We start from the raw sequence: 274,532 nt of genomic DNA on the forward strand, positions 1-274,532 counted from the left end.
CTTTCCTTTGCTTTCCTTGGCTTTGCTTTGCTTTCCTCCCTCTTTGTTGTTGGTGATATAGACTTAATGCTCTAAACTTTCTGTATCCACCAAAAGCCCACCACAGCACGCAGTCTTTCCCAACAAATCCACGCCCTGTGTTGCTGACGTCTCTCTTTCCTGCATCCGTGCCCGGAAAGCCCAGATAAGTGATTAATTAGAAGGGGAAATGCAGGAAGAAAAAGATTATGTCAAATGGCTTTTTACATTAGAACAACACAAATAGAAGGATACTTCTTTTTCAGTAGGAGTTTCTATCTTACTTCTCTTTTACTCTTCAACACTATCAAACACAAACAGTCTTGTGTAATCACTTTCTCTTTTTAGGATACTTTTAAAACACATAATCAATGTGTTCCTGTGGCGTGAATGAGACACAGCGGGTCCAGGGATCATAGGTTTGAGTCCCCGTGTTTTTAACTAGGCGGGCGTGATTAAGGATGCTGTGCAGGTGCGTCCGCCCTCCCTGCACGGCACCGGAGACCACGCCCCACCACATACCCCCATTGCCCGATTGAGGCCGGGGAGCCATTCAGCTGAACCTACTCCCCCACCGCGAGCTCGCCAGCTCCAATCGAGCACGGGGGACCTCCGGCTCCTTGCGGGGCCCCTCCGTCACTGCCGCTGCTCCCGGCTCGAGCAGCTTCTCACGCGGCTCCTCTTCCCCCAGCCTGCGCAGACCCTTGCGCGCCTTTTCCGCCGCCTCCGGTTGGAGCGGCTCCTCCACCGCTCCCGGCAGGAGCGGCCCTTCACCCGACTGTTCCCCCTCCTCCGGCAGGCGCAGATCCCCGCGCGCCTCGTTCGAGCCCAATCTCTCCAGCGTGTCCTGGGTCTGCCCCAGGGCCTCTTCCTGGTGGGACATGCTCAGATCACTTCAGAATGCGCCCAGGAGGCATCCTTGTCAGATGCTTGAACCACCTCAACTAGCTCCTTTCGATGTGGAGGAGTAGCAGCTCTATCATGAGCCTCTCCCAGATAGCTGAACTCCACACTAAGGGTGAGGCCAGCCACCCTTCAGAGAAAGTCAATTTCTGCAATTGTATCCATGATCTCGTTCTTTTGGTCACTACACAAAGTTTGTGATCAAAGGTGAGGGTTGGCACATAAATCAACGGGTAGAGAGCTTCACTTTTAACTCTCAGCCGACCACTAGAGTGTCCGATTCACTGCAGCCCCAGCACCAATGCGTCTGTTGAACTGTTAATACTCCACTAGGTGCAGTAACTCGTTCTGACCCTGAGTGGGCACTCCACCCTTTTCCAGCTGAGGACCATAGCCTCAGAGATACTGATTCTCATTCATACCACTTTACACTTGGCTGCGAACTGCTCTAGTGTGAGCTAGAGGATACCACCTGATGAAGCCACTTGACTAAGCCCAGAAATTCTGTCCATAAAAATTATTAACAGAATCAGTAACAAAGGGCAGCCCTGACAGAGTCCAAGGCCCACTGGGAATAAGTCCAATTTATTGCTGGCTATACATACCAAGCTTTTGTAAGAGTTGTACAAGAATTGAAGGAGCCAGAAACTCCATTCTCCCAAAGCACCTCCCATAGAACATCCCGAGGGACAAGGTTGAATGCCTTTTCCAAGTTCACAAAACATATGTGTTCCACGACTTGGACAAAAAAAGCATTATTTGTTTCTCCTGAATTCGAGGTTCTACTAACACACAGACTCTCCTTTTCCAGCACCCTGGCATAGATTTTCCTATAGCCTAGGGAGGCTGAGCACACCCTCACCATTGTGATCACCACACAATGTTGTAGAGGTACGTCAACCAAGACAGCTCAACAGCATCCAGAGCTTTCAGGAACTTAGAGCAAACCTCATCCATCCCAGCGGCCCTTGCCACCAAGGAGTTGTTTAACTGCCTCAGTGACCTCACCCCAGTGTTGGGAAGGTTACTTTTAAAATGTATTCCACTATAGATTACAGAATACATGCCCTCAAATGTATTTTGTAATGTATTCCGTTACATTACTCAATGAGTGTAACGTATTCTGAATACTTTGGATTACTTAATATATTATCATGCTGTTTACAACTACATGAATGTACTATTGCTGTGATTTATTACTGTTACTGAAGGTTACTCACCATACCAATACCAACTAGATTTTTAAATCTTAATATAAAATGAGTAACAGTTGGGTGGACATTAGGTAAGGCTGCACTTTTTGCAGCGATCTCGTATAGAAAACAATTCCACGCGTATATAAAACAGGTCCGGGGCTCTGAACCGTAGTAAAGGGACCTCTGGCTAATACATTGGGTTCTGTGTCGGGCTCGTAGCCGAAAACTAGCTTTACTTTGTTGTCTGGGTCAACTTTGGTAGCAAGAGACAGAGAGAGGCGTTGAAAGGCCGCTCCAACGGAGCTTATTGTTTTGGAGGAAAACACGAACACAGTCGAGTCTTAATAGCTTACTTACAACTGGACTACACTGCCCATGAGGCTACATTCTTTAGGGCTATGCCTGTAAAACTCTGCCTATTGCCTTCATATTAAATCATTTTTTGAACAATAATTTTAAAAAATATGTTTTCACGTCATTATGCGGGCCGCAAGTAGAGGTGACTTTGATTGAGACATAGGCATTGGAGCGTCTTAATGCGTGTTTTGTTTGGGTTTCCACCGGCGTGGAATTACCTAAAATAGAGAGGGCGTAGCCTAACATATGAAACAGGAAAAGACCGCCGTGTAATTCCTTTATTTCAACAAAGTAACTGTATTCTGAATACCACCTTTTTAAACGGTAACTTTAACGGAATACAGTTACTCATATTTTGTATTTTAAATACGTAACGGCGGTACATGTATTCTGTTACTCCCCAACACTTCCTCACCCCAAGAGATGGACATCCCCCTCAACCCCAGACTTTGCTTCATCTACGGAAGACGTGTCAGTGGAATTAAGAAGGTCCTCGGAGTATTCCTTGCACCACCCAACAATATCCTCAGTCAAAATCAGCAGCACTCCACCCGCACTATAAACAGTGCAGATAGAGCATTTCTTTCCCATCCTGAAGTGCCTGACGGTTTGCCAGAATCTTTTCAAGGCAGTCCAAAGGTCTTTTTCTATGAACTCCTCACACACTCGAGTTTATGCTTCAGCTACTGTCCAAGCCATGTTCCGCTTGCCCTGTTGGTACCTATCAGCTGTCACCAATGACAGAGTCCCCAGGTGGAGCACCCTCAAGCAACCCACTCAGGGACACCAAGAAGGCCAGGTAATCTGAACTGTCGTTCGACGCATAGGTCAAGTCCCATTCCCTGACAAAAACCCACTAGTCCAGGGGGACTAGTGGGTTTTTGCTAAACGTCGCAAATCTCTCACATCTCAAAACACCGCCGTCACTCCTAAAACCTCCCCCTTCCTAAACAACTAAATGCCATGTTGCCATATCATTTTTTGATTGGTCGACATGGTACATTTTTCCACCAATAGGAAAGGCTGGGGTTTTTTGGTTTTGTTTTTGCTCACAGGCGAGAGTGCTTTCCTTATAAAACGCCATTTTTACCGTTTCTTCCCGCAGTAAATATAAACAACGATAGTATTCAGGAAGAAAACCAAACATTGCAGATATTTTTATCATAACTGGTTTTACGTGGCCGATCAACACAATTTAAAAACTGGTATAAAGTCCACACTTTTCCCATCAATTGTTCCGTCGGTCCTGCTCACATCTCCAATGGTTGGCTTCACTCCACATCAGCCACGCCACTTTGCTAGCTAAAACACCGGTGTCGGCACATAAGGACGCTGTCATAGCCTGTCAACGACGTTGATTAGCTGCGTATATACGAATGTGAATCGCATCATTGGCTGGACTGTGGGATAAGGTGGCATCGTTCTAATCCCATACGGGAGCAGCCAGTCACTTACTGACTAACACTGCAAAACAGAATTGTTAAAGTTTTAATTTTAATTTCAATTCAGGTTAGGTTTTTTTTTTGTGCGCGACACAGATTTTCTGTACGCAGAGACCGGCAGCAGTGCGGAATTGTGCACGCGCGCAGCTTAGAGGGAACATTGGTCCAGACCCTCTCCAGGAGACTGGTTCTGGAGCCCAAGCAGTGCTTTGAGGTGAGCCCGACTATATCTAGTTGGTACCTCTCACCCTCAAGCACTAACTCAGGCGCCTTCTAATGGGTCAGAAAATATGTGTGTGTGTTTATTAATGTAAGTTTATGGTACGTGCATTGCAGGACATGGAAGTGCATTCCTGTCTTGCGGGGGCTGGATAATTCCTGCAAGAACAAGTGGTTGCCTTTTAAACTGACACACACATACACACAAATGAAAACACACACAGAACCGCCCCACACACACACACACACACACACACACACACACACACACACACCACATGCTCCTCCACCCACTCTTATCAGCTGTTATTTGTTCCCTTACTCAGATTACTCCTGGCCTCCCACATCTGTTACTGTGATAAAACAGTTTGACACACACCAGATATGCTGACCACAGCATCACAACATGGGGTCACAAGTTTGATAAGCTAAGAGAAAATAAAGGACTGTGTGAATTTTTTATTTTTTATTTTATTTTATTTTTTTGTGCATCCATTGCTAAGATTTCCTAACCCACTGACCTTGAACAGTCTCTCAGCCCCCACCTCTCCCCTCCACAGTCTCTCAGCACCAGATACTGAGAGGTTCTCATCTGAACCCTTAAAACCAAAGAACTTATTGTGGACTTCAGGAGGCACAGACAGGTCAACACCAGTGTTGGTCAAGTTACTTGAAAAAAGTAGTCAGTAACTAATTACTGATTACTTCCCCAAAAAGTAACCCTGTTACTTTACTGATTAGTTATTTTCAAAAGTAATTAGTTACTTAGTTACTTTTTTAAAACATGATTTACAACCTGAATAGATGATAAAGCGATAGATTTTTCAGCCCAATTCTACTTTTTCTGCATAATCCATCATACAAAATGTAATCAAATGGAAAAGTCTCTTTTTAAAACTTGTTTTATCAGTTTTAATCTTTTAACTTTACGCATCAAGCAAAAATTTAATTATATGCAACATTCTCTGACTGGAAGAAATTTGTTTAACATTTAAACCTATTTTCTGCACATTCCAGCACATAAAATAAAACATTTTTTGTGTTTACACTAAATCTTTCAAATAAATGCAAGTAAAACACAGCAGAAAATAAATTAAATCAAAGACTCAGCGGTCCTGTTGCTCTATTTTCACCTGTATAGCAGGAGTGAGGCAGGCGGATGTTTACCCTGGTGCAGGTGTGCTGCAGCGGTCAGTGGAAGAATCCGCGAGTTTCTCTGTGAATTTCACATTCCCGTGGCAGCGCACTCGGTGCTTGCTCAGAGGTTAAGGGGTTTTTTTCACTGTAAAAAGAAGTTTTCTTCCCATGCACTGTACAGCAGACGCTAATGTTTTTGTCACTTTTTACGGAATCAAACTCAAAGTAAGGTCAGTACTTCCACGCTTTAAACGCTGCACGCTCATACTCTCTGCCGCACTCGATATATTATCCATTATTGATCTGCACACAGCTGTTGCTACGAACGTCGCACTCGCTTACGTCACTGTCATGAGACACTCTCGCAAAAAAATCACGGTTTTAGTAACGCAGTAATGTAGCGTGCTTACGGGAAAGTAACAGTAATCTAATTACCTTTTTTGCAATTGTAATCCCTTACTTTACTCGTTACTTGAAAAACGTAATCAGATTACAGTAACGCGTTACAAGTAACGCGTTGCCCATCTCTGGTCAACACCCCTCTCATTATAAATGGAGAACTCTTGGAATCTGTCTCCACCTTACAGTGGACCCACTGGATCCACAACACCAACGCCCTGGTAAAGAAGGCCCAGCAGCAGCTACACTGACCGTACCCTGAGGAAGAATAATCTGGACCAGAAGCTGCTGCTGGGCTTCTACTGCTCCTCAGTGGAGAGTGTGCTCTTCCACTGCCTGGGTGCTCGGTATACAGGGGCCACAACTGAGAACAAGAAGTGCACAGGTGGTAATTGACAGCGCCCAAAAAATCATTAGCTGCCCTCTGCCACCCCTGGAGGCCATGGACAGATTCTCCTGTCTCAGGAAATCCAGGCGGGTGACCCATTGAACCCTACCCACCTGTTTGACCTGCTGCCCTCTGGTCGGCGCCTCAGGTCAAACTAACAAACAGCTTCTTCCACCAGGCCATTCAGACTCTTAGCAAACACTATTGCCCTACACCCCACCCTTGTCCATTCACCTCACCAATCTGAGCCATGGTCTGAATAATCTTAACCACTCAGGCCACTCACACACTGACTGTATTCAGTCTTTTTGTTTGCACTACTTCCAAGCACTTTGCAACTTGCTCTCTATTGTGTGCCTTCCTCTTAGTTTTGCATGTATTTCTGTGCTTGTGTATATAGCCATCTTGATTGTATTTTTTTTTATCTTGTTTGTTATTTATTCCTGCTGTGTACTATTTATTTTTTGCATGTACAATGACAATAAAGGGCTATTCTATTCTATTCATGTCAGACTTCTTTTTTTTCTGTCTTTACTGTAAACTGGTCAATAAAGAGAAAAGACCTTTACTTCTCATATGAGTTCCAGAGAAAAGCTCATTTTACAGCATTGTTGGCACAGGTGAAAGGATTCATGATTTAGTTTGGGAAAGATTTTGCAATGGACATCAGACAAATGACAGAGTCTGCTGCACGGTCTTGGCAATCACGCACACTAAAATAAAGCTTGCTTGATCAGGCAAGTCCACACATATTTAGAAAGAAACTGCTGAAAACTAATTAGTTTGACCCAAAAGACCCATAAGAAACCCCAATGGCATCCTCTGTATCTTTAACCTGGACTAAGTAACATGCATGCAAGTAGCAAAAGGTTGATGCTGTCCACCTGGATGTAGCATTTTCAATGAGAGATACGTTTCGTCACTCATTCAAGTGACTTCTTCAGTCTGAGCTGACTGCAGGTTTTCCTGACCATGTAGCATTTCCCATGTAGCATTTCCATTTTCAACCTTTTGGGATTTACTTACCTGGATGACTGAGCAAGCATCGAGACAACATGGAAATATACATAAAATTGTGTCTATCTAATTATTAAGTTATTTCTTAGTAGTTTTTATAACCCAATTATTAAAGCTAAGGATGTTTTTTATGGCATGGTGTAAAAAGCCAAGGCATATATCTGATTTTTGGCAATAATTACGTTTAATACAGTTTGACTCATTTGTGTGTTTTGTATACATACAAAAATGAAAGTAAATTTAGTAAAAAATAAATTATCATCATTTATGATCCAATAATCATTTGAATTTAATTTTTTTTTTTTGCGTATGCGAATACTTAACTGGGGTTTGATGTATGCTTTTGCACCCTGACGGAGACACTGATGCTATCCTGATAGATCAACCACAACATGGGGGTCTGAGAATAGCTGTTGATGACAGTGTAAAATATACCAAACACTGGCACCGAGTCAGGGCAATCTCCTCTGCTTGCCTTTCTTTAAAAGTCATCACATATCACCAAGACCAAACTATCTTTGCTGACAAAAAAGATGGGATCAAAAGCTTCTGTGAGACCCTATTTTGGCTCAGCAGAGGATGGCTCAGCCTGCATGCAAAGCTGATGTGCATATGGTCAGAACAGCACTACCAGGGAGGATTCAGTAAAGAAGTATTTAAATCTGATAGGCAGATTACTTCATTAGTACTGTTGAGTGAATTAGTGTTGCTTCTAGCAAGTATAAAATTATGACATCACACAGTCCATCCTTTGTCCTTCAGGGGTGGCAATAGATTATCGACTAATCAGAAAGTTGCTGGTTCAATCCCTGGCTGCTCCAGTCTGTATGCCTATGAATTTTTGGGCAAGATACCAAGTTGTTGTCATTGGACTTTGAATTTTAAATAGAAAGCACAAAAGAAAAAAATGTTTGTATAAACATATGTGGGAATCCCACACATGTCTTGGAAGCTAAACCAACACGTGGTGTATTTCTCACGAAGAAAAAAAATCATACTGTATTAATAAGCTCTCAGAGAAGGAGAACATTGTAAGAAACAGAGGAAGATAAGACAGTGTTTTCAAAGCCAAGGACTGGTCAGTAAGTGACATTTGATCAACTGGAAATTTAAAGCTTACTTGTAATGTTCTAATTTATTTTAGAGCTTTTATTTTGAAATCATATCCTGGCAGTCATGTTTTTTTGTTTTCTTCATATTTTGAAACAAACTGAAGTGTAATAACTTTGTGTTATTCACAGATTAAATGAACAGCTAGGCAATTTTGTGCAGTTTTCTAGAAGAAGTAGTTTGCAGTGTTGTGGTGAAGTCTAACATAATGCACGTTGGGCTGGTACGGAGCAGACTGGTGTAAGGTTGCATTAAGGTTAACAGACAACTTGATGCTGATTAGATTCACTTACTGAATTTCATTTTCTTACTATCTTTTTTACTAATGTCTGGCTGTTGGAAATCAGCTATTATAGCTTGTGAAATATCCACTTACATCTCATTGGAGCTCACAGTACAAATTATTGAGCAATTTCTTTCTAAGTGGTTATTTTCCCTACTCCTACACCCAGTCTTAGGGTTCCTTCACCTTCCAAATCACCCTTTTACCCCTTGTACTTAGAAAGCCACATGAGCATGAGCTAAATTCATGCTCACGAGCTGTTGAGTTTAGAATTGTTTAATATACTTAAATCATGCTTGGATGCTTGCATGCATGTTTGTTTGACTTCCTAGCAAGAGAAGGTTTGAATTCAAGAACTGTTATCTTATATTTTCTGTCATCTTCTAAATAAATTAAGCAAAATACTCTGAACACTAGGAACATCAAAGAAAAAACATTGCATGATGCAATGGAATCATATAGTTGAGGGTTTTGGAGCATATTTCTAAACATACTGGACTGATGATTACACATCACAGTTTATAATGATGATAATACAAGGCAGAGACGCGATGACGGTGACAGTCTAGACTCATTAGACATGATTCACCAACCCAGTCTCGAAGCAGTTTGTGAAATAGTCATGACCTTTAAGTTATTGATTCACACTGACAGACACAAATATTTACCTGTTCTTTTTTATGTTCCTCAATACAAATTTCCCAACATTATTTTGTGTCCCTGAAAACGACTTGTCAACAGTACGCTCTCATACCCACATAGCAAGCAGGTCTGGCCCGGATCATCCAGATTTGGGCCGGACCTGGCATAGATGTGATGGCATGCCATATCTGGCTCGATTGTGGTTTGGTGTATGTGGCCCAAGCCCATAGAAAACAGGTCTAGTCTGGATCTAGCACCAAGCTGGCACTTCTGACTGACCACTGTCATGGCAGGGTGTATGTCAACCAGATGTGGGCCAGGTCTGGCAATGATGGCACTATTTATGTTCCTATTTTCCTATTTTAGTTAGAAGACCCAAATGCAATGTTGCAATACTATACTGCTATGGTAGCCAACGTTTTAAAGGCAGGTTTGACAGGTTTGTGAGTGCACACTTTATCCAAAACCTAAAGACGGTTTACTCGTCTTTGCCAGTGAGTGGCTGCAGCTCAGGAGGTAGAGCAGGTCACTTACTGATTGGAAGATTAGTGGTTTGATCCCTGGCTCCTCCAGTCTGCATGTCAAAAGTATGAATGTCGCTAGGAAGCACTCAGTTTAGAGAAAGTCTGTGATTGGGTGAATCAGGCATGTTCTATAGAGCACTTTGAATAATCCGGGAGACTAGAAAGGCATTATGTAAGAGTCAGTGCTTTCACTGTCTGAATAGTGTCGTCATGTTACTTTTGATGTTCTGGCACATGTTGTTATTACATGGCTTGCTTAAGGTACACATTAGGCTGACATCTGGGGCCAGAGCTGAAACTGTTCTGGGCCAGCACAGGACCAGCAGTGTGTCTACAACTGGTCCGTGGCTGCACACCAATTACACATGGCCCACATACCACAAAGAATGACGGCCCTTTGGTGGCCGAGATCAGGTTTGCCAGACGTAGTCCACACATGGGCCAGCACAGGACCACTAGTGTGCCTGCAACTGGCCTTGTGCTGGCCCATGTGTGGGCACCTTGTGTCTTAGCACCTTGCGTGTGGTGGAGGAGTAACTGATGTTGACTTTCACACCACAAAATGATGACAAGTCAAAGTCATTATTTGGCCATGAAAAACTTCTTGATTAGGTTTGGAGAAATATATTAGGGGCTACTCTTTTAAAACTTTGCTTTTCTGGTTGCCATGGTGACATTTCCCCACTTTTTCTACAAAACATATGTGCTTGTGACATGAAATATATATTGAACTAGACCAATTCTAGTGACTCAGTACGCTAAAAGAACTATTTTTATTCTGTCTCTGGAGGGTGGCCTGGACATCTGCCCATCTTACTGATCCAACACTGAACAGCACAACAGGAAGAGGCTGGGGAAGGCCCAGACCAAAATGCAGTTTTATAAGTTTAATTTAAATTACTGCAATTTTTAAATATATTCTGAACATATTTGAAGGTGGATGCATCGAGTAAAAAAGCCAAACTATTGCTCCATGTTTTGGGAAATTCCTAGGAATGGTCCTTCGAGCAAGTATTATTTTTTTGGTTGATTAACAGAACTGCAGGTTTGTCTGTGTGTCTCAGAAAGCACAAAAACACATCCTGACAAATGCTCACGAGTTCCTGTTTGCTGGTAATTGCTATGGTGCTCTAATCCCATCAAAAAAGCAACAGAGGAAGCAAAGATGATCCCTGGATTACTTTTCAGGGCTTCTGTGGAGACAGCTGCAGTGTAACAGTTCACCATGTTTTACCCAGAACTAGAAAATTAAATTCCCCACAAATGGGATTAAACCATCTTTTTTCCTTTATGGGACTAAATAAGTTGTAGATAAGTTTTTCTATAAACAAACTAAATCAGAGAAAGTATTCTCTGACTGTTAATATTTTCCTTATTTCTTTTCCTCTTTACCTTCTTCCTCTTCAGTCTTTTGTTTCTTTGCTCTAGGTCTTGAGTATTCCTCCTGCATATTATGGTTGCTGTAAAGAGAAACAACTTTCTTCCCTGGACAAACACTGCCGGCAAAATGGGGTCAGATTACAAACAGAAATCTTTTTTTCCCCTCTGAGTGGAAATAAAACAAGAGAATGTGTGTGAACATGGAATTGTACCAAAACATGATGGTAGGAATAGCATAGCTAGCTTGTAGTTTTTCTGAAATGAAAGAGGTAAAGTCAGAGGGAACATCCTTGACCTTTGACCTATGCCATTTTCTCATTCTGAAACGTTGTGTATCGGCATGTGCTTGCTCTCCTAGCCTTTGTCCAAGCACCACCTCCCCAAAGAAGACAACGGCGTTTTGGAGCAAAAATAGGACTTAGTGTTATGACTGACCTTAATTCGCTCCATGAGATTAGACCAACATGATTTGTCATGTTACTGCCACAGACAGATCATCTACCTGCATTCATCATGTTAATAACAATAAATAAATTAATAAAGAAATAAAGAACATTTTGTCCTCAAATGGGCAAGTGTAAGGATTTAAGCAAGTTTGAAAACAGGCCAAACTGTGATGGCTAGATGACTGGGTCAGAGCATCTTCCAAACTGCAGCTCTTGTGGGGTGTGGGGTGCCTTATGAGAAGAGTCATTTTACAGTTTTTTCTGATGGCTTGAGCACATTTTTTGTAACTATTGGCTATTTTTGCAAAACTCTACACACAAATAAGAAAACTCTTCACCCAATCAGCAAAACATTGTCGTTTTCTTGTAAAAGTGAATAACCCCTGCTTAACTCTCCACACCTTTGTAAAAATGGTATTTTGGTATCCAACAGTTAACACAAGCCATCACATTAATAAGCACACAATGCACCAACTACACACTGATGGTATGAATGAAAAACACATCTGGCTTTTGCTTTCTCTGTGCACAAGGTAGGCTATGTCAGTTTGAGGTCATACTTTTGTCATAGGTCCATAAACATAGACGGATCCAAACGTACTGGTGTTTATTCACACACATCAAAACAAACACAAGTGTTTATTTCCAAGTCAAAACGAAATAGTAATTTCACTGAGGAAAAAAAAAAGAAACCAGTCTACATCGTGTTGTCTCTCTGGATCTGACCACAAAATTTTGTCTACATCGTTTTGTACATGTACATGTCCTCTAGTCGAAGGCACTAGGGAAAATATCTTCTGGAATTTTACATCTATGGTATTGTTGTGTTTCTCATTGGCATATGGCAGTGCTACAGATCTTAGTGCAAAGTGACTGTGCTAACCGATTCTCATTTCAAAATGTCCTTATGATGCTTGCTACAGTGTAGCGGCTCGAGTTAGGCTGGACCCGTTGGCCAGCTTCCCTCAGGGTCATTCCATGGTTGATTACATGGTCCACTATTGTAGCTCTGATGTCATCAGCAATTCTATTTCTTACTCTTCTTACCATTCCTCTCCCCCCTCCTCGTCCTCCTCTCCCCCCCTCCTCGTCCTCCTCTCCCCCCTCCTCGTCCTCCTCTTGCTCCTCCTTGTCCTTGCCGTCCTCTTCATCCTACTACTTCACCTCCACGTCCTCTTCCTCGGTCTCCTCTACTTCTCACTCTTCCTGCTCCCTCCATTGTACTCCACACACAGAGCTTACCTGTATTATAGTGCTTAGGCTGATTGCAAAGTGAACTAATTATCTAAAAAAGTTTTCACATGTGACAGTGTGCCAGTTGGCAAAATAGTGTAAATAATGGCCGTAAATGTGTATAGTTTTGCTAGGAGTACGTTGATCATTTGGAAATTGAGTGTAAAGCAGTGAGTTGTGTTTACAGTTCTGCAAAAAGAGTGCTGTGCAGTGGATTGTAGCTACAGGTTTGCAAAGTGTGTGTTACAAAATGGCAAACTGAGTGCAAAGCAGTGTTTGTGCTTTTAGTTTTGCAAACTCAGTGAGTGGTTTTGCTATAAGTATTAATAGTTTTAGAAATTGTGCTATAAGAATCACAGTTAGGGTTTAAGCATTCAGAAAAAACTGTAACTGTAACATCGTCCTCGACCCTGCTGGCTGGAGAATACTGCTGGATAGGAGAGGATTTGGGTGTGGGGGTGAAGGGTACTTCCCAAAGCACTAAGAGCTGCTGAATGAGGGTATAATGAAAGGGTCTTGAGTTTCCACTGAGGCCAATGTGAAGTGAATGACCTCTATATCCTTATGGAGAATGACTCCTTTCTGGACTCAAAACACTGGTATAAACAATGGATAGAGAAGCAAAACATGAGGGAACAGAGCAGCAAGCCTGTGATGGCCAGTGTCAGCTGAATGTAATTGGATGGTAATGACCTTCGATTATGGTGTTCTCCTTCATTACATCGTTCCTTAAAGTCAGCAGAAAGGGTTAAAAGGTTGAAAACATGTCTGTGGATGAGCTGTGTCTACAACTTTATCAGTCATTCATTCTTTTCTTAGCACCTTGTGTTGTGGTTAATTTAATGAACATCTCAGCACAGAGCCACATGCTGAAACATTAAGTCCCTCTCAGTCCAGAAGAGAACAGGTGTACATGCACACATGCACGTTTATCTGCAAAGAGCTGTTTTCAATTAGTATTATGCATGTGTGTGTGTGGGTGCGTGCGTGCGTGCGTGCCTGCATAAGCGAACGCAGACCAGGACTTGTGTACACTCCCATTTTCATAATCTTGTGTCAAAATAATCATCTTGGGATGTGAACGTCAAAGAGTGACAGAAGTGTGTGTGTGTGTGTGTCTGTGTGTGTGTGTGTGTGTAGTGGATATTGGTGTGTGAGTGTTTTTGTGTGTCTGGATGAGTAATGGAGCCGCGGTAGGAAATTCTGGTGGAAACAGAGCTCTAGAGTCTTTTTACACGATCCCACTGAGTTAGGAGAACGTTCATGAATGAACCTGAGCTGTTTACTTTTCACTGTTTGGTAATGAGATTTTCTGTCTTTAAGCTGATAGTTAAATTCCTTCAAAACTATCCTAAATCCTTTTTTGTTCAGAGTGAGATGGGACACTGCACTGCAAGACACAATGGCATGTACGTACATGTCAAAGAGTCAAACTAGGTAAGAAAGAGCTGTGCTTTAAGTTGTTTTGGTATTTTTATTTCGGTTTTCTGTGAAGCTTTTGGTAGCCCCCAAAGCAATTAGAAATGATGAATCTCTTTGTGCAAACATATTGAATCCAATAATCAGACAAATGCATTTTTTCCATTGCACATTCTACATATGTTGTTTCGATAATAATTTAGATAATAAAACAATCTGAGATGAAGAGGTTGTTGCAAAGTAAAACACAATCTCAATCCACCACTCTTTGCTAGTAAAATGTGAAATAGCAGCACTGATTATAATAAGACTGAAAGTCAATATTTGGGATGATGGGTGATTATCCCACACAGTTTGAACTCTCTGATGCAGCTTTCTTGTGAATTCATTAAGTAGTCTTCAGAAATAGATCTCCAGGCTTCTCGAAAGACATTTCAAATCTCTTCTTTGGATGTTGCCTGTCTTTTATTACAATCTCTGTCAGGACGATCCCACACTGCGTCAATAATGTTGATTCTCGGGCACTGTGGAGGCAAATCCATTGCTGACAGTGCTCCACTGTGTGTGTTCCTTTCCAGTAATACTTTCGCTGTCCTGGCGGTTTCTTGGGGATCATTGTCATGGCAATGAAGTCATTGCCAATCACACACTTTCCAGATGGTATTGCATTGTAGATCAAAATCTGACGGTACTTTTCCTCAGTATTCATATTTCTATTACAACACCACTTACTGGCATGCAGCCTGAAACTATGACCGTCTCCACTGTGTTTTACAGGTGGCTGTAAACACTGTACTTCTCTCCTGATCTCCTTCGTACAGCTTCCAGCAAAACTTTTACATTTGGATTCATTACTCCGCAAGAACTGTTCCCACTAGTATAAATTGGCACCTCAGCCTTTCATCCCTATTTTCTTCCTTAAGAGCGGCTTTTTGTCAACCACTCTTCCACTTAGACCATTGTATTATTAGGCTTCAGTGAACAGTAAACGAATCAGATGGAGAACCAGATACATTCCTGAGCCAGGTCTTTGTCAGATTTTTTCTTCTGTTTCTTAAGGACATGACTTTCAGATAAAGTTAATTTGCAGACAGTTTTTCTGAGGGAGGGCTGACATTTCTTTTATTCTCCAACTTTCCATTTCCTCAAATTTTTAAGGACACACTCAACATATCAAGTATGTCACTGACTCATTGAGAATCCAGTTATTGGTGGTTTGGTATTATTATTCTTGAATCATTCATAGGTAGGGATGGGTATCGTTTAGGTTTTATCCAATACTGGTGCCTAACTGGTACTTTTGAAACGGTGCCGGTGCTTAAACGGTGTTCGAACCAGTCGAACCAACACAAACTTTGTCCAAAAACCTCTCATGTTTTTATTTTTAGAAGTCTCTTTTTTTCAGCAAAATAATAACCAAGTTAGCCTTTTCTGTTGATACAACATACCTCCTTTGGTTGGAACCGGTGCTTAAAGAATGGAAAACACAAACTTTGTCCTAAAACCTCTCATGTTTAGCTGTTTTTTTTTGTAAAAAGATAACAATGCTTGCCTTTTCTGCAGCTATAGAGCATATATGGTATCACTCTATCAAACAAGAAGACAGCCGCATGGAACTATGACGGTGTTTGCTAGTTCACCTTACATGCATTAATTTAATAACGTGGTTAGCCAACATAAATTACACACGAACAACATTAAGCTACTCACGCAGAGAAGAACGGCTGCTGCTGCATCATCATCCATCATCATTTCTGCTACACTGGCAGGGCTAGGGGCCAGGACTCTACTCTTCGGGTTTTTGGGGGATGTCGCTAACTCCGGGTCCGATAACAGGCACCACACCCGTAGTAGATGTGCTCGGTGTGAGGTCTTGCAGCAAGCTATCAAATATGGTGCATTTCTCAGCTTTTAAAAAAACCACCAGGCGTCCCTAGGTGTTTCATCAGATTTGAGGTGTTACTTCCTTTGCACAGTATCACCTTAAAGCACTTGTTGCAGGCTGCTGAGTTTGCATCTTTTGCTGTGAAGTACAGCCAGACTTTTGACCGCTTCGCCTTGGGCATTTTTAATCTGTAGCTCTGCTCTAAAAGAACGTACGTACCTGGGCCCGCCTACTATCCTTGCAAAGGTAAAATGATTGGCTAGAATCCAAAGTGTCTGACATCTCAGGAAAAAAAAGCACCAAAATAAAGCACCGAAATGTGCGCTGCTTAAATAACAAACTATTCATCTGAAAATGGTCAGCTAAACACACAAAACACAAAATGAGTGAAAAGCAGCAAAGTAATCATTTGCAAAAATTATTTACCTTCATAAGGTTTGTCAAATATAAGGCCCAGGCACCAGAATTAGAGCAGCAAAGATTAAAATTTGGCCCACTGGAAACTTTCGAAAATTTGAAGGGGTGCATAGATTTCATATTTATATATTTATATATTTGGATCATCATGTAAAATGAGTTTGATAACCAACCTAGGACTTCGAGGAGTCCTCCTGTGTTCCCAACTCCCCATGTTAAGATCATTCATCTGCTTCCTTTAGATATGGTTGTCAGTGAATTAAAATGAATTGAATTGCCTCCTTGTGTCTGTATTTCGGTCCATAATTCTTCCCTCTCTAGGGCACAGGGTGCAACATCAGGTTATAGACAGATAATTTTCTGCTTCATGTCAGACGTAGATAAGCAACAAATAGACAGATGGTTGTTCCTTTTAAATATTTAAACAGTTGTTTACAGTCTGTCTGTGTGTGTGTGTGTGTGTGTGTGTGTGTGTGTGTGTGTGTGTGTGTGTGTGTGTGTGTGTGTGTGTGTCAGATACCATTGTGAGCTTAGGTTTCTATGTAAATTCTTTCGATCATGTCCACAGCTGTTCTCAACATTCCAAACTAGAGTCTGGTGGACTTCCTGGAGCGCACATGCACATACACACAAACACATTTCTGCATCATGCTACTGTGAACAAAGGTCATCTGTGTTCTTTGATAGCTTTAGTTAAAGTAGTGTTAATGCTATGAATTATTGCAAGTGTGTGCTGCCTTTTGAGCGAGCAGTGAAACACTGAGCGCCTATGCTCTGAGGGATTACAGCCACAGCTAGCACATACAGGACATTATTCAAAACCAGGGGTCAGTAAGGCATTACTTGTTGAGTAGGTTGCCTAGGTGACAAACGATAACGACCTCAAGGAATGCAAGTGTGTTGATAGAGACTAACACAAAGGGGGGGCCGGTGGATCTGACTCATTTGCAGTCGCTTCTGTTATGAGCAACAAATGTGTGCGAGTGTTGGATTGTAGCTGTGAAACTGTCAGTGAGTGCAAGTGTGATGGTTGTAGCATAATGAGTAGCACAATAGGGACTTTACAAATCAATTTGAAGGCACCCACATCACATTTAGTATAAGATTTAAAAAAAACGCTTTGTAGCAGCTCTCACACATTTCAGGCTACATGAATACATAAGCTGCAGTTTCCTGTGGGCGGGTTTTTCTTTGAAATGTTACTCAACTCTACAAACTCTTTTGGCTTCTCTGAAAACAAGTTAATCACCATAGGTATCTATTATATAGTATAGTGTCATATCACTGGTTTGCAAATGGTGTTCCAAGGCAAACTGGTATGCCATGAAGCAAGTACAGATAAACTGTGGAATTTGACATTTGACAACGACAGCTGCTTACTATATTAACCATATACAAGTAAAGAGGGTCCAAATTTTCTGTTTGTGCCTCCAGATACTCCAGCTTTCTCCCACAGTCCAAAGACATGCATGTTAGGTTATCTGATCATTTGATCACTTTTTTGTGCAAAGCAAACCACAAACATCACCTACAGAAAAACAAAGAACTGTCAGTTAGAAAAGCTACCTGTTTTGGCTTCAGCTGAACAACAGGTGCTGCCAGCCTTCGGCCCGAGTACATCATCTATCAGCAGAGGCTGGGTAAATGGAGCAAACCAAACATTTCTTCCGAGAGAAACCTGCCCTGTTTAAGATCACTAGATCTCAACCAGGGAGAACAAAAATGTTTTTAGATTTTCTGTAAGTGTCTGGTAAGAGAGTGGAAACAGATCATATGCTTGTGGTGTGACAACACTGCAGAAAAAATGCAAGTACATACTTACTACAAATATTTTACCTTGAAAAAGAGGTCAGAGGTCAAAAATAACATATTTTGTTATACTCTTCTTTCAATATGTTGACAATACACACCACACCTGTAAGAATCAGAGTTTCTAAGTTACAAGGCTTTGTGTAAGTTTTCGACCTTGAAGACCTTGAAGCCAGATTTTAATGGATTGTTAACATAACCCCACTCTACACCCCGGCAACTTCTTATGAGAATTCATTCTGAACTTTTCAAGCTATTTTATTTAGAATGAAAGAATGATGCAAATGCTACCAAAGATACAAAGATAGATTTGTGTTTGCTCCCATACGTAACAACCGAGTGAATGATGTGCTTGGCTGAATAGCAAAGTTAGATGGTAAGTTGGGGTAGAGTCTTGCTGGGGGTGTCTCTGCTGGGGAGTGACTCTAGGCTACAACTGTGCGACTTGGGGGGGCTGATGATGCATTACGGACAAGCTTCAGAATGCTATGTTATTGGTGAGCATACTTGGCTCTTGCCTACTCTGGGTCCACTTGCCATCTGTCCAAACTTGGACCTAAATCAATAATGCACAACCTGCTTTCAGCTACTAGAAATTGTTACGAAATCAGTTTCACCCCGGTTCTTTTTATTCCTCTGGCATCCAGAGACGGCACCGGACTCAGTAGTCATTTTCACAAAACCTTTATTCATCTTTATTCATCTTCATTTACGCATGCATCTTCTAGAAGGGGAGACGTACAAGGCCGGTGTTCCTCTGCAGATCTTCACTCCTTTGTCTGTGAAACACAGTTTTGTAGAAGCGACCCTATCATAAAACCCCTATGGTGTGCTGCAAACTCTGTGTCTGTGTGTGTATGCGCGAGCACGTGAGTGACTGTATGCACGTGCCTGTGTGTATGTGTGAGTGCACGTGAGTGAGTGTGCATGTAGGTGTGGGTGCGTCGTAACAGTCAAAGCACTGTGTGTGTGTCTCTGTGTACTCAATCTACACCAAATTCCTTTACACAACAGAGTTAACATATTACAAACACTGAGACCCCCACTCTGCATCCACTGGGCCACTGGCCTCTTGTTGTCTTACATTTACATTTAAGGTGGAGAGTCTCCTGCAAACCTACTTCTAAGTTTATAACAATTATGAGTTTTTATTAAAGGTACAAGCATCAGCATCAGCAACCCCACTGTATCCCAACTGTAGCTTCCTGTCTCCTTTTATGACAGGCAGACCCCCAGTGTCCATAAAATTCCTTTCCCTCTAAACAATTACACGCCAAACTAAAACACACAGACAAATCCTTCTCTATTTCTCTCATCTACTGCTGGACCCTCTTCTCTAAGCAAATTTAACACATTGTATTCTAATAATTGTTTTCTTGTACTCACAAATTACAGGTCTTGATGATGTGCTGCTCAAATAGGATGACATCCACAAAAGCTGTTTAATAAATGGTCAAGTTTCAAATTCTTGATAATCCAAACTGGAACCAACCTAGAAAAGCAACAATATTGTTTTCTCCTTCATTCAAAACCAAATGTCAGGAGTATTTTCAAGTCTTGTGTCAGTGAAATTTGACACTGCTTGGAAGAAAGCTCAGTGTTAAAATGTCAAACTTGCACTTATTTACATGATTGGAGGCCTCAAAGTGGCAGCAGCTGGTTGTGAAAGCATGGAAATCCTGGATTTAAGTACAGTACAAATCAAGTAAAATATTATATATTTTAATGTAAATTGCTAAAATGTAGTGCAATTTGAAGTGCAAGTAACAATCCCTATCCTTAGAGATTTGACTAGTTTAAGGAAAAACTCTCCCAAATGTGCAAACGTCTAGAAAACACAAGAAGACAAATTTTAATTAACCAGGAAAGAACCTTTTAATATTCACGTTCTCTCCTGTGAAAGTACACACTGCACGCCCTCACTGTGGTAAGAAACCAAACTCCCACACAGGCAGAGAGGTAGGGGGTGAATACTTTCTGCAAGGTCTGCACTACAACAGAACATGTAGCGTAAAACAAAGCAGAAACAAACCAGATCCTAAAAATATAAATATGTAAGCCCGAATCTTTCAGATAAGCTGAAACATACATACACAATGTTTTTTCTACTCTGCCTTCACTGGGAAATCCCTTTCCCAGTCGACTTCACCTAATCCATATTCAAGAAAAAGGCCTCCTCTCATAATGTCACCATGAAAGCATTTCGAACACATTCATATGTGAGCAAAGAATGGCTGGATTGGGTTACAAGGATCTAAATCAATGTTGACATTTAGTATAAATAAAAAAGTGTGCTCATAATTGTTCTGAAAGCTTGCTTGGCAAGCACGCACTTATGGTTGCACAACAGTCTGATAAGGGAGAGTAGCTGGGACCAACAATTCTGGCCTCTATTACACTGTACAGGGTGGGCCTTTTATATGGATACACCGTAATAACACGGGAATGGTTGGTGATATTAAAGTCCTGTTTGTGGCACATTAGTATATGTGAGGGGGAAAACTCCTCAAGATGGGTGGTGACCATGGTGGCCATTTAGAAGTCGGCCATCTTGGATACAACTTTTGTTTTTTCAATAGGAAGAGGGCCATGTGACACATCAAACTTATTGGTAATGTCACAAGAAAAACAATGGTGTACTTGGTTTCAACTTAACTTTATTCTTTCATGAGTTATTTACAAGTTTCTGACCACTTATAAAATGTGTTCAATGTGCTGCCCTTTGTGTTGGATTGTCAGTGCAACCCTCTTCTCCCACTCTTCACACAGCACCATCTTGCTGGAAAAACTCAGGGAACGTACCAGCTTCAGTGCATAAAGAGGGAAACACATCATCATGTAGCAATTTCAAATATCCAGTGGGCTTGAGGTTTTCATTGATGAAGAATGGACCCACTATCGTTGTACCGATAGTGGGTCCATTAGTTGTACCGACTAACGCCACTCTCCAGTGACATGCGGTGAGCGCTATGCTGTGGGCTCTTGCTGAATGAAGCTAGGACAGCCACTGATGTTTCTTCATTAGTGACAGTTTTCTTGCATCCACATTTTGGCAAATCCAACACTGAACCAGTTTCACGAAACTTAGCAAGCAGTTTGCTAACTGTAGCATGGGAGATGGATGGTCTCGTAGGGTGTCTTGCATTGAAATCTGCTGCAATGACCCGGTTACTGCGTTCACCAGATATCAACACAATTTCAATCCGCTCCTCACGTGTTAACCTCTTCGACATGTCAGTGGCTGTGAACAAAGAGAAACTTGTAAATAACTCATGAAAGAATAAAGTTACGTTGAAACCAAGCACACCGTTGTTTTTCTTGTGACATTACCAATAAGTTTGATGTGTCACATGGCCCTCTTCCTATTGAAAAAACAAAAGTTGTATCCAAGATGGCCGACTTCTAAATGGCCACCATGGTCACCACTCATCTTGAGGAGTTTGCCCCCACACATATACTAATGTGCCACAAATAGGACTTTAATATCACCAACCATTCCCATGTTATTACGGTGTATCCATATGAATGGCCCACCCTGTACATTTGGAATCACACTCAATTGCTTTAAGCTGCTGAAAAGCAAATAATAATTGAGGCATTTGAACAGCCAAACAAAGTTTGTTACTAGTGTATATTATGTTATCCAAACTTTGGTAAACTTACAATTCGTTCCTGAAATCTGTTGATTACCAAGCTGTCACATTATGGTGTGATATTTCAAACATTTTAGTTTCTGATACAGAGAAACACAGTAGGCCAGATGTATTTCAACTCAGTGTTTCGACCAAACATGTAATAGACACGATGGTCAACTGTGTCCATTTCATGCTTTGTCTCTCCAAAACACGAACTGGATACATATGCAGAAGTTGCAATACTCATACAGAAGTTGCATTACCAGCAAGGGGAGATTATATATTTAAAGCCATGAAGTTGGTAGTGAGCAAAAAATACATGAATTGCATTCTAGAGTGCTTAATCATCAGAAACAATTTAATTACTGCTACCAAGTAATTAAACTGAGTCCTTAATCTCCCTCTGCTGTTACTGCAGATTACTCCAACTTAACACTACTTCTGCATACATGTCCTGCATGCACGCTTTGGAGAGGCAAAGCGTCAAATGGACACAATGGACCAGCATGTGTACCTTGACTACTGGGATGTGGTTTCTACTCCTCTTACCAGATGTACCACCATGAGTCAATCCAGTTCAAGCATGGCCAAAGGTGAAAGTTGAAAGGTACTTGCCCGCTCATAGGAACATACCAATTTCTTGATAGTTCCTTGCTCTTTGTGCCCGCTTAAACCCCTTTCTATGTATTTTGATTGTATTTGACTGTAAGACCAGAGTGTTTCTTATTTGTTTTATTAGAACGGGGATTGTCAAAACATGAACTCGAACAGGGAAAGTGTTAAAACATGGCTGTATTACAAAAACATGGGAAGACTGTGTTTCTGATATTTTCATTAATAGTGTAATTATGCCAGTCAACTCATATAAATATGTAGATCTTCAGAAAACAGTACAGTACATACCGGACTGTGTGGGGTTCAACATTTTGATTGCTTTTGTGTAATTTTACTTAGTAAAGCAAAATTAGCATTCAGATCTGGATCCAAATGAACTACAGGGCTAGATTTTGTCCCAGTGCCAGGTCCTTAAACATAACGTATCTGCTTATAATCTCCTGGGGCAAAAGAAAAAAAACAGATACCACATGAATCAAAATATTCTTTTAATAGCGCTCCAAAAAATCTGTCCCATCTGCATCCAAGTTTCCATTGTTGCCAAAATTCCCCAGTCCAGAAAACCGGGAAAACATGATGAATCTGTTCTGTTGGAAACCACATAAGGTTTTAATGTGTTGTCGTTCAGTATCACGTACAGCTTGGTATTGAGCTTTTTGGGCCTGTTGTACATGACAGTTGGAATTAATACGGAAGAGATTAAACAGACCGACACCTACACATACTGACTCATCCTACACATCACTGTAGTTCTTGGGAATCAATTTACCACAAATAACCTCTTCACCTGAATGCACTCCTGTGATCTCAGAGGTTTGCTTTATCTACAGTTAGTTTCCATGGAAATACAGTTTTCCTTGTTTTCAGACTCTCTGGCTGATAACTGAATTTTAGATATTATACTAGTGTCATGATCCGAGTGAGCGGAGGCCGTATCTCTGAGGCAGCTGTGTTTTCCCGTGATATACTTGTCTATGGAATTTGTGATATATCCTATTGAATCTAGTAGTGCCAATGATGTTGATCTGCTTGATACGAACCTGTACTGACTCTCTGTGAGTAGTTTATGTTTATCTGTACATTTTTCCAGTCGGTTCTTAAACAGTTTTTCAAGAATTTTTGAGAACTGAGGTCACAAAGAAGCAGGCCTGTAGTTTGTGAAATGGTGTTTGTTGCCAGAAATGATACGGATTATAGATGTAAATGGTTTTTAAATAGCCTCAATGATGTTTTTAACCACTATCATATCAACATCTTTACAATCCAAGGATTTCTCACTTTTACATTTATTTTTTGTTTAACAATTTCAAAAACTTCTATTTTCATCAACAGCTGTGAGGAACACTAAATAAGGATTTCTGTCTATTGAGGTGTCCAGTTTTTCCTCTGCTTTCCCAGGATCAGTGATTTTTCCTGCTAAATTTGGTCCAACAGTTACAAATTCTATTCTTCATGGTCATTATCAATGAAATACTTAGTTGTTTAGTTGATAGTTGTTTAGTTTAGCCCCCCGTTTTATGTCACTGTTCAGTATTTCCCATGTGCTTTTAATATTATTTCTATTATTATCTAATTGCTTCATATAGTATTCCTTCTTGCCAGATCTTAGTATATTTATCAACTTATTTGTTTGACTTTTAAATCTAATTTCAGCACCTTCAGTTTTCTTAAGAAATCTCTGTACTGTAACAACCTCTCTCACTCTTCTGTCACCACTGCTAAACCTACTTCTCCTGTGGTGCAAACCCACTGCTTCAGTGACTCTCTGCCCCAGCACTAAGACAAGCCAGTCACCTGTGTTCACCTGTAGCCCCAGTGTTCCCCACACTGCTTTGTAAAAACTGTGATTAGCCAAATGTCACCCCAGTGATTTCCCACGTAAAATTGTGTGGTATTCTTTGTTTAAAATAGTGTGTAGAATAAAGAATTGTGAATCTGATCGCTATTTGCACATTGACATCTGGATTTGGGTCTTTCTCTTGTGGTGGTCAGAACAAGATGTATTTCTGGAAGTGCTGTAACCAAGTTTAAGAAAGTGATTTCTCAATGCCATGTGCCAACGCAATGCTAACTCAACGCTACTCCCACAGATGTCAGTTATCACATTAATAGTCTTACTGTGGTTCCTCTAAAAAAACAGGGCAAAGCAGATAACGTATAATTTAGACTCATTTAAAAAATCTTTGTTTGATCTGGAAAAGTAGTGTGTTACGCCTTTTTTAAGCCCCCTGTAAAGCTAGGACTATTTCTCATTAATCAGGAAAAACATGAACAGCCCCAAGTTTCTCTTCAGAGCTGTGTCGAGCAGAGTATTCATTTAACGTTAACTAGCATTGACTTCATGAATTTCTTGACAGATTAAATTTTAACCACTGGAGAAAAAAATATTCACAGCCATCCCACAGATGTGCCATTAAACTCTTTTATTCTTTCAATCTTTCTGAGTTAACTTTAATAAGGTTTTGCTCTAAACCATCAATTTGCCGTCATCTACAACATGGGGTAGTTTTTAAAACAGTTAACTAATCATTTGCAGAGGAATAGTTCATTTCAAGTATTTCAGTCAGGTTTTAGGATTTTTTTTGCACAGTACTAAAAGTTACAAATGATCTGGCTCTGACAGTGGGCTCATTTCTGTTCTTGCTCTGCTAGATCCCAGTGAAGGACCGGATAGCACCAACCACTGATTTTACTACAGATATTAGTAAACATCATTGTTGTTAAAGGAATTGCGCTACAATAACTGGAAGCATATCTACTTAATATACTTGAATTTGTGCATGTAAATGGGGAGTCTTCCCTGCAGACAAAGGTTAATAAGAGGTCTACAGGCATCCATGCTAGGATCAATACCTTGGACAGTATTATTACCAAACACTGGATACATTTTAATTGCTATGTAGACGACACTCAGCTTTATTTATCCATGAAACCAGATGATATACGTCAACTAGTTAAACAATAGGCATGTCTTAAAGAGGTGCCTGCACATAATCAGACTTTTTTCCACTCTTGTGTTCTTAGTGTTAGTTGTAGATCTTTTAGAATGAAAAGTCAGGTATATTAATTGATTTGCGTCTAGAATACACACAGAGGAAAAAAAGAATCTTCCCATTTAACTTTTTTGTGATTTCCTGCCTCTTCTGAGATAAAAGAGGCCACCCAAACACATGAGATATTAATGGAAAGCTCAGGATGTCCTCCATTTAGCACATCAGGATTTAGGGTAGCTAAAATAAGAACAAATGTCCATTACACAGGACATAAATGAATAGTCTGGTTCTCAGGAGGATACAGAGTTAGTATAAATAAAAAGCTTGCCCCAAAGACATAAAGGCTTGGATGATCTCTAATGTCCTGTTTCTAAATTCAGACCAAACTTAGGTTATTGCATTTGGTCCTAAAAATCTTAAGAATAGTGTGTCTAAACAGGTATTTACTTTAGATAGCACTACCTTAGCCTCCAGTAAACACAGATGAAATTTGGTGTTGTTTTTGACCAGGATATGTTCTTCAGTGTACAGCTCCTACAAATGTAGGACCATCTTCATGTATTTGTGCAGTATCTCTAAAATTAGAAAACATCCTGTCTCAGAGTGATGCTAAAAAGTTAGTTCATGCATTTATTCTTTCTAGTCTAGACTATTGTTCTTCTAGATTTTCCATTTAAAAGTCTAGAAAGTGATGGTCTCTTTCTAATATTATTGAGTCTTAACGTTACAATGTAAAGCACCTTGAGATAAATGTTGTGAAGCTGAAGTGAATTAATTTAAAGTGACATAATAAAGCCCACCTACCTGCCAGCAATTAATGATCAATAAAATTCACCACCATCAATCATTTACCAGTTTATGCATAATGGAATGGGATGTCCGGTGTGGCTGCAGTGGCCTGTTGGGACTCTGCTCAGGAGAAACATGTACTTGCACATGCACTTTATGTGTTCTCAGTGTTTGTTGTAGATTCTTTAGAATGAAAAATCAGATATCTTAATTGACATTTGTCTAGAATATATACAGAGTTAGTATAAATCAAAAGATTGCCCCTGCCCCCCCCCCCCCCTCCCCCCTGCCAATCCAGAGAGTTTGCTTAATATTGTTTGGGTCTGCATCAAGCCTTTCTATGATTACTTAAACTATGGAAAATATTTAAATTTTTGGAACGAGATCATAAAGAAAAATTGAGTCCAAAGGTCATATAACATATTTTCTGACTTTTTACAAAGGAATGCGTAAAACACAAACAACTGCAGTTTTGCAGTAGATACCGATGTCCAAAACACATGAAACAATAGTACAGTGTAATAAACAGCAATACAAGAGAACAGACTGCTGGCCAGAATTCTCATACCAAAATAGGATTCTGGTTAAAAACCCAGGAAATTCCCACTAACTAAAACAAAGAGAGGAAAAAAATCTATTTTTAGACATTAAGGGAAACTCACTGTATTTGTACCTTCTGCCTATAAAACATATTCTACTATTGCTGTCTCCTGGGATCTCAAAACCAAAGGCTCGCTGGGCCCTGACCTGTGGCTTTAGGAGCAAGACTCTGGAGCACTGGTAGAGAAGAGGGGTCGAGAGGGGGGCTGTGAGACTCTGGAGACTGTAAGGCTCGGTTCCAATGTTGGTAGAGAGCAGCATGTTCAGACTTGCAGCATCAATTGAGCAGACAGATGGGCTCAGCTTCATTACCTCTCTGTCACTGGGCTCAGTGTTTGTGCTGCAAACAGTGCCACACGTCTGTCAGCAAGCTCATCAGTCTCACGCACACACACACACACACACACACACACACACACACGCACACACACACACACACACGCACACACAGCTCAGTGTTCCGGTATTTCCATATGAATACATTCATTTTAAAGTTTCATAGTCAGTCAGTTTTGGTTACTTAACTGAAACTATTATTGTGAAGTGTGTGCGTGTGTGTGTGTGTGCGTGTGTGTGTGTGTGTGTGTGTATGTTAATCTTTCATCTAATAGCATGAGTTGGACATACAGACATGCAGTTGTGAAATAAGCTCAGGACATCTTCTCAAATATTGTGCTTATAATGAGTTTACAATGCTTATTTCCGGTTCCATAGTTTTGCTTATGGACTCTAGAAAAGGTCTGCATGACTCACAGTACCAAATACTCCTTGTTTGTATTATGCTGGGCCTTGTTGCAGCTGCTCAGTTCATCCACTGTCTGAAACAAGTTGTTTTAGCTCTCAGCAATGGTTTCAGAACCTGGTGCTCTGAAACCATGCAAGGTGTTACCACCTCCTCCACAGGCTAGAGGGAAGGGTCGAAAGGCAAAGTGTAAACCTAACCACCAATCTCATTCTTTAGTGGAAATGGCAACTACACAGTCACTTATTTCAAAAAGGTGAGATCATTTGAACTGAACACGATTTATGTGATGACATGAAATACAGAGTTTGAGTGATACACTATTTGATGACTAGACTCTGTTGAAGCTCCATAGCAGAAGATAGAGACTCCAAAAAGTTATTTTTTATTGAACTTATGCATACACACTCCAGCCCTGATGAGAATGGACAACATAAACATCTGCAACAGAGATTACAACAGGAAGTCTCTGTTTAGTAACTATTACCTACCTAGTACGATGTGGGTCTTACAGTCGGTTTAGTCTTTTTATAACAGTCAGTGCACAACAGTGTCAATGCTGTCCCTTTTAATAGCTGCATAAAAATGCACTGAAATGCTGACTGAGGTGAAAAACCTCAGCTGACAGGAAATATCTAAGGTAAGGTACACTTTTCACTTCAGAGGAAACAGAATTGTTATGTATATTATATAATTTCTTACTGAATCCCTTGCAAAAAAAATGCTAATCAGATTATTTCCAGATGATCAAAATCAGACACTGATAAGAAATACTATTCTGTGTTCATAATTCCAAGATTTTCAACACCACTAATGCAAAGGTGTAATCTGGGATGGGGTGTAACACAAAGTGGAAAAAAACAACAACTATTAATCACCGCATAGTTAACGTCAGTAAAACACCATTTATTTTAAGATTAAGGCAAACCAACCTATTAGGACAAAAATAAAACACAGGGAAGCGTCAGAGTCTCTGAAGCCAAAACAACAAACAAAACACAACTTTCTAGCTAAAAAAAAAGACCACTCTATCTGCAAGAATACAATCTAGACAGCATACATGCGAGTGGTGTAGATAATGTGATAGCTGGTGTACCTTCCTGGTGCAGTGTTGACCTCTCCCAATGAACATGGTGGTACTTTCTGTTTTACTCTGTGTGATGACATAGCCTCCACCATGTGTTACAGGTGATACTCACTGTTATGCCTCTCTCTGACCTCTGTGCATAGAGATCAGCATCATGGTGCTGATCCAGAAACCTTCCTTTATTATTTATTCCTAGTGCTATAATAAAAAAGACAAAAGAAATTAAGCAATAAATATAAAATAATGCATTCATGATGATTCAATTTGTTTGACTATCCACTCTTTGTAAGAAAGAAAGCCAAGTAAATATTTAAATTGTCGAGCTATAATAATTTTGCTGCTGTTAAATGAGCATTTTTGTCATTTTTGAAATATAAATTACTATAATCTGTTTCTTAATGTATTTTCTTTTAAAATACAGTGTGAGTATTTTTTAATATTGTAATTATACAAATCCGTAACTATGTGGATATTAGATAGGGCAGGGAAAGCCCTGTAACTTACTTTAAAATGAAATATGTTCCCTAAAACGATGGTGAGACCTACAGAACCCTGATCGTGGCTCAAGAGTTGGGCGTTCGTCTTGTAATCGGAAGGTTGCCGATTCGAGCCCCGGCTCAGACAGTCTCGGTCGTTGTGTCCTTGGGCAAGACACTTCACCCGTTGCCTACTGGTGGTGGTCAGAGGGCCCGGTGGCACCAGTGTCCAACAGCCTCGCCTCTGTCAGTGCGCCCCAGGGCAGCTGTGGCTACAATGTAGCTGCCATCACCAGTGTGTGAATGGGTGGATGAATGAATGTAGTGTAAAGCGCTTCTGGGTCCTTAGGGACTCAGTAAAGCGCTATGCAAATACAGGCCATTTACAATTTTACCATCTTTCATCTCGCCTATGATCCAGAACTGCGTGGGGATAAAATGGATGTAGTCGTTTATACCAGTAATTTCCATTTTTACCAGTCACCCACAAGAGGCTGATGGGGTATTGCTGTCAACTGCTGGGTGGGCGGGCAGCATGGATACCCAACTTTGTGAATACAATAACTAGAGAACGAGGTGATGTATGATTTTCAGATTTGTACCATAGATGCATCTTCTAAAAATTTGTGAATGAGTTTGAATCTCAGTGACCTCAACCTCAACCTCAAGGTCAAAGCTCAAGTTTTCTGAAAATCTTGTGAATGCAAAGCGCCAGAGGGAAGTTACTTAGGTTTTTCAAATTGACACCATAGGTGTCACCATAGGCATCTACTTGGAGGCTGAAGGGTAGCACTAAGCCAATGTATTTGCACCTCATCTACTGTAAAGAGTTCAAATGAAGGAAATATGTTTCTTTAGTCTTATCATAAGGTGGCATAAAGGGTGACTGATTTAAATATCCTCATATGCTCATATAATATAGATGGTGTCCCTTACAAAATAGCGATCCAAAAAGAGATGTCTGTATTTTTTGTATGTTGTAAGAAAGAAGAAAAGTTTTTTATTTGTGAATGTAAAATATCCACAAAAATAATCCTGCAATCTTTAAATGTAAACTTTCTGGCAGTTCTGTATAATTCCAGAAAATTTCCTGGCGAAGTTTCACAGCTCACACACTATTTAAATATATGTAATGACTTGTTTACTGTTCCGATTTCCAGTATTTGGGTAGGCGGTTACACGCATACACACACACGCGCACACACACGCACACACACACATACACAGAGAGAGAGAGAGAGAGAGAGAGAGCCCCTCCTGCCTCCTCCGGTTTCCTGTCAGAGCAAAGTGAGTGTGCTTGCTTATAAACGGTGTGAGAGAGTGTGTGTGTGTGTGTGTGTGTGGATGGTTCAGCAGTGACTCTCCAGCTGCTGAGCGGAGTGGAGCGCACAGCGTAGCGGACGCACAAAGCCAACTCCCTGGACTCTCTTGTACTCCGCGGTTCGTGTGACTGAGACTCTCGGGCAGGGGGACACAGAATCATGAAGGCACGCCGCTGCTCTCTAACTTTCCGCGGAGTTTTATCAGCCTTTCTCATATCTGTGCTGCTGGAGCCCGGGGCTGCCGGTGAGTTACACAAACACCGAACTTTAACAAACTTTCTGCTTGTTCGCTGCCACGCGCTCTGATGTCACTATATAACGTATTTAACGCGAACTCAGAGTTCTCGAGCTGAAGGGGACCGGGGGAAAGTTTTCTCTCTGGCGCTGTTCGCGTGGCTCTCCGCAGAGCAGCGAGGTGTAACAGGTGACTCAGAGCGGGCAGAGACGCTTCTCAGCTCTGCTGCCCGTGCAGCCTGAAGCGTACCCACAGAGCGCCTCAGAAAACTTTCCCTCTCGCTGTCAGACCTTTCACTGCTGAGGATCACAGGTTTTAGCAGACCGAACGATTATTTTTAACAGGATTCGGAACAATGATAAAAGGTGTGTGTGTGTCTGTGTGAAAATAATGGTGCAAAAGTAAGCTGTGTTGTACAGAATCACATTTCTGATCTTGCGCATCCATAACGTCAAGGCTTTAAAGGGTCACTCCACCAATTTTAGGCTTGCATACAGCCTGAACAGGTTCAACGTTGCTTGTAAAACGCACTAAATAGTTATAATAGCATTATGGAATCTGTCAGCTGGAGACCTGTTAGTGCTAAAAGGCAAAGAAATGTGTGCATCTTCTGAGGTGTTCCAGTTCCTCACTTTGATCAGAGTGAAGAAATGTTTTCATCCATTAGGAGTTTGACTTTTCTCTTTAGCTGTTTGCAACGCAGTCGTGCTTCTTTCCCTCCCAACATGCCAATTAAATAGATCTGGCCACTTTCCATCTGTGACACCATGACAGCTGTCATGTCAGTAAACCACAGAAACTTCCCCTTGTTGACAAGCGGTTGGCTGAACTGTGACAATGTTGACAAGAAGATGAAAACTGGAGTCGTGTATTTTGTTGTCCTCATTACACTTCTCCTTCCCTTCTCCCCCTCTCTCCTGTTTGTTCCTGCCCTCCTCCCACAGCAGGAGCCTATTTTGAACCTGGAAATCCCGCATACCACAAGGACTGTGTGGTCCTGCTGCATTACGTGTCACAAATAGACACACACGCACACAAGAGCAAGAAGACATACAAACTTGTACCCACATGAAGACACAAGCTCACACATAAACTTATTCCATGCCATTCCTCCAGAGCTCCCTGAGCTGCAGGAAGCTCCTCGCTGCTCTTCCACTACTGGACCAGCTTGACATTTTTGGTTATCCAAACAGCAGAGCTGGACTGTTTTTTATCTTCTCCTACTTTTTTTTTTGCTTCCGACTGATGTCAATAACAATCCGCTCAGCAGGATTTCACAAGGTTTCGTTTTCCTTCATTTCCAGGGAATCTTCATTGTGTTGAGGCAGATGTCGCTGTGCATTTCCTATTTCTTGTGCACAGTACTACGTTTAAGCATGGAAAATATAACTTTAAGCTGCCTGAGTTATGCTCCTTTGATTCCTTTTAACCATATTTGTCAAGTCTTCATTCTCAACACGCTTCAATGGAGCGTTTGGGTTCTTAGAGACGAAGGAGGGATGGAGGAAGAGGGGAGGCCGAGAGAGGGAGTTAAACAGGAGGAAGATAAAGACAGGGAGGAATGAGAGGATTAGGGCCAAAGTGGAGTGAGGGGTGGATTAAGAGAGGTGGGAGGATAACTTTCAGGAGCAAAGGGGGAGAGCCCAGCCGCCTGCTGTGGCAGTTATGTGGCCCCGAGCTGCCTTCTGCCAGTTGTCTTTGCACATTTCAGTGACAGCGCTGCAGGGAAAAGAAGGGTTCTTGTTTCAACTCAGATTGTTTCACATTTTTATTTCCCGTGTTGCTCCAGAAAAGTGTCAGCAGTAAAATCTCTTTCAGGGTTTTTTTTTTTTATAGGATTACTTCTGAAAGAGCTGCAGCTTCATATTGAAATGTGAGCTCATTAGGCCAAGCAATGCTGTCATACCTGAAAGCATAGTTCTAATGTCATTATATAAATGCCTTAAAATGTTGTTTTTTATTATTTATTTTACAATTTTTTACGCATGAAACATTCATGAGTGAGCGAGCACAGAAATCTTTCACTTCTACTCACAGTAAGAATGCATTTAATTTGGAACAAATTAATTCAGAGCCTTGAAGTGATACAAACCTATTAAATGTTTGCCTGGTTTGCAGATTTTTCCATTTTTCCAGCAGTCCTTCCTGTATAACGGTGATGAACTGCAGTCAGGTTTCCTGCCTGTCCTCCTCTCCACACTTCGCCATAATCCTCAGTGCTTTGGAAAAATGGGGAAAGAGGAAGAGAAGCAGGGAGGAAACAGTTTAGCTGATGCGATAATGTGCTCTGTATCCTTTAAGTTAGCATTTCTGTTTCTATATATATTCAATTCAAATTAATTCAGTTTTATTTATATAGTGCCGAATTGCATGAACAGTCACATTAAGGGTAAAGACCCTAGAATGATATGGAAAAAAAACCCCAACAATCAGACCATCCCCTATGAACAAGGACTTGGCGACAGTGGGAAGGAAAAACTCCCTTTTAACATGAACAAATGTCCAGCAGAAGAGGAAGCCATGTATTGCAATTGGGAGTGATGGGAGAAAGAAATAATATATACACAGATTTACTGTTGTCCAGATGTTAGAGACCACTGGATGTTGTGGGATGCTGGATGTTCTTGCTCTAAACAAAGAAGAAATATCAGTACTATAAAGTAGTTAAAATGATTTACGTCCATTACACCAGTGTACAAATACGTTTAAAAATGTTCATGACTTGTTAGTATTCCTGCCAAGACTCACAAGAAGACATATCCTGTATGTATATGCCAGTCTGGATGAAACCTTACACGAACATCATCACTCAGTCACTCAGTCACTAACAATTTTACAGATGAAGCTCATTGATTCTTAGTGCTAACATTTTCTTCTGCAACATAACACTATTTAACATGCAAATCTTTAACATGTCAAATTGTTTGCCAAAGGTGAACAGTGATGAAGTGGCTCCTCACTAGCACCAGCGCATTTTTGGAAATGCAGTCTAAGATTATAGGTGGAGCCTTCCGCCACCAATTGATGGTTAGCTCGTCTCAGGGGCTGTAGTACGCCAGTCCTGCCATTAGGCCATTGAAGTTGCTCAGGTCAGTTAGTGGCCGCATTGTGTTGGCTGATTGAAATGGATTTTAAACACCATATCATTTATGCCCTTCTAAATCATTAAGCACAGTTGCTGTTAGAAAAACTGTTTAGCATCCAGAATTTTATAACACTCTTATTAAAAAATATGTACTTAAGCATACTTTATCATCTGGATAGTAGATACTTCTCAGTCTTTACTTTCTCTGCCACTAACGAGTAGGTATTTATTGTGGTTATTCATTGGTCTGACTGCCAGATGGAAGTCAGTCACAGTAGCATGATTTCCCTCCTGCAGCACAGAGAGATATTACATTTCAATTACCGCTCCTTCAGAAGCCATCAAGAGCATAGTTAATGACAGCCCACACTTTTCCCCTCCACTTTCTCGAGACGCACTGAGGTCACTTGTGTTTTCATACTATAATCCTTGCACAAGGACTCGCAGCAGGGAAAGAGTGCAGCAGTAATAAAAAAAAAAAAGACGCTTTAGTAGAGCTTTAGCAGCTGGAACAATGACCCAAATCACAATGCAGACCTTCATGCACAGTTACCCTTTAACTTGCTGCACCAGTCTGCTGAAACTTCAAAGTTAAAGCTCTAAAGCTGCCAACACCGCCCATCGAAGACCAGAAGTGCTGGTAACCTAAATTCAGAATTTAAAGTGATTTTTCTTTCCTAATCTTTGTTAAGGATTCTGTTATACACTGTGCAAAAATAGAGCTAAAGTCACTGTTAATGAGCTCTTGATGTGTAGTCAGTATTGCACAAGAGTACAATAAAGATCCATCACCATCGTAAAATATTTGTGCTCAGCGTGTAACTCTAGCTGTGTTACTTATTCGGATTGATGTAGTCTCGGTGGCACTTTGCTGCACTAAATCAGCCACTTTTATTTGTCTCTGAGGTTGTGTGTGGGTGTGAGCGCTCTGCTATTTCACGCTCTTTGTCCTGTTCCAAACTAGGCTCAGTGTGATGGAATGTGCCTTGAAAATATATTAACTGTGCTTCCTGTTAAATGAATAACCCAGTCTGTGCAGACTATGATCGAGTGTCACCCACCCATGTGAACACACACTGCGAGCTGAGGCCTTGCAGTTGGTACTGCGTAGGGAAGGTAGCGAGCATCTGTGCATCTGGAAGCCAAATCCCTACTCTGGTCTGGTCTGGTTTTACACTTTGACTTTGCAGAGTTGATCTGACGATAGTGCAGACTGCAGTTGTTTTGTCTGTACCTGAGATTTCAGGCCTGTGAGGGCGGTTGTTGTTTGGAGCTGGGGGCCCCTTTCATCAGATGGAATTGGTTATCTATCATATCAGTCGTCATCTTTCTTTACTCACTCTGTGAAGGAGTCTTTTAAGGATGTGTTTATCTGAAAAGTAAGTAAAGGAAGTAATCTAGGAATTCTTTACAGCAGTGTGGATCATTAGCTCAGGTAGAGAGCTTAAGTGGAATCTCATGACCGGCATAAACTGCTTTATTCGCACTTCTGAGTCAGTGATTGTGAATGATTGACTCAGAAGTAATTGGACAAATAAACATGATGTCAAAGTAAATCATGATGCTCTCCCGCTGCGACCACTCCCGTGCCATCCTGTTGTAGCATCCATCTGCTTTTAGTCTGGTCCTCGGTAAGCAGACTGCACTGCACTGAGTTCAGACTGACTACCTCATCTGGTGGTCAGATTTTCGAGCTTTTCCTCCCTGAAACCTGCTATTGAGATATATATTTTACATCTTTGACCTGCTGGAGAGCAACCCATTTCCACCAGTAATTCAATTACATTTTCAATTTAATTTGATCTATACTGCACCAAATCACAACAACAGTTGCCTCAAGGTCCTTTATATTGTAAGGCAGACCCTACAATAATAGAGAGAAAACAGAGAAAACCCCAACAATCATATAAGCAAGCTCTTTGGCAACAGTTGGAAAGAAAAACTCCCTTTTAACAGGAAGAAACCTCCAGCAGAACCAGACTGAGGGAGGTGCAGCCATCTGCCGCGACCAGTTGGAGGTGAATTGATGAAGACAGGACAAAGACATGCTGTGGAAGAGAGCCAGAGATTAATAATAACAAACAATTAAATGCAGAGAGGTGTTTAAAGACATAGTGAGTTACAAAGGTGACTGAAGAAGAAAAACTCAAGCTGAGCGCCTGAAAGATGAAGACTCTGCCTCCCATTGGTCATTGGACTGATTCTTATACAGCGCTTTTCTACTCTCCCGGAGTACTCAAAGCGCTGTCTACAACATGCCACATTCACCCATTCATACCCACTCATACAAGCACTTTCTTCTATACTTAAGTACTTGGCATGCAGACTGGGGAAGCCAAGGGTCAAACCACCAACCTTCCTGTCAGTAGCTGATCTGCTCTACCACATGACCCACAGCCACCCTTTTCACTAGCTGGGCTCAAAACCTCAGGACGGTGGGGCACGAAAACGAGAACAGGTGTCATATATAGACAAGAACCAGAAGGGGAATGTTTGGAGGTGTGGTCCCACTCCTGAAATTCAGATAATTTATGTCTAATCAAATACTCAACAAGTAAGCCCGCAGTCTAAGAGCGAAGTGCTCTAATGGGGTGATATGGTACTACAAGGTCATTAAGATAAGATGGGGCCTGATTATTTAAGACCTTGTATGTGAGGAGCAGGATTTTGAATTCAATTCTGGATTTAACAGGAAGCCAATGAAGGGAAGCCAAAACAGGAGAAATATGCTCTCTCTTTCTAGTCCCTGTCAGGACTCTTGCTGCAGCATTTTGGATCAGTTGCAGGGTTGATCCTGATAATAATGAATTACATTAGTCCAGCCTAGAAGTAATGAATGCATGAACTGGTTTTTCAGCATCACTCCCATAAGAGTTTTTCTTTCTCACTGTTGCCAAAGCACTTGCTCATAGGAGGTCATATGATTGTTGGGGCTTTCTCTATTTTCTTTGCATTATTATAGGGTCTTTATCTTAGAGTATAAAACAAAAAAGGTAGAAAAAAGAGGGAAGAACCCCCCCTCACCCCCAAAAAACCCCCCAAATAAAAGTAAATTGAATTGAAAATTGACTGATAATTCAAAAGAAGGGCACCTTCGTTTAAAGCCGATTGGTTGCCCCTCATTAGCAGCCAATCTGAGCAGCAGTGTGTACCTGTGTACCTGAGATAACCAAAAGAGCTTTGGATTCATTATAAGTTTAAATGGCAAAATAAGGACAAGTGTAGGAGAGCCACTAAAAGCTTACCAAGGAGCATACCAAGTATCTTGTGCTGAACCCTCTGAGGTTTGAAATATTATCAGTTTTTGACGATTGCTACGTTCCCCCATGCTGAAGCATAATCTGGATTTTCTGCACACTGTTTGTTTACCATGGTAAAGCTTTTTTGAGAATCCATAAAACTTTTGCCAAAGGCAAAATGCCTTTGACGTGTCTGTAGTTTGAAGTCTAGTTTCACTCTGATCAATACTAGCTACATTGCCCACAAAGTTTTTAGTGCTAAAGAAAACATATTCAAATTAGAAACATCAGAAAGGGTCCAGACTGCAGTAACTTGGGGTTTTTTGAATTTTAGAAAATAAATAATGGGTATTTTATTACGAGTCAGATTCAAGCGGCTCCACTGCAGTTTTTGGTACTTCTGCTCATGTTTTCATTTTTCAGCCCCAAATCTTGGTTTTAACCTGAGGTGCAGGAAAAGATTAAAAGTTCAAAGTTCTGCTCAGTGAAGCTGAACCATGACAGCCTTAGGAGCAGACCTCCCAGCAGAGGAAGGCTTTCCACAACACTAAAACCATCCATGTGTACCACAACACCTGCACACTATACACAGAGCTTCTGTCCCACCCAGAATCTAAAGATTATTTGAACACGAAGCCACACAGAGAACTCTTCCTGCCCTTCCCAGATTTCAAAATACAGCCATAAAGCCTAAAAAGCCCTACGTCGTCTCAGGAACTGTCATATGACATCGTGGCTTAGCTTGTTTTTTCTCCTAGGCCAGCAGTTTGGCAGCTTGGAGCAGACAGGTCTGTTCATGTCACGAAGCAGGGAAAGATCAGAGAGGCGTAGGCGGGTCGAGCCACGCAAAGGAGAACGGCAGACTGTGCTGATTACACGAGCCACCGTACTTCTCAGATAACAATCATCCAGAGATTAGATCAAACAATATCTGAAAGCTGATTGTTTTGTTTTGTGAAGAAAAAATGAAGACAGAAGAGGCTGCTGTGGACGTTTGTCAAGACGGAACATGAAAACCCATCTCAGCTCAAACTTTGTAAACATGAAAAACACATCTATTAAATGACAAACGCCATCACGTGACGTCATTACCACTTCTAAGTCTGTGGCCCTGTTTCTAATGTCGCTACATCATGCGTCAGATTCTTTGAAAACCTTGTGAGTCACTTGCACAGTTTTTACTTTACAAGTCACAAATTGATTCTTTTATCTCTAACTTCCTATAAAACTTAATCGTTTACAACATAAAAGTGCAAACTGTTTTTCATTCATGGATTATAATTTAAAAAAGACTTTATCACTTTTGAGTGCCTTTCTTTTAGTGTACAGTGTCACATGTACAGGGCAACAAAAATGCACACATGCAAGTTTATGGTCACGTATCTGAAGCACCTAGAGGAAAGAAAATGCTGTCGCTTGATAAAGGCTGACTTTTGATTTAGTTGTTGTCTGTGTTGGTGCTTCAGTGTGGTTTTGACCTGTTTTTGTATAGCTTCCTGGTTTCTGTAGGACTCATTTAGCTCATTTGTGGTGGCTGATCCAGGTACAGAGTGTGGCTGTGAGACGGAGATGTTTCCCTGCTAGTGGCTGCCTATGTTGACAGTTTTTCATGGTTCAAACCTCATTTAGGTCAGGCAGATGATGCTTTCATGTTGCTCCGCCCTACTGCTTGTGTAACTAAACTTTAAAAAAAAAAGAATAAAGACCTTACATACCAGATGCATAAAATCTGTGCAACAGACTCACCTATTCTTAATGTAGTACTAGTTTCACAGGACAAATGTAAATAAAAACGTCCACCACTACTGAAGTTGTCAAACTAAACTACTACTAGTCGCTACTCCGGGTCAGTCACCAGTGTGTAAATATATCACATGCCAAGTTCATGCTCAAAAAATTTGGAAATGCGTGTCGTTTTTTCACAAACATTCAGTGTGTAAAGGTGTTTATTCACCAGCCTCTGATATGTGAAAAGCTCCGTTGAGGAACCCACAATATTAGCAGTGCAGAGACCATTACAAACATGAAAGAGGAGTGAATAGTTTAAGTAGGAGGAGAAATAATAATATGAAATAGCTTGCTAACATTTTCCTAATGTGAACTATTCTTTTTTTATGCCTGAGACGAAAAATTACCAGTCAAATACTACTAAAGAACAATATTACCAAATTATGTTTCACTCGTGATATTTCAAAACTTTCAGCTGTAGTTATTCGTGTAGATCAGGGGTGGGGAACCCCAGGCCTCAAGAGCCGGTGTCCTACAGGCTTTCGATGTGTCCTTGATCCAATACAGCTGATTTAAATGGCTAAATTACATCCTCAACATGTGTTGAAGTTCTCCAGAGGCCTGGTAATGAACTAATCATTTGACTCAGGCGTGTTGACCCAGGGTGATGTCTAAAACCTGCAGGACATCAGCCCTTGAGGCCTGGAGTTCCCCTACCCCTGATTTAGATTGTATCAAAGATTCTGAGCACATCTTCTGTGTGCATGTATGTATATTGTTTTTCCTTTATACTCAGACCTGCTAACCTAGGGAATGCACTCAACTTTATTAAGAACACACTGGTCCCCCTTTGCCTTCAAAACTACCTTATTTCGACCATGATAGAGAGTGAATATCTTCTCTATTACCCATTACCTCCATTTTTGTCGTAACATTTGCTTGCATGTATGCGTAGGTACTCGTAAAAACACAATAGCTTAAAAAGTTTTGAATGAATTCTCATAAAACTTTGTTAACAGCACAGTAAACTTTGCTACCAAGGTCTTCAAGGCTGACTTAATGAGTTATTGGTCAAAAACTGACAAAAAGACTTATTGTGAGTATTGTGAACGTATAGAAAGTACTGTATAAAGATTTAAAATCGTGTCACGTTTGACCTGTGACCTCTACTTCAATGTCAATAGATGTATCTGGTCAAAGTGATAATAATCCTAGAAAGAGCTATTTAAAACAATGTGTCTTACTACCATTGTTTGTAATTACAACATACAGGCATATAAGGGGAATGATATGGGGAATTCTCAATACCACCTTATTTTAAGACCTTGCTGTGTAAATCAGAGTAACAGGTTATAACCTGTTACTCTGATTAGAATATGTGTACAATGTTAATAAATAAGTATTAATTTTTTGGAAGACAGGATAAACTGCACATGTACAATATATACATATTAGGTTTATCAAAATTGGTTTCAACAGGTCAAATAACAAAAGCCTGCACTTTGCGCTTGTTTTTACTGAACTACAAACTCTACTTTTCAATACTGCTCAGACAATGAGCTGCCTTGGCAGAGGTTTGCACTCTCTCGGTGCTTCTTGTTACTAATATATTAATTTGTTTTGTCTTGACTTATTATACTGCAGTCTTATTTTATACCTACTTTTCTCATTTGTTAATCATGAGCTCTTGTTTAGTTTTGGTTCATGTGTAGCTTGGTTATGTGGTGCATTTTGTTTCAGTATATCATTATTGTCCTTACACTGTGCTGTAAACACATCAAACATTTTTTTGTGAATCGATTTTTTAAAAACGTTTGGCTGAAACTTTAGGTTTTTAGGCAGAACTTTGGTCATGTTTGGAGAGTACAATTCCAGGAACTTGCTCCAGCAGTCATAACAATGTCAATGCTCTGAACATAAAGCCCGCAATGTGACTTTGTTATAATATATATAAAACAATATATCAAATTTGTGATGGTGCTTGTGTTTCCTGTACAGGCAAAAAAAATTGTGACTGGCTGTATGTGACAGCAGCACTTGATGAAACATGAAACTAATGCGTGTTGTTGTGTGTGTTATTTGCAGGTCTTTTTCAACTACATGAACTTTGTAAGTTCTGTGATGTGGAGCTTACCTCCTGCAATGGCACAGGTACCTGCAAGACCAACTGCAGCATCTCGTCCATATGTGAAAAACCAACTGAGGTCTGTGTTTCTATCTGGTAGGTATCCAAGAGAAGTAAGCAATCTTCATCTCTGAGATGTGATTAACTAAGTGGATGGTATCCTGATAGTTCTTAAGGTACACACTGTTAAAAATTATACCTCAATGTGTGTTTAAGGAGAAGGAACGAGACAAACTTGTCCATCGAAACTCTCTGCCACAACCCAGCCGAGCCATTGTACGGCATTACGCTGGATGACTACAACAGCGCCACCTGTGTGATGAAGGAAAAGAACACAACAACGGGGTTGGCTCATTTCTGCTCCTGTAAAGGAGACGAGTGCAACGAAGACCTAATATTCCCCCAAAGTGAGTACCTAAAAAATTTGAAGAAGCTTAAAACCGTAATTAGATTTTCCTGAAGCCAAGGAGAATAATTCCTGGAGTTTAGAATGTTCCAGCTCTTTGCTTTGGTTTCACAAACTCCAGCTTCAGTGCTCACGTCTACTTCTTGCAAAATGCTAGCCAGTGACTGTTAAAAGTAGCGGTTTGCACTTCCATATTTTAGAAAATTCCAAAGGACTGTAGCTTCCAGTAACTGTTTGCTAACACCATTAATTTCACAACATGTGCCTTGAGACAGTTGTTGTTGAGAATTGGGACTGAACTCTGTGTATAACAGTGTTTACAGCTACCTCAGCTCTTTCCTGAGGCCCAAAACCTAATTACTGCTGCTTTCAAGTCTGATACTACGTCTTAATGATCCAACCCTGCAATGCCTTCCTCACCTGGTCTGTAACACTTATCCCCGCGCGCAGTTATACCTGCAAAAAGATCACCAAAAACTGCTTACAGACATGCAGGCTCAGCAGCTGTAGGGACCAAAATGTATTTTTTCATTATTGGTCTGACTCACATTTGTCGCGATGGTGATATCAGTTTCTATTAGTTGCTACAATGGGTGTGGTTTCACCTTATTTACCTGGTTGCTCAACAGGTGATATGATCATTGAGGATGGAGAGGGTAAGTAGGGCTCAGGTATTTTCTGCTGACCGCCTTCTCTGGTCCTGTTCTCATCACTCATTGGCTCATGGCAATGTCATGTTCACTGCAAATTCATTCATTTATTCGTTTATTCCATTTCCTTCGATAACATGATCACCCTGTTGTGTAGTGCTGTCACAAAAAAGTTTGGTTCCTTCTCTTGGATTTCTTTTTTTGGACAGCAAAAAAGTACAAGCAGCGTCATTCTTTGAAAAATGCGGTGTTTTATTTTCTGGTCTCAGTATTTGACTACACAGGAAAAAACAATGAACCCACTCTAACCACACCAGCTTTCAGCTAACCAAATGCAGTTAAGTGTGACAAAAGAAACAGTTAAGAGAAAAAGACGCATTAAGCAGATAGATTATTTCATAGTGGCTGCACAGCCCTTCCTGCTGACATGCTTGGCCAGTTCTAAAATAGACCGGCTGTTAGAACAGCACATCTGTATTCCTTCCTCAAGTGAGTCAGTAGCTCTTTGATTCTCCATATTATTTGTTCAGTCATTCGCCCATCCCTGGTACTTTCATTTATTGATAACCGTTCATTCTGTCATCTTATCACCCCCACCTTCTCCTACTCCTACGCTAAGCTTGCTTCCAACCACTGACAAGGAAACTGCTGTGCGTACCTTGGCATGTACAGTAAAGCTGCTTGCGAAGTTCAAAATGTCGTGGGCCTACTTTTTTTAGGGTCTCATTACAGTTGCTACTGTCTTGTGGAATGATTTGAGAATCCACCGTCACCGCAAACAGGAAGTGGAAACGCAGTACTCACACGTAACGATGTTTGGGGAATCCTCAGTGTGGTCATAGAAACACAGCTGGGTTCTGTGTGCCTCTCAGTGCTGAGAGGAAAAAGTGGGTCTTTCTCAGTGTGTGTGTGTGCGCGCGCATTGTCGTGTAGGCCAGCCGCACTGTAGAGCTCAGACATATGGTTTCCTGTCTGTGTTTAACTCGAATCAGAAACATCTCTTGCACATGGTGAAAGGCTGCGTAGACTTGAAGCACCTCTGTGATGAAGTACAGCTGTTTACTGTTCTCCTGCGTCAGTCTTCTTCTTCCCACCTTATTGACTAAACCGTATCTTTAAGTTGCTTTGTGCACATGCTTCAGCTAATGTGGGCAGGATGGTTTCAAACTGAAACACATCAAAACACCTGCGAGCTGCATTTGCTAAGCCTGAGCTGCTGCTTTGTTTCCTTTAAATTCTCGCTTCATTTTTGTCCCTAACATGTAGCAATACCATGCAGAGGATTCATGAGCTTTGACAAGTCTCAGCCTCCTGACATTCAGTTGTCTACCTTTGTTGCATTGTGTCTGTATCTAGTCACTTTCAAAATCACAGCTTAGACAGGCTACACATGCCATCTTCATTAGGTCAGACTTGAAAAGTGCTATACAACATCAGTGCTTTTGATCTGAGATTCACACTCTCATGAAAAGGTTGGAGACCAACTTGTGCCCGATGATACTTTGATCAATCCATGTTTTTTACTTTCATCTCAACATTCGAGGTTTGGCAGGTATACTGTTAGTTATATAACCATGTTAGACCATTTATTGATTTTTAAACAACACAAGTGGATAAAAACAGGGAAAAAAGAAGTTAAAATGTGTGCTGCATTTGAATGTAAACCTAGCTACAGTCTACAGCTAGGTAAAGTAGACTTTCTACTAAAGTTTATTAAATGTCCTGGTGGATTGGCTCATGATAGGAAAAGAAATGACTCTGGGAAGTGTTATGCTGGAATTTTCTCATGTAGATAATTTCAGTAAAACATGCAAGTTTATGTTTTGGTCCCTTACAGTACATCAACCTTAAGTACCTTCTACCTGGGCCTGTGATGATGAGCTTCACAAATCCAGCAAAAACATATTTGTTGCCACGATTTAGTGGGTTTTTGTTTCTACTCGAGCAAAACATGACGTGCACAACAAACAGCAATTCCCCGGGGACAAAATGAGCTCTCATTTTTCACTCACTGCACACGTTTCATAAACATGCTGAGATCCTCATTTTCTCTTTAGTAAGTGAGAATGTTTTCTTCTTGTGTGCGGTCTGTGTGGGTTATAAAGCTGTCTGAAGTCTGATATCTGAATTCATCAGCTCCTCCTTCTGATTTTGGCAAGTTCAAGTGTTCTGTCAAGGATGTATACAGCACTTTGTGTAAATCGTAATCAATCTTTCCGAAACACACCCGCACACACACACACACTGAGATCCCGTAGGGTAAGGGTTGTGGTTCCTTCCTCCCATTGAGGATGCATGCAGCAGGAAGTCCTTGTTTGTTTGCTGGACCGCTGCCATGGCTTCCTCCCCTCCAAATACCTCACATTGTTCTGCCCCTGCGTTACATTCTTGCGACATGCTTGCAACAGCATTTGTGCATCTGGTTTATTGCTTGAGAGCAACACATGTGGATTCTCCCGAGTGAGAGTGAGCGTATTTGTGTCGCAGTGAGGGAGTGAACATTGTGATCCCACAGCAGCGAATGCAAACAGGGCCCATTGTGTTCAGCGAGAGGCCTGTTAGGAGTAAATCAGATGGGGAAGTGTTTGCTGTGTTGTCACTGACACAGTGTGGTAAGATGACAAAATAGATCAGTGCTGCTGTTCATCAAAGCCACTTACAGCGAGATCCACAGCTGTGTCCACTTTAGAGATTTAGCCACGGGGTATTAGCCCTGCTAATCTTTCATGTTGGCTAAATAAAGCTTTAACGCTCCACTAATCATTATTTTTATAATAATAATGGCTCACATGGCTATACTGAGAGGTGTTGCCTATAATAAGGAAGCCACAGAAAATTATCACCTAAGCTTACTTAATTTCTCGATTCTGCAGAATTTTATATTCCTCATGATTGTTTTTTTTGGGGGGCTCATATTTTTACACTTCTCTGCATTCTCGCTAACCTTGTGTCCACATTCAACACCCAACTGAAACAGCATAAAGATGTATGTGAATGCCAAAATCTACCCAACACTGACAAAGGGAAGCATTTAGAGGCAGATATTTAGCTGCTGATGGTGAGGATTCAAAGAGCTTTATTGTCATTTTGTTCCACTTCATGTAAACGTGATGCAAATGACAATAAAGCCCCTTAAATCCTTGAATCCTTGAATCAAAACACTAAAAGGAGAGCAGATATTAGAGTACCTAAGTTCAGACAAACCAGACACAAGTCCTAATATAGATAAATGGACATATCCCCTGATGTGTCCTGTGTCATTGGCCACCCACTGTACAACCAACAAACGAAATGTAGCACTTTGGTCGGACACCAAACAGGATTTAAGATTCAAGACTTCTTATTGTCATTGTGCAACCATAACACTGTATTATTGTAGGGTATTTACCTCACAATATAAAGTGCCTTAAGGCAGCTATAAGTATAAATACAAAACATGACATATTCAATTCAATTCAACTCAATTTTATTTATACAGCACCAAATCACAACAACAGTCGCCTCAAGGTGCTTTATATTGTAAGGTAGACCCTTCAATAATACAACAGAGAAAAACCGAACAATAATATAACCCCTTATGAGCATGCACTGTGGCGACAGTGGGAAGGAAAAACTCCCTTTTAACAGGAAGAAACCTCCGGCAGAACCAGGCTCAGGGAGGGGCGGGGCCATCTGCTGCGACCGGTTGGGGTGAGAGAAGGAAAACAGGATAAAGACATGCTGTGATAGAGAGCCAGAGATTAATAACAAGTATGATTCAGTGCAGAGAGGTCTATTAACAGATACTGAGTGAGAAAGGTTACTGAAAAAGAAACACTCAATGCATCACGGAAATCTCCCAGCAGCTCACACCTATTGCAGCATAACTAAGGGAGGATTCAGGGTCACCTGAATATAACATGCTGACATGGCATCTATAAAAAAGTGTAAGTGTTATATATATATATGTGTGTGTGTGTGTGTGTGTGAGAGAGGAGACCATGCAAGCCCTGGCTGGACAGTGGATTTGAATCCAGGATCTTCTTCCTGTAAAGCAGTAGTGCTAACAACCACACCACCACCCTCTTTGATTTCTATGATTCAATAACACTTGGGAAAAAAGACACATAGTAGGTAACTGTCTTAAATCTGTGTAAATCTTAAAGCACGTTTACAACTTTTCTATTCTTCACATTAACATTTCTGTAATAATTTCACCCACTCATTTTTTAAAAATAAATCAGCCACGTTACACCATTTTTAACATTTGCGTGTGGCGTAGATGTCACAATTTTCAAGCAGATTTACATGACAGTGTCTCCTCAGATTCAGTGTTACAGCAACAGCGGTTTTAGCTTGACTGATCACACTCTACCATCCAATAAGTCTGACTGTTTTTAACAAAGCCCAGAAAGAAAGTCTATTCAAACCCACTCGGTTTAATTGGTTATTAACAGTGTTGGGGAGTAACGGAATACATGTACCGCTGTTACGTATTTGAAATACAAAATATGAGTAACTGTATTCCGTTACAGTTACCGTTTAAAAAGGTGGTATTTAGAATACAGTTACTTTGTTGAAATAAATGGATTACACGGCGGTACTTCCCTGTTTCATATTGTGGCGGGTCAGGACTGTTTGGGTTTTGTTTGACAGCTATGTTCTGTTGTTCCAGGTGGCAGCGTTACGGTTGCCATGGTTACAGGGTGACGCTCTCTCTCTGCGTGTTTCCTGGGTGAGAGAGGCCTTTTTGTTGTTGTTGTGCTAAGCTAATAGGCAGAATGCTACCGGTATAGCTCTAAAGAATGTAGCATCATAGGCAGCGTAGTCCGTGCTGCAGGGAGAATGGACTGCCATACCCGTTATGGGTCTGTGAGCGCGAGGAGGGAGAAAAAGGAAAAGTACGAGCTGTCATCGAGCAAAAACGGGAGCTGGAAGCATGTAAATATAATAATAACCACTGCAGCCAAGAAGAGAGCCTGACGAGCCCAGTTGTAAGTAAGCTATTAAGACTCGACTGTACACCGTGTTCGTGTTTTCCTCCAAAAACAATAAGTTCCGTTGGAGCAGCCTTTCAACGCCTCTCTCTGTCTCTCGCTAGCGAAGTTGACCCAGACAACAAAGTAAAGCTAGTTTTCGGCTACGAGCCTGCACAGAACCCACCGTATTAGCCAGAGGTCCCTTTACTACGGTTCGGAGCCGCGGACCTTCAGTAACAGTAATAAATCACAGCAATAGTACATTCATGTAGTTGTAAACAGCATGATAATATATTAAGTAATCCAAAGTATTCAGAATACGTTACTCTCATTGAGTAACGTAACGGAATACGTTACAGAATACATTTTGGGACATGTATTCTGTATTCTGTAATGGAATACATTTTAAAAGTAACCTTCCCAACACTGGTTATTAATAAGTGTATATTAAAGACTGGCTTCCAGAAAACAATAGCCTCATTAATTTTTTTGCACAACCATTAAATTATGTCTGGTGCATTTTATTGACCTGTAGTAGCCTGGTAAAAAAAACAACAACAACAAAATTGGCCCAAAGCTATTGCAAATCGTACCAAATCTCACTTTTGAATACTCATTTTGACTCCCTGCGTTTTCTCAGTCACTGTGCCAAGAGCATAAAAAGTGGTCAGAGATGATCCCTTGCACCCTGACAAGGCTGAACTTCTTTATCTGAAGTGACAGTTGCTTTTAATTAGGAGCCTTGTAAAAATGATTTGGCACGGACTAACACCGCCTTGCAGTCAGTATCAGCTGCACATGTGTTTTGACGCTTGTGGATTATTTTGAGTGAGATGGGAGGATAGTAAATACTGCCTTGCCATAATATATATTTTTTATGCTGTATTCACAGCTGTGTTCTTGTGAAGCTACAATTAATTGATTTTTTTACTTACGGTATATTTTTGCACAGATGTCGCCTGGTCTCTTCCAAGTAATCTCTTCCTTTATTTTGGCATCGCTCATGATTAACGCTATTTCCTCATGACATGGAGAGGGGATTTTTGGTGCCAGTGAGGTCTCTATTTTGATGACAACGAATAACAATAGATAAAAGTGGGAAATGGAAAAAATAATGATAATTACAATGGCTTCTTTATCCAGCTTGAAAAAAAAGGAAAGAGAAGACGACATATAAAACTGACCTTTTTTCCAAGATGTGCTTTTTTAAATCCTTCCTCCTTAACTATGGAATCTTGGCTTGTCATCAGTGAGTACATCAGTCATTCAGTTACACAGCAGAGCGCTTTATAGAGAAATGACTCAAGCAGGCCAGCTCTTAGACCCATAAAAAGAAGGAAATGGGAAGGACAGTGTGAGACTAAAAGAATGGTAGCCAGAACAGACACTGAGATGGGAAGATGAGATGGAAACAGAGCAAGTTGGAGGAAGGGGATGTTGGAGCTAAAGAGATATGAACCATGTTTATGGTGTAGTCTGAGCTTTGGAGCCTGCTGTTACCATAACAAGTAAATAGTAAGTATGATACTCAGTTTTAGTTGGTGTTACCAGCCTGTCTGCGGCTGGTGAAGCATGGCCACAATCACACACACACATAATATGATACCAGCCTGGATAAAGCCAGGTTATTTTTACACATTTGGGAGGATTCAGACTCCACCAACAGTTTAAGTCTCAAATCAAATATTCTGACATGAATATTTATTTATTAAATGGACATGTGACTCTAACGCCAAAGCTACAGTTACTTCTTTTTTTGGTTTGTTTGTTTTATTCTGTTGAGGAAGCAGATGTCCATATCAAAAGACAAATTATCACTATACAGGGTGGGCCATTTATATGGATTCACCGTAATAAAATGGGAATGGTTGGTGATATTAAAGTTCTGTTTGTGGCACATTAGTATATGTGAGGGGGAAAACTCCTCAAGATGGGTGGTGACCATGGTGGCCATTTAGAAGTCGGCCATCTTGGATACAACTTTTGTTTTTCAATAGGAAGAGGGCCATGTGACACATCAAACTTATTGGTAATGTCACAAGAAAAACAACGGTGTGCTTGGTTTCAACGTAACTTTATTCTTTCATGAGTTATTTACAAGTTTCTCTTTGTTCACAGCCACTGACATGTCGAAGAGGTTAACACGTGAGGAGCGGATTGAAATTGTGTTGATATCTGGTGAACGCAGTCACCGGATCATTGCAGCACATTTCAATGCAAGACACCCTACGAGACCACCCATCTCCCATGCTACAGTTAGCAAACTGCTTGCTAAGTTTCGTGAAACTGGTTCAGTGTTGGATTTGCCAAAATGTGGACGCAAGAAAACTGTCACTAATTAAGAAACGTCAGTGGCTGTCCTAGCTTCATTCAGCAAGAGCCAACACTTGTACAATGTAATATTGAGTATTTTTAATCTGATAAATATTGCATACAGCTGAAAATGTTGTTCTCTTTTGGCCTTTATCTGCCTTCAACTATATTATAATGTGTTATAAATATTTGACTAATGACATTTCAGGATATCGACCATATTTTCTTTTTTAACCCTTTAAGACCTACCATAGAACCAAGTCCGCCAGAGCTTATATTATATTTTTACATGTTGTAGAGCCATTTTTGGGAGCATTTCAAGTTGCTATACATCAATACAACCATTATAGCCCAAATTTTAATAATATGTATACATTAAGTGCATAGTAATTACATAAATTGCAAAAACGTAAAATAAACTACAAAAAAATTGAAAATTGTTTTTGTTTTTTTAACATATATTTCTAGTTAGAGAAATTTAAGAGGCTTATCCCTCAAAACTGTAAATACAAAAAAGTTGCACAAAATAGTTTCCTACCACAAGAAATTTATTTTGAGTGCCTTCATAGTTTTATTTTTGAAATACACCAATTTTTATATACTGCAGGAAAAATGAAAATAAATATTATAATGCAAATTTGCAAAAAAAACAGCATGTGAATTCCAACGTAGGAAGTGTTACAAACAGCTAATCGGATCGGCAAAGTGTGTTTCTGGAATATTATGTTTTTGTTGCTGCAAGCGCTTTTTATGCAATTTTTGCAAAGCTATATGTGGAAGGAAACCATGACCTAGGACAAGCTAATGGCATAAGATGTAAGTACAACTCCTCTGGTTTCACATGCAAAAAAAATTATTGCGCTAGCTTATGTGGTTGCAGTGCTACCGGGATTTTAAAATAGTTACGCAAAACGGAGCGTCCCTGCTCCGACCGGCTTTAAAGGGTTAATAAATAAGACAGAATAATACTTTGTTAATAAGCATTTCATAAGGATCTGTAGCTAGCATCTTACCTTTTGACCTTTTAACACAACATTTTAATATACTCATTATTCACATAATAGCATCAACTCTTTAATAATAACAAAAAACTTAATGTTACAAAGCACTCAACCAAACAATAATGAAAATAGGTTTTTGTATGATATAATGACATAACACAGATATTGTGGCTTAATGCTGACCCAGACAAACTCTGTTAAATCCTGCCTTAAGAGGTAGAGCAAAACAGAAATGCTGAGCGTTGTAAACCTAGTCCTGGAATTAAAAGATGCGAAAATGGTTGGCAGTTAAGTGGGTCCCAGGTAACTACCACACCTAAAACAAGGTAGTTGCAGTAGGCTAACGTTAGATTTTAAAAAAGAACTTACTTCCTTATGTTTCTTTCGGTTGGAGGTGGAATTGTTTGACGCTGAGAGCAGCTTGGTTTGCATTGCACGGTCAGATTTCGTCCATCCCTTACTTCTTTAAATAAGAAGTAGTGTCAGAATTTCCAAGTAAGAAATGTATTCCTTTCCGTGCACTGGTGGTTCTGTTGTGCTGGCTCCGGGTCCATTGTGTAGCTGACTCCACCAACATTTGACAGGACGCTTACATTAGAGCCTCTTATTTCATGTTTTGTTACGGTTTCCAGGAATGAGTGGAATTGCCAACATTAGAGAGGGGATAGCCTAACATATGAAAAAACCACCATGTAATCCATTAATTTCAACAAAGTAACTGTATTCTAATTATCACCTATTTAAGCATTAACTGTAATGGAATACGGTTACTCATATTTTGTATTTTAAATACGTCACATGTATTCAGTTACTCCCCAACGCTGGTGCTACAGTATCAATCATAAACCTACTGGAGCACTCTCTTATCAGTTTCCGGCCAAAACTCCCTTGTCCAGACATCATAAAGCTATCACTTGTTAAACATTACATCATCCCTCACCTGATACCTGTTATAGGCTCCATACCTGTGTTATGCTTGGTTCAGCAAATGCATTAGGAACAGGCAAAGCTGGGAGCTTTCTTTCAGAGAGTGGTGAGGAGAATTTACACCACATTTGCTTTTAAATCTGAACCCTGAGCTTTCCATGACGTGACCAGATAATTACCAAAATCAGGGGCTATGAATGGAAATGTTCAAACAAATCAGGATGAATACTGATATTTAAAGTGTTTTGCTGGCACAGTGAACAATCTGGCACAGTGGAAGCCCTGTTGGAAGTCTGCTTCTGCTTACACTATGTTTATAATGGCTGCCATCTATCCACCCATCACCTGTTTTAAACATGAAATCATGTCTGGCTCTGTCTTTTTTCCAGTGAAAATAGTTCCTCTTTAAAATCCAGCTCGTAACTTCACTAAGCTTAGTAAGCAAGTAAGTAATTAGCAATTGGTCAAAGCATTAAAAGTGTGATTCAGAGATGGCAGGTTCAGTAATCCCAGAATTCACTTCCTGACACACAAATACGCACTGATGATGTGAGTAATTACAGGCCGGAGGCAGGGATGCCTGCATTTGGCCAAATTATGTGTCAAACCTCTTTAAACGCCGCCTGAGAACACTTTGGCATCCTGATTGGAAAAGGCAACATGATTGTAATTGCCAGTTTGTCTTGGCACTGCGTGATTGGCTGTTTCTACCTGAAACACACACCCTTACACACTCCAAACATGGCTGGAAGACAACAAGGAAATAAACTTAAAACCCCAAAAACCTCTAAGCAGTCTTAAAACCCTTAAAGCATACACGTGTACAGACACTAGGAATTTGAGTAGAAATGCCATGTCTGACTGGCTGGCTGGCTTATTTTGCAACTAACTTTACTACTGGTCTTTTGAAGTTGTCTCAAACCTAAAAAAAAAAAAACACTGCATGAGCTTGTGTTGGGTATTTTTGATTCACTGCATCTGCGGTTTTGCCCGAAGTGATCTCAAAAAGTTTTAGTGCTGTATGCCCACATACACAAATACACACCTACACGCTCACAACCACAAAAATGAACACAATACTCGTTCCTCTTTTACTTTGCTGAAGAGAAAGCACATCAGGCAGTTTAAATCGGACAGTTAATGACGCTCTGTGATGTGGGCCCAGCAGTTCGCAAGTAACAAAGATCAGAGCGAGCGATGACATGACAAATACAGTCTTACATTTTTATCTAATGTAATGGTTTAGTTTTTGCTGGGCGACGTCACAAATAATATGTGTGTTTATGCAGCTCTAAAGCTGACAAAATACAGAAGTGTAGGCTATCAGATCAGTGTCTGTCTAGTTAAACTGAAACCAAACACACAGAGAACCAGACATTCCAGCAGACAGCTGTAGCCAGTCCTAAATCTGCTATCTGTAGCTAACAAAGTGAGCTCGTTAAGACTAACTACAGCTTGCATTTTTGTAGCATTATTATTGTCTTTGTCTTCTTCGGCAAGTTCCCTCTTCAATGCTTGGGACAAAGACAAGTGTTTTATAGTTTTGCCTTTGTGCACCACCACAGTGGCTCTTAGGTCAAACTATTAATGTGTGATTGAAGTGGCTTTGTGCACTTGGCTTTAATTCAGTTAATTACAAAAAATTACATAAACTCCTTAAGAATTACAGCAGGCTAGCGTTTTTAGAGTTTCAACATTCATAACATAAATTTAAAGAAACTTGAATGGAAAATGTTTGGAGCCTAAAGTCTAGAACCCATAGACATCACTAAATGCTCAAAAGTCCAGCAACTGGTTCAATTCAATACATTTCTATTTATATGTCACAAAATCACAATGCCAGTCACTTCAGGGCACTTTATAGAGATAGAGAAAACCCCAAGAATCAGACAACTTGGCGACAGTGGGGAATAAAAACATACTTTGAAGAAACTTCCAGCAGAACCAGGCTCAGTGAGGTGCAGCCATCTGCTGTAACCGTTTAAACAAGACGGGATGCTACAGAGTGGTCAACATGGGCAATTCCTAACTTTTTTGAGACATTAGTAAAAAAATGGTTAATTTTCTCATTTTGAACATTTGATATGTGAATAAATGTTTTCAAATAATTGCATTCTCTTTCTATTTACATTTATACAGCATCCCAACTTTTTTGGAATTTGGATTGTAATAAACAATAGTTGTAGCTAGGTAGCTTGCTAAAAAGGCCTGTGCATAGTGCATTTAACTGTATTTAAATGGACAACAGTTCTCTGCTTTCCAGATGTGGAACCATTCTTATTCATGGCCAGTAGAGGTAGTCAGTTAGTGTCTGGTTTAACAGAAGTTTCAGCTCCCTTGTTCTATGACCTCAGTACATACTTTCCTGATAAGTTTATTACCCAGTTTCAAGTATTACTGAACACAACAGCACGTTCAGTGTGTAAATGATGGTCCCCAGTAGAGCCTAAAAGGGCAATAAAGGACATGCAGTATCTTCGAAATCTTGGTTGTCAGACAAAAGACTGAGCAGACTTCACAACAGTTAGATTCAGCCATGTGTGGCTGAGTCTACATTTTATACATAGTCAGTGATTACATTCAGTCTATGATATACAGAAGAATTCACAGAGTATCAAAGCTCGAAGCTTTTATTTTTGCTCTATATGCTGATGTTTGCTTTGTATACTTTGAGCCTCTATAGTGCTCACTAATACATGTACTGTAAGTGGAAAATCTTACTGCAAAGTAGATGTAGGGTGGAGCATTTTCTTCAATGGTCAGTCCTTGGCCTGACCTCCTTCAGCTCGCCAATGTGGCAGCTTCGCTCAGGAGGGTAATGTTCCCTTGGGACTATGAGTGAGACACTCTTTGAAAAGGTGCCCGGCTAGAACAGATCAGTCCAGGCTAGGCCAACGCAAGACAGACAAGCTTTTGACTGTTCTTTCACTGCCGCTGGAGCTCCGAGGCTTGGCTGCCATTCTGTCCCAGCTGGCAGTCAGAGTCAGTGGATGGAGTTAATGCTATAGCTCACAAAGCTATAAAGCCTGCTCAAACTGTGAACCCTCTGACTGCACAGTTAGGTCTCTGAAAAGATCAGAAACCAAAAGGTTCAAACTTGCACTTCTTGTTATGATGGACAGTAAAAGATTTAAAGCTGTCTGTGGAGTGGGGAACACAATGATGTTTTTATAGTGCAGGGTTTAAGAATGATTTCCCTGTGGTGGCAGTGGGAGGAAACTGACGTGTGCTGCTGTTGCATCCATCGCACAGAGCACAGAAACTAGCCTGCGTGTCCTTTTCAGCGAAGGTCGACCCCGGTTTCATTTTAAAGAAAGATCTACTAATTAGTAATAGGTGCCGAAAAAGTTGTGTGAAACTAACACGAGCTGTAAGTACAAGCTGTTCAAATGCAAAAGTTACTCTTCCAGAATCCACTGATCACTGTAGGTTGTTAATGCATCTCACCAAATCAACAATACCAACTAGAATCACGTCAGCATCATAAAACAGTCTAGTGAAAAACTGACTTTGCATTAATAGCTTCATGACAGTCCCGAGAAGACTATTATGCTCATTCTTTAACTCACGTTGGCGGTTTCAAAAATATCTACATCTTCCCACCTTAGCCTCAGACAGCTAAGGAAAACTCTGAGCAAACCTGAAGGCGTTTTGTGCAGCAGGGAGATTTTTGTTTTTGTTTTAATAGCATGACAGCAAATGAATGTGAGTCATTTTTTAACAATATTCTTAACGTATCTTCATAGCTGACTTTCATGATTCAGTTCAAAGTCCACCCACGAGCAGTTTAGCTCTTACATGGGGAATTTTTGCGTTCTGCTACTATCTCGATACATTTCCATTTCTGATGTCACACAACCTTATGTTATCGTTGTGCGTCCTCTTTCTCAGTTGGGATTCATGAGCTTATGCATCTCATGCTCACACTTTTTTCATGTTTTTCATCTTCTCTCCCCAGCTGTGGATCCAACTCCAGATCCACTGGAGTCCAACCACGCTTTGATGTCTGCAGTTCTGGTGAGCATGCTGCCCCTGCTGGTGATGGTGATCGCGTTTTTTGGAATGTTCTACTGGTGCAGAATCCATCGGCGGAGGCGTCCCAACCGCCAATGGGAGAGCAGCTTTAACTTTAAGCGCAAGCCAATAGCCGGTGGGCTGGACTGCAGTGACGCCTGCGCCATCATGACAGATGACGATAAGTCCGACAGCAGCTCGACTCATGCCAACAGCCTGAACCACAACACAGAGCCGCTGCCTATAGAGCTGGATCTGCTGGTATGCAAACATATTTGATACATATGTGGAGCTGTGCTGCTTCAAATCTTAACTTTTGCTTGTGTCCCAGGTGGGAAAGGGTCGCTTTGCTCAGGTATACAAGGCTAAATTGAAGCAGACTACGTGGAATCAGTTTGAAACAGTAGCTGTAAAGATCTTCCCCTACGAAGAGTACGCCTCCTGGAAGAACGAGAAGGACATTTTCTCCAACACAGACCTCCGACATGAGAATATCCTCCACTTCCTGACAGCTGAGGAGCGGAAGGTGGAGAAACAGTACTGGCTTATCACGGCCTTCCACCCCATAGGAAACCTACAGGTGAGTGCACCTGGGAATATGAAAGCGGTATTACTTTAGTTTGTAACTTCTCAAAATGCTAATACACCGTCACATCTCTGTCTTCTAGGAGTACCTGACACATCACGTGATCAGCTGGCAGGAGCTGCAGGTGTTCAGCAGCTCTCTGGCACGGGGTGTTGCCCACCTCCACAGTGATCGCCTCCCCTGTGGAAGCCCTAAGGTTAGAGATCACAAGTCATATTTAGCAGTAGGGCCGCAATCCATCCATGTGACTGCTATTAGCCACGTTAGCAGCATTCAGATGACACTTGTTCCAATAAAAACAGTTCAGCCTTTCTTCACCTGTTATGAGTACTGCTGTCCATCAAGTTTTTAGCAAATATTAACTGGATACATCGAATTGTTAGTGAGACGACGGCATTAATTCAGTTCAGTTAAATTTAGTCTATGCAGTGTAGAAAGTACAGATCCTACACTGTACAAAAAAACTCATAATCTCTGTAAGGAAGAACTCCCTTTAAACAAACAGAAAAAAAATACAAAGTACAGGAGGGAGCAAATAACAGTGAATAACATGCAGGGAGTGAGATGAAGGGAGGTCCTCACAGCAGCCCAAACCTGTAGCACTCTTAGAATTAAGTAAAAATGTCAAATGTAAAGCCAAGAGGGACTTTCTCAGCATCAAATCACAGCTCGATTAAGGTTTTCTAAAAGACACAGGACACAATGCTTAATGCCTGGTGACACTAGGGGAAAAGTCAACAGATCAACACCCTGTAACTCAGGCTACATACATCATCTCTTTACCATTTTGATCTCTGCTTTCATGCTTATTATTTTTATTCATTTGGGCGATCAAGTATCTGTTATTCTCCTAGGTGCCGATAGTCCACCGAGACCTGAAGAGCTCCAACATCCTGGTGAAAAACGACGGGACGTGCTGTGTTTGTGACTTTGGCCTGGGACTCTGTCTGGACAGCAGCCTGTCAGTGGATGAGCTTGCCAACAGTGGACAGGTTAAATATCATTATGGATTCCTCTTTTTAACAAATGGTCTTTAAACACAACCGCCAAGAGATATCAAAAGCATAACCTGCAAATATCTGCGGTAATAGATTTGTAGCTGTCATATCTCACCACATCTTGCGATATGAGATATGAGCGGGTTGTGTTTGTTTTGCCTTCCTCCTACTTCCCCCGAGAATGTGTTTGATTGTTTGCTGACAAAAGAAAACTGACAGACTGATCAGTAATCAAGTGATGAAGGAAGAGGCTTTGTTGTGACACGCAAACTCTTCAAGTCAGTCTAGTTCAGTCTGTCAGCAAGGCATTGGTCATGCTTCATGTTTAATGAATAATAAATCGAAAGTTCCAAGGGCACTGACAACCTTTCTATCTGAAAAGAAATATTTAAGTGCAGTGAGTGCAACCACAACCAAATCCTGGCTGTTCAATCTTTTCTTCCTTTTTGGGGGGTTTTAACCTCAGCTCATGCGTAGGCCAAAGTGTGATTGTTCAATGTCACTATTGGTTCCACTCACAATTAAAAGTTGGAAATTCCCAGCTAGTAGGTTGTAATTATAACTTCCGTGACTGTGTGTGTGTCTCTGTCAGATATCATCCTGAGCTTAGGTTTCGGTGCAAATTCTTTTCAATCATGTGTGTGCGTGTGGTCGAACTTTTCTTTGCATAAAAATGCAACTCGTGCAACCACTCGCAAAACCATGTCAGCAGTATTTTTGCATATACAGCACATGGGAAATTTGATGTTATGTAAATCTCAGATGTTTTATGGTTATTAAAGCAGCAGTGAAAAGACAGATTTGGGAAATGCTCATGGTAAGCAATAATGGAACAAATTCATGTGAATGCACTACAAAGCTGTTGAACTGACAGAGTAGCTGTGGTGGAAAGGACACAAGTCTTGCTTTAGCATTGCAAGCATGAATTTGCATATACAGTCAGCTAGCTTGTTTGACCAGTTTGCACATCTAAACTCAAAGCCATTTGGATTACTGCTTGGGTTACTGTGGAACAGTACAAGCCACCGTTTTACTGGTGGGAAAGTAGATGGAATGCAAAAACGGTTATGCTAATTGACTTTGATTGATGCAAAAACGTCACTTTTAAAGGCAGAAAACTGTTCCACTTTCACTTTCAGCTTATACGTTTCCATTACAGTCCATGATGACTCCAAACTCTACTTTACAAAATCAAAAGAGTCCCAAGATTTGCAAGCATACAGTTGCAAAGACATGCAAACTGTTAGATTTGACGTGCAGCGACTTGATGAGAATGGTGTCCCTCTACTTTCAGTAAAAACTGGGAGAGAGTATGTTCTAAATATTCACCTAAGCCACTGAGTTTAAGCTGAGACTGGAAATAATACTTAAATAATTCAACATTGGACTTTAATCTTGTTTGGTTTGAACTCAAACTGATTTCTCCTGACAGGAATTTGTGATTTTGACTTGGAAGTCATTGATTGTCTTGACTTGTGATTTAACGTGAGGCTAAAGATCTTTATTTTGGACGTGACCTTGAATTGAGTTTGTCTTCAGCTGAGACTTGATTTTCTATATCTGCTTTTAGTTAAAACTTTGACAACTTGTTGATCTTGGCTTGGAGGTTGACTATTAAATGTAGGACTCTGCAGACTTGCAAAAAATTTATATTGTTCCATGTCTGGCTGTGAAGAAATGCATCTGGAGTATACAGAAACACTGCAGCATAACAGCAACATTGAAAGTTGTCTGGAGCAAACAGTGCAGTAGCTACTATGTGTAATTTAACAGCGCACATCAAACAGATGAATGGCTAGACTAGAATCTCTCTGTTTTATGATGTCAAACGTCGTTTCTTTTTCTTATCTGTTTCTGAGTGAAGCGAGGAGTGAGTCAGGTCTTCTGCCACTGAGCCAGGCTTTGATTTATTGCACCAGCACCATTAATCAGGCTTTGAGAGAGAGTGTAGTGATAAGGTGATAATCTGTTTAATGCTTGGGTGTGCCTGTTTGTGTGTTAACCCCTGTTTGCTGCCTCTGTTCGGCAGGTGGGCACTGCACGCTATATGGCACCAGAGGTGCTGGAGGCCCGACTGAATCTGGAGAACATCGAGTCTTTCAAGCAGACTGACATTTACTCCATGGCTCTGGTCCTGTGGGAGATGACGTCAAGGTGTGAAGCTATTGGAGGTCAGTGCACACACTGCACACACATGTAAACACACAAACGTGTTCAGTAATTACCAAGCTGTGGGAAGTATGATGTAAGAATAAAACAGAATAAAACAAATCTGCTCAGCAACTGAGATGACTCTACAGTGACAGCATGCTCTGTGAGTTTTGGCCTGTCAGATCAAGCTCAGCAGGAGAAGCAGTTGGGCAGAATGATGTTAACATGTCACATAATGAAGGTGTGTGTGAGGTCTAACTCGGTTTGTGCCGTGTCATAAAAATGACTGCTTATCTTCCACCTTCTTTTCTTTCCAGTCATGTCCCTTCAGTCATGAAACAACTGGAAGTATTGGGCTATTTCCTACATGTCACAATTACTAAATGAAAAGGAAAAAGTCACTTTAATCAGCTGACTTCATGCAATACGTTTGAAGGCCAATTAAACTGCTACTGTGTGTGTGTGAGACCTACAGTTTCAGGACTACTGTTTCCTGTTACGTTTTTGTTTTTGATGGGGGCAGCAAGGAGGCTGATGGCCTCATCTGTTGCACTGCACCTCAACCTTCAGCTTTAGCAGCAGGAATTTGAGGAATGTCTGATGTGTGAGGGAGACAATCTGAACCGTGTGGTTGCCCTTCTTTGGGCAGGAAATCAGGGGGAGAGAGCTGGAGTGGTTACTGTACCTGCTTCGGCTGTGTGTGTGTGTGTGTGTGTGTGTGTGTGTGTGTGTGTGTGTGTGTGTGTGTGTGTGTGTGTGTGTGTGTGTGTGTGTGTGTGTGTGTGTGTGTGTGTGTTTGTTTGGAACTTGTTCTGGTCTTGTCTTGCTTTTTCTGCCAGTTGGAAAAAATAGAAATAGAAACTCCTAATCCACCAAGCAATGACCTGCAGTCCAAGCAATCAGATATTCGTGGCCTAAACAGGGAACCGGTGACACACAACCGAGCTGTTTCACATTTGGCTGCATGCTGTATAATGAATGGTACCAAATCAAGGCAATTCTTAAGCCACCAAATCAAATGTCAGTGGAAGATCACGAGAATCGAGGACAAGGAACAATCTGTAGGGCAACAACACACTACTACCTTACAGTAGCGAAACACGCACACAATTAGGTAAGTGAGTTTTGATACCACCAGTTTTGTTTCAGTGCTGGAAGGGAATCATTTCGCTCTTATGCACATGAGGGTGTGTGAGTCCTGTATTAAGGTCACTTTGATCAAAAATCTTTCTATCAGTAGTTCTCACCTTGCAAAATTAGATTGTACTATAGCCTTTAAATCTCAGAGAGGAGCTTTTAATGAAGTACAGCTCACACAAATTTGTTTTGTGTGTTTTATTCCAGTCTCCTTAGAGTAGAGAGGGACTCTCTGTGGTTTATGTTGTTCCGTCTGTCTCTTGGGTTTTTCTAGACAGTCTGAGATATTTAGAATGAGACAGTCACATTCCAGTGTGTGTGTGTGTGTGTGTGTTTATTTCCTCTGTCTACACACAGTGTGTGTGTTTCTTCAGAGTAAAGAGAGTCACCTGGAGACAGTGTAACAGAAATGGAGGTCTTAGACAGATGCCCTCATCTCATCCTGTTTCCATGTCTCAATCTGGGAGTGTGTGTGTGAGCGTGTGTGTGTGTGTGTGTATTTCCTCTGTCTCCACCGCAACAACAGAGGTCAGAATGGTCAAATCGAAATACTACCCTGCTCTGGCATTGTTGTTGTGGTCACTTATAGTACATTCTCCGTGGGTCTCTGAGCATTTTATTTACTTATCCTGAATTAGCCTGGAGGGCGCAGCAGGGCCCGCATGTTCAGTCTGAGCTGAGGGTTATGCAGAGTAAATGGAGCAGGGAGAAAGGTTTGCACCATGCCAAGCAAAAGCCTTGTGGGCCACGTAGGGACACTGCCATTAGCAGCAGCTGGTGAGGGGTTCATAAAAAGCTAAAAGAACACTGAAGTTAATGATCAACATTTTGGAAATACGCTCACTTTTTACCTTAGACAAGACTGATACCACTCTCTGTAATTACTGTAGGGTTATTGTAATCTCAGTTGCCAGTTCATTCGACCCGTTTAGCTAAAAGTAACGTGGTTAGCCCTTAAGAACAATCCTGCCCTGATGATGTTTAGATTGAAGGATTTCTCGACACTGAGTGTGTAGGACTTAGTTTGTGACTAATTTTAAAATTATTACACGTACGGTGAAGAACATTTACAATTTTATTACAATGCAATTTTCTACTGGGAAATCTTGGATACATGTGTGCTGCTTACTTTAACAGTTAAGACCCCTCTAACTGTTGCTGTACCTCTGGCAACAACAGGGGTACGCCATGTTCCCTAGCAGGATATTTTCTTCAACATTTCCACAGGAAGTGGAACTCTTAAGATATACCCCTTTTCTCATTTCTTAGTTTGTACGTCCTCCCTTTCCTCTCATCCTCTTCTCATGTCTTACTCCCTCTTATCAGAGATGCAAAGTAAGGACGGGGAGAGAGACACACAAGAAGAGAAGAGTTGAAGCAACAGGTGTTTAATTCAATGAAGCATCCTTGCATTGGAATCTCATTTTAAACTGATGTATAATCAGTAGAAAATGGATGGTAAATGGCCTGTATTTATATAGCGCTTTACTAGTCCCTAAGGACCCCTAAGCGCTTTACATATCCAGTCATCCACCCATTCACACACACATTCACACACTGGTGATGGCAGCTACATTGTAGCCACAGCCACCCTGGGGCGCACTGACAGAGGCGAGGCTGCCGGACACTGGCGCCACCGGGCCCTCTGACCACCACCAGTAGGCAACGGGTGTGTCCTTGTCTTGCACAAGGACACAACAACGGATACTGTCCAAGCCGGGGCTCGAACCGGCAACCTTCCGATTACAAGACGAACTCCCAACTCTTGAGCCACGATGGTTGGGTGAACAATAAATGCACCAGGTGCAGGAGAATGAGCTTGACCCACTTAAGTCTTACAACCAACAGGCTCCCACAGGACACCCTCAAAGGACCCAGATCCTTGCGCCACATAATATACTATTTAATATTACTATAACGCAGCACGGTGGCACGGTGGTTAGCACTGTTGCAGCACAGCAAGAAGGTCCTGAGTTCAATTCCAACATCAGGCTGGGGTCTTTCTGTGTGGAGTTTGCATGTTCTCCCCGTGTTTGCGTGGGTTCTCTCCGGGTACTCCGGCTTCCTCCCACCGTCCAAAGACATGCAGCTTGTGGGGATAGGTTAATTGGATAATCCAAATTGTCACTAGGTGTGAATGTGCAAATGAATGTGAGTGCGAATGGTTGTCTGTCCCTGTGTGTTGGCCCTGCGACAGACTGGCGACCTGTCCAGGGTGTACCCCGCCTCTCGCCCTATGACAGCTGGGATAGGCTCCAGCGCCCCCCGCGACCCTGAAAAGGAGAAGCGGAAGCGAATGGATGGGATGGATATTACTATAACATCTCTGTTGGTGGCTTTTTTTCTTTTATTTTTTTCTAAATTCTCTAAATAGCTTTTAGTTATTTTTAGCTAAGTGCATCTTACATAAACGGGCAGCTGAGTGTAAACATTTCAAGATAACTAAGTGTGTTATCTCTGGTCAGATACTAAATTACCCATTAAAATAAAAATAATGCAGATAAAGAGCAATAACAGTAAAAGACAAGTCAAATAAGACTAAACAGACAAAGAGCTGAAGAATACAGTAATTCCCAACAAACCAATCAAATGAGAACAGAGATGAAGATAGGACTGACTGCTTCTTTCTTTTAAGTTTCAGGTATTCATTTGGAGGGAATCTGCTATTTCAACTTGTAACCCCCCCCCCCCCCCCCCCCAATCAAAGTACTACTAGCAGCACTGACATTAAACTTCACAGCACCCCAAGCGCTAGCCACAAACCTGCCACAGGAATTCAGCCCACAACTTTCTCTAGAGATGGGCGGATTCTTTGTTTCTGTGGAGAGGAGATTTTGTTTCGATGACAGTGTGGTTCATTAGAGTTTACGCAGGTTAATTTCTTGCAATGTAGTTTGTTTTGCATCAGTGTGGGATCAGTTTCATGTTATACTTCTCTCGAGAGTCTGAAATCTCTCAAAAGCCAAACATGGTGATGTTTGTCTGGAGATCCCAGACAGCGTAGCCAGCCACGGGGTTTCTGCTAACCTTCAGGCCACAAAGGTTTCAGACAGATAATCTGAAAAGGAAACTGTCGTAAACCACTTTCCAGCACTTAAATTGAATATACCGGGATTTTAACTGCGGGCCCCAGACAGCAAGAGGAAAGTGAGACTGAAGCTCTGGTTGCAGTCTCAGATGAAATTCTTCCCATAGCTTTTCAAAGGTCCAGAGAAGGAAAACAGGCCCCACCTCATGTAGACCGCACGTGTAGTCCCCATGTATCATTCACAGAAAAAGGACAAGTGTACAAGAGCCAAATCAGTAATGGAGCATGAAATAGGACCTTTTCCACTCTGGGATGTCTTGATGTTTAGAAGGTACTCCACCTCTTTTTATTTCTGTTTTCAACTCTGTGCTTCAGCTGTATGCAGTCCAGGAAAATGTGTGGTATTTATACCAGCTCCACAGCAGGAGATCTAAACAGCAGAAAGCAGAGGACAATACCAGGCCTGGCATAAATAGCCCTGCAGGGAATGGGCCATGCCCGTCTGGGTCCTGTTTTAAAATACTAAAACTGAGGGAACTTCCACATGTCAAAACAGGAAGTGTGGGTCTGTAGAGTCAGCGTTTCTGCACATAGTCCCAATCCTAGCCCTCCAGTTTCCTGTCTGCGGAATTTTACCCCAACCTCCTAACTTCCTGTATTTGAGGATAAGCAGCAGGGCTGCACGTGGTTATATGAAACTGCATCACTTATCATATATTTCACCGCATCATTCTGCTAACCACTACATCAAAGCATCTAGTTGATATGGAAATATACATAGCTATGTAGACATTTACTAAGTGCTTTGAACAGCTACAAGTGCCGCTTTCCTCAACTCTGGTCTTTCCGAATTCGTGTTTCCACTCTCTCACTGTACATAAATAAATTTAAAATGGGGAATTGACACTCATCACTTAAAGCTTATTCAGATAATAAGTCCTTTATTAAAGATACATGCAGAAAAAAAAACTCGTTAGCTTAAGTGGCAGCTGTGTGTTAGCCTAGCTTGCTCTGGTAGTGCTTCATAATGCAGCCCTTGACTTCCAGTGTAATCTCCCATCATTTCTAGTGTCATTTTAAACAAACAAGGGAGTAAAATTTGTAGCTGTAGTTTTAACGGTGATAGCAAATTATAGTATAGCATAATTTATACTGTACCAAAAATGTTTAGGTAGTGAAAATATAGAAAAATGCATGTAGATGGTAAATATTGAGAAAGGACTTCTGTATCTCATATTGAGTTTGGAAATTTAGGATTTTACTATAGGTAGTGACATACCAATGACTGCATCTTTGGTCAAAGGTGGTAAATACACTTTAAGTTTAGAAAAATTTCCAAGTTCTTAAAGTGCTGTTGTAGACAATGTGAGATGATTTGAAGGTTCAGAGGTGCCAGTTAAATGGTTGTGAGGCTGTTGAAAGTTCACGAACGAACATTGAGCAGCAGGCCTTTAAGAATTGCAAACCAAACTAGTGAAACTTAACCAAACATGACTAATATTTTGGAAAACGAGAGAACGAATGTAAAGGGAAACCGAGTACTTAGCCCAAATAGAGTCAAGGATATTTAGACCTGGTCTAAAATGTGGTCAGCCTCAACTGACTAAAACACCCAGAGATCCACCCAGACACCGGACTGTGTGTGACCTGTGTGACTCACCAGGTCAGGATTTTCTTCATTTGTATAATCCTATAAAAGCACTAAGATCTTCTAACCAGATGCTCTTAATGCAACCTAAGTCTAGGTTGAAAACCAGAGGCAACCGTGCCTTTGCTATTGTAGCTCCTAGACTGTGGAACAATCTCCCTATTGCCATTTGCTCTTCTGAGACTGTTCAGTCTTTTAAATCTCATTTAAAGACCCATCTTTTTACTCTGGCTTTGATGTAAGATAGTTTGATTATCATTTGGTTGGTTTCTATGTTTGTCTCGTCTTGCGTTGTATTTGTCTTATTTTTATTTTATTTTATTTTATTATTTTTTTTATTTTTTAATTTGTGAAGCACTTTGATCAAAACTGTTGTTTTTAAATGTGCTATATAAATAAATTTTGATTGATTGATTGAGGATTTAGTTCCCTTTAGAATCAAATGGACTTCCAAAGACCATTGGTTTGGAGGCAGCAGAACAGAGAAAAGCAAACTGCAGCAAAATGTAGCACAAATGACAGTTTATTAGAGAATAATACTCAGTGTTTAACAGGTTGGGAAGAACACTTTGTTATTAAGCATAAGAACACTGACGTCCAGGGAAAGATTATTTGCTAATTATTTGTGCATCATTTCCGGTGTCAGATGGGCAAACAGAAATGAGTTTGCAGCGATTAGTATCTCATTACACAGCAACTGTGAGATCCTGGGAGCCTTCCTTTCCGGGGTTGCAGGCAGACTGCAGCTGCTGTGAGTTCGGTTTCATGAGGTCTGGACCCAATCCCAGAGCCTTGTTTTTCATTTTTCATGGTTTCAACATGATGCCCTCCCACCCCCTGCACCCCAGCTATTTTTTGAGCATAAAAGAGTAAAAAAATAAAAGATTGTTATTTTGGTGTTCTTTGCTCTGCGGTTGCAAATAATGGCTTGTTAGCGGAAGCTGATTTGTTTGTTTTTAGACACGATCGTCATTTGAGTGCCAAAGTGGGCATTTTTCCTCCCGCCAAGGCTTCATAAAAGCAATTCTTTCCCACCGTCAGCATTATTGGTGCCAGTGCACAAGGCTTAAAGCTCGGGTGGAAATTCAAGCTCAGTGGTTTTGGGGTGTAATGACCTCATACCAGGATGCTTTTGCACTTTCTAGTAAGGTTAACTCAGCCACCTGTCACACTCAGTCTCCCTCTCTTTCCTTTTCTTCTTTATCTTAAAAGTTTCATATATCATCATACGCACCTTTCAAGATTTTGAAAATGACAAATACTGGTACATACAAGTGGCTGTAGAGAAGGATGTGGTTTACTTGCAGCTCAGTTTAGGGTCTGCAGGGTCTGATCTGTGAGTTGTGCTTGTGTTTTGCAGAAGTAAAGGATTACGAGCCGGCGTACGGCTCTAAAGTGCGAGAGCACCCCTGTGTGGAGAGCATGAAGGATAATGTGCTGAGAGACAGAGGGAGGCCTGAGATCCCCGACAGCTGGCTCAGGCACCAGGTGAGTGCGTTAGACTGCAGTACTAATCAAAATTTTCGATGCAGCTTTCTACAACGTAGAACAAAAGTTAGGATCAAAATTAAAATAACACAACTCAAATAAGTTTCATATTTTACATTAGTAAATATGTATCTATTGTCACGATTTTTTGCACACATAATTTTATATAACACAAGTGTACATTTTGAGCCTTTGACACTTGAAAACATTTTTCAGCATAGGCTCTTTGCTCTTTAAACAGTTTTGCATTTAACACTTTCCCTATATTCAATCCATCTTTTTGGTAAATCCTAATCATAAATTGCTTTGCTTGTTTGTGTGAAGACAGCAGAGACAGAGAGACATGTTAATGCTGACTTAAATGCCAATCACATGAGTGGAAGATTCAATTCAGCGCCAAATCAGAATAACAGTTGCCACAATGATCTTTATATTGTAAGGTAGACCCTACAATAATACATACAGGGAAAAACCCAACAATCATATGACCCCCTGTGAGCAAACACTTTGGCGACAGTTGGAAGGAAAAACTCCCTTTTAACATGAAGAAACCTCCGGCAGAACCAGGCTCAGGGAGGGGCGGGGCCATCTGCTGCAACCGGTTGGGGTGGGAGAAGGAAGGCAGGAAAAAAAGAGCATTGCTCTCTAACAAATGTGATGCATTAAAGTTGAAGTACAATAAATACTACAACCTTTTTAGTCACGGCGGTTCCAGGCAGCCTCTTTGCTGACTGTGCTACAGTCAGCCACCTTCTAAATACGGAGACAGGTTTGGTTTTAATAACAGTTTAGTCCCAGTAGAGGTGCCTCCAACTTTACTCTGCTCACTGTAAAATGGCAATTAGCTAAACTAATTTAATGAGGTGAAAGCTGCCTTATGTATTTGTAACATCTAAAACCGACTGAGTTCACTGCTTCTAAATAATGAAAGTGTTGCTTTTAATTTGCTTTTTAACTTCAGTGCTTGTACATTTATAACTTCTCTTAGAACCACTATAACTGGTTTGATTTCATGTGTAAGAAATTTTTAACTAAACTAACCAAGTCTCAGCATTCCGTGACTATCTTGGAATTATCTGACTTTTATTTCAGTGGTCACTGGGATATAAAAACTACATATATAGAATAGTTTTATTTCTGCACTCATCTTTGCTTTTGTAGAATTCTCCTACCACTCTCTCTCTTTTAAAAGGTTTCTATCTGATAACACATGCTCTCTGCCTCCCTCTACAGGGCATGGCAGTGATGTGCGCCACCATTAAGGAATGCTGGGACCACGATCCCGAGGCCCGCCTCACTGCACACTGCATTGCCGAACGCATCTCTGAGCTGGAAGACGAGATGGGCAAGCTGTCCAGCCGGAGCTCCTCGGCGGAGAAGATTGTAGAGGAACTAAAGATCCCAGTAGAGGTGGAGATCCCAGAGGAGGAAGTGAAAATTACAGAAATACAAAACATCATAGCTGTGGACTGCTCCATTAGCGACAAGAAGTGAGAAAAATGCCACTTCCTGGGATGAGACTGAGGACTAAACTCTGAATAGTGTCCTGGAGCTCAGCTCTTGTAAGACTTTGAGCCAAGCCGAGTGTGAGTCGCAGCGTCATCTGTCATTGTAGCCCAGCAAAGATCAACTTTTGGATGCTTTTGGTCTTCGCCACATCTAAGATGTGGCTCGACATAATCAGCTGATAGCTACAGAACCAAAAAAAGATAACTGGAAGCTTCTCGAGATACACTGAGTGTGGCGAGTCTGACGGGCTTCTCTTCAAGGTCTCTCCATGAGAAACAAACTGGGCAATACATCCTATACCAAAGATATTCAGTGTGCACTTTACCACCTACTACTTATTACAGATGTTTTTATGTACTCTAACGTGCCTTTTGCCTGAAAGTGCCTTTGTGTGTTCAACTTTGAGCCAAACTGTCAGCAGCGCCTTAACACTAATGATGCTACAGATTCCATCCTCACCAGCAGGAAATTAAAGGAATACGTGTCTGTGGGTGTGTGAATGTATGTGTGTGTTCTCTTTTTCTTTCTACCAAGCTATGCCTTAACTTTGTTTTCCAGATAAGCAAGCACGTTGTACACAGAGACATAAACTGTAATACAGATGACAAATCAAAGCTAAAAGGGAAAGTCTTCCTTCTACAGCGCTTATGCAGAGATCAAAAGACTATATAAAGATGCATTTTTTACAACTGTGTATGTTTTCTGTCTGTATCACCAGGAAACTGAGTGTGCCAAAGATCGTTTATCCCGCTTTTCAATAGAATATGTACCATATGTAAGATATTGTAAATCTTTTAAGAATTAAATATATCTGTATGCTGATTCTGTTGACACTGATTTTTTTTTCAAAGCAGTTAATCAAAACTGTGTCATGTTTCCTTTTTATGACTGTTTTGTTCACATCTAACATCACTTCTAACTCCAACTGTATCATTAGTTTATGAGACTTCTACATCATCAGTGTCATTTCTCTAGCCATAACACACTTATATGTTTTTCTTTGCTTAAGATCAAAAGCTGTAAGAAATAAACTACACAAAACATGCCAGATGTAGCAAAAAACTAATAAATCAAATATGTAAAATTATGTTACATTTTTTGGGTCAGAAGTACAATAAATGTAATTTTAGTGATTTAGGCTTTAATGTATTTGGATCAGGTAAGTGAAACTAAAAGGATTTAAAAGTGAAAGATGCATTTATTCATGTTTGACCAGTTAGAGGCAGCAGAGCAATCCCCACCTCACAAAGTTATGGTAACTACATTAGTTATCAGCTGACCTATTTAAATACAGAGCTACTTATCTGTTTGTTTCACTTTCAGCTTGACTTTGTCCTCCATAACTGAGGAAATATCTGCTCTTTAGTTGCTAACTGCAAAGGCTGCAAAGCTTTATCAATCATTCCATTTATATATGCATGCAGTGCCGAGATGCTGAGGTTTTCTGCAATTGACAATACAAGGATTCCCTTTCATATACTATAAAGAAATCTAATCCACTGCACATGCATCAGTATAAACAAATGGATTAACAGTTGTCAGTGTTGGGGAGTAACGGAATACATGTACCGCCGTTACGTATTTAAAATACAAAATATGAGCAACTGTATTCCGTTACAGTTACCGTTTAAAAAGGTGGTATTTAGAATACAGTTACTTTGTTGAAATAAATGGATTACACGGCGGTATTTTCCTGTTTCATATTGTCGCAGGTCAGGACTGTTTGGGTTTTGTTTGACAGTTACGTTCTGTTGTTCCAGGCGGCAGCGTTACGGTTACCATGGTTACAGGGTGACGTGGCTACTGTGTGTTTCCTGGATGAGAGAGGCCTTTTTGTTGTTGTTGTGCTAAGCTAATAGGCAGAATGCTACAGGTATAGCTCTAAAGAATGTAGCATCATAGGCAGTGCAGTCCGTGCTGCAGGGAGAATGGACTGCCATACCCGTTATGTGTCTGTGAGCAAGAGGAGGGAGAAAAAGGAAAAGTACGAGCTGTCATCGAGCAGAAACGGGAGCTGGAAGCATGTAAATATAATAATAACCACTGCAGCCAAGAAGAGAGCCTGACGAGCCCAGTTGTAAGTAAGCTATTAAGACTCGACTGTACACCGTGTTCGTGTTTTCCTCCGAAACAATAAGTTCCGTTGGAGCAGCCTTTCAACGCCTCTCTCTGTCTCTCGCTAGCAAAGTTGACCCAGACAACAAAGTAAAGCTAGTTTTCGGTTACTAGCCCGACACGAATCCGACATATTAGCCAGAGGTCCCTTTACTATGGTTCGGAGCCGTGGACCTTCAGTAACAGCAATAAATCACACAGCAATAGTACATTCATGTAGTTGTAAACAGCATGATAATATATTAAGTAATCCAAAGTATTCAGAATACGTTACTCTCATTGAGTAACGTAACGGAATACGTTACAAAATACATTTTGGGGCATGTATTCTGTATTCTGTAGTGGAATACATTTTAAAAGTAACCTTCCCAACACTGACAGTGGTAAGGGCTCTAGATTTAGATGGGGGAAACCTGTTTGGGTTGCAGACACTTAATGCAATACCATGCTTCCACCAGCATGTAGACATAAACGTAACAAAGTACAAATACTTCATTACTATTAGAATTTTCAGGTAACAACTTTTTACTTTTACTCCACACATTTTATTTTATGATGTGCCAATCTGAGACAAAGAGACCAAAAATATGTGACTTCATTTATTCCACGTGGGGCTGAAATGGTCTGGAACATTTACATAATGAGTCGGTTACATAATGTGTCTGCAAGCTAATGAACAACTAGAGAGAGAAAAGAATGGTAGATGAACTGGACTCAGAGATGGAAACTACAGGACAGGAGAGGGAAAAGGTGGGCTGTTTTGAAAGGCAAGGACTGCTCATTTGATACAAACTTTATAGGTAGCAAACATTTGCTGCAATAGGCGTAGGCTGCTGGGGGATTCCCATGATGCATGAGTATTTTATCCAGTCTTCCTTCTCTCTCCCCAGCTGGTCCTGGCAGATGGCCCCGCCCCTCCCTGAGCCTGGTTCTGCCAGAGGTTTCATCCTGTAAAAAGGGAGTTTTTCCTTCCCACTATCGCCAAAGTGTTTGCTCATAGGGGGTCATATGATTGTTGGGTTTGTTCTCTGTATGTACTGTATTATTGTAGGGTCTAGCTGATATAAAGCACTTTGAGGCGACTGTTGTTGTGATATGGCACTGTAAAAATAACATTGAATTGAATTGAATAGGATAGAAACACTGTTGGGAAAAGTTCCATAGGAATTTAACAGGCTATATTAAATTTCCTCATTTATTTCAGGATTTTTAATCACACAATGGGCCTACATATCATATTGTTCTTAAGTTGTGTTTTTCATTTAGTGAAACAACCTGCAGAACAAACGGATGTCTTACAAATTTGTGTTATTCAAAGGTTACATCAAATTACCAGGAAGTGTACTGCTAAAGTGTTTAGTTTGTAGTACTGTGGTAACGTTAACAGTGATGTAATATATTGGACTAGTGCTGAGCAGCAGCGGTGTTCATGTCAGTGTCACAGAGTAGATCTGTAGGGCTTGGAGAATCGCCACGATAGCTCTTGTAACATCGATTGAATTTGGTTTGCTAAATCCACAAAGAGTAGCAGCACACTGGTCAGCCTTGTATACAAAGAAAACATCCTGGAGCTCACAGTAGAAAGTATTGTGACTTGTATAGAAGTTTACATCACCTAATCTGTCTTTGTCACTTAGTCACATCTTGTTTTTGTCTCACTCTGTTTTCTATTCTTGAGAGAAATTTGTGTGAAAAGAAATCAAGCATAATTTAAAATTGCACGCTAAGAATTATTTTCCATTCACTTCATAAGACTTTATAATCTCCCTTTCCAGACTATTCGTAGCTGTACTACATGTCTTTTTTTGTGCTGTAATGCTGCTGTGGCTACTGCTTCACCTTGCTCCTGACACCTTGTCAGAAGCTGAGAAAAAAGCAGTTTTCACATGCAAATGCAGAGTAGGTGTTAATCCACTTTTAGCTCTAGTTTTGATCTTCACCCCGTCTTATTTGACTCTTTAACTTCTAAATGCGCCACTAGATCCATCTAGTAGAATCTAACTATGTCTGTATGTTTGCTTATTAGAGGCTTTCACTGAAAACAGGTGAAAGAATTAAAGAATTTTGGATGGAAAAACAGCAAAATATACTTGCCAGAACACAAAATGAATGAACTGAAAGATGCTATCAAGTTCTGCAAACTTAATTCAAACTAAAGAGCTGTGTGATCATTTCCTTATCCTTTCATTTACATTTAAACTACTCATTTAATCCATTTGTATTATAAAATTAGAATAAGTAGTGGTTCAGGTTCTCTTTTTTTTACGTTTGACTTGAATTCAGGCCCCAGAGCTGTAGCTTAAGATCTATTTTGTGATTATTTTAAATAGCACACTCTGATTTGGAGCACAGCTGCTGTTGCTGTTACTGGAACTTTGTTTTTTGTAGTGCAAGCCCTGCTTTACCTTTAAATACACAGTTACAGTGACTGAGAGCAGTCAGCAGCTTCCAAGCAGCCGAGGGTTGAGGGTCAGTTGAGCAGACAAGCTGTTTTTAGTGCAAGAGGCTTTTGGGAGCAGTGTGGAAATGGTTTTAGTGGGATGTCCGACACAAAGTGTGTGAGTGTGGTGCAGACATTCCTCTGGTGATTTTATATCAGGAAAAAAAGTAATGACAGGCTTGCGATTCCCATGAACCAGAGAACAGAGGGTACCACATCGCAAGTAGTCATATAAACACACGTGCTTACATGTTTCTGTCCCTCCAAAGGACCTAACCAAAACGTCGCCCCAACCTAAACATAAATCTTCTAAGCCCCCAAAGATTACGTCATTTACGATTTTCTTTTTGCCCCCAATATATTGCTATGTAAACAGATTCATGTTGAAGCGACAAGTGTACAAAGAAACACATGTACATGCCTACAAAAATTCGGGTAACCTGGGGTTATAAAATATTTAAAAATTATAACTTGCATAAAATAATGGCATTAATCTGTTTTACGGGTTCCTATATCTTTAACTCTTTGCCTCTTGAAGCATGTATTTGCATCAGACATTAGTGGAGGTGATCTCTACTGATATATACTGAGGTGTCAGATTTCATCATTAAGGTTACAGGGGAGATCGTCAAATGTCACCTTTATGAAGGAAAGAGTTCGGATTTTCATTCACGTTCCAGTGGCTCAGCCGAGAAGCTTTAGTGTATTTTTGCCTCACTATATAATATCTATCTGGACAGCTTCCAAGCTACTCATTGATTCACAACCTGAGAAACCTGAGAAGACAATAGGTCAACTTCCATGTTTAACAGCTGGTGAGGTGTTATTAATTGTTTGTTTGTTTTTTACCCCCATTTTAAACCTAACATACCTTTGCTGATTATGGCTTATTTTAAAGCAATCTGAGTCATCCAAATGTTGCTCCACAGACTTTAGGCCTTTGTGATTAAAAAAGGGGGTCCTTTTGATCTCTTTTGGTAATGAGATGTGGTTTCTGTTTGTGCAAAACTGCTGCTCATTGGAGTGGACAACTACTCAAGTGTCAGCAACACCTTCCTGCAGCTCCTCTGCAGTCAGGTTAGGTTGCCATGCTTTTCCACCTTGCAGACATGCAGTTTGATCTTCAAGCTTTTTGATCGTGATTCTTTTTAATGACATTTATTACTGGCATTTTAGTCGGTGCGAATGTTGACCTGGAAGTACTATGACTAGCCAGCTGCCCCAGAACCATTCCCAATGATCAAGAGTCCTTGGTAGCCATTCATTGTCTGTTTCAATGCAATGATGCTCTGACACTTTGTAAGTAAAAGCAGGCCAAACTATTCTGAAAGAAAAAAAAAAGCGAAGTTAGTTATATTTGTTCAAGGTTGGCCAAGCTATTAAATCCAACTGGCCTTCATTCCCTCCTCCGCCTCTGTTTCCCCTCCTTCTCCCTGGCTCACTCTTGTTCTTTCCATCTTAAACCTCATGCCACTCTTTGCTGGTGAACTCCTGGCATCCCTGTCTCTCATCAGAGGCAAACATTCTGCATCCAGAATTAACTTTTTTCCATTCTTTTACAGGCCTCTGTAGTAATCCAGGGTTTTGTGCATATCCCAGAAGCCCAACTCTGCCTTCCTGTTGCACTCAAATCACCAGACCGGATCAGTCGCGTTCAGATCATTTCCAGACGTGATGCACCTGCGTGGCACAGACTTTAGTGATAACAGCTTCAAGATTCCACTATAAACTAATGTGGGCATATCTTAGATTTATGTCTCCCTTCAGGGTATAATCACTGAAACAATTACTATGTAATTATTGTACTGCAGTCTGCAGCAGAGAAAATCCTTTCCACACTGACATGCTGTAGTTTTCTTCAGGGCTTGTTTAGTGAACATGTCTGCCCTCTGTTGGACAAAAAGTGGTTTCTGGTTAATAGCATTAAAGCATTAAAACACATTGATTTTCAACAAACAGTGTTGCATCAGCATTTTGTCAGTAACTATTGTTAAAGGAGTTGTCTGCCTCTACCTTCCACTATCAAATGTAGGGCTATCCCCTTTTTGACCAAGAAACTAATGAATTTGTGGATCGTTCTGTCAGAAGGCTGAAAGGCTGAAGCAAAAAGGCGCACCCAAACACAGACTGAACAGATAGGAAGTTTCACAGAAATTCAAGGTTTAACATAACACTTCCCCAGACCGTGACATGTTTCACAGCACATATAAATATGCATACCAAAAGTCTATATAAGTTTAGGTAATGTATATTACAGTAAATGTTCACAGTACTCAAATAATACATCAATTATACACTACATTTACATTTAAGCAGACATGACAAAGGTGGGTGAACAATGTTGGGATGATTACTCAAAAAGTAATGTATTACACACTGATAATATAAACCTTAAGCTACAGTCCCACACACCAACACAAATCCCTGTCCTACTTAGGACACATGATTTTTTGTACCATTTACATATGAACACTACTGTAGGAACTTGAAGAGAAAAAAAAAGGCTGCATTGCTACAACCCTGACTGCTCACCACTGCCTTAACATTAGTTTCGGTTCTTGGCTAGCTTTGTGTTAGCATCTGTCTGTGCAGATGCTTCCTGAGAACGGAAGTTTTGTTATCAGTATAATGCAGCTGTTTCTGTTCTAGGTGCAGTTTCCAGTTTGCCATCACAATCATCACAAAATAATGTCCATATCCATATTTTCTACCTCCTACAGCTTTTCTGAGTGTACACCAAGTCCCATCAGGAATGTATTTTCATATAATCAAAATGTAGCAGGAGCAATAAGTGGTTGATGGCTTGTGTTCTTATCCAGCATTTGAATGTCTTTCATGAAGAGGTAATAATTATCATCTAGATCAGGCAGAAAATCAGGTTCATTCCAATTATCAGGCCATGTTTCTCTTTCTTTCATGCTTTCTTCAGCCTCAGTGGCAAGCTCAGCACCCCTCTCTTCCTTCCACAGCCTCTTGTGCTCTTCTTTAAGTTCATTGTAAGTGCGGTTAAAGGTGTGGAAGATAGATGTGGAAGGGAAAGACAGGATGAGGATCCCTGCTAAGATGACGATTAGCGCCCCCACTTGGCCGGGAATGCTGTGTGGCACCATGTCTCCATACCCCACGGTGGTCACGGAGATGATGGACCACCAGTATGATGCTGGGATGCTGCTGAACTTTAGCTGGGGGGTTCTAGCAGCATTTGGAGCCAGCTCACTTTCAGCAAGGTGGACAAGGGGAGAAAAGAGGGCCACGGCGACACAGATGAAGAGCAGCAGCAGGCCAAAGTCAGTCACGCTTCTCTGCATGGTCAGCCCCAGAGTCTGCAGACCCATAGAGTGACGGGCCAGCTTCATGACATACATGATACGCAGGGCCCTCATCACGCGCAGGATTAGACCCAGTTTATCTAGAGTGCTCTTCCCTGCACCAGCAACAATATCGTGCAGTGTTTCGTCCTTAAACTCAAGAAACAGGGAAACATAGTAGGGCAAGATGGCGGCTATATCAGTGATGTTGAGTGGTCCCTGAATGAACTCCAGCTTGCTCTGTGCATGGAAAAATCGCACCAGAAACTCCAAGGTGAACCAAGCCACGCAAATCGACTCTACCAAGAACATGTTTCGGCACTTCTGAGAGCATTCACCCTGCAAGAGTAACAAAAGACAGAAATCCATGGGTAAGTTTAATTGATCTAAATATATATTAATAATTATCTTGTAGGCTGATAACCAGCATTGGTGCAAAACACTAGTTAGTACCTTTCTTCCACCAAGGTTATGATGATGGTTGTGCTAACATGTAGCCTGTTTTCCCTTTGAAAACCAGACCCCATTTTGACTGGTTTGAGAGCTAACTGTTACATAGTGTTGGTCAAGGTAATTTCCATCTGTAAAAAATTCCCACAAAATTGCTGATGCCACTCCAATTGTGGGCTGCACAATTTTGTGGTGCCATGCATGTGGCAGATTATTGGCATACGTGCAGGGCTGTTTTGGTGGAGATTCATCAAAGTGGATTTAGTTTAGGTAACGCGTGTCGCAAACAGCAGTTCAACTAGAGTTTGAAGACCCAAAATACAGGACGCTAGAGGCAGAGTTTTCAACAAAAGGCGAGCTTTAAAAGAGGACATGGAAGACAACATGTATAAAGGCTGATGCACACTATGGCGTGGCTGTAGCTCAGGAGGTAATGGAGGTCATCTGCTAATTGGAAGGTTGCTCTACTCTGCATGTCCAGTATCCTTCGGTTTAGTACCTTGGGCATGCTACTTAGGCTACATTCACACTGCAGGCGAAAGCGCATCAAATCCGACTTTTTTTGACCCTATGCGGCCCATATCCGATCATGGTATGACAGTGTGAACGGCACAAATCCAATATTTTCAAATCCAATCTGGGTCACTTTCGTATGTGGTACTGAATCCAATACATATCTGATGTTTTAGAAAGCGACTGCTGTTTGAACGGTCATGTCGCATTAAATCCGTCTTTTACGTCACTGACACAAGACAGACGCCAATTATCAGCGCCGGAGAAGTGCCCGAGAAGACATCGCGAACGCTTCCTGGCCATCCAGTGTAGATGTTAGTGAAACTGTTGGGAAGACAATGTTTTATTGAACATTTTATTTGATTCAATCAAAGCACTTTTTACTCCAAGCCTCATTCACACAATCATACATCTATTCATTTAAGTGATTTTTTTTATACCATCGCAGTCTGATGGATGCACCGGGGGCGGTAGGTTCAGTATTTTGCTCTTGGATACTTTGACATGCTGGCTGGAGAAGACAGAGTGAACCACCAACATCTAGTGAGGTGCGATACCACTGATTTGCTTTCCGATCAGATACCAAGTAAAATTCAGGGTATCGACGATACTGATGCTGTGTACAAAAACTTACTGTTTCATTGTACAGTATTTCATAATACAATATATAATTGTATTATGTAATTGTAATAATATAGCTTCATAATGATTACAGGACATCAGACTACTTGTTTTTATTGCTTAATAATGCAGAAAATAAAAAAAACCTGAAGTTGTGCGCTATTTGAGCATGTTGCCTGCCTGCAGCACTAAAGGACTCTGCGAGAGACGTCTGTCTTGCCCCAGCAGCACCTGTCCCTCTCCTCTTCAGTTCACCTCAACATAAGCTCATCATATTCTGTGATATGATTTACTCTGAGGTGTTTGACAAGGTTAGTGATGTTGCCACAACACCTCACTGTCTTGCCACATGTATGGCAAACTGCGTCTTGGTTGTATGTGGAGGTAAAATACGTCCACACATGACTCCGTTTATACTCAGCCATTGTTGTGAGTGCATTATACAGGCATATTTCGCATATGACCATGAAAGGCGTAAGCGGAAGTAGTTCCTTCCAATTTAGACGATCAAAATGATATAGTTTCTTTCCAATTCAATTCAATTCAATTTTATTTATATAGCGCCAAATCACAACAAAAGTTGCCTCAAGGTGCAGTAGATCGCACAATAATAGATACAGAGAAAAACCCAACAATCATATGACCCCCTATGAGCAAGCACTTTGGCAACTGGGAAGGAAAAACTCCCTTTTAACAGGAAGAAACCTCCGGCAGAACCAGGCTCAGGGAGGGGCGGGGCCATCTGCTGTGATTGGTTGGGGTGAGAGAAGGAAAACAGGATAAAAACATGCTGTGGAAGAGAGACAGGGGTAAATAACAGATATGATTCGATGCAGAGAGGTCTATTAACACATAGTGAGTGAGAAAGGTTACTGGAAAGGAAAAACTCAATCCATCATGGGAATCCCCAGCAGCCTACGTCTATTGCAGCATAACTAAGGGAGGATTCAGGGTCACCTGGTCCAGCCCTAACTATATGCTTTAGCAAAAAGGAACGTTTTAAGCCTAATCTTAAAAGTAGAGATAGTGTCTGTCTCCCAAATCCAAACTGGAAGCTGGTTCCTCTGAAGAGGGCCCTGAAAACTGAAGGCTCTCCCTCCCATTCTACTTTTAAATACTCTAGGAACAACAAGCAGGCCTGCAGAGCAAGAGCGAAGTGCTCTAATAGGGTGATACACTGTGTTCCTGTTAATGAAAAACTACAAATTTACCCCCAAAGTACTAAAATATCAATATTTTAATATGAGAATCGATTCTAGAACATAAATTACTAGTATCAGAAGAATCGCCGCACACCACTACCAACATCCCAATTTGTAGACAATTCAGACTACGTCCTGAGCCACAGCTGCCTCCACATTAAGACTTGTTCCCTTAAAATGACCCCACTGGCCAAAGTGGCCAATACTAACAAAAAAATATGCTTCCACTCCGACTGAAGCATTAAGCTATAGTATTGCAATACAAGCAATACACTAGAATATTGCAGTTCAAACTTAATACCTAGTGTACCAGGGCTGGTAAAATGCAGATAATACCAATATGTACAGCGACAGTCTGTGAGCTTTAAATGGGGCTTTAAAGAGTAGCTTTGCATGATTCACAGTTCAAAATGACCCTTATTTATCATAAACTGTGCCACAGTGCAAACTCTCATTTCATATTTGAAGTTAAAAAAAATACATGGTTGTGCACACCATTGCTTTGGTTGGTACATACCATAGATTCTTGCTGCTGGTGGTCTGGCATGGTGCTAATGCACAGGCTGACTACAGTGACCACAACCATCATGACAGATATGAAGGCAAACACTTTGCCTGCAAAACCAGAGTGGGGGTTCTCCACTGCTTCTCCCAGCTTGTGGAAGAAGCTTCCCTGCTCTGCATTTGCTCTCATCACTCTTCTCCTCTCCCTCCACTCTTCCTCCTTGAGCTGGTGCTGCATCACCTCATCCACAGAGCACATCATGCGGTGGTAGCAGCAGGGTGCCATCTCTCCTACATCCATGCCCCAGTACAGCAGCTCAGTATGCAGAGCTACATTGCAGACATCCTGCAGCACGCGGAGCTTCCCACGTCCCAGGAAGTTGAAGATCACTTGAAAGGCTAAAGGGTCTCGATCAAAGAAAAATTCATGACACAAGGGGTCGTAGTCATCGCAAAACTCTGCTATCTCTCTCAGGGTGGTGCAGGAGTGGAGGTGACTCAGGCGACTCTGGGGGAAATCTTCCAAAGTACTCCAGGGAAAAGCATACTGGATACCTCCCACATTGATGAGGGCCCGCAAGGAAGGATCCACAAACCAAGAGGCATCACGCCCACGGAGCAGCTGAACACGCTGGTAGTACAAGCCTTTGACTACAGTGTTCTCTGTGTCTATGAAGAGGTGGTTGTAACTCTCATCACTGCTAAAGGAATGGTCATCAAAGCCAGCACCGATGATAGCCATGGTGGGACGTGGGTATTTGGCTGAAGAGCTGGACTGTAGTTATGGTAAAGCCTGAAAAGATTGATTACATTAAAAATTCATACATGGTGATCGATGGGTGGCCTACCCTCTTATATTTGCTGTATATTAACCATCATACACTTCAATGCCAGTATGTAACTGAAACTGCTCTTTTAAACGTCTACAATGATCTTCTAATGGCACCTAATGTAGGAAATTGTTCTGTACTCATACCGCTTGAATTTAGTGCTGTCTTTGATGCTATTGATTACTATTCAAGATTTTGGCTTCTATCTCTGAATAATCAGTAGATTCATCATCCTCCTTTTCTTCTAGATCAGGGGTGGGGAACTCCAGGCCTCAAGGGTTGGTGTCCTGCAGGTTTTAGATATCACCCTGGGTCAACACATCTGAATTAAATGACAGGGCTCTGGAGAACTTCAACACATGTTGAGGAGGTAATTTAGCCATTTAAATCAGCTGTGTTGGATCAAGGACGCATCTAAAACCTGCAGGACATCGGCCCTTTAGGCCTGGAGTTCCCCACCCCTGCTCTAGAAGGACATTTTGTTCACGCGTACACCTTCTCCTCTTAGATTGCTTGTTTAACCTCCACAAGGTTCAATCCTGGGTCCACTGTTATTCTGATTTTACATGTTTCCTTAAGTAGGTATCATTTAATCTTTGCACCTGCCGTTTTTTAGCATTTCTATGCTAATGACATTCAACTGTATGTGTCTTTTAAGCCTCACCAGCTGCATAGGCTATACACCCTAGTTGACTGTTTATCCCGAACCAGTGAGTTTTCACTTTTCTGTTTCTTTTATTTAAGGAATATTTCAAAATTGTGAATTATAGTCAAAAAAGGCTTTTGTGTCAGTGCACCTAGATTATAGCAGATAAATCTCAGCCATGTCTCCAAGCAACACAAAATGCTACGGTCAGACTCTTAACAGACTCTAGCAAGCAAGCAAGCTGACATTTTATTCTCTTTATTGACTCCCAGTTTATTTTAGAATTAATTTTAATATTCTCACCCTTGCATGGACAACCTCCAGACTACATGACTCAACTTCTTGTTAAACACAATACTGTTTATCTCCAAAAGTTGATTCTGTTCATCTGGACGTAGCGTTTTCTGGGAGAAACGTTTCGTCACTCATCCAAGTGACTTCTTCAGTCTCAGCTGACTGCAGGTTTCCCCAATCTTATAAACAGTACATTTGCATAATGACTGAAACCAGCCCACTGAAGGAACAGCCCACTTGGAGGAGTGACGAAACGTTTCTCCCAGAAAACGCTACGTCCAGATGAACAGAATCAACTTTTGGAGATTTATTTTCCTGGATGATTGAGAATGCATCAAGACAATACTGTTTACTGTCTTCGCTCACAAGCTCAAAATCTATTAGCTGTCCCTCATAAGACTGAAGACCAGGGAAGATAGGGGAGCTTTTCAGTCTGTGGCTCCAATGCTTTGGAACAGTTTAGCTCCTTTTAGCTGAATCTGTGGAGTTGTTGGGAAAAAAAACTGTTCAAATCTTTTCCAGTTAACCAGGTTAATCTGCTGTTATTTTGTTTAGGGTTATTTTTATTCTGTTTTTACATGGTTGTCTCTGGATATTAATTGTTGCACAAGGCTTTTATATCTTGAAAAGTGATATATAAATAAGCTTTGCTTTACTTACTTTTTTGTGAATCACTAAACCACACTTTAACTCAACTTTGGTCACCATTTCACAGTCACAGTTTTAGCTCATTGTTTTGATCTTGGACAAACATAAATGCATGCAGATTTAAAATCTATTTATTTCTGTTATTTTCTTTCTCTTTTTGCCTTTGAGTTTGATGTCTGTCACAACAATGGTGACAGACATTAAGTAGCAAAGTCAGACTTTTTTTTTTTTTCATAGGAGTGGCCAGACTGAGACCGTTAGTCACTTAAACTTTACATCTTGAAAACCGTCCCTTATAGAAGTCTACTACAAGGAAGGTGTTTCAGATCATACACTAATGTCAAATTTAATTATGTGGACAGTTTTTGTTATAGCCCATACAAATTCCAATAGGTGGTTGTGTTGTTTAAATAATAAATAAATTATTTTTAGGAAATCTGCTAGAAAAATAGCTTTTACTGGGTGTAACCAATTCTAAGAAGGGTGTATGTAGAATGGCCACTATTGGCCTCTCTTTGGCTCTGTGCCTGCAGTTATTTTCCCTACTTAAATATCATTCAAACACTTGGGTTTTTTTTTTTCTCACATAACTACAATTTGTTTAACCAACATCTCTTAGCAAAAGCACAACACGTTTTCTGGTAAATCCACCACTTTAGTCATGATAGGATACGTAACTTACCTTAAATCTGTGTTGTGATACCAGTCCGTTCAAAATGCCTCTAAATATTCCAAATATTGCTGCTGTGTGTGAAACATTTAGCACTGAATTTCATAAAAAGTAATGTCCAATTACTGCAGGCAAATTTGTCATTAATTCTTACACGTCTCAAGTGTAAGAGAAGCTCAAACCCAGAATGAACAAAGCCGTCCCAGATGATCCATCTGTTTATCTTTTCCTCCCTCTCTCTCCTCTCAATGGTCCACCGTTTGGGTGACTAATGCATGACCCTGTAATCAGTCTGAACATAATCACGACTCTTTGAGTCTGATCCAAACATCATCCATTAACTTCTGTAACACTGCATCTCTAAGCTTTGGGCTTAAATGTCGAAATGCCAACTCATCTACAGAAAGTGGGATTAATGAGATATATCAAAAGGATATGAAGAGAATAAAGAGCCAAACATGCATTAAGTGTCATCATAATACCAACTGTAGTCAGATTGTGCAGTTGGAGTTTATGCTGTATACATGTGAATATGGCATGAATGTGCACAACAGAACTCATCATTTACAGATACACACAGTTGGAGAAATAAGTATGTTGAATTTGTAAGTCTGCTTAGTTACAAAGAAAAGAACAGTCTCTGATTTTTATGACAGATTCATTTTAATGGGGGAGAGAAACCAAAAGTTATGAATTGAGTATTTGATCCCTTACAGCCCAGCCAGAATTCTGGCTCAGACTGATTGGCTGTGTCCTAAGGACTCCTAGAACTCCATGCCTCATGGGTAAAAGATGAAAGAACTGATTCTTATACAGCACTTTACTACACGTCCGGAGCTCTCAAACAGCTTTCTGTCACACACATTCATATTTCAATTAATCCATTGGAGAGCAACTTAGGGTTAGTGTCACGATGAGTTGTGTGGCTGTCAGTGGCTGGACCCACGTGCAGGACTCGGAGACAAAACATTAACTTAAACAACAGCTTTATTTGCTGGTGAGTCACACTTGGCGATACATAAACAACAACTTAAACTAACTAGACTGGAGCTGCTGAAGGTAGACGACAATGAATACACACACAACAAACATGGAGGACGCAACAACTGGCAGGGAAAAACACAGGGCTTAAATACATACTGAGGTGATTAGGGAATGTGAAACAGGAGGAGAGCACAGCTGGGACTCATCAGACATGACAAGACAAGGGGAGGCAAAACTCAACACATTGACATAGTACACAGACTTTCAAAGTAAAACAGGAAACTGAACAGACGTGGACTAAACTAGGGGATACAGTGACAGAACAAGAGACACACTAACAGAAATGACTGTATACTAACAGAAGTCACACAGAACCACGACCTAAGAAGGAGAACACAAGAAATGCCAAGGACCTAGGGAGTTAGGAATACTAGCGACAGAAATCAAACCCAAGAGAATCAAAACACATCATGAAATCAAAGATAACTAATACAAACAGAAAAACACTGAGTCCACAGACTCAGGACCATGACAGGTTAGTATCTTGCCCAAGGATGTTTGGAATGGAGACTGGAGCAGACAGGGATCAAACCACTGCTACAGCTATGAGGTGCAGATGGTCACAAGAAAGCTGGGTCAGCTCAAAATGGGAGGAGCATGTTATTAATATCAAGGTATCTGGGGCCACAGTCAGTAGGAACACCACTGCTAACACACTACACCGTAATGGGTTGAAATCTTGCAGATCCGCAAGCAACAATTTGATAGATAGTTTCATCCCACTGCAACAGTCAAACCTGCAGCTACAGTTTATCCAAGCTGCATCCTCTGCAGCAGAAATGCAAGAACTGCATTACCTCTGAAAGAGTCATCTCCATGGATTCCCACACTTTAAATATCCAACAGAACCAAGAGTATTTGCAGCCTCATACAAAAATAGCCATTTTCCTCTTTAAACAAATTTACAGTGGGTGAAATCTAATGACTGACTTAAACTTCATTAAGGCTTAATTTTAGGAACATAAGCACGCTGATATACAGGTGGATGCCTGCTATAGCCAGCAGTTGTCTTCTAGGCTTTAACTATATTATTTTGAGACACTTATGATGATGGTGATGCAAATGGATTGTGTGACAGAGAGAGAGGTTTGTGCTCCAGTTTTAGTGAGTAAAATTATACCCTTTAATCTGTCTATTGCTCAGCATAACTAGCAACTAGCTGTGCTTTTGTGATGTACCCAGATCTGTGGATACACCTCGTTATCCAAGATTGCCAATGAAACTCCACCCTCTTAGTCAAAGCTTGTCACCTGTGGCTCTAAATACCAACATGGCAGTGATCAAACACTGAAACCTTAAAATGCGTTCAGCCAGAGTCAATTAAAGGAGACACGTTCAAATTCCTATTTATACCATTGCACAGCACAGAGGTTGCTCACAGGATAATCCTGTAGGAGTAAGCTGAGAAAAACAACTCAAATAATTATTAACACTAGCTTCTAGACAAAAAATGACAACGTTTAAATGTGAACTTTGGGGGACGCCTTAGCCCCTAGCTTACTTGAGTCCCTGTGAAAGTGGTAGTCTAGAGAGTGGCTTCACAGTGGCTGGTTCATGAGTCGGTCTCGGTGAGAAAGCTGGTTTACCCGACTGGCAGCTTAACCAGCACATATGACCTGCACATATGACCTGCACATATGACCTGCAGTCATAATTCTAAGTAAAAGCAAGGAAGTATTATTACCTTAATGATGTGCAAGTAATAACAGAAAGTAGCAATAAACATAGCAGTAAACCATTGTAATGTGGATACAAGATACTCATAAGACACTTTAGATACAAACAAATGTAAGGCAACTTTAATAAAGATATGAAGAAGAAGTGCAAAGGGATACAGGAAGACGCAGAAAGAGAAAGAGAAAATGACGGAAAAAGGCCCATAAAAAAAACAAGATAGACAATCAACCGTGAAGAGATGTATAACTACAAGAAAGAAGGTCACAAGGACCTTAAAGTAAATAGTGGAAAGTTTGCGCCTGTTTGTCGTTGCCTTTTCACTAAAATGTTCACAGAAATCATAACATGTGAAACCACAAGAGGATAAGTGTAACTGGTGTGTTCTTGCATTGTGTCTGACAAAGAAAGGTAAAAGAAAGAAAGATCTCCAAGTAGATAACTTGCCGCTCCAGCTCCTCTCCCACAAGGGCTGCATTTATTTTTACATTAAACATAAAGGACAAACTTACATGGAACATATTTGACATAAGATTAAAAACAACACAAACACAAAATCCGACATACCTGACAAAGAAAGGTAAAAGAAAGAAAGACCTCCATATAAATAACTTGCTCGCTCCAGTTCCTACGACCAAATACACAGTGGGGAAGAGGGTTAGCTCAACCCATCACAGCTTCCAAGCTAGCCAGAATTATATATTCATGCTAGCATTAATGGCCCCTAAAACACATTTCTGGCACACACATACTACACATTTCTAGCATCTAACAAAAACAGGCACAATGATGACAATAACTGAACTAAAATCACAATCAGAAACAGGGTGGATAAATATACATTATATGAGCATTTTACAGTGTTGGGAAAGAAATGACACCAACCTCTCCTACAGGGGAATTGTAGGAAAGAAGAGAGGCCAAAGGGGTACACTGTATTTATACGGTTGCACTGAAGAGGAAGAAGAAGAAGAAGAAAAGATGAGGAGGGGCTCTAACTGATAATGAATCCGGTCTTTAAGTGATGACCTGATGAATCCTGCTTCTGGGCCCAAAGTAGTCTGCATTTAATAATGTTGTGTTTTTAACATGTTTTAATGCTTTGTATCTTGTTCTATTTAATCTCAACAAGCCCCTAAAAACAGTCAGTGATCACTGTCGGCTTCTCTCGGTTTTTATTACCGCTAATCATTTTAAAGCTCAGTTTTTAAACCCTTATATGTAACTACAACCCAGCCCATGCAGCAGTATGTTAATGACTAATCTCATATTGTGGATTGATTATCTCTGTGGTTCTCCTGACTCACATTTGGTCTGTTTACAGCATCCTGCATTTGCCCCTAACCATTGGGAACACTCACATTAACTTTTAACGAGTGGAAAAAAGTCCTCCGTTCGTTAGTGTTTGTCCTTCAGCTTTACTGTTTATGTTATGCTAACATAGCTTTGTCACGCTAGCGATCATGTAGCACATCATTATATACCAGCTAGCCCAACTTCAGTAACCCTACAAACGTCGCTGCTGTTTACTTTCCTGTCTTCATTTATGTTGGAAGTGATAGCAGAGCTGTACGTTTTAATTTTTTTCATAAATCTCTCAGTCAGAACATGGTATATTATATTTAGATGGAAGCTAGCGAGCTAACTCCCTGCTAACTTCTAACTCCGTTAAATGTCATAAATTCCGTTTTCATGGATGCCTGGATGTTAAATTTAATCCGGTCATTAAGTGATGACGTGACGAATCCTACTTCCGGGCCTAAAGTAGTCTGCGTTTAATATGGCTTTTGTGTTGTTAACATGTTTAATGTTATGTATTTTCTTCTATTTAATCTCAAAAAGCTCCTAAAACAGTCAGTGATCACTGTTGACCTCCCTCGGCTTTTATCACCGTTAATCGTTTATTTAAGCTCAGTTTTTAAAACCTTAGGATGTAACTACAGCCCAGCCCATGCAGCAGTATATGAATGACTAACCTCGTATTGTGGAAGGATTATCTCAGTTGTTCTCCTGGCTGAAGTTTGGTCCTTTTACAGCATCCTGCCATGCGATTACATTTGTTCCTGACCACTGAGAACACTCACACTTTTATCGAGTGGAAAAACAGTTAGCTTGTTTATATTATGCTAACATAGCTGTGTCGCTAGCGGTCACGTAGCACATCATTAAATACCAGCTAGCCAAACTACAAATGTCACTGCTGTTTAGCTTTCTGTCTTCATTTATGTTGGAAGTGATAGCAGAGCTGTACGTTTTAATTTGTTTCCAAAACCCCGCAGTCAGGACATGCTATATTGTATTTAGATAGAAGCTAGTGAGCTAACTTCCTGCTAACTTCTAACTCCATTAAATGTCATAAATTCCGTTTTCATGGATGCCTGGATGTTAAACTCAATTGTTACACCTGGTAGAGCAGAACGCTGATCATTTTATTAAAGATGAAAGACTTTAGACAGTTTTTCAACTCTCAGTAATGCTGCAATGATCATTTGACTTAGGGACCTGCAGCGGAGTTTGGGCCCAGACATGGCTAATGATGTCAGACTTAAAGACATAACTACAGGCTTGGAGGTCCTAACAGTCAAGAAGACAAAGAGAAGTGCAAAACAAAAAAAGATGAAAAATAGATGAGACTGCAGCCAACAAAGTGGCAAAACAGCTGTGGACACTTTTTTAACAGGATCAATGTGTTTGGAAACATTTTTTAACCCTCTCAAGGCAGGCGTTGCAGATTTGCAACAGTTAAAAACTAACACAATTACCCCTGTAACAGGGCGGCCCTTAGCGGCTGGAAACACAGTGAGATGGACCAAGGCAAGTGTAGTGGAACAAAGTATTTATTTTCTATACAGCTCTCCTTACAACAATTAACTTGTCGAGCTTCTTCACAGCACAAAATCCACCTCTAATGAGGACTGGCAGCCTTAAATATGTTCAGCTGTCACAGACTTAACCATTATTCCACTCTCAGGTAAATCTTAAATTCCAACCTTCCACCACAGTATGCAATATATCAATTAGAATAAATAAATACATAAATACATTTAACAGTTTCATATTAATAAATATTTCACACTTTAATGTTACACCAAACCCAATATTATAAAAACCCAGAAACCCAAGCACAACAAGATTCACCACACTCTCTTTACCAATGGTCTCTCCCAGAACCTTTAAATGGTGTCTGGAACCCCAGGGAAACATTTGCCCAAACACCTTGAAGAGGACACAGGCAAGAAAGGTGAGTAATCATTATCGTACACTTATTTGCACCACTTTTATCCCTAGATTTCACACACACATTTGCATTCGTTTTCCTTACTGGTATACCTTAATCACAATCTCAATCACCATTCTTTTCTCCTCACAGACAACCACCACATTCCTTGATGAGGAGCAGCTGTGCAGGATCTGAAATAAGGCTACCAACTGATTTTAAAATTCCCAATAAATAGTCAATAAATATTTAAACTTCTTGTGTGCAAATCCATGCTTAAAGTGCAATGCTAAATAAAGTGCTTGATAAGGTGCTTTTAATAAAGTGAAAGGTGTGCTCTAAAGTGCTATACAGATAATATAATATAAATAAATATAGTAAGGGAGTCCTCTTCCTTACAACCCCACATACATATTTTATGAGGTTTTTTTTTAACTCAGAAGTACCACTGCAGGACTTGGTTGAGCATTAGCAACAAAAGAAAAGGTTTAATTTGAGCCTGAGAGGGTTAATAAGTAAATGGCATTTTACATTTTTGCATAAGCTCCCAGGACTATACCTAATAGTTAATGATAAATCAATCTTTTCCATTTAAAACTTTGTCTCTGGATTGCGTTAAGGGATATTGATGCCGCTTATTTCTTATCTTATCTCTAAGATGAGGGCTCCAGTTTCTAAGAAGCCCCTCCTTCTCTCTAGGAAGGCAATAAATCAGTAGCAGAGGATTCAGGATGGTTGTGGGTCTGCAGCAGCATAAACCTGTTACAGTGCCGTACTAAAGCTGCAGGGTTTTATTGCTCAACTGCTCCACGTTGCATGTAGGTTCAATAATGGGTAAGGGTTACAAACTGTATGAACTTTATCATTCTTTAATGATTTTTTTCCCAAATCAGCTGTCTGATAAAGGCAAGAGGTTAAATGGAAAAAAACTGCTGCTGGACTTTTGCTGCATGCAAAAGCATTGCATGGATCCAACTCCATGTATGCCCGGCAGGATATAATGCTAAGTAACAGACTAATAAAATACTAGAATGCTGCTCACCAAAACTCCCATTAAAAATGATCCAAAAGGCGCCAACGCCACAAACATGGTTGAGACGTCCACATCAGTGACTTGATTTGGGAGTGAAACACCATGGGTTACTGCCTGTACTGGAACACCTGTCAATCAAAGGAGCCGCACGCTTAACTGAAGGCCTTATCAGTATAACTCTGTGATGATTTCTTTTCACCCACCATGCAGTTTCTATAAAGGAGAGGTTGTCCATACAGGATACCACGCTGTAAACGTGCTGTTTAATGCTGTAATGTTGGCCATTTTGTGAGTCCACAGGGACTGACTCATTGGAGCAATCCTCTAGTGGCAGCTTGAGGAAGTGCAGTTTTTGGCTTCATTTGTCAACCCAGTTGAAGCGAATGCGTTCTGTAACTGTCATTATCATCCTAGTTATAATCATCGCTGTTTCTGCCACTTCTGAGCATCTTTGTAATGCACACGCCACCTTGGCCAGAAATCAGTTTTCCTTATATTTTAAGCTAAAGATTAACCACTTGGAGTCCTTTTCCAACACACAAAAAATACTCCTTCTTTTGTGCACGTCATTTTGCTTTTTTTGCTGTTGCTAATTGCTGAAGCTCATGCATTTAATTATGTCCTCGGGCTTACACGTGCAGTGTTTCTTCCATGGTTACATGTCCTCAGTTACCGCAGGTACACATCCAGCAACAGTGATGACGCTAGTGAAGTATTTTTTGTGTGCAGCTGGTGCTTTATCCAGATACTCAAGTAAAAGCCAGTGAGTCAAAATGTGGCACCTTGTACACTGTCAGTATGTGATGAGGTGGTTGTATTCTCTATGCTTTTTTTTTTTAGCTATCCATAAAATATACCACATAGCCAAAATTGAGAGATTCTGTAACTTTCCACAGTAAGGGCAGTTTCAGTAATTTTCCACAACAGGGGTAAAAGGACAATGTTCACTCCAGCAGTTTGGTGGTGCTCAGCTGCATGCAGCTACCTAAACGTTTGTTGCACAACCTTGAGGTCAATTGCACTTCTCTTTGATGCGCTTTTGCACGTCTATTTCTGTGTTTCACGGCCATAACTGTACAGCTGCATTGTGCAGGGTTTCTTTTTTAACCTCCAATCAAAGAACAGTAAGGTACAGTAAAAACACAAGTCAGCATAACTATCAGTGGTATTAGCTGGTAACTTTGTGTAGTGGTGCAGATGTTACTGATTGCTGTGCATCCAAACCCAGATCTGGGAAATTCCATGACATCAGAAGAGTCCGTCCTTCTGTGTATAAATAGGACGGCTTAGTGGTAATGTGCAATAAAGAAGAGGCACAAAATAAGGCAGCATCACAGCTGGGAAACTTCATCAAATATGGAGAGACACATTAATGGTAAGACTTTTTCAGTGGAACTTTTAGTTTAGTTTGCAAAAGATCACTTATAACACTTGTGTTCTATGGACTTCACTTAGCACGAACAATCACATGCTGCATCTTTTTAGGCACAATAAATGATATTCTTTCATAAATGTAATGCTCTGATATGTTTAAAGTCATTTTGTATTTTTATTCTTTATATTTTATTAATGCACAGTAGAAATCAATCAGTATTCCTGCGAGAATAACAACTAAAAATTATGTTTTGAGCTTGATAACCTCATCAAATTTTGGAACAACACTCAGAGGGAAGGAAAAACATTTTAAAAAGTAAAAAAGGATTTTGAATTCTTTAACTCAGTTCATCAGAAAGCCTTCCACACATCTAAACTTGTCGCTTTAAAGACCTTTAAATGTTCTCTTTGTTATCTCTCTGCACTGCTCTGTATCTGCTGGAAATAGCCCGGCCTTGAGACAATGCTAAAAGGAAAAAAAAACTGAATTTGAAATTGTTCTTTTCAAAATGAAAAGTAACATTTGTCTTTAATTTAATTACTGGAATGGAGTTCAAAAGATAAGCAGCAGTTTGTTTTGAGGGTGACTGAGTTCATTTAGTCCTACAATTTGGACTGTTGCCATAACTGACAAGGCCAGAGGTCAGTCAGCTCAGAGGTCAGGTGACAACTTGGACAATCATGCCAGAAGAGTGCATGAAAGATATGACAAGACATGAGAGGGCATAGCACAGTGAGATCTTAAAGTTACACTTACACAGGGAAAAAGTAACGTAAAGTACAGTTAAGTGGCAGGTGACGCTTGAGCACAGGGTTAGTTCAAGCAATCCGCAGAGTCAGGAAGGGCTGCAATCAGCCTATCAGCTCATCTCAGTGCCAGCCCACATTATCTGATGACTCGGCTGATATGTTATGTGCATCCTATTGGCAAATTAGATATGGTGTGTGCTATTTATGCTGCTCCAACCTGCATGGAGTCGCTGCTGCCTCGACATGCTGCTTTGCAAACCCACCTCCCTCCACTGTTCCTTCTTTTCATGTTTTCTGTGCTCTCTCTGCCTCTTTGGTTCCCCACATGTGCATTTAGAAGGGCAGAGCAGATGGATCCTGCCAAATATGTGCATTTATGCAGTTGCTTAATTGTTTTATGATAATTATGCACCATTAAACTGGAAGTAACATTTGTGCAAAATCACAAATGTATTAAGCTGCCATCACATGAAAGCTGTTTCTTTCATTCGTGATTTTAATGCCTCGAAATGAATTTGAAGTGAATCAAGAAATCGTTGGAATCAGAGGGAAAATTAAGAAACTAGAAGCAGGACTGGGTAATGAAGTGACATGTGTTGTTCCTTTCTTTTATTTTATGCAACAAGGGGACAAAAAAATGTTGTCTGAGACAGAGTAAGACCCATTTTTTTCTTTTTTCTTTTAAGGGTTTAAGTCCTGCGAAAGCCAGGCTCCTGTGGCACAACCTGAAAAATGTTCTCCAGCTGGCAGCTTTGATGTGAACGGCTCCACTGCAGATGAACAAATATCAGAGTCCTTTATCAGACAAGCAATGGAAATCATTGTGGACGAGGCAGTGAAGAAGGCCACTAACGTCCAAGAGAAGGTAACGCATTGTTGTATTTATTTATTATTTGAAATCCAGGGTATTTAAAATGGATTTAAAACATGGAACTCCAACTACTTTCTTTGAAAGTACAGTGCAATTATATTTACCTATAAATATTTAAAAGTTGGCACTCTAGAATAACAAGTTTGTTTTTTACAAGAAACAGTTATAGTGTAAGTAATTTTACATGGATGGATGGCAGCATGGTGGCGTGGTGATTAGCACTGTTGCCTCACAGCAAACATTTGAATTTCAGAAGGCGTTTACAGGAAAGTGCAGCGTACTTACAATGCATGATGTTATTCCAGAAAATTACCAAGAAATTAGCTTGGCAGTACTTAAAACAATTATAATAATTTGCTGTAACACACCTGAAGTTATGCAAGACTTAAAATTACACATGCACCACCTAAGATTAATTATGACTATTTAAAGACTACATACACTTACTTACAGTTTAAATATTCTTTGTTTCGTGTAGAAACCTGACATATTTATTATAGTGTACCTACATTTAAGTATTTGTGAATTTGTATGAAAATATAATTACATTTTAATTTCAAAGAATATTCATTCAAATTCCATTTAATTGCAGGGGATTATAAAATCTTTGATTATTTTATCTTACACTGTGCTTTGGCCCAGCCCTTAAGTTTGAGCTGTATTAGCTTGTTTTTGTTTACTTGTTAAACCATTTATATTATAGACCAACTTACCTGTGATTGGCTGGCCCTCCCTAACAAAGGTTGGCGCTCTCACATTTTAAAGACATCGACCCGTCACACAGAACAAAGACAAAGCTGTGAGCTGACACTGTAGTTATATTTAATATAAACATCCATCATTGTAACAGTATGTAAATGACCAACAATAAGGAAAAGCACTGGTTAGTGGTTGCATTGAAAAATCAGCAGCATTTAAACAACAGAACTGAATCTTAAAGTTATAATTATATTATTTGTTTCTGTCTAAAGTCATCAAATTATATGTATATATATTTATATTTAATTTATATTTGACTTACCTTTTTTTTTAGTTTTGTCTCTTTAGATGGTGGATAGTGTAAAATATGCTTCAACTATGGTTATTGGTTGACCTTGACAGTGACACCTCTGTGCCTGTTTTCCAGGTTTGTGAGTGGCACTCCCCCGAGCAGCTGAAGAAGCTGCTGGACCTCGAGCTGAGAGACAGAGGAGAGCCGGAGTCTGAGATCTTGCAGAGATGCAGAGATGCCATCAGATATAGTGTCAAGACCAGTGAGTGTTCATAACTTTCAGCGACTGCCTACAGTATATAACGGTGTGTATTTATGTTATGTGCATTTTTAAGCACCTGCTTTGGAGGAAAAACAACTAACATGATGTGCCCAAACCAAAAAAGAAACAAACCAAAACTCTTATTGTAAACTAAACATTTTCTTGCCTTTACAATTTGTCATACTGATTTCTAATGATGACAGCTTCACTTTTGGTGCTTCTTCTGTTTCCCACAAGCCATATGCCATGCAGTATATGCCTGATTGTGTGATAATAAGCATCAGTGCTCAATGAAGCTCTAGCAATCTGTTCAATGCCCCAGTTTACAGGACATGAAAAAGCACAATCAGTCAGTAACTGAAGACAAAATGAATATCTCTGGGCTCTACGGAAAGATTTGATGTAAGCTGTCTATATGCAATGCTCTTGGATTTAAAATTTAAGAGGAGAAAGTGTTAAGATCTGACAAATTTGACTGACTTCCCAAATTTCAAGATCAGAGGAGCCTCTAAGTAAGTCGCCTGACAGCCAGATACATAATTGTTCATCGATGTGCTTGCATACTGAGTGACTGTGACACAAATTTGCATTGCACCAATATGAAGTGTATGATTTAGCACAAATGTTATCAAATTAAAAGGAAAGCCACACTAATAGTTAGTATATGATCCTAGCTGTGTACTGTATTTCTGTCCCATCTCTGTAGGTCATCCCCGTTTCTTCAATCAGCTGTACGCAGGGATGGAGCCCTACTCTATGGTGGCGAGCTTCATTGCTGAAGCAGTCAAAACCAATCTGTGAGTCATACAACTTACTGTAAACCTGTAAGTCACACATGGAAATATTTATGCTGTCCACTGCTCTGTCAGGAACTATACTACACATTAAATCATACACATGTGTGGTTTCCGTCAGGTACACATATGAGGTGGCTCCAGTGTTTACCTTAATGGAGGATGCTGTGCTCAGGAAGATGATCAAGGTGATTGGCTGGGAAGAAGGAGGTGATGGCATCTTTAACCCAGGTACACTCAACACGGCCCCTTTATACTTGTGTGTCCAACTGGACATTGATAAATGGGATGGTTGAAATCAAGAAAGATCTTTATCTTAACAAGTAAAGTCATCTTGGGACAATTACCTTTCAGGTGGCTCATTGTCCAACATATATGGTGTGAACTTGGCCAGGTACCGCTACTGCCCAGATTTTAAAGAGGTCGGCATGTTTTCTGCTCCGCGACTGGTCATATTAACGTCCCAGGAGGTAAGTGTGGATAAGAATTAGGGTAAGCCTAGAGTGATTTGGTGTTATTAGCTGGTTTTCCAGAAAAGATGTCACTGCCTGCATAAGATTCACTACAAACAAGCAATATAATAACACTCAGTATAACTTACCTCCAACACATAGATCACATAGATCAGCGGTCCCAACCTTTTTTGCACCACGGACCGGTTTATGCCCAACAATATTTTAATGGACCGGCCTTTAAGGTGTCGCGGATAAATACAACAAAATAAAACTAGTACCGGTACCGAAAAAAAGAAGATTTATTCATAATACACGTGAAAAGACCCAGGAAAACCGAGTTAACGATAAAAACGATAACAAAATAACGCTGAAAACCGATAAAAACCCTGAAAACTATACATTTCACACCTGAGCCTCAACTCTCGCGGACCGGTACCGGTCCGAGGCCCGGGGGTTGGGGACCGCTGACATAGATGACCACCCCTCCCTTAATCTGAACCTGGTTCTTTCTGAGGTTTCTTCCTGTTAAAAGCGAGTTTTTCTTTGCCTTTTGCGAAGTACTTGCTCATAGGGGGTCATATGATTGTTGGTGTTTTCTCTGAAATATTGTAGGGACTTTACCTTAGAATGTACATGTAAAGCACCTTGAAGCAACTATTGTGATTCGGTCCTTTGAACTGAGCTGAATGCACAAGTTTAATGCTGGAAAGCAGTGATACTGTAGCCTGTTTCATACAAATATTAACTGAAGCAAACGGTTTCCTTGCTTCATTTAAGATTAAAGAGTGATTCATCAGGAAACCCCATCCATCCATTCGCTTCCGCTTATCCTTTTCAGGGTCGCGGGAGCCTATCCCAGCTGTCATAGGGCAAGAGGTGGGGTACACCCTGGACAGGTCGCCAGTCTGTCGCAGGGCCAACACACAGGGACAGACAACCATTCCCACTCACATTCACACCTAGTGGCAATTTGGATTATCCAATTAACCTATCAATTCAATGAAAGGTGACTGGAAAGGAAAAACTTAATGCATCATGGGAATCCCCCAGCAGCCTACGTCTATTGCAGCATAACTAAGGGAGGATTCAGGGTCACCTGGTCCAGCCCTAACTATATGCTTTAGCAAATCCCCACAAGCTGCATGTCTTTGGACGATGGGAGGAAGCCGGAGTACCCGGAGGGAACCCACGCAAACATGGGGAGAACAATGAAACTCCACACAGAAAGACCTGATGGTGGAATTGAACTCAGGACCTTCTTGCTGTGCGGCAACAGCAAGAAGGTGGCTAACCACCGTGCCACCGTGCTGCCTCCTATCCCAGCTGTCATAGGGCGAGAGACGGGGTACACCCTGGACAGGTTGCCAGTCTGTCGCAGGGTGTATCGCAGTATTTGGTGTGGTTGTGGAAGCCAGCCAGAGCAACAGAGGCAACCAGCACAGGCATGCTTATTTACTGACAAACTCTTGCTTAATCTCTTTCAGTGTCATTACTCCATTTCCAAAGGAGCAGCTTTAATGGGGATCGGCACGAAGAATGTTTATACTGTCCCAACTGATGAGAGGTGCACTGTCTGTTTCCCGCACTTTCCTTTTTTCTTTAAAATTCCTGATAATCTATGGATGCAGAGAGACAGAGCAGAGTGACTGAATTGAGGTTGTCTCGTGTCTTTTTCAGAGGAAGGATGATTCCCTCAGCCCTTGAGGAGAAAATAAAGTTGGCAAAAAGTGAGGTTAGTCAACCATCTTATTTTTCTGAGCTACCATACAAAGAGTCTTGAAATGGGAAATGAGCCAAAGGATAATATCTCATTCTGTGTGCTCAGGGTGCAGTTCCCTTCATGGTAAACGCCACCGCAGGAACCACGGTGCTTGGAGCCTTCGATCCCATCGACGAAATTGCTGACATCTGTGAGAAGCACAACTTGTGGCTACACGTGGATGTGAGCTCATTATTTAAGCAAGTCGTTCATTTAATCCCTCCTGTCGCTCAGCGTTGCTCATCAGTACTTTCCTCTTCTGTCTGTCTGTGCTCAGGCATGTTGGGGAGGAGCAGCTATCATGTCTAAGAAGCATAAACACTTGTTAAGGGGCATCCACAGGTAAACACTATGTACAAATCCCCCTAAACATACAATGTAGTAGCTGATTTTTTTCAGCGTGACACACAACTGCAACTCTCTGTATAATACATAGAAATACATTTTAATTTCTACAAGTAAGCATCGACATTTAATCGTGCAGATTTTTATTGTAGTCCCTAAAATTTTATCTTGTGATTTTCATTCTTTATCAAAAGATCAGGACATACTATCTATACATCTGCAAACCAACTTTTCTGTTACTGGTAAATTTGGGCTTCAAATAAGAACGTAAACTTGTAGAGCTGCAGCCTGCTGAGGTGGAATGTAACCTCGCTCTGTCATCTTTCATTTGTTTGATAAAGAGTCGACTCTGTTGCTTGGAACCCTCACAAGATGCTGATGGCCTCTCTGCAGTGCTCTGCTTTCCTGGTCAGAGACAAAACGGTGAGTCTGATAAGTCATATTTGCTGAATGAAAAAACGAACACCACCAGTAAAACCAGCAAGAGTGACAGCAATGTCACAATGATCCACAATGATGTGCCACATCAACAGAATGTGAGTCAGGTTAGGTGACTAACTGGATCCAAAACTTTTAAATGTGACATTAAAAATCATGGTGTCCTAAAACTGTGGCCGAGGATGGGACAATGCAGTCTTTATGGAGTGAAAACAAGGCCAGTGTACTGTATCTGAATGGAAATCTTCCCATTCCAGTAAAGTCGGATCTTTGTTATATATTTTTGTTTGCAGTCTGCTTTTTTAATTATCTTAAATTGGAAGATGAATAATGTCCACACTTCATGTTTCTCCCTCTGTTGGTAGTTGGGGGTATTGCAGGCACCAAAAAACAAAATTACGCATACAGCTTTGCCATGAAAACATATCTGCAGGATCTCCTGCAGATTATGGATCTGAACACTGTTTACTGCATGACCAATACTTTTTAGCTTATCAGTTCAGCCACACTTTTTCTCAGAAAGCTTTGTCGTCTGTCATCTGGACAGATCTTCACATCTTCTATCCTGTGTTATCATTTCAGTATAATCACAAGAGATGAAATTTCTTTTATCATGTTAAGTCTTCCTCACTCTGCTCCCTCAGAGTCTGCTGCAGCGCTGCCACTCTGCTCGGGCCTCCTATCTCTTCCAGCAGGACAAGTTCTACGATGTCAGCTACGACACGGGGGACAAGTCGGTGCAGTGCAGCAGGAAGCCGGATGCTTTCAAAATCTGGCTCATGTGGAAGGCTTTGGGAAGCAGAGAGCTGGAGCAGAGGGTGGACAGAGCCCTCGCCATGGCAAGGTCAGTGCCATGCAGTACACGTTTCATTGTAATATTAAAATTCCAGATCAATCAAGAAGACATTTTGGTTTCTGTCTCTTTTTTAAACTGAACACTGAAACCTGACGTGATGCGATTGTAGGTATCTTGCAGAGGAGATCAAGAAAAGAGAAGGATTCCGTCTTGTGCTGGAAGTACGTCCTTGCATATTCATACATGATTTGAAACTAAACCCCTAAAGCTAACCTTCATTTCTGTCTTTAAGGCAGTATTATTTAAACTGTTTTTCTCTGCAGCCTGAATTTGCAAACGTTTGCTTCTGGTACCTTCCGCCAAGCCTGAGGAACCTTCCTGAGAGTCCTGAGCTCTGGAAGAAGCTCCACACTGTAAGGAGTTCATCACTGCAGAGGGTTATTTTAATGTATTCTAATGCTGACATGAAGAGATTATTCAGTTTTAGTTTGGCAAATGCATGAATTCTATTGTGATAAACAGGAAAAGTGTGACCCTCTCACACACTGCTGCCAGCTTTTGGTACATTAATATGGAGTAAAAAGTCACTGCAGTTTCTACCCTGCTCCTCTAGGTGGCCCCAGTGGTGAAACAGCGAATGATGAAGACAGGCAGCATGATGACAGGCTACCAGCCTCTTGGAGAAAAAGCCAACTTCTTCAGGATGGTTGTGATCAGTCCTCAGGTCAGCAGGCAGGACCTGGACTTTGTCCTGGATGAGATCCATAATCTGGGAAAGGACTTGTGATTAATAATCGGCGTATGCAAAGAGCCTTTCTATGGCACAGATGGATCTGTCAGGAATTTTCACAGCACTATCAGACGAGTGATGCAACTTAATAACAAAGATGTCTGATTATCTGTAAATATTTCATCTGTAAATACCAACCAGACAACTAAAATAAATGTCAGAATTCCACACGCTGTATAACATTTGTGTTTTGTTTTGTTTTATCTAAATATATATTTGTGTTTCAGTAATGCCCATGTGTTTTCGCTCCCTGAATAATTATGTTATGCATTGTTATGCAGGCCAGTAACAGCCAAACCGGTCTTCATGTTTTCCATCCCATTCTTGTGAACATGACATGGTGTCAAAGATACTCTGAGGGAAATTTCTTCAAATTCAGCATGAAACATCAGAGTCACTGTAAACCCACAAAGTGCAGCTTTGGTCATAAAACAAGATTAATGTAGTAATTATTCACACAAATATTTAGTAGAATAAAATGAGGAAACACTGATATTTCTTAGAAGGTGAAAAGTCAATGTGAATTTAGTTCAATTCAATTTTATTTATACGGCACCAAATCACAACATCAGTCGCCTCAAGGTGCTTTATATTGTAAGGTAGACCCTACAATAATGCATACAGAGAACAAAACAACAATCATATGACCCCCTATGAACAAGCACTTTGGCAACAGTGGGAAGGAAAAACTCCCTTTTAACAGAAAGAAACCTCCAGGAGAACCAGGCTCCGGGAGGGGCGGGGCCATCTGCTGCGACCGGTTAGGGTTAGGTTAGAAAAAAAGGAAGACAGAATAAAAGACATGGCTGTGGAAGAGAGCCAGAGATTAATAACAAGTGTGATTCATTGCAGAGAGGTCATAGTGAGTGAGAAAGGCGACTGAAGAAGAAACACTCATCAGTGCATCATGGGAATCCCCCAGCAGCTCACACCTATTGCAGCATAACTAAGGGAGGATTCAGGGTCACCTGATCCAGCCCTAACTATATGCTTTAGCAAAAAGGAAAGTTTTTAGCCTAATCTTTAAAGTAGAGATAGTGTCTGTCTCCTGAATTCAAACTGGAAGCTGGTTCCACAGAAGAGGGGCCTGAAAACTGAAGGCTTCAGGGAGTTTTGAGGACATCCTGATAATAATGAATTGCAGTCGTCCAGCCTGGAAGTAATAAATGCATGAACTAGTTTTTCAGCGTCACTCTGAGACAGAATATTTCTAATTTTAGAGATGTTGCACAAATGGAAGAAAGTAGTCCTACATATTTGTTTAATATGTGCATTGAAGAGCATATCCTGGTCAAAAATGACTCCAAGGTTCCTCACAGTGTTACTGGAGGCCAAGGTAATGCCATCCAGAGTAAGAATCTGGTTACATCACTGTGTGTGATGCATTTACTGTATGAGTCTGGAAAAGGCATGGATGTGATAGTTGACCAGTTGTTAGTGGCACATTACCACAGAGACTGAAGTTTTCTTTTAATAATTATTCTATTATCTGTGGTTTTTGTGGCTTTGGTTGCATTTGTTTGTGGATATTTTTCACACACCACCACCAGCATGTCATAAATTCTACATACAATACGTGTGTGTGTGTGTGGAGAGAGAGAGATAGATAGACAGATAGCTAGATGTAGATATATTTCGTCTGCTATCTCTGTTTGCTTTTGTCTTCCTTTCATTCTGGGCCCTGCATAAAGATTCATTTATTTGTGAAAAGAAACCAGCTAAGATATTTTATTTCAAGTTTGCTGGGGTATTTCTCTGATGTTGACTTAAATACCCTGCTGCCAGCTGCTGCTTCCATTATGAACTTCTGCAGAGTCACAAAGGATTTTAGGTCACTGGCATCTACAAAGATATGCTCACTTAGCGAGATAAACATGAATGCATGCTGTGGCTGTTAAGTCATTGTGTGGGGCCTCTGCTGACCAGCTGCTGTGTTCTGGTAAAACATTAACACATCTTTTTTGGATTATGTGAGCACTCTTAGTGCAAGCTGGCGGATTAATGAGCCATTCACAAATTGATGAGTGAAATCAGTTTTGGGACTGACAAAAGACAAACAGCATGTCACTCTCACATATAAAAACTGTGGCATAAAAATAAATCAAGAGGAAATCAGGTAGCAGGTAAACAAACATACAACTCTGCCCCTGTCGTTATATCACTTCCCTGCTTTACTTACATTTAAATAGACTAAATAAATTTATTGTAAACAACAAAAGGAAGTGAAAACAGAAAGGTGGAGGGGGCTGCATAATGGTGGCGGTAAAACCGGCCCTGTTCTCAACAAGCCTGCCCCTGATGTGCAAAGCTGGAGAGTCATCACAAGTCCTTTCCCAGATTGTTGATCTCATCCAGGACAAAGTCCATGTCCTGCCTGCTGACCTGAGGACTGATGATGATCATCCTGAAGAAGTTGGCCTTTTCTCCGTGGGGCTGGTAGCCCACCATCATGCTGCCCTTCTTCATCATGCGCTCTTTGATCACAGGTGCCACCTGCAGGAGGAGGGAGGAAACACTGCAATGACTGGCACAAAACACACTGCGGAGGATTTGGTCACCGTCAAATTTTAGAAAGTCACTTTTAGGTGGTTAACGACTTACTTTGTGGAGCTTTTCCCAGAGCTCAGGGCCATCTGGAAGGTTTCGCAAGCTGGGTGGAATGTACCAGAAGCAAATATTTGCATATTCAGGCTGTAGAGAAAATACAAAATTGAGATGTATGCACTTCTATAAATAAATAAAAACATGAATGAAATGCTTCTTTTTGTGGTTCGTAATGACATGAAATTTAGTGGTTTAGTGTGAATTAACTTACTTCCATCAGCAGACGGAATCCTTCTCTTTTCTTGATCTCTTCTGCCAGATATCTGTGATGTAGAAGATTTAGCTTCAGATCGCAGCACAGATTTATATCATCATTTCCACCGCTAAACATACAAGCCATAATAATACTTAGTCTTAGGGGTGGAGCCTGTCCCAGCTGTCATAGGGAAAGTCTTTGCATTTATCACAATATTTTCAGAATTGGGGTTAATAATAAAGTAACTGTTTTTTTTAATATTTCATATCGATAATTAACTAGATATTTTTGATTTATTAAAGCAAATATATCTGTAAAATGCATTGAGAATGCACTATATAGCCTAGGGGTTGTATAGTGTGCCAACCAATCATTTTAAAAAGAGTAATATTTTTCATTAATTAAGTAATTTATTATAATGTTACTGTATATTTTGCATTTTTATTATTTTTATTTTATTGAAATTAAACATAAATGATAATAATGCCATTCCACATTTTTGCTTATTACTGAGGTCATTCACAGAAATGGCCACTAGAGTGCGCTGTGCACCAGCTTAGTCCCCACAGTCGTGCACATAGTTTCATCTTGTCAGTTAAAGTTAGAGCAGTTAGTTCACTGCAGTCCTCAGTCTCTGTGCATGAAGCACTGCTGCGTCTATTCTTCTGTCATTTATGCTGCAAAGCCTGTATTCCATGAATGAGCAATACTTCTGTAGTGTGAAGGACCACTACATACATTTTTGTTTCCTATTTCTGTGATGAGCTGATTTAGTAAATATTGCCATGCGGTCACTGTGATATTTATCTGCAGCCCATGGTTCCTCAGACTGACCCTGCCATGGCGAGGGCTCTGTCCACCCTCTGCTCCAGCTCTCTGCTTCCCAAAGCCTTCCACATGAGCCAGATTTTGAAAGCATCCGGCTTCCTGCTGCACTGCACCGACTTGTCCCCCGTGTCGTAGCTGACATCGTAGAACTTGTCCTGCTGGAAGAGATAAGAGGCCCGAGCAGAGTGGCAGCGCTGCAGGAGACTCTGAGGGAGCAGAAGGACACAGATGAGTTATATAGAGTGATTTTATATTTTAACAGGAGGTAATAGACTCTGGTATATCAGTCGGAGAACTTTTTTTTATTTATGTCAGCACAACAAACACAGGAAACCCGGACTTGTAGTCTGCACAAGGCTAGATAATGATGGATATTTCTCACTGTACTGAATGTTACCTTTTACTCTGTTTAAAGTTGCTTTCCTTCAGTGATTCTTAATCAGTTTGGAAAAAGTGTAAGCCTACACACGTTGACACCATAATGCAACTAGGCCTTTATGCGAGCATTTATCATTATATATAAATCCAAAATGTGGAACTACAAGAGAACTAGTCTGCAGTGAACTGTACTGATCCACCCCAGGCCCAAAGCTCTGCTGAATGACTGTGCTGAAGCACATAGCTGTCTAATGATCCACTGTTTATATAGACAGATAGACTGGTGATGTGTCCTAGCCTCAGCTTGTTAATTAAGCACATGTGGCTGGTCATATTTCTCTGATGTACATTAATATTCCAGTCATGTCTGCTGAGTTGTGTGAGCTGGACTTTAACACTAAACCTTTCAGCAAGAATTTCAACAACCACTGATGGACCAACATAAAACAGGCCTCACCTTTATGTTAACCTTAAAGTATTCATTAAGGTATTTGTCACATAGATATAATTACATATGAAATAATGTCCAAACATAACTCAGTTAAACAATATATACGTATGTATGTATATAGGGTGTATGGCTTATGTAAAAATGAAGATGGGTCCGGACACATAAGGAGTACAGTTATTGTCTAGAATGGTAAACTCTACATTTCCAGTTTGAATTTCTGTTAACAGAAAGAGCCGAGTGAGAGATTAACGATGGTGTGAATTTGGTGTGAATTTGCAGGCCTTGAGAGAAGTGAGTGGGAGCCAAAGCTAACATTCAACTGACCTTTTGTGTTTGACTATAACTTTTATGTAGTTTAAAGTTTTCTTTCTAACTTGTGTAGCTAACACACAAGTAGTGACAAGCTTGTTATAATTTATAACTTTTTTCCTGTCAAAGATTTAGCCTGACTATATGGAGCTGTAAAGAGGCTGAAAATGTAAGAAGTCACAGTCACAGTTTAAAGTGGTAAAACAGTTTTTACCACCAAGCCATACGACACCTCAACCACAACACTTAAACACACACAGCACTCAGAAGCTACCCTGCAGCTTCACAAGTACTCTGTATGATCTGCACTGGTCACTTCACTTTATTGTTATTGATATTTATATTTAAAAGTGCAATACTGTAATTTTCTGCTGCTCATTCCTGTGCAATATTCCATCTGCCGCCCCCCCCCCCCCCCCCCCTCATATTTCTTTTCAAGATTTTCTTATTTAATCACTAGTGTACATATATTTATATTTATAGATATAGATACTTTTAAAATGTATTCCATTACAGAATACCGAATACATGCCCCAAAATGTATTCTGTAACGTATTCCGTTACGTTACTCAATGAGAGTAGCGTATTCTGAATACTTTGGATTACTTAATATATCATCATGCTGTTTACAACTACATAAATGTACTATTGATGTGATTTATTACTGTTACTGAAGGTCCGCGGCTCCGAACCGTAGTAAAGGGACCTCTGACTAATACGGTGGGTTCTGTGTCGGGCTCGTAGCCAAAAACTAGCTTTACTTTGTTGTCTGGGTCAACTTTGTTAGCGAGAGACAGAGAGAGGCGTTGAAAGGCTGCTCCAACCGAACTTATTGTTTTTGGAGGAAAACACGAACACGGTGTACAGTCGAGTCTTAATAGTTTACTTACAACTGGGCTCGTCAGGCTCTCTTCTTGGCTGCAGTGGTTATTATTATATTTACATGCTTCCAGCTCCCGTTTTTGCTCGATGACAGCTCGTACTTTTCCTTTTTCTCCCTCCCGGCTCACAGACACATAACGGTTATGGCAGTCCATTCTCCCTGCAGCACGGACTACACTGCCTATGATGCTACATTCTTTAGAGCTATACCGGTAGCATTCTGCCTATTAGCTTAGCACAACAACAACAAAAAGGTGCTCTATCACCCAGGAAACACGCAGAGAGAGCGTCACCCTGTAACCATGGCAACCGTAACGCTGCCACCTGGAACAACAGAACGTAGCTGTCAAACAAAACCCAAACAGGCCTGACCCGCGACAATATGAAACAGGGAAGTACCGCCGTGTAATCCATTTATTTCAACAAAGTAACTGTATTCTAAATACCACCTTTTTAAACGGTAACTGTAACGGAATACAGTTACTCATATTTTGTATTTTAAATACGTAACGGCGGTACATGTATTCCGTTACTCCCCAACACTGCATATATATTTAGTCATCTTTTCTCTTTTACCATGTCTCTCTAATATTTTGCTTCTTACTATTTTTCTATTTTTTTTTTTTATTATATTTTATTATATTTTCTCCTACTGTATCATGCTGCTGAGTGACTGCTGCTCATCAAACACATTTCATTGCAATGTTGACCCTGTGCTAACTTGCATATGACAAATAAAACTGAAAACTGAACACATGTGCTGTTTCTGGACCACAGATGAGGAGTCTGTTGATGAGGATTATACATGCTTACCGTTTTGTCTCTGACCATGAAAGCCGAGCACTGCAGACATGCCATCAGCATCTTATGAGGGTTCCAGGCAACAGAGTCGGCTCTGATCAAAAGCACAAAGCGGGAGGAGAGGTTACAACAGGAAACGATCAGCATTTCACTTTACTAAGAGGCAATGATGCCTTCATCCGTACAGCTGCCTGTTTACCTGTGGATGCCCTTTAACAGGTGTTTATGCTTGCTGGACACCAGAGCTGCTCCTCCCCAACATGCCTGAGGAAAAAAGAGAATATTATAATAAGAAGAGCTGATTGTCAGACATGGTTACAGGAAATAAATAAATTGATTAATTAATCATAGGGCTCACATCCACATGCAGCCACAGGTTGTGCTTCTCACAGATGTCGGCAATTACATCGATGGGATCAAACGCTCCGAGCACTGTGGTTCCTGCGGTGGCGTTTACCATGAAGGGAACTGCACCCTGAACACATGCACAGGAACATTTTGTTCAATAATTCTGCAACTTTAATTAAAGCCCATCACAACAGCCAGCGACTGCTCGCTCACCTCACTTTTGGCAGACAATATTTGCTCCTCCAGAGCAGAAGGAATCATCTTCCCTCTGAAAAACACACACAGCAACTCATCATTCAGTCAGCTTACTAACTCATTTTTACCCCAGCAGACTAAGTGTCATTTTCACTGAAACACAATGAGGTATTCCCACACCACCTCTGGACCGTGCAATGCCAGGTCCCTCTGTAGGTGTAAACAGACGGGAGTGTGCGAGTGGCTCTTTACCTCTCATCAGATGGTATCGCGCAAACATTCTTTGTGCCAATCCCCAGCAAAGCTGCTGCTTTGGAAATGGAGTAATGACACTGAAAGAGATAAAGGAAGAATTATGCAACAATTACGGTCGTACAAAGCAGATCTAATTTCACCGCGCGACCCGTTGTTCAAAGAATCTGGTAGATTTGCAAGGCGAGCATCCCCTCAAGAGATGCAAGATTTGTCTGCTTAATCAAGCAAGTAAAACATTCATGCCAACGTTCATTTGTGTTAAATAGGCCAGAAAAGAATGTTTTGCTTATTAAGAGGGTTAGACAAAGGACAGAGAAGAGCTTCTTCTGAGACAAGTTATATTTAGGATTTACTTTTAGGAAGTAAGAAAATGTGGTCCAAAAAAAATCTGTCAAAGAATTTTTTATGTAAGGACTCTTTAGAAAACGTACCTCCTGTGACGTGAACATGACCAAGCGTGGAGCTGCAGAGAGGCCGTTCTCCTTTATGTCAGGGCAGCAACGGTACCTGGCCAAGTTCACAGCATACATGTTGGACATTGAACCGCCTGGAAGGAAAAAACGTAGGAGATGTTTATTTTCTTAAGAAAAAGATATTAACATTCTACTGTGTGTCCAAAAAGGTTGTGACAAAGCAATGATGCACAAATCAAAGCCTTTATTTTACTGAAATGTGGCGCACACAGTTCAAAACACATAATCTGTGACGGTGTGGAAGCTTTTGTGCGCACGGCATGGGCAACCTTAACAATTGTAGAGGCAGCGTAATCAGAGACATATACTACCACCAAGATCATCCTTATTTCTCAAAGAATCGTAATATAACACAACTGATTGACTCATTACAAGAAGTTGCTAAACTGGCTTTTCTGTAATACGAACCTGTCACCACTGGATGCATTATCATGCAGGTTTTAAGCTGTTGAGCAGTTAAATTCCTGTATCAGCCAGTATAGTATAAGCATTTGGTTTTCATCACTACAATAATTGGCTATCTTCTAAAAAATGTGCAATGTGTTGTTAAAAGAAGAGGTGATGTCATAGACTCATTTTTTTTTATCAGTTTCATGACTTGATATGTTGACGTTAGGGATGCAGGATGGGGCCGATACTGTAAAATGTGTGTGTACTCATACTCATGAAAGTTAACCGATACCATGAACCGATACTAACTTATTTCATTAATCAGAGGGTGGCATGTCATTTCTGTTGTAGTTTTTTAGATTGGCCACTAGGGGGACATTTCGCGCTAAACAGGCACAGGGTTAGATGAGTGAGACTGGCGGCTCCAGATAAAAAAGAGAAACTGGAGGCTGCTGTAGCTAGGCTAAACAAAATGTCAGCAGTGTGGAACAGCCAACTTTAACTCAGGTTTTGGAAAAGCGATGAAAAATGTCAAGAGAAAATCCACAGGCAGTTAAAATAACAGAGGCTCTGACTCATTTTATCGCTCTGGATGACCAGCCAATGCCAGCCGTGGAAAACATAGGATTGCACCGTCTTCTCAGCATACTCGAGCCGCGATAGGAAATTCCCAACCGCCCACTATTATTCTGAAAGCTCGAGACAGTGCCAATAGTTCAGTGGTATTTTGTTAAACTACAATGTGGAGACTCTGCAATAATTTAACAGAAGTGCTTATTTTTCACTTGAAATTTTTTTGTGGTCATTTTTATTAAGATTTTATTTTTTATCGGCAGAGAATAAAATAACACCTGTCTTCCAAATCATTGCATTTGTGTGTGTGTGTGTGTGTGTGTGTGTGTGTGTGTGTGTGTGTGGTAGAAGTATCGGTTTTTGTACTCTGTATCGGCAAGTACTCATATCCAAGTATCGGTATCGTATCGGTTTGTAAAAATTGGTATTGTTGCATCCCTAGTTGACGTTCTTTCTCCAACTCTGGTATACCTGCTGTTATTATCTGTCAGCGATTATACCTGCATTGAAGATTCCATCTCCGCCATCCTTCCAGCCAATCAGCTCCATCATCTTCTTCAACACAGCCTCTTCCACCAGCGTGAAGACTGGAGCCACCTCGTATGTGTACCTGATTAAAAACCAAACATTTACCAAATCTTACAACACTACTGAATATTGAAGGATCCTGTAAGGTTTCTCTACAAAGTATTTAGCTGTAAATAAGTGTAGTACTCACAGACTGGGCTTGAGGGCCTCAATAATGAAGCTTGCCACCATAGAGTAGGGCTCCATCCCAGCATACAGTTGGTTGAAGAAACGAGGATGAGCTAAAAAATATTAAAAGCTGAATCAGGCCAGGTAAGAATCACGTGAGGGCTAATCAAACATCCTGAAGTAAGTAAGTAAAATACATCAAAGTGTCTTTTCTTCATTCAGAATTTACATCTGGATGGAATCCAAATGGAATAACAGTATAAAGAGACACAAAAGGAGTTAAAAAAAAAATAACAAAATTACAAAAAAGGAGTTGTAAAGAGACTAAAGAAAAAGCAAAATTACAACAAAGACAAGCAAAGAAACTACAAAAAAATCCAGTGAAATACAAAACCTCGGCCAACACAAAACAGCTACAGAGACAAACTCCAGCAGACTGATGTCAGAAATATAAAAGAAAAGAGGTGTCAACAGTTAAAGAGGTGCTAAATTACATCAAAGGCATGAGGGACCACTAAACGACATATAGCTTCTTATGCCTGAGGCGTAACATCCCGACGACTTGTCACGTCCCGCGGCGTTCCTGAGGAGCGTGAAAGGTGAACTTCCACGTTCTTATGCTACGCGCAGGGATGACACCAGTAGAATTATGGTCTCCCAGTAATACACGTTCCAGCCATGTATTCCAGCCCTATCTCTATCCTTGTCCCTACCCATAACCTTCTCCCTAACTTTAACCAGCACTTTAATGATGTTAAATAGTGTTTTCCAAAGCGATTTAAGTGAAATGAACAAACATGTGTAGATTGATTTCAAACAGCACTCACGTTTCCTTATTTTTCCAATCTCGTCATTTAGGGACGTGTTGGGTGCCCAGAGGTGTAATATGTTGACGATTTGTCACTTAGCATCAAATATTACGCTTTGGGAGTGAGAACGTGTTGTTTGTGCCCGTTTATGCCCAGGGGCCATTATCTCCTGATCTACCCATAGTTCTGATGATTGTCTGCAGGGTATTTGGTATCTACATCTGGTAGCCTGGGTTAATTAAATGTCCCTCCACATCACTGCTACAGAAACACCAGAATAGCCCAGGAAGCCACTTTCCTAAAGTGGTGTCTCTGTGCTCGAATCTCAGTTCATTACATTTCAAACACTCACTAGTCTTGACGCTGTATCTGATGGCATCTGTGAAGCGCTGCAGGATCTCAGACTCTGACTCTCCCCCATCTCTCAGCTCGAGGTCCAGCAGCTCTTTCAGCTGCTCGGGAGAGCGCCACTCACAAACCTGATCAGCAGGAACAAACATGTCACTGTCGAAGTCAAACAGAGCAGAATTTGCTGTCGTATAGTTACATATCAATACATTCATTGTTTACCTTTTCTCTGACATCTGTGGCCTTTTTTATTGCATTTTCCACAATGATGGACATGGACTGGTGAATGAAGTTCTCTGATGCAAGTACATTCAGAGTGGGTCCATTCAGAAGAATATTGTCAATGATGACTGGAGAACATTTCACCGGATGACCTGGATCTGCCGGGCTTTGGACATCACTGGTTTTCTCCTCTGAATAAAGACAAATGAAATCATATGAGTTCTGACATCAGTGGCAGAGGTGTGGACTCGAGTCACATGACTTGGACTCGAGTCAGACTCGAGTCATTCATTTTATGACTTTAGACTTGACTTGAAAAAATGTTCTAAGACTGTGACTTGACTTGGACTTTTACACCAGTGACCTGGAACTTGAATTGGACTTGAGCCGGTTTACTTGAAAAGACTTGATATTTCACCCCAAATCTAAAATTTAACACACATATTATATAGAAAGTGTGCACCATTAATTCAATTCATTCATTCATTTATTCCAACCACACTCCGTATGTATGTGTGCGTGAGCTGTAGCACAGCCAATCAAATTAACCAGATTTTTTTAAGAAAAAAAAACGCTCCAAAATGCTGCAAGGAGTTATTTTTTTCAGGTACATAAACTATGAAGTAGTCAACAAAAAAACGGAATGCAACATGCAAAACATGCAAGTAGAGAATCACAGACAGAGATGGAACAACTTCCAACTTTGTCCGACAGTTGAGGTTGCATAAAGAACGGTAGGTGGTGCTTCTCTTTTGCTACGATGAGATAGCTGACTTCATCTAACTTTGTGATGTCAACTAACTTTAATGTGTATGATATTTTTGTCATGCTATTTTAAAGCCGGTCCTACAAGCGCATCCAAGAATAACCAGTGTTGGGAAGGTTACTTTTAAAATGTATTCCATTACAGAATACAGAATACATGCCCCATAATGTATTCTGTAACGTATTCCGTTACGTTACTCAATGAGAGTAACGTATTCTGAATACTTTGGATTACTTAATATATTATCATGCTGTTTACAACTACTTGAATGTACTATTGCTGTGATTTATTACTGTTACTGAAGGTCCGAGGCTCCAAACCGTAGTAAAGGACCTCTGGCTAATACGGTGGGTTCTGTGTCGGGCCGTAGCCGAAAACTAGCTTTAATAGCTTAATAGCTTACTTACAACTGGGTTCGTCAGGCACTCTTCTTGGCTGCAGTGGTTATTATTATATTTACATGCTTCCAGCTCCCGTTTTTGCTCGATGACAGCTCGTACTTTTCCTTTTTCTCCCTCCCTCGCTCACAGACACATAACGGGTATGGCAGTCCATTCTCCCTGCAGCACGGACTACACTGCCTATGATGCTACATTCTTTAGAGCTATACCTGTAGCATTCTGTCTAGCTTAGCACAACAACAACAGGCGCTCTCTCACCCAGGAAACACGCAGAGAGAGCGTCACCCTGTAACCATGGCAACCGTAACGCTGCCGCCTGGAACAACAGAACGTAGCTGTCAAACAAAACCCAAACAGGCCTGACCCGCCACAATATGAAACAGGGAAGTGCCGCCGTGTAATCCATTTATTTCAACAAAGTAACTGTATTCTAAATACCACCTTTTTAAACGGTAACTGTAACGGAATACAGTTACTCATATTTTGTATTTTAAATACGTAACGGCGGTACATGTATTCCGTTACTCCCCAACACTGAGAATAACATGCAGCTTATCTCAGAATTGTCGGTGAAAATTATTCTTGGAGCAAAGTTTAATTGAGCTGCATTTTATAGAGGTGCAATTTCACAATTTGTGTATATTTTCTAAGTTCACTATTTCGTCATGTGTTGAGAAAAACACAGATTTTAAAATCACATGGTCTAATATTTACATTTAGCATATAACTGCGACATTTTTTTTTCTTTTTTTTTTTTAAAGACTCGAAAGGACTTGAAATTCAAAGTTTCAGACTTGTGACTTTACTCGGACTTTTACACCAGTGACTTGAGACTCGACTCTGACTTGCCTGACATTACTTGAGACTTGACTTGTGACTTGAGGATAAAGACTTGAGACTTACTTGAGTCTTGCAAAACAATGACTCGGTCCCACCTCTGATTAGTGGCTTTCTCAAAAACTAGATACATTTTGAAAAGCTCAGCCGATGCAAATTACGTACAAACATGACAGAAGATAAAGATAAAGAAGCCTCTCCAAAGCTTTCCTCAAAGCTGGCTGAAGTAAAAGATTGTTTGGCAAGAAAGTGCTTAACGAATGATTTAGCAATTCATCTTTTTCTTCCAATTTCCCATTTCTTTAATTCTTAGTGTGTAACACTTCCTCGTTCAGTTGACACAGACCTTCTTCTGTAATCTGCTTTGCTGTAAGATTTTTTCTCTCTTAAAGCTGATTTCACTTCTGCACTTTACCCTCAACGCTGACTTAGTTATAGTACTGAGAGAAATTTGGATAAGAGTGTTTTATCTTTCAAACACAGAAAAGAGGCGTCAGGTATCATCCCACATTAAAACAGTATGACACCTTGGTATAACCATAGTAGCATAATTATAACATCAACATGGTGAATACACTAAAGGAAAGGTTCTAAAAGCTCTAAATCCAGTTAAGAGAACGTTTTTATTTTTACATTTCTAAATTCCAGTTAGAGTTCAATGCCCATTGCTCTGCAGGGTAGTGAAGTATGGGGTCCACCCAGTCATCACAGCTATGGCTGTTGGGGTAAACACCCAACAGAAACTCTGCCGACAGACTTTACGCAAACACAGAAAAACACCAAGAACTGCCGGTCAGCCAGAGTTAAGTGTTCACATTTTTAGTCAAGTTTTAAATCCAGTTCTTAAACCATACCCCATTCCAAAGCCCAAAAAAGGTCCCAGAAAACAGTCACCTACGTCAGCTGGTGCTGAGACTGACCACTTTCAAACACACCCAGTCACCCAACAACCCTGTTTCCCACCAACCCTGTTTCCCAACAACCCTGTTTCCCAACAACCCTGTTTCCCTGACACATCAGACAAATCAAAGCAGCCTGTCTGGAACACGGCAAAGAGGAAACTAAAAGCCAAAACAGATCAGAACATTATCACACCTCAAAGTGAGATTAGTAATTGGCAGAATATCTCTTAACTATAGTGGTTATGACACAAATTAAAACTCATATATTTTCTTTTTTTCTCTCATTTGTCAGAATAAACAGTCCAGTATCAAAAAAAGCAACTTTCCTGGCACTTATTTCATAGTTCGGGCGTTAAAGGGTTAACTATCAGAGACAGAAAGCAGAGAGCAGAAAGCACTGGCTTGATACTTTAATTTTACAATCTGTAATGCCAACAAAGACCCAGAACTGTAATAGTTGGCCTCAGAGTACTCAAAGAGTCCAACACTACAGAGCACATTGAAGAAGCTGCCTGTAGCAACATGATATTTGACATGAAATTTCATTAAGGAAGACATTAGTAAAGCATGATTACCTTTTGCACACCTAGTTGAACCAAATAGCTGGATTCTCACCACTAACACAAAGCTACCACAACCCATTAACCCTGCTATGAGTTTTATACAGTAATTTCTGTAGAAAATCACAGTCGGACAGTTAGGATTCACTTATTATTATTAGAGTGCTTGGTGATTTAACACTCTTCCTGGTTGTGAAATTTAGCTCTCATTCTAAATAAAGAATAACTTCCTAAAGTCTTACCTTTGTGGTGTCCTTCCATGTTGCTCTCATACAGGTTAACTGTGATGCTGTGTAATTACTGCATCGTGCCTCGTATTTATATCATTCACTGCCACCTACTGACGCTGCACCCACAGGTTGCGCCATGTCTGATGATTACTTCCAGTAAGTTTCCATTACTCCACAGGTCTGTATTCAGAGAGGAAAATTCCACCAATTCATTTTCTCCAAGTGCCCGAGGAAGTTTGCAAAACCTGCAACATCCGCAGAACATGTCCTAACATTTCCAGCTGTTTTATGCTTTTATTTTTGTTATTCATGCTCCACAGTCCCGAGGTTAGGGGCATTTTCCTGTTGGAGCACCTGACCAGCATCCACTGGAGTCGGCCCCTGTTTCTAAAAGTGGGCTAGTACCCACTGCTTTATTAGTCCAAGCAGAGTATAGAGCAGGGACTCTACTCCAGCTGTTCTAGCACTGGAGAAGCCTCTTCCTTCTTTTCAAGCTCTTATGACTCAACTGGATGACTGAGAACTTACACGGAGATAGGAGATTTTTGACATGCATTTAGCATATTTAAGCATAATGGAAGGATTTACTCTACTGTATTTTTAGTTTATTTTTACTTCTTTTTTTTAATCGTTTACACGTTCAGCTCTATCGGATGAATACATCAGTAGGAGTGTTGAAGTAATATCGTGACTTGAGCTGAGTCAGTTTGTACAGTTTGTCCACTGGAGTCAAATTTCTGTTTTGTAATTGTCTTCTCAGCAGCCTCGGGTTACATGACTCACCTCTCGAATGTATATGGAGATTGTCATGTTGTGGAAAAATCTGTTGTGCAAATCCAGGACAATTAAAAGCAATTCCTTCAAATGTCAGCGCAAAAGACAGCGTTATGTAATGAAAGTGTAACTAACATGCAAATCAGTTGTTTAAACCATGTCCATAATTTACTTCTTAACCATAAATGATGTGACAGATTGTGCATTGTTGTTTACAGGAACATGCTGATTGTCACATGTTATGGTTTCTTAGGGTGTTTCGACAGAGCAGTAAAACATTTGTCTGTCAAAAAGGAGAACATGCGTTCTACACAAAGCAATCAAACAATTCTTATCAGAAGCGTTATGAATCCACCCAGTTTTACAGGAATCACTCCTGATTCATTACAATTGACTTTGCACTCCCTGCTACATTATGTCACCTCATGAGTCCCAATCTGTCGAAACTGGAGGATTTAAGCAAAGCTGCCCATCCATGAATTCTCTTTTTTCAGTGTCTTTTTATTGCATGAGCAACATTTGCATTTTTTCCAGCTGCTGTGAGTGGGTGGGACCATCACTGTACAGTGCCCAGGCATCATGCGCTGGACAGAAAGAAGACTTAATTAATTAATTTACAAAATGACACTCATACACAAACACACATTTTCCCCAAAAACATCACATCATATGGAGATTTCTCTTTTTTTTACCACACAGATTGAAATGTGACAGAAGAACTGTAGATTAGAAACTTGATTTAAAGAAAGACATCTGCTAGTTTCTAAAACTAGTTTATTTAGAATGTGGCTAAAATTGTGACTTGCCAGTTACTTGGTGCATGTTAAAAGATTATGAAATAATGAAAGTTGTTGCAAAACTTAGATGCTGCTTCCTCCAAAATGTGGTCACATCTAGATTTAAATTAAGATCAGGGAAACAATGAAAAAAAGCACCAATCAGATGATCAGAGAGGCCGACTGCTACAGCGAGAGTCAACAGTTCACCTATGATCCACGCTAATATGATTTTAAATGACTTACTTATCTGGATGCTGAGAGGCAAGACAACACTGAACAGAGGTGTTGTTAGGATCTTGATATGCTGATAGATTTTTTGCTGATAGTGGCAACAATTTTAGGCTCTTCAGAGTGAAATAAAATTTCACAGCATGAAATTATAACAAACATTTTTTTTAAAAAAAGGATCCAAGTTAAATGTAACTGAACGAGAGTCGTCGCAATAGCATCAGGAAACACTGTCTTTCGCTGGTTTGTCACTTTGTCACTCAGGTTAGTTTTGCAGCTTATTTTTCACCCACCTGCTTGTCGGCACCTCACCTGCACTGGCTCCACCCCACAGTTGGAGACAGTTAGGTCTTTGTCAGTGGGTCTGTTCAGGAGAGTGACACACTCGCACTGTATCAGTCGGCCTCTGATCATCTGATTGGTGCAGGTGTTTCCTGATCTTAATTTAAATACAGATGTGATAACATTTTGGAGGAAACAGCATCTAAATTTTGTAGCAGTATCTTTTAATAAGCAAAAGGTCACCAACAAACCATCAATATAGCCATATGCTAAATAAACAGAGTTCTTCTTTTAAATCAAATTTCTAATCTGCACTTGGTCTTACAGATCTTCTGTTTTAACATTTAGATCTGGATGCTAAAAAAGAAAAACAAAAATCCTTATTAGAGGTAAGAAGTACAAACTTACTGTTAAATCTAAATGGCAGCTAAACCAAAAAATTATTTTAGGTTTGTCTTTCCATAAATGCTCTACAAATCTTAGTTCTGCTCATGTGTCGTGGCTACATTTCAGATACATTCCAATACATCCTGTATTATTACTTATTTTTATTTTATTTATTTATTTTGGATTTTATCCTTAAAGCTCTTTTTGTACCTGTGTATTTTTTAATTGCTGTTTTATGGTACAGCTTTACTCTTGCCATGAAAGTTTTTCAGGAATGATCTTGTCTGGAGAATCCTAAAGGCACAAATCAAACTTAGATCCCCGTCAAGTGGCTAAATTTGGTACTGCACTATATAGCTACACTGTATTAACCCTGTAAGCATATCAATACCCCCCACACTCTAAAACCTCCCATGAGCACTCATTTTAATATTTAATTAGTAAAAGACAAACAGGTAGTTTATTTTTCTTAATTTATGTTTCTTACTCATATTGAAATATATATTTATCTTTTGTCCCATACTGAGGAATATAGTTTTGGTCATACTTAATTCTTTTAATGTTATCAGCACTTCCGCAGCTAGTGGAGTGCTGATTTTGGCTTGTTTTGCAGTCACGTGACCTGAGCACCCACTGTCATGAGCTCGTCTGTATATCCAAGTCAAATGTGAGGCCATCTGTCTGGCAGATAAAGCTTGCCCAGAACTGGGTCATGTAACACAACAATGAGCCCAATGATCCCACAGCAGCAAATCTAACAACAACTAAGCTCATTGTCTCTTAACTGATCATTTAAATACCTTAAACAAGCTCTCCTAACTTTCATTTATAAAGTCCATTCATAAGGACTTCTATCACTGGCAATGGCACTTATTTATTCAGGAATTGGACTGCCTGGGCGAGCTCTGTAGGATCCAGGTATCGCCTCATGCTGCCAGTAGTGACACTGACCCCAAATGCAGAAAGCATTCCTATTTTAAGGGTTGTCTCGTTGTTGCCCCTCTAGTGGATCTGTTGTTAATTTAATTAACACCAAAGCTGCTAAAACTGTTTAACAGCCCCCTCTGCTACTTCACTGACCCCATCAATATCCCACAGGTTTAACTGACCTGATGCTGAACTCTGATTAGAAAGTTTTCTATTCATTTTTTGGAGCAGTGTATAAAGTACAATTCAAATTTAGTAAAGCTCTTACTTCAGTAAAGTTTACTGAGTTCACGTGACTTATCCACGCTCAAAATAAACAAATTAGGATAGATCATTAATAAAAAATAACTTTTTAAACCACCTGTTCATGTCGTGTTTCAAAGAAAACAAAATAATACCATTTTACATGGTGAATAATTTAGTTAATGATTCATGTTCACCATAATTAATCTTGCATCCCAGTTTAATAAGAAACAGGACGTCACCATAGACAAAAAGTATTTCCTCTGTTTTATATTCATGTTTATTCTGAGTCGAGTTTCTGCCAGTTTGTCAATAGTTTGTAATATCATGCAACTGAAACCGTAAAAGCCTGATCACACCTTCACTTAACGGTACATCTTTAGCGCCTGAAACTGAACTAGAAAGGAGGGAAGCAGCTCACCACAAACTGCTTCCTGTGTTTCGATAGTAAGATTTTCACAGATTCTGCAGAGTGCAACTGCACAACGCCCAAATGTGGCAAATGAATGAATATGGCTCATTAGTTGTAAAGGTCACTCTCCATCACTTCATTAATTACCCTAATAGCTGTTAAAACATGTAATGTGGGATTAGTACAATGAATAATGGCATGCTCATTTAAGCATGTGATCGCTCGTTTCATATGAGAGACTATTCACAGTGTTCCTGCGAGCTCTAATACGCTAGATAATATTTTAGTACCTGGCTATCTTATGGTTATAGTGAAATGCAAAACTTAAAGATAGTGGAAGCAAGACACAATTTAATGAACAAATGCTGAGGGTTAAAGCCTCCTCTTGCCAATAAGTTTATGAACCTGATGTATCTTTGGTATTTTTCCACATGCATTATATTCCAGATCACAAAACGTTCCCTACCCTCCATAATGTTTCAGACAAAGACACGAGTTTTGTAGTCTTGCCCCCTGTTCACCACCACAATGAACTAATAATCAAACAATCAGCATGTGATTGAAGTGCAGACTTCCAGCTTTAATTCAGTAGGTTTTACAAAAACTTTAGCATGAAGAATTGCAGTCCTCAATTTTGAGAAGTTCAGCATCAATGGTAAAGACTAATATAAATTGGTATAAACTGGTAAAGACCAGTCTGATCAGTTTGCATTTGGCTGATGCCAAATGCAAATTCCTCCTGTTGCTTCTATCAGCAGCCACATGCAGACACAAGTGCCCATGCTATAACGCTTCCTCCACCAGGTTAGACAGATGATGTGCATGCTTTGGATCATGAGCTGTGTCTCTCCTTCTCTTCCCATCATTCTGGTACAGGTTCATTTTGGTTCAAAGATTTTTTTGTTTACACACCTGTGCAGCTCTTTTTTCTGGCAAAGTCTAAACTGACCCTCCCAGGCTTGGTGTAACCAGGGGTTTGCACCTTGTTATAAACCCTCTGTATCAACATTGACAAAGACAATGTTAATACAGCTTCCTCAAGAGTGTTCTTGACTTGGTTAGATGGTATGAAATTCATTCAACATCCACATTAATTGTCTTCTGTGGTCTTTTGGGCCCTTTGGTTCTGCTGAGCTGGTCAGTGCATTCTTTCTTTTAAAGAATGTACCAGATTGTGAATTTGGCCACTTCTAAAGTTTTCTCTCTGATAGGTTTATTTGAGTCTTTCAGTCTAATTACAGCCTCTCTCATACACACAAACATCTCTTCTAGGTTTCACCTTTGAAATTACGATCAAATTACAGTGAAAAGCTATAAAATATAAATGTAACACTTTAAATCAACATCAGATAAAATGTCCACTTCATTTGTCATTAAACAACAAGAGAGCAGAGCTCATCTGGCCGTGAATCTGTCACTAATTTTAAACCTCTGGAACTGAGAGACGGTGTAGAAATGTGGCTATAATTCTTAAATCGTTGCATGTAAAACATTTTTGTCAACCCCTTGAATTAAAGCTGCAAGTCTGCACTCGCATATTGATTGTTTGATTTACAATCCACTGTGGTGGTGTACAGAGGCCAAACTACAAAGCTTGTGTCTTTGTCCCAAACATTATGGAGGGCATTATACACATTGAAGACACACTGCGTTGCACTCTCAGTCCACACGGCCTTTACAATCACTGGGCTAGAATTTTCTGCCTCATTTCTCTGGTACATTTCACTCATGTTAATGCATTGTATTGAATTCTGCAGAAGGCTCCATTTTAAATTCTGCAAAGCACAAATTTTAATCTCACAAATCCTTTACAGTAGAATGAACTCATACAAGGTACAAGTCAATATTAACATTTCTGGCTCATCTCTTCTACGGCTTATTTGCATGTGCATTATTTGCATGTGAAACTGATAAAAAAAAAAGGGAAGTAATTTCTGTGAGAGACTTTATTATAAAACATCGATTCTACTCTCAGGTGGAGGCTTCACCTGGAAATTCTGCCCACAAAAATTATGAACACAATCAGTGGCAAAGGACAGGACTTATTGTCGTCAATGCAGACTAAACTCCCATTGCAGTTGTGCAGAGGACAAATGCACCGTAACAGCCCATGCTCACAAAGCATCTGCAGATGCTTTCTTCAAGTCCAGTACTGGTTCTGGAGCCCAAGCCATGCACTGAGGTGAGCCCAACTATACCTAGCCAGTATCTCTCAATCTCAGAGGGGAAATGTTTCATGGTCTAATGGATGCCTCAGCAGGCAGGGATCAGAAAATCTACAGGAAATCTCTCTTTTGAGAAAAGCAACGCCGTTGAGAACCAGACTGAGCAAATATGTTGATAACTGTTCAACACAAATACTATGATCAGCTGTCTTAAAGTAAGATTCGTTTAAATAAAACTGAAATGAACCCTCACCTCTCAAATGTTGTGCCATCCTTTCACAGTTCTCCAAATGAAATAAAGTCCCCACATTGTGAAAAACTAACAGAATTATCACTAATTTACATTTCAGATACCTGAATATAAAAGATACAATAAAACACAAATGCTCAGATCTGCTCAGGGTTGATTTGTGGAGGAACCTTGAAACAATGGCTAGACTGTCACAGGGAGACATGCTGCTCTCAGGGTTAAGTCTTTATTCTCTCTTCTGTAATTCTTCTTGAGATGGCTGACTCTGTTAAATGTGATGGTGAAACTCATTACAGGGTCCGAAGATGCCTTTTTGTTCAGGAAGATTCCCTTTGGCTCAGTAGATAAATTATCAAGCTTGAGGTCTTCTCAAAGCAGCACAGCTCTTTCATCTCAGCACTATTGCTCTGCTTTTCTTTTTGTAAGGATTGGTTTTACAACAATCTCTTTATCTGTCAACTTGTATCCAAGACACATGGATTTAATGGTCTCAGATTCCCCAAACTGCTGCAGGGATCCAGCTTTGTTTTATAGGCCAGTGAAGATGTTTCCTGGTAGAGAAACAGCTATTGTAGATCTGTTGGCTCACTGCTCCACCAAGACACATGGCTTGTTTCAGAGTGGAGACAAGACTGAAGGAGAAATGTGAACAGAACTGAATATTGAGCCTCTCCCGCAGAATAATATAATACCACTGTGACTGGTTATTTATTCATTCATTTGTAACGTTTGTTTTTGCAGGTAGCACAATGAAAAATGGTTTCTGTGGCTGTCATGAAGCCATTCTTCAATGGCTGGGAAACAAAGAAAAAAGGCTGAGATGCACCAAATTATACAAGAACTGGACTGAAAAACAGTGGCAACAGTAATGGAGTAATGAATCCAAATATGATCGTTTTGGTTCAAGTCAATGTTGATATGTATGGCGAAGAGACAGTGAGTGTGTGTCTACAGCCATCTGTGAAACATGGTGGAGGTTCTGCATGGTTTTGGGCTGTATTTTAAAACCATTGGAATTATAAACATACGAAGCACAGTCAGTCACAGTCCTCTATGCCTAAAACAAGAAGGAAATATTGTTAATCTCTCTCTTGGATTTTTGCTCATTTGGGCAACAGAATTTGAATAAACAAAATAAAGGCAAATAGAATCCACAAATAAATGTGGAGAAATAAGTTCAGTCCCATGCAGTATGGTTTTATACTTTCTCAGTATCACCCTAAAACTGTCAAAGTATTGATTTTAAACACTAACCTTGATTTTTATTCATTTAAAAAAATGTTTATTTATGAGCACACACCACCACCAGTCTCGTTCATTTTTCCTCTCATCCAGATCCAAATGTATTTTTGAGACCAATATCCAAGGTCGTTTATGAAAAACACTCTCTTGACACACATGCACATGCTTTAATTTAAATGGGCCGACTGTGAGTCTCCCAGCTTCAACTAAGTACACTTTAATTAACCTCCCAACATTCAGCCCCCCACCCCATAGGTAGCTATTGACCCTATAGGTCATTAAGACGCTATAGAACCTGACTGCATGCTGAGGTGGCAATTCAGACATTTGATTCATGTTACAGCACCTCATGAATGAATGAACATGGTGCAATAAAAGTACTTTTAGAAGTACATTTTTCCAAAAACTTACATTTATTTGAATTTACTTGAGTAAAGTTAGGGGTTGCCACCGGAGCATGCTGCCAAGTAATGACCTACTAATTTTATTCAGGTGCGTTGCAGCAGGGACACATGTAAGTTTCATGACACCGGGCCTTGAGGACTGGAGTTTGACACCCCTGCCCCACACAAGCCTTTTTATGTAACCTCAGGTTTGCTAAAGTCCCCCCATTTATCGGTGTTACATAGTATGAATTTGTTTAATTAAAAGGACAACATTATTCTTTGAACTTGTAAAATTTAAAATCACTTTTACATTCATGTTGAAGGTCTATTTTTTTCAATGTTTTGAAATATAAAATTGCTTTTATTCTCTTTGTGTAGTCAAATCATAAGCTTATGGCGATAGGAGGTCTCTGTCACTTCACTTAATCATTAATATAGCCGGTAGTTGTAACTGAGACCTTATCACATGGTGGTAGCGGCATGTACTGGTTGATCTGACACAACTGTCTTTCATCTTGATGTCTTCATCAGAAACAGCTCATTACTTCCGGTGTGAATGAGTAGACCGGCTTGTACCACACAGAAAGTTGGCACAGAGCCCTTCTTCTGGCACATCGGTCCTTGTTCTGTCAGTTTCTTTACTATTTTCCGTGAGATTCATTTATTTCATTGGCTCGAGAGAAAGCCTGTCGCGTGCCATAGGCTTTTCCCGCTGTCTGTCAGCCCCCCTCCAACACCATCTTTCACTTCACTTCTCACGCTGGAGCGTCTTCACCGGTCAGGTTGCTCTTTTGTCATTGGTCGTTTTGGCCGTCTGTCAAATGCGCTTGGTCGTGGATTGGGTTTCTTCTGGAACCGCGTCCTCCTCAGCTGTACCTGTCTCGTTGTGAGAGGCTGACAGCGCTTCCTGTTCCACGCGCTGCTCCCGCCCCCTTTCATCCAGCTCCAAGGAAGGAAGGAAGAACTGCTCGAGCCGCGTGTGTGTGTCATTTCCAGTGTGCTGCAAAACCGCGCTGCTATGTAACTCCCTGGGATTATTGAACTGGTTTCGCGGTCGGTGGGAAGTAAGGTTAGAAAGTTTGGAGATACAGCCGGTGATTTGGGGGGTCCAGGGCCCGCAGGGAAGGTGGTGCGAGTGGGTTTGGAAGTGGAGCGTGGCAGAGAAAAGGAAGAAAGGGGGGTTCTTTCCTGTGCGAGAACTGATAGCTCGCTTCGCTTGCTTGCCACTACAGGACTGACGTAGAATATGGCGGAGCATCACCCGGTTTCCGAAAACAAACACAAATCCTCGCTGAACTCCGGGGTGGCGTACTCTGGGAACGGGCGCAGCAGCACGGCGGTGGCGGAGAGAGGCAACAGCGCAGGAGGAGGAGGCGGGCTGTCCGGCGGCCTGTCGCAGCCGGCCGGGTGGCAGTCCCTGCTGTCGTTCACCATCCTGTTCCTGGCTTGGCTGGCTGGGTTCAGCTCCAGGCTCTTCGCTGTCATTCGTTTCGAGAGCATCATCCACGAGTTTGACCCCTGGTAAGTTAGTTTCTCCGCAGCCCTGGCGGGTTTAGGCGGTTCACCGAGATTAGCCGGTTCTGTCAAGAAGTTTCTGTGAGAACATGGCAGGTTAACTGTGACACATTTCGTAACGATCCTTCATGAAAATAAAAATGATAAAATGACGCCCTGCACAGTTTATAAAAGGCAGCTTCTTATTGTGCTCAGTTATTAGACGGTCATCTTGGACAGAGCTCCATTGTGCCGACGCAGTGCTTTAAAATTATACGGCTTTCCCCCTCTCACTGTCCTGTTTGGGGAAAAAAGGGGAGCCTGAATGACTTTGAGGCTTTTAGTGTCATGTGACGCCTGCTTTGATACTGTAGTTCCTAGTAAAAGTGCAATATCAGAGCAGGAGCTGGGGAGAAGGGGTCAGAGGAGTGACCGAGGACAATAGTGACAGCTTCATCTGTCGCTGGGTGAAAACGGAAAGAAGCGGCCATGAATGAGCGAAGTGGCTCCGGTCCTTCTGACACAGATTTGTCCTGTTTACCCGCTGATAAGCACCAGCACAGGTTATGGAGGCTAATATAGTTGGTGTGGCAGCAATGTGCCTCATGCATATTACAGTAAAAGGCTTCCAGTGAGCAAAATGTACCCAGTTTTCTTTCTTTTAAAAAAATATTGTTGCGATTTTCAGTGGAAACCATTGTTTCTCCTACTGAAACTCCCTGCCTCTGCAGGGCACCTTTGGTTTTCCATACGAGTACATTTTCTAAAGTTTCATTTTCAGGTGGGGTCGGAGTACAAACTGCTGTGGTGCGAAAAGGGCTTCCTTACACTCTGAGACATTTAGTGCAGCTGACGGCTGGGATACCGAGTCCACAGTTAAGACTTTGATATAAAAGAGTGTTTTTTGAAAAAGAAGGGCTGCTGGTCAAACTTTGAACTTTTTCCCGTGTTTGTCTGCCTTTCTGAGATTCTTCAAAACTTTCCTCGGACATAGTGAAGCCCCTCACAGGCTGGCTCTCTGCTAACCAGCCGTGACACGTCTGTCATGCCTTTTTGTGTTTCATTTCGAACTGTGTGCGTTTGTTCTGCCAGGAATAGTCCAGGTTTTTTTGTTTTTTTTTTGGGTCCAATGTATTTTATTTGTACTCTGAGGGACGATTGCCTGGTCCAACCCTGCGTTGCATCACTGAAAGCATTTAATGATTACTGTGAGACCAGCAGCGTGGATTAAACTGCCAGCTCCATGTCTGAATAAAAGAGGAGGCTTGAAAGCTTTGGCTGGGTGAGAATCCCTCAGTTTCTTGTGTGTCACTGTCTGAAAGTGTAACATGGCGTGACATGGAGTGAAATTTATTCATGCACTGCTTTATTGTTCTATCACTCTCCCTTTGCTATTAGAACAGCAGCCTTAAGTAAAGTACATGTTTGGATGGCGGAGGGGTGTGCATGCACCTGTTGTTGTTTTTTTGTAATTTATCTATATAAAAAATGTGACTAGTGATTACAATAAATCAGGCAGGTGGCACAATCTGCCTCACCGCGTGCATTGAAGGGGAATCCCTGGTGTGCATGTGTGAATGTATAAAGGAAGTAACAGAGCGAGAGTTTGAATCCTCTCTGCATGTGCACCTTGTGTGATAGAAGAAACCTTGAGGTTGCCCAGCATTCAGGAGAACAGGAGCGAGCGGGATTTACAGACGTGTGCGATTGTTGTCTGATGACACTTCTGTCTTGCACAGCCCTGTGACCTCCCTGCAAGGTTGTCTGCCGTTCATGAGCTTATCTTTGAAACAAGAATGGAGGAGTATCAACCCTCCGCAACCCTGTTTGTTCTCCACCTCCCTCGCTCGCGCCCCCTCTCTCTGATGCATCGCTTTCATGTGGCTGGCTAATAGTGCGTTCCCCTCAGAAGTTCTAGATCGAGCTATTAGATTTGACAGGAAAGGGAGCTGTGGCTGACATTAGGTAGCCAGCCTGTACGTGCTTTAAGTTTGGACTGCGTTAATATTCACAGTGCAGCATCAGAAAGAAGAAAAAGCAGCTTCATTAGTACTTATGTCTCTGTCTGATGGACTAAAAGTTGCTTGCTTGTGAGTTGGACCTCCCTCACAGCAGCAAGGTCTGGCAAGGAGAGCGCGTCTGATCCACCTGTCATCTTTTTTCCTAAAGCGCCATCTCTCTGTATTAAAGCTTGTGGGCAATTTAAGGGAATTAGTGTCACTTGGTTCTGCTGTGGCGACGATCTGATATCGGTGCAGGCATCAAAACCATTCATAGGTCGCCCTATCAAAGTCATCCAGTTTTATTTTTTGAAATGTTGTCGTTGTCATGGCTATTTTAATGCCTCTCTTTGGGTAACTGAGGGTTAATGTTTAACCTCATCGTATTTTTGACTCACTGTAGTTCGTAGTGAAACTGAATACTGAAATTGTTCAGTACTGAAAGCACCGAAGCATGTCTAGTCAAATGTATAATCTTGTTTCCTAACCCTTGAAGTGGATAATCCCAGAATAAAATGAAAACTGTGACTGTTTCAGATGCTTTTTTTTTGTTTGTTTGTTTTTTTTTTTGATGAAATCGGCTGTAAGTAACTTACAAAACACATCATGTGCCCTTAGTGGGAGAGCCTCTGTGTGCATACCAACAGGATGTGATGCATAACTAAAATTATAAGCGAATGTTTTAGTTCAAGACCAACAGGAGTGAGAGTCATCGCTGCAGAAATGATCTCACCGACTGCATCACAGTTGATTTCGAGAAGTGTTCTGCTTTGGTTTTCATTCATCAGGGCCTTGTGGTTCGCTGGTACTTGATGTCCAGATATATTTGTCTGAAGATCTGCTTTTCAAGTTGAAGCTACATGTTGAGAACAGTGAATATGCTTATACCCAAACTTGTGCTGTTTGTCACTTCTCACTAGAGGTGGGAATCACCATACATCCCACAATACGATATTATCACAATACTTAACGCACGATACGATATTATTGCAATTTTTAAAAAATATTTTGCGATATTCAGATTCTGTACATAAAGGTAAACTTTATCAATATTCATTTTATCTAATATCAAAGTCTCACACTCAGTCTTTCTCTCATTTCAGTTTTATTGTTGACAAACTGAACGGTTTGTATTACAGTCTAGTCCAACTTAACTGAACGCAACCATCTGGTACAATTATAGCTATTCTGAACTATGCAGTTTATGAAAACTATGCAGCCCCTTCAGCAACTGAAGAATTTGAAAGTAAATTAAAAGAAAATATAATTTTACATTAAATAAAAAAGTTTTAAACTTAATTAAAATAAAACATGTCTTAAATTAAAATAAGTAAACTGTCATGTTTATTGCTGCCAAAAAAAAAGTTAAACACATTTGGACAGTGAAGGAATGTCAGGATTCTTGCTCAGAAAAAGGATCAACATGCTCTGAAGTCAGAGCATGTTGATCAGTATCGATACATTATTAGCAAACAAAATATCACGATACTACACAGTATCGATTTTTTCCCCCACCCCTACTTCTCACCCAAGGGAAGTTGCAGCTTTTGCACAGATCTTTTAAATGCTGGGATGTGCAGTTTGAGGAAAAAGATACTTTCATGTTGGAAGCTAATTGACAGCGGGATTTCACCTCGTAGGCTTCGACTGGCAGGAGGAGGTGGTGGTTAATGTTAGTCATTGTATTTTTGCCCTAGATAACAGGGAAACTCATTCATCTCTGAAAGACTTTCGGTGATGCTGCTATCCGGTCACGCTGCTGTAAGCAAAAAAAATTAATTTGCTTGCTTTAGTAAAACAGAAGTTCAATTTTACAGCCTATAAAGAAACTCACTGATGTACTTTTAATCCAAGGATGCTGCTCGTGGATTTGCATCTGCAGAGGGGGTCGTTGCAGCAGTAACCGCTGGGTGAGGGGTGAAAGTTGCCTAACACATGCCCTGTATGAGTAATGCTGAAATCATCCCATGAGCTACAGAGTGAATGGACCTTTAGCCTTGATTTTAAATAATATTGCAGATGGCTTGAAAAAAAAAAAACGGAGGCGATTGGAAAAAGGATTTTACTTGATTTCAATCTTACAGCATTATTCAAATATATCTTAGTAGAGACAGTGCCATTGAATAATTCTGTATACCCAGCTGTGCTCACATCACTGGATAAATTATTCCAAGATTAATTTCCATGTTTGAATTCTGCAAATCAATTGAGGCAGACCTTGTTAATCAATAGAGGAAGAGAAGCAAACGGAGCGGGATTACAGTGAATTCCGTCTAACATGAAAATGCTGTTCTGTTCCTCGTGTCCACAAACGTGGCATAATAAGAAATGGCTCGCTGTTTATGGAGGACGGAGTTGATGATGTGTGTGAACTGCAGAGTGGGCTATCATTGGGGCCACATTACCAGGCGCTCTGCGAATGGGAGCAAGAGGTTTTGTTTTGTGTAATGAACAGGTATTAGACCCAGGCTGTGGCGCTGCTGTATGTCTGTCTTTAAAGATCTAACCCCTCTTCTGCACGTTCCTGAGGGGGAGAGGCGCTTTTGAAGATTGAGAATGTAAAACAGGGCAGGGAGGGGAGGCGAAATGAAAAGTGCCTCATTGAAACTGAATCGGAAAGCAGATTCTGCACTTAGCCTGGTTAGCTTCATTGACACTGGCTGCTTTTTTCACTAATTTCTAGGGCTGCACGATTAATCGTTAGAAAATCGCGATCTCAATTCATACTTATGTGCGATCTCATTTCCAAATGACAACAATTTAAAAAAAAAAAAAGACGACGACGATTGTACCGCATTTTGATCCGGGACATAATCTGCATGAAAACAAGCGCTCACTCTTCCTGCTCAACAAATGACAAGGGCGGAGCCTTATACCACGTGATACGGAAGCTGGCTGCTAAAATTGGCAGGGAAAAAACAACGGAGAGCACGTCAGGGATGACGAGAAAGTGACAGGAGAAAATCCGTCCCGGTCAACCACCCAAACATCAATAACGGGAACCTTATACAGCGCTTCCCTATACCCGTCGAACTCCCGCAGGCACAAAAAAATTACAGAGGCTATTACTTATCACCTGACCAAAGATATGGCTCCATCAACACTGTGCAAAACGAGGGATTTAGGAAAATGATCAACACCCTAGACAAACGCTACACAGTGCCGTCCCGCAACTATTTTTCTATTGTTGCACTACCTGCTCTGTACACGCAGTGTCGAGCAACGGTGGAGACGGAATTTCAAGCAGTACAACATTTTGCGGCAACGACAAAATGTGAGACATTTGTTGTTTTTATGTTTATTCATTGTTTTTATGTTCAGTCTCAACTGTTACGAAGTTGATGTGCAGTTAATAAGCGCAATAAATATTTATATTGGAAAAGAAAATCGTGAGAGAATCGTGATCTCAATTCTAAGCAAAAAAATCGTGATTCTCATTTTATGCAAAATCGTGCAGACCTACTAATTTCTATGAAATTATTTCATCCCCACTGCCACTCAGGTCAAATGCCTCAAGTTAGAATTGTTAATTTCCTTTTCCTATTTTCATTTCCCAAGTTTAGGTGACAGTAAAGTCACTGTGTAAAAAAAATTGTGTCCCAGTCAGCAAAGCGCTGCAGCTACGTCCGGGCTTTGGCTGATGATTCACGAGAGCAGCCCTGTGGTCTCCTGTGAGGTGCCTTTAGTGGTGCATTCAGCTCGGTCACTAAGGTCATGACAGTTTGTGCCTCTGGTCAGCTGTGCTGGCAGACTGAGTTGATCCAACTGACACCTGATTCCTTAGTGGCACTGACTCTGCCAAGCGCCAGCGCTTTCTTTGGGCAGGGGAGCAAATGTTCTTTCCTACTGGCTGATGGTAACAGGCAGCGAGATGAAGGCCCGGACAGGCTATCTGGCTCACACACAGGACCTCGAGGGGACAACGACGTTGTGCAGTGTGGACTTTAATCCACACTCCCAGTGTCATATTTTATTTACTGCTGAACTGATTTCAAAATTTTCACCTGTGATTTAATTTTTTTGTGTTTGTTTTGTTTTTTTCAGTTGGGTCTGACACACATTGTTGAATGTAAATCAATACTGTGCAACTGCCATGCAATATATATGACCTTTATGAAGCTGATAATGATGCTGGGGCTGTGGCTGTTGCTGCATTACCAGAGTAATATGATGCCTACCACAGAGTTGAGCTCATTACAGGCATCACGCTACTACTTCCAGTCATTCTCATTCTCAGTGTTTAGCATTGCACGGAAATGATGCAGATGGAAATAGAATATTAAAATCCTATTTTGATGGAAACTGGAACAGCAGTAATGAAAAACAACATTATGAAGGAAATATCAATTCAGCCACAGTCATGGCTGTCAGAATGTGTCAGGGAGAGGTTTGCTACTCTACTTTGAATCCGAGTGCACTATAATGACCTGATTCACCACAGGACAACAATGAGTGCAATTTAAAAATAAAATAAACAAATACATTTTTTTGTATTGTTAAAGATAATCTATTGTGGGAATGCATATTTAATGGCATTAATGAGGATGGAGCAGCACTCCATGTCTTCACAGATGCTGCTCAGGAAGCAGGAGCTGCTCTTTCTGTAATAGCATGTTAGAAAGGATCCAGTAATGCTGTTGATCCTGGACAGGTCACCGGTCTGTGACAGAGCTGACGCAAAGAGCCGCACAACCGTTCACGCCTACGGACACACCTACGAATGATCAGTTAAGCTAAAACGCATGTCTTTGGACTGCGGGAGGACTCTGAGAGGAGCCATGCAAAGAGTCTGTGTTCTCTCTTTATTTTCACATGTTTTAAATAAATGTATATATTCAAAACAACACGACAAAAATCCCTTCATGTTCACACACCTGGTATTATCCACAGGGTCTAACAAAAGTACTGCTGAGCCAGTTTTAATTTGAATCTTCTTGGATTGCATTTTAGTCTGTATCTGTAGAAACACTGACACTTAAAAGGGATGAGCAAGACACGTCTGCTTCCTGATCTGGTGTCATCACTTATTACTTCTTGATTCCTGATCACACGACTCTTTCCCGGTGGATAAACACCAGTAGTTTATCCATCATGGGCAAAAAACGGAGTCAGCATTTCATCTCATCACCTTTTCAATTTTTTGTGTGATTCTGTTAGTTTCACAAAGTTTGTATAGCTATGGATGGATGCTTTGAATTTCCCCTGTGGGATAAATAAAGTACATAAAATATAATTATATATAGAAGAAATGGAACAAAAATGAAACGTAACATAACAAGAGAGTCCAGGCAGGACTCTCGGCTAGCGTCACTTTGTGTTGCTGCTGTTTTTAAACAAACATGACTGTTTCTACAAACTCCAATTGGACTGCTCATATGTCTCCAGGTAAAACACCTGTTAACCTTGAGTGACACATTATCTTTGCTTCACCTGGTTCCCTTTCGCTGTGTGTGGAGGAGCTGCCTGTGGCACGCCTGCTCAGGAGCACGACCAGAAAGGAAGCTAAACGAGTCTGTTTTCCCAAGCAGCTCTGCTCTTTTCTTCATCCTGCGTCTGGCTTTACACCTAACCTTGGTTGCCTGTCCATTTTAGAATTCATTTTAACATTTTATTGTTTGCTTTTAAAGTTTTAAATGGCCCGGCTCCTTCTTACCTGTCAGACCTTCTACACCGATACACTCCACAAAGGTCTCTCAGATCAACTGAGCAGTCACTCCTTGCTGTCCCCACGTTGAGACTGAAACACTGGGGGGACCGAGCTTTCGCTGTTGTGGCCCCCAAATTATGGAATAAACTGCCCCTAAATATTAGGCTGGCCCCAACACTTGAAATGTTTAAATCACTTTTAAAAACACACTTTTTTAACAGGCTTTTTAGGAGTACCAGAGTCAGCTTGTAGTCAGTTTTAGTCAGCTGTAGGTCACTCTTAATCTTTTTATTTTGCTAATTTTATTCATTGTATATCTTATTGTCTATTTTACTCATGTTTTAATATTTAATATATATACCGTCTTATTTTTATCTTCTTTTTCATTTATGTATTTATTTTATTGTTATGTATATGTATTTCTTTGTCTGCTTAATGTATGGTTTTTACTGCTATCTCTGTTTTATTATCGGAAAGCACTTTGGCCAACTTTGTTGTTTTTAAAGTGCTATATAAATAAAGTTGGATTACATAATAATACAAAGTGACACCTCTGCTGCAGCACACTGACTGTGGATCAAACCCACAGCTCATGTAAAGTTATAATGTGATTCTGTCAAAGTGCAGACCTGTTGGCTGCTCATTCTTTCCTCCCTCATCCTGGTCCTTTTCTGTTGATTAGCGTATGTTTAATCAACATTACAGAGTCAGTCTCTATATATATCTATATCATACCTTATTTTTTCTGTTGTAAATAGTGACTGTGGCGGAGTAGTTCCCCCTCACTGTAAGGTATTGCCCACGACTAGAGGTCTCAGGGCAAAGACTGGGTGCTGCTGTGGAACAGCGTAGCAAGACGACCGGGAACAGAGACATGTCAGTGGTTCTTTGTTTGCACTTTTGTGCTAATAAAGTGAACTCCTTGAGAATAATCTCTTCAAGACATCAGAATTTCTTTCAACATCACCAGCTTTCAGTGTGCCCTGATTCAGCTGCAGTGTCACAGCTGCACAGATGAGCTGGCAAACGGCATCAGGAGGGGACGAACACCAGAGGAGTGTCATTAATAACATTTTGGACCTTTTGCTGTGCCAGTAATTTGTTTTCCACCAGGAAATCCTGACCACTGCGTACACATGAAAGATTCCCTTTATTCGGCTTACATAATACTAATTCTGCCGTTTCATTATGCAACAGTCAGAGTGGGGATGAGTCATTTTAAGCTACCGTTCAAAGGGGAGGGGGGAAAAGGTCGAGCACTAGTGTGAACTTGACTTTATGGCCACCCCTACTTTACAAATGTTCATGTATTTATTTAATAAGATGACAGGGAATGCTTTTGTTGCTGGCCCCTGATTTTTAGGCCGTTGCACGGAGCCGTTAATGTGAAAGAGCAGTTAGTGTGAAAATGCATTAAAGTTGACAGAGTGTTTTACTGGGAGATTGCAGTCAGAGGAAGTTGATGCTGGTAGCACAGATTATCAGGCCAAGTATCTGCGTGTGTGAACATTGGAGTGACTGCAGTGAGCTCTGGCTGCTGCTGGAGCTGTGAAACCGATGTATTAACACCGTAGGCTGACAGCTTCTCTTCCACCAGTGCTTTTTGATCTATGATCGTGTGCTCTACTTTTTCTTCTCTGTGAAATCTGTGTGTGTGTCTGTGTATGGGGGCATGCGAACATTTACAAGTAGCACTGTGATGTGCCGTGGCACTTCCCGAGAGCTAGATTTCTTTGTCCCATAATACCAGTTCTGTGTAAGCAGAGTGACAGACAGCAGTGATGAAACGGCTGCGCAATAAACCCTCGTGTTTTTGGGACACGTGTCCCCATCACAATGTTTTGTTTTTTTGTTTTTTGACTGCTTGTTGTCTTTCTGGTTTTATGTTTGTGTAATGTCACAGCTGTCAGACTCCTGAACACTGCCCCCTGACATTTGACCCACATTAAACTCATGGACTGAACATACACACACCCACAACCACCTACACACACACACAATGGACAACCGTACCCTCAAACACACAATAATAACATGGACTGAACCACCACTCACAACCACTAGCACTTTATACAGCCTCTGTAGAAATTATCCACATATCTCACTGATCTTAACTGCACTACTGTATAATTCTGTGTAAATAATCATTCTGTACATACAATTATTTTTAATCCTACAACTGTTTATAACTTGCATAGTTCAATTCAATTTTATTTATATAGCGCCAAATCACAACAAAAGTCGCCTCAAGGCGCTTCATAGATACAGAGAAAAACCCAACAATCATATGACCCCCTATGAGCAAGCACTTTGGCAACAGTGGGAAGGAAAAACTCCCTTTTAACAGGAAGAAACCTCCAGCAGAACCAGGCTCAGGGAGGGGCGGGGCCATCTGCTGCGACCGGTTGGGGTGAGAGAAGGAAGACAGGATAAAGACATGCTGTGGAAGAGAGACAGAGGTTAATAACAGATATGATTCAATACAGAGAGGTCTGTTAATACATAGTGAGTGAGAAAGGTGAGTGGAAAGGAAAAACTCAATGCATCATGGGAATCCCCCGGCAGCCTACGTCTATTGCAGCATAACTAAGGGAGGATTCAGGGTCACCTGGTCCAGCCCGAACTATATGCTTTAGCACATTTCTGTATAGCTGTATCTCAGATTTCTGTATAGTTTTTCATATTTATATCCTGTTCATAGCCTGTACATACTTATAGTTATAGAATATTCATAACATACTTCATACCGTGTACATTATAACATACCATAATAGACCCATTTCTGTAATATACTCACATATCTATATTATTGCTAATATATATTGTAATATATCTATATCACGGCTAAAGCACTTCTGGATGGATGCAAACTGCATTTCGTTGTCCTGTGCATGACAATAAAGTTGAATTCTATTCTATTCTATTCATGATTTGGTTTTGTGAGCTTGAGCTCAGATCTGTCTACAGCTTAAAGTGTGCTAACCTAACCAGTGGGGTTGCTCAGTTCTGACCTTGTGGTCCATTCTTAAACAGCCCAACACTAAAGAAGCACTCATCAGATATGGGACCAATTTATATATTTTAAAAACAGAACAACACTGAACGCATTTGAAGGAGTAGTTCTCTGAATAAACTGTAAATAAACTAGACAGGAAGAGTCACGTCTTTTCTAACAGCCTGATTCAGCCCCGCAGCCACAATTACAAAGACAGGAAACCTGGAGGATTTCTCTTTCGCTGCTTTGAAATATTTTATTTAGCAAAATGATATTGCGAGACAGCACAGTGGTTAGCACTGTTGTCTAACAGCAAGAAGGTAATGGGTTTGAATCCTCTATCTCTCTCTGGCATCCTCCCACAGACCAAAGTCATGCGGTCAGTGGGGTCAGGTTAACTGGTGACTCTAAATTCCCCATAAATGCAAATATGAGTGAGTGATTGTTTCTCTATGTTAGCCCTGTGACTGACTGGTGACCTGTCCAGGGTGCACCCCACCTCTCGGCCTATGGCAGGTGGGATGGGATTCAGTCCAGCGAAAACTTGAGACTGATCGATAATGATTTCTTATTCCACCTCTTTTGCTTTTGTTACTGTGACACAGCTTTCATGGTCAGACAGACATTGCTCTACAAACAAAACACCCTGCGTAAAGGTAATGAACAAAAGCCACGGTTCTTACAAATGGTGCACTTGTATTTTTATCAGACAGGTGACTTCCTTTTCCACTTTTTTAAGCTGACCTCTTCCCTAGGATGCCTCCCTCATGCTCTAACAGCCTCCACTGTGGATGGACCTGTCATTGTTTGACCTCCAGCTCTATATCTCTGTGACAAACACACACACACTGCTGAATGTCAGTTAACTTGTTTTCATTCACCCTGCAGACCTCACCTCTGTGAGGTCCATGCTCTCCTCCTGCTCGGCTGTGTTTTCCCTCGTCTGCAGCTAATTGGTTCCTCTTTGTCTCTCCGGGACCTGTCTCTCTCTCTGCGTGTGTGGAGGTGGATTGGTCTGTTCATGCTGGCATCTGACAGAGTGAGGCTGTAGTTGCGACTCTGTGAACTATTGTCATAGCACTTGCAAGCCTCATGAGTTTGAAAAGTAGAACAAGTAATGGCACAGACAAACTGTTTGCCACGCTGTGTATTAAAGATCCTGGATTTTAAAGTGAAGGACACGAAGTCATGTGACTTGTGGAATGCAGAAAGAGGCCAAATGTGAGTCTTTGTTTTAGGTTGTATATTAAAGCTGATTCAGAATGATGGCATGTGTGTGTCAGTGCCTGTGAAGCTTCAGTGTTTATAAAAGGTGTAACTGACGTGTTCGCTCGAGAAAGTGGTCCCGTCTTCTGAGTGATGGTGTTGCACACAAAACAGCCATGGATCCTTTGATCTCTCCCGCGGAGGGCTACTTCACTGACCTTCTATACGTACAGACATATGGACTCTACTCATATTAACCCATTGCAACGCTGACTTAGTTGCTCTCAGTTGGGGTGGCTGTAGCTCAGGAGGTAGAGCAGGTTAGTGGTTCGATCTCTGGCTCCTCCAGTCTGCATGTCAAATAAATGTGTCTGAATGTAGTTAGAAGCACTAAGTATAGAAGAAAGTGTGTGTGTGAATGGGTCAATGTGGCATGTTGTATAGAGCGCTTTTATTACTCCGGGAGAGTAGAAAAGTGCTATATCAGAATCAGTCCATTACTCTCTCTCTCGTGGCTTCCAGTGCTGGGATAGACTCCAAACTCCACTGTCCTTGGAGTGGAACCTTTATCTGTTACTCATTTGTCACAGTGGGTTCACTTGTATTTGTAGATGGTATTATTTTCAAAATGTGTGGGTGAGCCTCCTTTTGTGAGCACCAACACCAGAATCTCATTGTGTGGAAAACACAAGTTCATTAATGACGACCTCCTTCTCAGGCTGTGAAAACAGCTGTGCTCCATGGCTTGAAGGCAGCTTTCTAAAGCCTGCAGAAAAAAAAATGGCACTCATCATGTAGTCAGTGTTATCAGCTTTATCCTCGACACTTGAAAGAGTGCACAAAGTCTGCATTGCTAATTAGAGTTGTGGTGCAGGCTTCTTGAGTTCGATTATGGGAAGGGTTCAGAACGTTTGACCCACATTGGTGATGTTGGTCTTTGATGTGCTTTCATTTTGGCATTTTACATTTTCCCTTGTGAGGCTTCAAACTTTACAGTTAATATTTAGGACTGCTAAACGTCTGATAGGTTTGCACTGATTGTGAAAGTGTGTGTAAGGGGGTAATTTGGCTCATAGCTGATGCAGTCACACTGATTTATTTATTTATTTTGCCTCTTGGTCACTGTCAACCAGCACAGCTAATGTCACACGATGTATTATGGTCTCTGCCCCCACACACTAACAACAGTCCAGCAGCAGTCTTGTGGGTTCACAGACTGTTACTGGGTGAACTGGGCTGCCTTTTTGGCTATGTACTGCATATGTGATTTGTCAGATCAATCTTACATCATTACCCTACATCTCAGATTGTTCCATATAGTGAAGCATACAGATATTTAGTTGGAGTTAGCTGCTGCTATTACTGTTATTAATATTGAAAGTTTAATAATTGAATCTGTAGGATTCCTGCAGTTTTCCATGTGGATGGTTTATGGATGTGAGTAAGCAGCAGTTCATCAGAGAGCCATTCTACAGAGAGCGTCCTTGATTCGACGTTTCTCTGATTCTGTCTGAAGCAGCACATGGTTGCATTTTGTTCTGGTAAATTTGCTTTGATGTCTCCACATTGGCACTACTGTCTTGTGGTGAAGATGAGAATATGAAGTTAAGAGTGTGTGATCTGTCAGTTCACCAGGAGGTGATGGATACTGGAGAAACATCTATAATTAAAAATGACACCCAGTGTTACAAACTGTTTTCTTCTGTTTGGTTTTTAATAATTGCTCTGAATTAAACTGAAGGGCTGTGCTGTTTATTTTGAGTAAGAAATTATTTTTTTTCTTTGCTGTGAACACAATCCTTTAAACTGCTGTATCTGGCTGTGTGCCTCCACGCTGCTAACACACTAGTATCTGCAGTCTTTTGAAATGCTACTACGGAGACACTGACTAGATGCACAGATCTCTTTGTAAATTATTCAAATGAGTGGCAGATGCTTAATTTTCACTTGCCCTCTGCAGTGTTTTGGAGGGATTTGTGTTGAAGGAAAAACTGTTGAGTGTGTTGTTGCTACCTGTGGGTGCTCTGACAAAAGCGTTCTGCCTTAACAAGTGCATTTTTATTTCAAACCAGATTTCATTTAAATTAAACATTTTAGTTGTTTGCAGTAGGGCAGGGCGATATGACCAAAAATATTTATCATGATATACATTTGAAAATTTGCGATAACGATATAATTGACACTAGACAAAATACTTTACAACTCCTCAACTTTATTAGTGCAAAAAAAACCCCCCATTAATGTATTTTCACTTAAACAAGCAGCTGTTTTTTTTTATGTGCATTAAAGTTATATAAAAATGAAACAGTGCAAATTCCTTGCTGACAGTTTAACCAAAAGGCATTTCCAGTGGAAACTGGTCGACATATCCTCAGCATAACCATGTATAATATCCACAAAACTTAAAAAGAGGTTATACACACACAATACGGTAATATGTTGAAGCACAGTACGTATCACTCCGCGAGGTGATACGTACTGTCGGAGCCGTAATGCTCCGACAATCCATCAAGCGGTGCGGCTTCGTAGCTTAGCAAAGTCGTACTGAAACATTTGACAGATTTTTGAGCGCCATGTACGACATAAAATCGTTTTGAGGTCAGTAAACACAACCAGAATTCATACATAAGGCGCATGGGATTATAAGGGGCTCTGTCGATTTTCAGAAAAATCAAAGGATTGATTTTAAGTGCGCCGTATTTTCCAAACAACCCGGTAATAACGACGGCCCGCTAGCATGTGCTACCAAAAATAGTGCTTTGTTGTGTATCTGACGGACGAAAGCTAAACCAGTTCTACACCACTGAAGTTGCAGCATTTTTACAAACCAGTTCTGGTTCATCCGTTTCATTTAACGATCCGCTTTCGCTCTTCTCATTCTGCGTCGCCGCCATGTGCGTATGTAAACATAGGCAGTGCGCATGCGCATTTTACCCATATTCTATCGCGATATTTCATTTTCCTATCGTTGCCCAAAATTACACCGGTATTACCGTGAACGGTATGATATAGCCCAGCCCTAGTTTGCAGCTAAACTCTCTAGCATGCTACCATCCGTCTGTGATATCACCCACTTCCACCACCCTCACATGTGTTGTGTCTTTGCTTTGAGTGCATGCAACTCTGTGACAGGTCTACAGGCAGTGTGGGAGAGCTTTGTTTGGGATGTGATATCTTGGTTATGTCTTCAGGATATTTCATTTTGTCCTCCATAAATGTAAACTTGAACAAGACAAAGTGATAATAGTTTATATTCAAAAGGTCAAGGTCAGCAGGTCATCACGATGGTCATTTTATAATTTCTAGAAGCGGCTCATGTCGGACTCAATCAGTGTTTAAGCTTCCTCCACACCGTGTTCTCAATTACTTTTATATCTACCAAAACATGAAAGCACAGTAAAGGTTAAGGATCCTTAAAGAGGCAGAGCACACAGAGAGCAGCACCACATACCATCAGAATAGAGGGTAGGGCTGCTCGATTATGGCAAAAATGATAATCACAATTATTTTCACTGAAATTGAGATCTCGATTATTTGACGATATTTAACAATAACAATGCATTGAATAATGACTTTAAAGATTGTCAAAAAATAATATAAAATAGTGTGCAAATACTGATAACAGTGCAAATGTTTGCAATATAAAAAATAAATGAAAAATGTAAACATCTATGTTTAGTGAACCTTGCAGTGTTGCTCTGTGGTGCAGCTACGACACTGTAGCAAAGTTTACACACTGTGTCTACTTGATCCACGTCTGACTCCACGAACCCATAATGTTTCCACACCACTGAAGTTTTTTTTTACCTCTCTTTTCAACCAGCGGCAGTCACTCTCCTCTCCAAATAACTTCTGCTTAGCTTTCCGAGCTTCCCTCGGGTCCACGTGTTCGAAATACAGAGAGGTGCGCTCGATTTGCCACACGGAGCAGCGCGAGAGTAAAGCACGAGGGAGGGGCTAATAATCGGCTCAGTCATTTTTAATGATCGTTGAAAGCCCAGATCGTAATCGTGATTAAAATTTGATTAATTGAGCAGCCCCAATAGAGGGCACTGACAAATATTCAATCTGACATTTTATATTGTTTCTTTGCTGTGATTGCTCATTGCTTAAATGTTTGTCAGAGATACTGAAGAAGAATATTGCAAACTTTTTCCTACAGCATTTACTGGTGTCGTGACACTAATGTTGTGTAAAGGTTTATACCCCGTAGACCCATGTTTGCTTTTAAATTTCCATTTCCCTGCAGTGGGTAAACTACAGCTCCTACAAAAAGAGTGTTTTTACTCATTTGTGTCAGCAATATGCGTGGTGACACAAGTGTATTAGTACATATTAAGAAAATTTGCAGTTTTGGGAATATTTATCAGTGGTTGCCCCTTTCAGGTGCAAACTTTCAATTTTAGGAAACTTACAGTAGTGATGTGCAGACATTTTCTGAACTGAACACATTTCTGGCAGCACGGTGGCACGGTGGTTAGCACTGTTGCCGCACAGCAAGAAGGTCCTGAGTTCAATTCCAACATCCGGCCGGGGTCTTTCTGTGTGGAGTTTGCATGTTCTCCCCGTGTTTGTGTGGGTTCTCTCCAGGTACTCCGGCTTCCTCCCACCGTCCAAAGACATGCAGCTTGTGGGGATAGGTTAATTGGAAAATCCAAATTGCCATTAGGTGTGAATGTGCGAGTGAATGTGAGTGTGAATGGTTGTCTGTCCCTGTGTGTTGGCCCTGCGACAGACTGGCGACCTGTCCAGGGTGTACCCCGCCTCTCGCCCTATGACAGCTGGGATAGGCTCCAGCGCCCCCCGCGACCCTGAAAAGGATAAGCGGAAGCGAATGGATGGATGGATGGATGGAACACATTTCTGGTTAGTTTGCATCTGGAAACCTTTGGAGACAACTTTCTTTAGTGTCTCTGTGCCCATTTATTATTAGCAGCTGGTACAGCTAGTGAGTCAAAGGCCAATCGCCACCATCTCAGCCAGTCAGCATCCTTTTGGCATTAGCTCTTAACTCAGCAGCTGCTTCCTCCTTTGTTTAGTCAGAGTCACTTTGGATACCTTTAAACCAGGTTTATTTTATTTAAAGGATATAAGAAGCATCACTCTTTCTGACATGCAGCTGTCTCCTTGTCTCTCTCTTAGCCAGTCATCCTTTACCATTTGCTCAAACATGCTTTTGTGTATCATCTTCCTTCTGCCTCTTGTTCAATCAGTGAAGAGAAGCTGACGAGCTCAGTGCCGGCTCCACACAGGCAGCTACTGAATCACACTCTGCCTGACTGATTTAGCTCCAAGTATTTCCAGCAGCATCGGTTTGGAGTGAATGTGCTGCGCTTGCAGATTGTCCCATTACATTGAGGAAAGTCATCTGTAACCATCTGAGCCCTTTCACTATCTGTCGGGGACCAAATGACTGCTGTTGGATCTTGTGTGCATAAGTAGTGAGATTTGCCATGCTTCATTTGATGAGTAAATAGATGCAGTCTGGCTGGAGGACTTTCCTCCTGATGATTTCTTCCTCTGTGCCTCTGAAGGAGTCCCTGCTTTGTCTGTACTCGATGTTTGAATATGACACGGATCAGTTGAGCTTTTGTCATTAGTACATCACAGCTGACACGTCCTGAGTTTGGTGGTTTCTGATAAAATCAAATGTTTGCCTGAGCTTTTGTTTGTTTTGTGCACTTCAGGCCTGAAAATGTTGTAACTCGCTGCACAGTTGGTATTACACTGAAACTCTTTACTCTACAAAGAAAAAATAAAAATAGTATTTGGCATCTCGACTCTCAGCAAAAAGAGGATTTGCTTTGTCACTAGTCAGCGAGCAGCTTTCTTCTTTCCCAGCGGCGCTGTCCGACACTTTCCCTTGTTAAAATGACGAACGTGACTGGCGGCAGCTCATATCAGCTGTTGCTAATTAATTTTAATCCCACGAATAACTTGAAGGCAGACCGACGTACTCGACACAGTCTGTCTGTATCCTGCCAAAGAGCGCCAACGCCCCATCACGAGAGAAATGTGTGTCTGTGTTTCACATCTAGCTGAGGGACGGGCCTGCTATCTGCCACATTGCATCTGTGGAGACGAGCATGATGCAAACTCCTAGTTAAACTTTTACTTCTTTTTCAGTAATTTAGGTTGTAAACTTTATCTGAATCTCAATTGCCGGCTCTTCTTTTTAATGCAGCTGCTGAGCGTGTTTTTATTTTCACATATAGTCATTAAGAGCTCATTCCAGTCATGCATACCGTTGATGACTTTAGGATTTCTCTTATCTTTACAGTGTGTAGGCAACACAAACAAAGACGGGAGCTCTTTCTTTCTGTAGGCTGTTGGATTATAATGGAACAAACTAAAATGGTTTTCTTTGTATTTGATATTTTGTGTAAATTACACAAAGAGTCCTATCCATTCGATTCAGAGCATGAAAAGACAAATCCACTGACTCGGATAAACATGTTCGTGTGTGTTGTACGAGTAAGCCTTTGACATAGTGGCTTTTGTCAAAGGTTCAGCTTCATGCTGTCAGAGAGATGCTTAACTTGCTCTAGTCTCACACTTGCATAAAGTAATAAGTAACGCTAGAGCTGGGTGATTAATTGAATTGTAATTCAGTGCCAATTTTTGCCTTTCAATGATTTTTTTAAACGGGATAATCGGGATAAGACTTGTCCTGTGTTATAAATGAAATGCACCGCTTTTCTTTACGACAAGCTTTCAGCCCTCCGAACAAGCTCAGACTCATTCACTGTTTAGTGCAGCTTCAGCAAAGGTGACAGAAAAACAACCTTTGGACAATGAAATCTGTTTAGAAAGAGCTACATTTGTTAAAGGTTTCCACAGGTGAGCCTCTGCCTGCAGCTGCCTTTGTCTTGGAGGCTGTTTCACCTGTCCGAGGCACGGGTTGCTTCAGCTGGTGCTGTAGTTTCTGTTTCTGGGAGTCTCTGCTGGGGTCCGACTGTAAATTTCAGTATCGGCTAGTGAACATCTTCCTCTGCACCTCAGTCTGTGCCTGCTAATAACCGCACTGCAACACACCAACTACACATGAATCCGTGAGCTAACTCAGCACAGTGGACTTGGGGCCACATTTACTAACATGCTCCACCAGTGCAAACTGGGCTTTGGCCAAAAGGAAGTACCGTCTGTATTTACAAAGAGAGCACAGTGACAAGATTGCGTTTCAGAGGTGGGAACTGTGAGAGTTTTGTGTCTAATGGTGTTGCATGTGTGTTTTTGCGATTTACTTTCTCAAGGCACAAACTATAGGGAGGAGAGTATTTAAACAAAGTGTGCAAACGGATGCGCTAACATTTGCTACGTGCAGTTTACTGCACCTAATTGTGCTGATATTTAATGCACTGTTGAACAGCATATCTGAATTTCGCTGACTGCTCCTGTGTTTAGAAAACACAACTTTTGAAACCTGGAAACTAATCGCACCTATGAGTGTGTTTGCCGATTGTGCTATTATATTTTGCCACATTTAGGATATCTGGCCCTTGGATTATAGTAGGAGTGACAGTATGTCTTTGGAGTCCATGCTGGGTCCACGTGTGCCTGCAGGCAATGATGTTTCATACCTTAGGCTCTGAAGCCTGGATTATACTTTGTTGTGAACAAAAACAACTGGAGACCCGACGGCCGAGTAGTCATTCCTCTTATACAACTTGAAAGTCTTTTTGAAGACTGTTGCCAGGGCGCATGCATGATTGGTCCACTGTGATGTAACTTCTGTGTGGGCGAATCATCAAAAAACAGGCAGGGATATGAATCTCCATGTTGACACCCATCCTCATTGTCCATGTGATGAAATCTGCGTGAATTCTGCATGGCTCTTTTTGTTGCACCTGAAATGCCCCACAAATTGCAAATTCGCATGTATTGGCTATACAAATACGAGCCATTTACCATTGTAAGATGGGCTTGACAGTCAAACTGCCTATTGGACAATCCTCTGTCCCACTCATACTCTACCTGTTTTTCTTTTGTTTTTCATTTAAATTATATTTAAAGTTGAGGGAAATTTCCTGCAAAAAGACATCTTTTAAAAGTCCAATAACTATATAATTAATTTGATAAATCAATGCAGTAAATAACAGCAGTTACAGTTGATGATTACAGTTGACAAACAATTGTTATCATGTGGAAAGCTAGCAGGATTCCAGCTATTCTAATGTGCAAAAATGTAATGATTGGTTTAGGGTTAGCAGCAGTGACTTCTGCTAAGGATGCTAGGTACTCGTGCTGTAGCTGATAATAATAAATCTATTATGGTACCTATTAGGGCTGCCACGATTAGTTGACTAGTCACGATTACGTCGACTATCAAAATCGTCGACGACTGATTTCATAGTCGACGCGTCGTTTGAAGCTTTGTAAGATCACTAAAGACGCAGGAATAAGTAGTAGGATTTAAGAGTGTAATAACGGACTGAAACAGAAGATGGCAGCACTTCATGTACAAGGATGCCAGCTGCCGTTAAACCCCGAAGAAAAAGTAGCTGTGTCCCAGAATTCATAGCGCAGCCCAGCTCAGTTTCCAACAATGGCGGCAGCTAGTTAGTTTTAATATTACTCTTATTATTCTTTCTGGGTCACAAAATAAACGTTTAGCATATTTTTAGGCGAGAATGTAGCTGTGTAAACCTCAAATATCTGCTCCGTTTATCAAGACACCACATATTTTCAAAAGCGCTTTTCGGAGACGTCTGTTACCCACTAGCTCCACAGCTAGCCGGGGGCAACACTGGACTCCCGGCAAATCGTTTTCAAACCCACCGCCGTCTTTCGCTACTCAGGTTAAATATATTTAAGTCACTTAGATAACTTCAAAATGTTGTTTTTTTAGTATTTTATTTGTTCCTGAGTAAATCGGTTTGGCTGAGATTAAAGTTATAGTTTTTACACAGCTGAATAAACGTCAAGCAGACAACTGATTATCAGAAGTGTGAGATGCTCGAGAATATACTCCGGTGTCCTGTTATATTTTAGATAGCAAGGAGTTTATTAAACTTCACCGAAACAATCTGCAAATTTCATTAAAATTTAATAAATCATTCAAATTTAATCATCTTGTCTTTATTTTTAGTTAACACATACCTTAAACACTTAAAGCTGTAAGTTAATGATAGTTATATAAGAGCAGATGCTGCTGGTGCGATAAGCTGTACGTTTTTCGTCCAATGGATGATGATCTGATTAGTCGTCTAATCGCAAAAATAATCGGTGACTAGTCGACTGTCAAAATAATCGTTTGTGGCAGCCCTAGTACCTATTTGCTGTAGTTCTGTATTTAATTGTTAAAGCATTGCACACATATTTTTCTCATAACAACAAATTTTCACAGCATGACCTAAAAGCAGAAGTTTGAAAGGTGCGATGTCTTGCAGTGCAGGGAAAGGTGAAAAAGCTGCGGTCAGGCCTGCAGAGGAGAAGTGCGCATGAGTTCCTCTGCTGTGCTGCTTTGATATTCCGCCCCATCGTTCCTCATCTTAGATCCACATGAGCGGCATATTAAAGGGAGTTTCTACAGTGCTAACTTTGCATCAGAGAAATGTCATTACCCAAATTAAACGTAACAACAAAGCTAAAATGATCAGAACGGTGTCGTCTTCTTTTCACAGCTGATTAATCTTTTAATGTGACAACAAACAGTCTCTGTGGCTGTCACTGATAAATATTTATCAGGATTACAAATTCGTTGTCCTGGTTTTATACCTGACAAGAAACACAAAGGAGCTTGTGCAACATGTTAGATAGCTTTACAGTTCACTACAAAAGACAACAGTAAACCTGAAGAATTTTTCCTGCTTCCATTCCCGTCTTCTCTCTCTCTTTAATAGCCCGAGCTAGCCTTGCTTCTTCATTGTGGTGCTATGCCTTCACCTGGTCAAAGATATTCTAGCCGGGCATGTCTGTTTAATGCAGCCAGCCCTGTCCCTGTGCTGTCTGCTTCACTCTCGCACTTTCTCTCCATCTCTCGTCACGGCATTTCTCTTTGACTCCCAGCAGAGCGACGGGTTCTTACATGTAAGCCTGGCAGTGATGTGAATAGCACAGTGCTAATAGGGGATCTTGGTGATGAAGATAGCAGTGGTTTTCTCATTTTGCTCATATTTTCTTGGGGACAGATTAAAGGGTTTCCATATAAAGGATGTGCAGCATCCAGTCTGTACTGCTGAGTGGATGTTGCTGTGTGACTATGGGAGAGTGACCTGCAATATGCCAGGATGGGTGCAGCAAATTCACCTCATGCAATCTTAAAGCAGTGTTAGGGACATAGTTTTTCCATTAGGGGTTTTAGTTGGAAAGTACAGTGTGGCAGATTCCCTGCAAGATTTTTCACTCCAAGTCAGTTATTGACTGCATGTCTGTGGCTGCCAGACAGGTGGCTGTTAAACTTGAATAACCAGATCAACACTTTGACTACTGTTTTCAGAAAGTGCAAAGGGACTGTTGGTAACCACAGCAACGATACTTGAATACAGCCTGTCTTATGTTTTCTTTGATGTAGAAGCATGATGGTGATGTCCCGATAGAAAACACCCACAGCTGTGATGTTCAGAGTTCAGACATCCAGCAATCATAAACAGACCTTTAAACCCACAGAGATCAGCTCTGTACAAACCTTAAGATCATACAAACTTTTAAAGGGAATCTCACACACACACACACACACACACACACACACACACACACACACACACACACACACACACACACAGAGAAGTTTTCAATAATGAGATCAGTATTCGTGCAAGTAATAACCTGATAGCATTTCAAAAAGCCTGAACGTTTGGCTAACTCCAGTGTCCCACAATAAGTACCTAATGACGAAATTGTTTCCCTCTTGTAGCAGTCTGTGTTGCTGGACATGTTCATGCTATCTGCATATTCAAATACGTGGATTTGGATTTCTGTTTGCAGAAGGCTACCAAAGGGCAACCGATTAGACGAAAGTGTACTCGTGGGGCCTGAGACGGCAGCTAAAATGGCTCTTTTCATTTCAGAAGTTGAACTGCGGGGCTGCACCAAAGCTCACTGTAAAACGAGGATTATTTTGAACTGTGTATCTTACAAAGCTAGACTAGTTCTTTTCCTCTGAGCTCAGCTCACTGTCAGGTTGTTCTGTAAATAAGCGCAGCTTTTATAGCTGGGATACCTCATTTTACCAAAACTGTAAGTGGCATTGGAAGCAGTTTCTCTTTGCTTGACATCTTTTTGTTCAGTGTTGCCTTTTACTAAATCCACAGGTAGATTATTTTGATTGGAAGATCTATCAGTTTTTATTAATTTTCTATTAATTGCTCAGCCCTAATCAGGGGAAATGGTGTAAACAAATTCCATAACATGCTGGATCACATGTGCCCCAGAGGTGATCCTACCGCATGCTGACTTCACAGCATGATTGCATTGATAATGCATGTAAAGAAATGTAGAAATTCATATTTGAATAACTTTAGCTCAGTCTTTGGCAACACTACTTGACTGTAGTCTAGAAAAAAAAATTCTGAGCTCCTATCTTTCCTCCAGCAATTTAGCAGCTTTTTAACTCTTGTAAAAAGCGAGCCCATGTCGAGGGAGAAGCTTTGTCAGGAGCTGGCTGCGAATTTCTTTTTGAGCCTGAGAGCCAAATGACAAATAGGACAGCCTTGCCCCAGAAACCCGACTTAGGGAAACATATTGCCTCCTTCATCATGTGGGCAGCCACCCACCATAGATAGACCTGTGACCTCTAATTTAAGAAACAACGCTCCAGGCCTCACAATGACAAACTGCAATTGCTTCAGTTACTTTAAATGTATTTAAATCACTTCTCCTCGGTCAGACCTGTGGGGCCACACTGGGCTGAATGTTCTATTGTGATCCATAATGGGAATCATTATGCTTTGCTTGCACTTTGATTACTGCGATGGCAAGCCTGTCACATAGCAACCTTGTATTATTATCACCGGCTGCTATTAAAATGAGTATTCACACAGCAGCCGCTTCCACTGCTGCAGCTCTGTGCCATTTATTATTAGGAATTTGACCTCAGTCTGAATGAAGACAGAGAGTGTAGGAGAGTCAGAATTTAGGCCAAGGGAATGAGTGGGTGAGCAGTGTGCTTATGCTCTGGGATTTCTATGGGCTCAGCAAACCTTAAACAAAAGGCATATTATTTATAAAAAAAAGTCACATGATTTTTCCACCAGACTTTCACTGATGTGCCGAACGTTTTAATCTTTAAACACACTATTCACGTCAAACCAGTATGTTTCAGTGGCCTCAAGACCGCTGCAGATCGACAGGCTTACGGTCAAAAACACATCGTACTCACTCCCTTGCTGAAATCCCTTATAAATATTACTCTATTTTTTAAAAATGTTTCTTTAAAATATTGAATGCACTTTAGTGAATAATTATGTAAGGTAATAAACTATTTATTGAGCATCATAATCATGGGATTAGTTTTTCCCAGAATGAAGCAGCCCTGTGATTGACTAGAATATCAAATGAGACAAACAATACACTGCAACAACAGGAATGCCAACCCCTGCAGAGGATTGGTGAAATGCAGAATGTAGATGGGGAAGAAAATGATACGACACACACAGCGACCAATGAAAGTGTCGAGTCTGGCTTGAGAGACTTCTGGTCTCAGTGTGAGTTCCCTGCATCGGTAATATAGTACACAACAGACCAAGACTAGCCAGCCGTCCCGTGCATCGGTTCAAATATGTTTTCTCATACAGGTTTATGCTGGTTTGGATCCTTTGGGCGAATGCAGCCGCAACCGCTGATTTTATAGGATGTGTTAGCGCACACGACGACCTGCTGTACCGTCTTCTCCGTGTTCTTAATGCGCTTCGTGATTTTTATGGAGGTATTGCAGAGAGGCTGACGTGCAGCAGTCACAAAAGTGCAGGCCTCAGGCCAAGGCTGCACTGATATGAAAGGAAATGAATTCATCACACAGTGCAGAATATGAAAGACCACAGCAGACACTTCAAACACTTCAAAGCCTGTTTGCTGCCAGAGGAGCAGATTTGACAGGAACGATCTTGACATGCATCACGTTTTATGCGCCGCAAAATAGCCAGCATGATTTTGGTATCCAACGTGGATTTGTAAAGCTAATGCCTAACATTTGTAGGGAAATGTGGCTGTGTAGAAGTTGGGGAATGACTGCTCAGAAAGTGGCTACAGCCAGATTTTCTTGGAGTAAACTTGAAGCTTTGTATGTAAAACCAACACATATTTACACCAGAGAATCTTAAATTGAATTTCGTGAAATGTCAGCTCTTGCCTCGCCATCCTCTCCCCATGCAGCTTGTGCATCCACACTGGGTACTAAACACTTAATAACTTTCCCTGACATGCAACGTGAGTAATGGCACCGAGCCACCAGCTAAATGGAGGTCAATTTTCACAGTGGCTGGTCAGTTTGTCTCCTGCCAGCCGTGGTCGCGTGTACTATACCAGCTGGAGACTTTAGTCAGCAGCAGCACTCTGTTTTGACTCTTTAATGAAGTGAATAAAGCTGGTGAACTTTGCAGAAATTGGCAGTGTGGGCAGTACTCACAGACATCTCTGTGCTCTAGAGGACGAATGGACCACTGAATATGATTGAGTAAGCTTTATGCTGGCAGTAGGTTAATGTTCATTTTATCTGTTTAGACTGGAATTATTGGATGCTTGTTTCTTTAAGCTATTGATAAGGAAACTACTGGTGTGATTGTACCCATATATGCCAGGAGTGTCAAACCACAAGGGGCCAGAATCAGTCCTTTCAAAACCTCCATGAGTTTGATGTCCCTGATCTACACTATGTGCTCGATCAGTGTATGTAGCTTAGCCAATGAGTAATTAGTGTGTCCTCTGGACTGGAAGCAGTGTTGGCTTATTGGAGTGAAAGATTGCATAAATTTTCTGACAAATTAGACAAACATAAAAAATCTTAATGAATACATTTTTACCTAATTTTATGAGGTCATGAATATTTTAAAACTGGATATGACAAGCAGGAGATAATGGTATTTGTCCCTGATAGTTTTTTAGCTGCTGCTTGCTTTTAGTCTTGTTTCAGACTCTGTGAAACTTTTGAGTTCGTTCGTAGGTTCAGTATGAAATGCTTAAAGATTACTTTGAACTGGGAATCACATAAAGCTACTTTAGTCACTGCTAATAGCAATGAAAACGAGCTTGAAATGCTTTAAAAAGCAACTCATGATGTTGTAGCTGGACTCCAGCCCGTGAGTATGTTCAAACCCCGGCTCTCAGAATAACTCCATATGCCCTAAGCACCATTACACTCATATAGTATTGTAAATTAGCAGTAGTACTACTTTCGGCTTTATACCCTCAGTCTCTTCATAGTCCCTGACTTGCATTTCAGAAGTGGATAATTTCATGAATAATTTCACAAGCTCCTGAGGGGATGACCATTACCTTTTCTAAAGCTTTAATCACATAAGAACTTTGGACAGTCTAGAGGGGATATTTTCTGTACACGGCCCACAAGATGAAATGGCCACATCATGGTAAATGGCCTGTATTTGTATAGCGCTTTACTAGTCCCTAAGGACCCCATAGCGCTTTACACATTCAGTCATCCACTCATTCACACACTGGTGATGGCAGCTACATTGTAGCCACAGCCACCCTGGGGCGCACTGACAGAGGCGAGGCTGCCGGACACTGGTGCCACCGGGCCCTCTGACCACCACCAGTAGGCAACGGGTGAAGTGTCTTCTCCAAGGACACAACGACCGAGACTGTCCGAGTCAGGGCTCGAATCGGCAACCTTCCGATTACAAGGCGAACTCCCAACTCTTGAGCCACGATCGAGCCACAAGCCAGATCCTTTTGCACATGAGGGAACTACCTGCTTTACTTTCCAGTAGTAAACGTAAAGAATATTTGCTGTATTATTTGCACAGCTGAATTTTTACCAGGGAGCTGACAAGTACAGGAATTTGCATTCATATATTTACCTCTGACCAGTGATTTCCTGAAAACGTCTGAGCTGCAGTGAATGTGTCAAAGGCCCAACCTGTGCTAGCAGCGAGTCCTGGAATCATTGGTTTATAGACTCTGAGAAAAGACAAGCTGAGGTGAGCTGGTAGATGTGCACTGGCTGATTTGCAGGGTGTGGCCGTCTTACGACGGTGTGAATAACTGCTCCCTGCGTGCAGTGAAGAGAGTGCGCTGCTCTGTTTCGTCTGTTCCTGAAGTGCTGAGCAGCTGGTTGGAAAGGCAAAGCAACTCCTCATTAAATAATCATCAGGACTGCAATGGGCTGAACGATGGCATTGGGCTGTTTGTGCTTCACGCTGACCAACCAGCACCGCTGAAAACAAGAGCTCCAACCAACCTGTGAACTCGGCTTTCATCAGAATTATAGAAATTTTGCCATAGTGGATTTGCATTTGTGCTCATATGTACTGAATTCATGTTTCAAACACAGTACAAGTTGCACAGGTCAGTTTGAACACCCACCTCCTCGCTGCTACTGCAGCGGGCTCCACAGCCTGCTCCAAAACTCCAGAAATGCACATTCCCTTTATACATATTTGATAGACTCCCTGTCCAGGAGAGAGGTGCTTTCAGGGTGTTGTTGGGTCTCAAAGTCAAAGCAATCTGCAAAGAATGCTCTTCTGGGAGGCTAATATGTTGCCCTCGCCAACTTACTTTCTTCAAGGGCCTGTTAACTTAAACTTGGTGTCATTTTGTGTCATATCATCTGTTTTTGAAGAAGTATTACTCGGCGGTTATTCTCCCAGTCTTACTGATTCCTATGAAAAATGTTTTCTCCTCGGCTCTTTAAAGTTATAGTCAGCCGCACATGCTGAAGTCCTTGAAGATGAGCAACTGCACATTGAGGAGAGTAAAGACATGGGAAGGAAGCCACAGATTTGTTAGTCTGCTTATCAGATCACACATTGTGCCGTCCTCTTTCATAGGATTTAGGATGCTTTTCTGTTCTGGAAATGGAGACTAGTCCAGCTTCACTGTGCACTAAAAGCAATCTGGGTCCTAAACCTTTACACATTGGGCCTCCTTCTCAAACTTTTCTATAGAAATGTTATTTTCCCTCACATGAAAAACTCCCACTGGATTTATGAAACGTGCTCACAGGCCAGTTTTGTTGAAACCACTGTGTTTATTTGACAAAACAGTGGCAGAGAACCCTGAATAACCTTTAGCTTCATTTTTCTGCCTGGTGTTGAGAGATCGACGCTCACTGTAATCAGTGTACATAAGTGGTTCTTTCTTTTTGATAAAAAAAAAGCTTGGTCAATAAGGTACGTTAGCTAACTAAATGGCTGTAGCTTAAATGTAATTTTGAATCAGAATCAGTCTCCTGATGGTTGGACACGGGGAGGTGTTAAATGAAACTGGGCAGGCTGCCAGGCTGTAATCCACTGGTGAAAACGCTGCAACATTTATAAAGCGCTGGATTAAGCTTTTATTTATTTATTTTAGCTTTTAGACTGTTTGTATTTAAGTGATAATGGTAGCACTGAGAGAGCGGTCAGTTTTACTAATCCACTCTTCGGTGTACAGCAAGTCCTCCTTTGTTTTCATCGGTGTTCCCGACGATGCGTTAGTTATCCCGGCTGTTTTCTTTCGTGTCATACGAGTTAAAGATGAACACATAATAATTAAAGTGAACTGGTGATGAATCGTCCTCCACCCCAAATCATACATTAACAATAGCCTGATTTTGCACATGATTCATAATGATGAGGATAAAGGAAAAATAGAAAAGACCAATTAATGAGACTGAAAGAATGACCCATTTTAAACCTGAAAGTAACTGCATCATGATGTATCTGTAGGTTGTATTGTAGAGGAGGCCTATTTTTAGACCAGGTTGAACCAGTGGCTGTGAAATGCTAAATGAATGAACTGGGGCTTATTTTTTTTATTTATTCTTCTCATGCACGTCAGAGCTGTGACTTGTAGCTTATCTTTTAAAGGGCAAAAACTGACAATTGCAGTCCAAGTTAAAGGAAGCTGTTTTGTCATCAGACTCGTTTGTGACCCTAAACTCGGACTAGGAAGCAGGATTAGTGGCTGAGTGAGGGAACTTCATGGTATATTCAATCACTGTCTACTGATCAAGTCATCAATCATTTCTCTGGAAAATAGTAACAGTAATATCCTCTGAAGCAAGGAGTGCAGTAGTTTTTAAGAGGACATCTAAAGACTTTCTTTCCCTGATGAGCATCAAAAGATCAAGATCATTATGAGCAGCTTTATTTCTGGCTTTCTCCTGGTTGGCTGCAGGAAATGCCCTCGTTTAAGCCCTAGCATAGCGATATCCAAGTGTTCCTAAAACAGTCTTTCTGAATTCTTACACAGTGTAAAAGTTGAAAGTAAGCCAACTTCCTGGTTGAAATATGTTTTAACATTTGTTGTTTTCTTGCTTTTAGATTTTTATAGTTTTCAGAATCTCCAAAAATTATAAATATATAAACATTTTATTTTGTTAATTGATAATATCTGGATAAATAATCTAGCTGGGGCTACTAGATAATCTCCAGAGCTTTCTGCATGCTCTCATTTGTTCTGGGACGGTTATGTAGTGTAACACAAACTTCATGTAAATGCACTTGTGGGTAAATTTGGAAACCCTGGATTACCTACTTATCTAATAACCACCTGTGACCGCGTATCGTAATGCTAACAATTGGTTAAGTGCAAACAATATCCTGAGCGTGTTCATAGTGCAGCTCCTCTGGTTTACTGGACGGATGCAGACCGACGTCTCTTAAATAAGGTGGAAGATCCACATTCAACTAGATTTTGTGCTTTTCTCCAGGAAGTGACAGCTGTGACGCAGACGATCAGTAGAGATTGATGTAAGGAATCAGACTACATGATGAGATGAAGGGAACAGTGATCGCAGTCCTTTTTAAAAAGCTTTCTTTTTTTCTCATCACTTTCTGAAATGGACTCGGTGCAGAGAATTAGACCATGAAATAGGCTACTGACTCAAATGGCTTTTCTGAGTCAGATTTTTTTGTGTGTGCTTTATTTCAGTCACAAAATGGAGAATATGAACACAGTGGCAATAACACAAGTCATTTAAATTAAAACGGTTGCAGCTAAAGTTAACCTGCAGTAACAAGCTCTGCCTTTCTGCTAGTGTTGAGGGGTTTTCCCAGACGGCCTTCAAATATATTTTCATTCATTTCATTATTATATATAGTATCTGAACATAAGAATGGCTGAAAACACTTCTGACTTGTACAGGAAGCACAAGTTTGATGGCATAGTTTAGTAAATGCTATTAGAAAGGAAATACCAGTGATGATTCAATTCAATTCAATTTTATTTATATAGCGCCAAATCACAACAAATGTCGCCTCAAGGCGCTTCATAGATACAGAGAAAAGCCCAACAATCATATGACCCCCTATGAGCAGCACTTTGGCGACAGTGGGAAGGAAAAACTCCCTTTTAACAGGAAGAAACTTCCGGCAGAACCAGGCTCAGGGAGGGGCGGGGCCATCTGCTGCGACCGGTTGGGGTGAGAGAAGGAAGACAGGATAAAAGACATGCTGTGGAAGAGAGACAGAGATTAATAACAGATATGATTCAATACAGAGAGGTCTGTTAATACATAGTGAGTGAGAAATGATGAGGTAAAACACCTGTAATTAGTTAGCAAAGATGAATAAACCAGTGGTAGCCAGCTACCAAGAATGGGTTCATGTAAAGAGTGATAACACAGAGTCAGGGAGCAGACATGGGCGCCTCGTCTCCACTTCCAGAAATGATATTAATGCATATACAGGCTAAGGCTACTTCCACACGTACACGGGTATTTTTGAAAACTGAGATTTTCCGTTTTCGTTTTAAAAAATAATCCCGTCCACACGTAAACGCAGAAATGAAGGAAAACGCTGCTAGGAACATGCCAAAGCAACAGGTGGCGATATATTCCTAACCGTGCAGAAATGTTGGCCAATCAGAAGTCTAGAAGCCTCGGTGGGAAAAAGTAAACAAAGCTGGGGCATAGAAGCAGAACCGAGTGGTATGTGTGGCGGGACAGTAACTGTGTGTGTATATGTAAGCATTTAAACACTGCAGAGAGTACAAGTAACAGTAACAGTATTGTAGAAATTTATTTCACCGAAGCAATAACGTGGCGCACGGTGTGACGTCAAAAAAGGCGCACACCTTTGACACTGCGTTTTCTGCGTTTTCTCAGTTTTTCTCGTCCACACGTAAATGCAAAAACTGAGTTTTCAAAAATATCCACCCTGGCCGGAGTTTTTAAAAATCTACGTTTTCAGTGACCAAAAACGCTGTTTACGTGTGGACGAAAGGTGCAAACGCATAGAAAAATCTGCGTTTTCAAAAATACCCGGGTACGTGTCGACGTAGCCTAAAACGTCATCTCTTAAAAATGAAACCTGGTGAGCAGCTTTCCCAAAAATCTCCTTCATGGCACTTGGACAATTCCAGAGCAGCGTTAACACAAAGTTTCACAAAGGATATATTTAGCTTATGTATAAGAATTACCAGTCTGCTTTTTCATTTTTCCCCACTCTGTGTGGGTATGAAGACATTAGAAAATGTAATTTTCCCACATGATTCCATGTGTGCCAAGTCAAAAGACAAAAGGCTGATTTTTTTTTTTTATATTTTTCATATGACTCCCACATAGTTTCATGATTTCCAAGAACAAATCTGCTGTAGGTGGCAGAGGCTGTTTCAACAAGTTAAAGTAGCTTTGATTCTACCAATTACTGAAACAGGTGGAGACCCCCATCTGTCTGTGGAGTCAGTCAGTGATTTCTTCCGTCACTGCTTCATAATTAGTGCTGGCAACATGCTCCATCCTTAGCACAGCTTGTAGCCCTAACACTTGAATTTGGGTTTCTTTTTATTTTTGTTTGGATTTGTTTGCTGTGTATTCTCGGATACCCCCAGAATAAGAGGCCATGGTGTGGGATTCACAATAAAACAAAAAGCACAACTTCTCGTCTCACGCGATTGGCTCAAGTCTGTTTCAAGGCCTCAATAACGGTGCCAATTCTCATGATATGTGCAGTTTTGAAATAAATGCAGTTGCATCAGCATACACAATGTCTCTCTGGTTTAGGGGTCAATGTATTTGCCTTAAATGTGAAAGATCCCTGTTTTGACACCAGGAGGATTCATAAACCCAGCCTCAGGCGGCCACAAGCTAATGTACTTCCAGTGGTGGAAAAATTTGGTGAGCTATGGCCTCTATGGATTTCTGCTTTTAGCCTTGAAGATAAGCTATTATTATTGTTATTATTATGAAAACTCGTTAGTGTGGCTGTAGCCCTAAAGCACCTCCTCAGCTTGAAGCTGCAGTATTTGGCTCGAGCTATCAGATAACCGATGATCGTACTTTCCTGGCTGATTACTAAAGTTTTTATTAGAGCTGGCCCGGGGGTAAAATATCATGCATCGAATTTGCTTCTGTTTCTGGCCATATGATAAAGGGCCATCTCCGGCCCCAGCTGCCGCCTCCCCACGCCTGTTGAAGGTGATTTCGACAATGAATGAGGGTCACCATTTCCTATGGTAATTTGCACTCTGATGAATTCTTATCTTGTCTGCAGCATTGGGTCACTGGTTGCTTTAGTTTGGAATTTGTTTCATTTCATTTACTTGATTTATTTAAATTAAGGGAAAAGTGGGTGATTTTGGTAATCTCCGATTCGTACCTGTGCTGACCTTTTGTGGTGGTTTTTGTTTTTTTAATTGGCCAATAATGCTCAGGTGGAGTTATTCTCATATCCTCATTGTGTCTTCTTGCTTGTCCACTGCTTACCATAATATAGGATTTTCAGGAACCTGATGAGATGTGATCTCAATGAGGATAAAACTGAGATCCTCCTTATTGGCACCAAATCCAACCTTTTGAAGGCGAACCATTTCTCACTCACCATCGATAACTCCTCAGGTTAAGAGCCCTGGTGTCATCCTAGACAGTTCACTTCCATCTACGCAACATTAACAGATTGCTTCCTTCTCTTTCCACCCAGTCTACGTCCATTCTTGTCCACAGTCTTGTTACCTCCCGTATTGACTACTGCAATTCTCTTTTGCATGGTCTCCCCCAAAAATCCCTCCATACGCTTCAACTGGTTCAGAACTCTGCTGCTCGCATTATCACCAGAACCCCCTCCTCCTGTTCTTCAGGAACTTCACTGGCTCCCTGTGAAATTCCCGATAATATTCAAACTTCTTCTGCTCACCTTCAAGGCCATTCATAAACTCGCTCCTTCTTACCTTTCTGACCTGTTAACCACCACCTGTTCTGCCCGTTCACCTCGATCTTCTTCTTCTATCCAGCTTGCTGTACCTTCCTTCCGCCTCATCACGATGGGAAGCAGAGCTTTCAGCTGCTCTGCCCCCAGAAATAAGAAACACTGGTTCTCTCCCACAGTTTAAATCCCAACTCAAAACTCATCTGTTCAAATCTGCATATTCACTGTGAATCCACTGTTTGTGCTTTTGTTTTATTGTTCTTATTTGCCATTGTTTTACTAAGTGTTTTATCCTATTGTAAAGTGTCCTTGGGTGACTTGAAAGGCGCTCATAAATAAAATGTATTATTATTATTATCTGATTATGCTTTCGTGTAAGGTCCCTCTCCTCTCGTTCAAACCACCCTATTTGTTTTTCCTCTTAGCCTCTGACTTCCACACTTCATGCCTGCTCAACCAACCAAACACAATAAGAGATCAATGATCCTTTTTTTTTTTCTTCTTCTCCAGTTTTCTTACTTGCTGGTGGGTTTTTTTTTGGAGGGGCTTTTAGTTATTGTAGTCCACATTACAGGTGGATTCAGAAGAAAGGGTGAAAATCAAAAGTCCATACTGTACTATCCACACTCATCTGTTTGTGTCTTGCAGGTCAGACTGTTAGAGCTCTGTGTTTTCAGCTTTCCAGTGTTTCTTTCAGCACACACTGGTTTATTGAAACTGGTGATGGGTGAAGCTGGTAGCACTGATTGCCTTCCAGTACTCAGAAACTCTGAGGGTGTAACCACCCACCTGAACATTGTTTTGGACCAAACACCCAATCAGATGGTGCAACCCACAGGACCCAGTGCGCTGCTGCCAGGCATCACAAAACACATTAAAGGAGACAAAGGACAATTATCAGTTTTATTAGGTGGTTCACTACAGTGATGGTATAAAATGAGTTCCTCCCATGTACAACCGTTGAAATAAAGAGTCAAGCACAATGTGCGTTTCTGCTCAAGTCCACCTTTGTTAGCTTAACTTAAACTTTACTTTAAATGATGGTTTGTTTGTTTGTTTTTTGTCAAAAAGGTGAAGTCTCTCTCAACCTGCTTATTTCAGTTAGTTTGGTATGTTTTGTTGTGCCTAAAGAGTTTTTTGCAGAGGTTTAACAGATCCTAAGAAGTTCAAAAATGCTGTTTTTTTTTTGTTTTTTTTGTTAGTCTGGCTAACCTTTACTGATTACTGATGTTGGTATGCGCTTACACTGTCTGCAGCTGGTTCTCTCTCTCTTATACACACACTCTTTTTCTCTCTCTCACAAACAGTGCACACACTACACACACACCCTCTCACAGATGCACACAGTGATTGCTGACTTTAACAGGGGACCTAAGTCTCTTTTGCTTTCACACGCACACACGCACACACACACACACACACACACACACACACACACACACACACACACACACACACACACACACGTGCACACACGCACACACACACACACACACACACACACACACACACACACACACACACACACAGGCCACTTAAAGTGCAAGCCTCTGTAATATGGGATTTATTCTGAGCAGTAGTGGCGTTCGCTGTCCTCTCCACTCCAGGACCTGCCCGTCTGCCTGCAGTGAGAGCTGTTGTCAGATGGAGGCAGTGTACAAAGTATGCACTACAACTGGTGTGTGGGCCATTCCTCGCTTGTGCCGTTTTTGGTCTGTTAACCAGCCGCAGAAGAGAGTGAAGTTCTAACATGCAAAGAGCCGAAGTGAAGTGTCCACCGCACCCTCAGTCTGTGGTTTTCATGCATCATTCAGGATCTTGGAGGACTCCACTGGAGTGCATCTGGGGTGGGTGAAAACCCCTCTCTCACTTCTGACTGGAATCGTGTATGTGGACAGGCACATGTGGGACCATAAATCCCTCCCTGCCAGTGTAACGCCTCAAAGTCTGTTTTTCCAGGAGCTGGAATACTGTTGCACGATGCAAACTCTCTTAAGGCTTAAACGTGCTGATGAATGACTTGGCCAATAGAAAACTAATTACCAGCATTTTTGGTCATTAATTTACATTCATTATAATGCTGAGTTGTGGGTAATCCTGATGGCCTCCTTTTTGTTATTTTCCTCACAAAAATAAATGAAAAAATAATTGCCACATTAATCAGTAATGAATGAATTATCAATTGTTCATTTGGAGCATATTTAAAATTTGATGGAAAAAAATGTTAGCCTGTTCATACTCCGACCCTCTATCCTCGTCTTCCCCTCTTGCCTGGCTCGGATCTTTCCTCCGCACTCCCCCTGCTCCTCTCTACATTCATTTGAACTAATGTCCCATCTTCCTGTTTCCTGTTTCTGCTCATCTTCTCCTCCCTCCGTCTCCTCCTCTCCCTCTCCCCTGGTAGATCACTTCTCAGCCAAGACTCGGAACAATGCAACAGTTTAAAAAGAGAATAAGAAACCCCCAGCGCACACACACACACACACCCACACACTCCTCTGTCTTGTCTTCATGGACTGTGAAATTAGGTTTTACTTAAAATGGGGCCAGTGGAGTTTGGTGAGGATGAGTGATTTAAAGGATTGTTTGCACTTTATGAACATAGGGAGAGGCAAGGGAACAGAGCTCCATTTCTTTCACGTTGGCTGCGCCCATCTCATCGAGCATTCACAGAAGTCTGACCTCATACACGAACACAAACACGGGCTTGATAGGTGGAGAGAATGCGCTCTTATACTTTTTACTGCAGGGGCCTCTGACCCTCTGCCCACTCATGTCAGTGCATGTGCCGAGTACCCATCAGCACGGTACGGCGCTTGATATGGTTTCTCCCGCTGCCCTTCTGACCTGAGCCTCCACTTCAGCAGTGTTTTGAAACTGTGGCTGCCTCTCCCTTTCAGGGATCATTTTCACAACCTGAGCTTTGGGCTCCTGCTGAGTCCACGTTCTGGTAGTTAACTTGCAGGAGTCCAGACTTGCTTTTGGAAAAGTGTCGATATTTTGGGTTGATATGAAGCTCTGTGCAGATAACCTGGTGATGGGTATTACTCAGTTTTCATTGACTGCTGAAGCTGCTGTTGGTGTTTTTTTTGCATTCCTGCACGTGTTGTGTGAGCAGTGACTGCGACAGTCTGTTAACTTAGTCATTGTTAGTTTAGCAAATCACCTGCTGTTGTAGGCTTTAAAGCTTTTTATGTCAAATCCAGCGCATTTACTGCGACACTTCACTGTCTCCCTGTTAGTCTAAAGAGTTTTGAGGGTGACTTTATTATTAACAAGTTTTCAAGGAAAAATATCTTGAATATTTTAAAATAGCTTTTTGGGAAAAAGTGGAAAATGAAATCACACTTTACTTTGCAGCATGAGTCGACTCTACCAGCAGTTAGAGTAACATTAGCAGACTAGTGTAGGTCAAGTGTTTCACACAGGCTGTACACAAAAGTTGGCATAGCTCAGTGTTCCCCAACCGCTCAGGTGTGCCGTGGAAGATTATCTGGTGCCACATAATTAGTACTCTAAGCGACTGGTGTGAATAACGGGCAGAACAATTACATTCTCCTATACTAGAGGGCAGTAACACTACCTGCTATAATTAAATGGTTTGCCAACTGCCAGTAAAAGAGAAGAAGACGAGGAAGAAATTACATAATAGTCATGCTGTAAGACACGCCAGCGTGTAATAGCAATAGATAAATATTTGAAAACAAAAAGGAGTCAATCTGACCTGGGTCATGGAGAAAATTCCAACCCAGTTGAAGGCCCTAGCGTGAGTACTGGTCACAAGAAAGCAAAAAAGGTATACTGGGGACAAACCGAGCCAATACCTGGTGCGTGGGGAAAAATGATCAATATGCTTTTTGTGACATTTTTGTTTGGTGGTGTGCCGTGTGATTTTTCTGATGTGAATTATGTGCCGTGGCTCCAAAAGGTTGGGAAACACTGGTGTAGCTAATGTTAATTCATCCTTTAGTTTATGGAGTCATTATTTTGAGCCTGAACAGTAGTGTTCAGTAGGGGTGGGGGGAAAAATCGATACTGTGTAGTATCGTGATATTTTGTTTGCTAATAATGTATCGATACAGGGACAGCAGAAATCGATATTTTGTTACAAAAAAGGTTTTTGTGCTCTGACTTCAGAGCATGTTGATCCTTTTTCTGAGCAAGAATCCTGACATTCCTTCACTGTCCAAATGTGTTTACCTTTTTTTATGGCAGCAATAAACATGACAGTTTACTTATTTTAATTTAAGACGTGTTTTATTTTAATTAAGTTTAAAACTTTTTTATTTAATGTAAAATTATATTTTGTTTTAATTTACTTTCAAATTCTTCAGTTGCTGAAGGGGCTGCATAGTTTTCATAAACTGCATAGTTCAGAATAGCTATAATTGTACCAGATGGTTGCGTTCAGTTAAGTTGGACTAGACTGTAATACAAACCGTTCAGTTTGTCAACAATAAAACTGAAATGAGAGAAAGACTGAGTGTGAGACTTTGTTATTAGATAAAATGAATATTGATAAAGTTTACCTTTATGTACAGAATCTGAATATCGCAAAATATTTTAAAAAATTGTGATAATATCGTATCGTGGGATGTATGGTGATTCCCGCTTCTAGTGTTCAGTATATTTTAGTTTTCCAGGTTATAGATGTTATCCTAATTAGTGTTGCAAATTCTATAGTAAATTTAAGGAAGTTCCTTGTGGAAATATTCCTACGCACACTTTACACAGATAGCCAATCACTGCGTTAAGTTGTCACAATTAGTCGTAATTTCTTTTCTTTTTTTTTTAAGAAACTTCCATCAGTTGTTGGTTTCTGACTCCAGCTGGGGGGGAATCTGTAGTTCTTAAGGCTTTCTGTGGCTCTTTACTGTTCACCTGTTTGAACAGTTAGAGTTAATGTAGACTTTTATTGGTAACAGTCACAAGGTGCATTTGTTAATACACTCTTTAACAGGTAGGTTTGGAGACGGTCCATTCCTCCACCTGTTCAAACATCAGCAGTAACACAGCAATGAGTCAAACCATTCTGACTGCCTTTATTATGTGATTCGTTGCTGCCAAAAAAATCACTAGTAATATACAGAGACCTGCCGAGGCAAAGACCTGTAGTACCTGTGAAAGCTGAGATCAAGACATTTTCAGTGTTGTGGTTTCTTTTTTGTTTGTTGTTGTTTTAAGTCTGGGCTAAACAAGATTTATTGTCTGTCACTAGACAAAAAGATGTAAAAACTTTGCCTTTCAGCACATTTTGTTCAAGTGGTCTGACACTAGAGTCCTGCAGCTCCTCTGGTTTCTGTTTCCAGGCTTTAGAAAGCTCAGTAGTTACAAGGCAATCAGTGTTATTTACTTTATCTGTGGGTGGTTATAATGAGCTCATCACTCTATAATGTGTAAGTCTTGATTAGAGACACTACTACACATTTTTGAAACTTTTTTTGTTTTTTTTAATAGGGGATGCTGATTTGGCATAAAGTGTGACTGGAGTTACGTGTTGGATACAACCAACTCGTAGGTCACAACAAACAATGGAGTCACACCACTAACTGAATAAGGGTTCCTTAGATTTCTTAAACTGTGATCATATATGTTAGTCTACATCAGTAACGTGCCGTGTGGATCTGCTGGCAGCCGTACAAGACGTGATCTGGGTGCAAAATTAATCAAACTAAGACTACGCAAATAGTGATGCTGGCATGGCACAAACACCGCCACTGGGAAGGCCTAAAGAGACGGCGTCTTAAATAACTGGCAGAACACTCGCCAGGTGTTCTGAATCTCCGGTCATCTCTTGAGTGTTCAGCCAAACAACTCCTGCAACGCACACACGATGGTCTTGGAGCCGTAACACTGTAATAACATCAGTCACTCTAATATGGAATCAATTGAACGATCTCAGTTACAGACATGAATACTCATTTCCTGTGTTTTGAGCTTTAGAAGTTGTTTTTCAGTAAATTTCCCCGTCTCTAACTAGACCAGTCACTTCCTGCTCTGTGTAGTAAGCTGATTTTTAAGAGTTGGTGGAAAGAGGAAAGCTTGGTGTCTTTATTTGGATTAAAGCAGAGTCAAAGTGACGGATTACAGAGTCCCAGTAGAAACTGCTGTGTTACTTCTGGAGAAACCTCTCTGCCTGCCTCTCTGTACCGTGAGCATTTTATGCATGACAGCACTTCAGAAGCCATTTCATTTCTGTTGTCAATTTAAATCTCGAGGGTTTGGGAATACATATAAGATTTTTGGGGTGTACTGCTGTCGCTCTCAAATGGATTTGCTTTAGTGTGGCCGATTGAACGTTTCTCTGGGACTGAGGTGTGCAGGTTGGAGAAACCAGAGATGGTTTGGAAAGTGTCATTCGCTGAGTGTCCCACCGGAACCTTATTTTAAACACATACTCAGGTCACATCTGCTGAAAACAAGTTGATTCAGAAGCAGTGAAACAATGGGAAAACTAGACTCAGGCTGGCTTACATGACAACGAGGCGGCTCTTTTAAGTGCTGCTTTGCTGTTGGTTAAAACAAAACATGGTTTAACTGAACTATAACAAGGCAGCGTGCAGTATTTGGAGTGTTTATTGTATGTTTTTATGGAGGACGCACACATTGGTGCCTTTGTTTCCTTCATGCACCTTGTACAGATCCTTCACTCTTAACTTGGCATGTCAACACCACAACACTAGTTCTTCTGGGACCTTTTTGTGTAAATATTTTTGCATGCATGCCTTTTTTTTATTATGTGTGTATATCATCTGCTGTGTGTGTGAGATTGAAGTGTACAGCTGCGCATTCATCTCTTTGATGTCACTTCCTGTCATCTCCTCAGAGCTGTGTGTTTTTCAGTCCTCCTGTGTCGAGCTTCCCCACACACCATCTGAAAGCAGCGTGAAGCAGGATCAGCCTGTGGAGGCTGCCGCTGCGCCGCCTGTCCTTGGAAAACCTCGCGGCGCGGGTCATTAGAAGGGGACGCTGCCCTCGCTTTGGCTGCACTTTGGCTGCCTGCCACGTTTAAAGATGCAGCAGGCCAATTTTCAGAGCACACAGCGAGGAGAAAGGCCTTGTTCTCTGAGATAATAAAGCAGAGTCCTATATTTGACTTCACTCTGCCCTGAAACGATGGCTCTGATTCAGCTGCAGAAATCAGCTCGGACTGATACTGTTATATTGACAGTGAAATGACATTTACTGATGTCGGTGCCAATATTTATCTGTTGTCACATCACATTTGTGCTGCCTATATTCTGAAAAATGTAGGCTTGAAGAGCTTCGTTTCCCTGCAACAGAAGGAGAAATAAACAAGAACAAAAAGCAAAGGAAGCTAAAAATGATCAGCATCCACTCTTGGAAGTAGCTGCTGTGACATCACTCACTGGTTTATGAAGGCTTGTTTTGAATAGCTTGTCAAACAGAAGTCATTAGCCAATGAGCACACCGGAGATGATCTGTCATGTCAGTCTCATGTGCTTCAGATGAAGAGAGCTGGACTTATTTTGTTTCTGATTACATCTCACCTCTCATCTAAGAGGCTGCTTAAGTTCTCAAAACAGGTATTGAACCCCTCGTGGAGTTTTCAGCTTGGAGTTGGTCCTGAGAGAGTGACGGGGGGTGAATTTCCCAAGAGGTGCATGTTCAGTTAGACGCCATTTGTGTCCACTGTGAACATGAACAGAGGTGATCATTGAGCAGGTGGTGGCGGCCTACAACACAAGCTATTAGCCATCTCTCAGATCAGACCTGAGTGCCCTTCGCAGGATTTAAAAGGCATTTCTTCCTGGAAGTTTTACTTCTTCCACCACGATACTGTTTCAGAACACTGTGAGGCAGGTCTCTCACAATCAGTGGATCCCTATAAAAGACAAGAAAATGTCCAAATGGAGACTCTAAGACACTGCACTAATAAATGGATACATGTACAGACCATGCATTTGGTACTCCTGTGAAATTACAAGCAGACAGCGTTTTGCTGCAATTTCCAGACGACCTGCAGAAGGTGTTGTCATGGTAATCTGTCCCAACGATAGTTTTTCATTCACTGCTTGAGTTTTTGCCCCCCGGGGGCCGAGCGAGACCACATGTCTGTGGTAAAATAGATTTATCTCAGTGCAGTAAAGCTTTCTGTTGGCTCTGAATTATTTACACACTATAATTTTTCTAGCCAACTCTTAATTATCTGATGATGAATGGCTGAGAGTGATTAGTGTTTGTTCTACTCTGGAAAAGAGATGTTTGTATTTAACCCAGAAGGCTGCCGCTAATGGAAGCGTAGTGCTGGATTTGAGGCTCGATGTTGTACTGGATCTCTCATACATACACCACTTGAGTAATATCTTTAAGTGGAAAAACAGCGAAGTGAACAGCTCATTGGTTTTTGTCAGTGGATTTGAACAAATGGGCATCTAAATATATTCTCTGTATACCCTACGCTAAAGCTATTAGCAAAGAGTGAATAATGTGCAGAGTTCGGTCAGCCAATAGTGCTGTCATATATCTTAGATTTGCTTTTTTACTTTATCTTCCAGGCATGGGGAAGGGCCTGACATAAGTAGGACTTTATCTGCAGTATTGTGGTTCACTTTGTGAAGTGCATATTTTACGGAGGCAATTTTTAAGCAAGGATCAGCCTGTTCAGACGTCCCAAAACCTCAGGTGAGAAAATATAACAGAAGAAATATGTGGAAATGAGAAAACTCAATCAATTACTGCTGGGTTTATGCTGCTCACTCCATCATCCTATCGCCCCTTTACTTTTACACTCCTGTTCAAAATTGAGATTGTTGTCTAGTTCCCATAAATGCCATCAGCTTGGCTGACCTTTAAGACTGCGGTGTGGTTGCTTGCTTTAATTTAGAGCCCTGAAGTGTTTAAGTTTTCAAGGTGCAAACCTCGATCAGTGCTATGGAGCAAGAAATTGAAGTCCCAACAACTCAGACTCTATAATTTACTGAATGACACTCTGAATATGTAAAACCTTGATATACAGGGAAAAAAATCCAATTGTGTAAAAACACATTTCCCCGTAGAAGAGAGCTTTAAAAGTCAATGTTGACTCATTTAGTGTGAACTTCTGGGGTTCGAGAGCCCACACTGCCTGTAGTGCTGTGTGGCTGGGATCAGATTTTCTTATTGTTGGGTCTGTGTTTCCACAAGCCCCGCTAATTCTAGAGACTTATTCATCATGAAGAAAACAAGACAGTCGATCGATCGATTATTTGCGCAAGGGAGGCCTCGTCTGTGTCCACCACGAAAATGACCCCCAGATCTGACCTCTTCCTGCTGCCTTTATTGAGAGACAATTCACACAAAACACGTCAGAACAAAACCACGCCCACATGGTTCTAAGACAAAGCATTGTATGTATGTGTGAACTTCTGTAAGAGTGTGTGTGTGTGTGTGTGTGGTAGACCTCCTGCTGACCAAAGGGTCGTAAACACAGGAAGCTTACATCAAAAGCACAAGGATGTGTCTGTGATAAAAGACTACAGCCCCCCCACCTAGAACCTCGAGAATCTGGGAAGGGGAGGACAGAAAGAATTCCTTTCACAGAATTAAAACAATGTACAAATGGCAAACATAAAAATGACAAACATCTAACAATTCACCCTAACATTTATCTGGGTTGAGCTCTTAAGTCTCTGATACCAGTTTTAGTTGGTGTTATTATTTGGAATAGGATGGGACCAAGCTGGAGTTTTAGCATAGAAAGAGTTAAAAAATAAAGAAGGTACTCATTCACCAGCTTTTGTTTGGTACAGTAGCTGGAGTTAGTTTCATGTCCTTGACTGAATTTATAAAGGCTAGTGTGCCTTTTCTGGGGAGTAAAAAAATAAGTTTTTCTGTGTTTTAATGAGCCCATATCCCACGGGTGAGACAGAATTCTGCTTCATCTGACATCCTGGCTGGAAATGGTTTTGAGAGCCCATCATCCAGAGTGTTGAGTGTGGGAGGTGAGTGTTTAGCCCATCCACTGGCTGTCTGAAAAGCTTTAGGATATTGCTGCCTTTCCCAGACTGTAATGGTAAGAGGAAAGTTCGAGGAATTTTCTCAGACCAGGGAGGAACCAGGGCAGCAGACACACGATGGATGACTTCTGTTGTATGTACAGGCTCCTTTTCTCTCATTGCTTTTTTCTTTCTCCAATCAGCCTCCAAGAGTGAGCATAAAAACCTGCGCACGTACCCTCAATCTAGAACTCACTCCTAAGGGGGCTGAGCAAGCCATATGCTGCAATCCCTCCATCAAGTTCTGTTTTTCGTGGAGGGACAGTTTGTATTGAGCACTCTAATACTTCGGAGAGGCTCAGGGGACAAGCAGACTAACTGCTGAGTAGTCTCAGCTTGAAAACTAAGAGCTACGTGCAGGATTTGTACAATAGCAGCACTCTCTCTACCTGAACCATCTAATTATAGTCCGGGCTGTAGTTGAATTGCTCTAAAGTCTCACTGTCTGTAAACAACAGGCAAGCAGAAGACTGGGGAAGAAAAAGAAGGTAAAAGTGAAAATGTTAGCAAATGAGCATGACTGGAGAGGGAAAAACTGCAATGAAGCTGTGCATCTGTTACGGTGTCAGCTGAGATCACAGTAGTAAGTGAAGGTGTGGATGAGGCAAGTTTCTGCCAGTTTACCCAACAACCCTTTCAATTAGCAGTAATTGGTTTTGCATACGAGTGTTAACGGCGCAGCCAAACCATTGGGGACTGATACAAATACGGTTACACCCGGCAGTCTGCAGGAAAACTAGGCACGGATCTGACCTGACTTTGATAAAAATGCAGTGCTCAGCTCCATGTAATGATGTCCTGTGCTGATGGTTTCTCAGCAACAGACTGTTAATAGGTCGAATACAGAGCTACAGCTACTGTTGTAGTGTTTGTGGAAACGAAAAAAGCATCTGCCTGTTAGCAAGACGGCGCAAAAGCTGCCTAGCTGAATATCAAGAATGTTGATGAAGAGATGGCACAAAGACGAAGAAAAAGACCATTGCATTTTGCCACACAACCATACTTTTGCTAAAATTACTGAATAAGCTGTTGACCTCACTTCTTGAGTTCTGGCTCTGTTTAAATGCTGAAATAAAGGCCAGTTTTTCCTACATATAGACGTCTGTTATAGCATACTGCAAAGTTTCGGGCAGTAAGAGCAAGTCGGGACGTTCTCAGACCTGAAATGGTAGGAAAAGACTGAACCCTACATCTAAGTTGTGCCCTCTAAGGAACATCTGGTTTGAATGTAGGTTTTTCTTTAGTAGATTTAAAAAAAATAATCCACTCTGTGCATTAAATATCGCCCACTCTCCGAGCCTCTACTTACCTTAAGCCTTGACCTGCCTTGTGGCGAATGATGTTTTTAAATCACTTGCATAAGGTTTGGAAACATGTTCAGGCTAAAGTTGTGGTCTCCATTTGCTTTACAAAAACATGGAAGATATTTTCAGAGATGCGGTGAGGACATGCACAGTGTAAAAGCTTTAAGCCAGTGGCTCATAAAACATTTAAGTCCCCGATGAAACAGAAACACAGGTCCCATTTATAGATTGCTATATTTCTTTTTAGATACTCCAGGAAAAGAAAAAACATGTCACAGGAGTTGGACGTGTCCACACGTGTGTGCTGAATACATGTCTCGACTGGTGTCTCTTGGCTGTGGTCCATTACTTGTTTACATCATTACAAATAAACCAATCAACGCAGATTGGGAGTCATATGAAACCAGAGGTGACTGAACTGAACCCCTGGTGAGTGTCATCCACAGTGAGTGCTACGTGGACCTGCAGGGGAGGGTTTATATATTTAGGAGACTAACGGGAAGCCGTGCTGTGCTTGTTTGTCTTCTCAGTCGTTGCAAAGAGCTCCAAAGGTAATGATGATTATGTGATCGGCTAGTCGTGACTGGAACTGAACCTCATTTCGGGAATAATGAGAAATGTTTAGAAATTGGCAAAGATAAAGAGGTGTTTTGTATTGTAAAACGACATGGAGAGTGAGTGGGAGGTAGTTATATGTTAAAATGCAAGGGATAGAAACTGAGAGGGATCCAGGTTATCAAAATCATTCTTCCAAGCTCAGCAGTTTCCCTGTAAAACAATGTCATTAAAGTCATGTTGGCAGCATTTCTATTTTTACACATATTTCATATTTAAAGTTCATAAAACTTTCACCCCCTTAGACATATAAGCAGAATCAATAATTGTAGTTTTGTCTGTATTCATTCACATTCTTGCTAGCTGATGGTCAGTAGATTGATTCGTTTACTCCCCCCAATTGGACTTTTAGAGGTCACACACTTCCTTCCTCCCTTCCTTTGGAAGCGGACCAAACAAAAACAAACAAAAAAAAATGGTAGTTAAACTCTAAATCAATTCATTACGGGTTTTTTTAAAATTGCATTTAAAATAAGTAAGTGTTATATTTATAAGGTTGGTGGTTTTAATCCCTGGTTGTTCCAGTCAAATACTTTTGGGCGAAATTATGAAATCCAACTTGCTCTCCAATTCGTTCATCACAGTGTGAACGTTAGAAGGCACTTAAATGTAAAAAAAGGTGCTTGTGTGAATGCCGCATGTTGTATAAAGAGCTTTAACCCTTTAAAGCCGGTTGGAGCGGGCACGCTCTGTTTTGCGTAACTATTTTTAAATCCCGGTAGCACTGCAACCACATAAGCTAGCAATAATTTTTTTGCATATGAAACCGGAGGAGTTGTACTTAGGACAAGCTGATGGCATAAGAATTAAGTCACAGTTTCCTTCCACATATAGCTTTGCAAAAACTGCATAAAAAGCACTTGCAGCAACAAAAACATAATATTCCAGAAACACGCTTTGCCGATCCGATCAGCTGTTCATAACACTTCCTACGTCCATCAGCGCGAACTATCGCATGTCCTCCATGACCTGCCCGAAACTGGAAGTGACGTCATTTTGCGGAAATGTAGTTTTTTTTTTTTTACCTTCAGGGCCTCATGAGCCTATACTGGTGTTTTTAAAAGTTATGTTTGACTTTATGACTTTCTGTGTCGTTTCTGGGATGCTTAGGACTCATAGTGCACTGCTGGAAATAGTTTATTTTGATGCATATGCTGCTTTTTTTTGGGGGTTTTTTGCAAATTTGCATTATAATATTTATTTTCTCTTTTCCTGCAGTATATAAAAATTGGTGTATTTCAAAAATAAAACTATGAAGACACTCAAAATAAATTTCCTGTGGTGGGAAACTATTTTGTGCAACTTTTTTGTATTTACAGTTTTGAGGGATAAGCCTCTTAAATTTCTCTAACTAGAAATATATGTTAAAAAAACAAAAACGATTTTAATTTTTTTTGTAGTTTATTGCACTTTTTTGCAATTTATGTAATCACTATGCACTTAATGCAGACATATTATTAAAATTTGGGCTATAATGGTTGTATTGATGTATATCAACTTGAAATGCTCCCAAAAATGGCTCCACAGCATGTAAAAATATAATATAAGCTCTGGCGGACTTGGTAGGTCTTAAAGGGCTAAGTGCTTGAGCAGAGTAGAAAAGCATTTTATAAGAAGCAGCTGTTCTGTTATTTACTTGAAGCCAGACTGAAGCTCCCCGTTGTCAGGAGACCATGATCTTGAACTGTCTCTCACCGGTCCTGGACTGTCTAACTATCTTGTCTCTGGTTGATTGTTTCAGGTTCAACTACAGGTCGACTCACCACCTCACCACAAATGGCTTCTTTGAGTTCCTCAACTGGTTTGATGAAAGAGCCTGGTATCCTCTGGGTAGGATAGTTGGGGGCACGGTAAGTATTTTGTGTCTTATGTGTGTGTTTGTGTGCGTGGTGCGAGTCAGAGATGCCTGACTCAGGGTTATGAGGCACTGTGTGCACTTTCTGCCTGTCCTGCACCTCTTTCTTTGTCCTTATTTCTCAAGAGTCACCTTATCAGGATGAATCTTCCATCATCGGCTCACTCTAAACTACATACACACACACACACACACACACACACACACACACACACACACACACACACACACACACACACACACACACACACACACACACACACAAACTAAAGCATGACTGGATGGCTAAACGACTCTGAGGGGAAGCGGGGAGGTAAGAGCTTGTACGACACAGAGTGGATCTGTCTTCATAGCCGCTAAAGGACAGACTAGCTGGAGTCACTTTTAACTCGTCATTACATTACAGCTCATCTCTGAGCGCCTGACTCCTCCTCTTCTCTATATTTATAACTTACGTGTGATCTCTCTGTATGGGTTATGGGCTAATCTGTTTCCCAGAGTGCACTTCAGTGCGTTCACATTATCAGAGAAAACAACAGCTTGAATGTGTTTTTGCATAATGTGACACTGGGAAGAGAAAATGTTCTACTGAAGCTATACAATTATAGTGTGTGTGTGTGCAGTCTGTAGAAACAATGCGTTAGGGCTGGGCAGTCGTTTCCTTGTGAGATAGAAAGCGATACAATCACAGCTGGGCGAGAGGCGGAGGGTTCCAGTGCACCCATTAATTAATGAAATCTATACACTGTATGTCCCAGGAGGAGTTATGTGCACACCCACATTGCTTAAATGAATTATTTAATAAATATTGCTGTTTTTTTAGATAAGGCTTTAACACATTGAGTGAAATGGAAATGAAGATTTATGATATTCTAAATAAATTTCAAGCCTCTTCCTTCTAGGTGTACCCAGGCCTAATGGTCACAGCAGGCCTGATCCATTATGTGCTCAACCTGCTGCACATCACCGTCCACATACGGGACGTCTGCGTGTTCCTGGCCCCAGTGTTCAGCGGCCTGACCTCCATCTCCACCTTTCTGCTCACGAGGGAGCTGTGGAACCAGGGGGCAGGACTGCTGGCAGCCTGCTTCATCGCCATCGTTCCTGGCTACATCTCCCGCTCCGTGGCTGGATCCTTTGACAATGAAGGGATCGCAATCTTCGCCCTGCAGTTCACCTACTACCTCTGGGTATGCCTGAAGCCTTCTTCAGCCTTGCCATAGTCTTATCACTCATACAGGGAATAATTAGAGTGTGAGGCTTTGAAGGACAACTCGTGTCTTTTATTTAAAGCTGCATTAATCACTATTCTTAGATTAACAGTGAACCAAAGGACGTGAGGTACTGCTGCCCAGATTACTAATTAACAGCCAGCACAGCACTGACCTAGCCTCATGATCTGACTGAAGTCCATTTTATTCATGCCTCATTAAAATATGCTATAGTAGGGGCTGTATTTACTCTGTGATGAATCTGATCCGTTGGTTGCTACTGGTTGCTTGGAGCAGGTGACTAAGAAATGGGCCAGTTTTCCAGCTGTTATTGCTGCTGGCTGAGTGACAACCATTTCTATGTTGTAACTGCACACACTGGTTACTGTGTTCACCATATTTTCTCTGGCATGTGCGCAAGAACATCATGAGCCTCGTTTTTTTGCCCTCCCAACAACAGCTGTGAATGGCATGGTTTTTCCAAGTGTGGAGCAGCTGTTGATGGGCTGGAACAGTAAGGATGAGAGGTGACACAGAGGTTCAAAGGCCCAGCAGGGTCATTCAGCCTGAGAGGAAAGATATAGTTAAGACTTTCACTTCATAAAGCTCTGATAAACCGAATGCTAACTGCCTTAAACATCTAGCTGGTGAACACAAGGGAACGTTTGGTGCACAAAAACGCTGCCCTGTGTCTGCTTGGTGTGGATGTAGGTTAACAGACTGCAAACACAGTCACCCAGGTAACGTCAAGAAGTCATGTGCTTTTAATAGACAGGTTCCAGTGTACTTTTACACTGAAGGTCCTTCACTCATTGATAGAACAAGTGCTTTTCTTTCAGTGGAGACTTTCCACCTCTTTAGCCGCTATGGAGTTATCTGAAAATGAAGCGGTAAGACTTTGAAACTGTGCATGTGTGGTAGAAGAAAATATTTTTAAACCTTATTTTGGGGCTTTTATTTTATGTTCCTCTGGGGACTCTGTACATATAGTTTTTATTTCTCAGGGACCATGCCCATCCATTTAGACTTTAACCCTGGAGAACCAATGGGGTCAAATTCGACCCCATGGTTTCCCTAGTAAACCAATGGGGTCGGCTCTGACCCCATTGGTTCTCCAGGGTTCAAGTCCCTGGTTCTCCAGGGTTAATAGTTGCTCAAACATCTCGGTGGCTGCCAAGTTGCAACACTTGCTGATGGACTTATGGTATCACTTTCAAAACTCACAAGTCTAAAAATGCATGCAAGATCAACCTGGGCGTCTCTCTTGGGTTTCTGCGACTCGCTCAGCTCACTGAAAGACACGATTGTTTTGGAGAAAGCCTTAAATAATAATTAAAAAAGAAAATGAGCTTGCCAAGTGTTAACATTTTGGCCTGAGATGGTTACTTTCAGTCTCACGCTGCCAGGATTTTATCTCATGCCAAGTAAGAGGAAGCCTCAAAGCTCGTCCGTCATGAAAAAAACAGACATGTTAAACAGGACAAAGTCTGAGGGTCTCATTTTTCAGCTTTTCACCACCAATGTTGGTCAATAAAAGTTATTTATTGGCAGAGGCAGGTCAAGCTACTTAAAGTTTATTAAACCGCTGCAGTGTGATGCAGCAGCTGGATTCATCCACAGTGACTTGTGGGGTTGTTAAATTGCCAATGGCAGCGTGTTGACTTCAGACAGGGGAGCTGTCACTCAGGGTCGCTATTCAAGAATTAAATGTGTGAGTTAACAGAAAACTAAACGCATTCATTCAGACGTTGCTACAACATTCACAAAACCACAGTTCTATGGCACTGAAGCCTTGAGGCACCGACATGTGACCCGTGTGTGGGTGACAATGCCATCGCTTTATCAGACTGATGAAGCCAGCAGTGTTATCTGTCCCAGGATGAGAAGGGCTTAAGCATCTTTCTGCTTCTACAGATTATTCCTCACACTGGTCCTCAGCGATTTGTCCACATGGGCAAATGGGCTAATGTTATTCTTACTAAAGACCATTACCATGACATTTCAAGCATACCATTGAGATTCAGAGGACCCCTTTATCCCTGTTAAAAAGCCCTGAAGTCACTGTTAAGTGGTGAAATGGAAAGATGGGGAATACTAGAACAAGAACTGATTTCTAGTTCCTGGATTCAGGCAAGTCTGAAATAATTGCACCATGAATAAATCACACACATACTTAAGTACACATACAGGCTTTTTAGGGCTTAGTAGATCTGCTCTAAGTGAAATACAGAATAGCTTAATAGTCTCCAGTGAATGCTCCTCATTCTCCTCTATCATCTTGTTTCCCCACTTGTTCACTTGTCCTCCACTTTCATTCAGTATCTGCCCTTCTTCCATCCACCACATCTCATTGGTTCGGCTCCATCATCCGTGCAGCCAATTGCAACAGCTCCCACCTGAGCCTTCGTTAAGTCAGGGCTCGTTAGCCTCGTCAAGCCCTCGTTAGCAGCTGCTGTGTCCTGCTGTGGGCAAGGTAAAGATGTGTAGGACACGGTGGTCTGCTTTGTGTGTGGGTCATTAAAGAGGCAAACACGATGAATAATTCAGACTATCATGTTGGGCAAGCAGCGGTAGAGCAAAATCATCGAGGAAAGAAACAGCGAGCAGCGCAGCTTAGTTAATGGAAGCCTCTGATTTACATTTGTGTGTGTGTGTGTGTTTGTGGGGTTAATGCTCTCTGGTGTACACCGCAGGTGAAGTCTGTGAAGACTGGATCAGTTTTTTGGACCATCGGATGCTGCCTCTCCTACTTCTATATGGTGAGAACTCACACGCACAAACACACACAGATCCTTTGTTATAATTATGACACTTTGCTGGTTCTAATATGGCAGGAGGATGGAAATCATTCATGAATGTTGTAAGGACTAAATGTGCAAATGCAGAAGTGTTAAAGGTCATTGTTTACTATTCTCGTACCTCCGTGTGTGTGTGCTTTATGAGAATGTTTGGCATAATCAGGAATATTTTTTTTTACTGTTGTGCAGTAGTTTGGAAATTTAAACCAAAGGCCTGGTCCCATGGCTGCCTTAGTGCTTCCATTTCTGACTTATATAAACAGGATGTCTTGAAGCCTTCTCACCGTGCAAAAGAAAATATCGTAGATATTACAAATTCAATTGTATTTATATAGCACTAAATCACAACAGCAGCAGGCACTTTATATTATAAGATAAAGACCCTACAATAATAGAAGATGCCCTATGAACAAGGACTTGGCGACAGTGGGAAGAAAAAACTCTGAAGATGCTCCTGGCAGAACCATGCTCAAAGAGGGGCGGCCATCTGCCACGACCGGTTGGGGGTGGAGGGAGGGAGACGGGACAAAAGACGCACTGTGGAAGAGAATCAGAGATGAATAACAACTAATGATTAAATGCAGAGTGAAGAAAAACCGCTGTGCATCATGGGAAGCTCCCAGCAGCCTCGGCAGCTTAACTAAGGGAGGATTCAGGGTCACATGATCCAGCCCTAAGCCAAACACTTTGGTTCGCCTTTAAAATATGACTATAAAAGGTAGCAGGCGATAACTCTTAGATTATGATGGCTTCTTTTAACTTCTGTTAAACGCAGGTGCCACTGGTTAACTCTTTTAGCTTTCATTGGCTCCTGTTACCTACCTGGTTAGCTAGTTTTGTCAAATGGCAGTCGGTGCCTCAGCACGTCCTGAGTTTCTCCAGACGTCTTCCGCAGTATTCGAGTTTGTTATATGGTTGGTTTGTAGTTGATTTAAGCTGCTTATTAATTTTAGCAGTAACCTACAATAGTTATTAATACACACACGCATAACATGATCTTTTTTTCGTTAGCGGTGTCATTGTTATGTTCTGCTCCTGGCTGAAAATAATTGGAAGGGGTTCAGCAAATAGCCTCTAGCCCAACTTCAGCATTTGTAGTCCAAGGCTCACTTTGAGCACAGTCCCTCAGAGAGAGTGATTCTGACACTTGTTAAGGACGGGGCCTGAACCTTAAACCGAAAATGAGAGCAACTTGTGGATCGCAGAGTCACTCTGCATCACTGTCAGTGCGCAGCGCCGTGCCCTTCACAGAACTGTTGCGGCAGTTATGATGTCCATCAAACTTTGTTGCACTCGAACCACTGGGAGCCATTTTCATCAGACGAAGACATGAAAGATGTCCTCGGGAGAACCGTTCCCTTAACCTGCCCATCATTCACGTCAGAATGTGAAGAATCACCTCGTGCCGTAAACTGTGACGCCGCTTCACTGGCAGTCGCTCGCTGCCTGGCAGTTACATGACACTTTGAGACGAATCAGAACAAAGCTTGAAAAGGGTTGCGTGTGTGTGCATCTCTGTTCTGTGCATGTGTGTCTGTGTGTTTGTGCTTCTGAGGGGTTTGTACCAGCAGCATAATGTGAATGCCAGTCGTAATGCTGAAGCTCATAATGATTTCACAGCTCACAGGTGGGCTGTGCAGCTTTGCACCCTCCTCCTTATTGCAAAGCGTCTCATTATTGAAGTGAATAAAAGAGAAAACACAGTCACTCTTTAGGGATTCATGGGCCAGTTATACTTCTACTGATTATCTGCTACAGTCGAAAGCATTGTACACATTCAGCGGGGATAAGCTAGCCATGTAGCAGTCTGTGTATGTGTGGAGGTAGGCCTTTCTGCATGCATAATCCAAATGATTCCGCCCCACCATTAATGAAAGCTTTGAATTAATTAAAGTGGGCTCATTAAATGTGTCTTTTGACAGGTTTCTGCTTGGGGTGGTTATGTGTTCATAATCAACTTGATTCCTCTTCATGTGTTCGTCCTGCTGCTCATGCAGCGCTTCAGTCGGAGAGTCTACATAGGTGAGATGCAGCAAAAACACACACAAACTCATTTACATTCATTCGAGAGTGGGAAGCGATGACTTGAGGGTTTGCAGTTGTGCTCATTTGATGTTGACTTTATGCAGAATCAAGAGAAGATGTCGGGGTGCATTCAGCAGCTATGCACACACAGGCTCTGCTTTCTCTCCTTGAAAAGACTTTCAGGCCCGGCACATGTGGGGATGCCACACAGAAGACCATGTGCTTCTTTTTCATATGTGCGCTGCATAAACACAGTTACTAATAATTAACACCATCCATTAGCAACTGATGTTCAGTTTACACAAATCCCCCAGAGAAGGGCAGAAAGGATCTGGGATAAAAGTACGGGACTGAAAGTGGAAATGCAGGCAGGGAAAGGAAAGATTAAAGTGTCTTCCTGTCAAAGAGCTTGCGTCGTCACACAGTCATGAGCTCGCCTTGCTGATCGCAAATCATATCCTGACTCTGATGCCACATCACCGTGCCGTTGTTTCAGATTGAACTCGGTGGCTGAGCTCATGATCGTTTGGAAATGACATGTGGATATGTACAGACAAACTGGTGAGGGGAACTTGGTGGGAAAGCTGTGAAGTGTGGAATCAAAGAAGCCATACTGACTAGCGGCTGAACTCAGGACAAGTATGGAAAGGGAAGGCTAAAAGTAGAGATGAGACGGGGGCGACTGTTGGGTTTTGCATCCTCCAATAGGATTATTGGCAGAATGAATAATTTAACATGGCGCTTTCCTCTCTTGGTCTCTCACCTCCTTCATCCTCCTCGCCTCACCTTCTGCGTCTGTCTCTCTCTGAAGACCAGCACCGTACATTCTGCTTGCAGCAACACAGTAATTGAGTTAGTTCAAAGCTGTAATAGCTCGCTGTGTTCTGTGATGCATACCTTGTACTGTGATTTAGAGTCCAGTCTGTGGCCCACTGTCACACCCCAAACCCCGCTCGCTTCATCTTTCCTGTCTTCCAAAGCAGAAAAGCCGTAATGAAATCCAGCTGAAATTTCATTATGAGCAGTGCGTCCTCTGTAGCTGAATAGAAACCCACTCAGGTTCCTCTTTTTCTCTATCGGACTCAGCTTCTCACTCAGTACTCGTCTTGAGTCGGCATATTGCTCAGCACCTAGAGAGCACGCACTGTGTGCGTCTTTATCAGAGAAGGGTAAAGTGTCAGAAGTAGATCACATATATTGACCTTTTATTTCTTTATTTTTGCTTGATGTTAAATAATGCAGAGAGATTTAAGTAGATGCCACAGTGGTGGCATACACTTTTACCAATAAGAAACTTATAGTCAAAAATCGAATTAAATAATAGAGTATATACTTTGTGACATAAGCAGCTGCCTCTGTAGAGAGTGCATGGGCTTGAATTTGGTAGGATAGACCATAGGGGTGGGCGATATAAACGATATACGATAGAAACGATATAAATTTGGCCAACGATAGATTTTGACTGTACCGCTCTATCGCGATCGCGCATGTTGATGATGTCATCAAGCTGCGCCTGTTTTGGTCGAAAGCATCAGCGGCTACAACCATTATCATCTGCAAAATATGCCGACAGTCATAGCAAAGAGATGAAGCACTTTTGAAATATGGGGAAAGCCAAAAACTGCGCTTCCTCCACTTCCGTAACATTGATTCATTAATGACTTTTATCGAGTGGAAGAAAAGTTGGCGTTCATCCTCCAGCTTCACTGTGCTAATGTTATGCTAACATAGCTGTGTCGCTAGCAATCAAGTAGCACATCATTATATACCAGGTAGTCCAACTTCAGTAACCCTGCAAACGCCACTGCTGTTTAGTTTTCTCTCTTCATTTATGTCGGAAGTGATAGCAGAGCTGTACGTTTTAATTAGTTTCAAAAATCTCTCAGTCAAAACATGGTATGTCATGTTTAGGTGGAAACTAGCGAGCTAACTTCCTGTTAACTTCTACCTCCGTTAAATTTAATAACTTCTATTTTCATGGATGCCTGGATGTTAAACATAATTGTTACACCCGATAAAGCAGCAACACTGATGATTTTATTAAAGATTAAAGAATTTAGACAGTTTTTAACTCTGTGTTCGTTTGACTTTGGGACCTGAAGGGGACGGAGTTTTGGACCCAGATTACTCCGCGAAGCTCCTCAGTACGGCAGCCGTAATGCTCTGACAATCCATCAAGCAGTGCCTCTTACCAAAGTTGTACTAAAATATTTTTAACAGATTTCTGCACGCCCAAATCGGTTCGAGGTCAGTAAGCACAACCAGAATTCATACATAAGGCACACTCTTGATTTTTGAGAAAATTAAAGGATTTTAAGTGTGCCTTATAGTGTGGAAAATACCTTATATAGAAGAAAATAATATATCGTGATATATATCGTTACCGCACATGCTTGAAATTATACCGCGATATGAATTTTAGGCCATATCGCCCAGCCCTAATAGACCACTTCTCCATGTGTTGCAGGGTCTGGTTATAGCGTCCTTCCAGCTGGAGAAATACAGTTCCACCGAAGGGCTGTGCGATATGACGAAATATATCGGATGACGAAATTAAAACATCAGTCGTTTCACATTATACACTATCATTTGTTTCATGGTGATGCAAAATGCACTGTTTATGGTAATATTTTTTTATTGTTTGGATGGTCACCGTGTGGATGCAGGCACAGAGAATGGCCAGTGAAGATGAGGCAGAATCAGGTAGCTCCAAACAGAAGGAGCAAGGGGCTTCCTCTGTAGCATGGACATGGTTTGGTTATGAGAAGTCTGACATGGACCAGAAAACTATGCAAATTATGCCGCAAACCGGCCACCACCACAGACTCAAACATGACAAACATCTTCCACCTACGCAAGAGTCACGTGAAAGAGTAAGGAGAGAGTTTGCGGATGAGAAGCAAAAAAGAGCCGTCAGGTACTCAAACAAAACCTTACACGCAAACATCACATAGCGCCACGCCATGTAATAAAGACTCACAAAGAAAATGGCGGCCGTTACAACTTATGTCTAAAAATGTATGGTTTCATGCATGGGTCAAAATTACTCAACTCCAGGTCACGGCGCCCAGCTGACAACACTTCACACAAGTCGAGTTTCCCGAGATTCATAGAATTTACAGAAAAAGCATCATTTTGTGATTTACATCATTATCGGGATGAGAAATATCTGATATCGGGATATGAGATTTTGACCATATCACACATATCAGCCCCAGTTCCCCCGGCTATGGAAAGTTTTGCCCAACTTCAAAACAACAGACTTTCTGGAGAAGTGGTTAAATGATATGAAGAACTGACACAACAGCAACGTGAAGGCTGGGCTCGCTGGTACACACTAAAGAGCAAAATAACACTTTAAGTAGTTCACTAATAAACGAGTCAAGACTCAGGCAAATATAGAATAAAAAGTGACAGCCATTGATATACCTGGAAGCACACCAAGCACAAAAACAGCCACCTTAAGGTGCTGTAAGGTAAAGACTCTACAGTAACACACAGTGGTGTGATAGTAATGTCTTTGAGATGGATGTCTGCCTGAATATTTTCTTATATAAGGTTCCCAACAGTTTATCAGTGAAAGCAGCTCCACCTAACTACACCTATCAGAACAGAAAGCATGTGCTTTATATACATATTAGTGTAGTTCTGTATTTCCACTTTATGTGACTTATAAGGTCATTAGGTACAGCTATTATCAAACATGGAGCCCTGCTCCAAGTCTGTCTCTGCTAAACTTAATCTGTTCACTTTTAATCAGCATCAGAATCATAAAAGCTCTTCTCAGTGTGATGCAATACACTCCCAGCAGCTACAGCTTTGAAAAATACACCATAGTGTTGAATCTAATTTATGTCACAATATCATTTTTACAAAGGATTTATTTCAAGTCTAATTCTGTTTGATCAAAGTAGACTGTACCAATGTTTCAGCTCAGTGCATCAGCGCGTCTAGAGCAAGGTGTTTCCTTACATTAATTTACCACAGCGGTTGGTGAATCAGATCAGGCCAGCATCATCATCAGAGGAGAGGAAATATACGTATCTGATTGGATAGTTGAACATTTGAACTTCCTGTTCCTCTTTGTTCCCTTCAGTTGGGTCAAGGCAGCTTGAATATTAAAAAGAAAACTGAGTGTGTGTCTTTTTTCCTTTCGGAGTGAGACATCTCTCGGTGCAATAGCAATAATAATCATGTCAGCTTGTGAAGACAGCAGTGGGGGGCTGATGTTTGATTCCTTTCTCATGAACAAATTGGTGCAGAACCCAACCGCCTCCCTCCACACCCCCCTACCCCACACTTCCCTTAGATGTGCTTTTTTGAGGCTCAAGTGGAAATTGGAATCCTTACTATTGTTACAGAGTGACAACCACATTATGTTTTCTCCTGGCGTACAGCAACAATTCACTTAATGTTCTATTTAAATACATCAACAGCTTAAACTAGCATTGTGCAGGACATCACTGTTTTCATCATTGATTCTTGTTTCCTGTCCATTCAGTCGGTTTGGTACAAGAAATCTTCTTTATGGATTCACTGCAAGTGTAGCCACGGTAAACATAGTTTAAAATATGTATGCCTCAAAGATATAAAGGCCTGGATGATCTGTCCTCCTCTTTTCAGATTAGGTCAAACTTGAGGTTATTTGACTCTAAAAATATCAAACAGTGTCTGGAGCAGGAACACGAAGATTTTGCTCCATAGAGCAGCATTAACAGCCACAAAGCTCTGAAGCTCTCCTGTCTCTGTCCCCAAGTGTTCCCTGGCCTAATTATTAAGTGCAGTCGAGGGGTGTACCTAAGGTGCAGTATAGAAAGCAAGACACACCCACACAGTAGGTTGTGGGTGATTATGTGCAGCTGCAGAGCCTACAATATCGTGACATGAAGCAGTAGTCGGTGATGGCAGACCACCAAACAAGCTTGGAGGAGAACGAGGCAAACCCCGATCGTCTTGTTGTTCTTAAATCAAATCAAATCAAATCAAATCACTTTTATTGTCACATCACATGTGCAGGTACACTGGTACAGTACATGTTCTCCAGTGTTAGTGAGGATTTTTACATTGTGGGCACACTTTGATCTTAAATGGGCCTGACCAGGGAAACTCTCCTTTCTGCCAGTGTAAAGAAGTTCAACTGCACATTTATTTCCTGAGATATCATAATATAAGATGGTGTGGATGGTCGTTGGGAGGTCTGTCCTACTAAACATTTGTCTGTTCAGTGGGCCAGTATTTGATTCTGGCCCACCGGCCTTATGTTTGACACCCCTGCCTTAAAATATTAAGCTCCTTCAAATAACCGATGTTGTGATCTGGAGCTGTACAAATAGAATATAGAAACAAGTATAGAAACATGAGTCGGATGGCTCTAGCAAGTGCACATTCTCAGCTTGTGTGTTAGCCTGTTGTTTCATTAGCTGTGTAGTCCAAGTTATTTTTTTTTATTAACTAGCTAACTAGGACTTGTTTGGAGGCTTTTATTCCTGAAGCTCTGTTTAAGTGCGTCTGATCCCTGAGCGCTCATTTGAAATGGTTTTCAGGTTTAGTCGACATATTTTACAGCCTGTTGTCTGGTTGTGCCGCTGACTCCCAAGTGTGTAAATCATTTGAACTCTTAAGTCGCTCTTACACTGTCATTCATAATTTAGGCTCAAAAGGCCTTTTTTGTTTCTTTCTTTTTCTTGTGTTCAGCGTCAAGGACTTTTCTGGGTTTGTTTGCAGCTCTTCTAAAATCACAAACGCCATTTCTTCTCAGGCTCCATCTTTCTTTGAATTGCAGTCATTCTGTTTCATTTATTCACATTACCAACACATTCCCCAAGTCTCTGGTAATTAGAAACACAGTAGCTGCCACAGATGCATTTGTGCATGTTAAACAGGAACATGTTTTTTTTTAAATTAAGATTAATGTGCCAAATGCAGTTCCTTCTGTCCATTTCAGGTTTTCTGTATGATGTAAATTATGTGCTGCCTCATGTGATGAAGTACTTACATCTGTGAGATCTGTACTGTGTTGTTTCTGCAGTGAAAGGTCATTCTGTCATTGTGAACGGCTCAAATGAAAGCCTCTGCTTACCCACTTCTTACACTGGAAGTTGCCCGGAGCGCACTGATTCCTAATGACACATAAAATACGTCGCAAATACAAAGTTTAGTTTCAGAGGAAAAATAAAAAAGGGGATGGGGTTTGATTAATAGCGGTTTGTTTTCAGCTGTGGTGGTTTGCAGTGCTGTAATGAGTATTTTGTGCAGCTGCATGGAATTTGTGGGACTGAGTTAAAATGAACTAAAATTATTGTATGATCAGTACAGTGAAGGATTCTGTCAGCAAATGTGGGGCTCAGAGGAACCGGATAGACTTTGCATGTACACGCTGCACTACTCATCTATTCATCAGTTGGCCAGTGTGCTGACTGGATTAGATTCAGACTGATGTGAGTGAAAGTAAACACACGTAACACTGTGCTCATCTGGTCTTAACTGGTTGTTTTCTTCCTGCAGCCTACAGCACTTTCTACATCATCGGCCTCATCCTGTCCATGCAGATCCCATTTGTGGGCTTTCAGCCAATCAGGACCAGTGAACACATGGCTGCAGCAGGTCAGTAACCAGTCACCTGGGGTAAGGGTGGAAAGTATTGTTGGAAGTCTGGAATATGTTTACTGCAAAGCTATGGAGCAAGTCAGGTTTTCTAACATTCAGCAGAATCATTTTTATACTTGCAAAAAAAAATCTGCACTACTCTCATACTTTGTCAAACACTGTACAGTATGCTAAAAGCTAGATTTCTACTGTGAAGGCTGAAGTGTAGATTGAATGCATGTCTTGCCTACGACGTTTGCTCATTTCCATGGAAGCATTTGCTTTGCGTGGTCTAAAAAAAGATGTAGTTATCTGCAGCTTTATTTTTACTTTGTCAGATACAACTTCTCATTTTGCTTCTCTTCTGGTGACTTTAAACAGTTCTGCATGTATTTTCTGGTTGTGTTTATTTCAGATCTTAAACCCAGTCTTGTTTGCACTGTGTCTCTGCAGGTGTGTTTGTGCTGCTACAGGTCTACGCCTTCCTGCAGTACCTAAAGGACAGACTGACCAGGCAGGAGTTCCAGACTCTCTTCTTCTTGGGAGTCTCTCTGGCTGCTGGAGTTGTTTTTCTCTCTGTCATCTATCTGACATACACAGGTTGGTTATCTATTAGAAGGCTGGTTGTTTTATTTGACAGTGTGTAGTAAAGATAGATAAATATGTGGCGAGAAGCAGAGAAATGACATGCAGTAAAGTTTAATCTACGTTTTTTTAGTGCTGAGAACATCCTATGTTATGTTAACGTTTTGGATATGCAGTCACTCCAGAAAGATTTGATAACATTGATGACCCTGGTCTAAATACTGTATCTTCCTATGGGAACGCTGCCCTGGTGTCACTGATCATGGAAGTTCCACTAACACCACCATGTGTGTCTGAAGGCAGAGCTCTATCCACTTTAACCCTTTAAAACCGGTCGGAGCGGGCATGCTCTGTTTTGCGTAACTATTTTTAAATCCCGGTAGCTCTGCAACCATGTGAGCTAGCGCAATAATTTTTTTTGCATATGAAACCAGAGGAGTTGTACTTACATCTTATGCCATCAGCTTGTCCTCGGTCACAGTTTCCTTCCACATATAGCTTTGCAAAAACTACATAAAAAGCGCTTGCAGCAACAAAAACATAATATTCCAGAAACACGCTTTGCCGATCCGATCAGCTGTTCATAACACTTCCTACATTGGATTAGACGTCAGCGCGAACTATCGCATGTCCGCCATGACCTACCCGAAACCGAAAGTGACGTCATTTTCGCGGAAATGTAGTTTTTTACCGTCCGGGCCTCAACGAGCCTATACTGGTGCTTTTAAAAGTTATGTTTGACTTTATGACTTTCTGTGTCGTTTCTGGGATGCTTAGGACTCATATTGCACTGCTGGAAATAGTTTATTTTGATGCATATGCTGCTTTTTTGCAAATTTGCACTATAATATTTATTTTCGTTTTCCTGCAGTATATAAAAATTGGTGTATTTCAAAAATAAAACTATGAAGACACTCAAAATAAATTTCCTGTGGTGGGAAACTATTTTGTGCAACTTTTTTGTATTTACAGTTTTGAGGGATAAGCCTCTTAAATTTCTCTAACTAGAAATATGTTACAAAAACGATTTTCAATTTCTTTGTAGTTTATTGCACTTTTTTGCAATTTATGTAATCACTATGCACTTAATTCATACATATTATTAAAATCTAGGCTGTAATGGTTGTATTGGTGTATAGCAACTTGAAATGCTCCCAAAAATGGCTCCACAGCATGTAAAAATATAATATAAGCTCTGGCGGACTTGGTTCTATGGTAGGTCTTAAAGGGTTAATGGCACTTGTTCACTTTTACAACAGTCTAAATCCAAACGGTGCCCATTCCTGATTGTCCATTCAGCCGTTTGTCCTCACAGGTGTCAATGCAGACTGTGAACATGGACCTTCTGCTGTCAGGATATACACGTTCCTGTGTAAATGATCATGCAGAGGCCAAAAAATCTCGGAAAATCTGCACAATATTTGGCTCCTGCTTAGTAAAGTATCAAAACACTAATAGTCTCACTTTATTTCCAAATCTTCTGGTTCTTTTTGGTGTTGCACTTGCAGGATTTTACTTGGATGTGCAGATTTTTGCTCTTTGCCTGGAGAGAGCTGTGACGGTGGTCTCAGTGGGCACTGGGACACAAACTGGACATAGAGACTCATCAGTGTAAAATTCTTTTAAAGCTTTGGGGTTTTTGCTCAAAAGTGATTTAACTAGCTTTTCCCAAGCTCATGCTTATATGCAGTGCAGTTTTACAACATTTTGCAGTTTGTGCTGGGAGTCGGGGCAGAATGTGTCATGCAGCTGCAGTCTTTGGCACATTTTCCCATAATTCAATTTTTCAATTCAATTCGATTTTATTTATATAGCGCCAAATCACAACAACAGTCGCCTCAAGGCGCTTAAATACATAGTGACAGCCTAATACAGTCTTGTTGTGTATTCCTTATGACTGCAGACTGTATACAAAGAGATGGATTTTTACACATACAATCCTATAATTACATAATATTTCTGTTTTCATGGTAAGACATGGTTATTAAGACTTGACAGAGGCTATTCTTGAGTTGGCTAGTCACTCAATTCCACGTGTGTGCAGCATTTAACGTATCTCCAAAGGGTAATGATGAGTCAGAACAGCATGGCGTTCGTCTGGGATTTTTCGTGAGCGGTATAAGGAAGTAATGTCCTGTTACACAGTCCATCGCTATTAGGGAAAAATAATGCTGTGAGAGAAACGACACAAGAACGACTGAGCAAACGTGATTGTGATGGCAATTTTCATGATGGAGCCTTTACTCTGTCAGAGATAATAGTTCTGCTTTCTACGCATGAATTGTAATCAGCACTAGAATGAAAGTGAATAGGCAGGTCATTCAGCTGTAAAATGCACTGCGCTGCACAGGTGAGCTTTTCTAAATCACTCTGTTCTGACACATCAGGGCTAAAAAATCTCTCACTATATCATTAGGCTGTCACTCTCCTCTGTGCCGCAGAGTGCTGTTGAAGCGCGTGGCATTGCACGGGGAAGTGGCTCTCTTACTTCATGGATCTCAGCTGGTGTGAATGGGATGGACAAAAAAGTTGGAACGCTTGTCTGTTCAGAAGAACCATTAAAAACAACCTCAAATGATCACACAGTTGAAATCAGTGCGTCTAACAGTCCTCTCAGAGCATTGTAATCTTGTTGAAAGGAGAAGCTGACCGCTAGGATGGATTCCGATTCACTAAGAAAGATGTAATGGACCAAAAACTGCATTGTAGTGTGATTGACTTGGCTTTATGCAGTTCCCCTGAAGGTACTTTTAGTTGCTTCACATGGCTTCACCGCATCAGATGGTTTCCAGTCCTCTGCAGAGATGTCGTTTTCCAAATCTTAGTTCCACACGTTTAGCTTTATAAACTTTGGATGTTATTTCTCTGTCAGTATAGTGAGTGAACATCTGTGTATAACTTTTTTTTAAAAGAAAATTTAAATGTATGCCTCAGTTTTTCAAAGGACTTTGACCTTAGAGTTTGAACAGTACAGATCTTAAATCTTTCGAGAGCCTAAACAAGACAAATGCATGTTCTTCAAATGTAACATCTGCCAAAGCCAGCATCATGTTTGTCTTTTTTAAGAAAACTGATACTTTACTTTGAATTGTGATCCCAGAAAAGATCGTAGGATCCTTAGATGAAATATTTAAAAGATGTGGACATGACTGGAGTGTAGTGGTTTACACGTTCGTCTAACAAGTGAAAGTTTCAGGAGCGGCATCTGGTTTAAAAATCTGTGAAATCACACATGCGGTGCTGCCCTCTGTGGTGACCCCCACTACAGAGGGAGCAGCAACTTTCCTTATTAAAATGTCACAGAAATATAATTTATAATTTAGTCATAAATTATAAGTATTTATTCTGGGGTCTTATGTAATCAAAGGCACTGTGCAGTTTCTTTATAGTGGGCTTACGCACGTCCTGTTATGTTACACATACTGTAAGTTTGATGGATGTGCAGAGACCCACCAACTTGCTGTTCAAACCTTCTTGCAGATGACAGCCAATCAGAAGCCAGGGTTTAAAAAAATGGGATGAATGTACAATAGATAAGGATTGATTTGACCTGTGAGTTATGCAAGTCTTTGACAAATGTGCTTTATTACTTTGTACTCGAAATCACCTGAACCTTTAGTGCCATTAGGTCTTCTTTGGATCCTGAGTGCAGGCCAGGTAATTACAGCCCTCATCTAAGGTCATTGAGATGCTTCGTGTAAAACAATGGCGCTCTCTGACTGGAATCAGTGAGACAATAGAAGCACCGATCTATTATCCGCATAGAGAAGGACCACCTGCTGGCTCTCTAACGGCGGTGATTAGTTTCCCTGCTCTCATTTATCATCGCACCGCCCACATCAGAGAGTAATTTCATGATCGATACATGCAGGAGGAGCGTAGCGAACCAATTAATTGTTCCACCGGTGTGTGACAGAATACACAGATCACTGACCGTCCACAGCCGTGTGTGGATGCTGGCCTGTTTGTTTTGGTGCACTTGTGAATATGGATGTTGTGTGTTTCTTTCTCAGGTTACATTGCTCCATGGAGTGGGCGTTTCTACTCACTCTGGGATACCGGGTAAGTCACTGAAACTCTGCAGTAGCACAGTTACTCATGCTGGGGATGCAGGTACGTTCAGTCAGTCAGTTTCACAGCAGATTTATTCCACACTGATTTACCATGAAAATCTCATTTATTCAGCTTTACTCCATCTCACAGCATGTGTGTTTTTGTGTGTTTTTGTTTGTTTTTTTTCCTCTCCCATGCAGAGAGACAAAAGTTCTCATTCAGTTGTAGAAATCACTGCACTTTTCAAGTAGCATCCTCACCTTTAAGCCAAATTAAATGCATTACAGCAAATGCTGTAGCCTTGCCTCTCCCCTCATTCTTGCTCCCAGAATTGTTTTTTTTTTTTTTTTTTGCCATTGGCGAATCAAGTCAGCACGTCATCCTGCCCCATCATAAAATGGCAACCAGATAATGCTCCCCTTCTCTGCTCTAAGATCTGGGCTTACAGAGAACTGCCAGACTGCAGCATCAGCTGTAAACTGCAAAACTCTCACTGAGTGAATGTGCACATGGGTGTGCGTATATGTGCGTTTGTACGTACATGCCTCAGTATTTTTTTTTAATTTTTTGGAAGGGTGTTAAGTTTTCTGCTGCAGTGCAGTAAAACTAATTGGGTCGCGCTCGGACCCAAGATAACTGACATCAGTCAAACCTGATTCTCTGTTGTCTGCATGAGCTCTCACATGTTCACCATCAACACAGTTGCTTTATTTTAGAGTGAGTCGGGTGGATGTTAACTGTTCTGATTGACAACAGTTCATATAGAGTTTATAGAGACCCCCTTTTTTCCACTTCCTTTTATTAACTGTTTTATTTCCTGCGCTCTTCACAGCTATGCTAAGATCCACATTCCAATCATCGCTTCGGTATCAGAGCACCAGCCCACCACCTGGGTGTCCTTCTTCTTTGATCTTCACATCCTCGTCTGCACCTTCCCAGCAGGCCTCTGGTTCTGCATAAAGAACATCAATGATGAACGTGTCTTTGGTAAGAACAGATTAAATATTTTTCTTCCCTAAAACGTGGAGCACTCCTCATGGCTTGCTCTTAGTGAAATGCTTTTGTGTGTTGGTTTAAAATGACTCTGTCTTCTGTCAGGATTATACAGCGTAATTTATTTGAAGTCAATCTTCTATTTTTGTTGCCACTTTTAAAGGAGACATATGGCTCATTAGCATTAATCTTTCCACAGAAACACTTAGAATAGACTCCTTTTTCACTTATTCTTGCAAACTTGGTGGCGCAGGTGATTGTGTTGATGCTAAAACCACCTGTTAGCCCTGAGTAACAGCTAATCTTGATCTCACCTGGTAATGGTGAGGGTAGGAGCTGTCTGAGCTGGTATAAAAGTCCAGCATCAAAGCAGCAACCAGAAAAGAAGCAAAATATTGGTGGATCTCTGCTCTTTATTTTTCATCCTCTGTCCGTCGTTACTGTTCTTGAGTCTGTTCAGAGCTCCTCCCGCTACCTAGCTAGCTAGCCTGGCCACCAGCCGTGTAATTGTAAGCTGTGCAGTTATCAAGTTATTGTTAGGATTGTTAAAAGGATGGGGAGTAAGAATATGCGGAGAGGTGCAGGAAGAAGACAGCAGAGTATACAGAAGGTGGATGTGCTCAGTAAACTGAGTAAAAGCAGCTCCAAAGGGAGCTACAGGATGTCCTCTAAGTTCTGTTGTCTTACGGTGATGTACTGTTGCATATTGCTGCACATGGGCTTTTGATGGTGTTGAGCTACAGATTTGTACAGTGCTGTGTATACGTTCACTTTCTGGTTACTGTACCTGCTGTTTACAGTGTTGTGTGACCACTGGAGGAAAAATATTTTCCCCTCACAATACACGTAAAGGTAAATGCACCCTTTTCTCTGCAGAGACTGTAAAAGTGTGATTGTGATGTATGCAGAACAGCAGTCAGTTATCCTCAGAGACGCATTCTTTCATCAGCACACACACACTTTACACATTACGCATAAATGAAAAGTTTGAGGTGAGTCCCATCTTTTTTCAGATTATCTCTAATTTTGTCTTCATGCGTGAGCTGTTTTGTTGAAGATGAAGAAACATTACAAGGACTGTGCCAAAGCGATAAAGAACAACTATAATAAGGTTCCATTATGCACTGGAGAGCCATCAATGTGTGTAGTGCTGTAACAGATGAGTTTTGATGGCTGGTTGGTAAAATAACCATCAAATCCCTTCTGGAAGCTTTTTAATCTCTTTCTCTTTGAGTGTTTCTGACACTGCAAACAATAAGAAATGCTAATCTGACAAATACATGCTAGCAGAGTGATGCAACTCTTAACAAGGCTGATTTAAGTATTTCAAATGTGGAGGCATTTCATCAAAGTCATTTAGAGAAGATGCCTCATGACAAAGAACTTAATATATTAATGTCATTTATGTAGCTCAAGTAAACATTGTCTCTTTTTAATAGGCTCATTTAATGTCCATCACCTTTGAATAGGAGCAGTCTTTTGACTTGAGGATGAGCGCTCACCCTAACGACACAGTTGCACAATATTCCTGACCTGAGTGCACCACAGTTTGCCTCCTGCTATTTATTCAGTCGATATCTGCAGGCTCACAAAGTCCAGTGAATGTGTGTTTTTTTACTTCTGTGGCTTCAGCAGCAAAGTTCTCAGTGAGGAGCAAACACTGTTCTTTAGTATTCACATCCAGAGCTGGCAAAAGTGCAGACATTCTGTACTTGAATAAAAGTACGAATACTACTGTTAAAAATACTCCAGTAAAAGTTCAGGTACTTATTCAACTTTTTTACTCAAGTAAAAGTAAAAAAGTACAGGCCTCTAAACAGGAACTTGAGTACAGTCAGGATAGGGCTGGGCAATATGGCCTAAAATTCATATCGCGATATAATTTCAAGCATGTGCGGTAACGATATATATCACGATATATTATTTTCTTCTGTATAACGTATTTTCCACACTATAAGGACTTAAAATCCTTTAATTTTCTCAAAAATCGAGAGTGATTTGGGCGTGCAGAAATCTGTTAAAAAATGTTTTAGTACAACTTTGGTAAGCCGCACTGCTTGATGGATTGTCAGAGCATTACGGCTAGTGATGGGATTTCCGGCTCTTTTTAGAGATCCGGCTCTTTCGGTTCGGCTCACTAAAACGAGCCGGGTCTCTCGGCTCCGAACCGGCTCTTCAGGTTGTTTTGTTGCTTTAATTAATTTATTATTAACAATAATATAAAATTATGCACAAAAGGAATTACTAACGTAAAAAAAATAGTTTTATTTATATATGTTTATATATAAATATATGCGGTGGCCCCTAGAGACAAAACACGTACAAACTCCAAAACACATTTCTAGCATGAACTGAACTTCCAAAGCAGAGCTACTAGATCACTTAAATTACACAATTGAAAGCATGTTTGTGTATTTATACACAGGCACTCATATATATTCAAAGAATTTAAAAACAATGTTCATTTACCTGTTACTACCACACACCAAATCCGGTCGTTGGAACTTGCTGGCTTGTGTAGCCACTAGGTAACAAAAGCTCAATACTGCACCTAGCATTCTGGAGCACTTCTGTTGACTTTTGTACGTGTTTTGAGTTTTTATGTGCTTCTGAGTTTTTACGTGCTTCGGAGTTTGTACGTGTTTTTACGTGTTTTGGAGTTTTTACGTGTTTTGGAGTTTGTACGTGCTTCAGGGTTTGTACGTGCTTCAGAGTTCGTACGTGATTTGAAGTTTGTACGTGCTTTGTCTGTAGGGGCCACCGTAAATATACTTTTATTTATTCACTCCACATAAAATGCAATAAATAAATCATATAATACAAAAATCAACTATTCACATTTCAACTTTTAACTATTTAAATTTTCAGCTTTTTCCTTTTACAAATTTAAAGTGAAACAACACAAAACGCTACAAACCACAACACAATTAAATATAAATTAAAATCTGAAAACAAAAAGAACATGCATATTCTCTGTCATATGGACCTGCATGAATAAACTTTCTGAATCCTTTATCATCTGCAACTGAAAATAGTTGTGGATGATTACTATACCTTTCTAATGTGACGTTGTTGTCCCTGGCTCTCTTTCTCTCCCTCTGGCTCTGTTCCTGTGCTACTGAGTGTAACTACCGCCCCTCCCCCCTTTTCCCAGCGTAAAGCACACGGCTCGCGTGTGGAGTGAAGCGAAAAAAAAAGGGCGAGAGAGGAGGGTGAGAGAAAGAAAAAAAAAAAAACCCACGTGACGGCTCGCGTCGTTCACGTCAAAGAACCGGCCAGCTCGCTAGTTTCCATCTAAACATGACATACCATGTTCTGACTGAGAGATTTTTGAAACTAATTAAAACGTACAGCTCTGCTACCACTTCCGACATAAATGAAGACAAAACTAAACAGCAGTGGCGTTTGCAGGGTTACTGAAGTTGGACTACCTGGTATACAATGTTGTGCTACGTGATTGCTAGCGACACAGCTATGTTAGCATAACATTAGCACAGTGAAGCTGGAGGATGAACGCCAACTTTTTTTCCACTCGATAAAAGTCATTAATGAATCAATGTTACGGAAGTGGAGGAAGCACAGTTTTTGGCTTTCTTCATATTTCAAAAGTGCTTCATCTCTTTGCTATGACTGTCGGCATATTTTGCAGATGATAATGGTTGTAGCCGCTGCGATGCTTTCGACCAAAACAGGCGCAGCTTGATGACATCATCAACATGCGCTATCGTGATAGAGCGATATAGTCAAAATCTCTATTGTTGGCCAAATTTATATCGTTTCTATCGTATATCGTTTATATCGCCCACCCCTAAGTCAGGAGTTAAAGTTGATTCAGCAGAGGTGTAATCCTAAAATCAGTTGTAATGGCTCAGTGTGGGGAAAAGAATCACACTCACAATCATTTCTATTGAGAACTTCAGTAGATTTTCTTAGTGTACAGGCTGTGATCAGCTGACCTGCTGCTCTTTGTGGATGTACACAACTCAATTCAACCAGATGTCAGCAGATGTTTCATGACTTGTCCTGGCTGAAGTCCATCCTCTAGGTATCTACACATCCTCTTTGTGTTGGATCAAGGACACGTCTAAAACCTGCAGGACACCGGCACCTAAGTCCTGGAGTTGCCTACCCCTGCTCTACACTGACAGTACGCCGTTTATGCTCTCTGTTTTCTAGATGGTATAAAGGTGGAATTCAGTGAATTCATCTGAGCAGCATCAACTAAAAATCCATATGAATCTCTGCTACACTTAATGTAACCTAACTCTGACCATAACCACAGTCACTGTGCACCAGCCACACACTGTTCTTTATTTTAAACCCATCGCAGTACCACAAACCTGGTTATCCTTCACTAACCTGCAGAGGATTGTTATGCAACTATTAAATAACACAGTTAGTCTGCCTTTAAATCTAAGCTCTCTTCTTCCTCTCCTGTCCTGTTTGTCTTATCTTTCTCCATCTCTGAGTGAAGTGTTGTGGAAGTTTTCCATTATAATAAAGCCTGCAGACAAGCAGTGAGTGGCTAACAATCTTTAACCACAAACAAAGAACAGAAAACCAATCTTGGTGGAGAGCCTGCACGATCGTGGGGCAGACGGTCAGCAGAGCCCTGAGCCCAGCATGGGTCTCAGTTAAATATCTTCTCCAGGAACAAAAGGCAGTACACAGCTGTTTCACACCTTAATAGGGATGCAACGATACCAATTTTTTCAAACTGATACGGTACCGATACTTGGATCTGAGTACTTGCCGATACAGAGTACAAAAACCGATACTTCTACCACACACACACACACACACACACATGCAATGAATTGGAAGACAGGTTTTATTTTATTCTCTGCCGATAATAAATAATATCTTACTAAAAATGACCACAAAAAAAATTTCAAGTGAAAAATAAGCACTTCTGTTAAATTATTGCAGAGTCTCCACATTGTAATTTAACAAAATATCACTCAACTATTGGCACTGTCTCGAGCTTTCAGAATAATAAATAAACACTTCTGTTTGGAATAAAATAAATACAAATTAGGTTTGAGAATAAAATAAACTTTTAAATTATTGCAGAGTGTCCATATTGTAAACAAACAAACAAAATAACGAAAGTATTTGGCATTGACGAACAAACTCCTCATCAGTCCACTGTGCCGTTAAACCAAGGACTGACATTGCGCACACACTGCTTGTCTTTACCTCTTCAGAAAGTTTTGGGACCATTATCTCCCTGATGTATGGGCGGTTGGGAATTTCATATCGCAGCTCGAGTATGCTGAGAAGAATCCTATGTTTTCCACGACTGGCATTGGCTGGTCATCCAGAGCGATAAAATGAGTCAGAGCCAAAACCTGAGTTAAAGTTGGCTGTTCCGGTCCACACTGCTGACATTTTGCTTAGCCTAGCTACAGCAGCCTCCAGTTTCTCTTTTTTATCTGGAGCCGCCAGTCTCACTCGCCTAACCCTGTGCTTGTTTAGCGCGGGATGTCCCCGTAGTGGCCAATCTAAAAAACTACAACAAAAATGACAAGCCACCCTCTGATTAATGAAATAAGTTAGTATCGGTTCATGGTATCGGTTAACTTTTACGAGTATGAGTACGCAAACATTTTACAGTATCGGCCCCGATACCCGATACCAGTATCGGTATCGGTGCATCCCGACACCGTAAGGTTCACACTCCCTTGCTACCTCCCAAACATGTGGAAGAGACAAAAGATTCTTCCGGTGGAGTTGTCTGCTTCCCCCAACTTCCTTACCAGACCCCCACCAACTGCATGAGTGTGAGAAGTGCTAAAATTCAGTGGCACCAAGGCATCATACAATAAAATAATGTGATTAATACATAAATAAAAGAAATTCTTATACAGAAGTTAGCTGTGCTGTGAAATACAGCAGCTGGAACTTTGGTTAGCAACACACATAAAATGTAAGGAGTAGAAAGTAAAAAGAAAAGTAAATACTAACGTAAAGTACAGATACCTGAAAAATGTACTTAAGTACAGTCATGAAGTCTTTGTACTTCATTGCTTCCCACCTCTGAGATCCAGTCAAATGCTCGAGTGCCCCTTCCTGAGATGTTGTTGACAGAGAAGAAAGCTTTCACTGTTGCACTCTGAAGGCTTTCATGTAACTGTCACTCAGGTGGAATTTGGGCTCTGGATAAATGAATATCACCCCAATCTGTCCCAGGTTTACTCATTGTTATTTTACAATTAAAAGCGCAATAAAACCTGTCACTCTAATGCAGGAACTCTCACTTTGGTAATATAGAGTGCATTACACTGGTGAGCATCAAGCTGCTAGTTGAGCAATAAAAGCACAGATTAAACTGCACTGGGCTTGATGGAGCTTTCAGTCACATCCTCTGCTCTCAGCTGGAGTTGAGATCATTCTTCCCCCAGTTGTTCTGCATTCTGCATTTTGTATGTTGTTCCCCATCAGTTTCTAATGAAATGCCCTTGTTATTGGAAAGAAAGGCACCACCACGCACAGGTATTATGTTAATTAAATCATTTATTATGCAGATCCTTGCTGGATCTATAAAAATACACATTCTGCCTTCTTATACATCTTTTTCTTTCAGTAGTACTAGCTCACAACTTACTTAGTTTTGAGATCCTTCGGTTATCAGCCTGCCCTGCTGTGGAGGGGATGGGAGACGTCTGCTTTGTTCCCAAAAGACATCCGATGGATCAGTCAGAGCTTATTGAGTCGTAACAACTCAGAATGATGACTGCTGTGGCTCATATAGTGACCCATTCCAGAGAGCCAGGGTGGAAAAGCCTGGCACAAACAATAAGTAAATACATTAAAAAAAAAACTTTGCTGCAAAGCTTCTTTTTGTGCCATGTTGCTAAGCTAGAATATAAGTGAAGTCTCTGGTCTCTGTCTGCACATGTGGAGTTGTATAGTACAAAACATCAGTGAGACATAATCTATTATCAGATCTAATTCTATCACAATTCTGGCACAGAGACATTTATTTGCTCTCATGTAGGGCTGCCACGATTAGTCGACTAGTCACGATTACGTCGACTATCAAAATCGTCGACGACTGATTTAAAAGTCGACGCGTCGTTTGGAGCTTTGTAAGATCCCAAAAGACGCAGGAATAAGTAGTAGGATTTAAGAGTGTAATAACGGACTAAAACAGAAGATGGCAGCACTGCACGTACAAGGATGCCAGCTGCCGTTAAACCCCGAAGAAGAAGAAGCTGTGTCCCAGAATTCATAGCGCAGCCCAGCTCAGTTTCCAACAATGGCGGCAGCTAGTTAGTTTTAATATTACTCTTATTATTCTTTCTGGGTCACAAAATAAACGTTTAACATATTTTCAGGCGAGAATGTAGCTGTGTAAACCTCAAATATCTGCTCAGTTTATCAAGACACCACATATTTTCAAAAGCGCTCCAACGTTTTCGGAGACGTCTGTTACCCACTAGCTCGATAGCTAGCCGGGGGCAAGCCTCACTAGAGCCCGTGAGAACACCGGACTCCCGGCAAATCCTTTTCAAACCCACTGCCGTCTTTCGCTACTCAGGTTAAACATATATAAGTCACTTAGATAACTTAAATGTTATTGTTTGGCTTTTTTTTGTATTTGATTTGTTCCTGAGTAAATCGGTTTGCCTGAGATTACAGTTATAGTTTTTACACAGCTGAATAAACATCAAGCAGACAGCTGATTATCAGAAGTGTGAGATGCTCGAGAATATACTCCCGTTATATTTTAGATAGCAAGGAGTTTATTAAACTTCACCGAAACAATCTGCAAATTTCATTAAAATTTAATAAACTATCATCTTGTCTTTATTTTTAGTTAGCACATACCTTAAACACTTAAAGCTGTAAGCTAATGATAGTTATATAAGAGCAGATGCTGCTGGTGCAAAAAGCTGTACGTCCAATGGATGATGATCTGATTAGTCGACTAATCGCAAAATTAATCGGTGACTAGTCGACTATCAAAATAATCGTTTGTGGCAGCCCTACTCTCATGTTGTTCTAGGTCTTGTGCATGTCTACATTTTCTCCAAGGACTCAGTCTTTCTCCCACTGTCCATGTGTGGATGCAACATGGATGAAGCGACTAAGGGTGTAAAATAATGGGTTGTATGAATATGGGTTAAAGGGTGAATATAGCTTGTAGTGTGTGGCGCTTTGAGTAGTCCCTAAGACTAGAAAACTGCTTGTAGTGCCAGCCTTTGCTCAGAGTTGGGCTTTGAGTAAGCAGACCCTGAGGTGAGATTGATTGGATTGTAAACTGTTTTTGGATTTACTCAAACATTGGAGAAACAAAATCAGTATGCAGTTACAGCAACAAGGGAATCGTAAGTAATCCTGTTTCTTTCTGCCTGTTTATATCAGACATTCTTAGCTTTCAGAGTAACAGAACAGCCTGATCTCCCTCTGTCAGGTGATGAAAACACAGTAACCATGTTCTCTGCACTCCAGCCGCTGTCACTCTGTATTTAGGATTTAGGAGTTTCATGGTTTGAGCATTATTTATCAGTATGAAATCATGCTGATGTGTTTATAACTAGCACAGTATCATCATTTCATAGGTACTGGTCATGTGAATGAGTGCAGTGAGTTGAAAAAGCAAAATGATACTTGGTTTAAAAGTGGTGATGTCCTGTTCAGGGCCTCTTTGTTCAGTGAATCTGCTATTTTTAGATTTCTAACTGGTTCCCTTCCCAGCTGAACTTCTGCGCTTTGCAGTTTCATCGCCAGCATTTAAAGCTCAAAGAGGAAACTTTAACTCCTGCTTCAGACTGACCACCTCGTGTGTTAGGCGTCTGCTGGTGATGAGAGCTTGCTCTGCAGCTGTGGCAGTTTCCAGTCAGTTTGGTGTCCAAGCCATTAAGGCGGCACATGAGGTCAGTAATGGAGGCAGGAGAATTCTTGTTTTCTTTGGCATTCAACGGAGTCTGTAACCTGAATTTGTTCCCCGGGGTGAGAACATCTGCTCGAGTTCGATCTGATGGCTGAAATGACCTGAGCTGTATTCACTGTATTCGCCTCCCTGACTCCTCATCTGCTTCCTCAAATTGAAAACATTCACAGGTTTGACAGCCTGGAGGAGGATCCAGTTTATTAACAGAGCCACAAGTACAAAGGGACTGAACGGTGCTTCCACTCAGTGATCGCCAAAGCAGCACTCAAAGTTGTCCACACATGCCCGAGAACATCTGGAAGAGAAGAGTGGCTAAGATTAATCTTTTTTTTTTTTCTTTTTTTTTTTAAATAGACTACTTCCTGAAAAACATTTTCACTTCAACTTAAGCAGAATCATGTGTGTATGTTGTATAACAGTTGTCCTGGAACAGCTAGCTCAGCAGTGTTTGTCATGTACATACAGTGTGTGAGCTCCACATATAATTATTCCTCAGCAGCAGTCATCGTGTGTGTTGTTGCCCTCTTCATGTTCATTTCTTCAGACTGCATCCCTTCTCCCTTGTCTCCTTTTCGGTTTCTCATTCTGCATCACTATCTTCTCCTGACATTATTGGGACTTTAGCACCTTGTTTTTGTTTTTTCTGCTAATTTGGATGCCGACCTGGTTCTAATGAATCTGTGTGCTGTGGTTACTTAATTAGAACTTTCTCATTTCAAAGTAAAGTCTACACAACCGTGAGCACTGGATACATTAATGATTAAACAGTTAACACTAAACTGATCGTGTCTCCTGTATCAGCATGAATATAGAGCATAGTTTGTGGTTGAGGTAAGAACATTTGCACAAAAGTAGTGTGTAAAATGGTGCAGATGTAGGAAATCGTTTTAATGAAGCTAGAAGGGACACTGTGAAAGCAAAACCCTCTGCCAAGGCCATTCTCCTTTCTTGCAGTTTTAATGTGTAAACTGCATTTGCACCAAAGATTTAATGGCTTCTTGTTTTGCCCACGTTCCACCCCTCCATCAAGGAGATCGAGCCTTGTTAGTTTTTGTGTAATCTTGCAGACAGAAAAACAAAAAGACACTGAACACATTAATTAGCCCTCTGCCTGAGCTCTCGACTTGGCAGAGAACTAATTTATCTTTTTGGATTCATTTATTCTTCTTGTTTGTTCATCGTGTCAACAAACACCTTTCAGAATCCAGCGGGGTCCCAAAGTCTGACAATCCATCCAGGAACCTGAAGTATTTATGCAGAGACAGATAGATATAGATATATATTTGTAGATATATAGATATATAGAGAGATATATATAGAGGGTGGGCCATTTATATGGATACACCGTAATAACATGGGAATGGTTGGTGATATTAAAGTCCTGTTTGTGGCACATTAATATATGTGAGGGGGCAAACTCCTCAAGATGGGTGGTGACCATGGTGGCCATTTAGAAGTCGGCCATCTTGGATACAACTTTTGTTTTTTCAATAGGAAGAGGGCCATGTGACACATCAAACTTATTGGTAATGTCACAAGAAAAACAATGGTGTGCTTGGTTTCAACGTAACTTTATTCTTTCATGAGTTATTTACAAGTTTCTCTTTGTTCACAGCCATTGATATGTCGAAGAGGTTAACACATGAGGAGCGGATCGAAATTGTGTTGATATCTGGTGAACGCAGTAACCGTCACATACTGTGTGTGTGTATATATAGATAGCGATATAGAGACATGATTCTGCAGTATTTCAAGGTTGGCTGTCACACTAAGAGAGATCAGTGCCCTTGACCAGCGTTAACTCATTTGTACAAAAGGTCTTGAGTTTATGCAGACTGTGGTCTTGTGTTGGCGTCTGCTCGCACAGCTCTGTGACTGCACAACGAGGCTGGGAATTCAGCACTTGCCTTAACAGCAATCGTATCCTCCTGAGAACAGATGAAAAAAGAATCTTCCCATTGAACTTTTTTTGTGATTTCCTGCCTCTCTGGAGATAACCGAGGCCACCCAAACACACCAGATATCAATGAAATTGTCCTCTATTTAGTACATCACATTACAGAGGACATGAATAGTCTGCTTCCCAGGAGGATATCTATGAGTCCAATGCTGATTGGTTGAAAATTTGGCAGGTAAGGGAATGACAGTGAAGTTCATTAGGAAGAGAAGGAACATTGCATGAGAAGCACAGACAATTCAATCCACTAAAGCAAAAATCTGCCTGACTGAGGGGCAGCTGTGACTCAGGTGGTAGTGCAGGTCATCTACCAATCGAATGGTTGGTGGGGATGCTGTCCTTGGAGTCATGGGCAGTATTTTTCTTCCTCCAAACACGGCGAGTTGAGTTGATGCCAAATAGCTCGATTTGGTCTCATCTGACCACAACACTTCACCCAGTCCTCCTCTGAACCATTGAGATGTTCAGTGGCAATCTTCAAACGTACATGTGCTTTCTTAAGCAGAAGGACTGCAGGATTTCAGTCCTTCATGGTTTAGTGTGTTACAACTGTTTTCATGGTGACTGTGGTCTTAGCTGCCTTGAGACTATTGACAAGTTCCTCCCGAGTAGTTCTGGGTTGGTTCCACAGCGTTCTCATTATCACTGAAACTCGATGAGGTGAGATCTTGCGTGGAGCTCCGGACCGAGGGAGATTGGCAGTTATTTTATGGTTCTTCCATTTGCAAATAATCATACCAACGATGGTGCTGCTTGGCGATGGTCTTGTAGCCCATTCCAGCCTTGTGTAGGTCCACAGTCTCGTCCCTGACATCCTCGGAAAGCTCTTTGGTCCTGGCTATGGTGCAGAGTTTGGAATCTGATGGATTGATTGCTTCTATGGACAGTTATCTTTTATACAGGTAACAAGTTAAGAAGGCTCCCACTGTCAGCTCGTTACCTGGATAAAATATACCTGGGAGCCAGAAATCTTGCTGATTGATGGGGATCAAATACTTATTTCATTCCTGAAAATGCAAATTTATACATTTTTTGAAATGCATTTTCCTGTTTTTTTTTTTTTTTTTTTTTTTAATTATTGTTCTGTCTCTCACTGTTCAAATAAACCGACCATTGAAATTATAGACAAAATCAGCTGAGGTTCAAATAACTTTTTCATTGACTGTACAAAGTGCATTATTTGTGACGGACTCTTTCAGAGGTGCTAATTTAACCGTTTTAGCATTGAAACTCACAACACCAGCCTCTTGCTTGCTTATATCATAGTTTTTGTTCCTGGTTGAGAAGAATGAAATCTCTGTTGCTGATATGGAAACATAAAAGATCGGGTTAGAGACCATCTTTCTCCTCCGGCTGGTTATTGCACTTTCCTCCTTGCACCACTTTGTTGTTTACTTGTTTCGCTGCTCCTCTCTCCCTTGGCAGTTTTTTTTGTTGCTCTCTACCTGTTCCCTCCTAATCACTCCACAGATAGGCTTTAATCTTTCACTCCATGAATAAAGCCACACATGCACATTTGGCTTTGTGTTTGATTTTGTGCTGTACTGGTCTTTCTGCTGTTCTGTTTCTTCTCATCTTGCTGTTCTTCCCCCCCCCACCCCCGTCTTTTGACCTCCTTTCCACCTATTAGTGAGGTTTACCCTGTAATAAACACAGAAAAGAAGTGCAGCCATTCAAGTGGCTATCAAAGAAGCAAATGCATTGCAGATGTAAAGTGACTTGGTCCCATTAAAGTGACTAAACATAGTTGAATGCAAAACTTAATGAAACTCGTCAAGTTTGGATTGTTGCATTGCGGTCACCTCTGACCTCCTTGTGTCTCTCTGCTTCTCGTCACAGTGGCCTTGTATGCTATCAGTGCCGTATATTTTGCCGGCGTGATGGTGCGCTTGATGCTGACTCTGACTCCGGTGGTGTGCATGCTGTCAGCCATCGCCTTCTCCAGCGTCTTTGAACACTACCTGGGCGATGACATGAAAAGGCAGAGCCCACCTGCAGAGGACAGCAGCGACGAGGACGACAGGAAGAATGCCGGCAACCTCTATGACAAGGTCAGGGGTCATCGTGTGTTCCCTGCACAAAATATCTTTACAGACTTTGCAGTCATTGTTTTGCTTAAAGGTACTACGCAGGAATAAAATGGCATTCCATCAATGGGTGGACATGATTGTAGTGTCACATGTCAGCCAGCACCACAAAGTCAAATATATTATAATCCACCATGCAGCATCTGTGTCAGTGTGATCATGACTGCAGTTCACTGCAACATCTGGAGTCATTTATAACAAGTCTCAAAAATTATGCAGAGAAACTTTAACACTTGCAGCTTCACAGCTTCATCGCCTGTAAGTTTTGTCGGGTGGAAACAGTTCTGTAAACTCTCTATTTAATAGCAGACAACACATCTGGCTACTAACTAGCTGTTGCACACAGTGAAAGCTTTTAAAGAAATTAATTTTTTTTTCAGGAATTTGTTCAAATCAAACTAGTGAAAGGGAAAATGAATGCTAACGCGTATTCATTCTAGCTGGGTGTGGAAATAAGCCGCTAAAATCCAAGGCTGCCACGAGCTGCGCTACACAAGTTTTTAATCAAATGCACAGCTTGATTTTTAACCTCTGTTGGAGTCATTGTGCTAAGATTAAATATATTTTTTAAACGTGAACTAAATGCTTCAGAGTGGGATGAACTAGTGTAGTAGAAATAAGGATTATTTTGGATTGTGTATCATGCAGAGAATCAAACTAAAGAGCTGGAAATGATCACGAGTCTCTTTTAATTGTCGTGTGACCTTGCTCGTTTTAGAGTTCAAAGCTTGAGTCAGATATGAGGCATGAAAATAGGAGCAGAATAAATCACCGTTTAAAAAACCCCAAAACAAGTTCTGTCCTAGTCCCTGTGTGTGCACCACTTGCTGGATGGATCAGAGGGTAAAAGTTTACGGGAAACATTTATCATAAAAAGTTTGAAGTGACAACACTGCAGTTTGTAGCTGTTACGCTCCTCCTCCCCCTTTAACCTTTCAGGAGAAACAAAGAGAACTCACGTCCAATGTTTTCCTCATCCTTCTGCTGCTTTTCCTCCAAATCGATACGTGGGGAATAATGCATCACAGGTCTGCTGAAGGGTGCTGTTAAATGTCACGCTATAAAAGCGCTACAACAGTTAATTGTCTGCCTGAGAATTCTCTGCGAGGACTATTAAATAACCCTCTAGTACATTAGCAGCTTGTTTGGACAGCGAACATGTCCTGATGGAGTTTCAGTAACCTTTACCTCGGCTTCTCCCCGGCAGGCGGGGAAGGTACGCAAACACGTGTCGGAGCAAGAGAAGGCGGAGGAGGGCCTCGGCCCCAACATCAAGTCCATAGTCACCATGCTGATGCTGATGCTGCTCATGATGTTTGCCGTCCACTGCACCTGGGTCACCAGCAACGCCTACTCCAGCCCCAGTGTGGTGCTGGCATCGTACAACCACGATGGGTAAGGACTCTGGTTTAGCAGGAGCTCTGTGATTGGAGGAACTATTCTGTGTGTTTGAGCTGTTTACAACAGAGCTGAGAGTATCCTTGAACAGTTGGCCCCTCTATAAAGGGTCAGTCCACTGAAATTACATATTTTTTCCCCTCCATGCTGTAACTGTGCATTTAGAGATCTGCCCCTGACATTTCTACCCTCGCTCTAATGTACGAGCACGGTTTGCACCTCTTACAGCAGTGACATTTAAAAATCCAACAGCAGCTTCTCTACACAGACCACGCTGTCATCATGTTTTCAATGAGGTTACTCTCTATTTTGTGTCTTTCAGTTCTGTGGGCTTAAGTGGATTACAACATTTAGCTCCACATGATGCTTCCTACCAGATGTGCTGTGTTTTTATGTTTTTTTTTTTTTAAAGTTCTGTTTGATGAAACTGTTCACTTCATGCTTTAAATGAATAGAGGCGGTCTTAATCCACACCAAAGCTCCTTGCTCAGCGGCTCCATGCTGCCACTCCTCTCTGCAGATATCAGAAAACACTGTAGCAGAGTGCTGCACACTCGGTGGAACAGACTGCCGTCAAACGGAAACTGTCAGGCACATTCTGGTTCCTGAGGCAAAGATTTAAAAGAGGGACCCATCCAGCGTGTACTTATTTCCTGTCAGAGTTGATGCTGTTACAGTGATGGATGCTCATTATTATTTTAGAGTTCTTACCTTAAAATATAAAGTGCCTTGAGGCAACTGTTGTCAATAAAATTTAATTGAATTCATATTAAACATGGTCAAGGTTTCAAATAATTATGGCTGGTGTATATACCAGTAACCCCTGTGAGCCGAAAGCTCAGGCTACTCTAACCACTGAGTTTGTTTTTTACACGTGGTCCTGCATCATGTCCCTAACATGTTTATCTTGAGTCCATGGCTCTGAGTGTGAGCATGTACCTGCTGTTTTCAAGGGGCAGCCAATCAGAAGAGTTCTTAAAAGCACTAGTATCAGACAGAGGATTAATGGGCCACACCAAGCCCTGCATACGATCAATAAGGATTATTCTCAATTACGGATCAGGCAAAGCTAATTTAATTAAGTTATAAAATAAATGTAATCAGCTGGAAACGCGTATGCTTAGGCCCAACATCACAGGAGTATTAACACATCTGCAACTGTCCCCAACAGCTCCCGTAACATCCTGGACGATTTCAGGGAGGCCTACTATTGGCTGAGGCAGAACACGGACGAGCACGCCAGAGTGATGTCGTGGTGGGACTACGGCTACCAGATAGCAGGCATGGCCAACAGGACCACGCTGGTTGACAACAACACATGGAACAACAGTCATATAGCACTGGTGAGAGCTGATCTGCCCGTTCGCCTTTCTCTCCTGTCCCAGGTTTGGAAAAGCTGGTTTGAGTTTAACCTTTTAAGTCTGAGCCATGGAATGATTGCCAGGAAATTCTAATCCGGGTTGAAGGGTCATTCCCAGAGTTTACACTTCTGCTTGGTCGTGTGTTTGCAGAGGAGTGTTGTCAGAAATGCGTTCACTGCCTTGTCTTGTTTTACTCGTGTGTTTCCGACTGCTTTTCTCTTACCCTTCTTTTTCTGATGGTTGCTTAGTTACACAACTTCTGTGTAGCGCCCTGAGTATTGATGTGTTGCCTTGGTGTATGACACCACCAAGTGGACACAACTGCATCACTTCACTGCACTGCAAAACCCTAAGAGAGCTTAATACTGTACGTGTGAAAGAGGCACTCCATAGATTCAGTGCTGCACCGCTACAAAGACGCACTGAGGATGGAGATTTAAATCAAAGCAGCAAAACCTGACTTACTCCTCGAGTCAGTTACCTAAAACCTGAGTCACCTAACAGTTTCTCTAACTGGAAATGGGTTATTGATAAGAAAGAACTAAGTTCAAACCATTTAAATAGCTGACTTTGTGGATTGCATCCATGTGTTCCAGAGCACAGACACACAACTATTATTTTTTTAATAATAAAAACAGACCTTAAATGATCTGTATTACAAGATAAACAAGTACGAGTATGAAGCTATACAGCATGGGCGTGTGATGCCCAGAGCGAGCTCTGCTGTGAAAAACAAGGAACAACAACAATATCTTTTCCTCAACAACAGCCCATGAGGGACCTGGAGTGCATGAAGCTTTTATCACTTGCTTATTCATTATTCAGTAAGAGCAGTTAAGGTTTCACAGCCCTGCTGTCTACTGACCAAAACCCAGAGCATTTCCACTCGAGGTCACTCTGGGTTGTGAACTCTGCTATCATTTCCACACAGCTGCTGGGTTGTTGCTGAATAATTCCAGAGCCTAAACCAACCACCAGAAGAAAAGACCAATTATTTTAGGTTTAAAATGTTTGGTTTGTTTCCCTTTTGTGTTTTACATAAGCTGCAAACATTAAGTTACAGTGGGGGAACTGATGATTTGACCCCCTGGTGAATTTGCAGGTTTGCTCACAAATAAATGATGGTAGTTTAGATTTTTATGAAGAGAGACAGAATATTAGGCAGAAATCTTGAAAAGAAAAACATGAAATAAATGTTATAAATTGTTTTGCATCTCATTGAGTGAAATCTGGGTTTTGATTCTCTACAACACGTGATTTGTGTATCATGCTGAAATCAGGAGTCGGTTTCTTCCATTCCTACCTCTCCTCTACCGTCGTAAGAGCAAAGAGCTAACAAAGGAGGTCAGGAATAAGATTGTAGACCTGCAGGAGTCTAGAGTGAGCTACAATACCATCAACAAGAAGCTTTATGAGCAGGTTGGTGCAGTTATTCAGAAATATTACACGAGCATCAATCGTCCTCGGTCTGGAGCTTTGTTCAAGATCTTGCCTCATGGGGTGAGGATGATCATGAGAAATGCTGTGAATCAGATCAAAACTACACAGGAGGAGCTTGTTAATGATACGAAGGCAGATGGGACCATAGTCTGTAAGAACACCACTGGTAACGCACTACAACATAATGGAACGAAACCCTGCAGCGCTCGCAGGGCCCCCTGCTCATGAAGGCACACGCACAGGCCCATCTTAAGTTTGCCAGTGAACATGTGAGTGATTCAGAGAAGGCTCGGGAGAAAGTGCTGTGGGAACAGGAAACATCAACTCGACCCATCGTGTTTGGAGGAATGGAAATGCTGAGTATGTCCCAAAAAGCACCGTCTCCACAGTAAAGCACGGAGGTGGAAACATTATGCTTTGGAACTGGTTGTTTTTTTGTTTTTTTTTGAAAAACCAGTTCCTTTCCAGTTCCTCCTTTCCTCAGCCAGAACATAGTCGAGTTTTCAAGCATGACAATGACCCAAAATATGGCGTCAAGGCAGCAAAGGAGTGGTTAAAGAAGCAGCACATTTAGTGGCCTAGCCGGTCTTTAAACCTTAGTCTTATTTGTGGAGGAGGCTGAAGCTTCGAGTTTCCAAGCAGCAACCAAGAAACCTAAAATGAAGGAGTGGAACAAAATCCCTCCTGAGATATGTGCAAATCCACTGACCAACTACAAGAACCATTTTACTGCTGTGCTTGCCAACAAATGGTTTCTATAGGTCCGGGTATCTTTTGGAGTTTTTCCGACTTTTCTCAGAGAATTCTGACATTAATCTCAAAGCTGCGACATTCTGAGAAAAATCAATAGTTTGTTCTCAGGGGTTGTATCTGTGCAGCTTCTATCTTCCTTACCTAAACTTAAGCACGGCTGCTCTCTGTGTTGCATATGGAGTCCAGCTTGCTCCCACAGTCCAAAGACGTGTTAGATGAATGAGTGTAAATGGTCTGTGAGGCAGCTTAAGTGTGATATTTCTAACCTGCGGTGTGTTTGTGCCTTAACAGGTGGGCAAAGCCATGTCGTCCAATGAGACCGCAGCCTATGAAATCATGAGGTCGCTGGATGTCGACTATGTCCTGATCATCTTCGGAGGGGTGATTGGCTACTCAGGTGATGACATCAACAAGTTCCTGTGGATGGTGCGCATCGCAGAGGGGGAGCACCCCAGGGACATCAGGGTGAGGGAACCATCTCGCACTCTCTGGTTACATGTGAACACGTGTTCGTTCTTTTCTTTAATTTATTTTCTTTCTCCACCTTTTGTCACGGCTCACCCCAGGAAAGTGATTACTTTACCCCCCAAGGAGAGTTCAGAGTGGACAAAGCAGGCTCCCCCACCCTGCTCAACTGCCTTATGTACAAAATGTCTTACTACCGCTTTGGAGAGATGCAGGTATGAGATCGTCAAGGAGCTTTTTCTACTTCGCAGAAACTAGTCAGTGTTTCATTTGAGTTATGCTTTTGTTTCTTGTTCAGTTGGACTTCAGGACGCCCCCGGGCTTCGACCGGACACGCAACGCCGAGATCGGCAACAAGGACATCAAGCTGAAGCACCTGGAGGAGGCGTTCACTTCAGAGCACTGGCTGGTCAGGATTTATAAGGTCAAGAAGCTGGAGAACAGAGACCGGGTGGAGCACAAGCTGCGCAGCACTGACACCAACAGGCAGAAGTACACCTCTAAAAAGGTCCCCACATCCATTCCAGCTCACCGCTGTTTTGGACATTTTAGCCAAACTTACACACAAAATCATGTGTAAGTGAACGTGTCATTTTCTTCTGTTTACAGACGGCCAAGAGGAAGCGGGGATACGTCAAGAACAAGCTGTCCCTGAAGAAGGGCAAGAAACTCACCAAGAAATCTTTATAGACGGTCCACCACCTACAGAGGCAGACTGTGGACAGGAGGGAGGAAAACGAATCTGACACACACAGCTCAACAATATCAAGCAGTAAAAAAAAAGAAGAAAAAAAAGAAAGAAAAGGAGAAAAAAATCCACCAATCGAGATTGAATAAGGAACAGCAGAGGTTCTCTGCCCCGCCCCCGCCATCATCTTGAGCATCCTCACCTGGAAGCCCAGGCTGGGAAAGCATCGCCCAGGATCCCGCTGAACCCGAGCCGACCTTTGACTTGATGCTGGGGTCGAGGAGGAAGAGAGAGAGAGAGTGGGTTTGAGTTTGATAGCCTCCTCCACGCTGGGTTTAACCTGACGAACTGTGACCTTTGACTCACTTTTCTTTTTGTACTTGAATGTGCTGGGGAGTGAGGACGGACCGAGCGAGAGAGATTAGCCGTCCCTCATCAGGGGACTCTGCTTGGGGCTGCTCTATGCATCGCATCATTTACACACAAACAGAGACTCTGTCAGCACTGAAACCCAGACTGACCGATACAGTACGCTTTCATCTAACATCATCCTGCTGCGCCGACAGCACGCCTTCATTTTTAGGTTAATTCTCACTTGCTACAGTGCATTAAAATTTTATCAGCATGCCAGATCAACACAGTTGTAAACAAAGACGGTGCAGAGGGTTCAATTACTTTTAAAAGCAAGCAAAGTCACAATTTGAGCACCACAGGCTCAGCTGTCCCAAGCTTTACGGCCACATTTCAGGCTTTCAAGGCAACTCTCTAATATACCGTCACATGTCAAACATCGGCGTCCTCTGCTCTCACCGCTGCTCACTTCAATCACTTATTTCAAAATTTGAGGAAAGTTTCCCCCTCACCTACCAACTTTTTCTGCCATGTCTGCAGGTGTGTGGATGCAGCTTCATGATTTTACTTTAAGAGGCACAAAGACATGTTTCCCCCCCTTTTCCCACATTTGTGTAAGATTTTCTACTTCAGAGTACAAAATTAGCGGCGTGAGCAATTCAACGAATCACATAAGCAGAATTTAGTTAAAGGCACAGGTGGATGGCTTAAAGCTGCGGGTGTGGTGCCAAAGGTTAACTTTACTGACTCTTCTGTTGTTTCTTTTTTACTTCTCTGTAGTATCACATCAAAACTTATTAATGTGATTCAGTCAGCTCTGAAGCGTGTTCCTGTTCCTCGTGTCACTGAATGTAAATATGGAGCTTTGCAGGCGGCTGACAGTCGTCATCTTTCGGGTTGTCCATACACGGAAACAGGGTGGCACAGTAACTGTTCACTAACATGCAGCCTGGTAAATAATTGTGTTGTGCTGCTGTTGTGTGTCCTAAAGGCCAGCCATCACACAGATGTCAGGTTTTTGAGGTTCTCTGGATCTTGCTCCACAGTCGTCATCGGTTTCTACCAGAGGTCGTCCTCATTATCAGAGCTTAATGTTTCTCCTTCAGCTGCTTCTCACTGATGTGAAGTCAACATGTTACCCTGTGATTATGTCATTCAGGTTAGTGGATATTATCTCGTGTGCGCTGCTCAGTACGATGCTGGTGCTGGCATCTGTGCTCACGAGTTAGCTCAGTGTTGGATCACATGCACAATTGTTCTCCCGCTGGCACATTTTTGTGATGACTAATTTGCCCTGTGATAAATCTGACCCCGAATCTCTAGTCCTGTTCAGACTCCAGAGGTACTGGAGGTACCTACATTTCCCACGATGCACCAGCTCTGCTTTAAAGTGATTTGTTTACAATCTGTGTGATCAGCTGGCTGTTTACATTATCTGAAATGGTAATGCTGAGCTGCAGCCCAGCAGGTGGACACGAACATATCTGTACCCTTCAGTTTTTAATCAGCTGACTGTAATTAGTTGAACGAATGTGGGAGGGATCAGCGCTGCAGAACGCAGAGCGCTCCGTCCCACCTTCAGGTCAGTAGAAATGTGCTTGCTTTGCTGCTGGTGCCAGTGTTGTTGTTAAGTAGCCATTTGAAAGTCTCCTCTGCTCTCAGTGAAAACAATGAAGAGAAATCAGCAGCAGCAGTAATGCACCCAGCTGTTCGTCTGCAGTACCTGCTGTCTGCATGTCAAAAGGTGTCCCCGAGGCCTCGTTCCCTTTGATCCCCCGTCACGTATCCCACCGCACTCTGTAGATATCAGGCTGAGTCTCCCTCCGCAGGTACCGGGATCAAACGCGTTCGCTGCTCGTCCTCTCCTGAATTTAGAAAACCATCATCTGAGCTGGCAGGAGCAGCTGGAGGCTCTGCGGGTTACAGCCGCTCTACTCTCTGAATGTTCCTTTTAAATTGGCGCACTTCTTTCTGTAAACCAAACTTTCCCTAGATTCAAATCTGCCATGTTCATTTTCTTACAAATATAACAAGTTGACTTTTTTTTATGAGGTTTTGTTAGAACACGAGTCCGTGTGGAGAGGGACAGCACAGGCCTTAAAGTTTAATAAAAAAAAAGGTGTTTCCAAAGCTGCATGTCAGCGGGTGTATTTATTACATGGACGATGGAGGCTGCTGCCTAACACGAGCGCAGCGTCCTATCATGTGATGCAATGATTTTATTTGATTTTTTCCAAGTCAAAGGTTCTTCCATCAATTGTAATGATCTGGATGCAGGTGTGAGAATGAAACATGCCTTTTTGAATAAAGAGGTTGAAATAACTCATCTTTACTTTTTTTCTTTAAATGAACAAAAATGTTGATCTTTAGATTTTTTTTGCAGGTATAAAATTCACAGGTTGTAAGCATCGATTTTATTAGCTGCATTTATGTCCAGTTTAGACTTGACTGTTTGGTTTTTTTTTTTAGATTGGCTCTGCTGGAGACCAATGAAGGGACATGTTTTATGGAGCTCTCTCCAGGAACTCGAAACTCAACCCACCAGTTAAAACCTCTTTGCAAGAGGCAGCCAATCAGGGGGGGAAAAAAGAACCAAATCTGCTTTAAGACACAATGGAAACTTTAAAAAATATTTTGAACTGTTAATCGTGCAAAGCTGCTCTCAGACAGTCCTGGAGTGAAACTATGCATGTGGAAAGCTTGACAGGTGGCGTGAGAGGAAGAAGAATTAGGCAACCGGCATCTGAAGAATAGTGAAGGTGTAGATCTGTTCATTCATGACATGAACACAGGTGGCACTCATGAGGCAACGCACCCACTGACAGTAAAAACAACCAACACAGATTTCTTAATATTTTTATATCAAAAGTTCACAGGAGTCGTAGCACTGTCAAAAAATACACAATGAAAACTGATGCACACACCAAAAAAAAAGATACATCACAACTGCATTGACACAAATGCATCGTTTCTACATGGACTGTTCAGCTCCGCAGTCGAAGCTACAAAATATTCATACATTCAGTGCATGACTGACTGTATTTAAGATTCTACAATGAGCCCCTGCGTACGGCTGCCAGACACGCACACACCTCATCACACACAACACAAGATTCAAACACAGCAACAAAGATCCAGGCTGATTCAGAGTGTGACACAGTGATCCGCAGCACTTTGGAACCTGAAGAAAGAACTCACAATACTGTCATATGGGGACAATTTAATTTGTAATCACACAAAATTTATTTAATTTCCATTAAACTAGCTGCTCCTGGAATTTAATGACATCCATTTATCAGCTGCTGATGTTCGTTTGTGTCTGATGAATGGACGCATTACATGTAATACTTTAAAAACAAAGACCCCCACTGCTACCAGTACACTAAACTGAAGCTGGACAAATTTAGTTCCCTGCAGCTCTCTGAGTGTTTTAAATGCGAGAGCAGACCCGCTTCCGATGATCTTATATTTTTCTTTGGGATTTGCTTTGTGGAGAGCACTGCCGAGCGGCTCCCGCAGCTGAATTAATTGGTTTTTCTAAATTAAAATTCACAAGTAGCTCCCGCTGTGACTTTGATTAGAAGTATAACAAAAAATAATTAAGGGAAGCTGCATCAAATAAATTTCAGGAAAACCGAATCTGCTGGAATTCATTAGCGCTGATTCTTTGAAACAGAAAAGCTCTCTGCCTGCTGCTGTTTCAATTATTTACACTGGGCTTGAAGGGTGGGGTGGGGGCCACGCTGCACAACTGATTTTCCACTAATTAGTCCTGGTCCTATGACCACAGCTATACAACAGTGATTGGATCTATAGCACAGCACACAGTTCAGGTTATTTATGGACGCAAATGCAGGAGCACCTGAAAACATGTAGATGAGCTGGTTTCAGAATCCGTGCAGTTCAGAGAGACACTGCTTCAACTACCTGCCTGTGTTGTGTGAAAGAGCTACACTGAGGTAAAGCCGTACGGTGATGTGCGTCTTCACTCATCAACTCCAGAATCAAGCAGGAGCTGGTTTACATCTCTCTGCTTGTGTTTGAGACATTTATAAACTTTGAGTTTGTGTGTGAAAATATGAATTCTTGTCCCACAGCCATGACTTTAGTCCCCTGAGAACTAAACCACCTTAAAAGTTCATATTTGTCCTCACAGAACACACACGAGAACATGCAAACTAAAATGTTAAAACAACAAAGTCACCAAGTTCTACAAAGTGACACGAGTCAACAGTCTGGTAGCTGTAACCAGGGAAACGTCCTGCTAACATGTCAGAGTGGGCTTTCACACAGCAGCTGAACCAACTCCTCTCTTATCAGTAACACAGTACTGTATAAATGTCCTTGTGTAGTTTCTGACCCTGACATGGATGCAGGATAAGGTTACACTAACAGAAGTATAACCTCATCTTCTTTGATGCATGTTCATTCTCCCCCTCAGCTTCACTGTTTCTGCTCAGACTGTTAAATGAATCAGAATCATCCCTGTAGTCAGACGGAGACGACTCGGAATAAATTCAGTTTGTGCCAGCTGATTTTTATGCTTTACTAAAAATGTATGAATCTATATGTCATGTATGACATGCAAAAACAGTAGCACTGTCCTTTAAAAAGAATGGACAGGCTGAACCATGTCTTATACTCAGTACAATGTTCCTGTTTCCTGACAGCCTACTCTCACCACTTCCATTCAGTCCTCCTCCTCCTCATCCCCTCCAAATGACAGGAGGCTGTTATTTTTAACTTTCTTTCCAGATGCCTCCTTTTTCTCCTCCTCCTCCTCCTCCTTTTCCTTGTCCCCTCCACTGCTCTTCTTCTTTTTGCTGGAGCTAGCACCGATGCCCTGGAATTTATCTGAGGAAGAGCGCTTGGCTGGTTTCTTGAAAAGGATTTTACCGTCAGGAGGCTGACCATCTGCGGGGCAGACGGAGGTATGTATGTGCAGGGTTGCAAACACAGGGTTTTATGTTAACATGCTGTATACAGTGCATGCATATGTAAATATTTTCTTACTCCTGGTGTAATTAAATCATTGAACTGGACTCTCACCTTTCTCTGAGCTGCCTCCAGCCTGTATTTCATCCTTCATCTTCTTCACCTCCTCTGCAGTCAGGTCTCCACTTTTAAGGACCACGACCTGAGGCAACTCGTCCTCTCGATCGCTGCCGCTGTCGTCATCCAGTGTTGGCATCACCTGACGCTAGGATAGCAAACAGACCGTTAGCCCGTGTGAGAAGTGTTTTAAAATCCTGCATTCACTGTGAATGACGGTACCGAGGTTTCTTATTTCAGTGATAATCACTTCATCAGCAGCCCGACACTCAAACTAAAATCAGGAACCTGTACTTCAGCGTCATGATTCAAGTCCTGGTGTGTTTTTTAAAAAAATACAACTTCATAAAACAAAACAAAAAACAAACCCATTCATGAAAAACCGTGGCTTTCTGTTGTAGAATGTAAATACATAAATTCAGTAGTAGAACGCCTGCGCAGTCACAGCTGAACGCTGCAGCGCAGTTCGAAACTGCTCTGATGGTCCAGCTGTAGCTCGTGCGGCCTCACTGCTCAATTCAGTGAATGGGACCCTCCGTTGAATTATGATTCATAGCATTTATTCTTCCTTATATGAACACCATGCGCCTGCGCTCAGAAACAAACGTCGCAAAGTGTAGCTGTCACACAACTGAAAGAGATAACGGTTTGGTAGGCCCGGGGCAGCTAACTGGCACGGCTAACCCAACCGCGTAGTTACCTTAGTGTCGACATTCGGTCCCTCTTTGTACCCCACATCGCTCTTAAACTTCTTGAGAAAGGACGGCTCCGCCGGCTTCACCCATGCTACTCCGCGGCCCTTATTTTTATTCATGGCAAAGAAGCAAAACAAGACAAGCAGCCAACGAATGCAGACTGCAGACCCGAGCAACTTCCGGCTAGCACGGACTCGTCAAAACATAGAAACCGTCACTAAAACGCGCCGCGTCACGTGACTTCAGGAGCTACTGTCATTGGTGGATTTGGGAACGTTGATGCCATAGCGCTGCTTGGTGCTACATTGGATCTGCACAAGGGACGTTAAGCTGTCGCTCACGCACAGAAATGATGATTCAAAGCGAAACATCGCAGAAAAACTAAACCGATGAATGTCCTCCACATAAAGCAGCAACTCGCCCTATTTAACTTGAAGAAGGAAACTCCGCTGTGACTGCTCGTAGCGCCGTTAGCCGTATGAGCATGAAAAGTTAAGCATTAGCATGAGACAGTTTGAAAACTCTGCCGATCTGGACTCTTTTATTAAAGAACTGGAGGAAGAGTCTCAGACTAAGTTTATCACCTTTTCCGTGGACCGCCATTATAATGACAAAGGTAACGAAATGGAGAGTGACTGCTAGCTGGACAGCAGAGCCGTAAACACTGCTCCCTGCTATGGTTCAGTAGTGAGTGTGTCGGTTAACGCCAGGGTCTTATCATCAGGTCGTATGCTTGTATTTGTCACACAGATTGGCATCCTTTGCCCGGAAACCGCGTCTACTGGCAGTGGGCTGGGGGCTCTGGGATGCCAGCCATTGAATTCACGGGAGTCCCATTTATGTTTGTGGGCTCTAAAAGGCTCGTCTGCCATCAGGGCAAGGACCTCGCCGTAGCTCAGAAGCAGAGATATGCCGAGGAAAGGGCAAAAAAGACGGTGATTTCACTGCACGTTCAACACACACACAGAGGCTGGCTGGTGATGCGAGGATCCGAGGGATTGGTTGTTTCGCTGCCAGGCAACCGATGACGCTGCAGCCTTGGAGAAAAAGGCGCGCAGAGTAGACGAGTTGGGAGTAGTGCTGTGGGATACTGAAATTTGTGTATCAATCCAATACTAAGTAAATACAGGACCAATAGTGACAACGCTTTAAACCTATAAAAGGCAGCTTATGTAGTGGAGAGCATTGCGTCATGATTTATCAGACGAATCATCATTAATGTCCAATTTCTGAACACAATTTAATGGCCTATAAGTCAGTGTGATTTTTACTTTTCCACAACAAAACACACCTTTTAGTTTTTCATTTATTTTGAAATTGGGGCTTTCTGGAGACCTCGGATGTGCCTGTCTCTAAAGCACTTTGGATCAACTACTGTCATTTAAAGATGCTATAGGCTTGGATAGCATGGATATTATCAATATTAGGATCAATCTGCTCACTTCTAATGGACAGCAGTGAACCACAGCTACTAAGAAAGGCGCACGACTCCACCTGTTTCTCAGTGTTTGATTTGAGTATGCTTAGATGTTCTGCTCAAGTTAGCTAATCTTGACATGAATTATTGAATGAATTATTTAACTGATTTCTTTCCCATAATCCACAGATGATTGACCACACTTTAGTTAGGAACAAATCAAACTCGCAGTCTAGTAAAAAGGTGGGATGCCCAGCAGCCATATCAATCAGCAAGATTGCAACATTCCCTAAATTCAAGGTAAGTGGAAATGTTGGCTCTCCTACAGGAATGTGACCTTTAAGCAAAGACAGCTGAATTTAAAGGAGAAAGGCATGGAGTACGAGTTTAGGACTCAGACTAAATCATTTTGTTTCGGCACGTGTTTCTCTCCATGATCACCACTCTGATTTCTATCTGCATGCATGTAAGTTGGAAGAAGACAGGGAGAGGAGTAAGAAGGCAGCCTCCAAGATGCTGAAAGAGGCTTTGGAGAGAGATCCAGTTGTGTGGGGAACATGCTATGTTGTTACACAGCCAAGTGCGCATGCTGGGCACGCAATGGGAGAAATGGTAACGAACAACAGTCTCCTCACAAAGGACAAAAATCTGTGTTTCCATGTGAAACTACAAGTGTGGTATGTTTAAAGGAGCCCGTGGACGCAAGAGTGGAGCAGCAGGTGGTGGAGCTCAGAAAGCAGGGCGTGAGGAAGGTCAGCGAGCTGAAGCGTCATCTTGCTCAGTTTGTAACAGCCGAGCTTTTTAAGGGAGCTAACCCACCCCCTGCGTCCAGGCGCCGGTACTACCCCTCAGAGAAGGACCTCCGAAATATAATGGCTAAGGTGAAGGACCAGGCTCGGCACAGAATCGATCAGGTGAACCTGGAGGTGAGCGGCGCCTTTATCACTCCTGTTTGGGTAAAACACCAGCATGTGACTAGTCCGTATAAAAAAGAAAAAAAGATTGTATTTGTTGCAGGGTTTGTTTGAAGAATGGTGTGCTGCTACACCTGAGGACAAGTTCCACCTGCGCCTCCGTACAGAGGACGCCTCCTTCCTCTTCTGCCATCAAACGTTGTGGCAGATGAGGCTGCTGCGCCTGTATGGGGCAGACGTCTGCGTGTTCGATGCCGCCTACAGAACAATCCGCTACCCTCTGCCCCTGTGCTTCTTGTGCGTCCGCACTAACATGTGCTACTCTGTTGTGGGAGTGATGGTACTCCAAGAAGAAACAACAGAAGCCATCAAAGAGGGTCTGGAAGTGTTCAAGTGTTGGAACGCAGACTGGAGGCCAGCAAGCTTTATGGTCGATTGCAACGCTGCCGAAATCCAAGCTGTTGAGTCTGTGTTTGAAGGTACGGTGAGCTAAAATGAAAAAAAAGTGATCACTGTGGATTTTTACTCTTTTTATACATGTTGGTGTTATGATTATATATCAGTGTGCTCTCTGTTCAGTCTCTTTCTACCTCTGTGCAGGCACCAAAGCGCTGCTCAGTGACTTTCACAGGGAGAAGGCATGGGACGAATGGATACAGAAGGAGCATCGAGTGGCTGACAAAGGAGATGCTCTTACAAAGCTGAAAGCGATAGCCAGCTCACTCACTACAGAGCAGTACGAGGAGGCAGTGAAGGCCCTGATGGCCAGCCACACCTGGGAACAAAATCCTGCGTTTCAGAGCTGGTTTTCAGACACGTGGTTGTCCAAAGCAAAGGTAAGCATCTGAGAAAAAAGCAGCTCCTGCACAGAGACATTTGAAAGAAAATGGGACAAAAGAAGTTGCAAAGAAAAGAGATTTGCTATTTTGTGAAACACTAACATAAAATTAGAAAACAAATTGGGGATTTTGTCAACTATGATACATTATGTCATTAAAATAAATCATCACCAAGTTTAAAAGCCTTGGGTGGCCTGAACACAGCAACATGGGTGACTTGCTTATGTGTGACAGTCACATTAATGCTGAAGAATACAGCACAAGCCACTACCTTCCAGATTATATCCCTTTAAAGTAAAGTTTGGCTTATTTAAAATTGCCCTGAGTAAAATCTCATCACTAGATGGTGATAGATATTAAAATATATATGTTCTATACATTTTAAAAAGGTTAAGTGGTCATATATAGTTTGAAAGGGTTACTTGTGATCTTTAAGTTAAGCCTGTGCCAGGTGATAAAGCAGCCTGGCTTCAAACAGCTGAAATTCTATCGCCACAACAAACCCTCGCTATATCTTGCTTTGTTTAAGAGATGGGTGTCTGCCTTCAAAGAAGAGACACTGAATATAGCCATCATCACAAGCCAGGAGACTAAACACCAGAATAAATTGTTCAAGCACAAATACCTGGAGGACTACAGGGACCGGACATTATCTGAAATGCTGGACATCGTGACACATGTGTACATCCCTGAACTGCGGAGGACGTGAGTTTTCCATTTGCACAAGCTTGTCTTCAGTGTGCACGTCATGTCAGCAAAAATAATGTTTCTCTTTCAGGTACATTGAAGCTAATGTGAGGTCATACAGACAGCGTGACTCCAGTGTCCCTCCTTTCCTGTGGGACAGACCCGCAGACGTCATTCAACACATCACGAGCTGCATGGACAGCTCTCTCTCTGAGGGACATGTGGTCAAGCTGGGTGACGGTGTGTTCAGAGTGAAGAGCGAGACACAGGAGGACCAGTCTTATGAACTGGCATTTGGGTCAGACGACAGCTTGCCCTCCTGTCAGTGTGATGACTGGAGGTGGTACAAGTTGCCATGCAAACATTTCTGTGCAGTCTTCCAGAAGGTCCCTGGTTGGACGTGGCAGCAGTTATCCCTGAAATACAGGGAACACCCGCTTCTTAACCTGGATGCCACGTGTTGCTCCATGACTTCAGACTCAGTGGACGAGTGGGGCACGGAGGTAGTCAGTGAGCCAGTAACCTGCAAGGGTAAGGTTTATCTGCAACATGAGAGAAGAACTTCATAAAAGTTACTGTCTTACAATCATTAACCTGTAATCTCAAATTTTAGGGAGTGCAAATTTGTCTTAGTGTAACTTTCTTTGCAGACACACAGGTGACCCCTGACTGTGACAGTCCACCACGCAAGCGAGTGAGCAAGTCATATCTGAGGAAGAAATGTGTCAACCTCACCAAACAACTCATGGACAGAATATATACCACTGAAAGCCAAGACACACTTCAGGAACTTTCTGAGACGTTAGGCAGGCTGGTGAAGGGGCTCACACCTGTGTTTGGCAGAGAGGATGGTATGCTTCATCTGGAAGCAAAGCGGGTCCGAGTTTCCAGCTGCACAAACTGAGGGTGGAACCCACAAAGTGGCTGGCCTCGAAATCATCAGAACCCTTCCGGAGCCGCGCGACTTTTTTCGAACGCTCACTACGTCATCAGGTTCCCTGAAAGGAAACAACCAATTACAACAAAGCAGCTACAGTCAAGATGGCGAAGGCATGATATGGAAAAAGCACTTCAGCTTCACAATAAAACCAAAGTAGTTTTAACCAAAGATTGTCTCCATGAATAATGTCCATGAAGAGTAGTTTCTTTACTTGTTTAAAATAAATCCTAGCGGAGTCCGATGACATCACCACTGAAGCTGTTAGGTCACCACTGAGCAAAGTAACAACTGACAAGCATTTATATGAGGAGCCATTAGGATGTTAATGCGCAATCTATACCTGCAAGAAATGTAAGATTTTCGGATGACAGTGACAGAGTGTACTTTACTGTATAAATAAATTAGTGAAAAACCAGGCCTTTGTATTGTGTGTCCTGTTGCGTAGTGATGTGTGGAGGAAGCTGCCATACAAGCTTTTATTGTGAAATTCTCGTATACCTGTTCGCATCCTTTAACTCAGGCTTGACTGCGGTCTGAAAGGATTAACATGGAGCCCTCTAACAACCAGCCGAGTTCGGGAATGTTTTCAGGGTCCTTTTACGCGTTATTAGCGGGCTTTCTGGCAGCTACTGCCTCTCTGTCAGCTAAGCTGTCGCTCGGTGCGAGCTACCTGAGAGAGATGTGCGAGACGCGGCTGAGCGACTGGAATCAAACTCCTGGTGGAAGCGCAGCCTGTGACTGGGTGACACTGACTCTCTGACATCTTTGTTTTTGTATTTCTACAAATATCTAATTTCCTTGGCATGGTTACACACACACACACACACACACAAAACCTCGTCTTTCACAGCAGAAAAGCGTCATACAGTTACCAGACACTTATTACGGTTCGTACGAGTTCGGGTTACTCGAAACATTGGAGGAAGGTGTTTTGTTTGTTTGTTTTTTACGCATATCCTTGTTCAGAAATTATTCTAAAGCCCCTTGATCATAATACCCCTTCCACTGAATTTATTAAAGAGTTTTCTCGTTTCCGACTACTGCCACAACAAAGATGGCAGCCAGCCGGTGTTACACCGGTAGAAAACAGTAACAACTTGGAGGAGTAATATTCATGCAAGTAATCAGTTGCCTCTTAAAGCCTCCATAAAATACCTTAAAACATTTCATTACTGTGTACTTAAAGGTTAGCTCTGTGACTTAAATGAATATTAATACAAGACCAGCACAAACTGTTGCCGATTAATATGAATAATAAATTAATTCATTAATGATGCAAGCTGATAGTTCTCAGTAACTTGTACAGCATCTAGCTGTAAAACATAAGCCAAACAGGTGTTAGTATTGTCATTCATTAGGGCGTGTGCCGGTACATAGTCAAAATTACTGTGATTAGTAACAGCTGTGTGATTGTTTTTCTGTATCTAACTGTGGTGGTGGTTTAAAGTTTTTGGTCTATAAACAGGCATGTTTGTCAAAGTTTAGGCTATGAGGTAAAAAGTATATGTTCTTCCTGGGCATGCATGATGGGAAATGGAGAAACGCTGTTTAGGTAGGGAATCTGAACTAAGGTTCAGTTCTGGTATTTAGCAAAGTTTCCGTGACATTTTTGCTGCAGAGGGTAAAGTTGTGTTTTCATGTGTCTTGCTATACCTTGGCCTACAGCTCCACATCCCCCTGCGGCTGCTGTGCGGCGGCCTGCTATTCGCCTGTAATGCAGTCATGTGGACCACCTTCTCCAAGGCACTCCGCCATTCCACCTCTACAGCCAGGGCCACTGTCACGACCACTGCATCCAACTTCATTTCCTCTGTAAGCTCTCTACATATGCTGAACTAATTTGATTTTTTCACAACACTATAACAATAAAAGGGGAACATTTTGACTTTGCATTCAACATTCAGATTACTGTTTTATATTTATAGTGAATGTGTTCTTCTTCTGTCCAGGGACTGCTAGGGAGGCTCTTCTTTGGAGAGAGCCATGCAACTATGTGGTGGGCAGGCATCTCTCTCACTCTGTGTGGACTGCTGATGCTTCATGGTTCAGCACCTCAGACACACCCACAGGAAGCAGACAAGAAGGACCAGTAATGCATGTTGGAGTTGCTCCAAGTGTGCAGCCTTAAAACTGTTGACTCAAAGAGCAGTTCTGTCAGGTTCTCCGCCTGCAGAATTGACGGATGTATACTTTTTAAGAGTTCTTCCTATAAGACGAACAACAACTGCCTTTTTATGGACTGTCAACTGAATTCTGATTCTTTAAGAAAATGAGGGGTTCCCTGGGACTTGCACAAAATCAAAAAACCCTCATATTATTATTTTTTTGTACCTCTGTGGAAGTTGATTTTTTTAATGTGTGATGCATGTATAACAAACCACACTGTGACTTGCTCTACATTGGAATACTGAGTGGAAATGAATATTTTTATAAATAAAATGGAAGTTGAACAAATGAGGGCACTTAAATACCACATATTTTGTGCAGAAAAATAGCCATCTCACAGTCATGCTAAATTTCCTCTAAAGAATTGAGAATGATTAGAAAGTCAATTGATTTGAGTTTGGCACCACCTTGTGGTACTTTTAGGGATAGCACCGGAGAAGACTGCACGCCCAGAAAATTAAGGAGGAAACGTTTTCTCCACCTTCACCATGTGCTAATGTCGACTAGTTCAAACTAGTTGCAGCTGAATATGTCACCTTACAATGCCCACAAAAGCTAGAAAGCTCACACAAAATTATGCAAATGACCAGCTGCAGTAGTCGGCAGAAGCGTAATGATTAAAGGCTGGAGGTAAAAATTGAAAATGAACCCTCTCCACATGGGTCAGTGACAACTACTAAACGATAAAGCCAAGCTCCGGTGTGCAGATCTGTTTTGTTCAAATTAAATCGAATGAAAATTTTGAGGGCACCGTGTTTCCCCCAGGACAGTACAAACAACATGCCTGCTGTTCTGTCTGAACACCCATTTATTCCAGACCACTTAGCTGTGCCTCAGCTGCAAATGAGGTGTAATGTTTTCTCCAATTATGATACACACTTCTACCACAACAGCTGTATTTGTCTTCTGTGGTTGGCTATCATCAAAGGCATCGAAGCAGGAGAGCTGAAAGTGGTCACAGTGGAACAGAATGGAATCAGTGCAGATAAACACAACAGGTGATGAGATGTACCACAATGTAAGGAGTGCTCTGACACGTTGATAAATATTTTTTTTTCCTTTCTCGCAGTCGATTAGATGAGACGATAAGGCAGTATGAAAAAATGTTCCTATTAAGTTTTGAACTGGACTGTCAGTAGCTTTTGGTATACAAGTCAAACACTGCAGATGTATTTGCTAAAAACAAACAAATAGTCTGTCACTAGATTAAAAAAAACAAACAAACAAAAAAGAATGACCATTCATACGAGGAAGGAACCCACACAATGAGTAGATTATTAAAGCAATGTAAACATGATTAAACATAAGTGATCCCATAATGTCCAGCAGCCATTTAGCAGTTAGAAGCCCTTATCCTCCAGCTTACATACACGCACAATAAAAATCCTCTATATGAAGTCATCTACTGCCCTTTTCCCACATGTGCAATGGAGCGAGAAATATGAAAATGGCAACTTGAGACAGTCTGGAATCAAGATGAGTAATACAACAATGTAGTGTTTCAAACATTTGCTCAGTAAAGATAGATAAGGCACGAGGTGAGCTCGAACTAGTTTCTCAGACATGGGTCAAGCCTAATCTTAGACTAAAAACCTTTTTCCAAATGGAGAGTTTGTATTTGTAGGCTTAACCGTTATCTGTGAAACTGGCTGTTCAAATCTGGGGGGAAGGCAAGAAGGTTGAAAGGAACCGTTTGTGCTACAGTGCTGGAGCAGAGCTGCTGTTAGTGGTGTTCTGAGGCAGCTCAGGGAGGCACTTTACAGTAGTCTCTTCTCCAAACACTGAGCTGACTGAGCTTTGAGTCCTCACAGCGTTTTCCTAGAGACAAATTCAGGAAAATGCTGCAGGTTTGGCAGATTTAGTAGAGAAATATGAGCTCCTTAAAATGCACATTAGACCTTCACTTGTGTGTGCAAGTATTAAGCCAAGATACTAAAGTTTGATAATGGGTGCTCCGCACACCTATCAAATGGCTACACTGAAGGTAGGAACAGAAACTGTAAAAGGTCCAGAAAAAGGTCCTGTACATAAAAAAAATACATAATTAAAAATAAATTCTGGGCAGTTTTTCAACATTTAGAAAGTCCAGTTTCAAAAATATCTTTGTGCTTGTCAAGAAACCCTGCCAGTCTGCAATTTATGCTTTCCCCAGCAGGCGGCGCTAGTTGAGTGGTATCTCTATGACATCCTCCTCGATGATCTCTCCCTGGGGGATGGCGACGTGGTCCTCAGGGCTCTTCTTGCAGCTCAAGCCTGAAAAAGGGCTGCACCAGGACAGTGAGAAGGGGCCTCCGAATGCAATCTGCATGGCCTCCCAACACGGAACTTTCCCCCACTTCCCCGTCTCCCCCTTCAGCCGCTCGATCCCCTGCAGACAAAAAACAGTGAGGTTCTGAGGTGAAGGAGCAGAGAGACAAACAAAGCAAAAAGAAAAAAAAAAAGAAAAAGCACTGCATGGGATCACCTGCATGCACCATCAATGACATCCACAACACAAAACTGGTGATAGTATGTTACTATGTGATGGTTTTGCTTTTTTGTGCTAGTCCCTCAGAAACTTAAACATGTCCAGCTTATTTTAAAAAATAAAATACAAAGTCTTCAGGTTGAGGGTTTAATCATTTAAAGAGTTACTTGTCATTGCTGCCTGTGTGTACTGGCCAGGAAGCAAAGAGAACAGGACCGGCAGTGGAGCCAGCTGCTCTAATGGTTGCTAATTAACACCTAAACTGAACTGCAGCTGAGGCTGATGGGAATGTGATTACTTTTACAGGTCTTTGTTCCTACAACAAAGCACCAGAGACATATTTGGACTGGCTGACTGTCTCAAAGCACATTTAAGTCCAGCTGAAGTAAATGAGGCTTCAGTGGATGCCCTCTTGGTAATCATTTGTCAGTTTATTTTTATCCTCAGACCTTTGAATGTTACTTCCTAATCCAAACCAAGTGCCAGCTACCACAAACTTGAGGCTTAGGCTAATGCAGGAAGCAACACCAGTAACAGTAATGATGCTTTCATCTGGGCTCCCACTCAAAACATGTCAGCCTCTCTAGAAGTGCTAAATCAGTCATTTTTAAGGAGTCTTTAAAGCCCTGCTTGATAAATACGCAATGTCTGAGTTTTGGATGCGATTCTGGCTTTGATGTCCAATGTGTGGGTGGGTGTTGAAGCTCCAGCTTCAAAAATGTTTGGCATTCATTAAAGTAGACTCAATATTTGGGGTTCACGACTGCTGTCCAAACAGAAGGCACTTGAAGATGAAGGAACTTTGAGAAGGAGAGATTTAGGGTTCATTTCAAGATGGCCAACAGTTCTGATTTCTAATGTATAATGGCAAAAAGTAACTCTGACAGATACTTCTAGAACTAATGTAAGAAGTTATTTTAGAAGGACTGTGTTCCAAGATATTAACCTAAAACAACATGTACTCATCTGGATGCATGCTCAATCATCCAGGTTAGGAAATCCTTCAAAGTTGCTTCAGTTCATCTGGACGAAACGTTTCTCCCACTGAAAACGCTTCATCCAAGTACATTTGCATAATGACTGAATGGCGAACAATGGGCAGTTGAGTTTTTTGATCATTAATATGCAAATTTGTTATCACCGCTGATCAAAAACCATTGATCAATGGTTATGAGTACCATTCACAGAGAGTTGGGGAATGGCTGCAATCACAGCATTGTAAAGATGGTAGGAGGTACCGTTAAGCCCCCTCCTCAATTCATAGATGGTCGTAAATTGCCTCCTTGACTCCTGACGGTGGTGGTTTCAGTCAGTGTGCAAAGGTGCTGTTTTATAAGGTGAAGTAAACCTGCAATCAGCGGACATTAAAGAAGTCACTTGGATGAGTGACAAAGCGTTTCTCCCACTGAAAACGCTACGTCCAAATGAACAGAATCAACTTGTAGTTCTGTGGGCTTTAGAGTGCTTACGGGGTTAGGCTAGCAGGTGCCCTGTTTATAGTCTTTATGCTTAGCTAAGAAACTCAAGTACATGCCACTGAAGGTAGTTTTCGGGAATTTTGTGTTTTAAATGTAAAAATAAACAAAACAACCTGAGTCTTGACAGAGTATTTTTAGTGACACGTCAACTTTGGGACTTATATTTATGCAGTGCAAACAGTGGATTTTACAGCCATCTTCTAGTGTACTGGTGCAAAGATTGCTTCATGGCCACAAGTTACAGTTAACACTAACTGAGAATTTAGAAGCATGACTTCTGATGAGTTTTAACAGTGTCCTCTAAATGCTTTAGGTTCCATGTTATTCAATTTGTTTTTAAAGAAACATGCCCAACATTTCATGCTGCTGTCCAAAAAGACTGGCATGCACTTCAAAAAGAAACAGATGGCACATGCATCACATTACAGACAGAACTCACTCATTCATTCAAACCGTTTGGTTGAAGTAAAACAGCAAAGGAGGAACTGAAAGCACACGTCGGCCTTCTGATTGAAGCGTGCATACATGTGACATGTCAAGCTTGATGGGACGGCCAATGTGACTGCTGTTCGCAAGCTTACCTCAGTCAAGATTACAAAGGGCTGTCTGCTTCGGAAAGCTTTCGGCAGAGTGAGTTATCAACCAAAGCAAAAATGCATGAGTGAGGAGAGGACACAGTATTGGGGGGAGGAGGATCCCAGACGTGGGAGCAGAATGGAAGACAAGGACGGAGGGAAAATGCGGGATGTGAGGGCCATATAAGAACTGTGTGCACGGGGGGGAAGGAGGAAAAAAACCCCAACAAAAAACCCACATCTGCTCCGGTATTACTATTTGAACATAAAATAAAGGGACAGGCAAAAGTAAATAAATGCACCTCCAAAAAGGAAGCAAACACAGTTGTTGCATTGCATCTGAGAAGAATTTATTCTCTGTGCATGTGCTGAAATCTCTTCAGAATATTTAGAAAGAATTAAAATTTCTGTAAAAATAACAAAACAAAACAATAATAATAATCTCTGCCGTCACTCAGCTGCTTCATCATACCAGCAGTGTTTCACATACACAATTAAACTAGCCTTCAGCTGTACCATGCATTCAAAAACAAAGGATACACACAATATCATGTAAACAAAGAATAGAAGAATAAAACCGCACACTTTGGAACAAAGCAGTTCACCCAGGAGAAAATCTCAAATGATAAATACAAAGAAATACAAAGTGAAATTAAATCTTCTTCTTTAAGTACTTTAAATTGAATAGTGAATGTTAATACCTCGGTTAAATGCTTTGTAGGCTGGCGTGGTGCAGAAATGAATATTCTAAATCCACGTCTTCTCTTTAACCCCGAACACGATTTTATACATTTCCGGCAACGAAGAGGATTTTAAACTGAAGCCAGTGTCCCTTCAGAGCAAATTCATATCAAAGGGTTCCCAAATAATCGCAGAATTGTGGGTTTTATTGAATTTGGCACACGCTCACAACATCAAAACACCACATGGGCTTAGAGCTGTGATTCACTGGCACGTATTCATGCAAACAGAGTGTTAGTGGGAGGCTACTGTAGGAGGCTAAACCTTTCTAAAAAAAAATAACACAAAAAAACCCCAAGAACATAAAAAACAAAAACCAGAATGAACATATGTTGACAGACTGTCAGCATCATTCTAACCCACATGTTTTTCCTGCTTAAAGACAGGCTGAGGTCGACATCAGTCAGCTTTCCTTTTCCTTCCTTTAGCAGAACTCAGACTGCCAGCTTCAACACTGAGAATCTGGTTCTGTTTGCTGGAACAAACAGAAACCTCCTGGTTTGTTTTAGCCAAAAATAAAATGCATTTCTGTGCTCCAAGAGGCTTTGTTTTTCTTGAGCATGTATCAGAGAGGAAACAGGGACAATGTTGTAGGTGCTAAAAATCACTGAAAACATGATGATTAGGCTGCAGCGTGACTTTTTGGTCTTTTTTGTTTAATCACAGAGATCCTCCAAAACTTACTTTCAAGAGCTGATCAAGGGTCAGCTACTAAATCAGACCTAATTTGCTTTGCTTTTCCTTATTTTGAGCCATACTTTGTGTTATTATGCTGGGTGCTTATATCAAATAAGTTTCAAATAATGAGGGGAGACTTCAGACTGCTCTAAACTCAGTTTCAAACAGTTTGTTCTACTCTTTCCTCTGTTTGATGTCAAAGACAGAGGATCTCTCTAACATGGCTCTCTGGCTCTGACCGTGGACACAGAAGCTCCATCCAACTCAAACATTCTTTTTACAAGAGGCAGCCAATCAGAATATAGTTGGTTTTGAGAAAGGGCTGCCTCAAAGGTAGGGAACTACACCACCTCGTTTCAGATGAGCACGAAGGTCCCTCACAGGATAAATAAAGATTACTAGCTTAGCTTTGCATGATTCACAGTTTAAAGAAAACAGAGGCCAAGAATGGAACTGTGGAGCTGGGAATGAGCATAACAAGCCCACTTTAAATATTCAGTACATCTGCTATCCTTTAGTCACAGCAGGCAATCAGCTCTGCTTTTTGGTACCACTGCAATCCCTTGCCTCGTGTAGTCTTACATTAATGAGAACCCAAACGGTTAAATGCAGTGTAATGTGCAGGTTTTTACATGATGAGATAACAGAGCTCTGTTTTCAAAACTGCTTTCAACTCCACCCTGAATGTAAGAATGAGACAATCTGAAAGTCACTGCTAATAGGGAAGAAAAGGGAACTATTAGAACTCTCATCACAAACATAACAGACCAAAAGTCTTGGGATTAACTTTTGTCCTAATAATGACATTTTAAAAAAATCTCCCAAGAATGAAAAAAGTGAATCAAAGAAGAGCAAAAACACTCAAAGATAGAACATACATAGAAACTACAAGAGCGCCACCGTCGTGAAGTTCTCATGGCTGGGCTTACAGTGCTGCGTCCTCATTGGTCAGCTACTTTTAGACAACAGTCAGTGATGCACAGATTCAACAGGCGGTAATACCTTCTAATGTCAACAGCAATCATAATAACATCTGAGTTAGGACAGACCGAGGGACAGCCCATTCTCTAATTAATGGAGTTTTACTTTCAGTCCACTGACATGTTCGTCTAAGTGTAACTAGCCCACATGAGAGCTTTGTGTCAGAACTGGGGCTGAAAAAAAAAGACCACAGAGGAAAAGTCTGAACCCAGAAACAAAGGTGAAGATTATCATAACCAAATGGCGCACTCTATGTAATTCTAATGTAAATTCTTTTTTAGAATTGTTGTGTTTTGCTTTCACTTTCTTTGCATTTGATTCTTGAGAGATTTTTTTCAGTAACTATGAAAAATCCCACTGTAACAAAGGCAAGATGTTGATGTGCTATGTACAGCACTGTAACAGAGGGTCGGCCTGAGCGTGGGTCTGATTACTGAATGGTTCAGACAATCCATTCCTGAGTAGACCCATTTAAAAGCTTTATCCAGTCCATGTCTGGAACACACTGACATTGAGTAATATTTAAAGGGTCAGTTCATCTAAAAAAATCCACCAAGCTCTCTACTGGCATCAGAATAGCTCATGTGGAATTACAGTAACTCTAACCCTGATGTGTGATTTTAATATAATCTGGAGACCTGCAGTTTCCAGCCAGTTTTACCCTAAAATAGTCCTTAAAATGTCCTAAAATTCAGTGCTTCGCCAGTTTATGAAGCATTTTTGTTTACCTTATACATCATTTCCTATTTTCACTGTAATGAAATTAGCTGGCAATTACAGGAAATACATAATACCTGCTTTTTCTTTATAATTTAGCTGAACTAACCCTTTAGGGAGAAGCAAAAAGGAAACCGTAAGGAGAGGGGCTTCTGATAGAGGAGAAAGAAAGCAGGTCAGAAACAAACAGATCCATCACAGTGTTTGCAAACACGACTGTAAAGTGTTTCTTTTTCTCTGCAACTCGACTCACTCAAGGCAACACAAAAAGAAAACGTATAGAGCACTTAGTTGGCAACACAAAAAAAGCACATGAAAAGCTGTCCATTGCTAATGTGGGATATACAGTGTGAATCGCGTTGAGCTGTGTGTGTGTGTGTGTGAGGGAGGGGGGGGTGCAGGCCTTCCCACTTTGGTTTTGATCACTCCCTGCGCTGAGCCTTCACACCACATATTGGTAGGTCTCAGCCTTCCCGTGGTCGGGGGTGGAGAAAGGGCTAAACCACAATATGGAGAAAGGGTGTCCGAATACCGCCCTCATGTTCATCCACTTAGTTTTTTTAGCCCATCTTCTCTCTTCCTTTTTCAATTGCTCTATGCCCTGAAAACGAGAGACAACCAAACTTCAGTTGGTGTGCTTTTGCGGCCCAGCGATCACAGTAATCACAAACTCCAAATACCCATTTCTGTATTAGAAAGATAAAAATCAGATCATCGCGGGCTGCACGTCAGGCGCTGCTGAATTAGCACAGTGGAGAGCCGATGCTGTGCCCTTCCCTTGTGTGTTGCACAGCCCTGTGTATGCTAACGCCCTCTCTTCATAATAAATAAGGTCTGGAGTTGCAGACAAAAAGAAGTTGAAAACAGGGAGAGTTTGGTTTGGTGAGCTATGCACACAGGCGCTGTGTGCTTGATTATTTCAGCTCCAAACTTGAGAAGACAGAGATTCCTTCTTTCGCTGATACACTGACAAACGGACCTTTATTATAAAATTGCATACAGGCCTGCCCTTCATGAACAGCACATTAGACTCACCACCAGGGGGCAGACTACTGGTAATGAGCAGGTGTAAAATCTGGACTCTGCTCGGCAGTTTAACTGGTAAACTTTTTTTTTTTGCATGTGTGTTTTAGTCTCCTTTATTAAAGTGAGCGAGCCAATGCACACAAAGCTGCGTGCACTATTTGCCTGTGAAAAGTTGTGACTTTATTCAGTTTAACCAGCTCACCAAAGACAAAGTGAGTGAGAGAGAGAGAGAGAGAGAGGGGGGTAGTAACACTGGGAGAAGGATGAGGATGGATGTATAGATAAATCAGGCTAATGAACCTTTTGTTACATGAGACATCTCCACAACAGAAAGAAGCACAGGAGTACAGAATTACTACTGGAAAGGACTGAAAAGTTATGAGTTACACCTGCACTTTTCCTGCTGAGTCTAAATGTCTCGTGTGAGGAAAGGTCCTATTTACAGATTGATACTGCAACAGTGACAGACACAGTTGCCTCATACTTTAAAAGACAGTATGAATTAAACATTGCCAGGTTGGAGTTAAGGCATTGTTATTGTCACTCTGCCATAAAAAAGATGGAAAAACAGCCAGTAGGAGGTGACTTCCTTTGGTTGCAAAAACAAATCAGCCTCTACAGAAGTCGATGATCCACCTCTGCAATTTCTGATATGATGGTAGGTGTAACTCAAATTATTTGCTTTTAAGGCACTTAGGGTTGAAGTCCTGCTGCAGAGTAAGAGACGTCAGCTGATGTTAAAGATATTCATGTTAAAAGAAGTTGAGAGTTGCAGCAGCAGGGAGAAGTCCTGAAGCACAGAGGAGTTAGAAGGAGGTGGTTAACAGGATGGTAAACTGGGTCACTTACGGTCTCGTCGGTACAGATGGAGTGGACTTGGGTGCCGAACATCACAGAGGTGAAGATGAGGAAGAGGAGGCCCTCAAAGCACAGGAGTATGAGGAGGATGACTGTTGCTGGAGGAGAGAAGGTACTGCACTCTGGGGGAATGGGAGGGAGGTGGACACAGGGAAGTGAAAGGGCAAAGAAGAGATTCATAGAGGAACTGCTGCACGTCTATCAGAAAACTACTGCATCCACCTGCAGCTCTACAGTGACGACGCAAAGCTTTGAAGCCAGCAAGTATGAGCTTAGGTCAACTTCTTAAAGACTATTGTATGGGATCAGGAAGTTACGGCATCAGTAACTGGAAGGAAAATAAATATCACAACAAAGAAGTAGAGACGTACTCATGTCAACAATATTTCATATTTTCATTTGTCCTAAGGAGTTGCAAGCATTGCCATATAATGACACTTATAGTGGCAGGACATAAATATCTGTCTGATGGCCCAAAATGATCCTTTCCTCTAGCCTGTGGTCTGATGTAAGTCCAGATTGTTTTGGTTTCAGTTGCTTGGTTTTTGAGATATCACCAATAGAAATGCCTGCATTCTCTTGAATATTATGGACCTAAATAGCAATTGCATTGACAAGCTAAAAGCCCACCAAAAAAAAATCATTTGAAAGTTCAGCTACAAGACCTCTTTCCTCATGACGCGGTTATTCCATAAACTTTTCAATTCAATTTCTTTATTGTCCCACAAGGGGAAATTAGTTTAGCAGCAGAATAAAAATAAACAGAACAATACTATAAAATAATAATAACAATAATAATGATAGAAAGTTCAAGGACAATTATTTGCCATTTAGGAAACAAGACGCATAGGGATAAAAGAGACCTGGAGTCTTTTAGTCCTCCTCGGTGGTACTCTAAAACGGCGGCCGGAAGGCAACAACTCAAACTCACTGTGAAGTGGATGGTTCACACAATTAATAATAGAATGAACCTTTAAAGCACATTTCTATTGTAAATGGCCAAAAGTCCATCTTGCCAGCGCCCTGAAATTTTGCTAGCAGTTTTTACCAGAAGTCCCAACCGATTCTTATTCTTCACCGTCAGGTTACCAAACCAGGCAGCGATACAAAAAGACATCACAGATTCGATAAAACTTCTATAAAACAAGGACAACATCTCAGATGAGACATTAAAAGATCTCATTTTCCTTAAAAAGAACAGTCTTTGTTGAACTTTTTTAGTAGTGGCATCAGCATGAGATTCAAAACACAGTTTATGGTCAAGTACCACACCTAGATATTTATAACTCTCAACTATCCCAATATCGGCAGTTTTAATGATAGTGGGTGATGAGCTATAAGAGGACTTCCTAAAATCAATAATCATGTCTTTAGTTTTTGACACATTAAGTGAAAGGAAGGACTCATCACACCAATTCACAAAATCATCTACAACCTGTCCATGGCTGTAGATGATTTTGTGAATTGGTGTGATGAGTCCTTTGTTTATAGATAAGAGTCCTTGATTATGGATAAGAAGTTGTGGATTTTTTTTTTTTTTTTTGCAGTGCCTGGGTCATAACTTTGGAAACTAAAAAAAGCCAACATTTTCAAAACTGGGCAATTCACATGGAAAAAAATCTAGCTGGACAAACACCACTATAGACCAGAGGGAAAATGTGCAGCTTTGATTTTGTGTTGTATGTAGATGCAGTGGGGTAAGATAGCCTCCAGCCTCCCAGCACCGCTGAATAGAATAACCGATAGAAAGTGGATGAAGATCATATATGTATACCGATCAGGCACAACATTATGAGCATCTGCCTAATATTGTGTATGTCTGTGAAGGTTCTCAGTCATCCAGGTCATCGTAGTCAAAGGAGCTTGCAAAGAAAAGCGTCTGGACTTCTTTAAGTTACTTGAAGACGTTTCACCTCTCATCCGAGAAGCTTCTTCAGAAGAGCCACCTCCACAGGACAAGACTCAGCTGTCCATCTGCATCTTAAGGATAAAGGTCACTCTTTCGAGGATGCCAATGTTCACATTTTGGACAGAGAGGACAGATGGTTTGAAAGAGGAGTGAAAGAAGCCATTTACGTCCACTGTGAGCGGCCATCTTTGAACAGAGCCGGTGGTTTACGACACCAACTCTCTGCCATCTATAATCCAGTTTTGAGATCCCTTCCCAGACGCCTTAACGCCCACTCACACCCTGGGACATCTGACCTCAGGAATTCGCATGATAAGGTGGGGCCAGGTTTCACAATGAACTCACCTGAAACTCTGGCTGATTGGGACCCACACCCAGTTCCACACCTTGGCTCAGGCGATTAGAGGATCATCAGGGGGTCCTTTTGTCCCTCTGTGGGGGGACACTCCCACTAGGTTTATATCTGGGACTCTCCACCATTTGACCTTAGAACTGAAGAAGCTTCTCGGATGAGAGGTGAAACGTCTTCAAGTAACTTAAAGAAGTCCAGACGCTTTTCTTTGCAAGCTCCTTTGACTAATATTGTGTAGGTTCCCCAGTCCTGACATGCACTCAACAGATGTGCTGTGGTATCTGTTCTGCAAGATCCCACAGATGCTCGATTGGTTTGAGATCAGGGGCATTTGGCGTAGCTCATCTACTGACCACACGAGCCAGCCTGTGCCCCCCTTTGTTGAATTGCAATGATTTTCGTGGCTGTAGAAGGCGTTTCTGTTTTTTTGTCCCCCATTTATGTAAACAGGATGGGATAAACACAAGGACAGATATATGGTCCTTTAAGAAATGGAAACTAATGTGAAGAATATTGTAAGATGATTATGTATGTAAATACAAAATATAAAATCAAGCAAATTACTTTTTTTACTGTCATGTTTGAGGGAAGATGTCTATTTACATCTAGAGTTCTGTTCTTTATGTGTTTGAAGGCTAAAGAGAACTGTGAACAAGGAAAAAGCACTTACTCGTCCAATCATCTTCAAAGCAGTAGAGGAAATGGAAGACCACCATGACCAAAGAGTGGAGAGAAGTGAGTGCAATGTACATCTGGGTTAAAAAAGAAAAATGAGAAAGTGGATACAATGAGCAGGAACTGACAACACAGGCTAACCACAAACAGAGTGGCGTTTACCAAGAAACTGTGCTCCATTTCTTCAGCAACAACTGGTGACTTTATGATTGAAAATCATGTGAAAAACACCCTGAAGGCGTAACCTTCAGGGTGTTTTTCCGTCAATTTACAGACTAACAGTGGACTTACTGTGAAAAGCACAAAGTACTTTTGGTTGTTCTCTCCAACACAGTTGTTGACCCAGGGACAGTGGTGGTCCATCTTCCGTATGCAGCGTTTGCAAACACTGCAAGAGAAGCGCAAGACGCAAATTCCACTGAAACCCAGGATGAAAACGTTTTGTCAATATATAAAGAAACTAAAAGACAACATGAAATATGGGATAAACTGAAAAAAATGAAGGTTTTTAATGCAAATACTAAAGTTTAAGGATTTACATTCTCTGCATTTGAGCAAACAGGAAGCTGGTGGTAAGGCTGGTGCTAAAGCTGGGTGTTCTGTGCAAACAACGAGTGTTTGGAAATCATTACTGGATTTCCTGAGAAGATTTAATATGTTGCTTTAGTGCTTTGTGACTACAATCATGCCTATGAACATAGTTACAATATAAAGGCCCGATAAGCTATACTATTCTGTGTGTGTGTGTTCATCGCCTATCGCAACAAGAATTCACTGAATCCACTTTAGTGGTTGGTACTGACAGGAAACTGAGTAAGAGCAGTACTGAATTTGAAGTTGTTTAGTTGAGCTAAGGTTGTTCTCTCTTATTAATATTCCTTCTATATACACCCCAAGGCTACATGCAGCCCGCATGAGGTAAATGGGAAATTAGGATGCAAACCTAAATAAGTATTTAATATCATGCAGTTTGATGCATTTTAGCAACCAAATGCTGTCGGGTAAGATTTGAGAATGACTTAGGTTTTTGCAGTTTTGTGAGAAAACACAATATAACTTTATTGGTTTTATTTTGAAGGGAAATGCTGTTTTTATTTTAAATGCATGTACAACGATGAACCAAACCATTAACTTATGTGAAAGCAGTTGTTGAAACTAGGATAAGAAGAGAGGATCAGTGAGGGGCAGTGTGGCTTCATGAATAAAAAGAGCACCACAGATGTGACGTTTGCTTTGAGAGTGCTGATGGAGAAGTATAGAAAAAGTCAGAAGGGCCTCCACTGTGTCTTTGTGAAACTAGAGAAAGCAGAAGATACGGTGCCAAGAGAGGAACTGTGGAACCGGAGGAAATCAGAAGATGGAGAGATGTGAGGGTGGCTCAAGACATGCCTGATTAAGCCTGGACTAAAATGTTACAAACTAACAGGTGTTACAAGTGATTACTCTCCAAATCTGACAGAGAAAAAAATGTGGGCGCTTTTAAGCAGATGCAAGACAAAGTGACTGAAATTGTTATTTTTGCAGTGTATTATATACCAGAAGATACTGTGAAAGTGCTAAAAATTAACCCTGTTCATGATGCAATCAGGGAGAGAACACTGAATCACAATTAGTTGCACATTGTTTGATTGAAAATGGTGACATAGGCTACCACAGAGCTGTCAAGTGACTCATACAGGGCAAAGTGATGAAGAGTGTGAAGAATGACCACAAGTAGACACACTGTTTGGGTTTATTTCCTGTTTTATTGCTGACACGCACTACTGACAGTCTCTCTGTGCAGCTTTCAGCCGCATTCTGACCTCTCCACTCTCTGCCCCGGGTTCACTAAAATTAACCGAGAGAGAGACATCGTTAACTAAAAACTTCACACACCTATGTCACCAACCACCACGGCATTGCCCCGTGATCTCACTGCACCACCCCTCCCCTGCAGCTGAGCCAGGGACCACACCTCCGCCACAAAGAGTATGGGGACATGAGAGCAGAAATTTAAGAGTTTTGGAGAAAGAAAGGTAAAGATATTTTAGAGGTCTGAGATGCAGATAGAAGAGAAATCCTGAACTACACTAATGCATGATCTAAACACCAAATCGAAAAGCAAGGGCCTACATGCACATAAAATATAAAGCCTGGTAAAGGCCTTCATTTGAAAGTTGCAGTTTCTTTCAAGCCAACTGGAGAACAACATTCTTACTCACATGCAAACATAGATGATGTTGGTTCTCTTCGGATCTACTTTGATATGTGAACAAACTCAGTGAAGAGGTTTAACAAATGCAAATACAGAGCTTCTCTCAGTGATCATCACCTGTCCACTATCCTTCACATTTCCAAACACTGAACCTGACTTCAACAGACTTGTTCAAGCACAAAACAGCCTATATTTCTTTCATTGAACAAGAAGAATTGAAATTGCAGGGGAATTCAACTACAAACACAATAGCAAAAGTACTTTATACAAAGTCGTATTTTATTCAATACGATTTTGTTTTCAGGTATGTGATAAAGTGTTTTCTACTATGCCATTTCTTATTTTTATTGTATAACTGTAACATCTACACCTCATTTAATTGTTTTTCTTTATTTACATTGTAGATTCTCACTGAAGGCATCGAAACTATAAATGAACACATATGGAATTATGTAATAAACAAAAAGTGTGAAATAACTCAAAATATGTTTCAGATTTTTGATTTTTTCAAAATAGCCACCCTATGCTTTGATTACTGCTTTGCACACTCTTGGCATTCTCTTGATGAGTTTCATGAGGCAGTCACCTGAACTGGTTTTGCAACAGTCTTGAAGGAGTTCCCAGAGTTATTGAGTACTTGTTTTTTTTTTTTTGCCTTCACTCTACGGTAGGGATGGGTATCGAAAACCGGTTCTTGTTGAGAACCGGTTCCTACTGTTTCAATTCCTTGGAATTGATTGCCATTTTTGCAAAGATTCCCTTATCGATTCCAGTCGTCCCGAATGACGTCACCACATTGCGGAGCGTCATTTACCTGGCAGGAAACACGGCGCCTAAGCGGCTCAAACACTAAAAAGTTTGGTTATACTTTACGAGAACGGATGACAACAGGGCAACTTGCAATACTTGCAAAGTAGATATTTCATTTAAGGGAGGAAACACTACGAATATGCAAAAGCATTTACTCACAAAACACGCGATAACCTTAAATGAATGTCGTGTTTTTAATTCCGCTCCGGACTCGTGAATATCAACCCAGCAGCAGCGGTAACGTTTGCACGTCCTCTCCCGTTAATGCGGCAGGTAAATAATCAACTAACAGTGCATATTATGTTAGCGCGATCTGCCTTATTACAAAACCTGCCATTACTGTGCATTTAGGTGACCATGATGAGACAGACAGAGTCTGGCTCAGATGCTGGCAGTTCTCACTGCAGTCTACCGGTAGCGTCTCCTTTCAGGCCAGGATAGACGAACGTCACCGAGCAGTGACTAAGTTTGTGGTCAAAGCCTTGCACCCATTTGCCACAGCAGATGGTAAGTGAATGTGTTTAATTGTAGGCAGGGACATTACTGGATATTCTTGTGTAATTGCTACAGAAGAATATTTATTTTATTATTGTACATTTACAATTTTTTTCCTGGGGACCCTGTGACGCCCCATTGAAGAGCCGTAGGCTGGATCTCTTAAGATCTCACTGTTGGGTTTGTAAGGCCATGTTACTCCTAAATTTCTATCTTGTTCAAAGAGAAGATATAAAACAAAGTTCTAAGCTAATCGACCTTAGTGTTCTCCTTTTTTAAAAAGAATCGATAAAGAATCGAATCGTTAAACAGAATCAAAAATGGAATCAGAAATGTGAAAATCTTATCAATACCCATCCCTACTCTACGGTCCATCTCATCCCAAACCATCTTGATTGGGTTTATGTCAGGTGACTGTGGAGGCCAGGCCATGTGTGTTTGGGGTCATTGTACTGTTGAAAAATAAATGATGGTCCAACTAAACACAAACTGGAATGGAGTGGCATGTATCTGGGCTCTAATCTGAGGTGCTGGTGACTCAGATGAATTTATACTTAGCAGCAGAGCTCACTCTTCCTGGGGCGCTTGATGGTTTTTGGGTACACATTCAAAGTTTTAGCAGTTTTCTGGACTGACTGACCTTCAGTTCTTAAAGTAATGTTAGATTCTTACTTCTCTTTACTTAGCTGATTGGTTCTTGCCATAATATGAATTCTAACGGTTGTCAAAAGGGGCTCTCAGCTGTGTACAAACCTGACTTCTACACAACAAAACTGATGGTCCCAACCCCATTAAGAAGGAAAGAAACGCCACAGATGAAGCCTGCTAAGGCACACCTGTGAAGTGAAAACCATTTCAGGTGACTACATCATGAAGCTCACTGAGAGAAGGCCAGGGGTTTGCAGCGCTCTCAACAAAGCTAAAGGTGGCTACTTTTGAGTAATCTAAAATATAAGACATTATTTTTATTTGCTACATAACTGCGATATCTTGCTTCATATAGTCGATATCTTCAGTTTGTATCTACAATGTAGAAAGTAGTAAAAATAAGGAAAAACCATTAAATAAGAAGGTGTGTGCAAACTTTTGACTGGTAGGGACACACACACACAAATGCTTATTTGGCTATCTTTGTGTAACCTCTGCTCCCTAACTGTAACCACCAGGTTAAGCCAAACCTTCGTCTGAACCTAAACCTAATTCTAAATTTAATCCAAAAACAAACTCTTAACCTTCAAACAGGCTGAAACTACAACAGAATCTCACAAAGGTAGCACCCTGTTTTTTTATATGCTTTTATTGTAACTGTCTGTTACTTTATTTAGTCACTCATGTCGCTTTATGGATTGGTTCTAAAAAACAAACAAACCACAACATCTGCATTTTAAAAGCAATCACACCCAAACACATTCAGTGTATTCTACAACTAGTTCTCTTTTCAAACTTGCCTGCATGTGGCCTGCAGGCCAAATGTAGGGTAAATGTAAATACAGCCGGACCAATATATCACCACTTTTGTTATAGGCAAATATTTTACTGTCTGCATTTGTATGTGTTTATAGCAGCCAGTAAATGAAAAGTAAGCAAGAGAAGGGAAAACACCCTTCATCTGTGTTAGAGGGCTGATGTTGCATACTTTGACCACCAGAGGGACTCTGATCCGAGGAGAGTGTGGCACAGTGTAAACAAGTAATCCACAACTTGATGTGACAATAAAACCTATTTTTAGAATCCGCTGTCATATTATCTTAGTAAGGACTCATAAGTAGCTACACACAACAAATGTTCTGGAAATCGGTTTATACTTCATAGGTAAGAAACAAAAAAATATCACCCGATATCAGATTTTTAAATGAACAAATAATGGTATTTGTCTCAAAAATCCTGTATCGGTTGGGCTCTATCTGTAAGCTGCAGCTAGAAATAAGTAACCTCGGTCACTCCCTCCGAGAATGGGAATTGCACCAGTTTATGAAAGGTTAAAATTGGGGATGTTGCTGCACTAAAGCGATGCATAGGACTAAGTTTGTGAATGTCAAATGCGGCAGTGGGAATTTCGCATCCTTTTTGCCCTACCTGCAGTGGTGTGCTCGGTCAGGCTTGATGCTGCAGCACTTGGGACATTTGTAGACCACCTGTCCTGGTTTCAGTTGAAGGCTTTCTATGTATTCCTTAGTGGCGTTTCCTTTTGGCACGGCCCCCTAGCAGGAAACATGTACATACAGTAGATGACCTCAGTTATATGTGCAGCTCATTAATCACCATAATGGTCATTTTATTAAATGTCTGCTACATTAATCAGAACTTTATAAAGCTAAAGAGCATTAAGTGTCAGCATGACATTGAGAATTAAAACAATTTGCATGCATGAATAATCCAATGCAACCTGACTTACAGGGTCAGTGCACATGGCCCTGAGGTGAGAGGCGAGGGCAAGGAAGGCCAGAGTGTTGAACAGAGTCCCGTTCACAATACTGTACATCAGGTTCTTGGAGGGCAACAGCATCACAAACAACACCACAAACTCAGCGTACAAGACCAGCAGCCAGGTGATGATGGCACACACAATGCCGCAGGCATCCCTGATGAACCACATGGCCGAGGCAGAGGAGGAAGTGATGACGTCTTTGGAGATGGGGATGCGCTGTTCCTCCTGTAGGCAGCTGGTTCCTCCCCCAGCCCCGGACTGTCCACGGCTATGCTCCACATCCCTACATCTGTGCACCGGGCTCTTCATCCTTCATCTAAGCTGGATTCCTGCTCCTGCTGTCACCAATGGACCCACAGCGCCTTCAGGCCTCCGCCTCAGTCACCGCATGCTAAGAAGTGAGGATGGTTCAAAGATTAGGTACACGAGCTGAAGGTTTAAAACAAACAAACAAACACACAAAGAACAAAAACTCAAAAAATTTAGCCGCCAGCTGTCAGGTTAGTATTATAATGCAGGCAGTGACTGGTTCAGTCTTTCACAGTGACTGTTGTTTTTCTTTTTATATATCTTCTTCATTTTTTTTTAAATTTTGATATTATATACAACTAACTCCACATCTTATTTAAAGTTCATTTGTAAGTTTTCCATAATGCTACAATGATTAAATGATCTCAGATGTCTAGGCACTGTGGTGGTGGTTGTACCCTTTTGTTCAGCTCTGAAATACTTTTTTTTCACAATCTGTCATGATGATCTAAACAATCTGTGAAATGAACAGAACCTCTAAACATCATCTTAAATACACATTTTGTTAAATTAACTTGTATTTGGGAAAATTACAAGTTAACTTTTTCAAACTATGACTTCTTCACCATTACTTCTACTGCTGCAGGATGCATTACAAAACTGATATTGAGTATTTTCCTGGATATCAGAATCAAGTTTCAAATTCTAATATCGTGAAAACCCTAGTATCTATCTCCTCTTCTTTACTTTATGAAATTTGATGTATCAGCTTACATAAATGCCAATAGTGATAACTCAGCAAATAGCCAATATCAGCTTGTTATTAACTTTTTTGAGCTCTAACAATTAGAAAATATTACACATATACTAAAAATTCTATTTCTCCAAAAATCAGATCACTACCGAGGCCTTGATATTTTCCTTTACATTTCTAACCATTAAAACCTAGTGTATGCGCAATTTGGTGTTATCAACTAATCACTGAACAATGAAATGTGAGCTTTGCACATGTGCAGTGTTACACCTGGAATGACACAGCAGATTTTTGACAAAACCTTGTGTCACAAGAAATGTCGGTTGAAACCGAACTTTCTTGTTTGCGGTGACTGGGTATGTGGACAAATAAATTGTCAGTTCATCACAAAAACTATCAACACAGTTCTTTTGAGCGTGTTTGCAGCATTACTAGAGGAAAAGAGGCATAAGAGTTTTTAATCAAACATTCAGACAGCACTCAGGAATCCTCTACATGGTGGATGTTCTTCTACGGACACCACAGGATTCTTCAGCCTGCTCCTCAGAAGTGAAAGCTGGCCAGCTGCATGTCCGAGCTTTGTCTCTGCACTCAGTTTTACACAACCTGGAGCTCCACCAAACACACGAAATGTCTGGTCAGTGAAAGGTCACTGAAAGGTAGTAAAACTGTTATCGTGACCTAATGCAACACTTCTCCATTCAAGACCCAATCCTCGTGTAAGTTACAGCTGGATAACGGGATGATGTATATGACCTGAGTGAAAGACATTAGCATAGCTGTCAAAGTACATATCGAGCAGTCACCTTAAAAAATGTGGCTCGATGGTTCCCTGATTATCCAGTTTTCATGGGCGAAGGAGTTACGATTTCGCTGCCATGTGTGTAGCAGCTTTACCTTGCCAGCTTTACTTTTGCCACGTAAGAGCGATAATACCGGGCTAATAATGTAACATTATTAAAATCTATTGAAGACTACTTTACTGCCTGTTCTAATTAAAATCAATAAGGTGGTGAAACATGGAAAGCGGGCTTAACAGCGAGCGACACATTACCGTCAGCCCATTGCTAGCTAATACTAGCTACGTAGCTACCATATCAGCGTAAGCGTCTAAGTTTCCTCATATTTATATAACAGTCCTTCCGTTTACCTGCAAAACAGGAGGAATCAAAGAGAGCATCAATGCCTTCACCTCATTTTAATTATCATTATATTCCACTGAATCTCACCTGAACGATGCGCATCCGCCGGTGGCTTTCTCCCCTGCTGCTGTTTGGTTACCCACTCGACGCCGTGCTCCCTTCATGATGACGTCGTGGCGTAGAAGACAGAAGACAGCGAATGGAACCACGATGAAGTTTTACGCGTCAGAGAACGCGTCCAAGACGCACCTATTTCTGGTATCTGCCTCAGTACCAAGGCCGAGTATTTATTAAATCAGTTTTAGATAAGAAAAGCGGAGAGTGTAGCACAACGAAACACAGTCTACAGGAAAGAGCACACAAAGGCTAATGACATTCTGTAGTGGCATTTAAATGCACGAAGGGATGTTAATTGAGGGACGTTGCAGGTTTATCTGATTCAGTTCAAACTATGTGCTGGATCCAGACAAATTGAAGGTTTAAGCATAGTCTTAAAAGTGGAGAGAGTGTCTCTCTCCTAAACCCAAACTTAGAGCTGTTTCAACAGAAGAGGGGCTTGATAACAGAGGAATCTGGCTGGCATTTTACTTTTAGAAACTTAAGGAATCACAAGGAAGCCTTTACTTTGAGAGTGAAATGCTCCAATAGGATAATTATACTATGAGGTCTGATCATTCATAACTTTGTAATTTTTAGATTTTAAACTTAATTCTGAGTTTAACAGTGTGTTAATGAAGACAAGCTAATATGGGAGAACATATTGAATATCCAGTAGTGAATAGAGTCATTTGATTTATGGCAGTGCAAACACATAAAAACTGATGGTCTCAAGGATGTAAAAATAAAGCCAGGAATCCTATCACTTACCTTTTTTAAAAAACATTTAAGGTAATGGTAAGGTTATGACTTTAGGACACTAAACGACACACCTCTGTTAAAGCTGGACCACATGTGTTACAATCAAGTTATAAAACAGCAAGTTCACATAATGCTGATTAAGCTCATCAGAAGAAGGCAAATCTCCTGGAACTTTGCAGTCCACCACAGTTTTAAATCTGCTGTTGTGGCTGCTAGTAACACGTTTTACACTGGCCAGGAATAATGGGTTTGCCAAAGGTGACTGTGAGTCAGAGAAATCCTGCTTAAAGTTGTTCATGTTCTATTACAAATTACAGTAAAAAAGAAAAAAGAAAAGAAAAACTATTCCATGTAGGTAAGATATGAGAACACATCTTTGTAATTGCTCTCACCACCTGTAGTATGGTGGCTCTATGGGTGCAAGTTTCACTCAAGCACAATGTTTGGCAATAAAGTTGTTGGACATCCTGCATAACTTTTAAATACATTCTTATTGTAATTTTTTTAATTAACTTTTCTATCTAATTGATTTTGATTCAAGATTCAAAATGTGTATTGTCATATGTCATAAGAGAACAAGGCATTTCTCTGTGCAATGAAATTCTTTCTTTGCTGTCCACCCACAGACGCCGATTAATATATACAATAGAAATAGAACATATAAATACAATAGTACAAATAAATAAATAAACTAAGACAGAAAAGGAGACAAAATATGGAGATGTGAAACAGAGATGTATGCAAAAGAGCTATAGCTTAATATGCTGGCTTAATACGCAGGATGACCTGATGTGCAAAAAAAAATTATTATTACTGTTCAAAAATAGGTCAGCTGTTCAAGAGTCTGTTTGCAGTGTGGAAGAAGGAGTTGTTGAGTCTGGATGTTCTGGATTTCACACTTCTGAACCTCCGTCCTGAGGGCAGAAGCGTGAACAGTCCGTGCCAGGGGTGTGTGGGGTATTTGAGGATGGAGGCAGCGCTCCTCTGGACTCTGCGATGGTAGATGCTCTGCAGAGAGGGCAGCAGAGTCCGGATGATCTTCTCCGCAGTTGTTATCACTCTCTGCAGGCGTTTGCGGTCCATGTCAGTAGTGCTGCTGTACCATGAAGTGATGCAGGTGCTCAGTGTGCAGCTGTAGAACCTTCCTCTGCCTCCTCAGAAAATACAGCCGCTGCTGAGCCTTCTTGACCAGCTGTGTGGTGTTCAGTGTCCAGGTGAGGTCCTCAGAGATGTAGACGCCCAAGTACCTAAAGCTGCTCACCCTCTCCACTTCTAGGCCCCAGATAAACAGCGGCTGGTGAGGCCTCCTCTTCTTCCTCATGTCCACTATCATCTCCTTTGTCTTGTCAGTGTTGAGGGTGAGGTTGTTGTCCTCACACCATGACACCAGACCTGCCACCTCCCTCCTGTAAGCCGCTTCGTCCCCCTCCAGTGATGCAACCGATCACTGCAGTGTTGTCCGCGAACTTCAAAATGATGTTATCTTTGTTGGAGGTGACACAGTCGTGGGTGTACAAGGGGTGAACGCCAGTGTTTGTAATAATGTTGGCCGAAGTCCTGTTGCCGATCCTGACGGACTGGGGCCTGCCAGTCAAAAAGTCCTGTAGCCAGTCACATAGGGTTAGGTGCAGGCCGAGTGTTGCCAGCTTGTGAGTGAGTTTGTGTGGGATGACAGTATTGAAGGCGGAGCTGTAATCAACAAAAAGTACCCTGATGTATGAGTGATGTAGGACTTATTTGTCCTCTTCTGTGTTTGCTTGGGTTCAGACTGACAGTCAGAGTGCAATGAGTTCTTGATCCTGTCTGTTATCAGAGAGCTTTTCTTTTTTTATTGAGGTGAAGCGAATGTGCATGTGTTGCCCTTTACCGCCTACGTCATCACTGTTTATAAACTGTAAAAGGGCCTATTAAAAATGTCATCCTGAGATTAGCTAGAAACTAGCAAACCTGCTTGAGTGAGAAGGGGAGGTAGGTTGGATGAGCATAAAGAACACCTGCATGTACAGGGTGGGCCATTTATATGGATACACCGTAATAATATGTGAACGGTTGGTGATATTAAAGTCCTGTTTGTGGCACATTAATATATGTGAGGGGGCAAACTCCTCAAGATGGGTGGTGACCATGGTGGCCATTTAGAAGTCGGCCATCTTGAATACAACCTTTGTTTTTTCAATAGGAAGAGGGCCATGTGACATATCAAACTTATTGGTAATGTCACAAGAAAAACAATGGTGTGCTTGGTTTCAACGTAACTTTATTCTTTCATGAGTTATTTATAAGTTTCTCTTTGTTCACAGCCATTGACATGTCGAAGAGGTTAACATGTGAGGAGCGGATCGAAATTGTGTTGATATCTGGTGAACGCAGTAACCGGGTCATTGCAGCAGATTTCAATGCAAGACACCCTACGAGACCACCCATCTCCCATGCTACAGTTAGCAAACTGCTTGCTAAGTTTCGTGAAACTGGTTCCGTGTTGGATTTGCCAAAATGTGGACGCAAGAAAACTGTCCCTAATGAAGAAACATCAGTGGCTGTCCTAGCTTCATTCAGCAAGAGCCCACAGCGTAGCACTCGCCGCATGTCACTGGAGAGTGGCATTAGTCGAACATCCCTTCGGTGGACATCAGCTACTCACAAATGGCACCCTTACAAACTCCAGCTACTGCAGCATCTCAGCGAGGATGACCCAGATCGGCGCACAGAATTTGCAGAATGGGCAAAACAAAAATTGGAACAGGACCCTCAGTTCACACAGAAGATTTTGTTCAGTGAACTTTTATGTGAATGGTGAAGTTAACAAACAAAACCACCGCTATTGGTCTGACACTAACCCACATTGGATGGATCCCTCCAAGACTGTTGGAACAACAAAAGTGATCGTTTGGTGTGGTATATGGGGTACAACGATAGTGGGTCAATTCTTCATCAATGGAAACCTCAAGGCCACTGGATATTTGAAATTGCTACATGATGATGTGTTTCCCTCTTTATGCACTGAAGCTGGCACGTTCCCTGAGTTTTTCTAGCAAGATGGTGCACCACCACATTATGGGTGCCAGGTCCGAGCATTCCTAGATGAACAGTTTCCTGGAAAGTGGATTGGTCTCCCGATCTGACCCCATTAGACTTTTATCTTTGGGGTCATCTGAAGGCAATTGTCTATGGTGTGAAGATATGAGATGTGCAGCCAGTGTTGGGGAGTAACGGAATACATGTACCGCCGTTACGTATTTAAAATACAAAATATGAGTAACTGTATTCCGTTACAGTTACCGTTTAAAAAGGTGGTATTTAGAATACAGTTACTTTGTTGAAATAAATGGATTACACGGCGGTACTTCCCTGTTTCATATTGTCGCGGGTCAGGACTGTTTGGGTTTTGTTTGATAGCTGTGTTCTGTTGTTCCAGGCGGCAGCGTTACGGTTGCCATGGTTACAGGGTGACGCTCTCTCTCTGCGTGTTTCCGGGGTGAGAGAGCGCCTGTTGTTGTTGTGCTAAGCTAATAGGCAGAATGCTACAAGTATAGCTCTAAAGAATGTAGCATCATAGGCAGTGTAGTCCGTGCTGCAGGGAGAATGGACTGCCATACACGATATGTGTCTGTGAGCGAGGGAGGGAGAAAAAGGAAAAGTACGAGCTGTCATCGAGCAAAAACGGGAGCTGGAAACATGTAAATATAATAATAATCACTGCAGCCAAGAAGAGTGCCTGACAAGCCCACTTGTAAGTAAGCTATTAAGACTCGACTGTACACCGTGTTCGTGTTTTCCTCCAAAAACAATAAGTTCTGTTGGAGCAGCCTTTCAAGGCCTCTCTCTGTCTCTCGCTAGCAAAGTTGACCCAGACAACAAAGTAAAGCTAGTTTTCGGCTACAAGCCCGACACAGAACCCACCATATTAGTCAGAGGTCCGTTTACTACGGTTCGGAGCCGCGGACCTGCAGTAACAGTAATAAATCACAGCAATAGTACATTCACATAGTTGTAAACAGCATGATAATATATTAAGTAATCCAAAGTATTCAGAATACGTTACTCTCATTGAGTAACGTAACGGAATACGTTACAGAATACATTTTGGGGCATGTATTCTGTATTCTGTAATGGAATACATTTTAAAAGTAACCTTCCCAACACTGTGTGCAGCACCTGAAACTACAGATACTGGATGCCTGTGCTGGAATTTCTCCTGCGGTGTTGCTATCAGTGTGTGAAGAGTGGGAGAAGAGGGTTGCATTGACAATCCAACACAATGGGCAGCACATTGAACACATTTTATAAGGGTGAGAAACTTGTAAATAACTCATGAAAGAATAACGTTACGTTGAAACCAAGCACACCGTTGTTTTTCTTGTGACATTACCAATAAGCTTGATGTGTCACATGGCCCTCTTCCTATCCGGTCGTTAAGTCTGACGTCACTAGACATGTCTGGGCCTAAACTCCGCTGCAGGTCCATATATCAAACGATCACTATGGCATTACTGAGAGTTGAAAAACTGTCTAAAGTCTTTCATCTTTAATAAAATGATCAGCGTTCTGCTCTACCAGGTGTGACAATTGAGTTTAACATCCAGGCATCCATGAAAACGGAATTTATGACATTTAACGGAGTTAGAAGTTAGCAGGAAGTTAGCTCGCTAGCTTCTATCTAAATACAATATAGCATGTCCTGACTGCGGGGTTTTGGAAACAAATTAAAACGTACAGCTCTGTTATCACTTCCAACATAAATGAAGACAGAAAACTAAACAGCAGTGACGTTTGTAGGGTTACTGAAGTTTGGCTAGCTGGTATATAATGTTGTGCTACGTGACCGCTAGCGACACAGCTATGTTAGCATAATATAAACAAGCTAACTCGATAAAAGTGTGAGTGTTCTCGGTGGTCAGGAACAAATGTAATCGCATGGCAGGATGCTGTAAAAGGACCAAACTTCAGCCAGGAGAACAACTGAGATAATCCTTCCACAATACGAGGTTAGTCATTCATACTGCTGCATGGGCTGGGCTGTAGTTACAGCCAAAGGTTTTAAAAACTGAGCTTAAATAAATGATTAGCGGTAATAAAAGCCGAGGGAGGTCAACAGTGATCACTGACTATTTTAGGAACTTTTTGAGATTAAATAGAAGAAAATACATAACATTAAACATGTTAACAACACAAAAGCCATATTAAACGCAGACTACTTTAGGCCCGCAAGTAGGATTCGTCACGTCATCACTTAACGACCGGATTGAAAAAACAAAAGTTGTATCCAAGATGGCCGACTTCTAAATGGCCACCATGGTCACCACCCATCTTGAGGAGTTTGCCCACTCACATGTACTAATGTGCCACAATTAGGACTTTAATATCACCAACCATTCCCATGTTATTACGGTGTATCCATATAAATGGCCCACCCTGTATTATATTCATCACAAAGTATCTAGTGATTCTGTGAACTCATGGATGAATTATATTCATATTTTAGGAGTAAATGACACCCACTGGTGAAGACAATAGAGCTGTTCTGTTGTCTGGGAGGAAATATCCATCCACCTGGGGGGCGACCGTGTCTCAGGGGATTGGGAAACTCATCTGTAACCGGAAGGTTGCTGGTTTGATCCCCCTGTTCTCTCTGTCCTGGTCGGCAAGACACTTTACCCTATTATCTACTGGTGTTGGCCAGAGGGGCCGATGCTACGATATGGCAGCCTTGCTTCTGTCAGTCTGCCCCAGGGCAGCTGTGGCTACAACTGTAGCTTGCCTCCACCAGTGTGTGAATGTGAGAGTGAATGAATAGTGGAATTGTAAAGCGCTTTGGGTGCCTAGAAAAGTGCTATATAAATGCAATCCATTATCATTACTATTATTACCTAAAAATCTGCACCTACGGGATAACCTGATGTTTAATAAAACAGCTTCATCAACATTTCATTTCATGGAAAAGTTCAGGACAACATTTTTTCATTTGAGTGGATGGAACTTACATCCATCCATTTTATTTTCCTTAAACAAGGAAAGAATTCTGTGATCATCCACTGTATCTTCTTTGCTCGTTTTTTTTGTTACTCCTCAACCTTTAGCTGCCCTTTGAAATTGTTTGTCAGCCAATCATCTAATTAAAACTGTGGTATTGTAAAGAGTCAATACTACAAGAATCCGGTCTTTTTCATTGATCTTTGTAACCTGAATTTGGTCTCAGCTTTATCTATTCTGAAATGTCAAGAGTGGGTTGATGGAAGTGATTAAAATGACTCTTTTGTCTTAATAGATTGCAATAATGGATTGCATTTATATAGAGTCTTCTGCTCATATTCTTCTGTTCACTGGAACTATCCAAACACACACAGTTAACTCAGGGTGAACATACTCAGAGCCAGTTCTGATTAACTTTTTTTTTGACTCAAACTTTTTGAAACAGGTCTGTGCTGTCATACAAATAGACCTCACCGAGGTTGATACGGGGTGTGATTATGTAAAAACAATTTACAGGCTCCATTGAGTCAGATGACAAAATAAGACATAACATATGTTTGCATTTAGCTTAAACCATCAAAGATCTTTAATTTTACTTGTTTATTGTTGTAATAGAAGCTTACATAGCTCTGAGCAGACATGCTATGGCTCTGTACTTGAACAGCTATGTGATGGCAATGATTTATACATCATTGCCATCACTTGAGGGCAGCACTGTACAGACAACGCTTGCTGTATATGGCTCATTGGTCTTGTCTTTTGGCCAAATGCAGTATGGTTTGCAGCCAGTGTGTCTTCAGGCTTCTGTTGCTTTGAGTTTTTGCTGTTGCTGTGCTGTTATAGGGCTTGTTTCCACCATTTCATCAAATGGAGTGAAACATAAAAAACCAGAAACAAGGCAGCAGGACACAGGAAATCAGGCTACTTGATCAGAAGCAACACAGCAAATAAATTTGGAGTAGAAAACACTGTGAGTACTATATACTGCCAGGTAACTATAATGTGGCATAAAGCATAAAGAGGCAATGAAAAAAGACAGGAGGTGGAGTGGCAGAGTGGCAGCGCTGAAGATGGCAAGATTTTTGTTGGGATTTGGACAGTATTAGCTTTGAGTGCATCAGAGTGAAAGCTCAGGTTGATTGGTTTGGAGATACAGAAAGGCAAGGTTGAGATGGGCAAACACTAGGAAAAGAGAAAGACCTCAGAGAAGAGTCATGGATGTAGTGAAGGATGACATGCAGAGGGTTGGTGTGACTGAAAAAAATGCTATGGATAGGGTGAGATGGAGGGAGACAGTCTGCTATAGTGACCCTTAAAGGGAGCAGCTAAAAGAAAAAGAAGATTTTATAAATAGTATATATTAAATAAAATATGCAAAATAAGACAGCCAAAAGAACACTAAGGAACACCAGAGTATAGATAGAAAGGGGCATAACATAGAGATAACTAAAGTAAATGAAAACTGTCTTCATCAATGTGCTTGAGTAAATGTCAGTTCCACTGCTCTAACCACACTCTCATCCAATGGTGTTGGTGGTGGAGGGTGGAGTGTTGGAGCGCCAACGCTTGCTCACCCCTCGATATAATTCTTTCTAAATAACATAAAGTGTAGCTTATGACTGACTCATTAACCGATTTGTCAATTAATTCATTTCTTTCTTTCTTCCTTGGACTGATGAATGACAGTTAAACTATAGCATTGACACTGAAAATCATTATGAAAAATGGGCACAGTATAATACAAGTCACAATGAATAAGCTGAAGTCAACAACATATGAGAGATAATTTCAAAGAGCCTTCGCCTACTTTCACATCAGTCATCCGGTGGTGCCTGTCAGCACAGTGCCGACGTGTTACTGTAAAACTTTAAAACAAATGTTCACTTATTCATATGGATAGTGTCAGCCACAGAGAAAGAACCTAAGCCATATATAGACATGCTCCTATACCGTAGAGACATCAAATAACATCATCCGTCTTGTGTATGCGAGCCAATGTCGTATTTGCAAATGAAATGTTGGGTCGAGCTGGTGTTTGTGTGAAGGAAGAACAATAGCTGTTCTGAGGTTTCACAGAAAATAAGATGCTTTTGATGCACCAGCACTCCGGGGTCCAAGTCAAAAACATTCTAATTTATCGAGACTCACACAGACAAAAAGAGCTACAGGTAGGTGTTTTCTCTCTCAGCGTTGGTCACTAATGATGTTTGGGAGCACAACTCTCCCTCATCAAAACAAGAGGAATCTGATAGTCAGCTTCCATTAAAAAAACAAGCTTTTTTTGTTACAGTGTTCTGATGCCAGCCCCACGAGGGAATTTTCAAATCATCCCTCAGCAGCCACAACAGCTTTGTGTTACATAAGTTAAACAGAGGAGCAGGATTTTAGAGTTTCTTTGTGCATTTGTTTCATTTTATAACATGGGAAAAAATCCGTAAATTTATAACTAATACAACTGTATTATATCACGGGGCAGCATGGAGGCACGGTGGTTAGCACAGCTGCCGCACAGTAAGAAGGTCCTGAGTTCAATTCCACCATCAGGCCTGGGTCTTTCTCTGTGGAGTTTGCATGTTCTCCCCGTGTGTTACACCCTCCATAGACATGCAGTTTGTGGGGATAGGTTAATTGATTAATCCATTAATAGGTTAATTTGGATTAATTGATTAATCCAAATTGCCCATAGGTGTGAATGTGAGTGCGAATGGTTGTCAGTCTCTATATTTTAGCCCAGCGACAGACTGGTGACCCTTCCAGGGTGTGCCCTGCCCCTCGCCCCATGACAGCTGGGATAGGCTCCAGCACCCCCCGCGACCCTGAAAAGGATAAGCGGAAGCTGGATGGATGGACAACTGTATTATTTCTGCAGTGAGTTGGACTGACTGTAACTTTGGTTGAAAAAACAAAGGATGTACTTTGCAGCAGGAAATGAGAAAGCCTGGTGCCTAAAGTGAAATCTCCTTTAAATTCTACTGGATGGCTGTAAGCATCCTTTTGTTTTCCAGCACTGGCTGCTTCTCCTCTGCTTATTTCCTTCTGTCAAAACAGTTTCCTTCTGAGAATTACTGCTGACCCGTTAAGAGCAGAGTACAGATTAATGGAGTTGTTCTTTCACTAATCAGTATTCTCTAAGAGGCACTACAGACTGTCTGTAGTGCAACTCAATGACCTCTCAAATGGGGTCTGCCCAGGAACCATGCAAAGCAATCACGAAAAGATATTACTGAATGTTTCAGTAGAGACTTTAATGTGTCACTAAGGCCTAATAGGTTTTTTAAGTTTTTCATTTTGTGGCACAAATGGCCTGTTAGTCCCTGAACTATTGCACTTAAAAGTGTAACATATGCATTCAAATTACTGGGAAACAACTTGTTAAATGTAAGATTTGTGTAATTAAATTACAAAAGAAATCTGAAGTTTCAGTTTAGAATTTGTTGGCAATCACAAAGGGGTTCCACCTGAATATATTACCATCCCCAAAAAGTCTACATGTAGAACATGCGTTTTGGGTGTTTATTGGTTCATTTATAGTCCTTGATTATTGTTATTCATGGTTTTTGATTCTGATATTTTTTCTATATTCTTAGTTTCTAGAATTTAGGTTCTGTTACTTTGCCTTCCCCGTGTTCTCGTCTCCGCGTTCCCTCTATCTCCCCTGCCAGTCGTGTCTTATGTCTCAGTGTCTTGTCTGTGTCTTTGTGATTTTTGCTGTGAGTTTTGCTTTCCCTTGTCTCATTATGTCTAATTAGTCCCAGCTGTGTTTCTCTCTTGTTTCCCATTCCCTCGTTACTCCTTTGTATATTTAAGCTCTGTGTTTTTCCATTGCCCTTTGTCATGTTGTACCTCCTCATGTGCATAAGTCTCCCTGTGGTCCTGATTTCAGCGTTAGTTCCATATTTCTAGTTTTCAAGTTTAGTTTTATAGTTTTTTGTGCTGTTTGGACAAATATAATTGGAATACCATCTGCTGTACAATTCCTTACAAGGAGGTATTCCTACAGCCACTGAAAAAGAGAGTTTGCAATGGACTTGAATAAGTTCAGGCCAGTTTTCTGTATGACTTCATTGGTCTCTCGCATAGTTATGGAGATATTTTGGCCTTTACATTTATAATTTATAATTTGGCTTCTTTACAACATTGCTTCAGGTCATTGAGGTTTGCAGGCATTCATTGATGCACAGCTCTCTTAAGGTCCGAATGCAGCATTTCAATGGGGTTGAAGTCTGGATTATGACTAGGCCATTTTCTTTATCAGTCATTCTGCTGTAGATTTGCTGCTGCGCTTTGTCATGACTTTATTTCAGCCAAGCTTTAGCTGTCAGATAAATGACCAAACATTTGACTCTAGAATACTTTGATACATAGAGTTCGTGGTCAATTCAATGACTGCAAGGCCCCGAGGTCCTTTGATTACAAAACAAGCCCAAATCCCCACCTCTCCACCACCATCCTTGGTAGTTCGTATGAGATGATTGTACTGACATGTTCTCTTTGCTTTTCCACCAAACATCGTGTTGTGCATTAAAAACAAATATCTCCACTTTGCTCTCACCTATCATAAGGACATCTTGTGGTTGTCTCAGATACAACAAGTCATACTTGTGAAGTCTTTTTCTAATTGTACTGTTATGAACTTAAATATTTAACATGCTAATTGAAGCCTGTGGAGTCTGAGATGTAGTCCTTGTATTTTCTGTCCTTTCTCTGAGCGTTAAACAGTCTGACCTTGGGGTGAATTTGCTGTGTCACTAACTCCTAGTAAGATTGTGGCATTGTGTTGATGCACCTGAATGCTTCAGAATAGCAAACTGCCAAAACATAGAATTGGATACATTTACTCATGATTAGTTTATCACTTGTATTTGAGTAGTAACACTTGGCTGCTACTTACCTTCTTAGTCCTGATGGAAACAGTAAGGACACACTTAGTTTTTCACAGGACTGCAGAGAGGCCTTTTAAAACTTCAGAAAAGGACATAGAAATGACTGCAGTGAAGCTTGTTTACCAGCCATTAAAAATGCTGACATTATCACAATGTTTGATGTCAAACAGAGTGAAACATCAACAGCCTGTAGTGGAACATTCTGTGATATTGTTTAGATAAAAGAAAACATATGTGATAAAACTACTCAAACCCAAGATGTTCAAAGTACCCGATGTCCATTGATGTTGTTTTCTTGGATCAACCAGCAGTCCAGTTCTTTGACATCCAAATTTGGCTGAAAAGTGAAAGGTAGCTATTACATAGACTTGAATTCAGCCTATTTTTAACCACTCACCAATTCAATTTACCCACTGAATGATTTTTCCTTTGATTAGATTTTTTAAAAGACTTCAAAATACTCATCTAAAAGTTTCCTGCCACTCTTCAGCAGTAGGTTATAAAAGGATATCTTTTTCATGACATCTTTTAAATGACCCAACAACAATTTAATAAAGAAATTGAAATAATTAAATAACTTATTATGCATTGGCAAAAATAACTAAAGCAATAATAATTGGAATAATTGACTTATTACATTTCAAAAGCCCTAACAACAGCAGAGCAGGAACCCAAAATTTAAAAAAGGAGTAAAAAGAGGGAGCCTCTCTACAAAACAACTGAAAACATAATCTAGCTGATATTGAAAATAAGTAGACATCACCTGGTTAAAGTCTAAATGGGCTACAGACTGTGAGATTTTTGCAAATATAAAATATTATTGTAAGCCACGTTGTGCCGCTTTGGTACTCCATCCTGTCTGATGCAATTCCATTTCACAATCTCACAATGGACTTCCTAAAGTTCTGACTCTGTTTGAATTATGCATTGAGAAGCTTTAACAGATGAGTCACCACCAACAAGTGGATTCCTTGTGGTGACCTTTAAGTGCACTGGGTTAGCAGAACATCTCAGTGTGTGGTGTAATACTATAAAGGGACAAATCTAAGTATGATTCACAATCTATTCCTAAAGCAAATCAAGTAGTTTTTTGTTTCTAATTCTAGAGTGAAAGTTAAAAACACCAGTAGAAATTAAACTAATCAGTGAGTTAACCCATATTTGGTCAGCTGTTGTCAGGAACAATTAAAATCACATGGTGATATAGAGGTCTCAAAAACTCACATATCATTTATGATACACCTGATGTTACAGGGTTTAAAAAAAGCATACAAAACAAATCTCTTTTTGTCACAGATTGGTTGTGGTGCAGATGGATGGTCTATGAAGGTCCATGACTGTCTAGATCAGGGGTCGGCAACCCGCGGCTCCGGAGCCGCATGCGGCTCTTTAGTCTTTATTTTGCGGCTCTGGGTGGTTTGGGAAAATAAATTAGAAGTATTTAGCTGAAGTGTATTTTATTTGTGTTTAGTTCATTTTTTAACTTGTAGTTCTAAATTGGAAGATTATTGTGATTTTGAAATATAAAAATAAAATTATATTTTATTATTTTTTCATAGCTCAGAATAAGAGTCACACTCGCGGAAGCCAGTATACCCGCCGAAACGCCGTGCATTTATCGAGACTTTCAACCCCAGGTAGGCCGATTATGGATCTTCGGATCCACATTATGTCAGCAGCTATTCTCCACCGTGAACTATGTGAAAACAAACACCGCTCACGCCTCACAGATGACAGCTTACAGTCCTGCGTAAAGATGAAAGCCCCGATCTGCAGACGCTGTGCGCAGAGGTTTGGGACCATAAGTCCCATTGTAAACATATCACGGCAAACCCGACGATGTTTGCATGAACACGCTTTTCAGCACCTCTTCATTGATCGCTTTTCACACACGGTTGCTGTACACATACAGCCGGCTGTAGCTTTTCAGCTCTCTTCAGAGAGAGCGCAGACTTTAAGGCAGCAATGCATGATTGCGGGTGCAGCTCAGGTGCGTCCGCCTCCCCTGCAGCGGCGCTGCAGACCACGCCCCGCCACACACATTAACCAGGTAAAATACATATTTAGGCAGAATTTTGCAAATATCTATTTTTTTTTAGCAGCATAGTGCTTTTTTTCCAATTACTTTTTAAAAGTCAGGTCAAGGCTCCAAAAGCCCAAAGACGATATAAGGGTGGCGGCTCACAGCAGTTTTTGTTTACTACATGGATCATTTTAGTTCAGCTGGGTGTCTTTCCTTTTGTTATATTTCTTAAAGAGTGCAAAATGTGTTAATTACATAAATAAAATGTAATTTTCTCTGTAGCACTTCATGGATTTCATAAGCAACACACCTTAGTTGCTCTGTGGATTCTTTTAAAAAGCAGTTAAAAACATTTCTGTTCAAACAAGCCTTTTGTTGATCTACGTATTTTATATTCTTTACATTATTTACATTTGATCTTTTACATTGTGTATAATGTCTATTGATTGTATTGTTTATTTTAATATTTGTGTACAGCGCTTTGCGACTGCCTGTCTGTGAAAAGCGCTTAATAAATAAACTTTACTTACTTACTTTAGTTGTTCACACAAAGCATAAAGGTAAAAAAAAAACCCCAATATATACAGTGTTCATCTTCATTTTAGATTTCAAAAAGTATTTGCGGCTCCCAGTGTTTTCTTTTGCGTGGAAACCGGGTCCAAGTGGCTCTTTGGGTGTTAAAGGTTGCTGACCCCTGGCCTATGATTAACTAAGATGGTTGAACCAATTGATGGCTTTTTAAGTAATGGTTTAAATACCGCCACCTTGAACATAACTTTGCAGAAGCCTTTTTATAGAGCAAAACAATCTTTTTCCAGGCTAAATGGTCATTTTCTAGATTAGTAAGATGCTTTTCCTCTCCGACTTATCCGGGTTATCTGCTTTAAGACATGCATTTGTGAATTATACCAGAGAGTCACGCACTTCTGATTTTCAAGCCCTCTTTTCGTCACAATATCAAGATCGCAGACAGTGAGGATGTAACACTGTTAATGGAATAATCAATGTCCATGGGAGTAGAGTTTAGGTAGCTGCTCTAGATAACAGTGGAGGAGACATCTGCTATAATGAAAATCATTTCTCACTGCTGTTTAATCTGTTGTGAATTAAATGTGATTAAGAAATAATCTGACAAAAGAGGGTTTTCAGAAAATACTGTTAAATGTTCAGTTTCTCTGCCATATGATAGAACAAGATCCAGAGTGTGGTTAATGTGGTGGGTGGCTCTTTTACATTTGGAGAGAAGCAAATTGAGTCTAGTAACAGACTAAATGCTGTGTTAAGGCTGTCGTTTTCAGCATTACCTACTCTAATTATTTTATCTTAAATGAGACCTAAATCACATAAAATGCTTGAAAAATCAGATATAACAGTAGACATAGACTTTATTGCTGGGAATTATAATACGTTACACTCAACCCATAAATTATAGCTTAATTCTAATGCTCAACAGAGGGTGCTTTGTCTGTAAGCTATTTTATTTTTTTTACTTTTGTGTAGAAACAACATGGATCCCAGGAAGATGAGGACTCATATTTTAATGCTTAGATTTCAAAGCTGTTTTGATACATTTTGATAGACAACAAAGAACAAAGGAACTAATCAGATAAGGTATGAAACAATTCAAAACACACTTCAGTTATTAAAGTTCAAAAAAAATTAACAGGCACTTATGACAGACAAGATACAAACAGTAAATTTTAGAGCAGGCCTTTTCATTAATTTCATTGTTTTGAAGTGGAAAGTGGTGACTTGGAACAATAATGGTAGCATGATGGAAATGTCTGAGCCAAGATCTGGATGTACTAGTACTGTCTGAATATTTTCTCATTTATCAGATGCCTAAAAGACTGTGATAACTGGACTAATGCAGCAGTATTCAACAGAGTATGTGCCATTGATGGCATCATTATAGACATTAGTGCTTGCCACATTAAGATTCAAAGCCCCCCCTCCATTCAAGGGGAGAGGACTCTTTCAGCAGAAAGTCTTCCCACTCAGTACTAGTACAAGGCTCATTTGATTACCAGGGGAAGTTTATCTGTATTCATACTGACTCTTCAGAGAAGGTCCATGATTGTTGAAAGCTGAGGGCATTGCCATTCCTTAAAAACTGAAGAGAGTCCACAGGTCAGTACAAGGTCCTCTGAGAGATGACCCCTTCATTGTCATGTGTAGGTAAGATGAAAAACTGACAATTGACAGCCAGCAGCTGAATGCTAAAACCCACCTTGAAAAATGTCACTTAAGCAGGCATTGGGATGTCTGAAGGATTATGTGGTTGGATAAGGAATGCGGACAATATTACTTTACTGGGTATATTATCTATTTTTAATATCAATACACAGTAAGGATTGTTTAGGATTCCTAACATTTCTATTTTAAATACCAATGACTGTTCAAAAGATGGGTTTCATTTCCTCTCACTGTGCAAAAGCGAAGCCAGAATTTCCTGCTTATGGGGGCTAAAACCTTGAATTTTCAATATTGGTAACATTCTATTATAATGGATTGACATCTGGTGTCACCTCTTAGGTCTTCCTTCTAAAAAAGCTACATTCAGGGCCCTTTTAGTTTTGCTAATAAACAAATGATTCAGAGACTGCTTGTGAGAAAGTGCTGTGGTTACATTAAACTAAAATCAAGCTCTTTGGCATTAACTTGACCCACTGCTGAGCAGAACCCAAAGAACACCATCTCCACAAAGCCTCCTTCTTTCAGCCAAAACACCAAAAGCTGGTTTTGGTTTGATCCTCCAGCATGAAAATGACCCAAAACATACCATCAGGATAACAAATAAATGGTTAAAGAAGAAGCATATTAACATAATGGTGTGTCCAATCCAGTCTCCAATTCCCAGTCCTGTAGGAAATCTGTGGAGGGAGCTGAAGCTTTGAGTTGCCAAGTTGCAGCCAAGAAACCTAAATGATTTAAAGAGTTTCTGTAAAGAGAAGTGGGACAAAACTCCTCCAGAGATGTGTGCAAATGTGTTGAGCAGCTACAAGAAAGTCTTATTGCTGTGTTTGCCAATAAGGATTTTCACCAAGTACTAAGTCCTGTTTATATAAGTGAAGTGCTTATTTCACTCAGTGACATGCAAATCGATTTATTTCCATTAAAATGAAACAACCTTGAAAAAAAAGGCAATTTCTTTGTAAGTGAGCAAACTTACAAACAGATTTACAAAATTTACACATTTTTCCTCCACTGTATATCTAAGCGGTTCCTGCCATGATTCTGGGTCTTTGACCCAGTGTTTTGTGCTTGTGGACTTTTGAATCTTGGTTAATTAGTATTGTTGTGTTCTTAGAATGACTTATGTTTCCTAGTTTAGTTTCTTGCACTTGTGAGTTTTCGGATTATTGTGATGATCTCTTCTGGTTCCGGTTTAGTTCCCTTTAGTGTTTCCTTTTCCCCGTGTTTTATCCTCAGTGTTTCTTGTATGTCAGTCTTGCTGTCATGTCCCATCTGTCATAGAGTGTGTCGAAAATCATGGGCTCCATCCTCCTGTAGGCCGATTACGTCACAGCGACGCAACAAAGGCTGTCCAAATTTGTAGACTCCTCCGAATGCAGCTGACAAATGCCTCCTCCTTTACCCGAATTTGAAGGATGGGTCGGGTGTATCCTTTGTGGCCCACCATATCCCAGAATTCATAGCGCAGCCCAGCCACTTCCAGTTTCCAACAATGGCTGCCGCTACTAAGTTTTAATATTACTCTTATTACTCTTTCTGGGTCACAAAATAAACTTTTAAGATTTTTCAGGTTAGAATGTAGCTGCGTAAACTTCAAATATCTGCTCGGTTTATTAAGACATCACATATTTGCAAAAGTGCTCTGACGTTTTTGGAGACGTCTGTGACCAGCTCGATAGGTAGTCGGGAGCTCGAGGGTCACTAGAGCCGGCGAGAACGGCAAACTCCCGGCGCATCATTTTCAGATCACCGCGGTCTTTCGCTACTCAGGTTAAACGTGATATAAAAGTCACTTACATAACCTAAAAATGTTATTGTTTGGCTTTTTTCAGTGTTTTATTTGTTCGTGAGTAAATCGGTTTGGCTGAGATCAAAGTTATTAGATTAGATTAGATAAAATCAAACTTTATTAATCCCTCGGGTGGGTTCCTCCTTGGTTTTCACACAACTGAATAAACGTCACACAGACAACTGATTAAACAGAAGTGTGAGATCTTTGAGAATTTACACCAGTGTCCTGTTATATTTTAGATGGCAAGGAACAGACGGCCGAGTTTATTAAACTCCACCGAGACAGCGGAGATGCAAGTTTGAAGGCTAGACCGTCCAATTTCACAGCCGTTTACTACCTGACCTTCTGAGGACCCGGCCCATGTAGACCGCGAAGGATGGGTCCTCAGGAGGATGCAGCCTATGAATTTGGACACCCCTATAGTCTTCTTTTCTGTCCTGCCTTCAGTGTCCTCTTAATCTCCCAAGCCCGTCTTGTCTCTCCCCCTCGCTGTCTTGCTCCCTCTCCCTCAGTGTCTCTCCCTCTCCCTCTCTGTGTCTTACTCATGCCTCCTGTATCTGTTTCCCATGCTTGTTTATCCCCGTCTTAGTGTCAAACTCATGTGTCTTTGTTTGAGTCTCGGCGTGTGTCCCACTTCCTGTTTTATTTTGATAGTCCCTGATCTCATGTGCATATTTTCTCTGTTTTCCTCTGCGCTTTGTTTAAGTGTCTGTATTCCTACCCTTGTGTTTCCATGTTCCTAGTGGTCCAGGTTTTCATGATTAGTTCCTTGGTTGTTTTGGTTTTCTTATCCGTTCTGTTTTGACAACGGCTCTCCTTTTGTTAAAATTTGTTCTTGCCTACTTTGTTTGCATTTGGGTCCTCACTCTCAACTCCACATGATCTGCTGCCTGCAGATCCTGTCACGATCCGCAGTGGCAGACTGAGTGGAGAGTGTGTGGAGGACACCGGTGCAGACACAAGCGAAGACACGAAACAGAGTTCAAACGAAAAGAGAGCCTTTATTTTGGCTGATGACATGGGGGTCAAACAAGGCAGAAGCACAGTGACGAAACTAAACTATAACTAAACTGGGAAACTGGTACTATGATGCCACAGAAAACTATGAATACAAACATGGTGGGTGAGAACACAGACGACGCAACACTGAACACAGCAAGGCTGAGGACTAAATACACACATGAGGTGATCAGGGGAAGTGGAGACACATGGGGACACAGCTGACTAGAATGAAACATAATGACAACACAGGGGAGAGTAAACCAAATGCAGTGAACAAAGAACAGACTCTTTCAAAATAAAACAGGAAACACGGAGACATAGACATGAAATGAACTAGACAACAAGAGCCACACAGACATGACACATAACGGGTAGGCGAACCAGGGAGACCGAGTACAGGGGAAGACGACAGAAACGACAACATGAACTTGACAACATAAGACACACAGACATAAACACATGAAGGGCAAGGGAGACTTGACACAAGGGTAATACAATAACAAATGAGCTAGAATAACTTAATGAACCTAAACAAACAATAAACATCAAAATAGACTAAAACTCAAAACACTGGGTCGCACGACCCAGGACCATGACAGATCCTGGCAGGTTCCCTCCAATAATCTCACTCATTTCACATTAGGAGTGAAATTTCGTTGTACTTCTTGTGATCAATTTTCACTTTCATAAAACTGTTTAATATTTTACCCACTTATGTAAACAATTTCAGGGTGAAATATTTCATGGAACTGTCAAAATAGTTTGACTGTCTGTTACGTCTCACCTTTGCTAACTTCAGTCACTTACCTAGACCGCTCTACTGTCATTGTACTTGTACTTAACTGACAAGTAAAATGGCCTCTTAAGGTACAGCTTAAACAAGAAACTCTGCTCCAGTTTTGGTGAGTGACTGTCAAAGGGAAATTGTTTTTATATAATGTGATCAGCTTCATGAAATGTGCTTTTTATTGATCACTAAGCAATCTACATGTCTACGTGACTTTTCACCTAATAACTTTTGTGATGATGAACTTATTCAGCTACTAACCGCTTCCTGTCTTCAGAGAACATACAGATGTAGAAAAGGGAAAACCCCATTGCTCTGAGTGACATTGTTATTTTTGTACACACACACACACACACACACACACACACACACACAGACACACTGAAAAGTATAAATAAAGCACGCAGACAGTGATGAGACGCAGGTCGTGCGTCCATGACTGCCCTCGCGAGTGAAAGACAACTGCAGTGTTTGTGTTTTCTAACTCAGGTGTCTCAAGCTGAAGAACTATGGGGTGATTCTTAGAAATCCTCTGTCAGTGACATTATAGTATTTTCTGTTACTTGGCACTAATCCCAGATAGCAAGTCTACATTGAAAAAATGTTGACTTTTTATCTGAATCATCGTTGTGGTTGAGAATGAAATCTTCATGCTACGTAAATGCTGGACCAACTTAAAAATACTGATGAAATAACATTGTTATAATTTATTAATCATCTGTTTATAGTTCACTAGGTGAAAACAGTGAGTTTGAAAAAGCATGTGTATGGTGCGCGTGGTCAGTCTGTCAAGCGCTAGCTATGGTCAGCGCTAGCGGTCCAAGTGGAGGAGCAGAGGAGTTTGCGGTATTTAAGCAGCCCTTTGCTGCCCAATCCGACCGGGCTAAAGCTATTACAAAAGCTACTGGGGTGTTTAGCTGCAGACAGGAGGCCGTATTCTGTTGTGCAAAACAAGGGGTTTAAACTAGTCAACGCGTTAGATGACGCATTGACACCATGCAGCCCCACGCACATTAGTTAATGGACATTTGCCGCGTTAATGCAGTTATGGCATTAATGTCATTTTAACGAGATTTACGCTGGCAGCACTAGTTTAAACTATGATGAACGGGCTTGAGCCACACTATGATATCCCGTCGCGCGTCCACTTCAGTGACAAGATCGTTCCAAGCATGTATGAGCAGGAAAAGTTTAAAGTTATGGCTGAACCGTCCCAGGCATCTTCTGTTGCCCTAACTACAAATGGGTGGACCTCCAGGGCAACGGAAAGCTACGTGACCGTGACCGCTCATTATATCACAGCAGAGTGGTAGATAGAAAGCCCTGTACTGCCCTATATTGCATCTTAATTTGTTTTTATATAATTGCGTGGAATGAGTCTTGAGTTGAATGTTTTTTAATAAGCAAAAAATACTTAAATTAGTAAATGGCGAGTTAAATTTTTGTCTTCTTTTTTTTCTGCTGTTTCAAAAATTGATCCGATGTGAGACAAAAAAAACTTGATCCAATCCGAACCGTGAGACTTTTGATCCGTTGCACCACTAATAGAAAGCATATATAACAATAAATGAGACCTTAGAGTGTATTTTTGCTCCCTGCCTGTTGCCCAGTGAATTTATTGTGATCTCATGTATAGTCCAGGAATCAGATTAATGTTAACTGAAGGCGTAAAAGTAGTAAAAACCTGATGGAGTTGAGCCATACACACACACACACACACACACACACACACACACACACACACACACCACAGGTATTTACTGTTCTTACTGTATTCTGTAACCATGGCAGATATATAAATGACTCTATGTTGTAGTTCTTATTTGTCAAACAGCATTCGGAAAGTCACTCGTCGTGCTGTTGTTGACCTCTTTTCCAAGGCAACACGTCTCATAAAGGCAGCCTGGTTGTGTGCACCTTGATTTATTTCAGATTTCCGTAACTATGGTAGCATAGTAGTGGTGTCCACTGATACTAGACCACTGATGTCACTAACATCTGCAGAGGTCTGGCTAAACACAGACTTAAACCAGTTTGTTCCAGTTAGCAGGCAAGCTAAGCTAAGGAAAGCCAGTTTTATCTGTAGACAGTATCTAAAACATGGAAATAGCAACTGTAACGTCATCCACTGGTCAGTTTTAAAGCCCTGAGCTAAACAGTGGCACCATCACCATTTTGGTGAGTTAAGGTGGAAAATCGTGGAAAATCAAGGAATGCAACACTCTCATTAGATAACAACTTCTAATGAATTGTCTCTTCAAATAAGAATTTTTGGTGTCATTTATGGAGAGGTTTGTTCGATTACTGAATTTTCTTTTCCTCTGGCTTTTTCTTCTTCTTTTGGCGATTGCCCCAGCAGATCATCTGCCTCCAACTCATCCTACCCCTGGTATCCTCCTCTGTCACATCAATCCTCTGCATGTCCTCCTTCACTTCATCCATGAACCTCCTCTGAGGCCTTTTTTCATCCTGCCTGGCAGCTCTATATACAGCTTTTGTCCAGTATATCAGCTATCCCTTCTCTGTGCATTTCCATATGATTTCAGCCCTGCCTTTCTCAATTTGTTTCCAGGCTCAACCTGAGCTGTCCCTCTAATTGACTCCTATTCTGGCAACTTTCAGTTAAATTTATTTTAATGTTATATTTTAACCTCTGCCTCCTGTCTTTTTTTTTTTCAAAAACACTGAACTCAAATACATCACAATAGATCTCACTACCATCATGCAAACATTTCCTTTCACTATCCTTCATCGCAAATGATCCCTGACACTCATTTACACCAGTGTTGAGTTTAATGCATTCTAAGGTAATCTGTAATCACATTACATTTTTCTGTTACGTGTTAATGTAACCTGTTAATGTAACCTGTTACTGTAACGTGTTACTGTACTAAATACAGCAATTGCATTACAGTTACATTTATGTTATTACTTTAGTTACAAAAGTTCTCCAGTTATCAGTGCAACAGGTGGAAAGGCTGAAAAAAACTCGCACACTTTTTTCTTCCTTCACACTTGCTTCAATCAGCTGAGTTAAGTTTTTATGCAGGAAGATGAAAATGATGGAGCAGTCATAGCTTTATAGGAGTGAAGATGTTGACATTAGTTTTATTTTTATTGCTCAAAAGCATGATGGTGAACGGCAAACTGCAACCAGAACAGAAACTATGTTATGTTGCTAACACAACACCGGGTCTTTGGTAACTGGTTCTTATATAGCACTTTTCTACGAGTGCTTTATACGACTAATTCATTCACCCAATCACACCAGCACTTCCTCTAAGCTCTTAGTGCTCTAACTATCATTCATACACATTCAGACTCCGACATATGCATCGGAGAGCAACATGGGGTTAGTATCTTGCCCATCTTGGATCTTGGATATTTGGCATGCAGACTGGAACAACCTAGGATCAAACCACCGACCCTTCTGGTTAGTGAAATCCATGTCACAGCATTTTATGAGTGACATGGATTACACCATTCATCTTTGTTATTGAAATAAAATCAAAAGATTAAAACTGAGGCTATTTTTGTTTTGTCCCACGTTGAGAACAAAATGAACTGCCACTCAATTTCAGATTAACCTGCCCATCTGTGGTCTCCCACATAGTCATGATATTCATGTAACAGCTTTTTCTCTTTTTTTGCATTTAACATTGATATATCATACATACACTCAATTCTGTAGGTTATAATGAAAACTGTAGACTGTGCACATGCAGGAATTCAAGGTGAGGGAAGCGATGGAGCACCCTAACCAGCCCTCACCAATGAAGATCCTGAGGGTGACTCACCAAAGCCCACACTATGTCACCTTCTGATCCTGTCTGCCTCAGAGCTCACACTTTATGAATGTCACTTTATATCTGACATTATCTCTCTCTGTCTGGCTCCACTTTTTTCCCCGTTGCTCTATCTTTCAGCCTTTCTATAGAATCACCCAAATTCAATTCAATTCAATTCAATTTTATTTATATAGCGCCAAATCACAACAAAAGTCGCCTCAAGGCGCTTCATAGATACAGAGAAAAACCCAACAATCATATGACCCCCTATGAGCAAGCACTTTGGCGACAGTGGGAAGGAAAAACTCCCTTTTAACAGGAAGAAACCTCCAGCAGAATCAGGCTCAGGGAGGGGCGGGGCCATCTGCTGCGACTGGTTGGGGTGAGAGAAGGAAGACAGGATAAAAGACATGCTGTGGAAGAGAGACAGAGGTTAATAACAGATATGATTCAATGCAGAGAGGTCTGTTAACACATAGTGAGTGAGAAAGGTGACTGGAAAGGAAAAACTCAATGCATCATGGGAATCCCCCGGCAGCCTACATCTATTGCAGCATAACTAAGGGAGGATTCAGGTTATCAAATCCAAATATCAAATTTTGTTATCAAAAAGACTCTGATAGGGGGCAAAGGCTTGGGTTTGATTACTTTTCAGAAGAAGAAATCCTTGCACTCCATACGATTACTCAATATGTCATGATTCATTGGCATTCATTATGGGAATTCTTAAAGCTTAAATGTTAGTCTTCCATCCAATATCAACACTTTTGCTTTATTGCAGATGCAAAACATTTTAATTATAGAGCAAAAGTCACAGTATCACATAGAAGAGAAGGCCATTTCTCTGCTTGATTGTAGTAGTAGTAGTCTTTAATTATAGCAGGCAAAGGCGGAGTGGAAAATGTTTCTTCCACCTGCCAAATTTCTGATCTCTGTTGATTGCAGCAGTTATCTGACCTTTCACAGCAATCAGCCACAATATTATGAACTAACAGGGGAGGCGAACAGCATTCATGATCTCTTTGTAATGCACTATCCTGCAAAACCTAGCATTTATTGAGATATTAGTTGAAATGCACCACCCACATAACCACCAGTGCAGACCAGCAAATTATCTGGACTGCGCTGTGGACACACATGTATTATGGACCGGTGCCCTTCAAAAGTCTTCTTAAAATAATGAACCACCAAAGGCAGGAACCTGGGAGTGAGAGCGGGGGGGGGATAGAAAAAAGAAAAAGGTCATACCCAAGGAAGGAGAATTCACAAGAGAAAGCAAAAGAACACTGACTTCGGTTCTCTCACAGACAGTCATTGACTTGTCTTACACACTGATCTTATAAGGTTCTTAATTTGTAGGTGTCTGCACCCTCTATATACACTCAGTGGATGCTTTATCGAGTAGACTCGCTTTTGCCTTCTCAACTGCCTTAATTCTTTGCTGTACAGATTCAACAGGGTGCTGGAAATATTCCCCAGAGATTTTGGACCACATTGCATAAAGCATCATGCATCTATGCTGCACGTGCATGATGTGAATCCCCCACTGGTGCGCTATCCTGGAAGCAAGAAATGACTACACTATGGTCATAAAGGGATACTTATTGTCAGCTAGAAGTTACCCCTTAGAGGTTTATCAATGCTCAGTTGGCTCAAAGTGTGCCAAGAAAATATCTCTCATAGCAGCACACCACCAGAAGCCTGAACCACTGACACACAGCAGGATAAATCCATGCTTTCATGCTGTTTATTCCCAATTCTGATCCTGCCATCTGATCGTTACAGCAGAAATGAAGACTCATCCTAAAATGCAAATTTTGTCAAACCTTTATTGTCCAACTTTGAATTAAGAATGAATAAAGAGCAGTACTTGCTGTGGTCTTCTGCTGCTTTCCCCATCTACTTCAAGATTTAGCATGTTGTGCTTTAAAGATGCTCTTCTGCATACATTAGTTGTAATGAGTGATTATTTGAGTTATTGCTGCCTTATGTACATTGCATGTAGTTGAATGAGTGTACCTAACAAAGTGGGAAACTGACCGAATTACAAGACATTACAAAATAAACTGGAAAAATCTTGAAATAAACAAAGTCTATCAGTGTGATGATTTTGTATTTATCAGAACATAAACATTAGGTTAGAGTAGAATTACTTGAATTTTGATTCAGCTAACATTACTGCTACTACTGTTATTATAGTTTAGGTAGATTTATTACATTTGCCAGACTAATTTTGCTGCATAAAAACTCGCCATCCTCAGGCAAGCTCCCTGTGTTTACTGCTGCTTTAAAAAAAGAGTTTGGGGTCACACAGCATGTTCTATAATTTTTTATTTTTTAGAAAATACAGAGACTATTTGTTTCAGCAATGATTACTGCAGTGTTCCAGTGGCACATTGATTTAAATAATACAAGTTCAACATATGATAAAGCTGACTGTTTTAGTTATCTTAGTGACAACTGCTTGTTGCCTATACATGCAAATGATTGCAGCTGCAATGATAGTTTAATTAAGAAAAAATGTAAAAGTGTTGCCATTCTTTAAAACTGTTACGTCCAGGAAAGGAATGAACAAAAACTGAAATCTCAGTGAAACACTGATGGAGAGACATTTCTAATATATACTCTTCAAGCTCAGATTGTTTGAATCCCACTTTTAGGCAACCAATAGAAAAATAAAGTATTTTTTTCCTGAGAGACAAAGAGAGAAGCGGAGGAGAGCGAGGGCAGTATACCAGCTGCCCTTATACTGCTCTCACAAATAGAGATGCTGACGCAAAAGAAAAACAAAATAACATGCAGCACAAACAGAACAGCCTTGGTGAGGAAGCCTTTCAAGGGTGCAATAACAGTGGCCACTATCTATTGCACAACGTCCTCTTGAACACGGGTTCATTTGGTGGCTTTTATAAAGATGCTCTACAAAGGCGATGACAAAAAAAGATCATCTAAAAGGCTGGCAGTGGACTGAGAAACAAGTAAGGCTTTTATTTGATATTTCGCTTGATTTAAAGTCTACATTTTACACTCTGACCAAGGACTCAGCAAGACTACTCAAGTTAAATCTTCATCTATGTCTTGTCTTCAGATGAAGAATAAAGAAGTGCATTACCTTAAGTGCATGCTCACTCAGCTGTAAGTAGCAGAAATAACTTTTTTCTGAGTTATTGGAACCTGCAAAATTCTTTGTTCAGGTTAATATATCTAAAGTGGCAGCAGACCTGAAAGAAGAAAACAATCCTATCACAAATATATTTTGGTGAAAGACATTTTAGCCTAAAGTATAAGCAAAAAACCCAGCTAATATCTGAACAAATGAAAGCACAGCAGGCAGAGGTGGATAGGGCTAGCATTATGTGGAGATATAACTAAAGCTCTACCCATTACCATTGTTGCTCCCACTTTGTGCCCTTCTGGCTGATTCATAGGGCTTTGATCATCTTTCAATGGAAAGCCTCTTTTGACGGTCAAATTTTCCATCATCACAACACACTTGAGCAACTGTTCTAATAGGAATTGTGATCATTTTTAGGGGAAAAAGCAGAAAATTCAACAAACCCCTTTTATACTTCAGCTCACTTATGAAAACTTTACAAAATCTGCAAAAAAAACGAACATCGCTATCCTGTCTGTGGCGTCACTGGTCTTTGTGCCATGCAAACTATGCGCACGCCTTTTCCAGCTAATGACGCTAAATGATCCAATCAAACCAGCTGCAGTACCCTAAAGATGTCATTAAAGTCTTGCTGCTTTAGCCGTGGGGGTTTTGTGTGGCTTGATATGCAGAGTGGGAGGATAAATCATATAGTCAGGCCCTGTAAAGCTAGCTTTTTGATCTTTGGCAAGGGAAAAAAGATCCTGTGCAGAAACTAGGGATGTAGTGCATTGGAATAAATCTATAAATGTGTAAGACAGATTAGAGGTCTGGGGCATTAGGAAGGGATGGAGAAAAAAGATAATGAGTGGCTTTGTTTTGATTGAGAGTTTTATGTCATGCTTGTGCCTAAACAGCAGCTTAATGCATTATAAAGCACGAAACCACAGATACCAGTCTTGAAGCCCAGCCTGGTAGGATCATAGTAGACTTGAGTTGATTCAATTGACTAAAATGTAAAGTTTGAAAGTTTATTGTGTTTCTCTGGCGAGAGTTGCTCCACACGGTATATAAAGCATCTTATTTTCCTTGACGTCAAATGTGAAAAGTGTCCATATGTCTGCTCTTCTCTTCGTCCCAGGCATTTTCATGAAACATGGAACATAGGAGCGAGCTGTGCTGTTTCCTGGGGGCAGATCAAATGTGCATTTCTAACCTTAATGCAAAAAGAGATCACTTCTAAACTTGTCCCACTTTTCTACACAATCATCTTGTTTTTATCCGTTGACAAAAGTGACAATTTCATCGTCATTTTTGTCCTTGTGCATTAGTTTTGTTTTTGTCAGAAAAAAGAAGGTTATTGATGAGAAGTATCGGTCATTGAAATTAACGCTGCTCTGTGCTGCTGGTGTACAAGACATATCCTGAAGGAAACCTGTCACAATGTGGTAATTACTTTTTGTTTAAACAAATTAATAAGCAATATTTTACCCAATTTATTTTGATATTTAACCAAACACAGTTTCTATATTCATAAAATCGAATGATTTATATTGTAGGTCATAAAAATATAAAATCCATTATCTCAATTGTTTTTAGAATACTTGACTGTATCCTCCTCCTCCTCATAATCAGGACAGGAGAATTGTCTGACCAATCGAGCACAAAAATAACACAGTTAGCAAACCATCTGATAGTGGTTGGTGCTGTGGGCGGGTGCTAAGTTCTGCTGGAAAAGTGAGCAGACGGAAACATGAAGTGGTCTAATTTGGTCTTGATTTTTGACTTAATAAAGGACAGTGGACCAGTCGCCAGCAGCACCAGCAGATGATACAGCACCCCAAATCATCACAGACTGTAGAAACTTCACAGTGGACTTAAAACACATTGGGTTGTGCGCCTCTCCTCTTTTCCGCAAAACTCCAGGTCTTTACTTTCCAGATGAAATGCAAAGTTTACTTTCATCTGAAAAGAGGACTTTAAATCTCTGAGATACCAAATTGTATTCCCAATTCCTGAAGATATCTGTGCATGGTGCCTCTTAATGCATTCACACCAGCTCTTGAGTTAACTTTTGCTGCCAGTGGTCTCAGGATTGTGGTCACCCTTGCTTCTTGTCCATCTTTTCCTATCACACTTTTGCCTTCTAATTAACTTTGCATTAATGGACTTGAATACAGCACTCTGTGAAGAGCCAGCTTTTTCAGCAGTGACCTTCTGTGGCTTACACTCTTTGTGGCAGGCAAACTGTCAAAGTTACCAGTGACTGTGATTGCGTTTGCTGAACTAGACTACACCATTAGATGGTACCTTTGTTGGTACGTTGGGTGGCACTACTGAAATTGCCTTCAACTGTGGTCAAACAAGAGATTATACAAACAAAATTGTACTTAGTTTACCCCAATGCATATCTCAAATAACACTAATGTTGCTGAATCAACCATGTATCACCCCAACCGGTCGCAGCAGATGGCCCCGCCCCTCCCTGAGCCTGGTTCTGCCGGAGGTTTCTTCCTGTTAAAAGGGAGTTTTTCCTTCCCACTGTCGCCAAAGTGCTTGCTCATAGGGGGTCATATGATTGTTGGGTTTTTCTCTGTATCTATGAAGCGCCTTGAGCCGACTTTTGTTGTGATTTGGCGCTATATAAATAAAATTGAAATTATATTTCCCTTGCCATTTTGAATATGTCTCAGTACACAAAATCATTAAAGAAAGTATTTTCTAGTTTTTCACAGAAGACACCTATAGCTCAGACTTTACACCCATTAAAAACAACAAGTCCTTTGAATTAATCCACCATGTATAGCAGTGACCTGACTTTAACCAACATCAAACACCTTTTATCAGACTCTGCTTAAACTCACAAAAGTTAACAGTATGATTTGTAATATTTGGATTTAGGATTTTTTGGGGGGAACTATCCATCCAAACTCCCTGTTACATCGACTTTATCACTGTCTTTAGACAGAAAAGGCTCATCTGAGGTAACGTGATGACATATTATTTAAAGCCCTAAATACTATATTCCACTGCTGCTAATAGATTCTCCTTTAACATCACTGTCAAGATGCACAAAGCCAGGTACATGTGTGAATTAATTGGTTTGCTGGTGAATCGGAGTGATCTGCACATAAATATGAACTCAGCAGCACCCACTAGCTCTAAGGTGATCAGGAAAGTCAAATGTTTAGAATCTAAATCTAATTATTGCTGAACATTTCTTAAGCTCTCCTGTTATAACAGCACATAAATGCCAATGCTTTTAGAATGAGAAACTCAACAAAGGCATGGTGAATCCATGCTTACCAGTGATATTAATTTATGCTGAATCTATGAGAATCTATGAGTATGTCCAAAGTTTTTCTTTAGCTGGTACTCCTATCATACTGGGGGTTTTATTTAGTCAAATCCATCCATTCACCCAGTCATTCTCTTTTGCTTATACTTGTCAGGGTCATGGAGGGGCTAAAGCCTATCTGAGCTACCACTGGGCAAAGGGCAGGGTAAACCCTGGACAGGTCGCCAGTCTGTAGCAGGGCTTACACATAGAAACAGACAACCATTTACACTCACATTCACACCTATACGCAATTCAGAATTACCAATTAACCGCACTGAACAAGTAACTCTTGATTTTTCAGGTCAGAATACAGAGATAATATTTTTACATCAAGGCCATACGTCTGTACAAAGTTATTTGCCAATGTCAAGTGCCTTATACCAGAGGAATCATGAGCACCCTTTATTAATGCTTAACCCTCTCCAGGCAGGCGTTGCAGATTTGCAACAAGTAAAAGCTAACAACCTGATTACCCCACATACATATTTTATTTGATGATTTTATTTTTTTACTCAGAAGTACCACTGCAGGTATTCTGTTGTGCATTAGCTACAAAAACTTAATTTGAGCCTGAGAGGGTTAACTCCAGGCATGGCATAAGTGACGCAGGAAATCAGCAGGGAGATCTCTTCAGAGTGTTAAATCAATTTCATGTTGCCATTTAATCAATAAATGCCCCCTGCACATTGCCCTCCAAGGCTTGTCTGACCTTAAGTTTAATGGCATCTGAATATTGACCACGTGCCAAAGATACACATAGTTATGCATCTGTGTCTTCTGAGCTCATTACATTGATTTAGTTTTATTTCAGTGAGACTCACTTTAACCTTAACCATAACCGTTACTTGCAATAACATTAGGATAAATTTAATAATTAACCTTTTGTCCCACATGACTCTGTAACTCTGTAACCATTGACTCCTGTAACACTAATTCATAGTTCCAATTAACAGTTAGTAATAACTGGACATCACACTCAGACACACATACAAATATCAAATACTATGATATCATTTCTTAAACTATTTAGAGCAGCAGCTAAAGGAACATTAACTACTTTAAACAAATGCAAAATAAAACTGAGGTAACATCCCATCTGAAGCATACAGGACACACTTTGACAAGTTGGCAGTTAAACATTGTTTTTTTATTATTATTTTTTTTAAATTAAGATCCACTTAAGAACGCTTAACAAATAATCCATCGATGACAATTTGGCAACATGGCAGTCGGCCACATCCGCTGGCAGTTGACATAACAAGCATGGAGCTATGCCCACAGCGCGTCTCCAAAACCATGTTAAACTTATTTTAGCCACCTACCCTAAACTGTGAAATTATAATAATAGCAGGAGAAAAACGGAGTGGCTTTTTTAAATGGCGAGAACTAATCGGGAATGGGTGAGTCACCACTTTGGTCAAGGCTGAAACAGCTTGGACAAATATCTCTGTGCATCAGCCAGCTAAAGCTCAAACCAGTGACTCAGCCAATATGTGGAGCACACAGTAATAATATATTTTCTCAAGTGTTTTCTCATGAGAGTGAGAACGCTCATACACTGATGAAGCATAATACTAGGACTGTATATAACCGTGATTACTTTGATCAACCGGGAGACCGTGACTACCTGCCATGAATCATTTAAGTGACAAAAATGTTTTGTTGCACTGTCATGTAGACAGAACACGGCTTTCACATCCTTACATCTGTAGAAATCTTAGCTTCAAAATATTCACCTAGATTCCTTATTCACCTAAATTCAGCATCTCTCTTAGAAGGAAAACAAAAGAATATTTAAAAAATGAATCAAAGTTTAACACAAGATTCAATAATCGCTATAGATTCTTCTTTTCACTGCAATTGGACAGCTGTAAGATAACTTTGTTTTCCCTCTGTGGGATTTTGTACACAGCATGGATAGTATCATTGTAGCAAAATATGAAATAATCTTTCACCCAGTAGGACGATCATTTTCCTGGAGCCTTTGTTACTCACTGAGTCCAGTGAACAGATTTCGTTGAGCAAATGGAATTTGCTTGTGTTCAGTGTGAGCTGGTTGGCTGTGGAGACTGTTCAGACTCACTTTTGTTGATGTTACAGACTCAACTCGCTTGTTACATTTCTTCTCGGTTAACATCACGTGTGGCAAATCTGATGGTCTGAGAGGGACAAGAGCTTCAACTTCTGCTGTGCCAAGATGTTAGAATTGTGTTGTATATCTGTCTTTAAATATTGTGTTACTCATCAAAACAACAGTTTTGATGAGTAACACGAACAGTTGTGACTGGGGCATGCAGGCCTGTGATCAGGCACTGATTTAGGGAGCACTGGCAAAGCACACATTTTATGTATTGTGATCACGTTCACTGGAAGCCAAAATCATGACTGAGGCTGAATTTAATTAATTGTGCAGCCCTACTTAATAACATGTGGACTGTTATGAAACTTTACTCAAAGACTGCTACAGACAGCAGGATTGCCTCTAGTAGGTTTTGTGGGCTTTTAGCATGTTTATCAAATACATTAAGTGTAAAAATCGATTGTCAAATGAAGCTTATGACACTGAATAAATATAAAGTAATGACAAAGTGCTAACTTGCAATTATTAGAATCCTTATGCACGAAACAAAGACTATGAGCATGACAATTATCAGTGTTAGCATTAGCTCTGATGCAGTCTCTAAGTAGACTTTTTAAGCAATGCAAGGGTTAGTTTTGAAGTTTGCTCAAGAGTGGAGCATAGAATGGGAGGTTGATAGATGAATTGGTGTGCAGATGTTGTACTGGTCTGTTGTGGTGAACAGAGAGCTGTCTGTAAAAGCAAACCTCTCAATTTACCACACCATCTATATGACGGGATTGTGACCGAAAGATTGAGGCATGCCTTGGTGTCCACACAGATGAGCTGGAGGAGGTGTTTAGGAAGAGGGTTGTCTGGGCTTCTCTGTTTCCCCTGGTGCCACCACAAGCTAGAGCCAAACAAGTGGCAGAAAAATGGAAAACTGGAATTCACTAGTGGTGCCACGGATCGAAAATCTCACGGTTCGGATCGGAGTTTTTTAAGTCACGGATTGGATCAATTTTCGGATCAGCAAAAAAAGAAAAAAGACAAAAATGTAACATTTACTTATTGAAGTATTTTTTGCCTGTTAAAAACATTCAACTCAAGACTCATTCCACACAATTATTTAAAAAAAAAGTTATGATACAATATAGGGAAGTACAGGGCTTTGTATCTACCACTCAATTCAATTCAATTCAATTTTATTTATAAAGCGCCAAATCACAACAACAGTCGCCTCAAGGCGCTTTATATTGTAAGGTAGACCCTACAATAATACACACAGCTCATTATATCGCACTTCGCTGTGATATAATGAGCTGTCACGGTCACGTAGCTTTCCGTTGCCCTGGAGCTCCACCCATTTGTAGTAGTTAGGGCAACAGAAGATGCCTGGGACAGTTCAGCCAAAACTTAAATCTTTTCCTGCTCATACATGCTTGGAACGATCATAGCGTGGCTCAAGCACGTTCATCATAGTTTAAACCCCTTGTTTTGCACAATGGAATACGGCCTCCCGTCTGCAGCTAAACACCCCAGTAGCTTTTGTAATAGCTTTAGCCCGGTCAGACTGGGCAGCAAAGGGCTGCTTAAATGCCGCAAACTCCTCAGCTCCTCCACTTGGACCGCTAGCGCTGGCCATAACTATCGCTTGACAGACTAGAATTCACCCAAATGAATATCAGCAAATGCTCATTAACATTTACTAAAATGCTCCAAGCCAATTCTTGACACCATTTCAAAGCTTAGTTGACTGGATGTTGTAAAAAAAAGAGTGTTAACCCAAAGCAGAAGTTTGCATACAGGTCAACAGCCAAGATGAAATAGTTTTGCATGGAAACATATGAGATCTTACATTTAGAATTTCAGTAGTGTAATGGCTGAAGCAAGCAGTGAGAGCTTGTTATTTTTTCATTTACTTGGGGAAGTTTTCCAAGTGACTTCTCGCTTCTGGCATCAACTGCTGGCAGGACTGACTCACCGGGAAACTGGGTTTCCCTAGAGCAGGATTTAACTGGGAAGTACGCCTAAGGCAGGTTTGGGGAGGACAAACAGCTCCCGCTGAACATTCACTGCTCAGTATGAATACAGACCATGAAAGCATGACTTTACAATACTTTTCATAACACGTCCTACAGGGATACCTGCCTTGTGGCGTCCAAATGTGACATTTGTTAGCCACCATTCCTCAGTAGCTCCGATGTGCTGCATTACAACTTGAATTCTTTCTATTATAGAAAATCTTTCATTTCAGAATAAAATACATAGCTTAAAATGAGCTAAAAGTGACATGCAGCAAACGTTAGCTTTTAGGTTTATTTATTATTACATCAGGATAAATTGACCTGCAGCAAATGTTAGGCTTTTCCTCAAGACCAATCAGTTGTTAATTTGAGAACGGGCTGTAATTTAAGAGTAGAT

General features: G+C 41.1%; 9 protein-coding genes across 14 annotated transcripts; 5 read left to right on the forward strand and 4 right to left on the reverse strand.

The window, feature by feature from the left end:
- The first annotated feature begins 30,468 nt into the window (after positions 1-30,468).
- Positions 30,469-68,779, forward strand: tgfbr2b (transforming growth factor beta receptor 2b). 2 transcript variants are annotated; one of them, XM_006795999.3, is made up of 11 exons: positions 30,469-30,727; positions 40,856-40,991; positions 41,112-41,302; positions 41,931-41,957; positions 55,109-55,425; positions 55,496-55,744; positions 55,833-55,946; positions 56,605-56,742; positions 58,778-58,919; positions 66,073-66,200; positions 67,434-68,779. In XM_006795999.3, exons 1-11 carry the CDS (start codon positions 30,643-30,645, stop codon positions 67,692-67,694), a joined length of 1,788 nt encoding a protein of 595 aa, XP_006796062.2. In that variant the 5' UTR covers positions 30,469-30,642; the 3' UTR covers positions 67,695-68,779. The 2 variants fall into 2 exon arrangements, with proteins under 2 accessions (XP_006796062.2, XP_006796063.2); XM_006796000.3 differs by lacking the exon at positions 41,931-41,957.
- A 6,253-nt stretch (positions 68,780-75,032) lies between these two features.
- Positions 75,033-92,965, reverse strand: LOC102783700 (voltage-gated potassium channel regulatory subunit KCNG4-like). Its single transcript, XM_087847924.1, has 4 exons — positions 92,935-92,965; positions 88,928-89,046; positions 78,876-79,655; positions 75,033-75,911 (listed from the first exon to the last, which is right to left on the reverse strand). Exons 3-4 carry the CDS (start codon positions 79,602-79,604, stop codon positions 75,033-75,035), a joined length of 1,608 nt encoding a protein of 535 aa, XP_087704050.1. The 5' UTR covers positions 79,605-79,655; positions 88,928-89,046; positions 92,935-92,965.
- Positions 90,064-98,720, forward strand: LOC102783414 (acidic amino acid decarboxylase GADL1-like). The gene is made up of 15 exons (XM_087847925.1): positions 90,064-90,293; positions 91,729-91,907; positions 93,040-93,166; positions 93,873-93,963; positions 94,082-94,191; positions 94,315-94,430; positions 95,900-95,979; positions 96,093-96,147; positions 96,241-96,357; positions 96,452-96,516; positions 96,861-96,942; positions 97,602-97,801; positions 97,923-97,974; positions 98,077-98,166; positions 98,367-98,720. The coding sequence occupies exons 1-15, from the start codon at positions 90,275-90,277 to the stop codon at positions 98,538-98,540; spliced, it is 1,557 nt and encodes a 518-aa protein (XP_087704051.1). The 5' UTR covers positions 90,064-90,274; the 3' UTR covers positions 98,541-98,720.
- Positions 98,721-99,643: 923 nt separating this feature from the next.
- Positions 99,644-113,097, reverse strand: LOC102797463 (acidic amino acid decarboxylase GADL1-like). 2 transcript variants are annotated; one of them, XM_087847926.1, is made up of 15 exons: positions 113,010-113,097; positions 109,302-109,492; positions 109,084-109,210; positions 107,945-108,035; positions 107,727-107,836; positions 106,222-106,337; positions 105,788-105,867; positions 105,554-105,608; positions 105,351-105,467; positions 105,192-105,256; positions 105,005-105,086; positions 102,178-102,377; positions 101,359-101,410; positions 101,145-101,234; positions 99,644-101,036 (listed from the first exon to the last, which is right to left on the reverse strand). In XM_087847926.1, exons 1-15 carry the CDS (start codon positions 113,026-113,028, stop codon positions 100,863-100,865), a joined length of 1,569 nt encoding a protein of 522 aa, XP_087704052.1. In that variant the 5' UTR covers positions 113,029-113,097; the 3' UTR covers positions 99,644-100,862. The 2 variants fall into 2 exon arrangements, with proteins under 2 accessions (XP_087704052.1, XP_087704053.1); XM_087847927.1 differs by lacking the exon at positions 113,010-113,097 and adding an exon at positions 110,475-110,610.
- An 8,912-nt stretch (positions 113,098-122,009) lies between these two features.
- Positions 122,010-207,517, forward strand: LOC102783133 (dolichyl-diphosphooligosaccharide--protein glycosyltransferase subunit STT3B-like). Its single transcript, XM_087847928.1, has 16 exons — positions 122,010-122,593; positions 169,315-169,423; positions 170,331-170,618; positions 173,333-173,398; positions 175,360-175,459; positions 181,967-182,065; positions 182,501-182,647; positions 186,646-186,694; positions 187,518-187,672; positions 200,374-200,585; positions 201,829-202,016; positions 203,191-203,362; positions 205,865-206,038; positions 206,140-206,253; positions 206,337-206,546; positions 206,648-207,517. Exons 1-16 carry the CDS (start codon positions 122,319-122,321, stop codon positions 206,726-206,728), a joined length of 2,439 nt encoding a protein of 812 aa, XP_087704054.1. The 5' UTR covers positions 122,010-122,318; the 3' UTR covers positions 206,729-207,517.
- Positions 207,518-209,923: 2,406 nt separating this feature from the next.
- Positions 209,924-213,045, reverse strand: kiaa1143 (KIAA1143 ortholog). Its single transcript, XM_087847930.1, has 3 exons — positions 212,830-213,045; positions 212,127-212,277; positions 209,924-211,991 (listed from the first exon to the last, which is right to left on the reverse strand). Exons 1-3 carry the CDS (start codon positions 212,941-212,943, stop codon positions 211,768-211,770), a joined length of 489 nt encoding a protein of 162 aa, XP_087704056.1. The 5' UTR covers positions 212,944-213,045; the 3' UTR covers positions 209,924-211,767.
- On the forward strand, positions 212,622-218,036 carry LOC102782843 (uncharacterized). Its single transcript, XM_087847929.1, has 10 exons — positions 212,622-213,440; positions 213,575-213,759; positions 214,431-214,541; positions 214,713-214,853; positions 214,931-215,167; positions 215,259-215,634; positions 215,756-215,991; positions 216,524-216,699; positions 216,773-217,212; positions 217,332-218,036. The coding sequence occupies exons 1-10, from the start codon at positions 213,329-213,331 to the stop codon at positions 217,583-217,585; spliced, it is 2,268 nt and encodes a 755-aa protein (XP_087704055.1). The 5' UTR covers positions 212,622-213,328; the 3' UTR covers positions 217,586-218,036.
- A 110-nt stretch (positions 218,037-218,146) lies between these two features.
- On the forward strand, positions 218,147-220,066 carry LOC148100429 (transmembrane protein 42-like). The gene is made up of 3 exons (XM_087847931.1): positions 218,147-218,363; positions 219,287-219,433; positions 219,571-220,066. The coding sequence occupies exons 1-3, from the start codon at positions 218,169-218,171 to the stop codon at positions 219,712-219,714; spliced, it is 486 nt and encodes a 161-aa protein (XP_087704057.1). The 5' UTR covers positions 218,147-218,168; the 3' UTR covers positions 219,715-220,066.
- Positions 219,948-240,471, reverse strand: zdhhc3a (zinc finger DHHC-type palmitoyltransferase 3a). 4 transcript variants are annotated; one of them, XR_437104.3, is made up of 8 exons: positions 240,404-240,471; positions 238,139-238,562; positions 237,820-237,944; positions 232,536-232,632; positions 232,240-232,321; positions 229,300-229,430; positions 224,314-228,025; positions 222,066-222,155 (listed from the first exon to the last, which is right to left on the reverse strand). XR_437104.3 is itself a non-coding variant. In XM_006795994.3 (7 exons), exons 2-7 carry the CDS (start codon positions 238,478-238,480, stop codon positions 221,949-221,951), a joined length of 984 nt encoding a protein of 327 aa, XP_006796057.1. In that variant the 5' UTR covers positions 238,481-238,562; positions 240,404-240,471; the 3' UTR covers positions 219,948-221,948. The 4 variants fall into 4 exon arrangements, 3 of the variants coding, with proteins under 3 accessions (XP_006796057.1, XP_035765883.1, XP_006796058.1); XM_006795994.3 differs by lacking the exon at positions 224,314-228,025 and having other exon boundaries at positions 219,948-222,155; XM_035909990.2 differs by lacking the exon at positions 224,314-228,025 and having other exon boundaries at positions 219,948-222,155; positions 238,139-238,600; positions 240,404-240,461.
- Between the last annotated feature and the right edge of the window lie 34,061 nt (positions 240,472-274,532).

The sequence above is a fragment of the Neolamprologus brichardi genome, chromosome 11, assembly GCF_056152115.1.
Source record: "Neolamprologus brichardi isolate AB-2024 chromosome 11, ASM5615211v1, whole genome shotgun sequence".
In the NCBI taxonomy this organism is placed as follows: domain Eukaryota; kingdom Metazoa; phylum Chordata; class Actinopteri; order Cichliformes; family Cichlidae; genus Neolamprologus; species Neolamprologus brichardi.

Coding starts and splice junctions, on each gene's coding strand:
- tgfbr2b (XM_006795999.3), top strand. CDS start 30,643: ATGAAGGCACGCCGCTGCTCTCTAACTTTCCGCGGAGTTTTATCAGCC. Junction 41,303..41,930: donor AGACCTAATATTCCCCCAAA/GTGAGTACCTAA, acceptor GTTGCTCAACAG/GTGATATGATCATTGAGGAT. Junction 55,426..55,495: donor CTATAGAGCTGGATCTGCTG/GTATGCAAACAT, acceptor CTTGTGTCCCAG/GTGGGAAAGGGTCGCTTTGC.
- LOC102783700 (XM_087847924.1), bottom strand. CDS start 79,604: ATGGCTATCATCGGTGCTGGCTTTGATGACCATTCCTTTAGCAGTGAT. Junction 75,912..78,875: donor ACCAGCAGCAAGAATCTATG/GTATGTACCAAC, acceptor TTACTCTTGCAG/GGTGAATGCTCTCAGAAGTG.
- LOC102783414 (XM_087847925.1), top strand. Junction 94,192..94,314: donor TGATGGCATCTTTAACCCAG/GTACACTCAACA, acceptor ATTACCTTTCAG/GTGGCTCATTGTCCAACATA. Junction 98,167..98,366: donor TCTGGAAGAAGCTCCACACT/GTAAGGAGTTCA, acceptor CTGCTCCTCTAG/GTGGCCCCAGTGGTGAAACA.
- LOC102797463 (XM_087847926.1), bottom strand. Junction 105,868..106,221: donor TCATGTTCACGTCACAGGAG/GTACGTTTTCTA, acceptor TATCTCTTTCAG/TGTCATTACTCCATTTCCAA. Junction 101,037..101,144: donor TCTGGGAAAAGCTCCACAAA/GTAAGTCGTTAA, acceptor CTCCTCCTGCAG/GTGGCACCTGTGATCAAAGA.
- LOC102783133 (XM_087847928.1), top strand. CDS start 122,319: ATGGCGGAGCATCACCCGGTTTCCGAAAACAAACACAAATCCTCGCTG. Junction 203,363..205,864: donor ACAACAGTCATATAGCACTG/GTGAGAGCTGAT, acceptor GTGCCTTAACAG/GTGGGCAAAGCCATGTCGTC. Junction 206,254..206,336: donor ACCGCTTTGGAGAGATGCAG/GTATGAGATCGT, acceptor TTTCTTGTTCAG/TTGGACTTCAGGACGCCCCC.
- kiaa1143 (XM_087847930.1), bottom strand. CDS start 212,943: ATGAATAAAAATAAGGGCCGCGGAGTAGCATGGGTGAAGCCGGCGGAG. Junction 212,278..212,829: donor GACCGAATGTCGACACTAAG/GTAACTACGCGG, acceptor TTGCTATCCTAG/CGTCAGGTGATGCCAACACT. Junction 211,992..212,126: donor TGGAGGCAGCTCAGAGAAAG/GTGAGAGTCCAG, acceptor TCTGCCCCGCAG/ATGGTCAGCCTCCTGACGGT.
- LOC102782843 (XM_087847929.1), top strand. CDS start 213,329: ATGAGACAGTTTGAAAACTCTGCCGATCTGGACTCTTTTATTAAAGAA. Junction 215,168..215,258: donor TCGATCAGGTGAACCTGGAG/GTGAGCGGCGCC, acceptor TATTTGTTGCAG/GGTTTGTTTGAAGAATGGTG. Junction 217,213..217,331: donor TGAGCCAGTAACCTGCAAGG/GTAAGGTTTATC, acceptor CTTTCTTTGCAG/ACACACAGGTGACCCCTGAC.
- LOC148100429 (XM_087847931.1), top strand. CDS start 218,169: ATGGAGCCCTCTAACAACCAGCCGAGTTCGGGAATGTTTTCAGGGTCC. Junction 218,364..219,286: donor GAAGCGCAGCCTGTGACTGG/GTGACACTGACT, acceptor CTTGGCCTACAG/CTCCACATCCCCCTGCGGCT. Junction 219,434..219,570: donor CATCCAACTTCATTTCCTCT/GTAAGCTCTCTA, acceptor TCTTCTGTCCAG/GGACTGCTAGGGAGGCTCTT.
- zdhhc3a (XM_006795994.3), bottom strand. CDS start 238,480: ATGAAGAGCCCGGTGCACAGATGTAGGGATGTGGAGCATAGCCGTGGA. Junction 237,945..238,138: donor GGGCCATGTGCACTGACCCT/GTAAGTCAGGTT, acceptor GTTTCCTGCTAG/GGGGCCGTGCCAAAAGGAAA. Junction 222,156..229,299: donor CCATCTGTACCGACGAGACC/GTAAGTGACCCA, acceptor TTTTGTCTGCAG/GGGATCGAGCGGCTGAAGGG.